Source organism: Myotis yumanensis, unplaced genomic scaffold (genome assembly GCF_028538775.1).
Source record: "Myotis yumanensis isolate MYYU_CA2020_CCGP unplaced genomic scaffold, mMyoYum1.0.hap1 SCAF_5, whole genome shotgun sequence".
Taxonomy (NCBI): domain Eukaryota; kingdom Metazoa; phylum Chordata; class Mammalia; order Chiroptera; family Vespertilionidae; genus Myotis; species Myotis yumanensis.
The window spans coordinates 52,096,934-52,385,291 of record NW_027223756.1 but is presented as its reverse complement, the minus strand read 5'-3'; the positions used below and the strand labels follow the sequence as shown (position 1 = coordinate 52,385,291).

The 288,358-nt window shown below is 40.8% G+C and overlaps 2 protein-coding genes and 1 long non-coding RNA gene across 6 annotated transcripts; 1 reads left to right on the top strand and 2 right to left on the bottom strand.

The window, feature by feature from the left end:
- Positions 1-10,245: 10,245 nt before the first annotated feature.
- Positions 10,246-11,906, bottom strand: POU4F2 (POU class 4 homeobox 2). Its single transcript, XM_070417224.1, has 2 exons — positions 11,631-11,906; positions 10,246-11,187 (listed from the first exon to the last, which is right to left on the bottom strand). The coding sequence occupies exons 1-2, from the start codon at positions 11,904-11,906 to the stop codon at positions 10,246-10,248; spliced, it is 1,218 nt and encodes a 405-aa protein (XP_070273325.1).
- Positions 11,907-76,346: 64,440 nt separating this feature from the next.
- LOC139011728 (uncharacterized) lies at positions 76,347-78,812 on the bottom strand. 2 transcript variants are annotated; one of them, XR_011471620.1, is made up of 2 exons: positions 78,229-78,812; positions 76,347-77,064 (listed from the first exon to the last, which is right to left on the bottom strand). It is a non-coding gene; the product is annotated as an uncharacterized lncRNA (long non-coding RNA). The 2 variants fall into 2 exon arrangements; XR_011471621.1 differs by having other exon boundaries at positions 76,347-77,061.
- A 511-nt stretch (positions 78,813-79,323) lies between these two features.
- On the top strand, positions 79,324-274,971 carry SLC10A7 (solute carrier family 10 member 7). 3 transcript variants are annotated; one of them, XM_070415272.1, is made up of 12 exons: positions 79,324-79,641; positions 85,770-85,852; positions 91,392-91,528; positions 95,628-95,703; positions 146,435-146,473; positions 224,754-224,789; positions 235,860-235,943; positions 243,064-243,229; positions 244,957-245,008; positions 253,435-253,508; positions 270,874-271,019; positions 272,540-274,971. In XM_070415272.1, the coding sequence occupies exons 1-12, from the start codon at positions 79,542-79,544 to the stop codon at positions 272,567-272,569; spliced, it is 1,023 nt and encodes a 340-aa protein (XP_070271373.1). In that variant the 5' UTR covers positions 79,324-79,541; the 3' UTR covers positions 272,570-274,971. The 3 variants fall into 3 exon arrangements, with proteins under 3 accessions (XP_070271373.1, XP_070271374.1, XP_070271375.1); XM_070415273.1 differs by lacking the exon at positions 146,435-146,473; XM_070415274.1 differs by lacking the exon at positions 270,874-271,019.
- Positions 274,972-288,358: the final 13,387 nt, after the last annotated feature.

Genomic DNA, 288,358 nt, shown 5'->3' with positions numbered 1-288,358 from the left:
AAAATTAATAACAAAACCGAAGAATTCTAGTCTCACTGCGTTTTCAAAGGAAACGTGGCTGGGAAGTGGTATTCGCCACCTTTCCATTCAGGAGCTTGATTGGCTTATTCTTCCACTTTCTCCTCCCGCCCCGAGTGGATATAGTTCATGTCACTTTTAGGGAAGTTTGTGGCTTTATTTACAGTGAATGAGCACATGTTACTAAGACTAATGACTAGTTATCCAGGTACTTCAGCTTCTCTCCCTGAACAAATTGAGAATGCCTGGTGACCTGGGACGGGGCTGGCTCCCGCAGTGCCCTTTGCATGTGATCACGGCTCCTCTCCCTCTCCCACACACCCACACGGTCTCAGACAGGGAGAGGGCAGGTGTGGTCATTCTTTGCATTTCTTCCTCTCCCTGGGGGCAGGTAGAGCTCACTCCTATTAACCACCCGGCTCCCCATCACACTCCCTCTTTTTCCTCGTTCACCGCTCCATCTCCCAATGAATCCCAGGAGGGTGGGGCATAAGTCTCACTGAAAAGGAAAGAAGCATGAGGGGGAAAAATCAATGAAATGATTTAGGAAATGAAAGGATGGGCCCCTCTGACAGGTGCTGTAATTAAAAGCTCTCAGGGCTGCAAAGTGGAAAGTTGATGAAGAAAAGTATAAGTTGCCAATCAAGTCTCTCCTAACTCATTTAGGACCAGTTCACGGAAGTTAGAAACTTAATTTAAGGATGTGAGCCCCACGGTCCTCAAAAAATGAGTTTTCTTTCAGGAGGATCACAGGTCCTAGCTGGGCAGCCAGAGGCGGGGTTCTGTTGCTACTCACCCCCCTCCCCGAAGACTAAAGACTCTGCAGGTGGAGGAGGGCGGGTGCCTCACTCTGGCTGCAGGCGAAGGAGTGGGCACTTCCAGGGACTGAGATGGAAAGTGAGCCAGCTCAGGCCTTGCTAGTTAGAGCCTGGGAGTAGGTACCAAAGTGGCACTTAAACTCCCCTTTGGAAGTCACCACGAAGTCCGATTGGGCCCAGAACCTGACTCCCCAGGGAATCTAATCCTGGCCCCGCACCCCTGCTGCGGGCCTAGCCGCTTCCTGGGAGTCACAGACTCCTTCCACCTCCGGAGCCAAAAGACACACGCGTGGGCTCTGTGGAGAGACAGGAAGGACACCCGTGGCAAACAGCAGGTAGAAGAACGATCCCACGAAGGGGAGTCTCCAGCACCTTCTAGGCGAAGCCTGCGTCTTGGCCAGACTTGGGCGATGCGGAGTGAGTTTGAGAAGTTTCCCCGAGGCCTCCTAGGCCCGGGACTGGCTCTGAGTGTGTCTGTGTCCATTCCCGTGTGTGTCCCCGGGTGACAAGTTGAGAGGAAAATGCCACAGTGACCAGAGGGTCTCTGCCCCTCCCCGCGGCCCCTGGCTTCAGGCCAAGCCCAGGGGCACGGGTGCACTCCCTCAGGTGCATCTCCTCCACGCCGTCAAGGGATTTGGTTCAGGCCGGTTCGTACAGCGCCTGTTTAATACAGACCTGGCGTTTGCTACGCCAGAGGGCCCGCTGGTCTCAGGCCGCCATCCCCACCCACAGTCCAAGGAGCAGAAAAACCCCCTGGGTTTATCACTAGGAAAGCACGACACCAGGATTGGAGCAGAAAGGTTGGCTTTTCTGGGCAAGTTGTGGACTTTCCCAGGAAATCCTACCCTTACACGCCTTGGCCCCAGACTGCTGTTGAATTTGGACCATAAGGTGGCACGCCCCCCTTCGCCCCCTTCTCCAAGGGATGACTCCTTCCCCAACCCCACACTCATCACCTCGCCCAAACCGAGATCTACTCTGTCTCTTGGGGGTCAAGAAACCTCCACCCCGTTTGACCAAATTGCACAGAGATGCCATTTAGCAAAGCCCTGGTGACCAGCCGGGAAAGTTGGACGTCTGGCCCTGTGAGTATTAACCCTCCACCTCCCGGTGAGCACAGCAGCCTCAGGTCACTCGGGCCTCCCAGGAATGCACTCTGCCCCCCAATCGGGCGGAGGGCGCTGAGTGAGGCCTTTCAATCACTTACAAACCCATCAGTAAGTTGTTTGTTTGCTTTTTAATCAAACCCCATTGATTTAACAGGACTACTTGGCATCTTACAAGAATTCTAGGAGTCAGTTTACTTCCTTCAAAAATACTGAATACAAATTTTTCATTTTTCTGGCCGCCTCAAATTGCTCCGGGAAACCTAGGAAGCTACAAGAGACCACCCCCCACCCAATCAAAGAAAAAACAAAAACACTTACCAATATACACAAATAAGATTTTGAATATGCTCCTAGGGTCCAGAAAATTAGAAGGCTGAGGGAAAGAGGAAGGAGGAAGTATTGTATGTCTGAAAAAATTATAACAAAAATGTAAGACGCACGACCCAGACACTATGGGAGGGCGAGGGGGCTCAGGCTTCCGTTAGCTACACAGAAGCCTGGGGGCGGGGGAGGGCGCTCGCTCTCGGCCGGGTGACAGCTGGAGTAATGGCTGCAGACCCCGCATTGGGGTGGGGTGGGGTGGGGTGGGGTGGGGCGGGGGAAGCTGGGGGTGGGGGGCAGTAATTACCAGCCGGGCTCACCGCCTCCCTACTTTAGGGCGAACCCGTGCTTTTTTTTTTTTTTTTTTTTTTGCGAGTCCAGCTGCGCGTTCGCCTGGCTGCTCGGCCTCGGGGCATCTAGGAGGCCTGGAAGGAGACGGGGGGGGGGAGGGGGGGGGTTGCGGGGGGGTGCTAGAGAACTTTGCATCGGGGTTCCTAAAGGGATTCTGAACTAGCATGTCCCCGAGGTCCCAACCTTTTCGGGCTGTGGAGCAAAGGAAAGCTGAACTGAGACTGCTCCGCACCCGGCAGCCCCCAACCTCTGGGCCCGCGTTGGGGACCCGGCAGAAAGGGCGGGGAGCTGTGCCCGAGCGGGTAGCAGCCCCGGAAACGGTGATCCTTCAGTTCTGGCGGCACAAGACCGAACCGTTTGCACGCGGGTTCCAGGGAAGGCCAGGCCAGGCCAGGTCCTAGCCTACTCCCACCACCTCCCCTCCGGGCCCACGAAAACGCAAACCCTCAGAGGGCGCACCAGCTCCCTGGGGCCCCCGTACCCTGAAGTTAAGTGTCCGCCGAGGGATCCAGCTGGGAAGGGCGGGGAGGAGGGGCGAGGGGTAGGGGCTAAGGCTCTCCACCTCCTCTCGCCGCCTCCCTCCCGCGGGCTGGAAGCCTCGCGGAGTCTGGGATTTTTTCAGAATAATTGATGGGTCCAGTTCTCCAGAGCTTTCCCCGGTGAGAGCGCGGCGGACCGCGCTAGAATTTAAATAGACGTGATTAGTGCAATGCAAGGGGGCCGTTCGCCCGGGCCTCTCTTTCTCGCGGGTTCCTGGCTGCGTTCCTGGCAAGACGCCTGCTCCCCCGGGCTCTAGGGGCCGCGCGGGGCCAGCGCCAGCTCGGCCAGCACCGGTGGGCGGCTCTGCTCCCCACCCCCAACCCTATGGACTCCAAGCCTCACCCTCTCCCCACATGCCTCTGACCAACGTGCACCCCAACCTGGAGGAGAGGGGAGTGGGGGCTGGCAGGCAACCCAGGGCCAGCGGCTTGCGAAGTGGTGGTAAGCCAGGGGTGTGGGTGCAGGGATCTGGCGGCTGGATCCCTGTCCCGGCGCCTGCTTCTCACACTCTTCCCTTCCTGTACCTCTGCCCTCACCCGCCGTCCCCTGTCCGGCTGCCCAGCCAAAGCTGCCTGAGCCTTGGAATTCACAGCGCCCTGCACTTACCCAAAGCGCAAAGAAGGTCCCCTCCACAAAGAAGTGACTGAGGCTGGGGGAAAGCCTTCCCCTTTGCTCTCTCTCACATCCCTGTCTCGTTGATTTGTTCCTGAAGGGGGGCCTGTGCATTCTTATAACATCTACAGCCAATTAATATTGCATTAACTCTATTTTTTTTAAAAACACACACACAAAAGCACCAGAACACTGCACCCTATCAAAGCCATCTATTATTCACGGAAATGTAATTGGAGACCTAGGCTATGTGTGTTACAGGCCAGTGGAGGAAAACAGAGTCGTGACAGTATTTCAGAAAGCAAGGGGATCGAGGGGATCTAATATTTAATTTCAAGTCTGTGGTTTTCTAATTCGAGATTAAAAGCAGTCACGTCTTTGAAGCCAGACAGTTGGTATAAATGTACAGTTAAAATATTCTATTCCGGGGTCCCTAGGCAGAGCTCTCTGCTCGTCCCAGGCTTCATTAAATTTTTATTATCATCCCGACTAGAGCAGGGAATGAGTGGAAAGACTGTCCATCTAATTGCAATTGATAAAAAAAAAAAGCTTTGAGATTTCCCCCTCATTTTAATGTATTAACAGCAGTTTTCTTCTTATGTCCAGTCTTTCCCAGCCCTGTGGTACACATAATCACTTTATCACACAGACACATTTTCTACTTTCTAACAGGCATAGGGTTTGGCTGTCTTCTCTGCCCTTTGAGAGGCCTGGGGGGTGGGAGGTGGGAGTGAAGGGAGACAGTGTCCTGGAGGCTGGCTTCAGAAAGTAATGATATATGAAAAAAAGGTGGCATCAGTTCTTGAAGGATCTGGCGAAAGATCAACGACAGACAACATTTGCACTAAGCTGGTTCTTCCTGTGGCAAGATGAAAGCATATTGTTACCCAAACAAAACAAACAGATTATTAAACCTGGCTGCACTTTTCTACAGCCTTTCCACGGTGTGGGATGAAAGCAGAGTCATATTTTATTTTATTTATCTTTCTCACTGCCACCCCCATCACACATACCTCAAAAAAAACCCTTTTGCTCTCTTTGAGCCTTCATGTGCTGCTAAACTGTCACACCAAAGAACTATGGACTGTAGATGTGTGTGTGTGTGTGTGTGTGTGTGCAGGGAGTCTGTTTCAACAAGGGTGTTTTAAATTTTTTTGAAACTGGTGCAAACAAAGCTTTTCATCTCTAGGCATTGAAAGCACAGAATAAAACCCACAGTTTGCTTTCTGAGCAGCTTCCTATTATCACATCGCCACTTAATTTTATTTCTATTCTCTCCAAGTTAAATAGAAAGACTGGCTCACAAGGGAGCTGCCATGTGCCTACAGACTGGGGATGTCAAGCAGAGAGACTCACTGTGCAAAGTTAATTTCAATTCCCGAGGAGGATTTCACATTCCGGCTGGCTCTGACCCACAGTAATTAGCTGAGATAACTAATGATTACTTACTTATTCCTTGTAATTATCTGGATTTAATAATTTGCTGTGTAATTTATTAATTTGCTCATAATAGCCTTTCAGTACTGGGAATGGCTCTCTTAAAGGGGCAAAGCAGGAAAAAATCAGTGATTTTTTTTTGTCTCATTGCCATAAATCTGTCTGCTGACAAATGTAGACTTCAGGAGCATTTCTATCATAATCATCTGGAACCTTTGTCTTTCTTGTTGTTCCATCAGGATACAACTTTTTTTCTTCTGTTGCAGCCCCTCCCTCCAAGGCCAACTACAAAGTTAAGTGCATGCATGCAGTTTTGAGTTCTAATGTGGACCATTTATACCTGGAGATATAAATTATTTTCAACAAACAAGTGAAAAGATGAATTTCTAAACTTATTATCATGGCTTTCCTAGAAAAATTTGAGATTCATTTTTTTCATTAACATGCCTTTTAAAATCAAGTAAAAAAATGTAATACCTTTTTCACCATCTCCTCAGAGCTTCCCCAATAGATATACATCAAAAGTAATTTATTCATTTTAAGTTTGAAATAAAGCATGTTTACCACACAAATTCTAATTCTGTTGGCAAAGAGAGGTCTCAGAATCTTTTACTGTGAAAAGACTTAGTTATGTTTTGTTGTTTACTTTAAAATACATTTTATAGAAAAACAGGAGAGTATTTCATTGAATGTAAATCTTATTTCATTTGCTTTTTCATAATTCCATTTTCCCCCAAGTTTATCTGTCAATGAAACTTAGTCTAACAAAAGAATTGACCAACTGATTTAATGTCAAATATCCAAAGGAAACTGCATTTTTCTAGATAATATTATAATCCAATTGGTGTAGAGAGTACTTAGGTAACAATCAGGCCTTACTCGATCTTTGCTGTTAGTCATTTATTCCATTCTAGTTTAGATTTAGATAATCACTTGGAACAAAAGGATTGAATCATTTGCCTTTATGAAAGTTTAAAAAATAAACTACAAAGTTCTGAAATATCAAATTGAGGATGACTAGATGTACTGCTAATTCAATATATAAATATCAATTTCCAATAGAAAGTATTGTGAACCTTGAGGAAATAAAGTTAGAAAAGGAGTCATGAATGCCTATGGATTTGATTGATATGACAAAGATCTTCAGCCTCAATTTGCTATTTATCCATCTGAGTATTTTGAAAGTCAATACCAAATGGAGATTTCTCAACAATGTATACAAGATTCGCTCCACTCTTACTTTTCATTTCTTTAAGATCAATTCTCTTCTTTCTAAATCTCTTTGGTTTGTTTTGGTATGTCTCTGCAACTCTAATTAATGAAAACTTTCATAATATATTTTTCCTAAAATTCTGCTCTTCTCATAAAGCAAACACATTTAAGCAGGCTTCATTAATGGATATAATTTCCATTTTGTAGGCAAGAGAGGTAGGGGGAGGGGTTACCCTTGCACTTCAAAATGCACTAAAGAGGACACTTATTTCTTTTCTATTCAATATGTTTCTCAACTTATACTACTTACACTGGATTTATCTCTTATTTGAAGGTGTCATATTTGTAGAAAAAACTAGCACACTTGTTTTTCCCCTAACTGATTCCCCTCTCTCTTAATGCACCCATCCTAGACCCTTAGATAACAGTCACATATAGGAAGAAGGAGGTGCTATTTATTGAAGACAATTTTTATCTTGATTAGCAAGCCTGATTTGCTACATACTCAACCCATTTAATTCATTTCCCCCACTCTGCAAAAAAAAAAAAAAAAAAAAGCAAGCAGAAAGTTCTCCAGGTGGCTAGAACTGCACTGTCAAAACATGTTGGAGTAGGGCCCAATCATGTGGTTGCTATCCGTGGTGCTGAAACAGTATCCAGCGCAGTGAGATTGGAGGTTGGCTGTTTAAAAAGACTTTCAGAAAAACTGAATCTAAGAATAGGGGATGAAATGGAAGAAGGGACTTTCAAACTCCAAAACACGGGATCAAAATTAAACCATCAATATCACTATATCTTAATTCATAATTCTTTCTTTTAAATCCCTATAACTTTCAGTTTTCTTAGGCATCTATGCAATGCATCCTATTATTTCGAAATGGACACGTGGATTTCATTTCTTCAAGGGTCTTCTTATTTCAGATATAGGAAGATTAATTCTTCTACCCATTACCCATCCAACTTTTACAACTTTTTGTTACATCTGAAAATCACAATCAATTTTCCAACAACATTTAACCCCAACTTGAGTCACTATAACAATTTTCATTGACTCATAGTATATTACCTATCTTCATCCTCAAAATAAGAAATACCCCCAGACAATTCTATATTAGAAGGGTCACAGCTCAAGTTAGCAGAATTACCCCTGGTGGATGACCTGTTTCCTCTCTTGTTGAACTTATAGATTAGTATGATGTTTCATCGTTAATAATGCAAGTATCTAAACTAGAGTTTTCCTGGGAGGGGGGGGTAGACCATTTGAGTCCCTAATATGTTGCTCAACTGTTGTAAGAAGTCTTAAAATTATTAAAATGGGTAAGGAGGTGTCTTTAAACTATAATCACAAAAAAGAAAAGTCTGTCTATCAAATATGCAAAATTTCTTTGTGCCAGACCACTGTTAGACAGACTTCCAGCAATTCTGATTATCTGTGTAAGTTATAGAAAGCGGGCAATAGTTTGCTCCTTCTAACCACCTAGGCAATAATTTGCTCCTCAACCCCACTCTACATATTGTAGAATGTGGGTTTCCTTAAAGGTATGGGAAAGAGGGAGGGAAGGTGGGAAGCAGGGAGGGAGAGAGGGAGGGAGGGAGAGAGTAAGGGGGAGAGAGAGAGAGAGAGAGAGACTGTACTTTTTGCTCTGATTTGGGGGCACTGCTTCCCAGGAGTGGTAGCTAAACTGAGGACTATGGAGGACCAGCCCCTAGGCCTCAACCAGAGTTTCCTACTCTTCCAACTAGGTCTTGACTCTTGACATACCCAGTCTCCCAGGGCTGCTGAAAACCAAACTGAGTTCCTTTCTTCCTTTTACTCATGCAACACCTCTGCTCACAAAGATTCTCTTTGCAGAATTATTGAAGATCCAGGGAAAGGACACCCAAGGAGGTATTTAGAATCACATATCCTGATCTCAACTGGGCAGAAAAGCAAAGCACCCTGTGAGATGAGCTCTGACTTAGGAGGCCATGAAAACCCCATCATTTTACACTTTCCTAAAGAAACACCTCTTACTAAATCCAAGTCAGACTTTGATAGCAGCCTCTCCATAATAAACCATAAAATGTGTTTCTGTTTTTAAAAAATTCCCTATCAAAATAATTCCAATGTAAATTATTTAAAACATCACATTTTAAAAGCCATTTAATTTTAATAGCACATTTTAATGAAAAAGCAGCATACTTTGCCAATAAAACATTAAAATCATCTCTTCAATGAAAGACAATCAAACCACACCAAAAATAATACATTACCATAGTAAATAAACCATCTATTAACAAAAACAAGAAACCAGGTCATATACAGAACTCAAGACTTCGGAGATCCTTAGATGGAACAGCAATACAGCAAAATTTGTAAGAATATATCTATATGTGTATCGTTTTGAATGAAATATTTACAGTAGATAAGGTACCAGTCATCATGTACCCATTTTTTTGTTCCAAAAGAATTTTACCAGACAATGTGAATTTACAAGCAATGCACTGTCTTTCTTTGAGAAAAATTAGTTTTTCTACAAACAAACCTCCAAAAGGAAAAACCGAAGGAATCCTGTAAATGTTAAAATGTAGTTAACAAAGCAATTGAAAACCAGAAGACTGAAATACCTTGGTGAAATCTTAGAATCTGGAAGAACAAACACCAAGTGGCAAATGCACCAAAAGCTAGAAAATGATGCATTATAGTCATGTTTCCAACTGCTTCACTTCTTCTCTTCCATTAGAGGTGTGTGTGTGTGTGTGTGTGTGTGTGTGTAAAAGGGTGTGTAAGAGCATGTACAGTGGGGACAATGTGGGAATCCCCATTAAATATGTAACGAAGTAAACAATACTTTGGACAGTGAATCAGGTCCACACGATTAAGACATCCATTACTGAGTGCCAACTCACAAATCAGAACACTACCAGTGAAAACAAAGAAAAAATTCTTCATTCCAAGTGAGCATATACAAATGGGCTGAAAGAAACACAGTGTTAATAGGAAAGCTGTAAAAATTCAGTAAACTCATCAAACATAAACATTTTTAACTTCACTAACCATACTCCCCCCCCATTTTTTAAGACTAAAGAAGTTTAATTAATTAGAATGTTTACAAATTAAGTTGCCAGAGAGATAAATTAATAATTTACAGAGGGTTGTTCGGCAATAATCTAATAATAGCTTTCAAGATCAGTGAACACAGCAGGCGCAACTCCTTTCTTAAGCATTAACACTTCAGAGAAGGTCGAAGGGGGTAAGAACCACAATAAAAATATATATATAATATACAGTGTAAATGCAGAAAATCTGCCATCTTTTTTAAAATTCAAAATACTTTAGAGATGTCTCTGTCACATTAAGCATCAACTCTAGTTTAAAGTTTCAGTCCTGAATCAATTTCTATTTCTGAAAAATAGCTGCAAAGTGTACTTTTAAACTTGAACAAGGGTGATGTCTTTAGGAATAAAAACAAATCTTACTTGATCATTCTGGGGGCCTTTCAAAGGGCTGTCTCTTCCGCCTTCCCGCAAACAGCCAGCCCCCAGGCTTCCTCTGCGGAAGTCCAGGTGCCTTTTCCGGGGTGGGGTGGGGCTCAAAGGGACAACTTTGCTGCAACTTGACAAATCCCTTCTTTTGTTTTTCTTTTCTTGCAGGAGTCGTTTCACATTCTCACCGGGCTTGCGGCTCAGCTGCGCGCTCACTCTCCAATCCCCCACTTTCTCTGGATTCACATTTACTGGAATGATTTCTGGTCGCCAAACGTGGAAAGAAAAGAGGCAGGAGAGAGAGAGAGGGAGGAAAAAGAGGGGATGAGGAGGGGGTTGTCCCTGGAGAGGCCAAGGGTCTCCTAAATACCCGCAGAATATTTCATTCTTTTCTGTTTCTGCCTCTGGTTGCAGAACCAGACGCGCACCACGTTTTTCTTAAGGTCCAGCTTCTCCGCGATGGCGGCGATCTTCTCGGAGGAGGGCCGCGGCTGGATGGCGAAGTAGGCTTCCAGCGAGCGTTTCTCCGGCGCAGCGATGGATGTGCGTTTGCGCTTCTTCTCTGCGCTGTTGAAGAGCTCGGGCTTGGTGAGCTTCTCGCGGTGGGACTTCTCGGCCTCCTCGAGCCATGCTTGCAAGATGGGTTTGAGCGCGATCATATTGTTGTGCGACAGCGTGAGGGACTCAAACCTGCAGATGGTGCTCTGGCTCAGCGAGCCCACGCCGGGGATCTTGAGGTTGGCCAGCGCGGAGCCCACATCAGCCTGGGTCACCCCCAGCTTGATGCGTCGCTGCTTGAAGCGCTCGGCGAATGCCTCCAGGTCCCGGGGGTCGGCGTCCACGTCGCTCATGCAGCCCATGTGTGAGGGCAGCCCGTGAGTGTGGGCCATGCTGAGCGCTGCTTGATGCATGGGGTTCATGGTAGCCATGTGCGGCGCATGAGCTGGCGTGGATACCACGGCGCCGTCGGGGCCCGCCATGGCACCCAGCGCCAGCCCGGGACTCAGGTGCTCCAGCAGCTCTCCCTCCAGCGCCTGGTGCGGCTGATGGTGGTGGTGGTGGTGGTGATGGTGGTGGTGGTGCGTGCCCGCCAGCGCGGACGGGTGCGAGATGGGCACCGACGAGGAGGAGGCAGAGGACGTGCACGGGATGGTGTTCATGGTGTGGTAGGTGGCGTCCGGCTTGAAGGGGCTGTGGTGGGGCGGGTGGTGGTGGTGGCTCTTGCTCTGGGAGACGATGTCCACGGCCGCCAGAGCCTCGGCGCGGGCCAGCAGACTCTCATCCAGCCCGCCGAATATATTGCTCTGCAATTGCAAGTAAAAGGCACACATTACGCTCAGCAGGGAATTGTGCGCGCGCTCTCCGGAAGCCCCGGCCCTTCTCTCCACACCGCGGCCGCGCCTACAACATTCCCAGAACGTTAAAATAATAATAATTAGTAGCAACAGTAATAATCCTGAAATTTGCAGGTGAGGAGGAGAGGCAGGAAGCCACCCAGAGAAACTGAGCGTGCACGAGGAGGAGGAATGTGAGCCTGCAAACACAACACAACACAGCACGCGCACAGGCAACATCCCAGGTCATAAAAATTAATATGAAAGGAAAGACCCGCTGAATACATAAGAGAGGGGGGGAAAATTGGTTGGAGGTGTGGGGTGATTTGCTGTGCAGACATGAAAAAAACATCAAGCAGATAAAGGGGCTGTCAAAATGTGCCTCTAAGCGGTGATTATGCAGAAATACGCACCGGTGGGGTTGGAAGACACGCTCTCCGCATCGCCTCGGAACCCCCGCCGCCGCCGCTACCACTGCTGCTGGAGCTGCTGCTCCGGCCTCCGCCGCCACCGCCGCCGCCACTGCCGCCAGCATTGCTGGAGCTGCTGGGAGAGCTGGCCGCGGGCGCCGCAGGAGCGGAGGAGCCGGGAGAGGCACTGTGCAGTGCCGAGTACTTGGGCTCCACGTGCAGGCTGCTGCCGTGCGGCATGCTGAACGCCTGCTTGCTGTTCAGGGACATCATCATCATCTTCCCAGCCGGCCGGAGCGCTGGTCCGTAGCGCAAGAAGTGACCCCGGCTGCCGGGACCCTCCCGAGAAGTGCTGGTCAAGAGCGGCGGCGGGACGGGCGGTGTAAAGTTGCGCTCACCCGCCGCTGCTCCGAGCTTGGCGCGTCTTGCCCCGGCTACCCGCTCCTCCGCTGGCTCCGGCGTCAGTCTGATCGGGTGCTAGGCTCCGCTAGGCGCTAGCTGCAGACCTGGGCGCCCGAAAGTGCCCCCGCGCCTCGCGGCAGCGGAGTTATACTCCCCTCTCCCTGCGCCTGCCCCCGCACCCCCTCCTGCCCTCCCTCCCGCGCGCCTCCGCCCTCCCCTGTTCGAGTCTATCTTCGCCCCTTCTCCGCCTCTGCTCCCTCCAGGCTCCGGTCCTTTCAGATACCCGCCTCCTGCTCTCCCGCCGCGCCTCCACCTTCCCTTTGGGCTCCAGCCGTCTCCGACGCCACCGCCCCTTCTCGGCGCCCCGCAGCTCTCACTTACCTTAGTGCCCTCTCCTCCCCACCACTGGCCAGGTCTACACTCCAGTCCGGGGGCAGTTCCTACTTAGGAGCTGGCCTCCAGCCCCTTCTGGAGACCCACCTCACCGGGAAACGGAACTCCTAAGTAAAGTTGCGGGCCAAGCCAACCTCGAGTGGGGTTTTCCCTAGACTGCTAAGAACGTCTCTTACCTGGCTGCCTCCCCCGCCTCCTGTTTACCGCTAAGTTCCACGCCTCCGCCCCCACTTGGCCCACCCCTCCCCGCAGCTCTGGTGACCCTGATCCCAGGCTCCCCGCCACACTGGTGGACCCGGATGCTGCCCTCGACCGGGTTCCTCCGCGCTGCTCTGCGCTTCCGTCCAATGCGCACAGTGGTTGGTGCTCTGCTCTGCACCCCCTCGGCCCGGCGGGTGCCTGGTGCCCAAGAGACCGGGGGTCGACAGGGCTGCAGGGCTTTCTCTCCCTCGGCTCCTCGCCGCTCTCAGCGGATTGGACGGCCTCTGAGCAGGCTCGGGTCGCCTGTGCGCATGCGACTCCCCCCTCCGCCCCTTGTCCCCGCGTACTCCCCCAGCACCACCACCGACACACACTCCTCTCCACCCTCTTTTCTCTTCCTACGGATCTTTCTCCTCCTCCTCCCTGTATCCAGTTCAGTGTGAGTTGGGTCTTGGGCGGATCCATGGGCAAACCCTGCCGTTGGATTTATTATTCTTCATTAGCCACAATCAAAGGAGGAAGGGGCAAATGACAGAGGGAGAGGCAGGGCCAGAGATCAAAAAGCGCATGTGCTACTGAACTCCCAACACACACACCCCATCACACACACACACACACACACACACACACACGCCCTCAAGGGCTGGCACAAGTCCCACTTATCTTCATTTCCACAGCCACTCGGTGAAGAGGTAGCCTATTTTTAGCCAATACTTTTGTCCCAGTGGGTACCACTTTTCTTAGAAGTGGACACACACTGTTCCAATTGTAAAAGAAGGAGACAACCTCTCCTACACACACACACACACACACACACACACAGCCTTCCTCTCCTCCCCGCTCTTCTCTCTACTTTCCTTGGTGTTGGGGGCTGCTGTCACCTCCCCAGAGCGCGGAAGGAGCGGGGTGCAGGTGAGGGTGAGAAGGTCCCGACGCTGGAGCCCGCGGGTGGGCGACGAGGACGGGGGTGGCTGGGAGCAGGTGCAGGCACACAGTGCCTGGGGAAGGCGAGCAGGTGCGAGAGCAGGCGGCAGGCCTGAGAGGCGCTGGCGCGCGCTGGGACAAAACAGAGTGGGAGGAAGCGTGGCGAAGGGGGGCCATCGAATGGTCAGCACCCGGAAGCCCCGCGGCAGCAGCAAGAAGGGGGCCGCCGGTTGACCCCTGACCTCAGCGGGGCGGGACGCCAGGTTCAAATTGGGAGCATAGACTTTGCTACACGCCAGGACTGGGAAGATGCCGCAAACAGCATGCGACGGGATCTGTCCATGGTCCTTAACCCCCTTGCGCTTTCTTTTGCTACTCCCAGGTTTGCCTTTCTCCTCCCTTCTGTGGAGGAATAAGTAAATAGTAGCCAAAGAGGATTCCTCCTACCTTCAGTAGCTGAGCCGAAGGGCCTGGACAAGAGACTGGAGAGGGGTTGTTGACATAAATGAATGTGGCTTGCCCCGGACGGTTCAAGTAAATGTTTAGGTGTTTAATTTCTATATCAACAACAGCGAGGGTAATTTTCAAGGAAATAAAAAAATGACATTGTACAGCTCTCACTGTCTCAAGCTTCGAGAAATGAAATAAATCAAAGTTAAAAGCTTGAGTATCATTTAATTATAGTGCGAATAGCGCTTTGAAAGAAGTAGAGCAACATCTCTAAACAAATTATGACTGGGCCAGGAAGGAATTATTAGATTGAAATTTCATTTAGGCTCGGGAGACACCGCGCTTCACTGTGTAATCTGCTATGCCTCATCTGATTTGTATGCTTAATTCAGCTTGACGAATTTATTAGTTTTCATAATAGTGAAAATATTGAGCAGCACTATGGGCTAATGCATTGTATGTACTATAAATTGTATGTCATCGTGGAAAGGCTGAAGTCTATAGAAATCTTTTATTAATGCCAGCATTGGAGGGAGGATTTTTGTTCAAGCCTTGGAGAGGTTCACACCAAACTCCACTGTTGCTCTGTCTCACTTGCCCATTAACATACTGTCATACTAATTAGACTACTTCATCAGTGATATAATTTCAAACTTTAAATTATGTTCTAATTAACAAGGGTTGTCCAATTTGCTTAATCTTCAAAAGGTTTTGGATAGTCTAATTAGTATAAACTGTTGAGCATCTCTAAAGCCTAATAAAAAATCCATTAAGATATTTTGGGTATGTTTTCTATCAATTCTGTGTAAGGTTAACATTGCTCGTGAGAGTGCAGGAAGACAGTAACTGGAAGACAAATATATGCATCTACCTAGTTTCCCCAGATTATAATACTAAGTGAATCACAGGAGAAACTTTGGGTATTGCATCTCCTAAACAATCTGTGTGTTTATTTTATTTTTTAAAATATATTTTATTGATTTTTTACAGAGAGGAAGGAAGAGGGATAGAGAGTTAGAAACATCAATCAGCTGCCTCCTGCACACTTCCTAATGGGTACATAACCTTGACTGGAATCAAACCTGGGACCCTTCAGTGCGCAGGCCAACACTCTATCCACTGAGCTAAACCGGCTAGGGCTGTTTGCATGTTTAAATTAAGGTGTAAGAATATCAAGGAGACTCAACACACACACACACACACACACACACACACACACACACCACAAACAATCCAATTAAAAAATGGGCATAGAACCTGAATAGACACTTCTTCAAAGAGGATATATAGATGGCCAATAGACATATGATAAGATGCTTGACATCACTAATCATCAGAGAATGCAAATTAAAACTACAATGAGGTATCACCTCACACCTGCCAGAATGGCTACTATCAACAAATCAACAAACAACAAGTGCTGGCAAAGATATGGAGAAAGGGGAAACCCTGGTGCACTGTTGGTGAAAATGCAGATTGGTGCAGCCACTATGGAAAGCAGTATGGATTTACATCAAAAAATTAAAAATGGAACTGCCTTGTGACCCAGTGATTTCACTTCTGGGAATATATCTGAAGAAACCTTGATTCAAAAGAATATATGCACCTCTGTGTTCATTGCAGCATTATTTACAATAGCCAAGAGTTGGAAGCAGCCCAAGTACCCATGAGTAGATGAGTGGATAAGAAAGCAGTGGTACATTCATGCAATGGAATACTACTCAGCTGTAAAAAAGAAGGAAATCTTACCTTTTGGGACAGCATGGATGGACCTGGAGAGTATTATGCTATGTGAATTAAGCCAGTCAGAGAAAGACAAATACTATACGATTTCACTTATTTGTGGAATCTAATGAACAAAAGTAATTAACAATATAGAAACAGACTCATAGATACAGAGAACAGATTGACAGCTGTTAGAGGGGAGGGGAATTGGAGGGCTGGGTGAAAAAGATGAAGGGATTAAGAAAAAATTGAGGGAAAAAAGAATATCAAGGAGAAAAAACCACATGGGAGAAAAATTCTTCTCCTTCATTAGGTGCCTAATTAGATGTAAAGTGAAAAGCAACCCTGAGGAGTTTCCCAAGCATTGTTGTGGCAACAGTCTGCTGAACTTGGATTGCAAAATCAAATATTGGGGGTGTTTTGAACCTCTCCCTGTCCCCTCCTCCTTTATTGAGCTTAATTACTTGCAATAGTTGTTTTAATGTATGTTGTCACCTGGGAGTATTGAGAAATGCATATCGTTAATATGAATTAATCTTGATTTTAATAGCAACTGACAACTGATCTCCAAAATGCTAAACACTTGTCACCATTTCATATGGTAAATAAGGTAGTATAATAAATTCATGAAATAAAAAGGGCACTGTTAAAATAACTGGGGGAAAAACTTTGTTTGATATAGAGTTTATTGACTGAAACTATTTTAAGCAGGGCAGCTCCCAAGAGAATATTTCCTGATGGCTAAAATCCATATAGCCTTAAATTAATTTTAATATAATTTTTAAAAATCTCCCAGATATTTCTCAGTGATATCTCTAATTCCAGGCAGGAAAAAAAAAAAAAAAAAAAACAAAGCTCTTCATGCTAATTATCAAGTTGAGATAAAATGTGTAGTTGTCAAGCAGTTCAAGAGTTTACTTCCTATATTCCCTTCCGCTGAAAAATACACTTTTTAAAAAACTCCTAGAGTTAGATCTCCCCTTTTCTCACCTGAAGTGAAAAATGAACAGCAGTAATTGTGTTTCATTAGTGGGAAAATGCAATACTTCCTTCATCACCAGGACTTGCAGTCTTGCAATCATTCCTTCCAGGAGTGTCCAGAATACCAACATATTTGCAGTGATGTCAAGAAAACCCATTTTCGTTTTGCCCACAGGCATTGCTGCAAAGTGCTCCAGTAAGTGTGGAAGCTGCTCACGGATGAAGAAAGACTCTGGCCTCCCAGCGAGTGGAGGTCTTCTAGAGCACTGGATAGTTGGGAATAAACCCAAGGGTGGAAGGAGATGGCCCAGTATCTGAAATCTGCTTCATATGACCTCAACATACACTTTTATGCCCAAGCACCTATCCACGTTGGTGCCTCTGCACACCTACAGACTTACCTACTAAACCAAAAACAACAAAGTGACTTTTAAAGCACAGAAATGAAAAATGGATAAACTGTGGGACCACTGAGAGGAGCACCTTTCTTCTTGCCAAGCCTGTTTGACAACAGTTTCCATCCCATCTGCTGCCAGAGGCGGACAGAGGTGACCAACTTCCCTCCAGGTGAGTGAGGAATGGCTGGAGATTCCACTCAAACTCCCCGGTAGTGGGGTCCTAACCCCGAATTCGCCCGCAGCCATCCCTAGGGGAGAAGTCCTTGTCTCCTCATTTACTATTAAAATTTTAAGCAGTGCATTCATATTTTACCGGAGCTAATATGTTTTATTAAATTTTAATCCATAAGGGCAGTGTGATTTCTTTGTATTTCAAACAGAATTGAGTTGGATTGCAAGGAAGATTTCTTAGAGGACAGGTCTGACCCTACTCATGCACCATTTCAATCCTGGGTAGACAGGACTTGGGGGAGGAAAGAGGAAAAGGATAGACAGCCCCCCCTCCACCCCCATCTCCTCTCCTCAAGGATCCGGAATAGAATCAGACGCCCTGAGCTCTCTCCGGATTCCGAAGCTTGGGGCTGAAGTGTAGGAGGTGATTAGAAGCCTCCATGGAGGCCTCGCCAGCTCCAGGGAAAGGAAAGAAAAAATAAAAGAAAGAAAGAAAAGAAGGGAGTTATCCTTGAAACGGAGACTTCAGGGCGCGCAGAGATTGCTGGCCGCAGAGGGAAGGCGCGCTCTCCTGGGTTCCCTGCGTCCTGAGACGCGGGCTCCGTTCCCGGAGTGACGCGCGCATTTTGCTCAAACGTCGTCCGCCAAAGCTGCTGCGTTTGTCTCTCATGTTCCCTCTCCACCGTCTCTCCGTGAGCTCCCAGTCTCCCCGCTTCGCTCAAAGGTGTCAGGCACCCTCTCTGCCCCATGGCACGGCCTCCTTCCAGAGCCTTCCTGGCTCACTCTCCTTCTCCGCCTCCCAATGCGAGCGGTCCGCCAGCGTCTCCGGAAACCTGGCATCCGGCATCCCCAAGCCCTTCTAGATGGAAATCCGGGCTTGCAGCGTCCAGCCCTCTTCTCAAGGCCCGGCAGGGCGATGGGAGGGGAACAAAAGCAAGTGGCTATTGGTGCTCTGGAGGGCGCGCTCTGGGGACAGGGACAGACTTGCGCCAGGGCCAGGGGCCTGGAGTCGACGGGCGAGCCACGTGGGGCTCTCCCCAGGCAATTCTGGACTGAGGAAAGTGGCCGGGCAAGGGACAAGGGGTGAGCCGAGGCAAGGTGGAAAGGAAAGCAACCGTTCCCTTTCCCTGGTGGAGGGAAGGAAGCAGAGTTCAATTTCAAATAAAGCAGACAGGGAGGAGGGGGACGCTGGACGCAGGACGCAGGACGCAGGACGCGGCCAGCCCGGGTCCGCTAGATGCCCGCGGGGCTCCCAGACGCTTTCACGGTTCTGCCAGGTAGCTTTGCTGACGCTGTGTGTGGCGAGGAGCTCACACGCAGGGCACAGCTGATTGGACCCACTGGAGTCGACCAACCTTGGGAGCAAACACAACAGGCTCCAAGGAATTACCATCTGCCTCAGGGAAGGACTCAGTCCTCCGCATCCAACTCCGCTTGCCCCTGAGCGCGGGGGGCGGGGGGGACGCAGATTCACACACTGACGCACTGGACACCCTCACAGACACGCTCACACACCCACGCACGCAGGCACACACGTGCTGACAGTCATGCACACTCACTCGGACGAACACCTGCTCCCCCCTCCTCCCCGGCTTCTCGAGCCTCTTTGGAGGGAGGGGACAGACTTCACTGTTCTATCTCCAAGCAAGCACCCCCGTGTTTACTTGCCCCGACAAGACAGTTATTTTTTGTTGCAGTAAATTTTCCTGGCCCGTGTGTTTACCTCTTCCCAAAGTTAAGTCCAGTCACGAAATCAAAGTTAAGGCATCGGAACAATCAATGAAGATTTTGCAATCCTTGGCGCCTCGCGCTTCCTGGAACTAAAATAAATGCAGGAAATCGAAACTTAATTACTTGAAAGAAATCCAGAAATCCCTCTGCATAATGTATCCAGTCATTTTTGGTAGCGTTTGTGTTCGATGCAGTGTTTGATAACGCTATACTTTTCACTAAGATCTAACTCCCTTCCGGGACTCCGTGGGGGTCGCTGCACCCCACACGGGCCAGGAGTTTTGCCTAGCACTAGGCTCCCCCTCCTTCCACTGCGCACAGCTGAAATAGTAACATTTCTTTTCAGAAGTCGTCAACTGTAATGGTACAAGAACCCCTGGCTCTGAGGGCTCTGTGTAGGTAAAAAACAAACAAAAAGTCTCACCCACTCTCTCTCCGTTTAGCTCACTAGGGCTATTACTTGAATTTGTGTGAGTTGTTTCATACTAGATCTGAAACCAGGCCCCTTAGTAAATGCAAGCCAGGGCCATGTCTCTGAGGGAATAGTGCACCATCGAAAAGTGCCATTCTGCTGGTGATGGAAAAATTGATTAAAAGGTGGATTTTTTTCCTTCTCTCCAGGGAAATGCTTTCTCTCCCCCAGGTGTCATTATCTTCCTAAGGCACATACTAGAATGTTTGTTCTGCCTACACTGATCTTCAAGGTACTTAGCTGGACCACAAAACCTGGACACTAGTTTCTTCCTCTGGTGTCTGTTCCTTTCAAACTCACTCATTTCCCCTTTCTCCTTTGGTTGCTAATTAAGAATCTTCATGTGTATAAAGTGCCAAAGGACCTTCATCAAGCAGATGCTCTGCGCTCAGCCCAAAGATTCTGGCTAAGATCAAATAACTTTGGTACATGTTGTGATGCTGACATCAGGTATTTTGGGGAGTTTAGAGATTTGGTGATGACCGATGACATGGCCAGTGAATTGGCAGACAGGATAGTCCCTGAGTTTATTAGCGTGCTGACGGTGACTCCAGAAAGACAAGCTTTCTCATAGATACCTTGTGGAGATCTAACTCCTAGAGTTAGATCTGAAGTAATGTTATGAAAGAATGAAAAATACATTGGGGAACAGCTTGGCAACTGAAGTACATTTTGATTTAACTTACATTAACAGAAATGTAATGTAAAAGTGAAAGGATCTAACAAAACCATTAATAATTAAAAAATAATTACAGATAGTCTGTCCTTACTATTCATAACCACTCAACACTTTAGACAAAGAAAACGGAATACTCTTAATGGAAATGAAATGTGAGCAGACTGCTAATGAGAAGTTAACCAAGAACCGAGCATTTGTGAAAGGAGAGGGTTTCCTTGTTTTCCCCACCTGCATATTTTAATTCTCTCAGAGTTAGTTTGGACCTTCCTCTTCCATCAGCATATAAACCGAGTGTCAGAGTTTATACAACAGAAATCTCTTGAGCAATAACAATACAGACTTTATTGAATTCTGAAGATTGGGGGCACCAGATGGCTTGTCTATTAACCATCTTCATTGACAAATATTTATAGGTGCCTAGGAGATCCATGCCTCTGTAAAAGATTTTGGTTGGACAATCTCATCCCACAAGAGTTTCAGAAAACAATGACCCTCTAAAGACAGTGGTTTGTTCCCTTCCCCTATTTGTGGTCATGTGAAAAAAAAGATTAATCATTCTTTATGGATTCAATGCCAACTTTTTTCTTATACTCCTCACCAAAGGAGTTGCATCCTAGTATAAAAAAAATGTGTGCCCTAACTGGTTTGGCTCAGTGGATAGAGCATCGGCCTGCGGACTGAAGGGTCCCAGGTTCAATTCCGGTCAAGGGCATGTACCTTGGTTGCGGGCACATCCCCAGTAGGAGGTGTGCAGGAGGCAGCTGATCGATGTTTCTCTCTCATCGATGTTTCTAACTCTCTAACCATCTCTCTTCCTCTCTGAAAAAATCAATAAAATATATTTTTAAAAAACGTGTGAGTGTATTTTTCTATTACCTAAATTATATTTATTCTCTTTCCAGTATGTATTTTTCAGAGTCCAAAGTCTTTAGAATAGTGTTCTACACATAATCATACAGTAAACCATCAGTTATATGCTAGACCTTTAAAAAGGTGTTGGACAAAAGATATAGCAACTCCATTCTGGTTTTCCCTTCATATTCTTCTTTATTTTGTTTGCGAGACACATGGGACTGCCCCTAGAGTGCTCTGTTGACGTTTGGAGGATCTGGGAGGAAATCAAAGCAGCCTGGCAGAAAGCAGACTTCACGGCCTCTTTTCAGAGATAAAGGGAAATCTTACAAAAGGAGAGATTTGCAGACAACAAACTGGAATTCAATGAAGTCATGGCTGAGGCATCTGCTGGGACGCCACCAGGAAGTGGTGACCTACAGCCTATGTCAAATCTTGTGCATCTAAAGAATTTGAAGCCTCCTTCCTTCCTTCCTTCCTTCCTTCCCTCCCTATCCCCAAATGAATTAGAAACAGGACAGCATGACTTTTGTAAGAAACAAACAATTTAAAAAACTAAGAAAAAGTCCAATAGATTGACTACCAAGCTTGCAAATACTTTCTAGCTATATAAACATGAGTTGAGTGCATAAAGCAAGTTAGATTCCTTGTAGGCATCCACTCTCAATTTTTTAATGCTGCAGAAGGACATTACTACAATGACAACAAACTTACCTTTAAACCTTTATTCTTTCTTGAAATTTTATATATGGCCTATGATTTGCCTGTAAATCTCATATATACAGAATGTGAAAATCAACCATAGAAGTAGAGTATTTGTACCCAAATATGTGCTATTATATCCCCCTTTCTTTCTCTTTTTTATATGCCTAGGTAGACCATGCAGACACCACACATTCAGCTAACATGTACTCTGGAAGATGCTATAGCCTTGTGCTTTTGACTAGTTTTTCCTGATATACATGTGACTTAAACTGACCAAGCATCATGACAAGCATGCTGTATTTTAAAGTGTTAAGATCTCTCTTCTTCAAGACACAAATTCTATATACTTTGTGATGGCAGGTGCTCATTGCACTTTTTCTTTGCCTTTCAAATGCCAAAGTAGGCATTATCAACATTGTGCTTATCTGGCATATTTCTTTCTCTTTCTTTAATAGGATTAAATTATTGTATTGCTAAATTATTATTTTTTATTTCAAATTTTAAATTACAAAATATTTTAGGCTTACCAAAACTACACACACACACACACACACACACAGTATCAAAAATAGAGAATAATACATGGCCAACATATGAAAACAACTTATATGTCTGTCAGTGGATGAACGGGTATAGATGATGTGGGATGTACATAATTGTACACAATGGAATATTATTCAACCACAAAAAAATCTTCCTATTTGTAACAACATGGATAGACCCTGAGGGTTCCATGCTAAGTTAAATAAGTCAGACAAAGAGAAATACTGTGTGATCTCACCTATATATGAAATCTTTAAAAGCTGGAGAAAAGAAATGCTGTATATTTTTATTTTTTTATTTCTTTATTGGTTAAGGTATTACAAATGTGTCCTCATGCCCCCATTAACCCCCCAACCTCCCCAGGAATGCTGTATTAATCATTTTGTTTTAGCCTATATTTTTGATGTTTTAACATCGTGGGGTCTTCATTAGAGAGAGACCGCCCATCCTAGGGTTAGCTAATTCCAAGAGATAGCAAATAACTTGCCTGTGAATGCGGCTTTTACATACACACCAACTAATCCAGAGCCCACATGCCCAGCAACTCCCTTTATGGAGCTCTACACTCAGGGCCACTTACCACTGCTCCAGTCACCCCAGACAACCAGGGCCAGTCCCTGAGATCCAGAGCATGCTGAAATTACTCAAACTAGCCCATCCCAAGCCTGCTTTCCTGCCTCACCCATGTTTTTCCTGTGGCAATCACAATAAAGGCTCTTGCCTACATTCCCTCTCCTTCCCCCTGTCTCCCATGTGACCCCATGGCAACTATGACCCTCCTCTCAGGAAAGAAGAAATAAGTCTTTGTTTCAATGGTGTTCTGACTTGTTGGCCTCAATAGTAATAAACTTTTATTTTAAAACCGAACCTTTCACTCAGAACTCTCAGTGGGGCTTGTATTGTCTGGCGTTTTTCAGTCATCCATGCCAATGCCTCCTCCTCCATTCCCGCAGTTCATTAAGAACTGATCATAATGTAGGGAACTCATACAACTTAACAAAAAGAAGATAAACAATCCAATCAAAAAATGGGCAAAGGATCTAAATAGACACCTTTCAAAAGAGGACATTCAGAAAGCCAAGAGACATATGAAAACATGCTCAAAGTCACTAATCATCCGAGAGATGCAAATCAAAACAACAATGAGGTACCATCTCACACCTGTCAGACTGGCTATCATCCACAAATCAACAAATGACAAGTGCTGGAGAGGATGTGGAGAAAAAGGAACACTTGTGCACTGCTGGTGGGAATGCAGACTGGTGCAGCCACTATGGAAGACAGTATGGAGTTTCCTCAAAAAACTGGAAATGGAACTCCCATTTGACCCTGTGATCCCACTTCTAGGAATATATCCCAAGGAACCAGAAACACCAATCAGAAAGGATATGTGCACCCATATGTTCATAGCAGCACAATTCACCATAGCTAAGATCTGGAAACAGCCTAAGTGCCCATCAGTAGATGAATGGATTAGAAAACTGTGGTACATCTACACGATGGAATACTATGCTGCTGTTAAAAAGAAGGAACTCTTACCATTTGCAACAGCATGGATGGAACTGGAGAGCATTATGCTAAGTGAAGGAAAAATACCACATGATCTCACTCATTCATGGATAATAAAGACCATTACAAACTTTTGAAGAATAATAGATACAGAGGCAGAGCTGCCTCAAACTGATTGTCAAACTGCAGTGGGAAGGCCAGGGAGGGTTGGGGGGCAGGAGGGAGGGGGGAAAGAGATCAACCGAAGAACTTGTATGCATGCATATAAGCATAACTAATGGACATAAGACACTGCGGGGTAAGGGAGGCCAGGGAATTGTCAAGGGCGGGGGGGGGGGGGGGGAAGGACACATATGTAATACCCTTTGTAATACTTTTAGCAATAAAAAAAAAGAGACATATAAAAATGCAAAAAAAAAAAAAAGAACTGATCATAATGGTTTCCTCCTGCTCTGCTGCAGGAGATGTAGAGCACCTGACTCCACCTGCAGTTCATTTTCTCTGCCCTGGAAATGGAAGCTGGAGGAGGCGCCTGATGCAGCGCCTTCCACTGGAACCTCCATCCCTTGACAACTAGGTGACAGCTGATTGGGTGAAGAAGGTTCTGGCTAAGCAGGGAGTGGCCCATTCCAGGGAGTTGTTATAAGGAATCAGAGACATGGGAGAGCTGATGGGCGTCTCTCCCTGAGTCTGCTCACCACGCCTGGCTAGTGGACTGCAGAGCCAGGTAGGGAAATAACTAGTGGGAGGCTGTCCTTTACCTTAGTCTCGTGCAAACCGAATGCACTATGCAATGCATTCTGTGTGTCCTGTATGCAGGTCTTACTCTTATAAGCAGGTGAATTTTGGGCAGGTGTGTAGTCTTTTCTCCCCCCACCCCCACCCCCCCCATCCTCCTCCTCCTTTCAAATCCAAACTCTACCTTATGTAAATCTCCTCTTAAGACTTTCAAACACACAAAATATCTTATCGGTTTAATCTTCAAATTGGAATATCTGATATGCTTCAGGCTGAATTAGTTGACAGCTATCATCCTAGGATCCCCCTTCACCATCATCCTAGGGATTCCTTATAAGGTTAAATCCTGTTTCCCAGAATCTACAGTTTCTCTTTAGGTTGATTACCCATGCTTCCTGAGAAAGTGCAATGAGAGATTTTTTTAAACCACCAGGTTTATGCTATTCTTATACTTAAGTGGTTATTTGACCAGCTATAGATTTTTCCTGAGCATTCTGAAGAGATTGTTCCATTGTCTTCTAGTATTTCTTGTTCCTTTTGAAAAGTTCAAGGCTATTCTCATTCTTGATTTTTGTTGGAAACCTGTTTGTTTTTTAAATCTCTGGAAAGTTACTGGGTAGCATTTTTTGTTTGTTTATTTTGATGACCATTTTTCAATATTGGAATTCACAACTTTCATTTTGGGAAATGTTCTTGCATTATTTCTTTGATGTTTTATGATTTCTTTCTCCCATATTTCCATACTCCTTAAATGCCTGTTAATTTAATATGGGGCCATCTGGATTGATTCTCTGACTTAATATTTCTCTACTATTTTCTCTTTGTGTTTTTGTTCTTCTGTGATGTTTTCATAAATTTTAGATTTCAATCCTTCTGTTTAGTTTTTCATTTCTTCTATCATTAAAAACAATTCTAACAGATTTTTAAAAATATATCTTTATTGATTTCAGAGAGGAAGAGAGAGATAGAAACATCAATGATAAGAGAGAATTATTGATTGGCTGCTTCCTGCATGCCCCACACTGGGGATCAAGCCCGAAATCTGGGCACGTGCACCTGACTGACCGGAATCAAACCCAGGATCCTTCAGTCAGCAGGCTGATGCTCTATCCACTGAACCAAACCAGCTAGAGCTCTAATATATCTTTTTATTCTCTAAATTAAATGAAATAATATTTTATGGATACTGTATTTTTTAGCTATATCTCTGAGTTCTATTCAGCAACATCTCTAATATTTCTAAGAGTTTCTTTTCAATTTCTTTATCCCCCCAGAGTCTGTTTCCTCTAAAGTACTTTTATTTTTAACGTGACTGTTTTGGTCTCTGTCCCTTATATAAGATACTGTTTGGTTACCTGAGTGAAATGTTGATTGGAAGCTTCATGCACCTGAGTTTGGCTTTAGTACTTTGGTTTCCCATTTGGGGTGACCTGGATGGGCTGTTCCCTTGGGGATAAAACTCATGGTAGTTGTATTGCTGTGGTTGTTTTCTTTTCTAACCTAGTTGATTCCCAGAGAGTAATTTCTCACATAGAAGCTGGTCCCTTGTGTAATACCTAAAAGGCTGGAATATTGGACGCATGCTCCAATTTTTCCCCTCCTCAGGGAGAAGCCAGGATTTGGGTCTTTTCCTCACTTAGTCTGTGCTAACGTGGGGAAAGGTCGATGGCCAGTGAGTGCATGCTGGCCCAAGCCGTAATTTTTGTTCTCAGTGGCTCCCAACCTGGGGCAAGACTCAGGCAAGACAGAACCAATCCCTCAGGCAGCCCCTCAAAGTGTTAGAATATTGAATAGGCGGACCAGTCCTCTCGTGATTCCGTGGTGCTATAGTGGGGGAGAGATATGGCAAGATGGTGCCATGCATTTTCTACTTGCTTCGATGCAGCTGGACTCATGACCAATTGGGGAGTGGGAGCCTCTCAACTGGTCTCTGAATTTTTTCCAAAGGAAACTGATCCATGTGTTGTTGTTGAATCAGTGTGTCCACGTGGGGAAGGAAGTCTGGGCTTCTATTCTGCCATATTCATGACAAGTCAGATTGGGTTAGAGCCCACACTGATGACCTTATTCTAACTTCACCTCTCTAGAGACCCTATCTCTAGATACAGCCATGTTCTGAGGAACTGGGGCCTATGCTTTCAACATATGCATTTTGAGAGGATGTAATTCAGCCAATAACAATGCTACAACATGGATGAACCTCTAAAACATTATGCTAAGTGAAAGAATTCAGACAGAAAAAGTTATATATTGTGTGATTCTCTTGTGGAGACAGACTGTAGATTGGTTGTTGCCAGAGGCTGGGAAAGGCTAATAGTGAGTGATTATTTATTGAGTATGGAGTCTCCTTTGGGGTCAATAAAATGTTTTGGAACTGGAGAGAGGTGACAATTGTACAACATTGTGAAAGTACTGAATGCCACTGAATTGTATACTTTAAAATGGTTAATTTGATGTTATGTGAATTTTGTATGTTTAAATGAATTTGTGAATTTGATGTTATATGAAAGTGCATGTGTGTTTATCCTATATAAGAAAAGCCTAATATGCTAAGTGTCCAGTCATCCACTCAACCAATCAAAGCATAATATGCTAATGATATGCTAAGGCCACTCAACCGCTCGCTATGATGTGCACTGACCACCAGGGGGGCAGACCCTCCAACCAGTAGGTTAGCTTGCTGCTGAGGTCTGGCCAATCGGGACTGAGTGAGACGGGCCAGACATGCCCTGGAGCCCTCTTATGGTCCCTCACGGACTGGCCAACATCCTGCATCCCTCCCCGGCCCCAATTGTGCACCCGTGGGGTCCCTCCGGTTGGCCTGTGCCCTCTCACAATCCAGGACCCCTCAGGGGATGTTGGAGAACTGGTTTTGGCCCAATCCCGCAGGCTAGGCTGAGGGACCCCACTGGTGCACGAATTCGTGCACCAGGCCTCTACTGTGTCTATAAAGAGATAAAGCAATGTGGCAAAAGAATAACAATTGTTAAGGCATAAACTTTTTTGTAGGTTTAAAGTTTTTCAAGTAAAATTTTAGAAAAACTGAGAAAATAGTATTTTTTAAAAGCCATTCCCATCACTGTGAGCTTCTCCCTTGCAAAGGCAAAGGATGATGGCTTGTCAGCATAAAAGAAGTTAAGTCAATTCTTAAAAAAGCAAACAGAAGTGAGTGATCAAAGAAAAACACAGGTATATTCTTACAGACTATCTCTCTGGTTGAACTTTTCCCCACAGAATGCAATGCCTGTTGGTGTTGATGCCCAGATTTTATAAAATGTGTGTATCTCTCAATATAATATTTCCTGGCACATGGTACATGGGAAAAGTTTATAGTTACATTAAGCTAAAAACAAGATTTTAAATAAAACAGTGTATAGAAGGAGTGTTTCAAATATTGCTGGTGCAAAGAGGTTATCATAACATCACACTCAGTGTGCGTCACTCCTTGATGTTGTGTGTTTGTCCTGACCTTGTTTCCTCAGGGATTTCTACATTTTGGCAAAACCAAAGTTTAATGTTCTACAATAAGTCCTCCAAAAGTTGAGAAAGGGAAGAAAATCTTGGAAAAGGAAGCAATGGAAGAGAAATGCGACCTACAAAACAATTGTTGACAATTTGCAGTCAACAGGAAGCAATGTTTAAATATTGCATATCCTGATATGATAGTTTGTTACTGACACATATGCCTTTTATTGGTCTTAGCTATATTTCAGGGGAAGGGAGAGGGATAGAGAGATAGAAACATTGACCAGAGAAACATCATTGATCAGCTCCTTCCTGCATGCCCCCTGCTGGGGATCAAGCCTGCAACCTGAGCATGTGCACACGAAGATAAAAGGCAGTGTTGCTTATAAGAGTGAAAACAGGAGACATTTAAATGTCCAATAACAGAGAAAAGGTTTAATAATCTGTGGTACAACCATATTATTAAATAGTATTCAGAAACTGTAATCATGCTTTTAGAGAATATTTTATTGACATGGGAAAATATGCTATATATGAAAAAAACAAGTAATACCAAACAATAATTGTTTTTGTTCAAAAGAAGTATATAGATACACAAAAAAACAGTGAAAAAAATTATTTAATTTTAAGTGTTGCACTGTGAGAAATTTTAATTTTCTAAATCATCTGTGATGAGCTTTTATTTATTGTATCACTAAAATTATAGACTTCGATTTAGTTATAGATATAACTTTTCCGGGTTGCCTACTTTTTCATGTGATTCATTGCCTCTCTTTATTTAAAGTGCTGTAACTAAGTGATCCATCCACTGAACTCATTCACTCTCACTAGCTGCAGTGAATGTTTATACATTGAAAATGCTATTTAATTGACTTGAGAAGGATATATTTTGCCATCTAAGTTTTATAGTACATCTCTGAAATGGGGAAAATCTCACAGGCTCATCTAGAGGAGCCAGTCTTAACTATCACACACTTAGCCAGGGATCCCACAGGATAATCCTCTAAATATGGCCTAAATCATTTCAACTGCCATCCATATTGCCTCTTGTTGTCTAGGGCTGAACCAAGATGCTTCCCAGGTAGCTAAGAGACAGGACAAGAAGGTGTGTATTATCAGACTCCTTATTCTCACCCTTTTCAATGCTTTATTATGGAAAAGAATGTTCACTTGGTTAGTTTAAGGAAAGAAACCCACTTTGTTAAGAAAGTTAAAATAGCATCTCAGAGGCAGAACGCATTATATACTCTACCTCAATTTCCTAGATTATATATACTTGGAGAACTTTTGTAAACTAGTTGTTATTTTTACTTAAAAAAAATAACACACCAGGATGACCTGATTTATCCTGAAGATGGTGCAGTAACTTCAATATTTGATCACCCCATTAGCTGCAAACACATGGCATAAATTTATAGATAAGATATAAGAAAAGAAAATCCCATAGTTGTATGATGAGGAAGAAAGGTTAGTGGTCCCACCCTATAAGCTAGTAACTGGGAAGGAACAACGAAAGCATTTACCCAGAGGTGGGCAGCTTCTGGTTCCTCAATTAGAGAACTGGATTCAATTACCTACACATTACGTCACATTATATTTCATGGCAAAGTTTTTGGGGCAAACTAGTGTTATTATATAGGCTTAAACTTTCAACAACTAATGAATACTTTGTCATGAGCCATACACTTAAGGTTGCCTGGTCAGGTGGTTTTAATCTAAGGCAAGAGTAACATAATCTATATTTCTCTCTTTATCATCTCTTAATATACTTTACTTAACAATTTACTACACGTTATTAATCTAAGTTCAAATATTTCTTCAATTGAAACTCCTCATGGAAGAACCTGAAATTTTAAAGAAACCATTAGTGATAGCATAATGCAGTGAATTTGTGTTTGAGGTTCATATACTGGATTAGTACTTCATGTACCATCATTTGAACTGAAATATATTATCTGAGATATATTAAGAATTTAGGCATTAAAAATGTGTTCTGGTAAAATTTTCAACATACAAAGCATAGGATAGAGACTATGTCCAGGGCCAATTTTACTAATAAATTTCAAAAATAGTCAGCAATATCTTTGTGTTCTTATTTATTCCTCCCTGAAAGTTATTTTGGCACTTACACAGGTACCAGTGCTGTATTTCACAATATTATTTTGAACAGAAATAATTCTGAAAAGAAGCACGATAGCATCAGAATAGTAATGCAAAGAAACGTGTTTTCCCTTCAATCTCAATTCATTTTGTGTAAGAGTAAAACCTCTAAGTAGATCACTTAGGCATCGTAGCACCCGTAAGTGAATGAAGCCCTTTCACAGTGAACACACACACACACAGAGTGTGATTCCAGTTGGCATTAGGTGTTTAAGTGCAAGTTTAAAATTTCCTTCCCCTTCCACATAGGATGTTAGAAAACCCCAGGTGGTAAACTCATTTTAATTTTATTTGTTTTCAGCCTTCACTCTCTGGCAACTTCAGTCTCTTGCCAAAGAACTGTCCCTACTATTTGGCCCAGTTGTTTTCTGGCAACACAAAAAGGGAGTGGAAATCACTGGAGATTTTTTTTTTTCTGAGACCAGACATGTGGGGTTGCAGCAGTTGGCAGCTTTTGATTATTCTCCACTAACAAAAGCTCCCAAAGAAGTTTCAGGGCTGCCCATTTTGTTCACTGAAGACTTCCCTCTAAAGGCATTTCAGGAGGAAAATGGCCTGTACACCTCTTGAAAAGAACTTCTGGATCCTCTGACTTCTCTCATTCCTTCTCCCTATCACTCTATTCCCTGTCTCCCAGGGCCCTCCTGTCCCATCCCACCCTCCTCACAACCAGCTCTCAAGAAAGGCTCTGACACATTCATTCACATTAAGGCATAATTGACTTGCCGCTCTATCAAGCAGGTAGCAAGAGTCACCTTTTCCTGGGAACTCTGCACGTTTACAGAGTTCCTGAAAGTAAATCTCTAGTTGCAGAGTGTCCAACATTAGCAAGCAGATAATGGAGAGTGGAGAAGAGGCCCTGAAATCATATAATGCAAATTGGTGCTTATTCTACCTATTTGTTAGGATCCACCCTAACATGATACAAAGAGGCTCAACTACTTAGATCTGATTAGTAACACAAGCAGAAAATTGACCTCTTGCCAGTTGAACTTAAACCTATAAACAAGTAATACTTAAAACTAAAGACCATATTAAAGTATTGTCTTTTCTTTTTCCTTAAACTTTATTGTTGAAAGTATTACAAGTCCCCCCTTTTTTTTAACCTGTTAACCCTCTTCCCCCTCCCCCCCAGTTCTGACCCCTCCCCAGGCCATCCCCCCGGACTATTGTTTGTCCATGGGCTATGCATATATGCATATAAAGTCTTCGTTTAATCTCTTTTAACACGCTTGCAAAAGGAAATATATGTTTAAGGTATCTAAGTATGTACATGCATATAAGGTTGATGAGAGATGACACATTTGCAAAAAGAAATATGTATTTAAATGTTATCCATGTTGGCTTTAGTCATTCAATTACTCTTTGCCATTTTTATGCATCAAACAACAGAGCTAGAGAAAACCATGGCTTTAAAACGGTGAAAATAACAAGGAGAAATATAACTGGAATTCTTTGTTAAGGAAAGCGCTTTGGCTACTTGTGCAATTTGAAATGGCAGCAATTAGTTTCTTAGGGGACCTAATCACTTGCACGAAGAGAAAACATATCATTTTAGATACAGAATCAGCATTTGATTTGATCAGCAAATCCCTATTTGAAGAAAGAAAAATAGCTTCAGGGCCTGGGCAGGCCAGACTAGTGAACCATGCATGTGAAATGCGAGCCTTTGATTAGGAATATAAATAATTATTAGCTTATACCACATGGTGCTTCTCCTTGTCCCTCTCTCATGCTCTATATCTGCAGGGTATTTTATAAAATGTAACTGCGGGAGAGGGCAAGCTGGCCAAGGGGCCTGGTCCTCACTTACCTCTTGTTAACTTTGAGTGCCTTGCTTGCATGCAGATACCTGTTGTCAGAAGCTAAGAAAACTCATAGGTGTCCACGGTAGACAGAACACAGTAACACTGTGAAGCTACTAAGATATCTTGTTTCTGATGCCTTCGTTTTAAAATGACAACTAATTGTACATTCAAAAAGTAAATGTGGACATATTCCATTTTAGGTTATCCTGCTTTCGTGCCAAAATTTCCACTGGGATTGTAGGGCCTTTTTTTCTAGATGTTTTATTTACGGAATTAATTTTAATCAAGTAATTTGTATTCATCTCCAGTGATATAAAGCAGTACTACAATCTCCGTTTCTTAGTAAAAGAAACAGAGTGTATTTTGTCTAAACATTTCTCTGAGAAGCAAAACATTGAAATTTGATGGTGAGACTTTTTGAATGTCAGAAATGTATTCTATTCTTAATTTTGAAGAACCTCTGCCTGACTATGTAGACATACAGCATAGTGTGTGGTTATTCAGAGAAATTTAACATATCTTCTCAGTCTGTTTCCTTCCCTGACAATTAGTCTAAATACCGCAGGTGCACAATTGACTTTGTGTCAATTGATGAGATGGATTGGAGGGTTAGAGAGCCTTTGTCCATGGGGCATAGCTTTCTCTCTATATCTGAGGACTCAAATGTCCAGCCAAACTTCCCAGTTTCATTAACAGCTAAAGGGATTATATTTGTTTAGTTCTTTACTAAGATGACAAATGGATAAAATGTGGATGAGTAGTAATCTGAATAAGAAATCAGCAATGACACCCAGTGTGGATTGTTCTTTACCTCCAAGCCCTGGTCTTGTGGGCATGGTCACTTACAGCCCAGTGCCAGTCAGGGTCTCCTTCACGGCCCACTGTCCTAGTTCTGTGTCTCTGACTCACCATTTATTCCTTCATTTACTCTGACCCTCATTTGTCTGGCCACTTTCAAATACTAATATTCTTCAGTAATTGTAGAGAACTGGAGTCCCTTTGTCGGCTGCTGTTCTAAGTTCCTTCCTTAAGGTATAGGCTTTCTGTTTCTTGGCAGAGTTAATTCATTTTGCCTTCTCTGTTTCTAATCCTGGCTCTGATTTCCATTGTTCAAATGCATACAATGAAGACACACAAAAGGGTTGCACTCTATCTCCATGACTTTTCCCCCCTCTTCTCATATGCTTCCTGAAACATAGAGAGAGATTTTATAGTCTACCATGGATATAGCTAGGAAGAGAAAGAAATCTTTAAACCCAGAAAAGTATGGGACACTTATCCCATCATTCAAAATTTTAGTTTCTTCTTGAGGTAGTGTTTCCCACAGAGGAGGAAATTTGGTGGGTATATGGATAGAAATTATCATTAGCAATGTGATTCAGGTTCTTTGAACACACACACACACACACACACACACACACACACGTTTGTATTTCAGAAGTAGAATACATCTTTAGGAAGTTCAACTTTAGATATGTAATATGGAGGTTTTTAATGTGGAAAAGGGTTTTAAATGCCAAGAACAAACATATTTATGTTTTAAAACATTCTCAGTGTGGCCTGCACTGGAAAGAAGATAAAAATGAAGATTTAAAGTGTCATATATTCTTCATGCCAGTCATTCAACTATCCATAATTAAGCTAATCCAGAATTAGCTTAAAATCTGCCTTTTCAACCAATAGTATCATGAAACATGTCACCAGAAGAGTGAAAAGAGTGGGCTATACAAATATTGTTTCTAAGAGCTGTCCATCACTGTTTCTGGCAATGTTTGTATTAAAAAAAAGGAAACCTATAAATCAATAGGTACTGCATGACTCACTGCCAGAGCACCTTCAAAAAGTATTAAGGAAGCCAATAAATCAGCTAAGATGATTTTCAGATGAGGACGGAAAAGGTCTCCAGATGCTTCTTGCTCATCTTGGGACACTGATTACATACCCAGACCATCTCCTCTCAGCCTCTAAGTCAGTGGTTCTCAACCTTGGCTGCACATTAGAATCACCTGGGAATCTTTTTAAAATCCTAATTTCTGGGCCTCATCCTCTGGAAATTCTGTTTCCTTGTTATGGGGTGGGACCACAGCATTAGTAACAAAGAAACAGAATTTCTGGAGGATGAGGCCCAGAAATCAGGATTTTAAAAAGATTCCCAGGTGATTCTAATGTGCAGCCAAGGTTGAGAACCACTGCTGTAAGTGTTCATCTGCTCTGCTCGGCGCCCATCTGATGTTGTCCTTTTTCTTTTTTTTTTCTTTCTTTTCTTTTTTTTTGTTAATTGTTAACTTCATGAGAAGCCTATGATGATGAATAGGTCTTGCATGGGAGAAGTTTAGACTAATGTTGAGGTTTAGACTTCTTGTGTGTTTATTAAATAAAGGATATTAATGGTGTCCTTCAAGTCTTATTTGTTTACTAATTTTTCATCATTTTACCTGTCAGTCATTAGGAGAGAGATGTTGAAATCTCTCATTATAACTGTGCACTTATCAGTTTCTCCTATAGTTTCATGCATTTAAAATATATATTTTGAGATCAATTTATTATTAGAGACATATTACTTAAGAACTGTTATATTGTTCATTATTATGCAGTGAACATTTTATCATTACAGAATGACATCTCTTATCCTTAAAAATGATTTTTCACATAAACTCTATTTTGTATGATATTAATATAGAAATGGTGGCTTTCTGTTGGTTACATTTTTACTTTTTAAAAGTTGATTTTAATTGTTTTCTGTTTCTTTGTTTCCTCATTTCATTATTTACTCCATTTTTATTCTTTTAGGAGTCATCCTTGAAATTTTACCATGGTTACTTAACAACCTGAAAAGCTTAAAGCTAATCAATATAGTAACCCCTCTTCAAGAAAATAGAAGCGACTTTAAATAAATGTATTCCAATTTCTCCCTCCCCAAATTATATGGATTTGTTTTTTAACACGATAACTGGCTTCTGTGTGGAGAGGGAGGGTGAGAAGGGCCAGCGTGCATACGCAGAAACCAGTCAGCAGGCCTTGGCACTGGTCCAGGTGAGCAATGATGGCAGCTGAGATTGATGGATTGGATGCAGTAAGACAATTAGGTGCCATTGCTTCCCACCAGAGGATGGAATCAGAGTACCATCTTGTATAATGTAGCTGGTTTCCATGTGTATTACAGTAAATAATAGCTAATATTAATTGAGAGTCTGTATTGGCCGGGGTGGGATTAATTTGATCCAATTAAATGGGTTTCTCCTTTAATCTTCACAAAAAATCTTGTAAGATAGATTTGTGGCTTCACCTGGAGAGAGGCCCAAGGTTGCCGCCTAAGTGCTCGGCTACCCTAAGGCATGAGGAAGATAAGAGGTGAGGCCACAGTGTGGACAGCCGAGCCAAAGGGCTGCGGTTGGCATGGGAGGAAAACCATCCCCTTGGGAACGGCGACCTGAAATTGCCTGCTTTTGTGTGCTTGTTCATACTCCATTTCAGAGTAAGACTAAATGTCCTTATTTTTCTCTTGAAACAACAAATTATGTTAGAGAATGGGAATCATCGTGCAAATAGAGGCTCTTCTTTTCTTCTTTTTCACTATACTCGAATAGAAAATAAACATTCGATTTCTCTGTGAATATACCCCACTGTTGCATAAAGTATGAACCTCTATCTATTTAGTGTCTACTTTGCATTTCATGATTACCTCTAAGTTTAAATAATAGATATTTAAAACTATCCTTTGTATTAAAAATATATAAAAAGTTGTCCCATAGTAACCAGTTTTAGGATGATAAATATTGTTTAAAAATGATAAGAATTTTAGAGAGGTATTGATTATAGGTAGTCCCAATTTATGAATAAGCAGGTTTCCAAAATTGGTTTCAAATCTCATTTGCATTTCTGTGTAAGACAATAATTATAGTCAGCATTTATCAAGGGCCTACTATGTATTGGGTGCTTTACAAATATAATGTGTTAGTCTCTCAGAAAATACCACAAAGCATGCAAATTACTTCCATTTTACAGACAAGAAAACTGAAGCTGAAAGAGGTTAAGTAACTTACTGACAGTTGTACAGCTTATCAATAGCATAGCAGTGTTGGGATTTTAACCTACGTCAACTCCAAATCTTGGCCTCATTACACCATTCGTGACAAGCTCAAGAAGTCTAGCACACAACACAATATACAGATGATCTACCATAGAATTGTACACTTGAAACCTATATAACCTTATTAACCAATATCACCTAATACATTTCATTAAAAAAGAAGTCTGCTCGATCCTGAGAAAGAACAAAGTAGGTGGGATCTCAATCCCAGATATCAAGCTGTATTACAAAGCCACTGTTCTCAAAACTGCCTGGTACTGGCACAAGAACAGACATATAGATCAGTGGAATAGAATAGAGAGTCCAGAAATTAGCCCGAACCAATATGCTCAATTAATTTTTGACAAAGGAGGCATGAACATACAATGGAGCCAAGATAGTCTCTTCAATAAATGGTGTTGGGAAAATTGGACAGATATATGCAAGAAAATGAAACTAGACCACCAACTTACACCATACACAAGAATAAACTCAAAATGGATAAAGGACTTAAATGTACGACAGGAAACCATAAAAATTCTAGAAGAATACAAAGGCAACAAAATCTCAGACATATGCCAAAACAATTTCTTCACTGATACAGCTCCTAGGGCAGTTGAAACTAAAGAGAAACTGAACAAATGGGACTACATCAAAATAAAAAGCTTCTGCACAGCAAAAGAAACCATCAACAAAACAACAAGAAAACCCACCTCGTGGGAAAACATATTTGCCAACGTCATATCTGATAAGGGCTTAATCTCCAAAATTTATAGGGAACTCATACAACTTAACAAAAAGAAGATAAACAATCCAATCAAAAAATGGGCAAAGGATCTAAATAGACACCTTTCAAAAGAGGACATTCAGAAAGCCAAGAAACATATGAAAACATGCTCAAAGTCACTAATCATCCGAGAGATGCAAATCAAAACAACAATGAGGTACCATCTCACACCTGTCAGAATGGCCATCATCAACAAATCAACAAACGACAAGTGCTGGAGAGGATGTGGAGAAAAAGGAACACTTGTGCACTGCTGGTGGGAATGCAGACTGGTGCAGCCACTATGGAAGACAGTATGGAGGTTCCTCAAAAAATTGGAAATGGAACTCCCATTTGACCCTGTGATCCCACTTCTAGGAATATATCCCAAGAAACCAGAAACACCAATCAGAAAGGATATATGCACCCTGATGTTCATAGCAGCACAATTCACCATAGCTAAGATCTGGAAACAGCCTAAGTGCCCATCAGTAGATGAATGGATTAGAAAACTGTGGTACATCTACACGATGGAATACTATGCTGCTGTTAAAAAGAAGGAACTCTTACCATTTGCAACAGCATGGATGGAACTGGAGAGCATTATGCTAAGTGAAACAAGCCAGTTAATGAAGGAAAAATACCACATGATCTCACTCATTCATGGATAATTAAGACCTTTACAAACTTTTGAACAATAATAGATACAGAGGCAGAGCTGCCTCAAACTGATTGTCAAACTGCAGTGGGAAGGCCAGGGAGGGTTGGGGGACAGGAGGGAGGGGAGTAAGAGATCAACCAAAGGACTTGTATGCATCCATATAACCATAACTAATAGACATAAGACACTGGGGGGTAAGGGAGGGCAGGGGCTTGTCAAGGGCGGGGGGGGGGGGGGGAAGGACACTTATGTAATACCCTTTGTAATACTTTTAGAGAAAAATAAAAATTAAAAAAAAATGCATTCTACATGCCACTCAATTCCAGGAAAAAAAAAAAAGAAGTCTGCTGAAGTCATAAATGCAGCTTTAGTATCACTCCTAACAAGTCCGGTTGGCCTACTCCCCTGAGCTTCCCTAAACCCTGATCCCTGATTGAGCTGTGAACCTTTCTCAGTCCACAGCCCAATTCCCTGTAAGGTTGGAACAACCCCCACACTAGAATTTCTCCAACCCCAGATCTGATGGAGAACCCGCAGGGCTGGGTGGAGAATCAGTATCTGGGCAGCCAGCTGTGGGTCAAGAGGAGGCTCCAATAACAGCTGGGGGCCTGAAAGAAGTGAGAGACTGGGCCAAGTGGGTTACATTTCCGGTGTGGGAGGTGGAGGCAGGGACGTGGGCCAGGGCAGACCTGTAGCAGATACTGGCTGAACAGGGGTGTGTTTACAGGTGACATAAATAGGAGGTTGGGAGTCATTCTGTGCCGAAGGACACAGCAGTTTCTCTTAGATTCCAGCTTTTATGTATGGGGAATATCTGTATTTTGTCCTTTCCTTCTCCCTCCCAAGATATTCTACTGGGAAATAAATGTATTTCAGCAAAATGAAAAGTAAAGAAATTTGGTAGAATTATTTAGAACTAAGTCTCCTGCCGCCTAACTTATATTTTGTTTCTTCTGCTCTTGTGGCCCTAGATTGTACAGAAAGACGAAGTCTAATGTGCTTTTGTATTTCTATAGTGATCTAGACATAATGGGTGTTCAGTAAGCACACGATGAAGGGAATCGAATTCTTGATCACCAGCATGATAAAATCAGGAATTCATTTTCCTAATAGACTAAATTAAAAACTTTTGAAGACAGGTATATAAAGGTGGACAGCATCACAGTACATTAGCAAGGCTGTGTCTGCTTGGTTTTTACTTTAAGGAAAATGTTTCCAACTGCTTCTAAAAATCATTGATAATCTTACCATCTTCCTGCTAAAACATCAGTTGCCATGAAGGGGACATCTGTAATACTTTAAAAAAAAAAGATAAATTTTAAAAAAAAAAGAATCAAGTCCAACCTGCTAATCGTGGCTTAACCAAGATCCGGTCACATACTTAAGCCTTCAGTCTTCTCTCTTACTGTGGTTTCTCCCGCACCCTGTCAGCAGACTCCACAACTCTACGCCTGCTGTTCATGTCCTCGTAACAATGATTAAATCCTGAGATGTGTATGTGGATTTTGCCCAGGTGAACAGTGGCCTCCTATCTGAGCAATGGGATGGCCCTGCGTTGAATGAACTTCATCACAGCAATGAATTTCAAAATTCTACTTGCAGTTAGAGTGAAATGAAATGGAAATATGATTTAGGAACTCACAGTGCTTATCTTGGTGGGGCCAGTGTACTTCAAGTCTTGTGCTTGGCTCTGTAAGTAAGCTGGTGATTTTCTCCTGCTTACCCGCTGTAATAATCAGGTTTAGGGGTCCTGAGTCACACTCACCAAGCAGAGAAGAGCCAACGCACTCATTTAAGAAACGTATAACTATCAAAGGGGCCAGAAAGTTCCCTAAGAGAGCCTACTCGGCTTTCATAGGATTATCTACATGGGAAGCCAATTATAATCAAAGGGCTATGTAGTGAGTGTGAAATTGGAGCTAGGGATATTTTTAATGGTTAGTGTTATTGAGCTGTGATAGGTTAATTTATCCACTTTGAATAGAATTAATTTAATTCAATAATTGTTGAGCATCCTCCAGAGCCCCGTGAGGAGGACCCAGCGTTGTCGATGGCCTGTCAGTGCAGCCCCTTCCCTAGACAGCCCTGGAAACAATGGCAAACACTTCATCTCTGACTCTCCCTCTCTGAGCTTCCTGCTGCCACAGCCCTGATGGTCCTTTCCTGGGACCGGTCAGGATGCAATTTTAGGTTAAAACTTTCTAGACTGCATTCCAAGCATGGCTTCATGTGACATGTACATCACCCGGATGGGACTTGTGTCCCCACATCTCCTTATCACTACTTTACAGTCCTCTTAGATTACTATCATAGTTGGTAATTTTACTGGCTATGTTGACTTACTCCTTTAAAATAGAATGATTATTCTTTTTGAAAAGTCACCTTTTTAATATATGCAGTACATGCACATAGTATAAAACTCAATGATACAAAAGGATGTACAGTAAAATCTCCACTTTCCTTCCACTTTTGTCATCTTTTTATTTTATTTTTTGCCTCCTTCCAAGTTTTTTATTTCTGCTGCTGGAGCCTGGGCAGGGTGCTTAAAAAACACATTCCGAATTAGGTCCTTCTCATGTACTTTCTCCCAGCACCCCCACACTTCCCTTATTATTAGCACATAACCTCTTGCTTCCTTTTTGTATGTATTACAGTATACATTGTCAGCTCCTTGAGGAATGGGATATTCTGCTATGTTTTATCCCCAGTATCTAGCACAGTGAATATACCTAAGTATATGGTACAATAAATATTATCGGTAACTGACATTTACCGTTTACGATAAATGGAACAAGATGTGGTATTGTTTATTGTAGTGTAGTCAGTGCCCCACCCATATTTCCCTTACTATTTTGATGCCCACAGGACCAACTTCTAAATGTATTTCTTTGCCTGAGGGCTTTCTCTGACCACCAGAACCCCAAATGCAAGGGAATTAATGAGCCCCTCCCACCACCACCAGTAGCCCTCAATCAATGACTGATGGGAAGTGGATATAAATATGCAGTTCCTTTCTCCTCAGGGTGGGATAATTCTGAGGCATGCCTCCTACATTTGCTTCCAGGATTTCAAAGCAAGATTAAACCCCAGTTACATATAATGGTAACTTGTTTGAAAATGTGTTAGCTGACAATAATGACCTAAAATTAACATTGTTGTCTCTAATTGGCCTAACTTGGATCATGTACCCACCTGAACAATCACTACCCCTGCTCTGATTGGCCAGACTTGGGTCACATGTCCATCTTTGGTATCAGGGATGAGATAAATTTCACCAAAATCATCAAGATTGAGAATGAGAAAGAAAAGAAAATCAGAGGCCTTTTTCAGAAAGTATGGTGGTTAGAGGTGGAACAGACAAAGAACACCCATATTCTATTACAAAGAAAGAACTGAGACTCACTGAAAAGAAAAAATAATTTTCATTAAGATTTATAGCTGGTCTGAATTATTTATCAGACCTCCTAAGGAAAATAATATTTTTCTATTTTAAACTTTTCCTGAGAGCCTAAAGTGAAAGATTCTTTTTATAAGTAAGATAGATATTTTTCTTTTGGGGGGATGGGGACATGATAATATCCACCCTCAGTGAGTCCACAGATCAAGCATTTGGCTTTTACAAACATGTAAAAACATTATTTCCCTCTGCAAATATATCTGACAGGATTTTTCAAAATAACATGCAGGGAATTTTCAGAAAGAAAGAGAGAGCTCTTGTGAGCATCTGGCCATAGAAAGTTTGAGGTGCCAGAGATTTTACACACTTGAAGTTTCTCACATTAAAAAACCTAAAACTTCTGAGTTCTCCTCCCTAAAGTATCTCTTATTTGCTATTAGTTAATTCCTCAAACTTAAAAGATTTACCTTCTCACTGAACATTCTTATTCTTTTACTCACCTACCTCTACTGTCCTAGGAATGCCAGATTTCTTGTCAATTCAGTATGTTCAAATATAAGAATAATAATATGCCCCATCTTCAATTTAGAGTTTAATGTGTTATGGAATCTCTGGCTCTGAGAAATGGATGGGTAGCTCAATCTTACCTCCACCCTGGTTATTTATTAAGTCAGTTCTTACATAGAGATGCATGACAGAGGTCTGTCCTCTGAACACACACTCTTTGTCATCAGTGGGGCAAACAGGAAGCCCATCTATCCTATCCCTAAAGAATTCAGGCGGGCCAAAGTCACTGATTCTTTCACTGACCCATTGGCACGTTACCCCTGTCTTCGGAGATCGGCTTCAAGATGGGGCAAAGAAAATGACTATATCTTAAAGACGGGTCTGTAGGGAATGATTAGAAAGAGATGACGAGAAGGAAAGTTCAAACCATCCCTCCAAAGCTGATGCAACATAAGAAATCAAATGCAAAAACTCCAAAGAGAAGGAGAATCCATAGAGAACCCTTTAGTGAAATATTTTAGAGCTCAGAGGATTGGATTTAAAAAAGAGAGAAAATATTTGTCAAAGCTAATATATACAAAATAGCAATATTTGGCGTGCAATGTTATACTTTCTCTAGATACCCCTAGTAGAGAAAGCCTCCTGTTCCCCTCCAGGGCTGGCTTGGCTTGGACATTTATGCCCTCAGGGTGATGGACAGGGGAGGGCGGTAGGGCAGGGGGGTTGGGGAGGTGGCACTGTGTGTGTGTGTGCACAACTCAAGCCTGTTGGACTTCAATTGTATCAATGTAAAGGAGAATTTCTTTTTAACAGAAAGAAAAGACTTTGTGGGGCTAGTAATTGTTGGAATGACATTCCAGCTTGAATCTGTTCCAGACTCACCTGGAGCTGTTGCTTACCTACTTAGAGGCAGCTTGTGACATGGCAAGGCACAAGATGTGTGAGAGAAGGAGCTAAGAGAACTGAACCTCTCCCCCACCTCCACACCCCGCAGCTGAGTTATGCTGGTGGTTACACAATCATTCTCCTCTCTACAGCAGTGTTCTTGACTTTGGTTGCGCATTATAATCACCTGGGAGCTTTGCCTTTGCCGGGTTGGTTCAGTGGATAGAGCGTTGGTCTGTAGACCAAAGGGTCCTGGGTTCGATTCTGGTCAAGGGCACATTTTTGGTTTCAGGCTTCAGCCTGGCCTGGGCCCTGGTCAGAGCTCATGCAGGAGGCAACCAGTCAATGTGTTTCTTTCATATCAATGTTTCTCTCTGTCTTTCCCTCTCTCTTCTACTCTCCCTAAAAATCAATGGAAAAATATCCTTGGATGAGGACTAACAACAAAATAAATAAGTAAGTAAATAAATAAGTAAATAAAAAAGAATCACCAGGGAGCTTTAAAAAATCCTAACACCCAACCTATACCCTAGACCAGTGATGACGAACCTTTTGAGCTCGGCATGTCAGCATTTTGAAAAACCCTAACTTAACTCTGGTGGCATGTCACATATAGAAATTTTTTGATATTTGCAACCATAGTAAAACAAAGATTTATATTTTTGATATTTATTTTATATATTTAAATGCCATTTAACAAAGAAAAATCAACCAAAAAAATGAGTTCGCGTGTCACCTCTGACACGCGTGTCGTAGGTTCGCCATCACTGCCCTAGACCTCTAAGAATCACTAAGAGTGAGATCCAGGCATTAATAGTTTGTAAAGGGTACGCAGTCAGGGGGGGGGGGGGAGGGGGAAAGGATACTTATGTAATACCCTTTGTAATACTTTAAGAGGAAAAAAAAAAAAAAAAAATTTTCAAAATTGAAAAAAAAAAAAAAAAAAAAAAAAAGGGTACGCAGTCAGCATCTTCCTTGGAAAGGTCTTTCTGTTATCATTGTAACATCTACCTTCCTTATATCCATGATTTCAGTTCTTCCCTTTAAAAAAATTCAGAATAAATCCAGTTTTCTTCTACCTGACAGCAACCTTCTGCCCAGACACATATACACTCTGCATTCCAATTAATGTTACTGTCATGTATAAAAAGCCTTACATATCTATTGTCATTTGGTCTCCATTTTGTCTCTGCAAAGTAGGTATTAATTTATTATTTCAATTTTACAGATCATGAAGGTGAGGTTCAAAGAAGTTACTACTTGAGCAAAATCATACCAATAAGTGCCAGAGGCCCAGCTTGAGCCGAGGCCTCTTACGAAATCTGTGCTACAGACTCTGTATGTTTGTTAATACATCTAAGATGATGTCGGGGTTGTTTTTTTACCAGCTTTATTGAGATATAATTCACATACCATGAAATTTAAAATGTACAACTCAGTAGTTGTTAGTAGAACTGTGCAACTATCCTAACAATCTAATTTTAGAACATTTTCATCACTCCAAAAAGAAACCCCGAATCCCATTAGCAGTCACTATCTCCTCCCTCCTCCCTCCAGCCTCTGGAAAAATATGTTCTGTTCATACAATGGGATAACATCCAGCTACAAAAAGGAATGAAGTACTGACACATGCTATAAAATGAATGAAACTTGAAAACATTATGGGAAATGAAGGAAGCCAAGTCACAAAAGATCACATATTATGTGACTCCATTTATATAAGATGCCCAGAATAGGCAAATCTATAGAGCCATTAGCTTTTGAAAAAAACAATTGTGGTAAAACACATATAATGTAAATTTATCATCTTAACCATTTTTCAGTGTATAATTCAGTGGCGTTAAGTACACTCACAGTGTTTTTCAACCATCACCACCATCGATCTTCAGAACTTTTTTATCATCCCAACTGAAACTCTGTGCTCATTAAACCATAACTCCCCACTCTTTCCACCTGCAGACCTTGGCAACAACCATTCTACTTCCTGTCTCTATGAACTCGACTGTTCTAGGCACTGCAGAGAAGTGGAATCATGCAGTATTTGTCCTTTGTCTCCTGGATTGCCTTACCTGGAGTAATGTCCTCAAGGTTCATCCTTGTTGTAGCATGTGTCAGAATTTCTTTCCTTTAAATTTGAATAATATTCACACACACACATAAGAAGTTATATAAATGAAATTACATATATAAGTAAAATATATAAATTACATATATAAAAATAATATTTTTTACCCATCTCTCAATGGACACATTGGTTGCTTCCACCTTTTGGCTACTATGAATAATGCTGCTATAAACTTGATTGTATAAATGTCACAAGTATCTCTGAGATTCTGCTTTCAATTCTTTTGCGTATATGCCCAGAAGTGGAATTGCTGAGATATGGCACTTTAATTTTTACGTTTTCTGAGGAATGACAATACTACCGCCCTTGGATTTTGTGAGCAGTCCATTTACTTACTTTACATAAAAGCTTCCATCCGATTTACCATTTGTATGGATCAGGCCAGACCTGCCTGTGAGCCATTCCAGGCTCCCAAACAATGAGGTGAGAAACCGGCACTCCACTTCCCACCACTGAGCACTGCTTTTCATAAACTATCAAGTTAATGAAATGTCTCATTTTTTAAAAATTCAGTGACTCAAACTGATTTCATTCCCAGTTTATTGTCTGTTGACTTGAAGGAAAATCTGAAAGTAGTACTTCATTTTTTTTTTAAATATATTTTATTGATTTCTTACAGAGAGGAAGGGAGAGGGACAGAGAGTTAGAAACATCGATGAGAGAGAAACATCGATCAGCTGCCTCCTGCACATCTCCCACTGGGGATGTGTCCGCAACCCAGGTACATGCCCTTGACCAGAATCGAACTTGGGACCTTTCAGTTCGCAGGCCGACGCTCTCTCCACCGAGCCAGACCAGTTTCGGCAGTAGTACTTCATTTTTAATAATCCTGTGAGTCAAACTTTTCTCCTTGCCCATGAATGTTCACAGAAAAGCCGTTTATGAATAGGTGGCTTCTGCATGTGGCCCAAACAGTACGTTGTACACTGAATTTTAGTCAGAGAGGATTCAATTTGCATCCCCTAATGGTTTGGCTACAGTCATGCCTCAAGGCATAAGAGTAGACTGGATTTTGTATCATTTTATTTGTCTGACTCATGAGGGAAAAGGCAGATTGAAGCAGTTTCTGAAATGGAAAGAAGAAGAGAAGTACTACCCATTTTCCTTACCCTCAAGTGCTTTCTTCCCCCCACCCCCGCCCCTAAATGTCATTTTCCCTGGAGGGGGGGAGGGGGATATTCATAGCCTTAAATTCCTCAATTTATCACTAACATTTTTTTTGCAGAAGCAATGGATAGAAAACCACCAGGCGGAGAATCCAAGATGGCAGCAGAGCAGGTGGAAGGTACACTCACCTCCTCCAAGAACCAAACTGGAATTACAGCTACATTATAAAGCAATCAACCTGAATAACCAACTGGTGACTAGCTGAAGAAAAATCTTATGACCAAGGATTTATAGAAGAAGCCACATTGAGACTGGTAGGAAGGGCAGAGATGTGAAAAGAGCTGGCCCAGCTGAGGTTTCGGAGGGATACTTCAGCTGCAAAGGTTTCCTCTGAGGAAAGAAGGTAAGATTTGGACAATGTAAGAGATCTAGCAAAGAGAGAAAGCATATATGTGAAGACCCTGAGAGCATACATTTCAAGTCCTAGTATCAGTAAAGAGGCCAGTATGGCTGGTGCAGAGAGAACAAGGGAAAGAGTAGAAGGTGATAAAGGTGAGAAAGGTGAAGGGGCCAGATAATGGAGGGCCTTATAGGTGACAGTAACGGAAACCTTTGAAAAACTTGCCTTAAGTTTTTTAAAGATAATCTGGCTACTATGCTGAGAATAGACTGCAAAGGTAAGAAATGATGAGAACAAGGCTTTTATAGTCCAGGTGAGAGGTGAGTAGTTTGGGGCAGAGAGATCATAAAGCAGGTGGTTAGAAGTGGTCTTATTCTAAATATATTTTAAAGGTAAAGCTACCAGGTTTTACAGATGGACTTGTGTGAGTTGTTTGAAAAATAAGAGTCAAGGATTACACCACAGTGATTAACCTGAGTAACTGGTGGAGGCAATTGCCAAACACTGAGGTAGTAAAGGCTGCTGGAGGCGGTGACTTTGGAAGGAATATCAGAAATCCAGTTTTGAATATGTTTGGATTAAAATGCCTATTATACATGTATCCAATTAGAATGCCAAGTAACAGTCAGATATGTGATTCCAAATGAGAGAGTTTTGGACATTAAATCCAGATTGGTATAAATTGTTTTGTGTGGGCTTTTAAACATTGTTTGTAATAAAAAGAAAAGATTGGGAGCAGACTGTGTCAGTCATAATAATCCATGAATTATTCTAAGGAATTAGACTCTCACACAATTATTGAAAAAGAGTGAAGGTCAGGATAAATTTTCAGGAAATCCAGAAATATAGGAATCAGAGAAGCCCCCTGATAACCTCCTCCCATTTCTCAATGAAGTAGGACACAGGGGGAGTGCTGAGAGTGAGATGGGTGAAGAGGGGTGAGTATGGATTTTGAGGAAATATTAGAAGTTGGATTGGTCATCAAAAAGAGTCTTCTGAGCTGACTCATGCGTAGTCAGATGAATACTCAGGATTGTGACATAATGTATTTCATGGTATTTTCCTTCCCCAGAGAAATTCTATAGACATCTAAAGGAGTTCAGTTTAGAAGTTCTTTCAGGGGCACAGCTGCACACTAGTTGCCAGTAGGAGATGTAAGCAGATTTTCAGCCCCTCCCAGTGATCTGATGCATTAGGTCTGGCGTGAGGTCCAGGAATTTTTAACAAATACTGTTGATGATTTTGTCCACTGTGATAAACACCACTCTGAGTTGCTTGCAGACTAGAACTGTTGATATAGAAACAGCTCCTGAGAGTTAGGGATGCCCTTGATGGGTGCTAGGAGCCACTGCCACCAAAGAGCAGCCTTGGGAAGCAATATATTGCTCAAGTATCAGAGAGAAAAAAGTTTTCTTATAACAAAATGCTGAAGATTTCCATTATTCTAGTATGTCCTCCATTATTTTAGAATGATTCACCCTTAAGGAAGAAGTAGGTCGGGGTCCAGTCTATCTAAAAGCTGGGGGAAAGTGGCCCTTTGTTGTAATTCTTTTTTAAAAAATATATTTTTTTTTATTGATTTCAGAGAGGAAGGAACAGGGAGAGAGAGAAACGTCAATGATGAAAGAGATTCATTGATTGGCTGTCTCCTGCACACCCCTCACTAGGAATCCCAGCCCACAGCCTGGGCGTGTGCCCTGACCAGGAATCAAATAGTGACCTCCTGGTTCATAGGTTGACGCTCAACCACTGAGCCCATACCAGCTGAGCCTTTGTGAAATTCTTAGTTAAGAGAAGAAATAGCCATTCTCTCTAGAAAATTTCCTCAGTTTAGCTCCTAAACTATGGCCTTTGAATCTTTTACAAAATTTTAAATAATAACCTGGTCCTCAAGTGCCTCGCTGGATGATGCATCCCAGAGAAACTCAGAAGATATTTCCCCCCAGGGCTGGTATTATTAACTTTTGACTATATTTGCCCAAATAGAAGATGTGGGCAGAGATAATCATATGGCATTTTTAAACTGCAAATAAATACCAAGCAGATAAACTTTATGTGATAGTGAAAACATATTTGGGGCTGATTTCCTTATAAAGGAGTTTTGGGGTTTTTTTTTTTTTCCCTAGAGGATTGTCTCATCAAGGTGTAACTGTACTAACATTAAAAAGTGTTTTAACCATTTAATAAAACCATGTCAGAACGTACATGGTATATTTTCCTAAAAATTTAAAAATTTCTCCTTATTACTAGCAACCACTTAACAACCCTTAACTATTCAGCTCAATCAATTAAATTAATCCCATGAAATAAAATGTGCTATAGAGATGACATGTAAAATCATTTTTATTCATGGTTAGAGACTATGAAGATTCTTTTGACAAGCCCTTAAAAATCTTGTGGGTGATGTAGAAAACTTCAGTGTACAAGTGCTCATTCAATTTTTTTGGGTGGGGGGGAGGGGGAACTTCCTGATTTGATGAGTCAGTTCTTCACAGAGAACACAAGAATAGCAAACCCCCAAGCTACACAGAGGCTGCTAGAGTTGTCACATGCTCATTACTGGAATTTTCTAATGCTGAACAACTGAGAAATATGAATATGCAAAGCTCATAGACTCTGATCAGCATCTGCCTCTCTCAGCCTTGCTTCCTCCTGGAAAGGAAGTCGCTGCCTCTGGCATTCTAAGCTCTGTGTTCTGAATCCCCAAAGCAAGCAGGAGAAGAGAGAAGGAGGGGGTGGGTTTTTTGTTTGTTTGTTTTTATAGCAAAAACTATTTTTGCCTTTTACAGAACACGTGTTTTCAGATAAACATCAGAATTGAACCAGGGACTTGTCATACATTTGCCTACCAGGATTTGGGTACATGGTTATCCCCAAGGTGAAGTAGGAGAAACCCCAGAGGCAGGCATACTGAATTGTCTTGATAGTCTGCAAGTTCTTGCAGTTTTCATTTCTTTCTCTGTTTCTGATTTTTCTTTCATCCAGAATATAAAAAGCCAAAGCACCTTCTGCACTTTATATATTTCCATATTTGTCTCTATGTTCTAGTGTCTTCAAAAGTCCCAGTCCTGCCAGGCTGGTGTGTCTCGGTGGTTAGAGTGTCAGCCTACATAGGGAAGGGTTGCAGGTTTGATTCTGGGTCAAGGGCACATACATACCTGGGTTACAAGTTTGATCTCTGTCCTGGTCGGGGCGCATGCGGGAGGCAACAGATGAATGTGTTTCTCTCACATCAATGTTTCTCTCTCCCTCCGTTCCTTCTACTCTCTCTAAAAATCAATAGAAAAAATGTTCTCAGGTGAGGATTAACAAAATAATAATAATAATAACATGCCATGTTATTTTTTTTAAAAGTCCAAGTCCTTTCTAAGAATTATCCATGCTAAGAAACATTAATCTGGAAATAGAGATCTAAATCTACCAGCATCCTTTACATTTTACCTAGTGGCAGATACACTGTCTCCCTGCCCTCATACTCTTATCTCTAAACTTTCCTTACCTGCTCCACTCTGCTGAACAGCAACCAAACTATCTTGGGCCAACAGTACCACCTACTGGTCCTGGTGGTAAATTATCTATTGAAATAACTTTAGCATACGAAATTTCTCTTCAATTGCAAATTGCATACATCCATGCTATCTCAGTCCCAAAGGAAACCACAACAACACCCATCATTTTAAGTCACATCCCCAAACAGCTCTGTTCATCCCTTTATATGATCCAATTTCATATTATTCCCCACAACACAAACCCTTCCACTATACACTAAAACTCATTGCCATTAGCAAAATTTTTATATCCTCAAAGTCTTCTCTACATTTATCCTATCTCTTTATTCTGGATGGAACCTGTTCTTCCTGCAGCTGCGAGTATTCGATGCCAATTCCAGATGGTCCCCCTTTCCTTCTCCGTAAACATTTTTGCTTCCCTTGAAACTCAGCCATTGGTCATCCACTGCTCCCATGTCAACCATCTATAGACTTCCTAGTCACTTCTCATCATTTCTTGAAGATTCTCATGCTCAACCTGTCACTCTCACCAACTGGATTCTTCTCATAATTTTTGGTGATTTCAATATCATTGAGAAGATCGTTGCCACATTCTCACCTCTTGGGCTCTGAATGTCCTCTTCTCCCATGACCTTGTCCTTCACCTCACTCCAGCTGCCTGCTCTTATGGCCTTCCCCTAGACGTGATCACTATCAGTAGCTGTACCCCCTTCATAATGTCAATTTCACACATCTCATGCTCCCACTATCAGTAACTGTACCCCCTTTATAATGTCAACTTCATACATCTCACTACATCCCAACTCTCCATCTTAACCTAATCATTTTCCGCAGCAGGAGAAACACCTATCTATTGAAGTTGGCATTTGTCCCTCATCTCTTCATGTCCTAATTTACCTCTTTCCTCAATTAATACTCAATAGTTCAACTTGATAATCACTATCATGCATACATCCCAATTCCCTTGTTCCACTCTCCTACCATCAACTTGTTCTTAGTCAATCCAAACATCTACGTACTCCTTCTGGTCTCTGAACTATTGAAGGTGGCTGAATGAAAACACACACCTATGCTGACAAATCTTGCTTCAATCCCTGACTATTCATCTCAAGTGGACTCTTAACTGTTGCCAGGGAACTCACTGCCTTTGATGAGTCACTTTCCTTTCTTACTCTCCAAGACATCCATGTCATCTCAGGTGCAACTATTTTGCACCCTTCTTTTCTCTTCAAACCCATAGCACTATATCCTTTACTCTCACTCTTTTAATGACCTTATTCTTCATTTTACTAAGAACAATTATAAGGAACTTCCAGATGGTCCCACAAACTTTCCTTCTTCTGTGCTTACCTCCTGTCTTCCATCTGTTACATGGAATTAATTGTTTCTGCTCCCATATAAGGACAACCCCTCCATGTGTAAAATGGATCTCTTCTTCCACTCAAGACCATCCTTCCTGAAGATGTTTGTCTTCTCTACCCACTGATATTTCTCTCTCTAACTAGATCATTTTCATATTTATAAACAAAACCCAACCTTGAATACACAAGCCCCTCCAGATGCTATGCCATCCCTCCATTCCCCTTCATAGCAAAAATCTTCAAAATGGTGAGCTACATGTGCTGTCTGCAATTCTTCTAATATTTCCTGATGGAATCCAATTAAGCTTGTGTGCTCTACCATTCAAAGGTCAACAGTGACTTCCATGTTGCCAAGCTAATGATTATTTCTCAGGTCTCATCATCCTCTATTACCAGCAGCATTGGGGTCCATTCATCACTCCCTCCTTCTTGAAATATTTTCTTTACTTGGCTCATTTTGTCTTCCTATTTCTCTGATAATCCCTCCATCATATCCTAGCTGGTTCCTCCTCATATTCCAGACCTCTAAACTTGAGAGTGCCAAAGAATTGAACCCCCAGATCTTTTCTTTATCATTCCCTCTTCACACAATCTCATTCAGTTCACTAATTTAAATGCCAACTATCTGTGGACAACTCCAAATTTATATCTATAGCTCAGACCTCTCCTTTGAATGCTAGACTCATATAATCAACTTCCTATTTGGTATCATCATATAAAAGTCTCACAGACTTCTCAAATTTAACATATCCCAAACTGAGCTCATGACTGCACCCCCTCAAATACGCTCCTCTCTTTATTTTTTTCTCATAGAAGTAAATGGCAACTCCATTCTCCCAGTTTCTTAAGCCCAACATCTTGAGTCATCCTTGCTCTCTCCCTACTTTTGTTATGGTCAATTTTCAACATACACAAAAGTAGGGTGAATCTTGACTCCACATAGTTTTGCTCACACTCCACATCTAATCCATCAACAAATTCTCTTTGTTCTACCTTCAAGGTATATACAGACCACTTCTAGGCACTCCCACCATCACAACCATCTACCCCATAATTATTAATACAAGAGCCTCCTAATTCTTCTAATGTCTGCCCTTGCCCCTATCTTTTCAACACAAAAGCCAGATCATTCTTTTGAAATCATATCACTGCTCTGCTCAAAACACTCTTTTCATCTTCAGAGGAAACTAAAGTTCTTAGAATAGCTGTTACCTACATCATCTGGTCCATTGCCACATGTCTTATCATGTCCCCACTCATGCCTTCTACTTCTATCTGGTCTACTTTCTCATCTAACTCACTGTCCATGCTCTGGCCTCAGGACCTTTGCACTTCCCATTTTTATGCCTGGAATGCTGGTTCTTTAAATTCTTCAAGTCTCTGCTTAAATGTAATCTTGCCAACAAGTCCTTTCCTGAACACTCTACATATTGGCATCTCTTTTTTATGCTCCCACCATCACTTGTATTTATTTTTCTTCATGTTTCTTATCTCCCCTGACAATTCTTATTTGTTTTATAATTCCACTAAATATAAATTCCATGAGAGTAGGAACTTTATTGTATTGTTTATTACCTAATCTTTTGAACAGTACTCAGTGCATAATAGGAATTAAATAAATATTTGCCATACAAATATCATTTTTTTCTTTCTCTAACCCTTGCATTTCTATCTCTCCTGGTCTCAGTCTTTCACTGCTTTTCTTTTTTAAAAAATATATTTTATTGATTTTTTACAGAGAGGAAGGGAAAATGATAGAGAGTTAGAAACATTGATGAGAGAGAAACATCGATCAGCTGCCTCCTGCACACCCCTCACTGGGGATGTGCCCGCAACCAAGGTACATGCCCTTGACCGGAATTGAACCTGAGACCCTTCAGTCTGCAGGCCGACACTCTATCCACTGAGCCAAACCAGTTAGGGCTCACTGCTTTTCTTAACATCTCTGAGTTTCAAAGTAACATCATGTAGGTCCGAAAAACACATCAGGACCCAATTACACAATAAATGTGTGAAGCAATAAGGTGTAGAAATACAGGTCCAGTGGAATGTTTCCCCCATCCCAAACTGTTCAAATTCACCTTAAAAAATTTAAATAATGCACTCTAAGGCTGCTTTGGCCTGCAGGCCATGCATTTGCCATCCTTGACCTGGCAGTGCTGTGCAGCTCTTGTGTTAAGGAAAATTTCATAACTTTTGAAATTAAATTTGGCAAAATCCAAACACACAGTAGTCACTTCCAGAATTTCCTCAAGTTTCTCTCCAATATTTCACCCACATTAAATCAAACCTACTTTTCCTCAAGTGCTAGCATTTGAGGTTTAACTATTTTATTGCATTTTTACTAATATTATAAAATTCCTTTTCCCAAGAATTTTTGTATTTAGTATATAGTCTTCTATAGACCCCTCACAAGACCTCAGACCCTCTAACACAATCATATAGTGACTCTTCTCAAGGGAAGCAAATGGGATTAAAGAACTGGGATCTCTGTCTATTTTTCCTAAGCAAGGGAGACCAAATTCTGTGTGCCACTTTCTAGAAAATAAATCATATGGAAGGAAACCAAATAATGTCTGAATATCCTCTGCTTAAAGCTCTTTTATTAAAAAAAACAAACAAACAAACAAAAAACAACTTGGTTGTTAATTTCTACGTTTCTATGAGAATGCGGTACTATTTACCCTGCAGCATCCCCAGACAGGATAAGAAAGCTGTGCTGGATGTTCACACAGGGCCAGGATTTCTGCCCTAACTGTTAAAATGAGTCAGAACTCAACCTCTGACCCTACCTTTCCACCTCCTCTCTCCAATCATCACCCAGTTATGCAAACAAGTCATGAACCACCCTCTATTGTTCCTCCTCAGGCAGAGGCCCCTATATGCCCCACCCCGAATGCCATCATCAGGCCCAGGGTGGATCAGTGTGGGTACCATCTGCTTTTTAGCTCTGCATTTGATAAGGAATAAAGGTCAGAGCTCTCTTGTCCGGTGATTTCCGTTCCACTGAAATCTTTAAAAATCATGCATACTCCACCCTGCCTACTTCACTCTTAATAGTACTCGCAAGGCCCCAACCACCTTTGTTTGCATTTTGGCCTCTGATTTTTAACAGTTTTTAAAGCAGCTAGTTAATGAGTGAACCGTTGAAACACAATTCAAGTATAAATTGGGAATATTGCTTATTCTCAAACAGGATCAGATTCCACACAAGAATGTTCTGGTCAGACTGAGTCAGTGCAAATGAAGGAGCCGGGAGCTGAGCTCCTCTGAATGTTATCAGTGTAGGCGGCTACCTCCTGTCTCCCTCCGCCCCCCCCCCCCCCCGCCCCCCGCCCCAACACACACACACACACACACACACACACACACACACACACGCAGCACTTATGAAACAGGAGGGGTTTTTATTCTTCTCAAGAACGGTTCAATGTTGGAGACAAAGACATTTTACAGAATTAGCCAGGTAATTTTCAAGAGTGGATCATAGAAAGAACTATACAAGCACGTCACTCCAAAATGGAGCTTAAAAAAATAAGATTTGGATACTAAGTCCTAAATAAGGAACGAGGCCCAGCTGTGAACTATGCTGGCAAAAGTCTCACTTGATATTGGCCCGTGTTCCTGAGCTCAGATGCAACACTGCCTACCTCTGAGCAGAGTCCTAAGATGCAAACAGAAAAGTCCAACTATAAGGCTAACAGGAAATTGTGTGTTCTCAGGGGTCAAATTTGCTGAAACTTTTGAATAAGATACAAAAGGGCAAGAGGACCAAAGACCCTGGCGAAATCAGGACCCTGTCCCCTGAAGCCAATGACTGAGTGGAAAATAATTTCATATCCTCATGCCTGGATTTTAAGTGCAGAAAGCAATATAGTGTGGCAAAAATATGGGACATAAATTTAATAAAATGAGTTATATGAGATGGAGCACCACAGAACTTTCCTAATTAAACTTTATCCTCACGTTAGGGCAATGTTCTTTCTTTTGAGACCAGCCTATCCTTTATTTCTTAACTTCCTGTCGTTCTTTTTATTGGTAAAGCAATTATTTTTACTAAAACCAGTAGACAATGCTCATAAAGTGACATTGTTTTGCCCACACTCTGCATCAATGAAAGATAGAAAGAATAAGTATGCATCTTGGAGGGGAATAAATCACCCAAGTATTACTCATCACAGTAGGTTATGCCAATGATTATAATTTTAAACTAGATTTTCTACATGAAGATTGGGGAAATATCCTTTTTAATGTGAGAAAACAATGTTTGCTTTTGGTGACTTTGTATAAAATAGACTTTAGATTAAAATATAAACTCATAGGACCAAAGGAAGACACCCCCCTTAAATATATTCTCTTTTGTCAGAAAACTACCTAAACCTGATCAAACTATTTCACAAAAGCACCTCAAAGTGACTTGATAGCACCCATAGCTAAAATTGCAATAACAACTATATCTGCAATAAAAATAAATTTATGCTACAAGTTCCTGCAAACTTCTACTATAAAAAAATGAATATCAAGTTTCCTCATTAAATATCCTTCTCAGCTATTGAAGAGTTGTATACTGAGCACCGTATAGTGGTAAAGTGCCAGTACCAAGTAGAAATACATAATTCAAGGCAAAACCCACATAAAAAAAGCTCTTAGTGACAAACTTGCACACATTGCTTGCTTTATTATATTGGATTAACTTTTGGCTAAGATGATCAATAGACAGACAGGCATAGATTTATGAGAAAGTTCAGAATAATGAGCTCTAGTCCCTTCAAAAATAGTTGTATTGTCATTTGGAGAAGGGGACAGGACAGATAACACCATTAGGTACTGTTTTGTTGTTTCTTTAAGAAAAAAATGAGTATAGTGATACAACATACCACATTCTTTCAAGTCAGTATTTCCCAAGAGATCAGTGTATTCTACAGCTGGCTGTCTATAAGAAATAGCCAGTGGTGTTGGCAATAGCCTCAGAATGTTTTCTTTGAAAGAATAAGAACGATTCTGATCTATGGACCACCAGATGTAATATCAGATACCATTGTTGTAGAACACCACAAGAACTTCAAAGCTGCTTGTCCAAGATGAATTCAAATTTCCTGTAAGATTGATTTGCTTTTATTATTTGATTGTTTTTCATGAAAGAAAAAAAAAGCTTCCAGGGGTTTTGCCTTCATGAAGGAGGTGGGGAGCTGTGCAGAGAGAAAGTGGATGTAAAACTAGGAGGTAAATGGAAGAAAAGATTCTAAAGAAAGGGACCCTATTCATTACCATTATAGTTTTTCTCCTCAAAATAAAAAAAAATTAAATATAAATATAGGTCGATTATTTGCTGTGGGCTGTGTTAAACAGAACCTAAATAGCCTGAACTGGTTTGGCTCAGTGAATAAAGTGTTGGCCCGCAGACAGAAGGGTCCAGGGTTTGATTCCAGTCAAAGGCAGGTACTTCAGTTGCAGGCTCAATCCCTGGCCCTGGTTGGGGCGCATGCCGGGAGGCAACCAATAGATGTGTCTCTCTCATCAGTGTTTTTCTCTCTGTCTCTCTCCCTCCCTCCCACTCTCACTAAAAATCAATGGGAAAATATCCTCAGGTGAGGATTAACAAAAAACAAAACAAAACAAAAAGAACCTAAATAAAACTGATGCCACGTATGGACTGAATCAGTGTCTTTTAGCAACATAATATAGACTTTCTTAATTTCCAGAAGCAAAATAGGAACAATTTAAAAAGTGATCCAGTGTTCAGGAATATTTTACTTACTATTTTAATAAACCTTTGTTTATGCCTAGAGGTGCCATTAAATTACCAGCCAGACATTAATATACAGCTCACTGGGGACTGGCGTATACACAGTGATTACCGCTGGGCATTTTACTCGGGGCTCACTCACTGCTCTGTTCATATACAGCTACTGGACTGAGAATTAAAAACTAGTCTGTGCTTTGTTTATATCCCAAGATTGTTTTTCTAGCATACTTGGAAATGAATAGCTACTTATGATGTGGATCAAATAACCACAATAGCAGGCTTTCAAAAATATTTAAGGCATCTTTAGACAATCTTTTTGTGGTTACAGTGGAGGTTAATTTAATGTTTTTATTTGAACAAGTGACTGAAAATATGGCACAAGAGTCAAAGGTTAAAAGACTATTATACCTGGTAGATCTCCTGGAGGATATGCCAATTTCCACCTGTGCAACGTAGGCTAATTATTATATATTTCAGAAAATCAATCAGAACGTCGCCATGAAACTGGAGTCTGAATGTGTTTGGTACGTTAACTCTAATTAGAATAATTAGATGATAAATAATTCATCATGTATCAGTACAGTGGGTTAATGGCATTACATTTCTTTGATGGGTGATCTTGATTTTTTTTCCCAGAACTTAAAAATTAAGAATGCTACAAGAACCTAAGACTTAAAGCTCCAAATTGTTTTATCTTTAAGTTCACAATGCAAATTGGGGCATAGAAATTCTATGCAATGACTTCAAATGCATCTTCATACTGCTTTCAGGTGCTGGAAGCAAAATCATAATAGCAGCAGGATAAAGATCAAAAAGAAATGCTGGCAAAGTGAGGCTGTTTTCCTCTGCTAAAAGGAAGGCAGAGAGCAGTCTCAACTCCAGGAATGGGTAGAATAGAGTGACTTCCCACCGTGGCTCTCAGAGCTGTTCACTACAGTTCTACCAATGTGGCTGCCTGGTGGAGCTTCGGAAATGTGCTTATTGAAGGCCTGTTTCACTTGCTTTTTGAATGCAGATGACAAGATCCACGAGCCAGGGAAAACTGGAGTGATGACTGATTTTTTTTAGCATTGCTTATAGTGTAATGAGTCTATAGTAGTTTCCCCCAATTATATGTGTGTATAAACACTAAACATGAGTATTGGATGAAACACAAAGGTGAATGTACACTGTTAACATCTTTTAATACTGCAATTCTGGACATATCTATTAATATTACAGGCACACAAACACCCTCTCCTAGCAATTTTTGTAAAAATAAAACTAGCCGTACATGAAGGTGCATGTACAGGGAGGTTTAGTGTAGCTTTGCTCATAGTGGCCAAAAATCACAGATGCAAAGGGAATGCTCATCACTAGGGATGTAGATAAGCAAACTGTGGTTCATCCATATCATGAAATGTTACATGGTCACTAAAGAAAATGTCAGGTATGTGTTGGTTGATTTGTAGTGATTTTTACACTATGCATTCAAGTGAGAAAAATAGTTTTCTAACATTTTTTTAAATCCTCACCCAAGGCTATATTTTTATTGATGAGAGAGAGAGAGAGAGAGAGAGAGAGAGAACATTGCCATTGACCCATAACCTACCAAACCCTCAACCTAGGTATGTGCCCTGACTGGGAATCAAGACCCAATGAAGCAGTTAAACCCAAGTGTGTTTATGTTTGGTTTGATGAAGACTGGAGAGTCCAGACATATGTGACAAGACCAAAAAAACCTAAAAGGGTTTGAGCTAAGTTCTCACACCTTAACATTCCTCTCAGTGTCCTCCTGTCTTTGGAGATATAGATGTTCTTTTTTTTCTAGGGAGACACCTCTCATATGAGGGCTTTGTGCCTTTCAGAGAAAGGTCAGAGTCCTTTCTGAACCATTCATTTCTCACATCCCTTCAGTTTGCAATATTCGGTATGCCAAGGTGCAATATTTTGGGGTGGTGTGTGTCCTGAATGAACCCTGTCTCAACCATTTTCTGATCATTGAGTGTGCACCAGGCCCTGAGGTAACTGCTTTCTACACAGCATCTACTTTAATGTTTCCGTATCAGGTAGGCTATGTTATGTGTGCACGGCCTGCTTTCCCACTTTACTCAGATCTTAAATGGCAGCTCTTCCCAGCTACCTTCCCTGGTTGCCCTGACCACATTAGGATGCCTAGCTCTGGTCCAGGAGCAGGCGGTTTTCACCCAGAACCTCTGAATTTGTCAAGAAATTCTTAGATGCTCAGTAAATATTTGTTGAATAAATTAATTCTTTTTCTTTTCCAATGACATAAGGTCATAAGCCTCAACTTCTTTGTTTCCTTTGTTCTTTCATTTATTCACTCAACAAATATTTTTTAAGCACCAACTATATTCCAAGTCTGTTCTAGCCTTCGGAATATGACAAAGATACAGTTCCAGCCTTGGTCGGGTAGCTCAGCTGGTTGGGGTATCATCTGATACACCAAGGTTAAAGGTTTGATCCCCAGTTAGGGCACATACAATAATCAACCAGTGAATGCATAAATAAGTGGAACAACAAATCTCTCTCTCTCTCTCTCTCTCTCTCTCTAAAAACCAATAAATTTTAAGAAAATTTTTAAGAAGCCAAAGTTCCTGTTTCCTTGGACCTTACCTTTAAGTCATTAAAATCTGAAGTTATTTTTTTCCCCACGTGGTTTCACTGGTTGCTACAAAAGTCATGACAAATGTAAACACTGTCTTAATTTTCTTCTATGGAGATGTATATATGCTTCTCTCAGTATTACAGAAATTAGGCAAAACCTTTACATTTCATTTTTTTAATAAATGTTGAATTATGTACTTGAGTAGATGGTTGAAGAGGTAAAATGAACTTTTTATAAGCTAATAACAAAAATGCCTAATAAAACCATTGTCCTTATATATAAGATCGTGATAAAGAAATCAGGGCAGAATTCATTTTAGAACCTATTGTTTTCTATTCCTTGGGTTGTATCAATAGATTTTAGCACTTAAAAATGATTTACACAACCTAAAATATTACATCCCATATGATTCCTTCTTCTGAAAAACGAATGTTCTGCAACTGCCTGTGCACAAGCTTTTCCCAGGAATCAGGTAATTTGATGTATTTATTTATTTTTAACCCAGTGCTAACCCTAAGCAAACATGCTCCGAGTCAGAAACCACCCTGAGCTTCCTTATCAGTAAACTGGGGATAATAACACCTGCTCTGTCTATGCTACAAATTGTGAAAAGTAAATGAATTCATGTGGGTTTTAATAATTGTCAAGTACTATATATAATTGTATATAAAGTATAATTTTTACTTGGTACAATTATCAGAATAGAAAAAATGGAGCCTGTTAATATTGGGTACATATGTAAATAGTTATAGAATCAGAAATATTAAATTTAGTGATAATTTCCAAATATATTCCATCCCAATGAAATGAATGCCAGACTCTAAGAATAACCAATTTCAAGTCTACATTGGTCTTAAAGATGGTATAAGAACTAGAATAACTCAAGAATTCACTTTACTGCCATATCAAATTTATAATTTTTTTTTTAGAATGCCAAAAGGCAAGCTCAAGCTGCTAGGAATTCTAATTCTTCTTATATTTTCCCCTTAATACTTTAACCGGGCAGATTAAGATAAGTATAAAAAGTAAGGTGTTGCTCAATATAGATAAAGAGAAGATTTTGATACAACAGCACAAGATTAAAACCGACCTTGGCATTTGTGGAATAATACCCTGCAGAGGGTAGCTCAGACAAGGAGGACTGGTCCCACAGCTGGGCTTTTTCTTGTTTCACATGCCAAGGGCTCTGCTAGAATCCACAGCTGTCTTGGACACTGGTTCAGCTCACCTGTGGCCTTTGTTCTCTGTTTATTGACATGTTGGCAAGTTTTCCTTGGCTTCTTTCCACAGGGCTTCCCACATGCTGGGTATTAGGTGCATCTTGGGGTTGGAGACACAATCAGAGGCAGACCTCCCCTAGTGTCCCAGGGGTGTCAGGGGCACTTCCTAGAGGAGGAAACACTCAAGTGAATCCTGACGAATGAGCAGAAATTGTGCAGAAGAGCAACCTATTGGGGGAAGAGAAGACAAAGTGCACCTATGAAAACAGGAAGGGAGCCAGCGGACAGGAGGCCCCGTGTGGCATGTCTAGGAGTTTGGATTCAGTCTAACAAACCAAGAGCACCTTGATTGGTTTTCAGTAGAGCAGTTACAAACTGAGATTTGGATTCTACATCAATAAGGGAACTCTGAGGATTTGAGATGGGAGGGGGCAGTGTGATGGTGGGTGGTTAAATAAGGAACCCTATTGGGAGGCTGCGTAATAATTCCAATTTTTACCACTGACCCTGGTAGCTGCAGGCAGAAGAGCAAAATTAATTTCAGCAACACCTATCAGGAGACCTTTTAACTTTGAGAATGTCCTGTTATCATGTAGCAAATGACAGGAAGTGAGAGAGAATGTTACCAGCCTTCCTTCTGACTCTGTCAGGATCCCACAGGATGAAACAGTGAGGGGCAGGGATGCAGGCGAGTGGGAGCTGGCCCTAGTGCAGGGACTTGAGGAAACTGGCCCTCACGTCTAGTCGTGCCTGCCAACTCAGGGGCAGATATGAACAAACATTGTGGCGATGGAACAAGGGCCTTGAGGGTTGGAGTGGGAGTGAGAAGAGTCCCGGATGACTTCTTGGTTTGCGATGTGGGGTGACTGGGAAAGCAGTGTTGTTGAAAATGCTTCGGTTGGCAGTTCTCAAAATAAAGCTTTCATTAGGACATGAAAGCAAATAGAAGCAAGAGCATAAAAGCACAGAGACATATAATTTTACACAATGTGAGCTTCTAAATTAACATTAAGATCCAGCCACGCATTGAATGGTTTATTGACTATGCAGTGTTTCTATTTATCTCAGTTCTGTTTGGGATCCCACTTGGCTATTTCTCCTTCTGATCACTTCAGTACTTCTTACTCAGGGGGAGGGTTAGGCTCCTGGATGGGGTCCCTCCGATTGGTAGCAGTATATATACTTGATCAGCTGATAAGATTGCCAGATTAGAGAATGAAAGCTTTGTAGGAGAGTCCATTGAAAAAGGCAGTTAGAGCTGGGACCTAGGTAACTACCTTTTCAAGGTTTAAGTTTATGTACACCTGATATATTTTACATCTGTGTGTATGTTTGTGTGTAAATACATATATACACTGAAAACAGAAATGTCTATTCCTTTCTACAACCTTTTCTCTGAATTTGCATCTTTCCCGAACAATCACAGCCATACACATCATCTGTAATTTTCAGTTTCCATTTCGATAAGGTACAATAAGCACTGTGAAACAATCTCAGTGTAGAATCCTAGATTTATAAATTTTCCCAATATTTTGCTGGTGTCTCACCCACCCACATATATATGACAGTAATTTTTAAGCAGTGTTCCCAAAGCATTCTAGTTAGTCTTCATGAAAAAAATAAACCTCTTTTCTTTGTATTCATGTTGTATTAGTCTAGGTAACATTAAATGAAATAATGTAATTCAAAAACAAGTACAAAAGACAAAAACTAGTTGGGAACAAATACAACTGACTTGTGTTTCTGTAGTATTTTTGGGTAGTTTCATATTAGCATATGAGAACAACCCCCAGGCAGCTCCTAACTGGAGTTTCAGAATTATAAAGGTCTAGGTTAAATCCAGACTCTGTAATTGACTTTCTAGCTGTGTCAGTGGTTTACTGAGTAAGTTGTTTATTCTTCCTGGGCTTTGGTTTCTTAGAAGGCAGCATGGTAATCATAACTCCTAAATTTCAGTGTTCAACAAACTGCATAGGCCTGGCACACTGTAGATGCTCCATAAATTCTCATTTCCTTACTTCTTGGTGAAACAGAGATACAAATTTCTATCACCATCACCCCTCCAAACACTTTTTGTCAATAGAATGCATAATTATCCAAAGTTCTACTGCATAATTTAAATAGTTCAAATCAAATGGATTTAATCCAGGAAATACTGGTCTTAGGGTATGTTTAGTGGATTATCCTAATCAGCTAAAAATTCTATAGAATAAAAATCAGTTGGTGTCGGATCTAGAACACAGGTATTTCACAAGCAACTAACAGGGTTAACACTTCATGGTTTCACCTACCAGTTTGCTCCATTCCTCCCGTCCTCGCAGCAGGGAGAGCCTTCAACACTATAGGCTTATTTCATAGCCTTCTCTTCCCACACCCCATTCTTCTGCCCACATGAAAATGTCATTCTCTTGGAGTGATAGGATTATGCCCCCCAACCCTTGACCAGAGCCTGAACATTCGTATACAACCCTAACAGGCCTATGTGAGTTCATTGTGTGTTTTTCTAGGAACATTGGGTCTGGTGATGATGGAGGAGGGTAATATGGGCTATTTTCCCTCACAGAGATGTTATAAGGATAAATGAAATGATATTCATACAGCACTTTAGGATGTTCTTATAAAATGCACCTTTGTAAATATGAAGTATTCTAAAAGGCCAGTGACTGCAACTTCTATTTAAAATAAAAATTGCTGACAACAATTTCAACCCTAGAAAGTAAACACATCAGTTTGAAATTGAAGTGCACTTTGCCAAGTAGCAGCAGGCTGATCGCATAGCTGGGCCTTTGCTGCAAATAAGGCAAAATGTTAGCATGGATCGCTGTGTACAATTTGTCTGCTCTGCTATGCGGCATCCAAAGTCAATGGCCTGGTCCTGTGTCCTTTGTGATTCAGGAACATCTGAAAGTGTGGCTCAGTCTTAGAGCCTCCAAGTGCATTGCAGCCTATCTCGAGAAAGCTAAGATTAGAGGCGTCGTGAGCATATTGATCTGCAGCAGGATCCAAGCCTGCTTGTGATTAGCTGTAGTCCCTTGGGCCACATTAAAGCCATCTCATTGGGATTACTCTAAAACCACATCAAAGTGACTCTGGGAAACCTTCAACCTGATGACAGGAGGGGCTCTCATCCCTCGGATGGTCATGGTCTGTGAATGGGGCCATGTTTCTGGAACATATTTGGTGTATGCAAACACTACATATTACCCATGCAAAGTATACTAGGGGATGCTCTAACATCGGCAGAGGGCACTGATGTGTCTTAAACTCTATCAAGCAAAAGATGGCCTAGCACTACCAGAGGTCACACACTAAGGTCGCACGGGGTGCAGAGGGTGATGACTTGGTGAAGCCTTTGTGTATTGATAGAAGGCCAAGCCAACAAGTACAGTAGGGAGAACCAGGAAGAAAATGAGTCGAGAGTGCAGCCCTGGTAGACAGCCCAGGCAACCAGGCAAGTGAGCCCTAGCTATGGAGTCCCATAGAATTAAGCTTCACAGACTCAGCACTGGAAACAGAAATTTCAGTAAGAGGCAAAGGTCTGTGATGACAACCACTGAAACAAAACAGCCTGTTAAAACAGCCACAGCCACAGCAGCTGCAGTGCACTTGACCCCTGATAACCCCATTCTTTGCCCTCCACTGTGGACTTATCCTTAGGCTCTGTTTGCCTTCCTGATCTGTGTAGTGGGTATCTATTTAAAAGTTCACAGAAGAAAAAAACACAACCTAAAATAACTAGTGATTTTACTACTGTTGGTGATATACCTACAAATACACCAAATACAATCTCAGAAATAATGTGCCTGTCTTTAAAACTTTTGAACTTCAAATTTGGAGATTTTGATAAGTAACTTCAGAGAAGGGGTTAACATTTTGGTGCTTCTATGTCTATGTTTTTAAAATGAGGGAAATTTGATGGTATTTGCCTTTAACTTTTATGGTTCTGGAAAGGCATTAGATGTCTTGCCATCATTGTATGTTTTTCATTAAAAAGTCTGTGTGACTTTCATCGTATTCTGTTCCGAACTCTACTCCACAAATTTAATGTTTTGGATCATTGTTGACTTTTCTCCCGTTAAAAACAGGAAGAAGGACAAGAGGGAAAGAATTAATATTCATTAACCATTAACTCTACTGCTAGGTGTCTTACCTGTATTTGACCCTCAAGACAACCTTATAAGTGGGTGTTATTAACCATGGCATGTTTCACTTGGGAGTGGATGGCTCCTTTGCCTCTCAATAAGATAACATAAGATTTTTATCCAATTCTTAAAACTAACAACAAAATCATGTCTTTCCTGTGATTTTTGAGAATTCAAGTTTGTCAAATGTTAAACCTACTTCGTGACTATTCTGTTCCATCAATGAAGAAACAGACCTATAACTGTGGTTAGGTAACTTACTTAAATGGTGGATGTGAAGTTTGAAGTCTTCAGGTTTTCACTGTCTTACATCCTTAAGTGTTTTAAAGGAAGGCATTTCAAATGGATTTGAGAAGTGTGTTCATCTGTAATCACCACTTAGCCTTCACAATAAATCTTTAGATAGATGACTACAGCGATCATGAAAAAGTCATAAAGCATGAAAATGGGATCATTTAAAACATGTTTATCCTGTCCCTGTTTATTGTTCTTAGAGTGTTTAGTTTTAGGAACTTCAACAAGTGGGAATAATACTAGGACATCTGATAGACCCCAGCTGTTAGCAATGTGGTACCAAGTGAGGAGGCATATAGTTTCAAGAAACAGAGAGCAAAACAGACTGTTCACAAAGTATTATTCCACGTTCTTGTAGAAAGCAAGACAAAAATAGATTTATCTTGTTTTGTGGTTAGTTACTTCTTAAGGTCTCAAGGTTTATATTTTACTGTCTTAGGATAGGTAGTCTGTGAGTGTAGGCATGTTTCTTATAACCTATACCTCAAGTGTAGGAACCCATATTGTGAAGAGAAAAAAATATTTTTCAGATATTCCCAGCTTTTCATGAAGTTAACTCAGCGAAGAATTGACACATAATTAGAGGAAATTATGATCATATTTTTTTTAATCTATAGTCTTCCTATAAGTCCATCAGAGCAAAGAACCCCAAAATCGCTTTTTAAAAAGAGATTTCAGTTTCAAACCTAGCAGATGACAAATCCAATCTTAGAGCCCACCGGGGATTTGTCTATCAAACACTGATGTATCACAGAAACATTTATTTTGTAAGTAATGTTAATGATATTCTCAGAGCTCTGTGTTTATTGTTTAACACTGCTATCATTTATTGATGATTAATGGCCAATAAACAGAGCTCCTTGCCTTTCCTCCAGCTTCTCCTCCATATTTATGGATTAGGCCCATTAGTCTCTTTCTGAAAGCCATTGGGACAATGCAGCTGGTACCCAGCAGAAGAAGAGCTGCAGAAAACATTATCTGCCACTCAAGTAAAGACAAAGAAGTGAACTTACAAGGAGGATGTGCTATTGCAACTACACAGAAGCACTTAAATATACTTACTGTTATGACCTAAATTAATATTCCTAAATATCTGACAGTATGGCTCACCTTTTTATTCTAGCTTCTGTCTCTAATAGATTCACTGTTCTCTAATGTGGTTCCATAAGAGACTATGGGAATAAAGTGATTGAGATCATTTTCAGGAAAATAAATGCTAAGGCATTTAAGAATGGGGAAATAAAAAAATAATAAAATTTCTTGCTAAAAGTATATGGTAAAAGGAAGATAATATACAACTCAGAGAAAAATACACCAAAAAGATAAAATAACTAAAGCACTCAATTTTTAAAATTAATTTACTTGCCACATGAGTGAAACGGAATTTTTGGATTGGAACCCAGATTCTTTGTCCGTCGGAGTGGAAGAATGACTCCACGGACAGAGGGTAGTATAGCAAAGGTGAAGATTTATTGAAGAACAAGTTCAGACTCCCACGTGGGGAGTGGGAAAGAGTCCCACATAATGGACTCCTTCAAGGGGAGGGGGAAAGGGTCCCACTGAATTCCTTTTCCCTATGGCTTATATAGGCTGCAGATCCTGGTGCCTTGATATCCCCTCTGATTGGTCACTATCCCCTTAGACTGGTTACTATAGTAACTCCTGAGCTCAAAGGTTGAACCTCACAGGGGACATGTGAGGTTCTTTCCCACTCCTTCCCTATCGGTTTCCTATTCCCTTTGGGCCAGTGGTTCTCAACCTTCTGGCCCTTGAAATACAGTTCCTTACATTGTGACCCAACCATAAAATTATTTTCGTTGCTACTTCATAACTGTAATGTTGCTACTGTTATGAATCGTAATGTAAATATCTGCTATGCAGGATGGTCTTAGGCGACCCCTGTGAAAGGGTCGTTCGACCCCCAAAGGGGTCGCGACCCACAGGTTGAGAACCGCTGCTTTGGGCTGTCTTCTTCTCCTTCTGGATGAAGGGCTTCCTTCCCTTTATTTTGTAAATATAGACCTTTTGCTGTTCCCAGCTCCCTCATTCAATGGAAATGTACCTGTTGCAGCTTCCCAGCTCCCCTATTCTATGGAAATACACCCTCTGCTGCTCTGCAGCCCTGTGCTTCCTCCATGGTCCCCTTAATTTCCAAAATGTCCAAAATGTCCTAAACCTGTCCTATTTTACCCCTAAAATTCCTGTTTCATGAGGAAAGAGGAAAAATATTAGTAGTATTTTCCCCTTTGCTGATCTTAATCTAAATCTATGTTATCCAAGTACTGTTTCGTTACATTCCTTTTGCAACTAACCTATGTACACTTAAGAATTGACTTTTTTTTTTTTAAATTGACTTCATCTTTCAAAGGAACTCCTAAAGGCTTATCCTTCCAATTGTTTCAGACAACTCTAAATCTCTAAAGATTTCATACTTTCTTTCTCAAAACTGAGTTCTGTATTTAATAATATTTACTGCTAAAACAAGTCTTCTGGGAGGGTAGGCCCCCATAGGGTGTGCGTGTCCCAGCTCTGCCACAATGCAGCATGGGATTTTTAGGAGGGCACAATCGGCTCTTGTTATAATGGGCATATTGGACTAGAATTCTTTTAAAGTTCACCTTCACTTTTAAATTTCTAAAATTCCAAACAGACAAATTCAAATATAATTGATTCTCTAACAATCATTTTTGATTACATGCTCCTGGCGGGAATGTGGATAACTTTCAACTGAAAATGGGTAACTTGACCGGGACAGTCTAACTGTTCACCTTACCTGAGTTACTTCTACCTCCCTGGATATATCTTCTCACACTGCCTTTCCTCTATGTTGTTTTAAAATTGTCCTTACTCTCTTTAACTTTTCTTATTTCACTAAGCCATATATCTGTCTGCTAAATCTTTTATTTCTGTGTGTGTATCTTTGACCTTTTGTTGGTTTCATTTCCTCCATATTTTCCCTACATTCCAGAAAGAAACAAAAATTGTGTCGAGGACATTAACTTTCTAGATGCAGGTACTAAGTTCCACTGATCGATTGTTTTAGCTTCAGGTCTTGATTGATGTAGGCAAATTTGCAAATGGGATCTATAATAATAAAAGCATAATATGCTAATTAGACCAGACAGCAGAATGACCTTCCGGATTTCCTTCCAGATAACCTTCCGGACAAAGCCGGGGCTGTGAGGGCCAAGCCCCTTGCATGAATTTCGTGCCTCGGGCCTCTAGTTTAATAATAAATTGCCACTCATGCCCTAGCAAAACAGCAAGCTGCACCTAATAGACAAATCCGGGGAGTTATTTTAGGGTAATAAAGGAAAACTTAAGTAAAAAAGGAAGCTTAAGAACCTTACCTTTTACTTAACTGAGGTAGTATAGGATACATTGAGAGGGGGCAGAAAACTTTTTTTTTTTTTGGCAGAGGCAAACCTCTGTAATGGGCCAGAAAATAAATATTCTTGGTTTTGCTGGGTGATATGATCATAGTTGCAACTACTGAGCTCTATTGTTACAGTAAAAACAGCCATCAGTAGTACTAAACAAAAGGGCATAGCTGTGGCTAGGTTTCAATAAAAGTTTACTTACAAAAACAGAATGTGTTTTCATTTACAAGAACAAGGAGTTTAGTTAGCTCACCTCTGGTATAGGACAAATAGCAGACTAGTAATTTGGAGATGTGAAGTTAAGAGCTCTGCTTTGATCAACTGTATAGAGTAGGAAATGCCATTGGTCCAGTTACTCAATTTTTTCTCTTTCTAGGGGAACACAATTGCAACAGCCCTCGAAGGAGAAGAAGAAAGTAACACTTCTTTTTGAAAATGATAATAGTACTTGTTTCCTTTCTCGATGTTCAAGTGTTTCTATCCTAAGACCTAGGGTCAGTTAGGAATTCATGAGACAACCTCATGATTGATGGTAGGAGATGCAGGTTATTCAAAATTAATATTTATAGGTGCCTGGATGGTATGGCTCTAACATGTCTTCAGATACAGTTTCTGGCTGCCAGGTTAGAATTTCTTTCTTCAAATATACACAAATTGAATTTACCAAGAAAGGTAGGCCAATCATAACAGCAAACTTCAGTCTTTGTTTTCTACTTAACCATTAACCTCATCACTGAAACTGCCCAGTGGGAAGGTTATGGCTTCCAGGCAGTGATGGAGCCTTTGAGGTGCAACAAAGCCTATGAGTTCTGAAGATGTGTGAAGGTCACTGTGATCAGTGTTTTCCAAGAACTTTCTGTGAAAAGACCACTAGGATGACAGCTGCATGTAACTAGCATACAAATGTTCAGATGAATGTTCAGGTCCTTAGCTGTGGTTAGAAATTCTTCCTGGTCTCAAATGTTGAATACAACATTTTGGAAGGAAAAATGAATTGCTCAAGAAGACAGAGTAGAAGAAAATGATGAAAAGTAATATTTTATTTGACATTGATAACCTCACAATAAATTGTGTAGAAAACAAAACAAAATAATCTATCACCTATAATTCCATTTGCACTGTGTAAATTCAGAAGATTGTATGAATTCAAGCAATCAATTAGGTATTAGTCAGGCTTAGCAATTCACTTCTTTTTTTATCACTCTTTAGATCAAGAGATTACTGCTTACTTTCTACTTTTCAAAAATGCATAGCATATTAAGATTAGTCTTGGCTACAAGTAATAGAAAATTCAAAGTAATAGTGATAATCAAGATAGAAGTTTGCTTCTCTGTTATATACACACACTCTAGAGGTAGGTCATGCAGAGCTAGTAAGACAGCTCCAGGATGTTCTGCCTGTCTTGGTGGAAGATGGCTACTGGGATTTAAGCCTTTATATCTGTACTAGAGGCCTGGTGCACGGATTTGTGCATCAGTGGGGTCCCTCAGCCTGGCCTGCGGGGATCAGGTCATAACTGACTCAACAACATCCCCCAAGGGGTCCCAGGTTGCAAGAGGGTGGTTCTCGGGTAATGCACCCTGGAATCAGGCTCCCTCCTCTCTGGTTCCGGGTGGGTCACCCAAGAACTGCAGCTGCCAAGTCACCGCAGCTCAGCAGCTCCTGTATTGAGTGTCTGCCCTCTGACGGTCAGTGTGCAGCATAGCTACTGGTCAGAGTGTCTGCCCCCTGATGGTCATTGTCGGATGGTCAAACAGTCGGACAGTAGAATGGTCGGACAGTCACTTACGCTTTTATATATATAGATACAAGCCACCAAGAAGAAAAAGGGTATAAAGAGGTGACTGTCTCCTTCCTTTAAGGATCTTCCTAGAAATCAGGCACTTCCCATTAGAATCCATTCCTGGAACTTTAGCACATGCTCATTTACTAGCTGCAAAGGAAGCTGTAATCTGTATTTGGCAGCTATGTGCCCAGCTAGAATCATGAGTTCTATTACTAAGAAGAAAAGGAGAAAATGGCCAGTGGGAGGCTGTCAGCAACTCTTTCCACCCATTCTAATTACACGGCCCTTCAATCAATCAATCAATCAATCAATCAAGTCTATTCTTTGAAGCATGTAGCTTTTGGGAGCTCCATGAACCTAGTGTAATGTATACAGGTCCCCTAATCACAGAGACTTAAAGCTCCCCCAATGTATTTCAGATCTTTGTTCTTTCTTTTTTTTTTTAAATATATTTTATTGATTTTTTACAGAGAGGAAGGGAGAGGGATAGAGAGTTAGAAACATTGATGAGAGAGAAACATCGATCAGCTGCCTCCTGTACACCTCCCACTGGGGATGTGCCCACAACCCAGGTACATGCCCTTGACCGGAATCGAACCTGGGACCTTTCAGTCCGCAGGCCGACGCTCTATCCACTGAGCCAAACCGGTTTTGGCTCTTTGTTCTTTCTTAAGTTGGACTTACATCTCCAGCTGATGCCCCCTCTTAAAAGACAATCAGAGATAGAGCTATAGATACTTTTCCAGAAGGAGATAAAAATGCCATCTGCAGACTTTTAATGTGTTTTTCATTTCTCTTAGGAATGTGAGGTGGGCAGCCACCCTGTCAATGATCTTTGACTTGCCCTAGAGCAGCAGTTCTCAACCTGTGGGTCGAGACCCCTTTGGGGGTCGAATGACCCTTTCACAGGGGTCGCCTAAGACCATCGGAAAACACATATATAATTACATATTGTTCTTGTGATTAATCACTATGCTTTAATTATGTTCAATTTGTAACAATGAAATTGGGGGTCACCACAACATGAGGAACTGTATTAAAGGGTCGCAGCATTAGGAAAGTTGAGAACCACTGCCCTAGAGGAATTGCAGGCAGCTATCTTTTCCCTGGAAACCAACATTAAAAACAAAATTACATAGGTAAGTATTACATACTAATTTTTTTCTGATAATGTAAGGCAAATTTACATAATTTATTTTAAACAAAAAAGCCCTGTATTATCCATACTGTTTTCTACACGTGCATGCCTTTGAATCTTCCCATTTCATCTCAGTCGTTCTTCATTAATGGAGCCATGTTCCGTCTTTGTTTTAGCTTAGCTAGTTTTTCCCAGCGCTTCTGTGATATTGTTATGCACAGAGTTGGCCTTATTTCTTTTACTCTTTCCACCCTTCATCATTTATTAATGAGACAGATTGTGTGATGAAGAGTTGTCAACATTATCATTTTTCTATATTTACAGGTGTAATAACTGCATTGAAGTGGATTTGTCATCTAATAGCCTTAAATGATCCCTCTCTCTCGGGCTGCATTTCCCTCCATTATTTACTGTGCCTCCCAATAGCTTATCATCCACTGCTGTCTACTCTCCTCTTTGTCCTTAATTTCCTGAGACAGATTTCCACTCAAGAGACTGAGAAACTATTAGATGGAGAGTTTCCACAAACCACGGGAGCATAAGGTCTTCTGCAAAGAGACATGTTCACCCACTATGGGTTAAAGAAAGTAGCATTACTTCCCTGCTGACAAACCCAGTTGCTGTCAATGTGAAGAGGGAATAATCGCATTTGAATTAGGGAATCTACATGCATAACTCTCATTAACACAAATACAGTAGAAGCTAAGTGCCTAAATTCCTGTGCAGAGAAAAGGGAAGTGGTTATATTTCCTAATCTACTGTGAGGCATGGCCTCCTATATTTGAGTTGGAATTTTCATAACTGTTTAATATTAGTGTGTGAGTTGTTCTAGAGAGAACCAATATTGAAGCAGAAAGTAGTACTCTATCTCCGTAAAGCAGTTTAGCAGCATGCAGAGAAACAGACTACCAGATATTTGTTTGGAATTAGCTAGCTAGCTACAATATGTTTACAAATTATGTGTTTATTGGTAGATACTATTGTAATTGGCAAGGCCACTATATATCTTTATCTTTGCTCTATTTAGAATAAGTCAGCATTTCCTTTCATGGTAACATTTTAGATCTAGCAATATCCACTAGTATAAAAAACATTCTCTGATCAAAACAGTTGTTCTTAAATATGTTAGTTCAAAGATTACATGGCATGTCAATGATTATGTAATTATGGGTCTTTTTGTTTAATTTATAATTGTTTCAGTGATGAATAAGAATACAATGACTTATTTAACTTCTGAAAAAAAATAATATAAATAATATCACTATGCCCTATATAATTTTCACAAACTATCCACCAGTGATAAATAATTTACAGGGGTTGAGTATTGAACCAAACACTACCACCTAAATTATTTCTATGCATCGCCAGAATAATAGCCTTTTATTTAAGTTATCTGAATGGAGTTCTGAACTTCCAATCTCCTTTTAAGCCCATGCTAAGACCTAAGATATTCTGGATGGAAGATATGGGAATGGATTTAATTAGGAGCCTCACAAGGATGCAAAAGTGTTGGTGAGATTTGGGTAAATTATTACAGCATAAACAGCTAACTTGAAACACATGGAAACAACTACTTGTTTGATTTGAACCCAAGAATGAATAGAGACTAAATTTTAAATTCTTCACTTGTTTTTCATCTATCACTCACTTCATGTTATCAGATATTTTTTAGGTTCAGAGACTCATGTGCCTGGTATGGACTTTGTTAATCAAGACCATACTTATATCATCATCGGAGATATTTATGCTGTGTCAACACTAAACACTCACGCATATATGACCCAAAACATATGGTTTGGCTGTGCTACCAAACAAGTGATTTGACAGCATGATATAAAACTGAAACAATAAACTGATCCAGGAATATTTTAACTTCTGACACAGAACAACTAAACAAACATTACCAACAATAATTCCCATCACCACCATCCATTTTTAAGCATGTACTCCTTGCCAATCTAAATACTTTACATAAGCACTTTTGGGACACATCTCCATGAGGCACTTTTTAACCAAATCACAGAGAGGTTATGTTACTTGCCCAAAGTAAATGGCTAGTAAATAAAACTGCTGAAATTGGAAAGCAGTTTAATATTTGTTGAATTATTTGAGTAGATGACTAAATGAACAAGTGATCCTAAAGCCATATTTCTTAACCATACATGATCATTCTAGGTTTACCAGTCAGGCCTGATTAGGTGGTAAGGAGAAACCTGAATGTATAAACACTAGGTTTATTTATTATGTGAGTCCTTTTGAGTTGGTAAAGAAACTTGTTACTTATCACTTGGAGGTCTCGGGTAATGAGAACAGGGTCACAGCTAGAACACAGATTTTTTGGACTCCCGGTCCATTGTTGCATCCATCTACTACCATCTCACTTCCATCCTGTGACACCTATTACATTGCAACAGCCACCTTCTCCTAGGATACCCTGCAGCTATCCAGACCTTGAGTACAGTTAAAGAATCATAAAACACACCTTTTGTATCACCTACCGTAAGATAGATTTTGTTTTTTTCTCTCTCTACATTGTAATGCTGATTCTACATCAACTATTCAAATCAACAAACATTTATCAAATATTATTAGCTGGTGTGGATGATGGTAATGAAAACACCCACAATTCTTAGTCTTGAGAAGCTTCCAATCTAGTCGTAGGAAAGTATGTACACACCTAACTTTATGGTCACTACAACAAGAGAGCAGGAAAAGCTTTCATAAAAGATGTAAGATATTATGTGGGTTAAGATACTGGGGAGGCAATATCACAATACCTTTGACATTGGTTACGTTTCTGATACGTTTACTCATCATCCTAACAGCCCATAAGAGGTATTCCCCGTTTCAGATGTGAAAACTCAGACTATGTCAAGTGACTTTCCAGAGTCACATGGGTATTGCAGTAAGTAGTAGAGCTAGGATTTTAACTTGAGGAGCTGGATGCTTGGATATAAACTTTTAATCACTATGGGACAGTGCCGTGTTCAGCTGCCCGGGCTCCTGAGGTCTAGCTTACTCTGGTTTGGAGCCTGGTTCTGCCACTTACTGGTCATGGGGAAAACTTACTTTATCTTTCTTCATGTTCACATCTGTAAAATAGTACTTACTGGGGTTTGAATGGCCAACTACAATTAGGGAGTTACCAGAATTAGACCAACTGGCTGGCCACTAAGAAGATACTTACTGTGGTGGGCTCACTACCCTTCAGGGGCTGTTTCCCTGACCGCATCCCAGAGCTGATCAAACACAGGGAGACTCTCTCATAAGCACAGACTCTACTGTGTCCAGTCACCATGCGGGGAATACATTAAATATTGCTGGGCTACTGCTGGCTTTGAAGATGAAGGGAGCAGAAAACCAAGGAGTGCAGGCAGCCCCAAGAACCAGGAAAAGGAAAGGAAATATAATTCCTCTAGAAACCTAGAAAGTAAGGCAGACCTGCTGACACGTTTTTAGCCTGGTGAGATCCATTTTGGACTTGTGAGCCCCAGAACTGAAGGAGAATTAATTTGTGTTATTTTAAGCCACGAAGCGGAAGTCATTTGTTATAGCAGCAACAGGAAACTAATACAAATGCCAGGATCATTCCCATCTTAGAGCATTTTCACGGGTTGCTCACCAGTTGTTCCCTCTGCCTAAAGTGCTCATCTCCAAGACATTAGCATCATGGACATTTCCCCCACCAGGGGTTTCAGTGGGGTCTCTGCTTAAATTGCGCCCCTTTAGAAAGACTTTCCATTCACAGTAGCCTCCTTGTTACTTTATCATGTGGCCCGTTTTATTTTTATCATAACACTCATCACTACTTGTTACTTTTCTTTTTATGCTGTTATGGTATTACCAAGGAAAGCTGATCTTGTCTCTCAGTGTTCCTTGTAACTCCAGTATCTAGAACAGTGATGGCAAACCTATGACATGCGTGTCAGGTGACACGTGAACTCATTTTTTCGGTTGATTTTTCTTTGTTAAATGGCATTTAAATATATAAAATAAATATCAAAAATATAAATCTTTGTTTTACTATGGTTGCAAATATCAAAAAATTTCTATATGTGACATGGCACCAGAGTTAAGTTAGGGTTTTTCAAAGTGCTGACACGCCGAGCTCAAAAGGTTCGCCATCACTGATCTAGAAGAATGCTCAGCATGAAGTAGGAGCTCAATATGTATTTGTTGAATAAATGAGCATTTGTTCCAGGCAAGGCAATGCACATATACTGCCCCAAAGACTCTTTTCAACAGCCTCACAAGATAGAATTCCCACCACCATTTTGTTAAACATAAAGCCCATGAGAGCAATCATAAGGTGTACTGTGTTCTTGGCACATAGTAAACATTCATAAATATTTTAAGTATTGAGTCACAAAGAGACTGAATAGCCAATGGAACACAGTTTAAAAGAAAATATTTGCTACATTGATGCCTATTGTTTTCATAATCTGTTGTTGAAGAACCCCAGAGCTACAGCAACTCCATTCTCATGAGCTCAGGCCCCCATTCCACCTGCCTTCTGGACATCTCTATTGACAATCCCCACTGGCCTTGAACACAAGACACAAACTGAATTTGTAACCTCGTGCCCAAATCTACTTTGTAGATTCCCTGGCTGAGTGGATGGCACTGGCCTCTATCGGACAGATTCTGGGAGTCATTTCAGACTGGTTCACCATTGCTCTAAAGATGACCATCATTTTTTTTTAATTCTTCCTGTTTAACAGTTCTTATACGAATTGCCTTTTTCTGCTCCATTGACTTACTACTCCTGCCTGGACTCTTTGTCCCTCTGCTTCTAAAGTAATCTCTCCAGAAAAATGAGACATGCCATCACTAGCTGGTTTAATATCCTTCTGTGGCTTCCTATAGTATTTAGTGAACTCCAAGTCGTTTACCACAACATGAGAAGTCACACATGATCTGTACCCTGCCTAGCTCTCCACCCTTCCCACATCCCTGTCCCTTCACTAACTAGTCTAGCTACCCTGGTCTTTGAATTCCATGGTGTCAAGCTCTTCTTTGCTGAGCAATAACTTTCTCCCACCTGCCTGGCATCCTTTAGATCTCAGGGAGGCCCTCCCCATCTAGATGATTTGTAACATCCTGTTCTTTTTCTGTCAATTTGTAATTCTATATCTGTTTACAATCTGTCTCCTCGTCAAGACTATAAGCTCCTGAGGGCAAGGTTTTGTGTCTTTTTTGGTCCACAACTGAATGAGCAGCACTGAGCCACACCTGCCTGGCACACAGTGGAGGCACATTAAATATTTGTTCAATAAACAAATACAATATTTATTAAAGAATGTGTATCATGTGTCTTTTATTTTTTTTATTTTTAAATATATTTTATTGATTTTTTACAGAGAGGAAGGGAGAGGGATAGAGAGTTAGAAACATCGATGAGAGAGAAACATCGATCAGCTGCCTCCTGTACACCTCCTACTGGGGATGTGCCCGCAACCAAGGTACATGCCCTTGACTGGAATCGAACCTGGGACCCTTCAGTCCTCAGGCCGAGGCTCTATCCACTGAGCCAAACCGGTTAGGGCAAGAATGTGTATCATATGTCTTTTAGAGAAGCATGCTTTATACCGTCTGGTTGGCATGATTTCAAGTGCAATGGCATGGGTAACAAAAAGAAAAATTGAGGTGAAGAGGCCAGGCACAGAAAAAATGACAGGGGAAAAAAATGAGTGAGAAAGAAGTGATAGAATTAAAGAGAGCAATGGAGAAGTCTGTGAATGACACTGTAAGTTTCCTAGGGTGGCCTTTACAAAGTACCACAAGCTGGATGGCTTAAAACAACATTATCCCACACTTCAGGAGGCCAATGTTCTGAAATCCAGGTGTCCGCAGGGTTGGCTCTTTTTGAAGGCCCGGAGGGAAAATCGTTCCATGCCTCTCTCCCAGCTTCTGGCGGTTGTTTCCAAGGTGAATCCTTGGCTTGTAGACACATCACTCCAATCTCTGCTTCCAGCTTCACATGACTTTCTCCTCTTCTGTCTCTCGTGAGTCTTCATGTGCATGACCTTCTTACAAGGAAACGAATCATTGGATTTAGGACCCGTCTTAATCCAGTATGACTTCATCTTAACTAATTACATCTGCAAGACTCACTTTCCAATAAGGTCATCTTCTGAGGTACCAGGTAGACATAACTATTTGGGGAACAATATTCAATGAATTTGAAAAAAAGGATATTTGCAGATTAATCAAGGATCTTAAAATGAGATAATTCTGGCTTATCTGGGTGGGCCCTAAATCCAATGACAAATGTCATTAGGAGGCACACAGAAAATGAGAAGACACAGAGAGAAGAGGAGGCAATATGAAGACAGAGGAAGAGATTGGAGGGATGTGGCTATAAGCCAAGGAAGCTAAGTAATGCCACCACCAGAAGCTGGAAGAGGCAAGAAGGGATTCTCTGACCAGAGTCTCGAGAGGAAGTGCAGCCTGGCCCACACCTTGATTGTGGGCTTCTGGCTTTCAGGGCTGTGAGAGAATAGAGTTCTGTTATCTCAAAGCCAGTTAAAGGTACTTGTTACAGCAGCCATGGGAAATTAATCCAAGCCTTCATGAACAGAATTCACAGTGTACTGAATTCTTTTCCTTTAAGTAACCATTAAAAAAACAAAACAAAACAAATAAAAAACCCTTTCATGAGCTAGATTCCGCTATAAACAGATCAAAGAGTTCTTGGTAAGTAAGAATTTGTGAACAGTCATAAAGTTAAAGTGACTCAATTTCTGTAAGCATCACGTTTAATGATCTTTTAATGTAAGGGCATGCCTTCCATGACTGAGATACATGACTCTTTAACCTAGGAAGAAATGACTCTAATAATCGTGTTGCAAACTATCTTTTATGTGTGCCCACTTCTCTTGTGCCTGCCTAATAATCAACATCAGATTTTATCACACCTCCTGTGCTTTCCCTTTTTAGATTTAATGTTAAGTTCTTTTTATCTTGAGGTTCACTTTTTGTTATTCTGCCTGATGTATAATTAGGTGACGCTGCATGCTGTGCAACCTTCAACTGCTGCCACAACGCATCAGCCGGCTTAGTTTTTGGACAGCAAGCCATGTTATCAAGATAAATTACTACAGGGAAATACAGGGTTGGTCTCTTTCAGTCTTTGACTACATTCAGAGTTAAAATCTGGCGTCACTGAACCACCCCCGAAGCCCCTTCCAAACCTCAAGTTCCATAGTTAACCACGGAACCATTAGGGACCGGACTCGTTCCAAAACGTCACACAGCATTTTATTTCTTTGTTTGGGCGCATAAGGGGGAGGCGTTGCGGTCCAGCAGGGTCTACGGGTGGGCGGTCGTCCATGAAACTGCCCATGTCACTGGCGGCCAGGAAACACCTGCAGGTAGAAACTGGGGGACAGGCTCCAGCACGCGGGGCGATGGAAGTTAGGACCCCCCTCCCCCTCTCTACTCGGCCGGCCCTTCACCTCTTTGCCTCGGGGTCCCTGAGCCCTCCCTGGTGGTCCTGTTTCCCCAAAAGAAAGATTTGGCCCCCGCCCCTTGCAGTCCTCCCACTCCCGGCAGGTGTAGGCAAGGGGGCTCCAGGCAGAGCGCACGCCGCAGGCGACAGACCTCGCGGGCTCCGGCGGACGGACGCCGGAAGGAAGGGATCCAGCGAAGTTGGGCGTCGGCTGGGCGCCCAATTTTCTACCCACCGGCGCGGCTTCATGAAGCCTGCCCCCGCCGCCACGCCCCCCAAGGGAGCGGCTTTTCCGCGCAGATAGGGGAGCGCGTCCGACTCCCGGCTCCGGCGGGGCACTGGGAGGCCGAGTGGCCCCGCCCCCTGCGCACACGTCAGCGCCGGCGTCGGGGAAGCGTCGTAATACCCCGAATAAGCGCGCCCAGCCGAAACCCGCTGCACCCCGCCGCAGATGCCGACAGACACATTTCTGATCTAGCCCACGGCGGCCCTTCCCGCAGTCTCGGGGCGAAGCGGAAGAGAACCTCTCCGTAGATGTGTTCCAGGGGCGCTGGCGGCCGTGCCTACAGGTTTATTGGAGAAGGACCCTCGATTAGGCGAGGTGGCTGTGGCGCCTTCCGGCTCTCCCCGCCCCAGTCATCCCTAAGGTCCCGCAGGTCCTGGAAGCGGCGAGTCCGTCAGCCCCACCCGGCGGCCAGCCTCTTTTCCCGGCCCGCCCGCGCCGGCCCGCCTGGCCCAGCGGTCCCCTTCGGAGCCTTCGCGCACGGGAGAGGCGGCCCGAGCGGCGCCGGCGGGTGCGCGTCTATTCGGAGGCGCGTGGTAGTGATGGCGGCGCTCAGTGAGGCTTCTCTGTCACTGGATACTACTACTCCCAGCCCTCCGCGAAGCCGCCCGAGCAGCCCCCGGGTCTCCCGTTTACAAGTAGCAATTTGACTTGCTCTGCTGCATGTTAAGAGGGACGGTGGAAAGTGTGCGGACGCCCCCGGGATTCAGCGAACGCAGCTCCAAAAGGAAAAAAGGCAAACAAGTAAACAAAACCCACCCATCCTGACAAACATGAGGCTGCTGGAGAGACTGAGGAAAGAATGGTTCATGGTCGGGATCGTGCTGGCGATCGCCGGAGCGAAGCTGGAGCCGTCCATCGGGGTGAACGGGGGTAAGTCCGCGCCTCCGCGCGCTCCGCTTCGGAACTCCCGGGCGAGTCCCGGAGAGGAGGGGGGGGCCCGGTCCTCGGGGAGCGCCTGCCGCTCTCGGGGGCCCCGCCCCGCCCAGGTGTCCTCCGGCCCGGGGGGCCCTTTTGCTGACGTTTCCGGTGGCCGACCCCAGAGGGGATCTGTCGTGCACAACGGGGCCAGCGACTTTGAACGCGGGCTCCCTTTCCCGCGGACGGACAGTGAGTCTCCTCGGTGCCCAGGAGTGAGGGGACCGAGACTGGGATGAAACTTCTTCTCTCCCCTGCCGAGCAGCACCCTGTCCCGCGGATGCTGGGGTGCCCGCAGTTCCTGGCCTGTCTCGGAGTGGGCACCATGACCTGGTCCATTTCCAACCCTCCTCCCTTAAAAAAAAAGTAGGGGAGAGAAAGAGGCAGGGGCACCCCTTCCTCCTGCAGCCCCGGCTTTGCGGCCCAGAGTCTGGGGGATGCGGAGCAGCGGGGGCAGCTCCGGGGCCGAGTGACACGTTGCACACTCTCCCGACGGGACGCCGCTTCCGCGTGCGGCGGGCGGGCCGGTGGCTGCGGGCGGGCCGGTGGCTGCACCCCGCCGTGGTCTCCGGGCGCAGGCTGTGTGGGGCTCTGTGCTGTGTGGGTTTTGGCGAGGAAATGTGAGCGGGCGGATCCACACTCGGACCCCGAAGAGTGGGAGCCTTGTAGTGCGGGGAGAGGCATGGGTGGCCGCGGCTGGAGACATCATCATTAGCCTTTTATGCCCCTTAACCGCCCCCCTCGACTCCCCCCATCATGTCCTACTTTTCATAAGCATGCATTGAATTCCTTCAGTGTACTGTCTTTTTGACCTTGTTTGCCAGTTTCCAGGCTCATTGACCGGTTCAATACTTCAGTCATACAACAGGGACAGATAGGAGAGAAGTGGGCGCAGGCGATCTTTCTATGGTCGGAAGTGCTCAGGAGCATATTTGGAGTTATTTGCTCCTTGTTAAACCATGATGCGGGGTAACACGATCTCTCAGGAGGACCGTGGTTCCTTCTACCCTCTCCCTTTCGTACCTCCATTGAGAAGTCGCTTCAGGGAACATTGAAAAGGAAGGACTTGAACAAAGATTGGGGGCATTAACACTTTTTTTTTACGTTAGAAATGCCGGTTCCCATTTTCACTAGTCCTCATGCCATCAATCTAGGATAATTCATTTCTTTTGTTTAATTTCCAAAGAGTAGACTGTGAATCGCTCAAAGGGATCTTTAAAGTATTTTAAGCCAACAGGCTTCTTTCGAAGTTGAAGACCCTGAGGCCTGAGATCAGGTGACCTACCCTAGGATGAGTGAGCTAGGGAAGTGGAAGGACTGGAGACCAGGACTCCCCCTTATTTCATACCAGTTGCAAAATCCATGCACATTTTCTTGATGAACAATCATTACAGATGCATAACCGTTATAAAGAAGGAGCTCTCTGGAATAAAGACATTTTCTGTGCCCTGATTTTTAGCCCCAAGGAGCAGACCAGAATCCACTGGTGTTAGATAACAGTTAAACTTCTGGGGTTTCTTTGATAGCTGTCCATGTGTGAAAGTTACTTTCTCTAAAACCAAAAGTCAAGCAAACAATTATATAGGCTGTCAGGCTAAGTTCTTGTTACTTCTGTTGAACTTCTGATTGACCTTAAAACCTCTTAAATAAAAATAAACCTCCAAATATTGACAAGGAACACTTTCACTCCACTAGTTAATCCAACAAAAATCTAGGAACAAGGAAAGGAATGGTTGCTGAAAATGTTTCTGTCCTATTCTGCTCTTTAGACTGGTCCAAAGCACCTCTTTTTGCTTCTAACTTTTAGTCAGAGTTTCCATGTATGGGCTCAGTACATTGATGAACAATTTTCAGAACAGTTTTCTAGATATTATTTTAAATGGGAAAAGTTTTTATAGTCTTCAACTTAAGATGCTCACTTCACTTTTGCCTGGATCACTACCTTAATGATTACACTCTTTTTTTTTTAAATCCTTACCCAAGCATATGTTTATTTTTTAAAAAAATGATTTTAGAGTGAGAGGAAGGGAGAGAGAGAGAAACATCAATGTGAGAGAAACATCAATTGGTTGCCTCCCGTACATGTGCGACTGGGATCAAACTGCAACCTTAGGTACGTACCCTGACCAGAAATCAAACCCACCATTCTCTGGTGCAGGGGTCCTCAAACTACGGCCCCGGGCCACATTCGGCCCGCTTATCCGCCCGCCAGGTGTTTTTGCCGCTGCTGCCTGTTGCTTAGCAGCTGACTAGTTTTTTTTTTAAACTATAGTCCGGCCCTCCAACGGTCTGAGGGACAGTGAACTGGCCCCCTGTTTAAAAAGTTTGAGGACCCCTGCTCTCGTGTATGGGACCATGCTCCAGTCAACTGAGCCACCCAGCCAGGGCTACACTCTTCATTTTTAAGTGTAAGACTTCTACACTTCAAGTGTCACCACTATGATCTGACCTCCCTTTAAAAAAATCTTCAGCCCGGCTGGTGTGGTTCAGTGGTTGAACGTAAACTCATGAACCCGGAGGTCACATGCCCTGGGTGCACTTACAATCCCCAGTAGGGGATATAAGGAGGCAGCCCATCAATGATTCTCTCTCACCATTGATGTTTCTATCTCTCTCTCCCTCTCCCTTCCTCTCTCTGAAGTCAATAAAAACATATTAAAAATATTTTTAAAAATCTTTATGGCCAATTAGTGAGTTTTGTAATGGCAGGAAATTTATAGATGTGGGAACCCTAAAATTAGAGAAGTTGAATGACTTTTCAAATGGGAAAAAGCATACTAGGTACTAGCCTAGATAATTTAATTCTCAGTTCACTGTTCTTTTTACTCACTTATCTTTTACTTTTCAATAAATAGAAGAAGTGTGGAAATAAAGAGCCACAATAGATGTAAATGTATATAGATGCTGAGGTATTGTTAATCGGTTCATTGAAACCCAGGGAAACTATGAGCTGTGCAACCTTAGCGTTTAATCAAGTTCAACATGGTGTTATTCATTCTTGGGAAGAGAAAGGTTTACTTCTTTGGAAGTACAGAGTAACTTTCTCATTTCTACCTGCATCTTAACTTAAATGATTGCCATTCATAATACATAAACCCTAAAAAGGAAAATGCTTCATTAATTTTCCGCTAAAAGAACATAACCAGAAACATGCTATAAGCCTAAGTACATTGGCACAAATATTTTAGATCAGGTTTAGAAATAAAATTTACTTTGAAGATGAGTAGATTTTATGAAATAACTAGAGGCCCAGTGCATGAAATTCGTGCACGGGTAGGGTCCCTAGTGGCTGCCAACTGGGGCCTCCCTTCCCCTGGCTGCCTGCCACCTCCGCTGGCTGGGGTGGGGCCAGCTTGGGGGGGGGGGGGGGACGGGCTGCGGGCAGTTGGCCAGCCAGTCCCACCCCCTGGTTGAATTCCCAGTGGAACTCTCAGTCAAGGGGACAATTTGCATATTAGGCTTTTATTATATAGGATAATAGTTCCTTTCATTTTTTAAGCATTCCAAATAGTTTTCTCTCCTTTTCACCCCTAACCCCCATAAAAAGTGTGAGTTCTGGAGCCCCCAATTGCTTCATTTTTAAAATTTTTCTTTTGATTTTACTAACTCATTTTCACTGATAAAGAATTTGTTTTTGCTTTTGTTTAAAGGAAAAGTTAAAATTTACATTTCCACTTTAGCTCTATAGCCATCTTAAGATCTGGATCTGGTTATTCTGGTGACATAGAAGATATACTCATTACCTTGGAGAGGGCCAGGTATCATTTTTAAATAGTAGTTTCATCTCTCACTTCTGTGCAAATATTTACCAAGTTTTTATTGCAGCCCTGGAACTTCTAGTTCCGCATTCAAAAGTTGAGCTGTCTGTTGGCATCTCAGTGATCATGTCTCAGAGGGGCCTTAGGTTTCTCCAAGTCAGAACAATTTCCTCCTTTCCTTTTTAAAAGATATTTTGTAGGTAGTCCTGGAATACCCTCCCCATGTCTTTTCACAGTTTCGAGTTATTTAGAGATGCATCTAATAAAAGGAAACACACAGTATAACCCGTCTCCACCATTTAAAACATTGAAAGTCAAGAATCATTCCGCTGAATTACACCAATTAGTTAACAGTTATCATGTGTATTTATGTATGTGTATGTGAACTGTGGGAAGAGTTCTTTAAAAACTCGGTTGTTGGCTAACTAAGGTAGATGCGTTAGCTGCCCCAGAGAACCATGCAATGGAAGCAGATGCCGTGTGCTGGCTCTGGAGGTGGCTCTCACTTGCGACCACATTGCTAACTCTGACCCATCTTACATGGGCATTCTGGAGGCACCACTGTGGGAGAACCACAGTTGACAAGATTAAGGTCTGATGAAAAACAAACAAACAGGAGACTGGCGGAAAATAAAAATGCTATTCGTTTTTTTTTAAATGGTACTTAAAATTCCTGGGAAGCATCTACTTTCAAAACAAGCCAGACTCCTTGACTTTAAAATCTGCTTCTGAATCACCTTCCTCAGTTGTTGAGGAAATACTATTTGTAAGTGTGAGCTGCTGAGACAGATTCACTCATGGGCATAACAATAATGTACCTCCTTTCAAGTTTGTGAACAGCCTTTACTGCCCTGGTCTGTAATGCCGTTAGCACTTACCTTCTCCCTTTTGTTTCCTTGTCTCAGATCTCAGCAAAATGATTTGTGTGAATGCTAGGTACATAAAAGAATTTATGACATTGTTTGAGGAGATCTTTGTTCCTCTTATTCACTGATGTACTACATTTACTTAAAATATAGTAGTTGCTCAATAAATATTTGTTGACTGAATGAATGGTGATTTTTCCTGAGCTTGGAGCTGAACAACATCTCTAAGTGTATGGTGGAGAGTTACAGGGAACGGAGGAGCCATGAATGCGGTCTGCCTCCAGCACGGTCCTGTTGTTTTGTTTAAAGGGTGTATTAGTTTCTTAGCATTGCCACAGCAAATTACCACAAATAGGGTGGCTTAAAACAATAAATTTATTTTCTCACAGTTCTGGAGGCTAAGGTCTGATCAAGATGTTGGCAGGGCCATGCTTCCACCGAAGGCTGTAGGGCAGACTCTTTCCTTGCTTCTTCTAGCTTGTGGTGGTTGCCTGCCAACCATGTCCCTTGGTAATATAAACTCTGGTCTCTGCCTCTGTCTTCACATGGCCATCTTTCCCTCTTTTTATAAGAACACCAGTCACTGGAAAAGGGCCCACCCTAATCGGATGAGACCTCATTTTAATTTGATTATATCTGCAAAGACCCTGTTTCCAAATAAGGTTCTGGAAGGACACAAATTTTTGGAGGGATGTTATTCAACTCAGCACAAGAGGGTTGCATAGAATGTCAAATACGAGATAATTTCAGATTTTAAACTGTTGGTATAAAGTTTAGGGTTGCCCCTTATAGTACTCACAATGTTAATGCGTCTGGGATGATGCCAGCCTAACTTCAGAGAGGAATTTTCTGGAGGGCAGAGATCAGGCCTATGTGGTTCACTACAGTATGCCCAAGGCCAAGCACAATTTCTTAATAATTACAATGTTAACAACATGTTGTTAAGTACTCTATTACTCTGTATTATCTCAATCACATAGTAAGTGCTCAATAAATATTTATAGATTGGATACTCTTGGGGAGAACTGAATATATGCATGAATGCAAGCTTTTATTTCTGGTATCCTAGAAGAAATAAAATAATACTCGCTGAAGATAATGTAACTTCTTCCATTGAGAAATTCTCTCCTTTGGTTTGGGGACTGATACTGTGGTAGATATCATTAGGACCTATGTTGAAGGATGTTGACTATCTGCTCTCTTATGTGAGAGCAGTTTATTTTTATTCTTCTGGTCCAAGGATACTGTGCTGAGCTGGCTAGCCATGATCCTTGCCTTCTGGAAACTTCTCTCTGGAATTAGATGGCATCACAGCAAATGCTCAACTCCATCAGGAGAGTAACATACCAGGGTCAACACTAAGAAATGAAGTACCATTTGTCCTCCTCCACTGGATTTGTCTTTCATACTGGAAGACTGGAAACTCTTATCTAACAGTACCTAATTTCTCTCTCTTTAGGACCACTGAAGCCAGAAATAACTGTCTCCTACATTGCTGTTGCAACAATATTCTTTAACAGTGGACTATCATTAAAAACAGAGGTACTGTCACCTATGGGGCACATGAAAAGCAGGGAGAAAAATTCAGTTTGTACTTAATATTTTAAATTCTCAGATCCTTTTGTAAAGCTGTGTGTAGCTGTAGTCTGACGGCTCCACTATAACAGAAGGTAACTTGGACTTCAGCACTGGACTTGTGTTTTGTACGTACGTATTCCACAAACCTTATAGTCAAGCAGCATGGAACCTGAAGATGTGGCTATAATGAGTGTGTTTTTAATATGGCAGCTGAAGTGATGCATCTCCTTCAGGTCTTCCTCAGATTATGGTGGTAACTATAATGGTGCCTACTGTGGCCCCTTTAAGCTGTAGATGTTTATTTGGGCTTCCATAACTTTGTGGATCATCTTTTGTTCCTAGGAGTGATGCTTGTTAAAACTTTTTAACTAATTTGTATTTTTACAGATGTATATTCTTTGCTAGTGCTGTATAGTTATTAAATGTTAATGGATGTCTTGAGGAAATATTTGTACTTTTTCATACTAAATCTCACTTTATCATGAAGACATACAGGTAATGTTATTTATTGATCCAGGTGTCACTGAATATGGGATTCCTTGGAATTAAATATCCAGACATTTTTATACCCGAGATAGGAATGAGTAGAATATATGATTCCCTTTTGACTTATAATGGAGAAAAAATAGGAGAAAATACCCATTTGCTTTTGAAGAAATTACATAGAGTTTTAAAAGTCATCATTCTAAGCTGCTTAGTCTTACATAGACAGGTTAATTTTACTATGTAAGAAGGCTTTTTTTTTTTTTTTTAAGGAAATGATTTTAAAACATACAATTCTGTTTGTGCATCATATCTTGTCTTTACTTCAAATATCTTTCTTTTAAGTGTGATTTGAATAAAGGTCAAATTTACTTACCTCTTTTTTGATCGTCCTAGTAGCAACATAGAAAAAAAAATATGGTTTTACTAAATTTAGGTATTCTGTAGTTAGCAGGTTGGTATAGATCTTTCCATTGGGGTCATTTGGGATATAGATGGGATCCATGTGTAGTGTCTTACCACAGATGAAGTGTGTCTCAAGAATGCTAAATATCCTCACTGATTACTGGTCTTCTGAAAATAGCTGACATGGATGGGATTTCCTAAATATGTCAAATTCCAGTTTTTGTAAATTATACTGATAAGAAAGGACTGTGATTAGTACTTAAAGGGCATAGGCTTTACCTGTCAACACCAGAGTTCTATTGGTCCTCAAATGGGGGACAGAATTTACCACTGCTGTGCTGCTGGTCTGATCTTCCTTGGAGGTCTTCCTGCTGGCCTTGGTTAATGCTCTTTGTGAAGCAGCTGCCTCACCCAAGTCCTCTACTTGGGAGGTTGCTCTAACTACGCCCCCTGGTGGCTTCTTAATGGCTACAACTGTTGCTTATGCCATGGGAAATCTGGCAAGAGACTTGATTTCTCTCCTTAGCTTCTTGCTTAATGCTGTTCTGTAAAGCAGCCAACTTTGTGGGATGCAGAAATTGAAGAAGGAATGTCACAGTTATCAGCACTTCTCTAAGGACCAAATTCTTCTGTAAGCACCTAGGAAACCTTCAGAGTCATCCAACTAATTTGGATCTAATGATGAGATATGCCTGGATCCCTGGCTTTTCTTATGTATCTAAGAAGCCATCAGAACCATTTCCTCCACGAAAGACCCTTTTGAAATGAATACAACATTAAGTCATTTTCCAGATCCATTTAACTTAAGATGGCCTAGATTGCATCTTTGTGTAATGTTAAGCCATCTCTAAGCCCTGCTAATTTCTTGGGCAATAGAAGGTAGCAATCTTGTTATTTGTTTTCTAGTTAATAATCTTAAATTAATTTCAATTGGGACTATTTTTGTATCCTATTAGGTCTTAGAATCATGCATTTTTGCACACAGAAGACGGCGAGTTATTATTGACTTGAATTTATTTGAAAGCATTTATTATGGTCCCATTCGAGTTTGATTCATATTGAACATTACTCATACATTGATGTAATGATGTGTATTCTAAAGTTTGTTTTGCTCATTTATTAAAATTATAAAGAGCTCGGTGTTAACACTTCATGCTAAAAAGATTTAATGCTAAATCTTCAGTTTTTTTAACTGTTGATTTCTAGTTTTTGAAATATGTGTTGAAATGGTTTCTGAAATATTATTATACTGAAATGTAATAATGTCACCTTTGAGATTTATTTTATATATAGCTAACTTCAAACCTGCAGTTTCAGAGGATTTGTCACTTAACAGACCATGGCAGGACCAATTTATTTAAACAAATAACCTATCAAGTGCCTATCACTACAACACACCATGCTTGGCACAGGGATACAAACAAAGATGAGCAGGATTTTAAGGTGTTACTTGCTTTTTCTTTTCCGGTGTTACCTTATTTTCTCTTTACTGTTGTATGAAGATCTAGAAAACCTATAATAGTAGGTTTTTGTGACAGTCTTGAAAATCTTTCTTAGGAAACACTTCATGTCTGTTATTTCCCTGTTGTTAAGAGGCCCCAACACGGTAGGCTCTTGTGATTCATTTTGATGAGTTCTTACTGATCCATTATTCTGATGTGATATCAATTGTTTCTAATTGTCATTTATTAGGTCATGCAGTAGTCTCTAACCTAACTGCATTTTATTTTTCATAACTCTTTTCTGATTATAGAAGTGGTATTTCCCTATTGTAGAAAGATTAGAAAGAGTAAAAATAACTGTTCTAACATTTGTGTGCTTTTGTACTTTTTTTCTTAAACATATTTTACATATAGAATGTTTTAAAAATAAAATATTTTTAAAACTATATATATGTATATAGGTATATGCAATTTTTCATGTAATTTAATACTGTTATTTAATTTTTCTTCACTTATACATTGAAAAATAAAATAATTTACATTTTGTTTACTTTTATGTACATAAATCAAAAGGTCCAAAAGTATATATGATGAAAAGTCGTCCTTATACCCCTTTACCAGCTATCTATCCATTTCTCTTCTCTGGAGATAACAGTTTCTGTGTGTCTTTCCAGAGATATTCTATGCAAAACATACATATCTGTATCCATCCCTTTAAACTGTTATTTTATGCTGTTTGCCACCTTACCTTATTTAACTCAGAAACATATCTTGGAGATTATTTTATTTTATATCAACATATAAAGAACTCCCTGTTTCTTTGTGTATGCTGAAAAGTATTCTATTTTATGAGTGTGTCATGTTACATTTTCCTGGTCCCCTATTGATAGACATTTAGGTAATTACCATGTTTTGCTGTTATAAACACTCTGCAAAGGACACTAAAAACATGTCATTTCCCACATTTTGGAGTATAGGTGAAGGGCTAATTCCTGGAAGTGGAATTTATAGGTCAAAATGACATGCAGTTTAAGTTGTGATAGATTCTCCAAGTACCTAGAATGGTGGCAGGTGCTCAGTAAGTATTTGTCGAATGAAGAAATGAGTTGCCAGATTGCTGTCTACAGGTTGTGCCAGTTTATATGCTGATTAAGTAGGGAGAGACCCTGTGCTCTTACATCCCTGTATACAGTTTTAACATGGTTTAGAATAGCTCTTAACACTGTTTAATTCTTACCTTATATGGCTATTCTTCCATTGTTGGACATTTAAGTTGTTTCCAGATTTTACCATAATGGATAATGCTGTGAGGATCAATTCTGTGTATAAATGCTTGTAACCATTTTTTATATTGTTGGGATAAATGCCTAGATATAAAATTTTGGGATCTAAGAATATAAATTGTATTATAGTCCCTGATATATATCCCCAATTTACTTTTTAGAAAAGTTACACTATTTTATATTTCTATGAGAAGTATATGCAAATGCCTTAATTACTGCATTGTGGCTAATCATTTTATTACAATTTAAACAATTGAAAACACTCATATGTATTTGGTATTTATTGAATGCCTCTGAGTATATCTGTGTGAGATTTGGTTTCAAGGCTGCTGAGGATTCTGGGTACTGCTGGTGCTCAGGTGTCTCTGGGGTGAAACTTCTGATTCAGAGCAAGGATGGCTCCTTTTCTCTTAGCTCTGATCCATGGACCTGGTATGGCTTCTGGTCTGTCCAGTGTTTCCCTACATTATTCCGGATTACCGGAAGTTCCTTAAATACCATTAAAGACATCTTGTGGCCGAAATGGAACTGCTGTGTGCCTTCACACAGGGAGATAAATAGGGGGCCTCTGAGACAGATCCTAGAGGTGGTGGTCAGTGAATGAGTTTGCCCTGACCTACTGTTTATTAAATGATAAACTCCAGCTCACACCTCTGAGGCTGAGGCTCTTTTGAAAGTCTTGCTTGAACTGGGGGTTGTGGGGACATTATTATTACAGTGACTCTCTGGCAACTTTGAATGTGCTTTAATGAGTGCCCGAATGTTATATGTCAGTTTTCTACTACTTTCTGAATGTGTTTTATTTCCACTGAAAAACCACACAACTCAAAGAAATTCAAATGCAAACACTTGTTAGTATATATGTAAACCCTCAAATTTAACTGAGTACCTTTTAGTTGTGAGACTCATAACATGTGCCTGGCTTGTCCTGTTGGATGGGAATTTTCTCCCTCCCTGGCAGTAGGATGACACAGGCACAGGTTTATTGGGTTTGATTCCGAGCTTCACTGTGTAGTAGCTCTCAACCTCAAGATCCTCATCAGTAAAACAGGAAAAATAACATCCACCTAATGGTGTTGATGTGAGGATTAAATGAGATGACATACATACAGTGCAAGCTCAGAGAATGGCATATAACTACTATTCAGTGAATGCTAACAAAGAAATTGAGTGAGTCAATTTTGTGGAAACAGCTGTTTTTAATTATAGAATGTTGTTGGGGGGAACATTTTTAAAAATTATGATCTGTGTGTAGATTTAGTAACATCTTGCCAAATTGAGGCCTTTCTAGGTCTGATATAATGACCAGAGGTTAATTATCTTATAAATTGTGATAGGTTCTACTAAAATTTTAAATAAGATTTATTTTTTTTCAATGTTTAAACGTACATGTTTGTTGCAGTGTCAACAGTTCTCAAATGTACCAGTAGTTAGCTTAGTCCTGGTCCAGAATTTCACAAATCTGAATTATTGTGATATATTGTATATTGGAAAGCAATTAGAATATTTCAGAAATTTTATATAAAAATTATAATCTTCATGAATAACTTCATAACCATGATCAACTTTTTTCTTAAGGTTTGTCTCTTATGCAATAACTTTTCTCTTAAAATTTGTCTCTTAATACTTATGCATAATCTCATATGCATAGGTTAAAATATTTAGCTATGAAATAACTCCAAATTGATGTATGTAGCCAGACTTATTGTGATGATCAATTTACAATATATATAAATATTGAATCATCATGTTATACACCTGAAACTAATATAATGTTATATATCAATTATATCTCAATTAAAAAAACAATTTATGTGATGTTATTTTAGTACCAACCTATCTTCAGAAATAGTTTTCTTAATTTTTTTTACCTTGTGTCCTGTTTTGCAGGAGCTGACCAGTGCTTTGGTGCATATACGACTGCATCTTTTCATTCAGATTTTTACACTTGCATTCTTCCCAGCAGCAATATGGCTTTTTCTTCAGCTTTTATCAATCACACCGATCAATGAATGGCTTTTGAAGGGGTATGTTTAAATATTTTGAAGAGTTACTTTTTAATTAATTAATTAATTTTTAAATTGTTGACACTATTACAGATGCCTTCCCCCCATGTTTGCCTCTGTCCACCCAGCCCCACTCTCTGCCTTCACTACATTGTTGTCTGTGTTCATGGGCTATGCATATATGTTCTTGGAGGGTCCACTTTTAATGGGACATCTCTAGTGACATTATTTCCATAGCAACTTATGTGTGATATCTTATAAGAAAATAAAAACACTTTTAACATTATTATTATCCTTCAACTTAAGGTTTTAGGAATTTAAAAGAGTTGTGGGAATTTAAAAAAGTTGTGTTTCTGGGAATTTAAAAGAGTTGTTTTGGGAGAAAACTGAAAGGGACTAGAGGATGTAAGATCTGTATGTATGAAAAAAGATAGACTGTCAATTGGTGCTTTAACTTTTGTGATTTATCTTACCGAATGTACAGAGATAATGGCTTTAAAAATATATAGAAAAGAAAAACATATACAGGGGACAAACATTTATTTTTTCACCTGTTCTGTATTATGTTTGATTGGGTAGTTGATTTAACAATAGATTTTTATTAGAATCGTTTCTTCCATTAAAAATATTGTCATGTTTATTTAAAGGATTTGATGATTTTAAAAAAATTATTTGAATTGGTTAAGAACTGACCTTATGTTAGCATCCTACATAATAAAGAACTAATATGCAAATGGTTGTCATTCCCTTGCGCTGGGGCTGGGGGACCTGAGGCTGCGCTGGGGGACCTAAGGCCGCGCCCCCGACCTGGCGCCAGGCCGGGGGACCTGAGGCTGCACCCCCCGCCCGGCGGGGTTTGAGGGGGGTGGGGCCGGCTGGGTCTGGGTCTCGCATGATTTCAAGGTGCGTGTGGGTGGGTGGGGACTTGATTCTGGGTCCTGCGATGTGCCCCAGACTCTGACAGGAGGGAGATTTTCATATACATTTTACTAATTTTCTTCCATCTCTGACACTTCTATTATAGCAAAAGGGCAAATAGCAATATTCAAATATTTCCTCTAAGTAATTCCCTTTTAATGTGCATGAATTTCATGCACCAGACCACTAGTCATGGTATAATAGCTAAAATACTGAACTTAAAGGCTGAAGATTGCATTCTGACCCTGTCCCTAACTTGCTAGGTGACTTTGAGGCATTTAATAGTTTTGAACCTCAGTTTCCCAGTTCATAAAATGAAGATAATTATGCTTTTACTGCCTGCTTGAACAGCAATATCAGGGAAATCACTTATTTAACTCCTGCTATATACCAGGAATTATTATAAATATTGGAAAACCAACACTGAACAAAATGGGCCAAGAGTGAGTTTTGCACATTGAAGAGACTTTGGATGTGATTGTCAGTAAACAAGTAAATAGATGATTAAGATAGAAGTAAGTGATGCAAAGTAAAGCACTATGATATCCTTAAGTGGTTGGGTGTACAGGCTGGTGATTAATTTAGATTGTAGAGTTCATGGGGCAGAGTGTTCTAGGCAAAGGAAACAGAATGTTCAAAGGCTCCAAGGCAGGAATAACCCTGGTGCGTTTGAGGGTCAGGAAAGCGACCATGGTGGCCAGAGCCTGCTGACATGGAGGAGGAATACTATGACTTGGGGTTGGAAAAGTGGGCAGAAACCAGTCACTCAGCATTGTGGGCCATGGTAATGCATTCAGAGTTTATTCTGAGCAGTACAGAAAACCACCAGAGGGAATTAAATGAGAAAGTGGTGTTGTCTGATTTATATTTGCAAATGATTCTCCTGGCTAGTCTGTGGAAAATAATAGATAATAGAAGGGCCTGAGAGAAAGCTAGGAGACCAGCTGGGAGGCTAGCATGGTATAGCAGCGCAGTAGGGAGAAATTGATGTGTAAAAGATATATTTTAAAATTGGAGTTCTCAGAACCCATGGATGGATAGGATATGGAGAGAGGAGGACAGGAAGGAATCAAGGATGACTTCTAGATTTTGGGTATGAGCCACTGGGTAATTGGTGACATCCTTTACTTAGCTGGAGAGAAGTAGAACAAGAGGGGAAAATCAAGAGGGCTGTTTTGGCCAGATTGAGTTTGAGAGAGTGAACATAAAATTTTGCTGAAAAGCATAAAATGTCACAGAAATATAATGACATCATTTTAGAACAACAATGTACGAGGTGGGCAAAAGTAGGTTTGCAGTTGTCATACAAATAACACAATAATTAATAAATAATAATACAACAATAAGCTCTGTTTCACATACTCATAACTGAAAACCTACTTTTGCCCACCTCTGTATAATGCATATTAAGAACCAATAGATATCAAGTATCTGCACTCAAGAAATAGGAAGATATTAACTCAGTTTGTTTGTATTAAAGGAACTTCCAATTTAGTTCATGTGTAGGATATATATATATATATATACCCTATCTAATAATAGACAAACATGGTAATTGACCATACCTTCGCTACGCCTCCCATTGGCTAATCAGTGTGATATGCAAATTAACTTCCAACAAATATGGCGGCTAATTTGCATACTGCAGGCAGGGCGGGACAGCGTCATCCCGCCTGCCCTGCTGCCATCTGGGCCTGCTATCTGCCACCCGGGACGGCGGGTGTCCGTGTGCGACCCGACCTGGGGCGGCTGGGCAGTGCAGCAGCGATCGGCCAGCTCGCCCAGCCGCCAGCCGGGCATCCCGTGTGCGACCTGACCCGGGGCAGCAGCGATCTGTTGACCCGCCAGGGTGTCCCGTGTGCGACCCGACCTTGGGCGGCCGGGTGGGGCAGTAGCGATCCGCTGGCCCGCCCGGATGTCCCATGTGCGACCAGCCCGGGGCATCCTGTGTGCGCCCCGACCCGGGGTGTCCCGTGTGTGACCTGATCCGGGGCGGTGCCCCAACCCCCGGATTGGCCCTGCCGTGTGCGTGACCCGGGGTGGCACCCCAACCCCCGATTCGGCCCTGCCGTGTGCATGACCCGGGGCGGTGGGGCAGGCACCGAGGGATTGGGCCTGCCATCTGCCACCCAGGGAGTGAGCCTAAGCCAGCAGGTGGTTATCTCCCGAGGGGTCCCAGACTGTGAGAGGGCACAAGTGGGACTGAGGGACACCCCCCCAACCCCCCTCTCCTGCCAGTGCACAAATTTTTGTGCACCGGGCCTCTAGTATATATATAAAATAGTGACCAACCTAATGGGGCAGCATATGATTTGTCAGATGAGTGGTGTAATCAGTTAAAGGATAAGAGGTTTAGCAAGGGTTGTGTACTCCTAAAGCAGAGATTTCAAATATGAGACATTAGTGGAGGAAAGATTAAAAGCTTCTTTACTTCCTCCTCTCCAATTTGGATGCCTTTTATTTCTTCTTCTTGTAAGATCACTGTGGCTAGGACTTCCAGTACTATGTTAATAAGAGTGGTGAAAGGACATCCCTGTCTCATTTCTGTTCCTAAGGGAAACAGTTTTAGTTTTTTGCCCATTGAGTATGATGTTGGCTATAGGTTTGTAATATATAGCCTTTACTGCTGTTTGGCCCAATGATCCCACTTCTGGGAATATATCCTAAGAATCTTGAAACATCAATCAGAAAGAATATATACATCATGAGATGAAAGTTTTGAGAATTGCTGTTTTGTAGAAAGGAATAAACACATGTAAGCTTGTGTTTTGTTAAATATTTTTGAACTTTGGAAGTGGTTTTAAAGTTTTATTTTTCCGTAAAGACTTTCTACCAAAAAAATGTAAGGAAAAGATACCTGAAATAAGACTCAGGCTAAATTGTATACATTTTGGTTATCTTTCAATGACTATACTTACTCTAACTTGAATGTTTTTTTTTTAAATTATGTAATAAAAGCTTAAATAATTTAAAAAATAAAGTCACCTAAAATTATGAATGAAATGAGAGCTTCCTCAGGCATTTGCAGCATCTTCTAAGCCATATAGCTTCACATAGAATTGTCTGAACTCAACAGGGCATGTGCATCAATAATCACTCTTCTATTTTCATTTACGCAGCTCTGCAATTTTAGAATGAATGTAGTGACACTATTTGTGATTGAAAAATACTATTTATAATTGCACTTTCTTTTATTTTTCAGTTTGCAGACTGTAGGTTGCATGCCTCCCCCTGTATCTTCTGCAGTGATTTTAACCAAGGCAGTCGGTGGAAATGAGGTGAGTCAAGGGGCTAATTGTTTAAACAGAAACGGGTGCTGTGCTTTTATGTTTATATTCTATTTTATGACATAGGAGTCATGTAGCAGAAAACATATAACCATAGCAGCTTATGAAAGAAGTGAATTATTTATGTATTAGGATGATGTTGAAATTGATGACAGTGAGTTGAATTTGGGATTTCAAAGGAGGTGAATGAAATGGGGATGGGGATTTCTCTACCTCAGTGGGAAATTGGGAGACAGAGGACAAGGAATTCAAGAAAAGGGACTTTTCATCCAGGACTCATAAACTGAGGACACCTGCTATGGCCATTCCTTAATTCTTTAAAAAATTGTAAGGAATTAAATTTGTGGGAAAGGGGTCAGTATAAGTCTAATGACTAGTGAAGATGATATACAAAGGAAAAATGAGGTCAGCCCAGCTGGTGTGGCTCAGTGGTTGAGGGTTGACCCATATACCAAGAGGTCACTGGTTTGATTCCTAGTCAGGGCACATAGGGATTATCTAACCCGGGGTAAGAGCCCAGGTTTCAGGCTCTATCCCCAGTAGGGAGCATGCAGGAGGCAGCCAATCGATGTTTCTCATTAATGTTTCTATCTCTCTATCCCTCTCTTCTTCTCTCTTTAAAATCAATAACATATTTTTTAAAAAAAGGAAATGAGGCCAGATTTCTAAGATAAGTTTAAAAACATTATCCAGCTGCTAGCGGACTGTGACATAAGAAGAGTGCTTGTGTATTGGGATAGCAGTTATTCATTTAAAGAACTACTTATAAGTGGCTCTTCTGAGTTGAAAGGCCTTACAACTTTGTCCTGAGGGACTTTGCTTTGTAGTAGCCTATTCCCCCTTTTCCACTTATAGTCCATCATTTAGAAAATAATACTATTGAATAAGGGAAGATATAAGGGGTTGCCACTTCAGTCATCCTTAGGAGTTTGCTTTCTTAGCATCTATTTTCGTTTTCATCCATTTTATTAATTGCAAAAATATCTCTTGATCACATGCTATATTCTTTTTAAAAACAGGGTTATTGAAATATTATTGACATACAATAAACTGCACAAATTTAAGCAATTTAATGTTTTGGCATATGTATATATCTGTGAAACCACTACAGTGAAGATAGTGAACATGTCCATTACCGTCAAAAGTTTCCTTGGACCCTTTGGTAATCCTTCCCTCCTGTTCTTCTTAGCACCCCCCTTCCCCTGGCAACCACTGATCTGTTTTCTGTCACTGTGCATTAGTTTGCATTTTCTAGAGTTTTATATAATGGATCATGCAGTGTATACTCTTTTTTTTTTTCTGTCTTTTTTACTCAGAATACTTTGAGTTTCATCTATATTGTGTGTATCAGTAATTCATTCCTTTTTATTGCTGAAACGTATTGTTTTGTATGGATGTGCCACAATTTGTGTATCTGTTCACTTGTTGATGGACATTCAGGTAGTTTTCACGCCGGAGCTGTGGACATTTGTGTACAAATCTTTACATGGACATAAACTTTCTATTCTCTCGGCAATACTTAGCAGTAGAATGGCTGGATCATCTAGTAGGTATATGTTTTAGTGCATTTTAACCAAGGGAGGAATCACCAATAAATAGTTATAAATCACCTATAAATAGCTTTTGAATTGAACCGTTTCTTTTATTAGTAAATATGCAGGCACACTCCTTTTTACCACAGGTGCATGTTTACCTTTTTAAGAGATTGCCAAAGTATTTTCAAAAGGGGTTGTACCATTTTACATTTCAAGCAGCCGTGTAAGAGATCCCAGTGCTCCACATCTCAGCAACGCTTGGTATTGTCAGTCTTTAATTTCAGCCATTCTGGTATGTGTGGAGTGGTATCTCATTGGGGCTTTAATTTAATTTGCATGTTTTAGTGACTAGTGATGGTAAGTGGTATTATCTTTCCATGGCTTATTTACTATCCATGTCTTTTTTAGTAAAATGTTTATTAAATCTTTTGCTTTTTTAAAATTGGGTATTTCACTTTCTTATTGATGAGAGTTGAGAGTTTTATATATTCTGGATCCAATTCCCCCTCCATCCACTGAGCCAAACCAGCAAGGGCCCCCCTCATTAGATATATGCTTTGTAAATATTTCCTCCCAGTGTGTGGTTTGTTTTTTCAATTTCTTACCAGAGTCTTGAAGAGCAGGATGATAGTGGAGGCACTGAAATGAGGTTGGATGCCATATGCATTTTGAAGGCACAGGATATGCTTATGAATTGGATGTGGAATGTGAGAGAAAGAGAGGTGTCAAGAATGACCTCAAGGTTTTTGACTGAGCAGCTGAAAGGATGGAGTTGGAGATGAGTACTTGTGAGGGCAGGTTTGGGAGGTATCAGTCTGGTGATAACTAAGAATGTCAAAATCTCAATGGCTACCTGTATAGGTTTATTTCTTACTCATAGTACATGTCCCATGTTGATCAATTGGAAGGTCTTTTCTGTCATTAAGGAAGCCTGGTTAATGGAGGCCCCATTTGTATGGAACACAGAGCATTTACAGTTGCCACAGCAGGGAAAGAGAGATTGGAGAGTCACCAATGGGCTTTTCACTGTCCAGGCTGGAAGGGGTACATGGCACTTCTGCTCACATTAAATTAGCCAGAACAAGTCGTATAGCTTCATCATGTGTTGTCATTGATGTGCCCTGAATGAGAAGAGAACTGGATGTTGGTGAACACTTGTAATGTCATCCATGTGGGTAAAGATCAAGAGTTTGTGTTTTTGTTGTATTAAGATACCTATTACATACCCAAATGAAAATGTCAGTAAGCAATTAGAGATACAGAGTTGAGAGTTCAGGTCTAAACTGGAGATATAAATTAGGGAGTCATCAGTGAGTAAATGGTATTTCAAGCCAAGATTGGAGGAGATCACCTGGGGAGAGAGCATAATTAGAAAAGAAACAGGTTCAAGGGCTCAGCTCTGGGACCCTCCATCATTAAGAGGTCATGACAGTGAGGATTAACCAGCAAAGGCAACATAGAAAACATAATTAGTGAAATGTAAAGAAAAACAAGAAATCATGGTATCTTGAAACCAGATGATGAAAGTGTTTGAAGGAAGAGGGTATGATCAGTTATGTCAAATTCTGCTGATTAAGTGGTATAAGGTGAATTCTGAGAATTGACCCTTGAATTATGCTACATGGAGGTTACTGGTAACCTTGGTCAGATATAGGGGCAAATGCTTGTTTGGAGTAGGTTCAAGGGAAAACAGGAAGAGGGAAGAGAGGAATTAGAGATAAGAGTTATAGACATCATTTTGAGGTCCTTTGTGATAAAGGGAACAGAGAACTGAGGCTGTATTTAGATGGGATGTGTGATTAAGATTTTTAAGTACAGAAATGACGGCATGTTTCTGTTATGTTGGGAACTGTACAGTAGAGAGGGAGCTGGATGACTTTTATTTTTTCTCAGCAGCTGAGAGTCATGACAGAGTAAGTGCTATGAATGTTTCAGTTGAGAGGAGAAACGTGCCATTGCTGCCGCGCTGAGGAGAGTGGGTTAGCTGGAGAGTAGGGTAGCATTGCAGGCAGCACTGAGGACCCAGCTGAGATTTAATCATTCATTTAAAGGGAAGCCAGGCATCATGGTTGTGTGTTTTTTCTTAGCCCTATTTAGCTTTTTGGCGTAGGAATAGAATTGGCGGATAGTTGGAAACCCGGCGTTTAATTATTCCAGCTAATTCTTTCACCTAATAATTAGTGAGATAGAGGGGTTATAGGAGTCAGACTGATTCTTGCTTTGATTTTCTATCACCTTGAAATAATTTGAGGAAAGCGTTTCTTTTGGAATATCAGAGACTGGCGTTAAGGGTTTAAATGTGTCATTTATCTCTTTCATTCTAATGTGATTCCCTTAAGAGCTGTAAGGCCAAAAAACCTTTTTGTTCTCAAATTACTTTTGGCAGAAGTTCAAAGTTCACTCATTTTCTTGTCATTAATAGGTAGCATTAAAAAGTGTATTTACATCTTCATTCCTTAGTAGATATTTAACTTGTTTACATTAATGTATGCTAGTAAGGTTGAGTTTACAAACATTTCCTTTGTTTTCTAATATCATTGGTCTAGTTCTTTAAATGTGTGTATGGTGAGTCTTCATGACTATCAAGCATTGGGAAGTAAGATGCAATTTTTCACAAATACTGAAAATTGAACTTCAGAAATGAAGCTTGTAAAGTCCAGTTTGGTCATATCTTCTGATATGAAATGAATAGACTTTCTTATACTTATGTCAGATTATGAAAGGAAATGATCATCAAGTAAAGATAGTAGATCATTTTAAGTTTACTGTTTTTCTAAAGTAATGTTATAAAGTAACTGAATATAAGCTCTTGCTGAAATAAATTTAAGGGAAGATTAACCTAGTCTACGGATGAAAAGTGAATTTATTGGTGCATGTGAATGAAAAGGTCCAAATGCTGAATTCAGTGTCAGGTGCCATTGGGTGACGGTTCTGAGTCTACATCTCTGTGATTCACTGTTCTGTCTCCATGCAGCAGCTTTGTTCCCATGAGGGTTTCAACACAGCAGGAAAATTGCTGGGGCGCATTTCCATGTCCTTTCAAACTGACTAGTCTTTGCAGTATTTATGGCATGTAAGAAACCTTTTTTTTTAAATTGCACTTTGTGTTACAAAACTTCTTAACATTTAGTTTATGCCCTCATATATTTACATATACATCTTTAGTATATATACATGTTTAGTATATGTCCTCATGTATAATAGAACATCTGCGATTATGTAGCATATTTGTACTTTAATGATTTGAGGGGATGTGTTCAGACATAATAGTGTCATTTGAAATGATTCTCTTGGTTTTATTTTGAAAAATTGTTATATAATTTAGGAAGAGATTTTTTCTGTTACTAATATGCCTTTCATTTTAAAGTGTTGTTTTTTTTCTTCATAAAACTATTGATTACCAAAAGGTTTTTTGGTTTTTTTAAAAATATATTTTATTGATTTCTTACAGAGTGGAAGGGAGAGGGACAGAGAGTTAGAAACATGGATGAGAGAGAAACATCGATCAGCTGGCTCCTGCACATCCCCTACTGGGGATGTGCCTGCAACCAAGGTACATGCCCTTGACCGGAATCGAACCCGGGATCCTTGAGTCCCCAGGCCGACGCTCTATCCACTGAGCCAAACTGGTCAGGGCAAGCAAAAGGTTTTTTAACATGGATGGGAAGTGACTGCATCCTTTAAACTCACAGCTTGTACTTTGGCAAGAAATAGCCTTATTACCTTTTGCTGAAGTTATAAAACAATTTCTGTTTTTATAACTTGGGTATTCTTGTTTCAGAGAGCCAATAGAATTTATAGTAACTTCTAGCTGCAGAAGGAACTCAATGTACATGCATAACAATGTAGATGCTGGAATGCTAGCGAATGCTTTAGGTATTAAAGTGAGACTGTTAAGGGTGTAGCTGACTGGCAGTCCTATTTAGTGGCTTTTAAACTTTAAACTACTCTTATTTAAATAACATAATTAGATTCTTTTTTTGTGATTGAATTTTTTTATTCCCGTGTTGTTTTTTGTTGTTGTTTTTTTATAATTAAATCTTTATTGTTCAGATTATTACATTTGTTCCTCTTTTTTCCCCCCATAACTCCCCTCCTCCCAGTTCCCACCCCACCCTCCGCCCTCACTCCCCACCCACTGTCCTCATCCATAGGTGCATGATTTTTGTCTAGTCTCTTCCCGCATTTCCCACACCCCTTCCCCCCCAAGCATAGTCAGTCCATTCCCTTTCTATGTCCCTGATTCTATTATAATCACCAGTTCATTCTGTTCATCAGATTATTTATTCACTTGATTCTTAGATTCACTTGTTGATAGATGCGTATTTGTTGTTCATAGTTTGTATCTTTACCTTTTTCTTATTCTTCCTCTTCTTAAAGGATACCTTTCAGCATTTCATATAATACTGGTTTGGTGGTGATGAACTCCTTTAGCTTTTCCTTATCTGTGAAGCTCTTTATCTGACCTTCAATTCTGAATGATAGCTTTGCTGGATAAAGTACTCTTGGTTGTAGGTTCTTGGTATTCATCACTTTGAATATTTCTTGCCACTCCCTTCTGGCCTGCAAAGTTTCTGTTGAGAAATCAGCTGACAGTCATATGGGTATTCCCTTGTAGGTAACTGAGTTTCTTTCTCTTGCTGCTTTTAAGATTCTCTCTTTGTCTTTTGCTCTTGGCATTTTAATTATGATGTGTCTTGGTGTGGTCCTCTTTGGATTCCTTTTGTTAGGGGTTCTCTGCGCTTCCTGGACTTGTAAATCTATTTCTTTCACCAAGTAGGGGAAGTTTTCTGCCATTATTTCTTCAAATATGTTTTCAATATCTTGCTCTCTCTCATCTTCTGGCACCCCTATAATTCTGATGTTTGTACGCTTGTAGCTGTCCCAGAGGCTCTTTACACTATCTTCACACTTTCGGATTCTTTTTTCATTTTGCTTTTCCGGTTGGGTGTTTTTTGCTTCCTCGCATTTCAAATCTTTGACTTGATTCTTGCGATCCTCTGGTCTGCTGTTGGGAGTCTGTATAATATTCTTTATTTCAGTCAGTGTATGCTTACTTTCTAGTTGGTCCTTTATCACACCATCGAGGGTCTCATTAGATTTCCTGTACATCTCATCAAGTTTATCGACAGCCTCTAGAAGCCTCTTGAGAGACCTCAAAAGTGTGGTTTTGAATTCTATATCCAGTAGCCTGCTTTCCTCCGGTTCTGTCCTTTGTGGCCTGTTTCTTTGTCTTGGCATTTTTTTATGCTTCGCTGTGTCGATAGAGTGGCTTTCCCTGTTAAGTGTCCCAATTACCTGAGGTCGACACTCTTGGTGCACCCCCTTGTGGTCTCTGTGAGCAATCTTGTAGTCAAGCCTTGATTGTTGTAGGTAATTACTACTTGACCTCCAGGCCAACTGGCTGTGAGAATCAGCTGTGTTTGCAGTGGGAGAACTTCTGTTTTCTAGGGAGGTGCTAATCTAGCCTTTGCCTGATGCTATCTGGCAAATGGCTCTGTGCAGGACTTGGGCGGGGCGGGTCCCACAGGATCAACAGGGCGGAGGAGGGAGCAGTTATGGCTGCTCTCAGTCCGTCCCCAGGGGCTCTGCCTCTCTGTCCCAGCAACCGCTGCAAACCTCAGAGGGACCGAAGCCAGATAGTCCCGCTTCTCCCGTTTGAGTCTGGGTCCCTAGAGACTCGCCCGGATCTGGAGCTCAGAGTCTGAGACTCCCTCTGGATTGAAACAGTCAACCGCGCCCTCAGCCACCAGCCCGCGCCGCGCACACTCCGCACCTTAGTATTTTACGTCAGCACTGTGCCTCCTCTGATTCTCGGTTCCTCCTAGTTGTAGAACTTCCACTCAGCCAGCCTTCCTGTGGTTCTGAATGATGTCAGTTCCGTCTTTTAATTGTATTTTTGAAGTGGTTGTTCGAGGCAGCAAACTCCCGCGTTAACCTATGCCGCCATCTTGGTTTCTCCCTATTCCGGTGTTTTAAATGTAACTTTTCAAAAGTATGCTGTTGACATGGTCTGATTGATGACCATGTTGGGGGTGGGGGGTGGGGGGGAGAGAGAAGCTTTAGTTCCTTTCTTTTTTCCTTTTTTTTGTACTTTTTATAAAAAGGACAAATTAAATAAAGTAGTGATCAATTCTATCTAAATTGAACCAGAGTCCCTAGTTCATGGTGGGGAAGGCTGAGAAGAGGGTAGACAAGGATGTGGCTGCAGCGGGTTCTTTCTCTTTGTATCTGGGAGGCAATTCAGATGAGAGATGTGGAGTGTGGGAGGTCTCAGAGGACGAAGGAGTCCCCGATATGGTATAGATGGATACATGCCCTCTCTCAGAGGCCGCACCTTAGCCCTCAGGAGCTGGGGTCCTGCTTGCCCTGTGAAACCGTCTGGCAGCGAAGACTTCACCTCCTACATCCTGGCCTCCCTTTCAGGAAGGTACCAGAGCCTTTCCAACCCTGCTCTTCCCTAGCACTTCCCGGGACTCCTTCTCCTTTTTTAAATAATAGAAAAAGTAATAAGACTTGGTGAATCCTAATTTTATTTCTAAATATAAGAAAGAAGATAGGTAAACATGTTTTCTATTTTATTATAACATGGGAGATACAGGATAAGCTCTTATTCTTTCTTTGAAACTATACATTTGTTTGGTTTAAATTTCTGTTCAAATGTAAAGTTCTGTGCTAAAAACTATGATTTCCCCTCCCCCACAAAGCCTTACAGAGGTTTTAAACCTAATGGGACTTGCTAAGGAAATCATTGTATTAAAATTCAAGTAACTTCTGCCTTGTGGTCACTACCACAGAGATTCCTTTTATAAAAGAAGGTTCTTTTTTAAGAAATGGGAAAATCATTTTCCAGAGTTTGGAGAGAAGGTGCTATGTAGCTTTAATGCTACTGTTATAGGGATATTTCATTTCTCTATCACTTAAGCTGGTATTTAATGAAAAAGCAAGAAAGGTAGGGTTTGGGAGAAGATGCATTATCTTCTTTAACTTCAATAGTTATTCTTTTTTTTGTGTGTGTGTGTGCAAGCTGAGATAGCGAAGGATTCAGCTAAAAGCCATTGCCTAAAAATAGTCTTATTACCTTTCGTTGAAGTTACAAAACAATTTCTGTTTTTATAACTTGGGTATTTTCGTCAGTATGAGTTCTTAATTCTCAGGTAAAGTTGCAAAGCTGTATAGCTTTGTAAAATATCTGCCTTCAAATATCTGAAGGAAAAAAGAAAGAAAAGCATTAAGAATCAGAATAGATATAAATCAGGGCGAGTTAGGAAGATGTCTCCTGTCATATCTGAGAGTAATATTTTATGCCAAGCTCTATGTTATCTGTGTTTGAGGCTGAGCCTGGTAATTTGAACCATGAAGATAAGGTACCTTGAGCACTAATAGCAGTGTATTGATTATAGGTATATATCTTGGCTTATTTTTTGGTTTTTCAAAATGGATTCTGTATATCACCTTCACTGGCATTACCTGAGGTGATTAGGGGAAAAATCTTATCTTCACCTTAGACCTATTGAATTAGAGTGTGTGATGAATGGGCCTCAGGATTCTACTTTTAAAAAAGTTTTAAACATCTTTAAAAGGTGTGATATATATATATATATATATATATATATATATATATATGGTTTAAAGCATAATAATAATAAACACCTTGTGTCCCATTCAACTTTAAAAATAGAATGTGATACTTTACCTGTAGTTAAGCACCCACTTTGTGTAGGCACCATTTTCTACCACAGAAAATAATTAAATAGGAGAATAAGATCTAGGGCCTGCCTTCCAGACTCCTGCATTTAGTGTGACATTATACTATTAAAATATCTGTTTTATGTTGTAGAGCTCACAAAAACAGGCAAAACAGAGTAGAATGGCTTTATATTGGCCCATATCATCAAATTATTGTGTGTGTTTTTTAATGTAGAAAAAAATAAAATGCACCTCAAGTGAGTTCAGCCCCATGCGGTGTGTGGGACAGCCAGAGCTTCAGTTTAGGGACCTGAATTGTGTTTGCTTCTTGTGGGCAGAGGCTGTCCTCTTGCCTAGTTCGGGGATAGGACAGTGCGCTTCTTTTAATGTAAACACACTTAGCTGGCATTTTGATTATATTTTACTTAGCAGGTTGAAGGTTTTTAGAGTTCTTTGATAGTCATGTAAAATTTCAAATATGTTTTAGGGAAAGGTCTGATTTCAGATATAGTAGAAAGGTAACAAGCTAAAAGTGTGTGTGTGTGTGTATGTGTGTGTGTGTGTGTGTTAATTTCATCAATGGGGTTAGTGCCCAAATCTCTTCAAAGACAATTTAAGAATGTCTCCTGAGCAAAGAAAATTATTACATAGGGTGAACTCTTTAAGTCAGGGATCCTCAAACTTTTTAAACAGGGGGCCAGTTCACTGTCCCTCAGACCGATGGAGGGCCGGACTATAGTTTAAAAAAAAACTATGAACAAATTCCTATGCACACTGCACATATCTTATTTTGAAGTAAAAAAACAAAACGGGAACAAATACAATATTTGTATTTGCATGTGGCCCGTGGGCCTTTGAGGACCCCTGCTTTAAGTCATAGACAAAGGTCATGGCAACCTGAGTATATTTTTAAAGGGTTTCCTATCTGCTTTGAAAGCAAATGAAGCAGTCGTTACTAACTTTAAAGTTACAGCTGTGAGACGGTTTTTGGTTACAGCTGTGAGACGGTTTTTGCTAGAGGTGAAGGATCAAGATGTATCACAGTCCAAATGGAGACAGAAAGTTCAATTTCTGTCTTATCAGGGAGGCCTGGAACATGTCAGGGTTATTTTGCATTATCAGTGGGGAGTTGATCTTGCTAATCCAATGAATGAAGATAAGATTCATTGAAACATTTATAAAGGCATTTAGAGGAGATCTGATCAACAGAGAGAGAACTAGGAGTGAGATAGAAATCTGATCTGTCAGTCACTTGTCAGCTTCAGCAATCACTTAGCCTTTCTGGGCCTTGCCTTTCTCCTCTGCTAAATGGGGCCGTTACTGCTTTTGCTTGCAGTGGAAGTTCAATGGCGTTTTGGACGAATCTTGTATCTGAAAAAGGCTGGCAGTGTTGAGCCCTCTTGCAAGCCTGCTGGCAGATGTACATTGTTTACCCTCTGGGCTCCTGTGCTGTCTGGGAAATGATAACAGGTTTTTCTCTTTGGCAGCAGCATGACATGCCCCATCCTCTCTCTTCTTCCATATCTACCTTTTCACTTCAGTCTCATCTTCTGAGTTGGGTTAGCATTCTTAGGATCACTAGAAAGAGTTGAGTATGTTTGTTTTAACTGCTGTAAAACTTGTGTGAAATATACCTAGATTTCCCAAGATTTTTGTGTGTTAATTTAGAAGCCTTTCATTTAATCCCTTCCTGCCTCTCAAATTGTTTTCCATTTCTATCACTTTAACCAAGAGCATCTTCTTGATGCTTGGGAGTGATTTACCTTCACCAAATCCAGTGGCCAGTTCTCAGCTCTCATCCTCCGTGACCCAACTGCAGCCTTTGACCCATGGCTACTCATCCCCAATGTCCTACGTCTCTCCCCACCCCTTTTCTTCTTGATGGACTCCTTTCCCACTCCAATGGGAGTCTCTTCCAGGGGCCTGACCTTGCAACACCATGTTTAGCATTGCCAGATTTCTGTTTCTGAGTCCTTCTTCTCTGTGGAGTTGAAGTCATTTGACCCCCACTTTTGGGTCCAACTCTGCCACAGACATAAGGACTGGTCCTGATCTTGGATGGGAAGTATTTGAACAATGCCAGTTACCACACTGTGGCCCAATATCACCCTTTTGCTGCTGCATACCTGACACACATGCCAAAGAATCAAAGCAGGTGTTTTTTGCCTACTTTTACGTTGACGTAAGTAATGTCCAAACTTGCAGAGAATTTTTATGCGTTTATTTGAGCCAAACTTGACAACAGTTGCTGGGAAGCAAAATTGGAACAGATTGAGAAAATGCTCTGGAATATGGCAGTTTTGCAGCTTATTTTATACATTAGGATACATTAGAATAGAAGGAAGAGACATAAGGAGGGTTACATGAAATCCTTTGTTGGTAGATTAAGGGCACAGGAGAGAGCAAAATGGAGAAATTTCTGGGATTGGATAAAAAGTCAAAATAGACACATACTTCTTTTACATTAGTGGGCACAGGATAGTTAATAATTAACATTTCCAGCACATGGAGATGGTGTGTGGGGAGCAAGACAACAATGAGGGGTTCTGTGGTCTCCTGCTCTAGTACCTGCGGTTATGCCTTGAGGGGTCTGGAAAAGAAAATTCCTCTGATATTTAAAAGGTATGTTATCCTAGATACATAAGAACAATGCACTGGGCTTACTTAAGATGAAAGCTGACCTTTGTCAAGGCAGTCACAGGCCTAGGCCAGTCCTACCAGCCATGACTTGCTTTTAGTTAGGAATTTTTATGTTCAGACCGTCCTGTGGTTACTTTTGGTCTGAGTTTGGAAGGCTCACCACGCAGGCACTCCTCCCGCCCCCCCCCCTCCCCCCCCCCCCCCCCACCGCACCCTCCCCACCAGCTTGTCAGTTTGAATATTTAAGTTTATAATGACTTAGCCTCTGAAAAATGTTTTCTACTTTTGGGGCCCTCCCTTATCAAGGACAATGGGGACTAATGTGCCTTAACTCTCCCTTGAATTTACATTAAGTGCTTGTCAAATAAGCCATCCTAAATACTTACTGCATGGGTCCTATGGCGTTGTTAGCATGCATTCATTCTTTCTCTTCTCCAAAGTTTGGTATTTCCAGTTCCTCAGTAGTTTTAGTTACCAATTACCCTGCTGTAAGTTTGCACCCTTGCTGTTAAAGGTGGGCTCGTTAGTCACAATGTCATATGAGAAAGGAGAGCTGGCATTAACATTAAAGGACCTACCATGCTCAAGTAGTCTATAAAGAGGGACATTAATTATCTTGGTTTGATAGCGTTATCTTTTTGTAGATCAAAAATGAAATTTTTGTTGGAGGAATTATGTGGCTCTCTTTAAAAATTTTTAATTTTCAAATTGTGTTTAAATACTTCTGAGGGTTAAAAAAAAAAGAGCCTGCTTTAAGAAACCGATTGTCTATGGTTGATGAACTTTTACAACTTTAGGCCCAATTCATTAAAATTGATTATCAATAGAGAAAGAGGGAAGAAGTTAATTGAGTTTGAAGCTTGTTTGCTAAATAGGGAGCCTTTTACCCTTTGGGAGGAGCCTCGGGTTGATAGAGCCTCTCAGGATGTGAGGAAGTGCTAGCGTTGTTCCACGTTCCACGCTTTCCTAATTTCTGACCTAGAAGGGAAAAGGGAACAGGAAAAAGCAGGATGCTGGAATGGCTCAGAACTGCAACATCACATAATTCTGGGAAGCACTCTCACCTGTTGTGGGCAAACCTCTTCCCTGAGGGGATTTAGGTAGCTGCTAACTTGCAGTAAGAAATGAGATGACTGCAATCACAGTAAGCTCTTGCCATCAAAATAATAAGGCTAGCCAGTGCTTTTATAGCACTTGATATGTGTCAATACTGGTTCCCAGTGCTTTACGTATATTAACTCATTTAATCCTTTTCATTTTATATTTTATTTCATTTTATAAATGAGAAAACTAACACCAAAAAAGGATTAAGGAACTTGTGCAGAGTTATACAGCGAGAAAGAGGAGGAGCTGGATGTAAACGCAGGCATTCTGCTGTCAACGCCTGGGTTTCATTGCTGCCAGTCTCTGAGTTAACACGAGGTAGGACAGATGACAATTAGAGCTCTTCATCTACACATGGCTTGGTGCCCGAACTACCCAGATGGGAAGAATAAAGTTTGACCCACGAGTAGACCAAAAGGCCAGCAGTAAGGTAAAAAGTGATCCCTAAGGAGTCTTGTGGGCCTTGATTGTTATACGTGACTGCAAGCCTCCCCTCAGGAAGGTTTGCCTCTCTCCACCAGAGTCTTGAGCTGCTTAACCCAAGACCCACGTAGCACAGGATATTGTAAGTGCCCGTGTATTTCACTGAGCCTTTCGTTAGATGGCAAGGAACGTGTCTTATTCACAGTTGTATCCTCTATGTCTAGTGCAGTACTTGACATATACTGGGACACAGTTTATGTTTGAATATATTAATATTTTTGAAAGAATTTGTTTAAATCTAGTCCCATCAGTGTCTCTATTTAAAATGTGCCTTATTAAGGCAATAATTCATACCCATTTTTACTTTGTCCTTTGTTAAATAGACTTTTATAGAAAAGTCATAAAATTCTATAGAAAAATCAAGATACATACTTGGCTGTCCCGTGTAATATTTTTACTTCTCTCAGTTATTCACACCTGTTGTGCTTTGTCTCAGCATCAGCGGCCCCAGCCATTTACCTGGTATTGTCCTCCAGAACGGCTGGCATGGTGCCTGGAGGAAATAAAAGGCTACTGATGCCTGGAAGGAAGAAAGAGACTGTTATATGGTTGATTTGTCCTGGAAGGAAATAAAAGACTTCTATAAGGCTGTTGCATTTTCAAACCTATTAAGTGATGAAAAATATACACAGACATTTTAGTAGCTAAATGGGACCTTTAGTCTTTTTTCTTTCCCCTTTAATTGGGGGTGATCTCAAACTATCTAGTCAAGTAAATTTCTCATGTAGGAAAAATGACTTTGACATTAGAAGCTATTAGTAAATACCTGATTTTTAAAAAATGAGTAATGAGGTTTAATTTTCCATATTTAAAATAAATAGTGATTTTTCCATGGAAGTTTTAGTATATATAGAATTAAAATATATATGAGAATGCTTCTGTAGGTCATCTCCTATTGTAATAAATAAATTTAGATTATTTTGCATATCTTATGAAACACTTTTACCTGTATTTTCCTCATAACTTTCCAATAATTATATGAAGTAGATGGAACTGATGTTATATTATCCTGATTTTTGTAGTTGATCCAGTTAGGATTTAGTGATGAGGTGACTGGAAGTGTGGCCTCCTTCTCCAGGACACTTTCATCCCATCATACAGTATATCAAACAAAACAGCGTTAACTCCAGAAATCAATTACAGAAGAAAGAACACCTCAGTCTTTTGTTGGCTCCTCATTAAAGGTAGATGGGTTTGTTTTTTGTGTTTTGTTTTTTTTTAAAAAGGTAGATGGCTTGAAATTTTTCTAAGAGATGAATGTCAGTGTACTATTAACTTAAACAGATGATTGAGCACTTGCAATTTACAGAGCACTGAGCTAATATTTTGAGTGGGGAACTAATGTGTAAAGAGAATCCAACCTAGTCTGCTTTCACAGAAGTTGGCAATGAAAAGGAGTAAATTAGCAGGAGCATGAACAGCAGGTGAATGTGAATGAGCAAGAGGGTGAGGAGGGGCTGGAGAGGTCCCTAGAGCTTGAGCCAGGCCCTGGGTTCTGGTTAGAAAGTCGGTTCTTGGAAGTGATAGAATTTCAGGTCCTCCTGGTGGTTAGGGCAGTTTTTGAGAGGCCTTCCAGTGGGGTTAAGATAATAAACTGGTTGGAAAATCCAAGAGCATGGGTCTGATGGAAGGGATGCTGCTCACAAATTCTGTCCCAGTGTCTAGTCGATGTAACAGACTTACCTACATGTGGGAGTGAGGAGTGCAGGCTGGCCAAGGAGGCCATGTATTATGCTGACAAGGATGTCAGCTGCAAATGTTGCTGCCTTATACTTGGTCATTGGCAGAATTAAAACTTTGCCGTGCCCCATCTATATATAATAAAAGCCTAAGTGACTGTTAAGGCAGAACGACCAGAATGACTGGTCACCATGATGTGCACTGACCACCAGGGTGCAGACGCTCAATGCAGGAGCTGCCCCCTCGTGGTCAGTGCCCTCCCACAGGGGGAACGCTGCTCAGCCAGAAGCCGGGCTCATGGCTGGCGAGTGCAGCAGTGGTGGTGGGAGCCTCTCCCACCTCCGTGGCAACACTAAGGAGCAGCGAGCCGAGTGGTAAGGAGCGAGCAGGTGGATGGTAAGGAGCGAGGGGTTCCAGACTGTGAGAGGGATGTCTGATAGTCAGACATCCCCCTAGGGGTCCCAGACTACGAGAGGGTGTAGGCCAGGCTGAGGGACACCCCCCCCCTTCAGTGCACGAATTTCGTGCATGGGGCCTCTAGTAGATATATAAAATGTGAATGGAATAACCAAACACTTGGGTGGTGTAGGTGGGTTGGGGGCACAGGTAGGCCAAGCCTCTGTGTCCTAAATCATGGCAGCTGTAGAGTTAAAAGAAAAGGCCGCCATCGCCCTAGCCATTGGGAGATTTTCCATAACTATCTCAGCAACTTCCATTCCGTGCATGATGAGAAAGTAAAAGCAAAGCTGAGGTTCCTACTACTCCTCAAACATGAGAGACGTTTTGTCTTCAATTTGCTTTGGTACCACAGATCCAAACTCCACCACCAAGAAGCCAGTTCCACCCGGAAACACAGCAGCAAATAGATCCCCTTCTAGCAAATGTTATTCTGGTATCGAAACTGTAAGACACTATGGACAAGGTTTTTCTTTAAATGTCACTTATTTAAATAAAGAAAAAAATTAACTTCAATGTTAGAAACTCTATTAGTATATACTCACTTTCCTCCCTAAATCCACACCATTGATTAAGTTATAAGATAGTTTCTGGCAATATGTTTATTGTTATCTAGTTAAATGATTAAATTAATGTTGTGTGAACATGTAGCAAATTACAAAACATTATACAGTTAAGTTATTGCTATTAGACAACTGGCCTTTTAAAAATTCGTGATTGGAAAGTCTGTTGGATATAGTTAATCATTGATAAATTCACCATTGTTTCTCCATAGCTTATATGTGTGACCTACGGTTTGTACTTGAGTTTTGAATATTGTGCTATTACTTTGGGTGTTAGGAGTTAAATGTGATCTTTCCTACCTTGGTTTAGTTGGTAATCCTGATCTTCACTCTTTTGTTCCTTTTCCTACATTTTTTTCCCAGTAGCAGCAAGGGGTGGGAGATGGGGTCTTAGAAAATCATAGACTTCAGTCAAAACCTAAAGTTATGCCTAGTCTCCACATTGACTCAGTCTAAGCCAACATAGACTATTAACTCATTGGTAGTTGTCTGATTTATTTATTTATTTAGTAAGAACTCAATTCATACTTAAGGAAATTCCTTGTGTCTGTCCTTTAATTGGATATGATTTTATCATATTGACCCAATTTTAAAATTTTTTCTTTCATCATGCTGATTTATTGATAATTCCCATTCTTTTATCTGAATTGTACTAATCAGATACCAGCAATAGTAATGAATTTGTTTTTCCTTTTTAAAGAACTCATCTATTTATCGACAATAATAGTTGTATTTAACTGGTTATCCTGGTTAGTATGGGGCAGACACCTCTGTTTGCTGTCTAATGTCCACTCCTTCTTCATCTTTAGAACAAAACCCCAACTTTCAGCTGGGCACAGTGCCACAAACTAAATACCATATGTGCTAGACTTCCTGGCATTCTAGTGGCCATGTCACCCAGTTTTGGCCAGGGAAGTGTAAATGGAAGCATTGTATGTTACATCCAGCATATCTTCTTTAAAGTGTGTGGTGCAGCCAACATTTTTCTTTCCTCTCTCTGCTTACTGGAATGTTGACTTGATGACTAGAGTAATCTTAGGCCACAAGACAGCCCGCTAATGACAGTCAAGTAGCAAGAATAGTCTCTGGGTGCCTTTCCCACAGAGCCACTATGGCAGCCCTGGATTGCCAATCTCTGGGCTTCTTTACATGAAAGCAAAGTGAACACTTCTCATGTAAGCTGTTGTTATTTGGTGTATTTTCTTTTGTATTTAGCTAAAGTTAATCACAATTAATATAAAATATATGAATATAATTCTCAAATAATCTATACATATAAATAGGTAATATGCAAATTAGGCTGGGACGCCAAAACGGGTCACGACCAGACAGGAGGAGGTTGAGCGCACAAGTGAGGCCTGGAGCAGAGACAGACAGACACAGGGGGGCCTGCCTGACCCGGCGCTGCGGCTCCAGCAGCCCAGAGCAGTTACGGGCAGTGGGGCTGGGGAGGCCTGGGTTGGAAGTCGGGTGCGAGTCCCGGCTGCCTGAGGCACCAGTCAGGCCTGACTCCCACGGCAGCCCACGGGGTGCCTCCTCACACGGCAGAGGTAGGGCGCCTCCTCACACAATTTCAATCATGTGCTGGGCCTCTAGTCCTATATAACAAAGAGATAATATGCAAATTGACCATCACTCCAACACACAAGATGGCCTCCCCCATATGGACACAAGATGGCCACTGCAAGATGGCCGACAGGGGAGGGCAGTTGGGGGAGACAAGGCCTGCAGGGGAGGGCATTTGGGGACGATCAGACTGGCAGGGGAGGGCAGTTGGTAGTGACCCGGCCAGCAGGGGAGGGCAGTTAGGAGCAGTCGGGCCAGCGGGGGAGCAGTTAGATGTCGATCAAGCCAGCAGGGGAGTAGTTAGGGGGTTATCAGGCAGGCAGGCAGGCAAGCGGTTGGGAGCCAGCAGTCCCAGATTGTGAGAGGGGTCCTAGATTGGAAAGGGTGCAGGCTGGGCTGAGGAACCCCCCCACCCCCACTGTGCATGAATTTCGTGCACCGGGCCTCTAGTAGAATATAATAAAGTATACTGAACACTGGCACTACACTGAATATAATTCAAAATAATGATATTAAGAAGGCACTTGGAGTGACGAATTCCTGGGTCCATTGTAACCTAATAGTGTATAGTATTGTGCAAAAACATCTCATTGGTTGTTTTGAATTTTCTACCTCTCTTGATTCTTCTAGAAATTTTGGTTAATATTGAGAAATAGTTTTGTTACTTCATATAGTACAGAATTGTAGACATCTAATGGAATTTGGAAACATTTTCTCTGGAATCCATTTGCTAATGTGTTCTGGGACTGATTTTTTTTTTCATCTCTTGAATGATAGTGATAAGAATGTATAAATTTAGGTGTAATTGGTGATGCTTCTCACAAACTTTGTGCATCTTTGGTCAAGGAGAGATACTGAAAACAAAGACCTCTGAATGTTCATTATTTTTGAGTTTTTATATTATTACTAGAGGCCTGATGCACAAAAACTTGTGCATTGGGCGGGGGGGTCTCCTCAACCCAGTCTGCCCCCTCTGACAGTCTGGAGCCCTCAGGGGATGTCCTACTGATGGCAGTCTGGCCTCCCTCTATGGGAGGCGACTGGACCGATTAGGGGAGGGCGCTGCCCCCATCACCCTGCTGCTGCTGCCACTGCTGGCTGCTGTGGCTGCCGGCCCTCCTCGTCCTCGCAGTTGCCGCGGCTTTGTCCAGAAGGACGTCCGGAAGATGTCTAGTCTATGTGGTCTAATTAGTGTATTACTCTTTTATTAGTATACATATTTGTAATATATTTCCTTTGAAAAAATTATAGTGAACTATACATATTTCACCAAATTTACCATTTGAACTATTTTGAAGTGTGTAGTTTAGTGGCATTAAGTATATTACATTGTTGTAAAGTTATCACCACCATCCATCTGCAGAAATTTTTCATCTTCCCTAAGTAAAACTCCCTACCTGTTAAACAATAACTCCCATTCTTCCCTTCCCCAAAGCCCCTGGCAACCAACTTTATTTTCTGTCTCTATGAATTTGACTATTTCAGAAACCTCATATAATAAACCTCATAAAAATCATACAATATTTTTCTTTTTGTGACTGGCTTATTTCTTTAACATAATTCTTTTATTGGGAAATTTTTTACTTGGGAAATTACTTAATCATAAATAAATAATTATTGCCTAAGATTGCCTTCCTTACATGCATCTTCTGACAATTTTTATTTGCATTGGAAATTACAGTGGATATTAACAGAGTATATGGTGTTACGATAAAATAGGGTATTGGGGTCATTAACTTATGAAATACAGTAGAAGGTAGAAGTCACTCTATAGTTATGTGTTTTGAATGTGGTAAAGACAATTCAAATATAAAACAAGGACTTTCTTTTAGCTGTAGGTATGTGATGAGTGCATTAGATATTTTAGCAATTTGGTGAATTTTCTATCTTGTATAAGGATATAAATATTATATTGTACTGTAACAGTTGATTTCATATATTACCTGACTGTATTAGGAATAAATAAAATGTGATTTTAGGATAAAATATTAAAGTTCACAGATGAAGCAGTTATCCCACTTGGCTTATATTCTATTTGTGTAACAAAAGGTAAATTATTTTTTCTTAGAATGTATAGATTTGGGGGATTGAGCAGTAATCCTTAAAAAGGAATTAAGATGTTGATGTATTTGTTGCCTTGGGAAATATATTGATGATCTGTGTCACTTCAAAAATAACATTTTGTCCTGACCGTATCTGTGTGTTTTAAAGCTTATATCACTTCTTCTTGATCCCTCTTGGTTTCCTCGGAGGCACTGTGCAGAAGCACATGTTAATAAAACCTTTCTGGTAAATCAGTAGCTAAGATTCTTTTTTTAAAAAAAAATCGCAGTTGTAAGAAGCAGCAGCATGGGAGTTGGCATAATGGGAGGCATGCAACTGTATTTGCAAATCTTAGACCTTATCCCACAATTTTGGTGTAACCCTTCAGCTAACAATTAAAATCTTTGTTTTATCAGCCATCACCCAACCCTAACAGATGGGTGAAGAATTAATCTGATTTGTATTTTCCCCCACAACTTTCTCCTACACATTGTAATATTCTATGATTAACATTCAGTGAATTCTTAAAGATGATTGATGGGCCTTAAAGATATAATATATACATTTCATTTAAATTATGCCAGAGTAGGACCACAGAACAGAAGAGCCCCTAAGACCCCTGTAGAAATTTGAAGACAATTTTGATACTCTCGTCCACTGGAAAAGAAATCTGCTAATACCGTAATGTTTTTTCCCTTGCCAGGACCTTCCTTGCCTGGTGTCATTTCTTGAGCTCTCCTGGGAGGAGATTAGTCTAAAACAACAAAGTAGCCAGATGTCTGGTTCTGAGAGAGTCCCAGAGGCCAGGCTGCAGTAGGCAACAGAAACCATGTGGGGCTGAAGATCAAAGATACCTGAGAATTACTTATGGGCACATAGTATGTGTCATTCCCTTTATTAACAGTCTGAGGAAATTTGTTTCTCTAATTAACCCTTTTGTTGGAGTAACCTTAAATTTCAGTGAGTGTATTTCCTTTTTTGATATGTGTGCTTTTGAGAAGCGCACATATCAAAAAAGAGATATGAAAAGGCACTCATGTGCTCGATTGAAATCTTTAAGCTGTTACTCGTATCCAAAATAGATATGCTATCCAGTGTGTAATCCGTTATCATGAAAATTGGCCTTATGGTTCGAAGTAAAAATTACAAATCAACAGTCAGGAACTACATGGTGTTTGTGTACAAAGAGCTGTTCTTAAAGCTCCAGTCCTTACCTTTGAAGTAGTGTTATTTCAACTTTTAACTGCCTCAGAGTGAAGATTTTTAGGTCACAGCTTCCTGGTCTTAAAACGAATTCAGAATAAATCCCAGTGGTGGGAAAGTGGTACCTTATTAATAGTTGACTTCTTTCTTTTCACACTGGTATTATAATGAAATGCTAATTAAAAATTCTTGCTTTCCTTTACCTGTTCGCTTTATAGATCCAGTGTAACATTGTTTCCACATATAAAAATTTCGGAAATAGGAATACATTGGCTATTTTGAGTTAGTCTTCATCCTAAAGCGTTTTTAGCTGAATTTATTCCAAAGGATGTGTAAAAATCTGATGATAACTTTTGATGTCTTAGCCTCTAGATGAGAGTATCAAAAGAGAGAACAAAAGGTTTTGGTTAGCTTTACCATTTGTTTTTGTGTCTGTTCAGCATCATCATGGAACAACAAGATTGTGCACAGGCCTCATCCCTGCATTCCTGAGATACAATCATAAACCATTGTTATCGAGGGCACGATTAGCCAACTTCAGCGGTTAAGTGCTGCAACACATTCTTTAACATCTAGCATCTACACTTGGCATAAGAGCTGTAAAAATGTCTGTAAGCCTAATTGGAGATATGTGTTAGCAATAGAGTGCAGAGATTTCATATTCTTTGTGTAGTGGTCAAGGCTTCCTTTAACTCCTTGAGGAAAACGAAGCTCCTAGCAGCCGTTCATAAGGATTAATTGATTTATCACTGTTTCTAGACTTAAGTATTGAAGCAAGAATAAAATTGGCTTCTTGCACAAAGAACTGGAGAGCCAACTGAATTTTTTCCCCCAGAGCAGAATTTCTTGTTACTTCAGTGACAAAGGGGGATCTGTGTTTTCACTCTTACTCCTGGGCTCCTGTTCCTGACTACCCGCTGTGAACAATACCACTTCTGTCACCAGTCTGCTTGTCTCTTTTCTACTCTGAATGCAACTTGAGTCCATTGTGACCACTGTACTGTAAGTAGTTCTAAGCCCCAGTTAATAGCTTACTTGAATCAAGTCGTACTTAGAGTAACAAATCGCCTCCTAGTACCGCAGTATTATTGTCAATTTCTCATCAGAGGGAATGGGAGTACTGGTTCCAGGACTAAGGCCCAGTGGTGAAGTAGCATCCCACTATCCTGGGGTTTAGGGTTGTTGTTCTCCTTTCATGGAACTCCTCACATGCCTCACCTGTCCCCCTCACTCACAAGACACTCACCTTGCAGACACACACACGCACACACACACTCACACACTTAAAATAGGGAGTTGTTAAGGAGAAACCCAAAGGGTAACTTCTCTTTTCATCTTTCATAAGTTGCCAGTGTTGCTGGGCACTAACCTGATCATGTATTCAGCTTGGGTTGCTTCATTGGCTGTTGGCTCTCTCTCCCCCCTACCTTCTCCCCTCTATCCCCTACCTTCTCCCCTTTCCTCCCTTCTCCTCATCTCCTATTTACCTTCAGGAGCATTACTGTCAGTATCATTCCTGTGTGGGGCATCTCTCTCACATCACTATGTACAGGGAATTATTTAATTGTGCTTTTTAAAAAATAAATATCAAATTTGAGGAAGTGAAGAGCACTCGTTCTCTATTTCCTGCTTTTTATTTATTCACTCTATCTTCCTTAGTCAGTTTTCTTTGTATATTATCTCACCCTCTGCCCTGTCACTTATTGTTTCTCTTTTCCAGTTTTTAGTTTATTAATTCTGTTTCAGCATTCTGCCTGTAGCCTTCCAGGATGGGTACTGATTTGAAATAACAGTTAAATTGTAAGAACAGGCAACTAAGATCTCTTTTTAAAATTCTTTAATAACTTAATGCATAATGATTTAGTACTTGAGTGGGTATCGAGATTGTAATCTATAAACTTTGCTGTGATAGAATTATGTGCTGAATAAAAATGTTCACGGTATAGATCTAGTTGGCTTTGTTAGAATATGATGGTTCAGTATACATTTTAGTTTATCTTAGCTTCAAAAGCTTTGAAGTTGTGTCTAACTTTAATTTTTTTAAATCTGTGATGATCTGAAAGATTTTAAGAGCTATTTATTTATTTACTTTTTTACTGGGTTGATAAATTTCTTTAGTTCTAATTTACATGTCTATTTATTCTCACCTGAGGTTTGGAGTGATGGCCTTGGAACATTGTTACTGATTAAAATGGTGATCTTGGACTCAAAGTTGCCTGAGAGTCTGAGGTTACAATGTGATAGGATTAGATCTCAGCAGAGAAGAAATCCTTTCCTCATCTCTTACCCTTTGAGACAGCATGGAGGGACCTGGAGAGTATCATGCTAAGTGAAATAAGTCAGTCAGAGAAAGACAAGTATCACATGAACACACTCATATGTGGAATCTAATTAACAAAATAAGCTGATGAATCGAGTAGATCCAGAGACATGATAGCATGAAACAGAGTGGAGAATCTCAGAGGGAAGGCGGGGGAGGGTGGGTGGGTGGAAGGTAGTCAACCAAAGACCTTGTATGGGTATTTGTATAACCCATGGATGCAGACAGTGGGGTGGTGAGGGCCTGAGGTGGGGGATGGGGGCTGAAGGGAATCAATGGGGGGAAAAAGGGACTTATGTAATACTTTAAACAAAAAAGATTCAAAATATGTTTAAAAATTTTAAAAAATAAAATAAAACCAAAATCATTCCAAAAGTGCTAAAGAAGATAAAATATCTAGTGCAATTGTGGTGTTAAATGCTGTCTATTTTGTTGCTAATAACCAGTTATGATCAGCAAATAAAAATGTGCCTTAAGACAAACAAGCAAACAAAAAAATGTTTTTAACTCTATGATGATCTGAAAGATTTTAAGAGCTACTTATTTATTTACTTTTTTACTGGTTTGATAATTTTTTTTTTAGTTCTAATTTACATGTCTATTTATTTTCACCTGAGATTTGGAGTGATGGCCTTGGAACATCTTGTTACTTATTAAAATGGTGACCTTCTAACATGATAGAATTAGATCTCAGCAGACGAGAAGTCCTTTCCCCAGTGGCCAATGTGGGGTAGCAGGCTGCTCGAGAGGGCAGTCTGGAAGGAAAGTTATGTTTTGAGTATAAAAATGATCAGTTCTTGAATCCTTGAGCCTTCTCACTCTATTGCTAAAACAAAGATCAACATTTTAAAAAGAAGAAATAGAAAATTAAGCATTGTCATGGACTGTGTCCAATTGGAGCAGTTGACAGAAAAGTGTAGTACTTTTCCTTTTTCATGTAAGATTTACATGATTAAATATGAAATGAAACCACAGCTGATAGATAATCAGATACCTCAGGATAATGTTGGGGAAGCTGGGTTTCCTGAAGATTCGAGGCTTAGTTATTTTAGCCTGGGGATTTTGCCTGGGGAAAAATGTGTGTGCCTCAACAGCTGAAGGGCTATTCAGGAAGAAACAAAGTAAAATGGCATCCATTTTAACGTGTAATTTTGATATTTCATACTTAATCTCATCCTTGGCAGAAATGTCAAAATATACTCGCTGCAAACCATCTCTGAAGCCATATCTATACTACCAAATTGAACTGGTACACAGTGTCCTTCAGAATCAAATTGTTTTCCATAGGGAGGGGAGGGTTCTTTCTGGGCAATTCTCTGAAGGGAAGGGAAGGCTCCAGTAGGAGAAAAATGAAGATGTGGTATATTTCAAATATAGGAAAATATAGCCTAAAGGAACTGCTGCAGGGAGGGGAGGGGAGAGGTTTTAAAATTGGTGTTTCATACTTAAACATAAATATGGCTTTTTTTTTCCACATCATTTGCTATTTCTATTTACTCTCATTGAAATTTAGGAATAATACTTTTCTTCATTTATGGTTAGTTTTCTTTAAATTTTAACCTCATTTAAAATTCAGTAGCTCATGCGAGAAATGATAGCATAGTTCTGCCCCCTATTTCCTTCTTTACCATCCTTTAGAGACCAAATTACTCTAGCTGCATAGTTGTTGTTTAAGTTAAAATCAAATCCTTATTAATAGAATAGCTAGATTTCTATTTTATATAAATGCCTTTTTTTTTTGTTTACCCTAGAGTGGAAGCATACCCCTTGAAGGAATTAAAATGGTAAAGTCTACCATTTATCCTGTCACCACATGGCTGTTGTTTATTATTTTTTAATCAAAAATCAAGTTTCTATATTTAATGACTTGGAAGATGCATTATATTTTGTCATAATCGAAGAATTTATGAAGAATAAAGAGCCTTTGGGATCCCCAAAAGATCAAGAAGGAGATGTGTATAATTTTGCTGTTTAATACATAATTAAGCATTCATATTTATTATAGAGTTTAATATTTTGTATTTATATTTTCATCAATGTGTAATATATTATAGTGTGTTGTTTAGAGACCCCTCAATAGCTCAGGATTTACTCAGAGAAGAGTAAAAAAATTTTTTTTAGTTTTTTTTCCTTTTTTTATTTGAATTTTTTTCTGGTTGTTTGGTAAAGAGCAAACAAATTTGTTCCTAATGAGGGCATTTACCTTATATAAAAACCTGTGTTGTATGTTTGGAGGTACTAGTTATCCACAGAACTGACAAATTGTTGAATGGTTACCATCATCTGTTAATGAATGCACAAACTATTAATGCTAAAGTAACAGTGGTAAGCGTGACAGTGAAAATCAGCACCATGTGCAGAAATGGCTCTTAATACTTAATTTTTGCTTAATTATTAGAATGCACATAAAGCGTATCAAATTGGTTGGCTTAAATAATAGTATTAGTCCCCTAACATTTAAAATTCATAGAAATGTTAGATAAAGGCACTTTTGACTTGAGGATTTATTTTTTATTAAAATAGCTATTTAAAAATTTTCTAGAAATTCTCTCTCTCTCTCTTTTTTTTTTTTTTTAGAAACATTTGATCAGTTGAAAATGTTTCCCTAGCCAAATTGGTATAGCCTCATGCTCTTTTAAATAGCATTACTTGGAATACTTCCGAAAAGATACTTCCGGAAGTATTTTTTTCACCCAAAATGTCAAATTATGCACTTTTTTGCCACTTTTATAAGGGTAAATTTTGTCAAGGAATGGGGCTACTGTGTTTAATTCATTGAAGTGAATTATAATTTCAAACATCTATTTGTGATGTTTTAAGGATCTTGTGTAACCTGTAAATGTTTAAGTAATATCTCTTTAGCAGGGGTGGGGAACGTCCAGCTCACGTGCCCTGTAAGACCTGTGAAATCATTTGGTCTGGCCCTGCCAAGGCATTAGGGGTGAGTTAATTAAATGTTTGACCAAATACAGCAGGCTAATTTTTAAGTTGATAATTTTGTATGGTCCTCAAATCAGGTAATAAATATTCAAATGGCCCTTGGCAGAAAAAAGGTTCCCCACCCTGCTTTAGTGGACTGTAGCTGTTGGCTTTTCCTTTTTTGATAGGTATTGTGGCTTGTAAAGAAAATCACACAGCTGAGCAGCATTAATATAAAACATGGATTTCATACATGCAAACAGTAAAAAGCATACAACGGGCCAGCTTTCTTTTTTTCAAGTCTTCAATAATTGAGATTAAAAAAAATAATTTTGGCACATCCCTTGTGATTCCCTCTTCCTTCAGCCAATTGTAGCAATCCAGGTACTCTCCACATGAGGGGCTCAGGGTACACAAAGATAGTCTTTGTGGGAACCTTAGAGTATGCTCGGATGTGAATTTTAAAAAGAAGGCATTGGGTAAGATCTCCCCTACCTTTGTCCCCTTGAGGAAATAGTGATGCCGCCATTCAGGTCTAACCCACACCTCTAGTCCTCTCAGTGGGTGATGAAAGAACCTTTAAATGACTGGTGACCAAGCAGTTCGCTTTATCAACCTGGGCTTTTGAATTTGAAATTTGGTTTTCAGTCTCATTCCTGCCTGCTGCAATGATAGGGCTTTTAGACAACAAGACTTTTAAAAGTTAAAAGGCAATAAGTCAGTCCCCTGGAAACGATGCAGAAACCTAGATTCAACTTGTAAATAAGAAAATGCATTGAGTACATTAAACAGACATAGAAAAATGGATTTCTGTCTTTCGTAGTAAGGTAATTGGGCACCACTGCTTGGCAGGAGCTGGTGCTATTGAGTCGGCTGTAGCTGCCACAGGTTGATAGGCAGGTGATCAGGCAGCTTCCACTAGGGTCTGCACAGGAGGCCTACCTAATATGCTGTCTGCCCTAAGGGCCTATGGGAACACAGTTGGATTATTATGTTAATGCATGAGCCTGCTGCCCTCTTCCTATCCCAGCTGGGTTCCCTGTTGTTAGGAACTGCTTTGCACTGACAGTGGAGTAATATGCTTCATGATTGAAAGGGCAAAGGGGCTTGGAAGAAAAAAAAAAAAAGAATAGGCCTGCACAGATATGTAAATGAGGGAAGGAAGTCTGTAGGAAAATTTCACTGTAAATAGATAAAGTTTATTAGAAAGTTCTTTTTCTCAGAGCACTCTGTAAAAGCACTCATTTCTTATTTACTTCCTGGACCTACTTTTCTTCCTAACACTGGTGTACAGGACATGGCAATGGTTTCCAAAACAGGCTCTTAGGTTGGTTTGTTTCCAACTAAGATGCTCTAACACATTGGTACCCAGGTAGGGTGCTGACCGTGGTGCATTTTTTTGCACCTTCATTACTCCTTAATACTGGTCCCTCAGTTATTCCACTCTATTTTATAGAAAAGTTGTTATTTAAATGCTGAAATACTTATATTTGATGTTGACATCACTTTTATTGCTCTTTATTTTTGATGCAGCTTAAACTGAATAAACCTATCTTTTGGGAGTGGGTGGGGATGGAGGTGAGGAATAGTTGGATGGAGTAGAAGGGTATTTTGGGGGGGGTTTCTGAGTTTGTTATGAGTGGTGGTTCAAATTTCAGTAGCATTTTGTTTTCAGTTGAAGTTTTTCTTTTTTTAATTGATTTCGGAGAGTAAGGGAGAGGGAGAGAGAGAGATAGAAACATCAATGATGAGAGAGAATCATTGATTGGCTGCCTCCTGCACATCCCACACTTGGAATCGAGCCCACAGCCCAGGCATGTGTCCTGACCAGGAATCAAACTGTGACCTGGTTCATAGGTCGAGGCTCAACCACTGAGCCATGCCAGCTGGGCAAGTTGAGATTTTTAATATTGACACCACAACATAGTGAAAAGAGTGTGGGCTTTGATGTCTACAGACCTGTACAAATTCTGGCTCTACTAATTACTAGCTGTCTAGTTTTAGATACCAGTAAATTACTTTCCTGCTTATCAACCTTACCTGTAAAATGGGTGTATTATTAATTTTAAGTGAGAGGATAATGAATATAAATCACCTTGTCTGATGTAGGGTAAGCACTCAGAAATACTTGCCATAATAATGGTACTTAATTGTCTTAATAAATTGCAGTTATGATTTTTAGTTATTAGATCATTATTCTAATATGTACGGCTGTATACATTTTCAATGGATATCAATGGATCAAAGATTTTTATCTTTTTCTGCAGATTATCTATATAACTTTTTCTCACCGAGCCTCACCAAATGGAAGTGATCTTACCTTCAGTCAGAATTTGAGACAAAAATATTCAGATAGACGTTATTTAGCTTAAAGGGTCAATACGAGGATATATTCTTCAACAATAAGCCATACTTCAAATGCTAAAAGAAAATTGAATAGAAAAGAAAGTCTAGTTCAGTCACTGTTCTAGATAGCTTCTGGAGAGACTGTTAGTTTATGCCTAAACCTGGGAAGTTTCCAAATATTCCTATGTGTGTAACTGTTTCTAATATATTTGTTTTTTTAAACTATTGTACAATTGGAAATTACTTTAAATAGGTCCATTTTTTTACTTAGCACTACCCTATTGCATGAGATGATGCCTGTGAGGGTGGTGTGTGCACAGTGCCTGGTGCACTGAGGAACTGGGAAATAGTGGGCATTGTTATTAGTGTCCATGCGTGTCCCAACCAACAAACCAGCCTGCCTAGGTAATGCCTTGTAGACTTAAAAGTAGGAACTTCAGGGAGATACTAAAGGTCAACAAATGCTTAAAGTCTGGGTCTAGTATAGGCTCCATAAGCTGGTAGGATGGTTACCATATATCTGATGAAAAAGAATCCACATGATTCTTTCTAATAATTTTAATACCTCAGAAAAAACTCTGTAAAATTTAAGGTAGATACCTGTTATGTTAGAAAAGAGACTTTCTGAACAGGTAATTGTGAATTTGACTTTATCGATACGGAATAAAGAGAGAAGGAACCAGTTCTGTCAAAGCAATCCTTTGAGGTTATAGCAAAATTCTTTTATGTCTTTGTATTGCCCATTTAGTTGTGTGTGTGTGTGTGTGTGTGTGTGTGTGTGTGTGGTGTGGATATGTGTATGGATATGTGTATATATGTATGTGGGTACTTGAAAATACATATGTGTATGTCTATAGCTATATATAATGTGTGTATCTACATCTTAGAATCTGATGTATAATTAGGACATTTCAGGAGGAGCTCTAGTAAAGCACATTCCTTAAAAATGACATTTTAAAGAATGCATGAAGTTTTAATAATAGTTGTTAATTGTTAGGACTTCGAAGAAAAGCCTTTAGAGGAAGTATAAGAGCATGAGATAGGTAGAGAAATAGTCAAAGGATTGATTACACTTTTTTTTTACATCCTTCTTCTCCCACCAATATCATGTAGACCTGTTATCAGAACATCTCTATACATCTGCCCCAAACAAAGCCATTGTGCATAGAAAGAAGCCCATCACAGAGTAAATAATAAGCTCAGTTTTAAAGGAAGTCTGTTTTGAAGAAAATCTATATAGTCTATTTGCTTTAAACAAACATTTGTCCATTGCTTGGTTTTCTTTAAAGTAGCTTTGGATTTGACATGTCCTATACTCCCATGTAGGTTGAAATGTTCTTGAGGACAGGAATCGCATCTTATATTTAAGAAATATCCTCATTTCTTATACACAATAGGAATTCATCAATTGCTTGTTGTTTGAATAGTGGGTTGATTTTGGTTATAATACTCAGATTAAATTTGTGGATCCTAGTGTTCCTTGTTTTCTCTTACCTTTCCTACTGCTCTCATTATCTTCGTGCCCTTTGGCAGTTTCATGAAGCTTCAGACTGAGATTTCCAACCTCTGACACCAATGGTAACTTCTCATGGCCACCTTTCTACCTCCACCAATCATTTATACTTCGTTGCACCCTCCCCACATTATTATTTTGTCAGAGGCACAAGAAAGGCTGGAGTGGGAGAAATGATGACTGGGTTGAGATACACTTCATAGGAAAAATGCAAACATTTTTCCAGAGCAGTTGGTTTCTGCCCTCCTGGTGCCATTAGATTGTACAGTGTCTCTGCTGCCATTTTGGTTGTGTTCCCCATTCAGCCTTTGCTTTTTAGGAGACTTTAGGGCAGCGGTTCTCAACCTGTGGGTCGCGATCCCTTTGGCGGTCAAACGACCCTTTCACAGGGGTTGCCTAAGACCATCCTGCATATCAGATATTTACATTACGATTCATAACAGTAGCAACATTACAGTTATGAAGTAGCAACGAAAATAATTTTATGATTGGGTCACAACATGAGGAACTATTTAAAGGGCCAGAAGGTTGAGAACCACTGCTTTCGGGGCACCCTTAATGATAATTTTATTCCAAACCCCAATCCCAATTAAAATTTTTAGGACCTACTCTTTCTTAAAGGTTTATTCCACCTTCCCACCCTCCTCCTCCCCTACTTCTTTTAAGTTTTTCCCCAAAAGATGATAACATTTTTGTTGTTGAATATTTTTCTAGGTCTCACAAATCTCTAAATATTAACAAGGGATTCTACATAACAGGTTATGATTCTAAAAGCACAGTGAGTTATACTGTAAAAAAAATAATAAACTCTGCATTTTTTAAAAGGCTTGCCTCATACCCTATTGGCCATCCTTCTTCTTTCCACCTTAATATGTTTATTTGTCCTTATTTTTCCAAATTTACCAGAAATTTTATCTCTAGTTCCAGTTTCCTAATTTGGCAAATCTTTGATTAATGGTTCTCACCACAGTAATATGCTATAGTATTGATGATGATATAGTTAGTAATGGCTAATTATTTGTTAGCCACTTTCTATGCTAATGCTTTACATTAATTGTCTCATTTAATTCTCACAAAATGCTTACAAACTACATACTAATATTGCACCCATTTTTGGATATGAAAAAACAGGGAGGCGTGAAATGGTTAAATTAAACTTGTTGGAGGTCCTTTAGCTATTGAACTGAATTCAGACCTAGATCAGTTAAGTCTAGCACCCTCTAGTGCATGCCTGCACATGGCTGTTTTAATTGGTAAATTACATACTGGAACATAGCCCTCTTCTCTCACCAGCCTCCCTCCAGTCTTCGGGTTGTGTCCATACCATTTTTGTGCAGTAGGTTGTATCACATTAGGGATAATTATGTCACATAGAGCTAGGAGGATGGATTGTAAATAAATGAGAAAAAAACAAACATGCTAACAAGTTTTGTTGTTGTTTTTTTAACCCTGCATTTCAGGATTGACCGGCTAGGTAGCTTAGCAATTTGGTATTATCTCATACTGATGATCTCAAAGGAAAAAGTAAGAACTAGTCTAACTACTAGTAAAACTTGGCAAATAAAACTAGAAGCTGACAGTTGAAGGGAATAAAAGGCAACACTTCAATTTGCCTAATAGCCTGATAAATGTGCAAAAATACCCTGAAGAGAAAAGAGAAAAGTTACCGAAAGGAAACTGCATACATGAATAAATCATATTTTTACTTCACAATAAAGTCTGTCCTTACTGCCGGACACTGATGGAAACATGGTGAAGTAAGCCTGGCTCTCAGCAAGCACCTGGGCTTTGCAGAACGAGCCCTGAGAGCACAGAATGGAATTTCTTGAGGCGTTCTATCCAAGCCTACCACCTGAGATGAAGGTGTCTTCTGGGGCCATGGAAATCCCAACAGCTTGTTTGAGAAATTGTACTTGGGATGGACAATTGCAAACAGCTGCTCTGTCCTGGCCTTCCCTCCTGAGGTCTCACAATTGTCCTTTTACAAGAGAGGCTGGGTTTAAAAGTCCCAGTTTCACCACGGATTCATTTTACTTATTTCTCTCCGGCACTGAACTCCTCTGAGCTTTATTTTTCACATCTATAAAATAGAATAATGTATACCTCATTGGATAATTTTGAGAATTAAGTAAAATAACACTTATTGTCTGGCATGCAGATGATGCTTAATACATGTCAGCTTTTTTCTTCTGCTTATAAAATGCTATTTTGAAGGGAAAGTAAAGTAAATGAAGTGAAGTCATTTTGTTATAAATTACTGGATCAGAAAAACGGGTTTTTGTCTCTTGCTCTTGGAAAATTTTATGCATCATCTCTCATTGAAGCTCCTGACTGGGGTGGGAGGGGAATGAAATTCAGTTTGATTAATGAAAGCTCTTGGAAGGCAGTTTTTAAACTGTGTGAAGCTAGGTTAAATGGGAGCCAAGTGGGGCCATTTCCGGGGGTTTGGGAGGTGAAGCAATTTGTTTTTGTACTTTATCAGTTCTTTTACTCTTTTAATCTCATTTCTAGTCCCTCAGGTTCCATAATAAAGTCTTCAGTATTATACATTTTTATTAAACATCTTTTTTGGCTCTAATTTGCATTTCAGATAATATGACAAACTGTATGCATTTCAAATATTCACTGCATAACTGTGATTAGAACATGTAATCCCTCAAAAGATGTTAATTATAATTTATATTCATCCTGAATTTAATTAAGTGAGTTGGGGATTAGAAAGTAGATGTAAGGAGTAGTTAAGGGAATACATTTTTAAAAGCAACCATATTTTTTGTAAAAAAATAATGTAAACCTTTTTAGCTTTAAGGTTAGATAGATAAGGAAAATACAGAAGACAAGGGGAGGAATCAGGTTAAAGGACATGTTGAAAAATCTTAAAACTATGTTCACAATTTGGGCCTTGAATTTAAGCTAATTATGGTTGAAAAAGGAGGGCTGGCTGCAGTAACTTTCTCATTTATATTCTTGGAGTCTTTCAGTACATGTTAGCTCACTTGGTGTCTAATAAAGACTTCAGTTCAACTGAAATTTTAAGACCTACAGAGAGTGACAGGGAAGGAAGTGGCAACAGCGGTCCTCAATCCAGCTGATATCTGATGCTTCAGTCTTCCTTACAATATCCTGGCCAAGGGGGTGTTTTATGAATAATTAAATGTAATAGCACTTTGAGCAGAGATAATTCACATTTAAGCAGTGTTTGTCTGTGGTAAAATTTTATTCTTAAATTTTTCTAGGAACATGTTTTCAATCAATTCATTTTAAGATGATCTAAACATAGTTTTAAAGGTAAAGGTTATTTTTTAAGTCATTTATTTATTTTCAAATGTGTCTAGAAGAAGAAAGTACTTATTTTATAAACCTATTTTGAATGAGTCATGCCATAAATCATAAATGTAATGCACAAACCACTGTGAGAGAGAGAGAGAGAGAGAGAGAGAGAGAACGCATGTTGTGTTAGTTACACACACTGGCTACCTAGCTACCTAATATTTTATTGGCCTCCATAAATGGATACTTTTTTTAAAATTTCAGTCTTTTGAAATAATCTCAGTGGAAATATTTCATGTGAAAATTCAGGTGGTCTTTGCTTTATAAGAAATTGAGCTTCCTTTAAAAAAATGCTATTGTAAGTAGGTAAAGGAATACATTTTTTAAGTGAGTAAATAATAAACTCTGTTTCAAAGGAAATAAAAAACTCTGTTTTTACCTAAGATATTCTCTGAGGCTCTAAGTATTTAAACCCTCATTCATTTTGCTTGCAACCTAAAATCATTCCACATAATTGTCCTCATTTGTAATTTAATTTCCCCCAAATGACTGCTTTGATAATGACTGTCATGGTTTCTTTTTCTAATAACACAAAGTATTGTCATTCTTAATAAAATGACTTTTTTGGGGGAAGGGGGGTTAGGTTCACATTATCACCTAAACATAGTTTTTGGCCAATGGCATATCAAAGGAAACGATTAGTCTTCATTCACTGTCCATCTCCTAGTCACAGGCAATATTCCAGAATGACTAAAAAATTTTATATTATGGTGCTGATTGAAATTTTTTAACACTTGGGTTGCGGGAAACGAGTTAAGTCGGCTCGCGTGAATTGCGCGTACTCCGCGGGAGCCGTCTTAAACTCGGTTCATATAGATTTGCGGTGGAGTGCGGGAAACGTGTAAACTCGGGCCGATTGTAACTGCGTGTTACCAAATATTTCATTTCAATCGAACCCATACTTCAAAAGATATAGGCATTTTAACTCGCCATCTTATATTTTGGCGGGAAATTCACCCGCAACCATAACTTAAGTTTCTTATTACAAAATCTGCATTTTTTAGTGAATAATCTAGAAAATATAGAAACAAAGAAATAAAAACAAAGAAACAAAACAAATACCATAATCCCACTGGAAAGGCCAGAGTTGGAGAAATGATGACTGGGTTCAGATACACGAGATATTACTAGTATATGTGTATCTTCAAGACCTTTTTATCTAAACATATGTTTAATAAAATGAAATCATATATTTCATACTGTTTTATATTTCTATTTGTCCACTTAACAATATATTGTGAACATGTCTTGTAGTGTTCTACAACATTCTTTTTAAATGCTTATTATTCTCATGTGTGGATGTACAATGATTTACTTCAGTCCTGGATGAGTTTGCTATTATAGAATAACTAGAGGCTTGGCACACAAAATTTGTGTGCAGGTACGGTCCCTAGGCCTGGCCTGTGATCAGGGCCCCGCCCCCTGCTGCCACCCACCCCTGGTTCCCTGTTTGCCATCAGGCAATCGGAACCTGTCGGTTGGGGGGAAGAACCAAGAGATTGGCTGTTCCCGCCTGCTTGCTGGCCCCACCCCCCTCTTTGTGTGGGGTGACTGGCAAGGCGGGGCCTTGGCTTGGTGCTGCCCACATCCCCCGCCACCCACCTCTGGTTCCCCATTCTCCATTGGGCAATTGGAGCCTGCCGGCTGGGGTGAGGGACTGAGAGGTGGTCAGTGCACCCAATAGTGACAGGTCAAGTGGTTGTTCTGGTCATTCTGCTGTTAGGGTCAATTTGCATATGACCTTTTTATTATATAGGATGCTATGATGAAAATTATATTAGCTAAATCTTTTTTGGATCTGTATTCTTTGTTGTTGTTGTTGTTGTTGTTAATCCTCACCCTAGGATATTCTTTCCATTGATTTTTAGAGGGTGGAAGTGGGGGAGGAAGGGGGAGAAAGAGAAAGAAAAAGAGAGAAATATCGAGGTAAGGGAGACACATCAATTGGTTGCCTCCCATATGCACCACAACTGGGGTGGGGATCAAACCTGCAACCCAGCTACATGCCCTTGACCGGGATTGAACTCGAGACCCTTAGGTGTGTGGGACAACACTAACCATCAAGCAACACTGGTGAGGGCTGTATTCTTTTCTTAAATAGACTTTTTAAAGTGAAATTGGTGGGCCAAGGGATATGTATGATATTTTTAAAGTTTTGCTGCTTACTGCGACACTTCCAGCAAGGTTATAAAGGGTGTGCAAGGACCTTTTCCCAGAACTCTTATCAATAATATTCATTATTATGATATTCTAAAATCTTTGCTCATTTGATAGTTTCCTCCCCACACTACTTTTATGTTCTCAATGCGGGTTGGTCCCTGTTATAAAGATGAGGAAGTCACATACTATTTTATAGAAATGTGAATTTTAACATTTTAATTACATCTCCCACCCCTAATTTTTGTTGCTCCTATGTGAGTAAAATCTAGAGGGGAACATTTAAAAAGTTACTTTATTTCTTTATTTTACTTCAACCCAAAGAAATATTCATTGTGGTTGCTGAATGCATTGTTTAACTTGGTCTCTAACCATGTTATAAATGGTGCCTGGAGAAGGATCTAGGGACAAGACCTTTCAGTTTTTGTGTGTGTGTGTGTTTTTTTAAAAAATCACATCTTAAGATCTCGGAGAATCTGAACTTAAGACTGTTTGGACTATTGTTATTACAGTGAAACCGTTGAGAGTATCTTCTCGGGTAATTTCTTTAGAGAAAGTCACTTATAGATATAAAACGTTTGACCAGAAGAAAGCCTTAGGTTGTCAGAGTTACTTACACACCGTTGTTCAGCTGGGCCTCTTTATTAAATCATCTCTTGGCAGTCCATTAGTTGTGGTGTTATAGCTATTGCATGGGCCTCTAAGCTAATATACCTTCAATCACTAACAGAAGGATAACCTTAATAAAAATTTGAAGTCGATTTAGTGCTTCACTGCTTGCTGACTAGTGTTTTACGTTTTAGTGTGTCTGTAAAATTTCCGTTCCGTGTATTTTTGATATTCACATATATCTTATCCACGTAGTCTATTAGAGTCCAATAAAGATTAATGGCCTAGAGAAGGAAGACTGGGAGCTCTTCCTTATAATCCTGACTCGGCTGCTGCCAGAAACTGTGTGATTGTGAGCAAGTCACTTCCCACACTGAGCTGCTTCCAGTTGTTATTTGTAAGATTAGGAAGCTGGGGAGGCGCTCTCTCATATTTCTTCCTGTGTTACTCTATTATTTGTAGAAAATTTAAATTATATTCGTCTTAGTGTAATACATTGAAACTTTTTTTTTTAACCTCAGCTAAGCTTTTATAAGAAATAAAAAAAATTGCTCTATTTGGCCCCCTATAAAAATTTGAGTAACTAAAATAAAAAAAAAGAAAAGCCACATTACTTAATAGTAAGTAATACAGTAGAAAGCTCACTTAATGTCAATTAACTTTAAAAGGAAAATTGCTATGTAGTAGTAATTACTGAAAAATATGTTTAATTTTTATTTTAAAAAATGAAATGAAATTATGAAAATAAGCTTGTTTTGTAATTCAGCCCATAAAATTCCAGTTATATTATAACTATTTACTAATTCTTGGTGTGAATGAAGAAAGAATCAATTATTATTTTGGAGGGTGGGGAATCATTGTAGTGTTCCTAAGAAAATTGTATGATGACATGATGTCACAATTCTCCCTCCTATTTATTTTTACAAAACAACCATAAATATACAAATTTGCAAAAAGAATTTAGGCATCTTCAATTTTTACAGGTATTCTCATTTAGATATATATTCTGGCCCTACCAGGTTTTGCTCAGTGGGTAGAGCATCGGCTGTGGACTGAAGGGGCCTGGTTTTGATTCTGGTCAAGGGCATGTACCTGGGTTGCAGGCTCCTCCCCGCCTGGACCCTGGTCAGGACGTGTGCAGGAGGCAACCAATCCATGTGTTTCTCTCACATCAATATTTCTCTCTGTCTTCCCCTCTCTCAATTATTCTCTCTAAAAATCAATGAAAAAATATCCTCAGGTGAGGATTAAAAAAATATATATATATATATTTTTTCTATGTGCTAGAGCAGTGGTTCTCAACCTTCCTAATGCTGTGACCCTTTAATACAGTTCCTCATGTTGTGGTGACCCCCAACCATAAAATTATTTTCGTTACTACTTCATAACTGTAATTTTGCTACTGTAAACAATATGTAATTATATATGTGTTTTCCGATGGTCTTAGGCGACCCCTGTGAAAGGGTTGTTTGACCCCCAAGGGGTCGCGACCCACAGGTTGAGAACCGCTGTGCTAGAGGGTGGTAGTGGCCGGGGAGAGGTCAATGGGGGAAAAAGGAGACGCATGTAATACTTTAAACAATAAAGAATTAAAAAACACACACATACACACACACACATATTCAGATTAATTTCCTTTCAAGCACTTATTCTGTCAGTTATTTTTTTCTTACTTGTCATTGTCTTTGTTCTGATTTCATTGACTCAATGAAATCCTGCATCTTCTGTAGGACTTACGTTATATTTAGCAACTTATTTGTATTTTGTTTGTAATGTATTATCAGGTGCCTAACTGTACCATCTGTGAGAGTAAACCAACCAAAACTGAAGTACAGAGGTAGATATTATTGTGAAATAGTTTGGGTCTGAGTGCGGGAAGGGAAAATGCTTTCTTGGGAATCATTTTAGAAATGATCAGTTCATTAGTGAACCTTCTCCTGTGATGACATCTCTTGTTTCCATGTACAACCTAAGTTCTTCAGGGACTTGGAAGATGAATAGTTGTATAGTTGACCCTTGAACAATGTGAATGCTAGGGCCAATCCCCGCCCCCCTTTCAATGCCCCCCCCCCCCCCATGCAGTAAAAAATCTACTTATATCTTTTGACTCCCCCAAAACTTAACTACTGATAGCCTATTGTTGACTGCAAGCCTTAACATAAACAGTCTATTAACACATATTTTGTATGTTATATGTATTATATACTGTATTCTTACAATAAAGCTGGAGAAAAGATGTTATTAAGAAAATCATAAGAGAAAATACATTTACAGTATTTATTGAAAAATAATCCGCTATAAATTGACCCACATAGTTCAAACCCATGTTGTTCAAGGGTTGACTGTATAATGAAGGCTTGCTGGGTCTTAATATGGTACTTTATATCTTTGTAGGATACCCAGGGATTTTTATATTTTCCATCTCATTTAATCCTAAGAAAAATTTATGAACTGGATGCAGTTATTCCCATTGAGTAAAATGAAGAAACAGAGATTTAAAGAGTCTTCACAGCTGAGTATGTGATGAAGTTGTTTTGAAATCAGGTCTTTTGACTTCATCAGTGTTTTTCTAGTATTTCACGGGTGCATCTGTGAAGATTTTAAATTAAAATAGTTTATTTGACATGAAATCTTTATCATCTTTTAAAAAGTATAAAAGGAGGTTGTATTTTTTTAATGTCCCATAAGGCCATAGAGTCTTAAGTATCCACAATATGTAACTAAGACATTTTTACAAATTATAAACAGAGCTCTGAATCTTAAGCTTTCACAGGTAGTAAGTAGTAATAGTCACTATAGTTATTCTTTGTTTTTATTAAGTAAAGACATTAATATTTACTTATTGACATTTCTGTGTAAACATCAAAACCAAGTAAATATGAAAAAAGCTAAATTATAATGTCACATTTTTCTACTATTTGTTTACTTTTACAATTTTATGATTTTAAAAAGTCAGGTTTATGGATGTATTATTTGCAGAAAGTAAAATTCACCCTTTAAAAGTAGTTTGATTAGTTTTGGAAAATATATAAAAAGTATTAACACTGCCACAATAAAAATATAGAACAGCCTTGGCCAGTGTGGCTTTGTTGGGTGGGCACCGTCCCGTCTACTGAAAGGTTGCCACTTAAATTCCCAGTCAGGGTACCTGCCCCGGCAGAAGGCTCAATCCCCGGTCGGGGATGTGCAGGAGGCAGCCGATCCATATTTCACTCTTATCAATGATCTCAATGAAAAGTTAATTCAGAAAAAGAAAGGACTTGCTAGTGAAAATGTGATTTAAAATATAAACTTTAAATCTGGAATTCTAAGAGAGATTGTGTAGTTCCTGGTCCTGAAATCATGAAGAATAGGATAGGTTGGTTCTATTTGTTCGTGATTTCAATGTAGCCCTGTTATAGGAAAAGTGCCTGGGTTAGATGATTTGCGGAAGTCCACTGCAGTTCTGTGGTAAGATTCTACAGGATCTGTGCTAAGTTATTTCCCAGAAGATGGTGGGAAAGCTATTTTATTGCTAATGAAAAGCGGATGAAAGAGTTATTGCTGAGGGATTGATCCATTGCCCTCTTAAGAAGCTCTGAGATTCCCAGTCCTAATGGATGGAAAAGAGCAGAAATAACAGAGTTAGGTAGCTGGGGTCTAAAATTTGCAAGAAACATTAGATGGTTTGACATAGATTGTCACTTAGGTTTTGTGGATGAGCTTCTAAACAAAGTGTTAGGGGAATTCTTGGGCAATTTCTCGGTTGGTGTGCTGAGAGCTTAGTTCATGTGTTGGCATTAAATAGAGCGTCCATTAATTGATCAGAGAAGTGCTCCTTGTATATCTCTAGGAGGTATTGAAAAAGGCCATTTTAAAGGAAATTTTAGTAGTTGATTTCTGTGCAGCCATAACACTTTGATCCTATTGATCTTGTATTATAGCCATTATGATGCCTGTCTCCTAGCTCTACACTGTGAGCAGTAGTCTATGGGCATTTATTTTTGTATTCTTAGTGCTTAGCCTTATAAATTGTTTAATAAATCTCTGTTGAATTAATTAATAATTTAAGGAATATTTATTTTATTCCTTTTTGACAGGAAATTGGAAACCCAAAAGATTGAAAACAATGAAACTTCAGGAATAATTGAAAAATTGGCATTTCAAGATTTCAAGTAGTATATAATATTTTAAGTAGGTTTCATTCAGCTACATCATAGATATTTAAGTGTTTAATATGCTATAAATAAATAATATGTATTTTTAATTTAATAATTGTTATTCTGAGTTACATCTACACCCACAGTTTGTTCCTCTGAGTATTCAGTGTTAATATAACAAGTAAGACTATTTAGGTGGATTCTTTTTGGCATTATCCTCAAATTCACTCAATTTTTAGTCAGACATGGATTGAGCACCTAATATGTGCACAGCATTGTTCAAGGTTTCCCTAAAGATTAAAGAGAGAACCTTTAAAATGTTAGGAGTACTTAACATAAAACATTTATTGTATGCTTTTTTACTAATAAACACATAATTGGTACAAAACCTTGAAAATAAGGAAAAAGCACACAGGAAAAAATATCCATAATCTCATTACCCCAACATAATCACAGTTAGTGTTTTGGTATATGACATTTTTGTATCATATATATACAAATATCTGTTAAAATAAGATGTAAAATAGGCAATGTGGGTATAATAGAGAGGGTTTAGGGAATGTCTGGAGATGAGTTCTTCTTGCTTTACCACTAGCCAATATGACCTTGGGAAAAATCCTTTATCTCCCTAGAGTTCTGTTTCTTCATGTATAACGGGCTTGTCATAGTATCTAAGGGCCCTTCCCGCTTGAAAATTCTGATTTCATTGAAATTGAATACCTTTGAAGACTGAGATTTCACAGGAATGAAATTGAAAGTGTGTAGGTCTGTATTCATCTCAATTATGAGGGAGATTTAAAAATACTACTATAAGCATTTTCTGCTAATAGGTTTTCTTATTATGAACCAGTTATATTTAACATAACAGGTTTCTCCTGGAACAAGAGCCTCAATCTGAATTGATGAAGTTATTTGAGTTGATAAATACGTTTTTTAGGAAAGTGTGAAAATAATTCTGGTAAGCCTTTAAGTATGCTACCAGAATAAGAAATACAGGATCACCGCTATTTTAAGTACATGGGGTTTTATAAAAAAAAAAAAAGAAGAAAAAAAAAAGCACACCATGGAGAAAATCAAAGCTGCTGTGTTACTTGATTCTTTTTGCACCTCAAGAAAATTGATTTTGGCTTCCCTCCCCTGCTCCATGCATATTGTGAGCAGTAGATTGGTATGCAAGAAGCATTGTGCATTATGCACCAAAGCTTTAAAAAGTGTTAAAAGATATCTGGTTTGTCTTATCTTAGAAGGGTCAGTTTCCACATTAAACAATCTTTGTTGAACAGTTAAGATGTCCTATTACTTTTACTGTTTCATAGTAGGATTTTTTTGTATGCATTTTAACAGTTATTTAAGAGTCCCCATGTGCTTAGAAAGGAATCTGAATATATGTGCCTTTTAAAAAAAAGCCTCAGCACAATATAGGTTATTCCATCAATACCATCAAATGACTGGGAGCTGTAGTTGGAACAATATGTAAAAATACAGCTTGTGAAAGATTTCCTTTATTAACTGTCATCATCCGCAGAATATATGTTCAAATAAACGTTGTGTAATAACTAAATTTGAGATTAATAGGCCCCTTAAGAAACAGCGAAGTCATTCAGAATAGTCAGTGAAAAATAGGCTGTAAGACTGTTACATGCACATATTGTCCTGCTTACATGCTCTCTCTGGTGTCATTCCCATTTATCACTGTCGGCAGGCTCTGTTCTCATTAAAACACTCTTGCACAAAAGCAACTTAATTTTCTTAAGAGGAGAAGACACCTGATTCAATTTAGTGCCCAGAAACAGTAACTTGAATATATTTTTTCCTTGCCTGAATTTAGATGAATAGTTATAAACAAGAATAGCCACCCCCAGTTCACTTCAAGATTAAGGATATTAAATAATTTTTTCCATTGGTATCAAGAAATGGACCTTTAGAAAGAGGGAAGAAATGTAGCTTACTCTCAGAAAAGCAGCTGGATGTCATTTATTCTTAACTTGCATATGTATGAACAAGGAGTTGAAGTGGTCATTAAAATGGTGACTTTTAATGGTACATGTTCTAAAAATCATCTTTCTTTAAATTGGTAATGCCTTGTAGCAGTATTATAGTCCTCATTTAGATTTATTTGTTGAGAAGAAATATTCAACACTCATTTCAGAACAATATTCTACTTTGTAGCTATTGCTGCTTTAAAAACACGGTAACAAAATAATAGAATCAAGTGAAGAGTGCCCCTTTAATGTTGAGCATGGTATATAAACTTGCATTTTAATTGGTGTTCTATATATTTACTTCTGTATTATGGTTCAGTGGTACTTAAGTGTAATAGAGAAATGTATAACTCAAATTTTACTTGTTATGAGATTTATACAGTGAAAATAGTGGTAATTAAATAGTGAATATTAAAATGTCCTAGCAATGAAGATGCTTATCAGAAACCCATTATAATTGCCTTTTAAAGCAAACAGAATAAACTTTTTCCTAATTCTTTACAAATATTTTGCTTTTCTATGGCACTTTGCAAAATGTCTGACAAGTAAAAAGACAATATTATGTTTCCATATTTAATGGAAACCCAAGGATTAGAATTTAATCTTTGATGTCTTTATAGTCTTTTCTTTTTGGAACTGAACCTATGCTTAGAAAGGAAATAAATATTAGGTCAGTTCTTGTGAATCAGAGGCTGAAGTGATATAAATTCACATATTGAGGAACTTTTCTGGGGTAAGACAATGAAGCTTTGATCTCCAAGTTATCTCCAATAGTCAGTTTTCTTTTCCATATCTTTCGTGTTATGCCATCAGCAATGGGAACAAGAGATAGGGCCTGATTAGTCCTTTATTATTTTCTCCCTTGTTTAGGAACAAGATTGTATCAGTTAGGCTTCAAAGAATAGAAAATGAGATTGAACGTAGCTTCCACAGTCAGGGACTTGTCTCCTTTACCAAGATGGCTGTGGGTAGGGGCACTGGCATTTGTTCTGAGGCTCCATGATGTTAGAGAGGCTGTCTCTGCATTTCTCTTGGTCTTTCTCTTCTGGTGCAAGATAGCTTTCAGGGCTCTAGGGAGGAAGAAGGGAAGAAAGGCAGGGCCAGAACTCAACCTCCCTACCTACCCCACCCCAGCCTCATGCCCTGCAAGCCTATATCAATTTATATATATTTCATTGGCCAGAACTTTGTTGCATGGCAATCCTAGGTTTTCCTTTCTCATGTGAATTTTTTGTGTCTTACTTTTAAAAAATTGTTTCCTTTTCCAAAGGCATAAAGATCATTTCTCATAATTTCTTCTTCAAGTTTTACCTTTCAAATCTAGGTCTTTAGTTTATCTAGTATTTTCTTCTTTAGTATATTGTGGAAACTCAGTTTCTCCTCCTTTCCTAACTGCGTTAGAGTGTTGCTGTTGTCCTAGACAGCTTTCTAACATTGTGTGTGATGTTTGATTGTAAACTCCTGCGGTGGGGCTATTTTATCTGGGAACCCACTTTGGTCTGCATCATGGAAGTGACCTCAGACGGTTCGTGTTTGCTTCTTTTCTGGCCTCAGGAGTTCCACTGGTCTTCCCTGTACTTTGAATTAATCATGCGTTTGGGGTTCTTGAATCACTTGGGTAGTGTAACTTAAGCCCGTGCTCACCCTTGATGCAGCCTGTGTTCCTTTCTTGACTTTGTAAGTAGAGTCCCTAGTTGCTCTTCCTGAGTGGAATGCCCTTTCTGTTCTGCTCTGCCCTGCTGCAGGTCTCATTTCTGAGTCTCACCCTTTGCAGGATGAACCTGTGCTTATTGCTCTGTGGGCTGATCAGCATTCCCTGGAGAGTGCATCGGCCACTCACCTGCTTTCCCTCTCTGGTTTTGACTAACTTCTCTATATCTGGTACCTTCCTCTGGTTCACTTACACATCCTTCTTCCCCATCCCCCCCAAGTCCTAGGGAATACAGCACCACAATGCTCCCAGCACTCTCAGGGGGCGCTCTCCTCCTGTGGCAGCCTAGCCAGTACTTTTTTCCTTCAGTAAACTCCCTGCATGGGACAGCAATGCCATTCTTGCTTTCCGGCAATGTCTCCTGTCCCCACTGTTGGCTCTTTTGAATATACTTTCCCCATCCTCAGCTTGGGAGGTGTGGTGGCAGGTTGGCTTTCTCCCCTAGAGGAGGAAGAAAAAGTCAAAAGACCTTCTAGTCCTGGAAATATCCTTTTATTACTCTTCCTCTACAATTTCTAGGTTGTTACCATATAGCCTGCATGCGAAATGGCCCCTGGCCTAGTTTTCATGTCTTTTTATAAGTACTACATGGATATATATCTTACTTTAGAATAGATACTTACCACACAGTCTCAGCTTGGAGCAAGCATTATTAGAAATTCTGAAAGAACCATAAATGTCCCCTTTTAACATTTTGGTGAACATTATACATTGACTGGGGAAGCAGAGTATGCAAGAGTGAACACTGGACGTTTCATACATTAACTTGCAGTAGGTTATTCACGTGTAGTATAAACAATGGATTTCATATTTGTTTGGTTTTTATTTAGTGCACTGATGAGAGAAGGATAAAGAGGGGTGTTGGACCAGCGCTCTGAGTTTTAGATATGGTGTTAGAAGACTGAGAAGACGTGGGTAGGACCTAGCGGTGTTCATATATTTGAAGTGCGGTCATGCGGGGAGGTGGTGTGGGGTGCAGGGGGTCAATGGGGGAAAAGGCGGGGCATCTGTAATACTCTTAACAATAAAGATAAATTTAAAACATAAAAAATGAAAAGGGGATTAGATATTTACGGAACTGCAGAGCATGGTGCATGGTCAGTGTGTGGCATTAAGGAAGGGGAAGGTTGGAGCTTACTGTAAGGTAGAACTTCACAACATTTAAAAGCAGCCAGCAATGGGAAAGCTTGCTTTTATGAGCTAGAAGACTCTCTGTCGCCATTATTTTCAGGTTTCTTTTTTAAGTTTACCTTTTTATTTTAAATAATTCCAAGTAGGGTATGAAGAAATGAATTCATTATTCAACTTGCTCAATTTTCCAAAATAATTTAATAAAGACAAGCTGTACAATATATAATGAAACATTAGTAAAATACCATATGTTGGGTAAAATTGGGCTGATACTAAAAGCAATATGTTATCTAAACATGTGTAATATAAAGGAAGCCAATCTACACAGTATTTAAAAACCACCTCAATATGAACTTTTTTCCCCAGTTAGCATTGATCTAATTACCCATCAGATGTGATTACACCAAGGAATACACTTTGCAGGGAGGTTTCATGAGTTCAGTAATGAAAACATTACTGTGCAGGGCATTCAGTTAGCACAAGAAGTATTCATTCATACACTTACCCAATCATTTATTCAGTAATGTGTATTGAGGGTTTTCTATGAGCCAGCTACTCTTCTAGGCACCGAGGATACAATCTTGTACAAATTAGACAAAATTCTTGCTGTAATGGAACATTCTTGTAGAATGGAGTATTCTACTTGGGGAATCGGTAATTAAATTATTTCTAGTGAAAGAGATCAATGAAATGCTACATTGAAAAATCAGTGAACTGTCTCAGGTGTGGCTTTTAGTAGGCAGAGGAGAGGAAACTCATATCCTAAGAGAGTCTGCTCATATAACCTGAAGAGTTCTACATTCAGATAGAATTGTCTTTGGTGGCTCATGTTCCATCTCAGTTCATAGGTTTGTATTATAACAGCCATGTTTGTTATAATACAGAAATAATAGTGGATTTTTGGTTTATTTTCAAAACCAAATATTCACACACTAGAGACACTCCTAGAAGCAGCCCTCGGCTCCTCCTGTGGCCTCTCATCCCCAGGGCAGCGAGGTGCAGGAGCTGGGCAACCCCAGCTTGTCAGGCAGCCAGCAGGAGATACCTCTAATGTACAGAGTAGGGATTGCAATCTTAATTTCATTTTAAAATGAAATATTTATTACATTTTAACACAAAGAAATTCAAAATGCAAACAATAAATGGCTGAACATCTCCCTGGCCAGATAACCCTTGTGACATATAGAAAAATAACATGTTAGAAACAAAAGCCCAACCGGACAGAAAACAAAATGAAAAATAAAAAGGATCTTTGCTCAATCCCATTCAAGAAATGTAACCATAGTTAGGAGGGTTTTTAAAAAATATATATTTTATTGATATTTTGCAGAGAGGAAGGGAGAGGGATAGAGAGTTAGAAACATCAATGAGAGAGAAACATCGATCAGCTGCCTCCTGCACACCCCCTACTAGGGACGTGCCCTCAACCAAGGTACATGCCTTTGACTGGAATCGAATCTGGGACCCTTCAGTCTGCAGGCTGATGCTCTATCCTCTGAGCCAAACCAGTTAGGGCTTGGAGGGTTTTTTTTTTTATCCGTTTTAGAAAAATGATGTTTTCTTACACATACCTGTATATATGTATGTGTGTGTGTAAATGTTTACACAATAGGAATATGATGTCGTGATTTATAATCAGAAATACATATTTGGTCTACATCCCAGTTCCTGGCACAGAGCTCCTAAAACCCTTGGAATTTCCTAAGGGAAGACAGCAGGCAATGGTGTTTATTGTTGTAAATTGGGTGATTTTGGGGAAGCCCCTAGCTCACCTAAGGATAGGACTGTTTGCAAGGGGAACTAAACTGTGATTAGAGGTTTGGAACTTTTCCTTTGACTCCCAGAACTCTGGGGAGTAGAAAAGGGCTAGAGATTGGGTTCAGTCACCAATGGCCAGTGACTTCATCAGCCAGGTCTATGTAATGAAACCCCAGAGGGAAGGGTTCCAAGACCTTCCAGGTTGGTGAACACTTGCAGGTGCTGAGTGTGGTGCACTCAGAGAGGGCATGAGTGCTCTGTGCCCTTCCCCATGCCTTGCCCTGTGCCTCTCTCCCATCTGGCTTCTCGTGCGTTACATAAAGCAGTAATCTAGTGAGGAAGCTGGTTTCCTGAGTTCTGTGAGCTGCTCTGGCAAATTAATCAAACTCAAGGAGGGGTTGTGGGAACCTTTGATTTATAGCCAGTTGGCCAGAAGCACAGGTGACAACTTAGACTTGTGATTGACATCCAAAATGGGGGCACTCTTATGGGACTGAGCCCTTAACCTGTGGGAGCTGACACTAGTTTCAGGTAGATAGTAGCACATTGCGTTGACTTGTAGCACACCTAGCTGATGTCTGAGAATTGCTTTGTGGTGTGGACAAAACCATATTGAAGAAATTACACACACTGTTTTGAAACTTATTTTTTCAACTTTAAATATCACTGTGCTTTCATATCAGTATAGGCCAGTGATGGCGAACCTTTTGAGCTCGGCATGTCAGCATTTTAAAAAACCCTAACTTAACTCTGATGCCTTCTCACATATAGAAATTTTTTGATATTTGCAACCATAGTAAAACAAAGACTTATATTTTTGATATGTATTTTACATATTTAAATGCATTTAACAACAACAAAAAATCAACCAAAAAAATGAGTTCGCATGTCACCTCTGACACACGTGTCATAGGTTCGCCATCACTGGTATAGGCAAATCATCCTCTTAGCTGCAGAATATTCCCTGGTAATGTAGATTTTTTAATTAACTCTATTGTTTTATAGCAGTGGTATATTTTAAAACATTATTTATGTTACGCATATTTATGTAACTCTATCATAATAGGAAGGTAACAGGAAGCAAAATAGGATGTCAAAGAGATGCTTATGTTGGGTGGGCGACTGAAGTCTGTCATTGCTGTTGCTTGGTTGTAGCCTGGTCAGATTCAGTCTTGTGTCTTCCAGTCCTTGGATTCTGCCAGACACATGGAGTAACTTGGTACAAGAGGTAGACTTGGAATGTTTCTGGGAATTCTACTTATTTCAGCAATCCATAGCAAACATGTAGGAGCTTAGGATGAGCTTCAGCAGATTTCTTCCTTAGAAGACTTCAGTCTGTAGTGGGGCTGGAAGGCAGGGAGGTAGGTCATTTCATTGTGTGGTAGGTGCCATGGCAGAGCTATGCTCAGGATGTTGTGGCAGCAGGCATGGGACGTGTGTGCTGGAGGAGATGATTGCAATCTTCTTGGAAGGACAATGGCCAAGCTGAGTTGCTAAGATCAGTAGTAGAGAAAGGAGAAAGACACTTCAGGCTAGGGAAGAAAGAGGTAAGAAGACACATGATGAGTTCGGGGAATCACAAGTAGTTTAGTGTTGTAAGGATATAAAATTTGAGGCAGGAAATGAGATCTCTCTCCAGATGGAAACCTGTTTATGGAGAGCCTTGTATATGATACTAAACAGCTGGGTATTCCTCACTAAGTCAAAAGATACACATGTCCCTTATACATCAATTAAATACTCTGAATATTTATCACTCTTCAGAACCCTGGAAAACGTAATTCCTTTATATGCTACAAATGCAGGATTGAGCCAACTATTAGATTAATTATTTATTAATATTGAGCCCTACATTCTTGGGTTAGTGTTTGATTTTACATGATTCTTCAGAGTACCCAAAGCTTTTCACCAGTGACTGCTTGAGCTCACTGCCTGGGAGGACGGAGTGGTAGTGTAGGTGAGTGAGTTCAAATCCATTACTTCTGTCAGAAAAGCAACTAGGAATAAGTGAGCCTGCAGCATCTTTGAGTATCTAAGATATCTCGTCACTGTCATCACAGTCATTTTATAAAATGCAGGGAGACAGCCAATCATATGAAATACATTTCTTGTGTTTGGGTTTAAAAAGAGAACTGGATGGAGTGTGAGTATGGCGATTTGAATAGTAACTGACATTTATTTTACTTGACTTCCGAGCCTTGGTACTTCTAACCATCCATGTTTTGTTTTGTTTGTTCGTTTTTAATGCTAGACAAAACCGTCAGTTAGCTAGTTTAAGGTTGGGGAAAAGCACTGGAAAGGAGCAAGTTTGGAAGAGAGGAGCTCAAAGGGGAAGGCCTCATTCTTTACTAAAAATAGAGATCAATCCATTTTAAGCCCAACATGTACCTGGAAATAAACATTGTTTGTGGGGGAGGTGCATTTTTGTAGAAAGGAAGGTAGAGTTCCTTGTTGATCTCACCACAGCTCATTTCTTTCTACCGTTTTACTTCTTTTCCTCCCCCCACATCAAACTTTTTTCCTGAATCACCCCAACAGAACTCCAGGAAGATACATGTGTGTTGCTGTAGTTTACCGTTGCCCCCTGCACTGTTTTATTTAGCCAAATCTTTGTTTCTTCCACTGCTCCCTGCACAACATGGAACACCATATGCCATTGTCCCTGTCATGAAGCAGAGGGTTCCCTGGTCTGTGCCTATGCCTATGTTTATGCCACAGAGGAGGTGTGGTTCAGTGCCATCTTTTATTGATGGGGCCAGCAAAGGAGAAATCTAATGAAATTATCAAAGCTTTGAATTAATTATGAACTTGAACAGGAGCGCTAAGCTCTGTGGAGCCAAGGATCTCATTACCCATGCACTCTCATCGCCTCCTCCTCTGGAGCAGAAGGCATGTCGGCTGCAGCTCCTAGCTCCTGGCTCTGGACTTTGTTCAAACTTGCTAAACTGGCATCGTCTTCTTACTACGAAGTGGCTGCAAATGTCCATGATGATTAATATAATTCTGCTCTGGATCTTCAGGAAATGTCAATAGGTTTCTCTACCCCTCCTTTTTCCTTTTATTTTCTTTCTTTCTCCTTTCTTTCATCAAATTGGATGTTATACAAGTTCCTATCCTTTTTGAATAATAGGAGAAGCTTTTAGGATTCAGGTGTAGCTTCAAGGAATACAGTGGTTGATTTAAAGTTAAGAGCTGTGTTACATCTACTGTGTATTCCCTGGATAATTAGGTAAGCAAAGTCAAATATTTTTTCTTTAAATTTTGAACACCCAATAGAAGTTTTTCTTGCTTATTTCTACCTTAGAATTAATGGAACCGCAGTAACTTCCCTGGTCTTAAGACACTGTTCATAATTTTAATGTGTGTTGTATGGAGGCCACAGATCTCACTCTGCTGGGTGTATTTCCGAGGACTTAGGCTCCCTGATAGAGAGTAGTTAATGTTTTCTTAATATAATTCTGGTTTTTCACTTCCCAGTAATATGAAATTTTTTATGAATAAATCACCCTCTGATTGTTTTAACTTTAGTAGTAAAATCAATAACAACAAGGTTTCAATTTACTACTGGTGACAATTCTTTGGTACTGTCATATAGGTTCAGAGCATCTCATGCACGCCTTTTCTGCTTGCTTTTGGGACCCATTATTTATGAATTCCTAACCTGCAGCTCATCTGTCTTAGTAAACTATAGGCCACTGGCAATTTTTGTAAGCAGTGACTAACTTTGCTTTATAGGGTCAATGTTTTAAGATTTTGAGTGGTGGGGATGGGACAATGATAACCTTTGCTTTTGCTTTTCCTATTCACCTTCAGCGAGTTTTTCCCCCCATTTATTTTCTCTATAGGCAGCAGCAATATTTAATTCAGCCTTTGGAAGTTTTCTGGTAAGTAAACATGGTTTAACTTGTCTATTATAACTTTTGTTATGATATTATTTGTATGAAAGATTTAGTGAAATTGGGCTTCTTTTACTGTTTAGTTATATATAAAAGTGTTTTAATTTTTTTATGTTCCATTATTCGTAACCGGGAGAAAATTAGTTAATAAAGAAAAATTTATCTTACAATATAATTGGGGACTTGGGTTTAATATTCCATTTAATGGATTCATGGAATCAATTAAAACACTATGTGTCTCCTTATAGAGGTTATGTCAATATATTGATCATTTAATGAGGTCTTTTAGATTATTATTATTTTGTATCATGGGACTGAGGATTTTGAAAAGGAAACATGACCCAGCTGGTCAGAAAGGGAATGCTAATTTACTTGTTGACATGTCATTTATTTTGTACATTTCATTGTCATAGAAGCTACTATCTTGGTTTCTTCTGAGAAATCTATGTGAAAAAAGTTGAAATGGGGAAATTAATGAGTAATTTGCAAGAAAATGCAATATTTTTTTGACAGGCAGACTATAAATTCTATGTAAAAATAGTTCAGCTTTCATAAGTAGAACCAATATAATGATAAGGACAATACTATTTTATCATTTTTAATCATTTTTAAATAGATGATGTAATAAAGACTTGTTATGAAAGAATGAGAAAGAAGCTGAATTTTCTGTTAATTGAATATTTTTACTTGTACCTTCCCTAAAACTATGCTGAATTCATGGAAATAAATTAGAAACTTTCCTTTTAAGTACATAACTTATTAGCAGATATGTAGTACAAATAATTGAGACTAGAATCAGTGGGGTGTAAACTGGTTCATGAGTCTAGGCAAAATATCAATTGCTTCTGTATAAAATGTTCTTGACTTATTGTATGTATTTAAATGGAGAGAAAGCATTTAAACATGTGATATGTTTAAATGTGTTAATTCTATATACTTCTATACAGATTTTAATGTTTCAGTGTTACCGAGCTTTTACTTATGTAGCTTCTGCAAAATAAGTTTAAAATATATCTTATTTTTAAAGAAGTAGTAATGTTTTTCCCAAAGCTGTATTATTATTGAGGTTTAGAAGAGAGAGAATAGTGTCTATTTAATGAAAACAATCTCGCGAACTACTTATTTTAGACGCAATTATATTTTAAGTCATTATTGCATGTGTGCAAGTATTACTTTCTATATGTTTTCACATTGACACAATAATATGTTAAAGATGATCTTGCTAGAAGCCAATTTTCATTATATGGTTTGGAATCATATACATTCACTATGGAAACATGGTTTCCTAAGCTGGATCTCTTACTCTGTCAGATGTCTAAGGTAATTAAGAAAGTGAGGTTAAGGCAATTGTCTGCGTAACTGAAGCAAAGTACGCTGTCCCTTATTTGGAAAACAAGCTCAGTTAGGTATAGGTTAAGCTTTGCACTGGCCGTGTGCGCAGCAAACAGTTCACGGTGTTTGTCCTACAGGCCCAATTCTTTGGTAAGGTCCAGTAAAGGCAAACTTGCCCTGGGGAATCTTCAGCGTTTTTGTTATGCTTTCTTACTTCTAAGAGTTTGTACATTCTCACTCCTTAGTCTTGTGCTCTTTTTTCTCTCTTCGTCTTCCATCTCACCTTAATGTGACTAATCAATTAAAAGTACTTATTGAGGTGCTGCCACACAGGTAGCTTTCTGGTAGCTGTAAGGGTGCAAAGAAATATGATACTGGTCGTTGTGAAGATGACACATAGACAAAAATACAGTGTAAAAGTTAAGAAGTCAGACAAAAGATGTTGCTGTGTGTTATATAGCTGTCAGATGGCATAGGGAGTATGCACTCTGAATTCAGAGGTCCGATGGAAACAGTTTCGCTGAGCTGGGCCTCGAAGAATGGTAGGACCTAGCTCTGGAGAGGAGAAGAGAGGACGTCCTGCACAGAGCAGTGGCAGAGGCAGAGTGTGTTTTTTTCCATTTTTCTTCCCGCTTCATTTCCCTCCTTTTCCTTTCCCAAAGTTGAAAGGTACCAGAAAGGGGTTGAGAATGAAAATTATGGTTTGGAGATGTGTTTGCTCAAATATTATAAAAGAAATAATTTATTTTTTCACCTTTTCCGTCATAGTTACAATAAACCTTGGAATATAAAATATGTATGAGTCTGAACTAAATCAATTCGAATTGGGTTCAGCTTATTTAACAAAAAAATAACAGCAGGTTGTACAAGATAAAGGCTTATTTCTCTATTAGGTAACATCTGGAGGGAGGCTGTCCACGTATGACAAACAGGCTTCATGGTCTCCTTGTGGACCCAGACGCCTGTTTTCCTCCTCCACCCTCCACAGCATGCAGCTTCCTATCCCAGGGCTGCCTCGGGATCCAAGAGAGCTGCTGAAGCTCCAGCCAAAACGATACCTGGGGAGCCAGGCAAAGAGCTAAAAGCTACGACTGCTTTTTAAAAACAGCATTCCTAGAATTTCAGCACCATTCTTGCAGTAATAGTTTATTGCAGAACTTAGTCATATGATTCTACCTAGCCACTGGAGGGGTTGGGATATGTGGCAATTTGCTGAGAGTTAACATTTGGATTTCTGTTCCTAAGGCAGCCAGCACTTTGAACACTATACAGCAGTTGTCAGGAGAGAAGTTGATGCTTGACTTGGGCTTGGACTTATTTGAACTCCAAATTATAACCTTCATGTTTCGTTATAATTTTGTTATTCTTAAAAGGGTGGTGGTACATGTTAGAATTTGGAGTTTTCTTTATAAATAGAACATATCTACCTATTCTTAAAATTTAGTATTATGGGTGGTAGTATGCTTTCTGGAGTCAGACTTGTCTGAGTTTTAATCCTTACTTGACTGAATACCAACCAGCCTAACCATATAACCTTCCCTCTCTGTAAAATGGGATAATGATAGAACCTAAACTGTGCAGTTGTGGTGAGGATTAAATGGGGTAAGATGCTTGTGGGATGTGTTAGAAATAACTAACCTAGGTTTTATTCAAACTCTGCCATGATTTTGTGTGTGTGTGGCCATGGACATTCATATAATGAAGAAATTGGTTATCTCTGACTTCACTCCTATGAGTGCTAAAATACGCGGCTCCAACTATTACTGTCTGGTTATGAGTGACCATTTCTTTTGTATTTACATAATGGAATCTGAAAAGAGTACTTACTTCAGATTACATTAAAACTTTGAATGAGAGGCTTTTATTAGAAGAATTTTTGAAGAAAAAACTCCGAGGGCATTCTTGTTGATTTTCAGACATCTGGGTATACCAAATAAAATATTGTACATATTTATAGCTAGTTTAATAATGTCCCAGGTCTAATTAAAACACAGTGTTTTAAAGAACTAATTGTTACAGAAAACTGTTTTTTTTTAATGTAGCTAGGCTGGTAATAACCAATGATAGATGAATTTAATTTACATAAATTTCAGACCAAGAGAATATTTTAAAATCATGCCACAGAGGATTGCTTTAAGTTAAAAAGTTAATGTCATTATCTCCTCCTCTTATTTAAATTGTTTGGTTTACAATAATTGTGGAGCATAATAAGTGTTTTGAGATTTCCCTTCATGGGATTTTAATAGAATTTGATAGTCAGCCACCCTGAATAACTATAGTGTTATCAAAATTATATACATATTTTCTATGTAAAACCATCTACTTCAAGTTCAAACACCTGTGTTCCTTCCTCATCAGAAGGAAGATTTAAAAAAATAGGTATTAGCCACTTTTTGAAAAATTCCAGCTAAAAAATTCTTTCTTTAATTTAAAAAGATTCAACTGTGTTGAAAAAAACTTTGGTCATATGATTTGTTAGACTTTTAGCATTTTGTCTGGAGGCTGAATTTGGTGTTTCTGTGTCTTCAAAAATTACACCTTAAAATTTAAAAGGAAAAGGCAGAACTACTTCTTTTTAGACTCCTCAGCCTAGTTTATTGTTTTTGGTAACTCCTGACCTTAGAGGAAAACCCTAGCAATTCATGGCAACAGAAATGTAAGCATTTTGGAAACAGCTGCAGTTATAAACAAAGTCATCTTAATGCATACAATAACACTCAGCCTAAAAGATCTTTGAGTCACTGTTTGCTTTCTAAATCTCTTCATTTAAAGTATTAAGAAATGGTTTTCTTTTTTTTATTTTTTTTTACATAAATCTTCTCGAAATAGGCATTGCTGCTATTCTAAGATGACTAATTTTGTTTCTTTTCATGTGAGACCAAGTGTGAAAGGGACTCCTTGCGTTGAGCTGAAGAACTAGCCAGCACATATGTTCATTCCCTTACCTAGTTGTTCTGTCTTTCCTCTTTGCTGTAGCTGGGCCGCCATTATCACCCAGCTTTGTAGAAAGATTTGAATAGTTAACTTAGGCTATTATAGTTGCCGAAAGAAAGAAATCTCAAACACAAATGGCATGTTTTAAGAACTTGGGATGTATGTTTAGTAACTTCTTTTATTCTTCCTTTCTTGTACAAAAATATACTCAGCCACATGTAGCACGGTCAGAGAAGAAGCACATCAGCTTTGTTACTCATTGATGGCTGGGCAGCACTGCTTTTAAAATATCAGAGCAAGAAAGTGAAACAAGCCAGTCAATGAAGGAAAAATACCACATGATCTCACTCATTCATGGATAATAAAGACCATTACAAACTTTTGAACAATAATAGATACAGAGGCAGAGCTGCCTCAAACTGATTGTCAAACTGCAGTGGGAAGGCCAGAGAGAGTTGGGGGGCAGGAGGGAGGGGAGTAAGAGATCAACCGAAGGACTTGTATGCATGCATATAAGCATAACTAATGGACATAAGACACTGGGGGGTAAGGGAGGGTAGGGGTTTGTCAAGGGTGGGGGGGAAAAAAGGACACTTATGTAATACCCTTTGTAATACTTTAAGCGAAAAATAAAAAAATAAAAATAAAAATAAAAAAAAAATATCAGAGCAAGATCTCAAATATTAACATAGAAGTTTAAGGATGCTACCAGGTATGACTCGATGGTTAATTTGATTTTCCTGTAACCTAAATCTAGGATATCCATTTTTAATTTATGTTTATAGAATACCCATTTTGTGCAATACTGGAAACTATGCTGATATTTTCCCTTAATTTGCTCAAAATCTTAACCAACCCAAGTTATTCAGTTGAAAGATCTTGGTTTTCCCCCAAAAGTTCATGACCTGTTTATAAAACAGCCTTTTATTTTCATTGCCAGAACAAACAACTGAATTATTCAGCAGTGTTCAGTACCACCTTACAGGATGTTATCTTAAGTTCATCCTTTTTACTGTTAAGGACTTGATAAAACCAGGATTTAAAATAACCATATCTTACCCTAAGTTCAAACGATGGGGAGCTGATTTCCATGTTATGAAATGGAACCCCTCGTCAGGCCATGCACTTCATTTCCTCACCTCTTGGGACAAATGAACATCATAAAAGCTAGATTGCTGAGAAAGACTACTTTCTCTTTAAAAAATACCATTGGCTCAGTTAGCACTGTGGCACAAAATAGGAAAGTACGATAGAAAATTAACATACAAGTACTGAGTCTGTTCAACTCAAGGCACTTTTCTAAATACTGAAGCCAATACGCAAAGCATGAATACATGAAACAATAAATGACAATCAAAGGTTTAAGAAAGAGAGAAGACAAGAACTGCCTTTAATGCAGTGTTTTCTAAATTTCAGGCACCTTTATGAGTTTTACCCTGTTGACATATTATTTGTATTATTAGGTTAAATAAAACTCACCTTTAAAATTTAAATTGATTTTTAAGCAAAACTTTACATCAACACTGTAAATAAAAAATTATTGTCATGAATAGAAGATAACTGAAATTAAATCAAGTGGAAAAAAACTAGTGTTAATTTGTAGCTAACCTCTGCTGCGTATATAAGGCTATGAGTCCAATGCCTGTCCTCCTTTTGATAAAACAGTGAAGTTAGAACAAGTACCAAACCAAGAACTGTTCCTTCCTGCAGTCTGGATTTCTATGTAAAGAGAGTAAGTTTAATCACTTATTCTTTGTCTATGGGTCCTTTAAGTCATCTTGCTCTCCCTCTTGGGACAGCAACTGTTCTTAGACTTTGGGAAGCCCTGGTGGTTTTTTTTTTGTTTTGTTTTTTTAACATTCTCAATCACTTCATCCAAAGGGAGAATTAACACCATTTGGGGAGGTCAAATGAGGAAACCCCTTGAATCAGAGACTCTGTTTCTTCCTTTAGAGTGTTTTCTATATAACAGTTGTCTAGAAAAGCAGTATGCATGTGTGCCCAACATGTTTGTAGAGTTAAAAATATGCTGCTATAATGCTTGTGTAAGAAAAACCCTATGATAGCTACATTTGGATTTGTTTCTAAAGCAAACTCTTATGCAAAGTACAGACATTGTAAATAAAAAATGGTATTTGTTACTTAATAAAAATGTATAGAATCCTTACCTACTCCATTTTAGCAGCATAATGCTCTATGTTGTCTGACAGGGCTTGTGTAGCAAGTAAATGCATTAGTCACAGTGACCATTTTTCTTGCAAATTTGTGACATAGATTTAATTATAGGAATGACCAGCAACTTACAAATCTAATTTTGGTGGAGGCTGAGGCAACTTTTTTTTTTTTTTTAATAATGATGGATTTTTTTTAAAGCAATGATTTCATTACTATTTAAAGAAATCTACTGGTTTAGAACTAGCCAATTGACTGAAGTTATTTTATTACCCATTAACAAATGCCATGTGCTTTTATTTTAATTTTTATCAATTTTTAAAATGTCAGCATTCCCAAACTGGAAAAGTACTCGCTTCTGTACCCATTTAGGTAAAAATAAATAAATATACATGTGGGGAGAGGGGCAGGATATTTGTAAAGGGCCTCCTAAGAAATATGATACTAATATTTAATTAAAACCAAGACTACATTTCCTTAATTTGAATCTAGTGCACTACAGAACTGTTCTTAGACTTTGGGAAGCCCTGTTTGTTTGTTTTTAACATTCTCAATCACTTCATCCAAAGGGAGAATTAACACCATTTGGGGAGGTCAAATGAGGAAACCCCTAGAATCAGAGACTCTGTTTCTTTCCTTAGAGTATTTTCTATATAACACTTGTCTAGAAAAACAGTATGTGGCCTTTAGTAGGAGATTCCCAATAGCTAGCTACAAGCTGATGATAATGTGGTAGATAGTTCTCATTTCTCTGCTTCTGTTTCTTCAAAACAAAAATTTGCCATCATTCTTTTGTTTATTAAGCTAATATTTTGAGGATCTGGGGGTAATAGTGTGGTGGAGCCAAACAATTAATTTTCCTGTCTTTATCTGCATTACAGATTCTTAAGATGAGCCTATCAGGACATATGGCAAGGGGTGCAGTGGGAGAGGAGGGAATTACTTCCCTCTTATTAATATATTCACTTCATTGAGTCAGACCCCACTGCCATTCCAAAATAAATCTGTACACGTGGGAAGAAGTGGGAAGGCATCTGAGGATGCATAAACTGTATAAACTTGTGGTTTCTACTAGTACCAACCGAAAAGAACCTTCCTTCTAATTACTGGTCTTTATGATGAAAGCAGTGTTAGACATCCAGACTCCAGCATGGATGCAGCTTTTCAAGGAAACATTTAGCACTTTTAAAAATCAGTGGTATGTGCTGTTGGTAATGGCACGTTATAGTTGGCTGAAATTAAAAAATCAAACATCAAAATATTTCTTAGCTCTGATTCACTGCATATTGCCGTTTGACTTTGTATCAATTTTATTGAAACATTTGTGGACTTCTGCTAGGTTCTAGAACTAAAGCAAAATAACAAAAAGAATAATGTATGATTCTTGGCATCCTGGATTTAAATGTCGCTTTTCACAGTGTGATCCCAGACCAACTGATTCTTAATTTCCCTCTGGTGACGGGTGTTTGGGCCCCACAAAGTTTGAGGACTTCTTATTTTAACTATTAAATTTCAAGTAAAATATAGTAGATTATCATCTCCAAATTATTTTTAAACACTCTCCCATTTTTATTGCACCTCCAAAGAAAACTGGATTTTATTTAAGTTTTTAAAAACTAGATGTTTTTAAAGAGCAGAAACCACTGAGTATTTTTTTTTCTGCCCTTATACTTTTGCCTTTTCCAGAAGGTCATATGAATAGAATCCCATTGTATGTAGCCTTTTGAATCTGGGTTATTTTACATAGCATAAGTTTTTATGATTCATCTATGTTGTTGTATGTATCTATCAGTAGCTCATTTCTTTCTACTGCTAAATAATAGTACATTTGGTATTTTACCAATTGATGAGCTTTGGGCTATTTCCTATGTTTGGCGATTATGAATCAAGCTGCTTTGAATATTTGTGTACAAGTTTTTGTATAGACATATGCTTTCATTCCCTTGGGGAAATACCTAGGAGTGGGATTGCTGAGTCAAACATAAGTATATGTTTAACATACAAAACCACCAAACCATTTTTCAAAGTGGTTGTACCATTGTACATTCTCACCAGGAATGTATGAGGAATTCTGTTGCTCCTAAGCCTGGCCAGGCCTAGGTATTAGCAGTATTTTTATTTTAGCCATTTGAATAGTTACATGGTAGTATGTCATCATAGCTTTAATTTATATTTCCCTAATGTTTAATGATGTTGGACATTGTTTTATGTGCTTACTTGCCGTCTGTATATCTTCTTGGGGAAGTGTTTGTTCAGATCTCTTGCCTATTGTTTTATTGGATTGTTTTCTTATAATTGAACTAGAGGCCCAGTGCACGGATTCGTGCACCAGTGGGGTCCCTCGGCCTGGCCTGCGCCCTCTCACAATCTGGGACCCCTCAGGGGATGTCGGACTGCCGGTTTTGGCCAGATCCCTGCAGGTCAGGCCGAGGGACCCCACTGGTGCACAAATCTGTGCACCGGGCCTCTAGTATGCATATAAGATCTTTGGTTAATCTCTTTCCACCCTCTCCCCTCCCCCTTTCCCCCCTTTCCTCTGAGATTCATAAGTCTGTTCCATGTTTCCATGCCTGTGCGTTGAGCATCTGCCCCCTGGTGGTCATTGCACATCATAGTGAACGGTCGAATGGTCGCTTAGGCTTATATATATATAGATTGTTAATTTTTAAGTATGTTTTAGATACCAGCCATTTAACAGATATGTATTTTGCAAGTGTTTCACTTTCTTAAGATTGTCTTTCAAAGAGCAGAGTTTTAAATTTTTTTATCAATTTATTTATATTTCTTTCTTTTATGGCTTGTGCTTTTTGTGTCCTATCTAAGAAATCTTTGTTTAACCTAAAGTCACAAAGATTTTCCTACTGTGTTTTCTTCGGGGAGTTTTATAGTTTTTGTTTTTAATTTAAGGTCTGTCATCTACTTTGAGTTAATGTTTGCATATAGTACTATGTATGAATTGGGATTCATTACTTTGCATATTGTTGTAGAAGTTTAAAGTTTTATTTCTATCCAAAGTATTCACCTTTTCCATATGGATATTTTCCATATGATAGTCCTTCCCTATCACCATGTCAGATAAAATTTCACATGTACTGTCCTTTAGTTTTATAGTTAAAATGCATATCTAATCTATTTTTTAAAAAGCAAAGCCTATTATATGGGGGTTCAGTTAATACAAATCACAATTTGAAAGCACTTCACCTGATTATTGTATCAGGTTTTTAAAAACATGTGCTTTTATTAAGTTTAGAGAGAGGAAGGGAGAGGCATAGAGAGATAGAAACATCAGTGAGAGAAAAAAACATCATTAATTGTCTGCCTCCTGCATGCCCGCCCCGCGCCCCCCCCTCCCCCACTGGGGATTGAGCCCACAACCAGGGCATGTGCCTTGACCAGGAATTGAACTGTGACCTTTTAGTTCTTGGGTCGACACTCAACCACCGAGCCACACTGGCCAGGCTGATTATGGTATCATTTGTTAAAGAAGTCAATTTCAGCTGTTGCTGCCCCTGCCGGGGTTTTATCCCATGTACTTTGTAGTGTTACTCTCATATCTACATAGTGACATATATGCTTGTCCCAGAAGATAATTAGATCAGCACTTTGACTGTTAAAAATTGTTTCTCTACCTTAGGATATTACACATGACATTAATACAATTACTTAAGATAAAATTATTGTTTGAAGTGTAAAATGGAGATGTACATGGAATAGTGATTGAAAATTATAGAAACCTCATTTTTTTAAAAAAAAATTCTCATCCGAGGATATTTTTCCATTGATTTTTTTTTTTAGAGTGTGGAAGAGAGAGGGAAAGATAGAGAGAAATATTGATGTGTTCTCACATCAATTGGTTGCCTCCTGCATGAGCCCTGACCAGGTCCTGGGCCAGGAGGAGCCTGCATGTGCCCTTGACTGGAATCGAACCCCAAACCCTACAGTATGCAGGCAGACACTCTATCCACTGAGCCAAACTGGCTAGGGCATAGAAACCTCATTTTTATTTCTATCCATTTAATTTGCAAATGTGCACACAAACTAGTGGTAAAATGTGTCTAGCTTGAGGATTATGGAGTAAGGTGAATAGCTCTCTTAGTAACAGAGTTTCAGATAATAGAGGACTGGGTCTAGTAGTCGATATTTGTGGTTTGGTTTTCTTTTTATCATTGAGGAAATTCTCTTATAAGTAGTTATTTTATAAAATGTTTCTGGTTTTCACTTGAAAGTTTATATTCTTTTTATCCATGCATTTAGAAGCGATAATGTTTGTTAACATTATTGTGCTTCTGGTAATTTCCAAGAGCCAAGGCAATGCATCCTATCTTCTTCCTGTTGTGAGATAAACTGTCCTCACATACGACTTTTGTATGTCACTCACATTCCCCATGCCTTCCGTGCCTCGGAATTGCCCACCACCTACTTGGCCATTTGGGGATCCTCCTAGAGCAGCCCATCCTCTCTCTCCTCGTGCCTTTCATTCATTCCCGTATTCACTGTTGATTCACTCTCTCCTCCCCCCATCCCCCAGCACTTGGAGCCCTTTCCTGTCCCCACCCCCCTGTTTGCTGCAATTATTCTCATCCTTCCCATATCCTATCCATTGCTCCTAAGCCTGGCTTTTTCTTGAAACAATTTTGCTAGCTTTTCTTTTATGGTTGTGTAGTTCTTTTGATGACTTTCCATCTAGATTATAACTGATTAGTATAGATTGTAACTAGTTAGCTTAAAATTCTAACCTCCTGCTCCATCTCTAGCACTGCCTGTCATCTTGCTCTGCTTTTTTTCTAGAATACTTGTTTTCCAACAGTTATCTATCTATCTATCTATCTATCTATCTATCTATCTGTCTATCTATCTATCTAACTAACTATTGTTTATTTAGTTAGTTCTTTTTCTGTCTTCCCCATTCAAATTCAAGTTCCAAGAAGGTATTTATTTGGTTTGGTTTGGGTCATTGCTCTGTTCCCAGCTCCTATAGTATCTAGCACATGGAAAGCACTCAAAATATGTTTGTTAAATGAGTAAATAGAATTCATTTTAACCTCTCTTCTTAATATATCTAAGATTGTAAAATATCTTATATATAATATGCTCTGAAAATGCATGCTAATTATTACAATTATATGTTGAATTAGTTTTACAAGTGCAATGTCACTTTGATGATTATGTACCAAGTTTTTCTTGCTTATATTAAAGTGATTTAAATTTGTATGATTTTACTCCCAATAAAAATGCTCCAGCCATAAGAAACTTATATTGCTTTATATTCACAGTATAGATTTAAATTGGGTGTGGAAACTCATTTCCACATCTAACTTTGATAATTGGTGATTTGTAAAGTTTCTTCTCACAATAACCCTTAAGAGTAGATTAGGAGAGGTTATCCCTATGTAGTAGATTACCACCCCATATGCTCTTATTGTTGAAATAATTTTCATTTTATTTATATCAGAAAGTTTTCCATGAAAAATTGCTACAACTGTGATTAGTACATATTTTTAAAGAGTTGGAGATTTTAAAATAAGAATCTGTAAGTGCTTACCACTATATGGCATTGTAGATCATTGTTGCACTATTGGTATTTAAGATAGTTTATTATCAAAGTTTATACTTTAACTTGTGAAATATATAATACAATTAAATTGACAAGTGTGAACTGAAATCTAGGCATGACTGAAAAGAAATTGTACTGTATCTTAGAGAAGAGGTATAAATATAAGTCTGAAAAATGGAAGAATCATTTCAATGGTGTATAAAAACAGATCAAATTAACATCTGAGAGGCATTAGAAGTACTTATAAAATAGAAATGACCAAAAAAGAAAGAAAAAGAAAAAAGAAAAGGAAAAAGCCAAGGTGATAATGAGGAAGCAGATAACTTGAACTCGCAATATGATACGAGAGCACATGAAAGCAAATATAGTTCCTTCTTGAGAAGCATCTTGTTACAGCCCCCGCACTTCAGTTTCATATGTTTATAATTCACAGTTTTGCTTTGACTTTGGTCTTATCATCTCGTCAGAGGTTAAAGTTTGTTCAATGAGATATAAAAAATAATAAAGATGTGACTTGGGCTGGAGGAGTTTTGGGGAGTGACATATATTTCTAAATGATGGAGAAAAGTAGAGACAGAATTTTAAGATACTAAAAGAATGGATGTATAGTTAATCAGACATGATTTCTTAATGATAAAGTTGATTCCATTTTCTTATGATAACCTAAAAAATACATATGTGCTATTTCCATTTGTTATAGCAGCCTAATTAGCCATTCAAAATTCCTGATCAGTAGCTGCTGACATACATGCATTTGGAGCAGGACAGTTTTTGTCTTTATAATAATTAAAGTCAACAATAGGAAAGGTTATCTCTTGTTTACCACCCCCCCCCCCCCCAAGTAGATTTACATGTTACTCTTTCTTTTCTCTTCATTTACTTCTATCTCTTCAAACTGAAGAGGAAAAAATGAGTAATGATCATGAAAAACATTAGAGATATGTAGAGGCTTCTCGTCTTTTGCCCTTGAATTCACAGGCATTTTCTTTCAAAGATAGTTGAATCCTGATTATGAACCATTAAAATGCCTTCAGAATTTTGGATTCTTACCTAATGTAGTTTTAAGCCAAACAGTGTTAAAGTCAAAATGTTATATTTTTAGCTCTCAAAAAATTGAATAGAAACTCCCACTAATGCAGACAAGAGGTTAAAAAAAGGTTTAAGTAACAGTAGAAAATATCTAGATTAAGAAGAACACTTCCTTTTGCAACAGAATGCAGTTGTCCTTTTGTACATATTTACAAGATATATTTGAAAAAGAGCATTAAGCCCTCTCTAGGAACAATGTCAAAAAATAGTCTTTGGTCTTGAAACAAGTCTTCCATCATGCCTGGCTTATTTTTCAGATTCTACCAACCTTGTGCCATAATCACTACGGGTTTTCTAGTGACAAAAATATAAACTAATAAAAAACTCCGAGAGTATTATGCATCTTTATATTAGTTTTCCTAAATGCTGCTGGCCTTTCATTTCGATATGGGAACTGTAAGTAGTGAGTCACCTAAGTATGTATTTTGACATGTGTTTTTAAAAGTGTGATCTAGTTTTTCTTCTTAAAGATGGAGATGTTGGGTGCCACATAGTTCTTAATAAAGTTTTTCTTCCTCCACTGGAAATTACTCTTGATTATCTTGAAGATCTGAGACCTCTTTTTTTTTTTTTTGGCATGATGTCTTCCCTAAACAGAATCATTTCTAGTAATATTATGTGTGGGTTTTTGTTGTTGGTTTTTTTTTTTTTTTTTTGCTTTGTCTATTTGAATTACTCATTTTTAAGATATCAAACTCCTAAATTTACTACTTCCTACTTCAGAAACGGATTCTGTGGCTCTATCCCTCAAGGATGGACTCATTAATCATACTCATAAGCGAGTGATACATAAAGCATATTGTCAATTTTTTTAATCGACAGTGGGGAAAATAATTAGGAGAAACTCTTAGACACTTGTGTTGATGCATTCTCTCCTCATGCTTAAGTTCACATGAGAAAATAATTTAATAAATTTATTTGGTGGGAATGGAATTAGAGGAAGGAGAGAGGTAAGAAGATCATTCCCAAGTTTGATTCTATCAGGTGTTTTAAGTGAATGTGTCTGGCTCCACAACAAGGGTATGTTGCCCTTGGAAACAGACAGGTCCATCATTTGGGCCAAGGATCTTCTTTCCTAGATAGTTAGGTAGGTGTTCTTAATAGTTGCTCTTAGGTTTTTTCTCACTGCATTCATTGCTGACTGGTTTTCCCTTTTATTGACCCACCATACCTTACAGTAAAGTCTTGCTGACATTGAAACCTTTCTAATGTTTTAAAGTGATTTTGCATTTCCTTTATTTCCAAGTTCAGAGACAGGGGAGATACATTGTTACTTTATCATGTATCATCTATATAGCTGATATGACCAATATGGTAGCCACAAGCCACATGTGGCTATTTAAATTTTAATTAATTAAAATTAAATGAAATTAAACAGTTCTGCAGTCACTTTAAGGACAAATCAGATATTCAGTAACCACATGTGACTGCTGGTTACTGTTTTGAACAGTGAAGAATGTTGAACATATTCATCATTGCAGAAAACTCTGTTGGACAGCACTGAAGAGAGATGTTTAATTGCCAAACTATCTACATAATTTGGTATCTAATATTTTTATGTCTTAATTTATGCATATTTTAGACAATAGCCCAACTTAGTATTCCAGTCTTCTCTAGTAAATTTGAAGCCTTTTGTGTACACCTGTTCAGCTAGACAGGGATTTCATTGTTAAGATATTAGTTGGTTAAGTATCCAGCACTTAATAATTTTGCTTATTAAAAAATGCTCTATGATGAGAGAGAACCATTGATCAGCTGCCTCCTGCATGCCCCATACTGGGGATCTAGCCCAATACTCAGGCATATGAACTGACAGGGAATCGAACTGTGACCTCCTGGTTCATACATAGGCAACCACTGAACCATGCCGGCTGGGCAGCTGATAGCTCAATTTTAAAAATGAAATGTATTTTAATAAACACTGCCTTTATAATTATTCAAATTATACATTTTGGGGACACTCTATATATATATTATTAACCTTTGCTCCTGTTGAAAATAGCGTTTCTTTTAAAAAAGTTAACTAAGTAAAGACTTCATTTACTTTTATCAATATTATTGACATTTTAGCAGAGCCCTATTAATTTTGGCCGATGGTATTGTCTCTGAATTATGTTTTACAAAATATGAGAATTAATGAAAAAGACTGATGTTTAATAGAACTTATAAAGTATTATAAACCTGATTAGGAGATAGTTATACCATACAGGAGAAATTTTCCTTTTTGTTCCTGTCCTCTATTTATTTACATAACTATATCCTTCGTATTCCTAGTCCTTCCTGAGAGATTTTTGTGTCTCTATTTTCAAAGATAAATTATATCTCGGTCTATTGTTAGTTTGACTTAGTATTCTATACTCTTCTCAATACCAAAAGCTATTTAAGGGCATGCTGTATACATATCATTGAATTCAATTGAGTTACATTAAATTGAGTGATGAAGAGAAATATAAGACAATTTCTGTCTAAGAGATTTAGTGTAATTGAGAAAATGTCATGCATAAATAAAACATTAGGTGGGGGGACAGGAAAAAAAATTCAAGTACTTAAAGTGTGGTAACACCAATTAAGAAAAGGAGAGCAAGACATGATAAAGTGAGCACGACAGGATTCGTGAAGGATGTTAAATGTGAGATCTTGAAAACTGAGAACAACCCAAGTGGAGAAAGTGTCAACCTGAGAATGAATATGGCCCAACAAGGGTAAGGACTGTGCCTGTAATGCTCATTGTTATCTCTCTGTATATACAGATGTAATGGCAAGTAGAGTGCTGGATACAAAGCAGATGGTCAATATATAATGAATGAATAAATGAATGAATGAATGAGCAGTTACAGGCAAGAGACAGTGAAGAGAGGGATGTTTACTGGAGCAAGCCAATTCTTGTTGGTTAGTGGAAATTATGTGGGACAGTATTATGAAGAACCTTGAATGAGAGGCTAAACTTGAACTTGATACCAAAGAAAGGCATTACTGAGTTTTCAAGGAGTATGTCATTCCAGAAGTAGTATCTTAGGAGAAGTGGCCTGGCAGCAATGTGTGTGTTGGTGCGTATGTGTGTCAAAGACTAATGTGTAGCCTCTTCTGAGTCTAGATAAGTGATGATGAACACCCTGGCCCTAGCCTTTGAGTTTTCTTACAAAGAAAGAACCACAAGCACAAAGAAAGGGAGAAACTTTCTTAATCATTTAGTCAATTATTTAGACCCCTAATATTAACCTTGTAGCTACTGCATGCAAGGTCCCAAATCAGGAGTCTCACTACACAGCTTTGAATGAGGTATTCCTCCCTTCCAGCACTGTGTTAAAGATCGAGTCCCTGAGATGCTTAGCAGAGTGTCTGGCACATTAGCAAGAATTCATAGTGGTAGCTGCTATTATTACTGTTCAACTCATTTTAGAAAGGGTGCCACCCTGACCCTCTCTATCCCAATGGCCAAAACCCTCTCTGTACTCATATACCTAGACTTTTTATTTAGTCCCTAGATATAGTATTTACCTAAATCTCTGGTTCCTTAAAAAAAAAATCATTTATTGGAGATTTTAAAATGTATACAAAGTAGATTAAATAATATTAATGAACCTTGTGTACTCATCTTCCAGCTTCAATTAGGTTAACTTAGACCAGTACTGTTTCCTCTCTACCCCTATCCACTTTTCCCCTCTCAGGTATTTTGTTGAAGCAAAGCCCAGTCATCAGCTCATTTCAACATGAATCTGATAGCTAAGGTCTTTCTCTTGTGTTGTTGTTGTTTTTTAAACATAACTTATACTGCCATTTTTTTTACTTAGAGACTTTCACTGGCCAAGTTTTTCATGAAAGAGACTGGGATATCTTTAGAGTAGAGGGGTCAGGATATGCAAGGAACACACACAGACCAAGAACTCAAAGATCTTAGGATTAATAACTGTGCTGTCATGAACAAAAACAGACAGTTTAAGCAAGAGAATAATTTTGAGTGAAATGGTTAAGTTGGATTTGAACCAGTGAGTTATGTGATAGTTCTGGGGCATCCAAAGGCAGGTGTCAGGGATGGTCATGGTTGATATCTGTTCTTTCTTCATGAATGGAGGACACATGTATCTTAAACCAGTAGAGAGATTCCTTTAGGTTGACCATTGATCCCTTCCCTGTTCCTCTTTTCTTTTTTCTTTTAGACATCTGATCCCATGCTTTCTGTGTTCCAGCTGCTCTCTACTGCCTCTCCCTCCATTCCCAAACATTTCTTGGTTATACTTTGTAACCTTACTTTTCCATTAATTATGCTTGCTTGAGTTCATTACGTTAAAAGCTTATTTTATTCTTAAAAATAATTTTGGCCCTTCTGATAATACTTAGAGTCAGTGATGATGAGGTGATGAATGAATATTCAAATGGAATATTCAGATTCAATTTTGATTTTATAATAATTTCAGCTGAAAAATTTTTTGAAAGTAAAAGTATAAGGTAGTATCAAATAAGTTTCATTTATCAAAGGAACATATAAATGAATGCCACTGATTCCTGAAATTAAATTAAGACCAAAGATGTCCATAAATTAATAACTATAATTCTTTTATTAAAAATTCTTAGCTTTCAATATATCCCTTTCCATTTCACTTTTGAAAAGAATATAAGCAATTTAACATATGTGGATATCATCGCATTAATGCTAATATGGGTTATGTGTAATCATCAAGAGTAAAAATCAAGCCCATTTTAGCACCTGATGGAAGCCTCCAGCAGAATTATAAACCCTAAAATATCAGATATTTGTATAAAAAGTGGCTAGGATCCACTTCAGCTTTATGAGACACTCATAATTATTAGCAGTGGGATCCAGGCTGTTACCACTGGGCACTGTTTGAACGTTTTGTGTTAATTTATAGGGTTGATTACTCCAGCCTCAAGTGGAACCTTAGGAAGGAGAGTCGCAAATGGTAAATCTTTGTGACGGTCCCTGGAGCAGCATTTCCGTTTGAGGCTCTGAGTTATGTGGGTCTCAACCTCTTTCCCTCCCCTCGCCCTTTCTGTAGCTCATCGTCATCATCATCATCCGTTCAGATAATGTCTTTTCAGAAATCACAGGTCCCCGGGGAGGAGGAAGCGGGGAAGAGTCCTGTTATAAGCACACTCGCTGCAAACCTTTCACCTTGCTGTCAAGGTGACAAATGTTTGTCCTTAAGGGAACACTGGAGGTTAAATCACTGGTGTTTCTCTCACTTATCTTCTTTCCCATACTACCCCAGCTCTTGGCCAAATTTATAGCAAAAGGAATCTCGGAAAATTAGGCTACTCGGCGTCTCTATGGACATTGTTCAAAGATACGTTTTGTGCAAGCTCAGAGTACTGACTACATTACATATGGGGGTCTAAGTAATTAGAATTTTCTAAAAGTAATTGTGTAAGTACATTTTAATTTCAGGGCTTATTCCAGAGGAAAAGATTTGGGCGGGGGGGTGGGGGGGGCATTTCAGTTTTGAGAGAGAATTATGGAAACTTAGCAAATAGAATTGTGATGTCATATCCAATGACCTATGACATCAGTGTGTGTTATAAAATCCTCACTTAGAGAGACACCAACACCCTCACATAAAGAGACACCAACACGTGCACTAACCCCAGAGATGGAAGTTACTAGGATTTCTTCATCCCTTTTTTTGGCCCATTCCCTTCCATTCTCCATTTAGCAATGAGAATGATCTCGAAAGATGTAAATTTATCATGTCATTTTCCCAATTAAAATTCTTCAATGTTTGTTGGGATAAATACCCAAGTCCCTTGTATATGGCCTGTAAGGTCCAGTGTGATCTGTCCCTTGCCTTCCTCCAGCTTCAGCCCATCACTGTCTTCTTTCCCACAAGGCAGCTGCCTTGTCCACACACATGCAGTTTCTCTAGTTCATTCATCTAACAGACACTTCACTGAGCTCCTACTCCAAACTTATCTAGTTAGCAATGAGAACCACAGCTAGAATCCAGTTCCTATTATTTCTCATACACTGTACTTTCCATTTTAACCAGAGGATAGTCAGTTATAAAAAGGTGTAAAATTTCTTCCTTTTAAAATATTCTCTAATTTTAACTTTTCAGTACTCCATCCCAACAAAAACATTAAATATGAGTATTTTATTGATAAGTCCCCTTTTTAAGGGACATATAATCTTACCTACTTCACTAATATCTCGGGAATCACTGTTATATGGCACAGAGTTTTATATAATTTTGCTTGTAAGGCATCAAGAAATGATTGAATTTTGTGAGACCTACTATTTTTAAAAATATATTTTTATTGATTTCAGAGAGGAAGGGAGAGGGAGAGAGAAATAGAAACATCAATGATGAGAGAGAATCATTGATCGGCTGCCTCCTGCATGCCCCCTACTGGGGATGGAGCTGGTAACCTGGGCATGTTCCCCTGACTGAACCTGGGACCTTTCAGCCCACAGGCCCCGCAGGCAGATGCTCTATCCACTGAGCAAAACCAGCTAAGGCAGACCTACTATTTTTTAACAAGGAAGAAAGAAAGAACGATATATGCTTGAATGACTCACATAATTAAATGTCTTGGTATCTTAAAAGGACCATCTCTAGCTATCTGAGAAAATTAGCTTTTGTAGAAAATGTTATTCTATAATGATCCTGGATAAATGAGGTGGTTTTTATTATCTTGCATATATATTCTAAGGAAATAAGAAAGGTTAAATGGTTCTTCAGAATCCCTTCCAATTTAATTTGGTAGAAATTTTTAAAATTCATGTGTTTAAAACATATTTATGGAGTGTTTACTGTGTGTCTAGATCTAAGCTAGACATGAGGAATAGAGTGAGTGCTGGAGAAGCCCAGATGGAGTTCACATTCAAATGGGGAGATGGACAACAGATACAATAATTACATTATAATTAATGTTATGATGGAATAAGCAAAATGATAATAACCAGAAATAGTTCAGTGTTAGTCCATTTCTTTTCCCAGCTACTCCCCATTTTTCATCCTCTCCTACGATAATTTCTTTATCAAAGAGTCTCAGCCTTTAAGTGATTTTGCTTCAATCCTCTGTATGAAGTTGTTTAATACCAGACAAATCATGGGAGTCATTGACAGTATGTAGACTGGCTGACAGGCAAAATTGGGCTAATATTTACACTGATATACTTACACTGATATACATAAAACTTTAACATACGTCGTGATAGGCAGGCTAAGCCAGATGAACATTGTTTTAATAACAGCACCATAATGACAAGCTTAGAAGAGATATTTGTGTGCTTTACAAATGGTGTCTTGTCAATCATAGCATTTAATTTTATTTCCTTTGCACATAAGGCAGATACTCAGTGCAGAGAAGTGTAGGTGCTGTTATTTTTGCTATACAAAATTAATATTAATGTTTGAAGGAGAAGTGTACAGTAAAGAATGACAACATTAATTAGTAACTCATTTTCAAATTGCCTTTTCATAAGATAAAGGAAAATACCTTTCAGAAGATCATGTGAATTACTCCCTATTTCTTTTAGACTGAGTAATATACTCTATAATGCATTTTTGGGGTTAGATGGACAGAGTAAAGGTAAAAGACGGCCAAGAGATAAGAGCCTACTTCACAGCTGACCGAAGCAGGTGTTGGAAATGCAGATGAGGTGTGCTGACTAAAGAGTATAAAAATCCAGAGTGAAAAGGCCACTGGGCTGCACCCAACGTCAGCACAGGTGAGGTTGCAGGGAGTTAAATTATTCATTTTACTGTGGGAACTAGGTCAGGAGTTCAGGACAGGGTGTCTTTTACATTTAAACTATTTCTCCCCCTTCTTCCTCTTATCTGTACTAGACAAGCAAAATGAACTTCATTTTGTAAGTTTTATTCCAGCAAGTAAATGCCTTACATCTCTGTATGAAAAAAGAAAAGAAAAGAAAAAGTGCCCAGGAACAGATAACTCATAGGTTTAAGTGACACTACACAACAGTAGAAACTAGAAATGACCTTTCTTCCTTACTCTTGTTACAATGAAAGTCACTAAAGACAAATGAATGTGAAAGTAGCTATCTGATCATCAGCACTAACCTCACTGTGAGATATTAAGTGCCTGCATGTGTGTTATTCTGTGCTGGGTAAGAGGATTAAAAAAAAAAGTTATTCCTTCTATAATCTTATAATTAAAAGTGCTAAATTTTTAAAGGTAAACAAATTTAAAAAAATTTTTTTTAAAGCAGGGTTACATTTTAAGGGGTATGTCACAATTCTTGGAATTGTTTCTGCTTCCATTTTGGCTCATTTTGCTTTTTGTGTGTAGATTTTTTTTCTAGAGAGAAAGTTCATAGCTTCCATTTAATTTTTAAAAATTAAGGACAAAAAATGATTAAGGACAGAGAATCTGTTGAATGCTTAATTAACCCAGACATGAGGCAGTTTTCCAGGTCTCAGTGGAGTTACTTTAAGAGAACTACAGCTTTTCATTGTTCTATGACCTGATAATCTGTTACCAGTTAATTTTTCTTTGATATGTAAGGTTCTGTAATGTATGTTCAGTATATGGCATAATTGGCTTTATGAAAAAGATATGCTTTTCTTCAAAATATTTATTAGTTTCAAGTCCACAAAATTCAGTTTCTCTCTTGTGGAAGATAAAGAATCTGTATGGGATGACCAAAATTATGCCTTGTTTTTGTAAGTGGTCTTGCAAAGGAACCATAAACTCTTCCTTCTGCCTCCAAGATTAGGTAGAGCCAAGGGAGTAAAGTAGTATAATAGTCAAATACTTAATATTTACTAGTCCACCCAGAATTTGAATACCCAAGATACTTGGACATTTACCTAGTTAAACTGTAATCACAGCAAAATAGCAAGAGACAGAGAGAGACAGAGAGAGAGAGATCAAAAAATAACATATTTTCTCTATTATAAAACCATTTTCGGTTCTGCATTGCCTTCAGAGTTACTCCTCTCCTTTAGATGTGCACGTTTACATAATTTTCCCCCTGTGGATGAAGCTAGCAGCATTTTTCAAATTGATTTTCTATCTGTAATATTCCAACCATATCTCAAACCTCATTAAAGCCCTTTTCATCATTTCTCTGACTTCATTATTTATGGCAGCATCTCAAAATTTAGTTTTCTCAGTAAATTTCATTATTGTGGTTACCAATTCATTATAAAATGATCAGAGGAGGAGGGGGGAGGGAAGAGGAATTGACACATGAGGACAAAGTGAAAGATTAGGACTCTTTGGCCTGGTAAGTAGAAATCTATCAAATCATGAATGGTGTGGGCAAGGAAGACATCGACCAAGATGGTAGATCTGGAAACAGAAAAATGAAAGGGCACTCCTGAAAAATAGGAAGGAGAGCTACTTAACCGGGAAAGAAAAGTAATTTTTAAAGCTTCAGTTGAGTTTATTTCATGACCACAGGAAAAGGGCCCTTTTGCTCATATTTGGCCTCCCTCCTGTATCCGAGTCTTACCTTTATTTGTGTAATTAAGTCATCCATCATCATCTAGACGATGAACCAAGCCAGACAGTGATCATAATTTGGGGGGTGGAGTGGGGGAGCACCGAGGGTTACTAGGGGACAAGAAGCAAGTACTGAGTCAGGAGGGTAGGATAGAGTAGGTCTTTCCAGCCTGGAAAATGTTATTGTCTGCTGTTAAAGTCGCTTATGATCTCTAAGAACCACGCTGATCACAGCCAAATGACTGATGCCCCTCTCTGGCTCCTTACTCAGCAAGCAGACTGTGGCTGTTCCAAGTCTTGGGGTCATTCAAGGTTTGCAACTTCTTTCCTTTCATTGATAACTTCATTTTTTTCTTTATTCTATTTTGGGTATTTTTCTTATTGAATTCCTATCCTTAAACTGCTTCTCCCTCATTCTTTCTCATTTGAATTTAAGAATATTCTCTAATTTATCTTTCCACCATCTCCCCTTCCCTCCCTGTATCTAATTTATCTTCAAAGTCTATTGGATCTACCTTCAAAACATATCTTGAATACATCAACTTCTCTTCATCTTTACTGTCACTACCCAAATTCAAGACTGTTATGCTGCAATTATTCCCTAATTGGTTCCTCTGCTTCTTCCCTGATCCCCCTAAAATTCTGACTTCACACATCAGCTAAGGTAGTCTTTTTAGAATAGACACCTGACATCATATCACCTCTCTCAGCTCTTTCCCAGTTTTCAGCCCTCTGGTGTCTCTGTAAGATAAAATCTAGGTTCTTTATCCAACCAGTAAGGTCCAGTTATCTAGCCCTGCCTTCCTCCTTGGTCTTGTCTATATCAGACCCCTTACTCATCACACTTCAGCAACACAAATACACCTGTTTTTCCCTCAGGGCTTTTGCATGAGCCATACCATCTTTCTGGAACATTCTTTCCTCAGGTCTTCACTGGATTGGCTTCTTGTCACTCAGGTGTCAGGCATCTTCTCAATAGCCTTTCCTGAGTATCGCCACCCCCAGTACTTTCTACTACATCAACCTGTTCTATTTCCCTCAAACCCCATTTATCATGATCAAATCTCATCTTGTTCATTTACCTATTGTGCATCAATACCTACTAGAGTGGAAGCTCTGAGAGAGGAGGGTCTTTGTCTACGTTTTTCACTTCAGTATCCCTGCTGGCACCTGGCACCTAGTATGTGCTAATTAGCTGTAGCATAAATGGACCGTTTTTCAGGCTAGAACAAAAAGCCAGGGGATCTGTGAGTCTGATCAGTTAGTGGTTTTGATACGTACTCACAGGCACGGTTTCACTTTTCCCACCTTGGCTATTTTCTCTCTTCCTTCCTTTCTCCTTCTTCAGAATGCACTTGTCTTTCGTGTCCATCTCTAACCAGCCTTTACAAAGCCACATTTCCTCCTTCTTGGCTTTTGCATCACTCAGAAATTCTTTTCTGAAGAGGAGTAATGCCAGCATGCTGTGGTCCGTACAGCTTTCTTATTATATCAAATTAAGGGACTTCCTGATCACTGGCCCAAGGCTGTCTACTTTTCTTATGCCAAATGTTCCTCTGTGGTTACAGCAATGTCATCTCCTGTAGATGCTGCTTTGTTTCCAGTTTTCTTGATCTTCCTTTGTCTTCTTTGACTTCTTATGGATAAAGAATCTTTTTGGCGCTTCTTCTCTTACCATATCTTTAACCAGAAAGATAACCGCATATCTAAACTATAATGGATGCCACAGATTCCGTGTGAGTGTGTGTGTATGTGTGTGTGTGTGTGTGTGTGTGTAAGTGTACATAACTATTACTATGTTCACATGGCTCTTCCTTCTATACTAATCGATATTTCATTGAAAAGTAAATACCAAATTATAGGGCACTCATTTATATAAAGAAATGTATTTATTTTTGTGAGTACATAATAGAATCTGCTTTTGTTTTTTTAGTTGAGAGGGTCCTGAAGAAGAGGGGTTCCACTCATTCAAGGCATTTGCTCATGTATACACATATTCCCATGCTTCCAGGAATCCCTATGTGCCCCTAATAGTTACTGTGTTCTGCTGACATGATGTTGCAGACAATACCTATGCTCTATCGATAGCGCTTTGCACGCTTGTGCCATTACATCTGTCTGCACTGCTTGAAGAGCTAACTGTGCTTTACAACTCCACCTCTTAAACTCGGGTCCCCAGAGTCTCTGCCCACAACGAATAACTTCTTTTGTTATTGCTTGCTTTATCCTGGTGAGTTTCTTTTCTGCTTTAGTTTCCACACTTGTTTTATATTGTTAAATCATACTCTAGAGAATTCTCAAAGGTGTTTCTTCTGCTCTCCTGTTTTGAAGCTACCTCAGACCTGCTCTCTATATAATGACTGCGTCCGTGGGTTTCCTGCTGCAGTCTTTCATTTGCTCTTGAACAACCCAGGACTCAGTGTCAACACCGCTTCAGCACGAGTGGTCTGGTTATACCGAGGGACTGCTGTTGGATGTTCTCACTCTGGGACCTGAAGTTCAGGAGTGGCATGAATGAGGGAGCCCCATTAAACAGGGTGTGAAGGAAAGGTCAAGCTAATTGCTGAAAGTCCTAGGCTGCTGAGAAAATTCTTCCTGGTGTAAACTAGAACACAGTCATGGTTTTGTCATGCTAAAGGCTGTAGTCCCACAGCTAAGACAGTCAAGTTACCTGTGAGCAGTTATATGTATTTTTGGAGTTGCATTGCAAAAGCAGACCTATCTTATCCTGAAATTCCTGGTTGACTTCTGTGTTGCTTGTATTTGTTAAGTTGGAAGTAAGTCCCAGATGTGTGAAAACATTTCTGACATTATTTTAGTTGACAAATAGCATGCAAGTGGCCTTTTTTAAAAATGAGTATTATTTAATCCACATTAAACAATCTTTTAGTTCTTACATCAGTCTTAACTTTATTAAAGTCAAAAGTAATGTTTAGGGAGGGTAAAAATCATAAATATGGTTCATAAATACTTAAAAAAACAATAACGGAGCTCCTAGTTGAATAGAAATCTCACTTAGAATTGTAGTTTATCTTTGAAAGAAAAACTTCTGGGATTGAGGGTAAACCAGTTTTAGAAAAGAAATCAAATATTATGGAATTTGAAAATCTGATTTGGCATATATTAGATTAATGCCCTATAAAATCCTAAAGTCTGAATTCAGTTTACAGAGTGTTTGACTTAATTCTCTTGTTGTTTTTCCTCTTTTTCCCCCCGTTATTTATGTTTAAATCTTGGTGACTTTGCCTTTTATGGGTTTAAACATTTAGTACTGAATTTCTAAAGGGGCAGGTCCCTCCCTGCTTTTTTTCAGTGAACTTTTGAAAAAGTAGTGCACAGGAATTTTGTTGGTGTATGTGAAATAAATATATCCATAATCCCACAACTTCAACAATGTACATATTTTTTGCTTGCAAATAAGAAGGGATTAAAAAATTTGCTACATAAACAGCAAGGTTGATATAGACCTTTTCATATATTCATATCATAATATGTTTGTATTTTTTAAAAATATGCTGTAGCTGATTGAACTAAATTTGATTTTGACTTGTGCCACACAACTCTAATTCCTTCAAACACATGTCAATATGCAGCTTATTTAAGATGATGTCAGCAACAATTCTTTCTTTCTTTAGAGTAATGTAATCTAAAACTATCAACCCTTTCTACTTTCATGAGCTTTTGACTTTCATACCATAATCCATGAAATGATGCATTTTATTTAAAGCTCGTGGTAAAATGTCCATCACTGGAGGGAACCTTTTTATTTAAATATGCTCCTTCCATTGAAATAAGCTTTTCTACTAGTATCTGTGTGTTTTTCAACATTGTAAGCCCTTTGAATTACTTTGTTTTAATTAGTTATCTCTTTATTTAAAAGTTAACATAATGACCCCTATTTTTGGTCAAGAATTGGACTAAGCAGGGTGATTAAACTGGGGAACAAAATATCCAATGATTTTGGTCTGGTTGCCTTATCAAATATTTTAATTAATTTTGAGAGAGAGGGAGAGAGAGAGGGGCGGGGGAGAGAGAGAGAGAGAGAGAGACAGACAGACAGACAGACAGACATTGATGTGAGAGCAAAGTATCAGTTGGCTGCCTCCTGCACACCCCCCACTGGGGATCAAGCCCACAACCCAAGTATGTGCCCTGACCAGTAATCAAACTGGCATCCTTTCTGTGCACAGGCTGATGCCCAACCAACGGAACCACACTGGCCAGAGCCCCTTATCAGTTCTCTTTAGACAGATATGAATAAGCAACCTGTTGTAGAGTTGATCTGGGTCAGAAAAAATAAGCAATGATTAATATTGGAAGGATGTGGATGAAGAAAACCTTGTGGATTGACCTGTAATGAGAACAATCCATGATGTGTAGCAAAGGGAAAACTAACCAGTTTTTCTTATCAAATTCAAGAGCCAACTTGCCTTACTTTTATGAGGACATCTTATTGATTTTTATAAATATTAAATTCTATAAAATCATAATCAAGCAAAGAAAAACAAATGACATATATGGTGTTATCTTTAAGTACAGGATGGGGATAGGGACTTTAGGGGATAAAATATGTATTGAAATAGTGAATAACTAAAGTAATAACACTCCTCTAGCAAAATCATTCTGTGCAATGTAAATGCACTTGTTTTTGGTTTTTCACTTAAGTTATGACATTTTTGCACTTAGGAATTTGCCTGATGCTAATATATATTGGGAGCAAATATATATGAGCAGCTGACTGTACTCTACTCACAGACGGTCATGTTATTTATTCATGAAATGAATTATTCTGTCTGTTATGTGCATCCATCGTACATAAAAAGTGCTGGGGGCGGGGTGGAGATAGGCAGAATTTAATCAGATGAAGAGCCTGCCCTGAATGAGCTTCTCCTTTAAAAAAGGAGGCATGTGCATATAAATATGAAATGCAAGTTAGTAGAAACTGTGCTTTAACGAGGAAGCATGTAATGGAGGGGCAGGTGACATGGCAACATGGAGCAAGAACTTAGAGATTTAGGCGGAAAGGTGGAAATGATTGGCGAAGGCTCCATCGAAGTAGAGATGTTGCTCACAGAACAGCACTCCCTGTCAACATTTCTGATAGAGGAACAAAGTCCATGTATATCTAATATGGCATGGGTTTTGAAAAAATATAATCATTTTATACACATATGAATAAGGAAATGGAAGAATATGATCCCGTGGATAAGAAAAGCAGCTTAAAGGAAGATTCCTTTGAATCTTTCCCAGGCAGTGATGGCGAACCTATGACACGCATGTCAGAGGTGACACGCGAACTCATTTTTTTGGTTGATTTTTCTTTGTTAAATGGCATTTAAATACATAAACTAAATATCAAAAATATAAGTCTTTGTTTTACTATGGTTGCAAATATCAAAAAATTTCTATATGTGACATGGCACCAGAGTTAAGTTAGGGTTTTTCAAAATGCTGACACACCGAGCTCAAAAGGTTCGCCATCACTGTTCCCAGGCCTTCCACATTTCCATCTGTTCATATGTTTCATATTTATTGTGTGTTGACATAGTGCACTCTGTAAGCTCTCTAAAAATATTTGCTCCATACTTTTGTCTTGGTGTCCTCACATCTGTGGTGATCTAGTACAAGTGGCCTTTGTAATTTTTGGCTTAAAATATGATATTTGTACTCCTTGAAAAATTTTCATGGCAAGCTGTCTCATGCCTTTGGCCATGTCAATGCTCATTTACCACTTTATGATAGAACGTGATAAAGGAAGACTATGAAACAAGACCTATTTATATTGTTCTTCAGTTGCAGCACTGGAGATAAAAGATTTAATGAAGTAGGATGTTGAAATAAAGATTTAAATCAGGTTTCCTTTCATGTTATAACCATGGATTATGAGAATTTAAAATCTAGGGCTGACCTTGACCAGTCCCAAGAGTCAGTGGAATTGGCCTTACGTATTAGGCTCAAAAAAATTTGCAATCATTTAATTAGATTTCTCAACATAATACAGAGTAATGCTGCCTGTTTAGAGGCAAGAATTAGCTCTATTCATTGAGGTAAAACTTCTCTGGGTCTTTGAAACAATTTTACCTTAATTACAGATAATTTTTCAATGTGATTTTAAATGTGTTTGTACTTTGGAGTTGGGAGCTGTCAAGCCTACTCTGAATGCTATTGAGAACTGAATTTTCAGAAAGTGCCCTGAGTAAATTGATCTTACTGATAGGTTTCAGTACAGAGTTAGTTGTACACACTGCATTGCCTTTCCCTAAAGACATGCCTCATACAGTTCCTGTTCAGATTATATTTACTATTGACTCGACTGGACTTCATATAGCACTTAATAATAAGTTATGTCTGTTTCATCTTTCCAAATCCAGCACTTGAAAAGGTTAGGTAGCAACTGATCACAAGCTTTGTTAGTTAGCCTTTTTCTTTGTGTTAGAAATGACTCGTGTGTCATACACGCATTCATTCAACATTTGCTCACCTCTGTTCTAGCACCAGCACGATATCTTAGTGAACAAGGTAGACATACTTTCTGCCTTTATGGGATTACATTCTAGTTGGAAAGCAAATATTAAGCAACTGATTCTGTGGTGTTAACCAAAGATGTAGGATGTGGAGAGAATGTATCAGAGGACCATCTAAGTGAGTTCCTCTCCCGCCATTTACAAGCTTTGTGATCTTGCATATATTTCTTAATCTTTCTGAGACTCATTTTCATATCTTTAAATGGAAATAATTACACTAAATTTATGGGTTTGTTGCAAAACTAAATGAAAAACAAAAGCATGTACAAAGTTGGGCACAGTGACTAACATAGTAATATTTAGTAATTATTATGTATTCATTGTTTTTTGATGTTGTTGTTTTTTGTTTGTTTGTTTTTTGCGGGAGGTGGGCTGGAGGGTCTGGAAAGGTTTCTCTGAGCAATTAACTTTTAAGCCAAGCTCTGAACAACAGTAGAAATTTGCTAAATGGAGAACATCTGATAAGAGAGAACACCATGTTCAAAGGCCCTAAGGCAGGATTACTCATGATATTTTCAAAGAACTGAAAGAAGGCCATTGTGTCTGGAGCTCAGAAAATGAAGAGGAGGATGGCTTGAGATGAGGCTGAGGTAGGCTAGGGTAGCTGGATCATGTGGGGTCTCGGGGGCCTTGTTAAGGAGGATTTAGGGCTTTATTCTAAGGGCGCTAGGAAGAATTTACACAGGGGAATGACATAATTAGATTTGAGTTTTAGAAAGATTGTCCTGACTTTAGTATTGAGAGTGGTTCAAAATCTTTCATCAAGAATTGAGGGTCTGGCTCATCTCTAAAGGGACATTTTAGAGAAGATATCGGTGGATATTTTTGCTAGTATCACTTCTTGGGTATTGGTCTTGGGAAAAGAGTCAGTGACGTAACTGACATTGTCAATCCCTCCAGTAAATCTGGGATCATAAGTATGTGAATGAATGTGTATATGTGTGAGTATGTACAAATATGTATGTGTACACAAATGTATAAACACACTATGAATGTATGTATTTGTGTATATATACATATGTATATACATAAATATGCACACATGTGTGTACTAGTATGTGTGTACACACACACACACACACACACACTCTTATGTTGTCTCCCAATAGCAAGAGAGCCCAGCATGTTTTTCTTTCCTATTTACTGCCTCTGACCATTCAGTCTCAATGTTTTTTGAGTTAAGGCATATATGTTTAAGAGATGAGGGAGAGAAAATATATTTACCAGTGCCTTTAATCTATAAGGTATAATGACATATCAAGATGATTGCTCTTCATGTGAGATTGGAAACATATTGCGTTATGCATTAACGACTTTATAACATAGATTCCAAAATTTCAGGAATTGTAGAGATACAAGAGAATCCTGTGCTGTTCTCTGTGTCATGATGAATGCAGCAGTTATGTATATATACAAGAATAGATCATACTGAGCACCCCCCAAGCTCCGTCTGCAGACAAGTCGTATCTCCACCATGACAAAATTCCCACAAGATTTTGAATTATTAATGTCTTGGAATCTGCGGGATTCAGCAGATATATTCAGGGTTATTGATGGCAGCGAACTTTATCTCTTTTATTTCTGAGGCACATAATGAAATAGGGAGTCCCTCAAATAACCACAGTTAGTATTTAGGCTAATTTGGTAGGGGCCGGTGGGCTTTAGCCATAATGTGTACACATACAATTTTTCTCCCTCATAGCAGACTGCCTGGTAGATAGAGGGAAAGTGATTTGGCACTAATTTATGAACCCTTCCAGCCTTCTCGGTGCAGTTCACCCTGTGAGGGCAAGACACTCTAATTACACTTACTCCACATAATGAGAGCTTTTAATGACAATTGCTGATTAGAGTTCGGATGTTTGGGGACCTTAGAGAAGACATATTGACTCTCAGAAGAGGGGACTCCACCTGCCTTTTGTGTAGCTCAGTCCTTAACAGCAGACCAGCTGCTCAATGGAACCCGGCTCCACAGCCCCACACATTTGCGTGGACTTGAACTGAGGGGCTGGGGACACTTCTCAACTCAAATTAGGTCAAAGAGTTCAACAGTTCTGTTGGCTTTTAGCGGTGTTTTTCCTTTATGCTTTTTTTCTTTGGTGATGGTGGCACAGGCTATTTTCTTTTTGGTAACAAGAATAACCTGTAGTCCAGACTGCTCTTTTTGGAGACATTGATTTGCACAGTCACAAATGGATATCTGACATTGTTTTCCTCTTAACACATTTGCAGTGTTCAAACTTGGGGGTGGGGAGCAATATTAAAAAGCTCTGGTATAATTTAATATAAAGTATACTTTATTAATAAAGCTAAAAGAGAGATAATTACAAGTTATTGTACTAAGGGCATGAATTTATACAGTCGGCATGTCCTTTGTTGAGGAAAGCAGACATTTACTTGATAAGTCAAGTTGACATATTATGTAGGTGTCATCATTTTGTAAACAATTAGAAATTTCATTTACATAGCACATCAGCATTTCACTAGCAGGATTATCGTGCCCGTTCTAGCTTCAGAATATCTCTCTCCATTTACAGTAAAATAGATAGAGGTTTGTTTATTTGTCTATTTCTTTTTCCCTTTCAAGTTGCTCTGAGCATTAGTTTCTCCTAAAGCCCTTCTTGCCTCCATATTCTCTATCATTATAAGCCTTCATTTCCATTTTGAATTTTCTGTCTGTATGTATGTCTGCTAAATCTGAGGTTAGAATTTAAAACAAAAAGTACTTGCATGGCTCGGTGGTTGAGCATCAACCTGTGAACCAGGAAGTCACGGTTCAATTCCCAGACAGGGCACATCCCCAGATTGCGGGCTCAATCCCCAGTGTGGGGCATGCAGGAGGCAGCTGATCAGTGATTCACTCTCCTGATTGACGTTTCTATCTCTCCCTCTCCCTTCCTTTCTGAAATCAGTTTTAAAAAAAAAAAAAAAAAATATATATATATATATATATATATATACTTAAAGTACTTGCAATGCAGGTAAGTTTAAACTCAGCAAATTTCAATAACTTACAAGTAACATAACTGGTGAAGTAGGAAGGGAAATAGTTCATGCTTTCTTCACTCCTGCTCAGAACCTTCCCAGTCCTCGGATTCTGATTTAAATAGCTATCTTTTACATATTCTGTATCTTTCCCAACAACTCCCCAATGACTAGTGTCCTTTAAGCCTTAATAACTATTAGCTTTAGGAGTACTACAACCAGTAATTGAAACCATAAAACACTAAAATTGCCATTGCCAATTTCAACACAGTTTCTTGTGAACTGGCATGTTTGTAACAAAAAAAAATCCCATTTTCAGTTATGTACTCATTTATTCAGTCAACGAATGCATACATTTGTTGATTGAGTCCTTTGGGTAAGGTATAAAATATGACTAGAAGTAATCTTTCAAATAGCAGAGTCTAGGATGTCTTCAACAGATTTTACTACTAAAAGATTACAGTTCAAACATTCGTACTTTAGTAATGTCATATACTATTACTTTTCATTATTATAATTCCTAAAGAATATGTTTTGACTTCCCATAAGTTGCATTCAACTAACATTTATTGCATTTATTAAGGTAGGTAAGTGTGCTAAGTGCTTTCACATCCATTATCCAGCAAGTTCTCACAGCTGCCTGTGGAGAAATGGTCATCTGCATTTTATAGCTGAGAATGAGGATGCTGAAGGTCATACATAGCTGCTAAGTAAGTGATTTTCGCAGGGTCTTGCAGCCAAAAGGCTAACCCACCAGGCCTCCTAATTCCAAACTGGGGTTCGTATCTGAACAATAGCCCCCCCCCCCCATTATATCAGAAGCTGATTCCCAACCTTGACCATGAGGACACTAAGATGGGACCATAGAGTCTGAAGTTCTTTCTGAGGGGGAGTGGTTCGTCTACTGCTTACGCTGGCACTACTCGCTGCTTTGAAAAGAGTAAGCAGACGCGGTAAGAGTGTATATTCAAACTAAAACACAGCAGTGGTTTGGGAGAATGTTTATGCAGTTCATGGAAATGAATGTTGATTAAATTATTCTAAGCACTAACTTTTTCCCCCTGTTTTCATTTAAAGAGCAAAACCTAACAGTTTCTTAGGCATCTGACTTTAAGGGAACTGAAATGATAGCTCAGTTATTTCAGGTTCCACAGTCCTGATCAGAAAGGCTGTGGTTGGCCCACTGACAGTCAGACCTGTGAGCACTGGGAGCCAGATCCCTGTTTATAACAAAGGCCCTGACACTGGACTCCTGGCCCAAGCTCTTCCCACAGTAACATAAAGTGTTTAATAGAGAAGTCACAGGTTCCCCACCTGAGGGACTTGGGCGGAATTGCCAGTTATGAAAGCAGATCTAAAATTACCTAGGCCCGTGAGCAAACTGCGGCTCTCGAGCCACATGTGTCTCTTTGGCCCCTTGAGTGTGGCTCTTCCACAAAATACCATGTTGGGTGCGCATGTACAGTGCAATTGAAACTTCGTGGCCCATGTGTAGAAGTTGGTATTTTGTGGAAGAGCCACACTCAAGGGGCCAAAGAGCCGCATGTGGCTCGCGAGCCGCAGTTTGCCGAGCCACGGTTTGCCGACCACTGATAGGCCATCACCAGCACCCCTAAGAGTGAAAGCTCCTTAATTTTGCATGTGTCTCACATATAAACAGCTGGTGACAGGAGGAAAGCAATATGTGATGGAAAAAGAGGTGCAGACAAGGAGAATTGAAGGGAAGTCTTCATGGTTCACAGGACACTTGAGTTGGGCCTTAAAGCATGGATAAGGTTTGGACATGTGGACCATAGCAGAAGCACACTCCAAGAAAAGGAAGCAGTAAATGCATTGTGCAGGAAGTGGTGAGAAGTTATTATGCTGGAGAAAGGATCTGTGAGGGCCAGGATAGCAGAAGGTAGAAGAGGACCCATACATACTGAATTATTTAGATGAGAAGTGTCACAACATCATGAAGTCTGCAAGTAATGGAGAATTTGGAGGTTGGAGGGTGGAGAGAGGTGGCAAAGTGTTAGCAATTGGTAATTAGTGAATATAGGTGAAGGGTTTATGGGTGCTCATTATACTATTCTTGGCAACTTTACTGGAGGTTTGAAAAAAAAATTTTAAGTTGAGGGGAAAAAATAAAAATACAACCCTAGCTTATTTGGCTCAGTGGATAGAGCGTTGGCCTGCGGACTGAAGGGTCCCAGGTTTGATTCCGGTCAAGGGCATGTACCTTGGTTGCAGGCACATCCCCAGTAGGGGGTGTGCAGGAGGCAGCTGATTGATGTTTCTCTCTCATCGATGTTTCTAACTCTCTATCCCTCTCTTTTCCTCTCTGTAAAAAATCAATAAAATATATTTTAAAAGAATACCTAAGAAACTCTTATAATCAGTTAACAAAAAACAAACTTACCTATTTAAAAAAAATGGGCAAAACGTCTGACTGGAAATCTACAGGAGAATATAAGAATAGCCAATAAATAAATAAAAAGATGTTCAGTCTATTAGGAGTTAGAGAAATTAAATTCTCTTACATGAACTACTTAGAACATGCCTGGTACCACAAAGTGCTCCCTTAGGATGAGCTATACTACTTTGCTGTTGTCATCAGTAGCATCAGTGTCATCATTGTTCTTTGTAAAGAGTGCAGATTTTGGAGCCAGACTGAGATCAAATCTCAATGACATTAGCAGTCAGTTGTATCCTTTCTAAGCCTCAGCTTTCCCCACTATAAAGGGGGACAGTAACTTCTAAGGAGTTGAGAGAAATGGGTGTTTGTTTTTTAATATTCAAAGCACTTGGAGCAATATCTGGATCAAAATAATCATGATGCAAATATTTACTATTATTGTTATAGAGCCAATCAGACTCCTAGACTCAGCTTGAACGAATTAATCTTGTCTAGGGGCTTCCCATCCCCTTCTGGACTCTGGATGGTAAGCACAGTCTGAAGTAGTCACTGAAACAATCACAAATGCTCGCTTACACTGTGTGACGAGGGAGCAGAGCAAGGCAGATAAGGAGGCACACTGAGCAGGCAGCTATTCCAGAGGTCTGTGTGCACAAAGAAAGGGTGGGGGCCATGCAAGGGGGCGGTGGTGCCAAGAGCAGGTTAGAAGGTACCAAGGAAACTTTCATTAATATTGATTAGATTTAATCTTTCTCTTTATGCCCTCCCCCCCCTCCATACTGATATAATTTTGTTTTGAGAGATCCGGGATTCAAAATAGAGGAGAGTTTCATAAGTCAAGACTGAGTTTTTTATTTTTCTCATGTGCAGAAATAGCAAGGTTATGAAAATGAAAGTGAGGACATAAGATAACATCTTATAAGAACTTTGAAATAAATGATATCATTTTAAACACATTGGGAATATTTTTAATCTCTTGGTTTTGAAATTTTTTTCTGGAAGGATACATTACTATATATTAAAAATCACTCCATACTTAGGGCTGTTTGGTTCCATTGAGAACATATTTTGTTCCAACTCTTAATAAAGTAGCTTTATTATGTGGTTTGTCAATATGCCATGTTAATTCCTGAGATATTGGGCTCCCTGCCATTCACATGTAATTGAAGAGCACAATTCAAAGTCAATTTTTAAAATATATAGATCTCACCATTTAATATTATCCACTCCATGACTCTCCTTCAGTGAGTTTGTGCATTGACTGCCTGCCATGGGTCAGCCCTCTACTCACCACTAAAGATACAAAACCGAAAATAGCCCCAGTGCCGCCCCTCCCTCCCCCAACCCTGGGAGTATACAGTTTCCTGAGTGAACCAGTCATGAGAACAAGCAATTGCTATATGACATACTAGTAAGTGCTGTGAGAGCGTGAACCCAATGATGGCACAAAGGAGGGAATGACCCATCAGAAATAGACCGCTACACACAGGACTGAGCAAATTTAATTCTACAGGAGAATAAACAATTACCAGAATGCCCAAATGACTAGAAATCTGTATCCACTCACAGGTGTTATTTTATACTGTTGCTATCATTGCACCATGTATGTAAGCTCCATATCGGGATAACAGAACCCAGGCTACTTAGATGTTTTTGCAGAGATCAAAGCACTACCTTTGCAGCAAAGTCTTTTGCTGGATTAGAACTTCATCTCATCCCATGAGTGTAGAGAGATTGAAGGGACCTCCTCTGACAGGAGGCATTACTCCGTCTGCCTTAAAAATCATTATTTTTCTATGGGTCTTCTGTAAACTGTTGACACCATATATGCTTCTAAAAGAGTCTTTAGCACCTCCTTTTGCAGATTTTAGACTCTAGGGCTAGGACTTCTTCTAGGACAAGTGGAGAGCAGGCATATAAACAGGTATAAATGCTTCCCAGGTGACTGATAATATGGCCCTTTGTCTCAGGGGCTAGCTTCTGGAACAGGGTAGTTTTCAGAACAATTGCCTAGGGCTGTCTTGGACTGAGGAGTGTGTGGTAGAGACAGAACTTGCTCCTTGGGGGGAAGGGAAAAGAAGGCCTCTAGTCCCAGAAGACTTATGGCTTATTTGTCTGATGAAAGAGTGGCATTGACGGAGTACAGAGTGGGTGATAGGGAACCTCGCTTGTCTCCAGTGAAGCTTTTTCTTTAGCAGGGTGTAGTGATCCCAATTGTGAAGTCTGTTTGGGATGAGTTATCTGCCATCTCTCCCTCTCCCTGGAGAGAATGAGAATGACTAATTGAAGCATCCCACAACAGTAATGGAGACAGATTGGAAGGGGAAATGAGTGATTAACCTTGAGCCCCCTCCTGTGTGCGTGGTGATGTGAGAGCAGGTTTCTGGGGGTGCCGCAGCTCCTCACAGAAGTCCACGTCGCTCCTGTAATTAAATTTCAGAGAACTGTTTCCGCCCCAACTTAAATTTCAGATACTTGTTGCTCTGTTTTGCATCATGTCATTAATGAAAGCGCATGATTGATGGCTGAAAACCCAGAGACAGATTTGCTCAGATGCTAATGAAACTTCAGCTTCTGGGTCTCTCACTTGCTGGGGCCTCTTTTCAGACCCTGTGACTAATTTTGCATTTCTTTCTTAAAGGAGAGCCCCCAGATTGTATAGGCTTTAGGTCCCACAAACCCAGATCTGTCCCTGTCGATAAAATTCCAATTAGTATAAATGAGTCATCTGGCATAAATAGAAAAGATCTCCAAAGCGAAGGCCAGCATTTCCTCACTCCTCAGGGATTCTGGAACTGTTTAAATTTAATAAATGCTTAGATCTGTATCTGCTTCCTCTAAATTATCTAGTTTTTGAAATTCTTGGAATTGAGATGAGCAGGGTACTAGCTAATTACATGTATTTGTGAGTATGATGATTATTTTCTAAATATAGTGTTAGTTACATTAAAAAAAGAAAACTAGAAAAAGCCCTATAACAATATAAAGGTACAAGTTTATACTGGTGCAATAATCATACAAAAGAATTAAATGGATTCATTTTAAAAAGACTCACAGATTTCTTTTATTCTGAATTGTGATGAAATTCAATCTTGTACCTTTAGCAATACCTAACTAATTTAGTGCCCTATATTTAGTAGGTGGTCAAAAAGTATTTGATGAGTTGAAACTAAGTATATGTTGTGAATTGAAATGCTTTAAAAAAAATGCTAGCAGAATCTGTCTGGTTTGTAAAAAAATAAATAAAACATAATTAATAGAATGGTTTGTACATTAATGGCAAGTAACTTTGATGGAGTAAAATTCTCCACTTCCCAAGAAATTACATAACCATCCTTTGGCAAGTGCAGTGAACATAACATTGCAAACCCGCTGCACTATTGTAACCTGATTAGTGGGTACAGGGTTAACTCAGGCCTCCTATGTGCCTTATGTGAAATTTTCACATATGCTTGAAAGATCCGGAGGGCTTTTTCCTTACTTTTTATTATTGTTGTAGGTTTTGTTTTTCTGATTTTGATAGGCTTGTAGATTGACCTGGAGAAACTATAACTAATGCAGTGTACTTGGCTTCAGACAAAATTTCATTTGACCAGTTATATAGTTGTACCTGCAACTTATATCCTTTGAATAGTGTTCTTCCCAGTGAATATCAAATCTTGCTCCAACTTCTTTCTAAGATACAGAAGGTTAGCTCTCTTTTTCTTACCCACTCATATTCTTGTACACACACACACACACACACACACACACAGAGTACACACACATAGGTAGTTATTTGGCAAACAGATATTTATGTAGTAGGAATCGCTGAATAAACTCTGAACTGAATAATTTGTCAAGAGCTGGAGCCATTCTTCAAGTGATCAGGAATCTTAACCTCTCTCAGCTAGGAGTAATATATCTGTTTGAGTACTCACTGGTCAGATAGTCTAGTACAGTCTCTTATTACCACGCTCCTTGGAGAGAAATATATATATATATATTTCTGAGTGGCCAGATTGTTATGACCACCTGATGTTTGTAGGCTAATTAGCTATAATTTTTTTTTTAATCTTTATTGTTCAGATTATTACATTTGTTCCTCTTTTTTCCCCCCATAACTCCCCTCCTTCCAGCTCCCACCCCACCCTCCACCCTCACTCCCCACCCACTGAGTTCATCCATAGGTGCATGATTTTTGTCCAGTCTCTTCCCGAATCTCCCATTCCCCTTTCCCCCCCAAGAATAGTCAGTCCATTCCCTTTCTATGTCCCTGATTCATTATAGTCACCAGTTCATTCTGTACATCAGGTTATTTATTCACTTGATTCTTAGATTCATTTGTTGATAGATGCATATTTGTTGTTCATAATTTGTATCTTTACCTTTTTCTTCTTCCTCTTCTTAAAGGATACCTTTCAGCATTTCATATAATACTGGTTTGGCGGTGATGAACTCCTTTAGTTTTTCCTTATCTGTGAAGCTCTTTATCTGACCTTCAATTCTGAATGATAGCTTTGCTGGATAAAGTAATCTTGGTTGTAGGTTCTTGGTATTCAGCACTTTGAATATTTCTTGCCATTCCCTTCTGGCCTGCAAAGTTTCTGTTGAGAAATCAGCTGACAGTCGTATGGGTATTCCCTTGTAGGTAACTGAGTTTCTTTCTCTTGCTGCTTTTAAGATTCTCTCTTTGTCTTTTGCTCTTGGCATTTTAATTATGATGTGTCTTGGTGTGGTCCTCTTTGGATTCCTTTTGTTTGGGGTTCTCTTCGCTTCTTGGACCTGTAAGTCCATTTCTTTCACTAGGTGGGGGAAGTTTTCTGCCATTATTTCTTGAAATAGGTTTTCAATATCTTGCTGTCTCTCATCTTCTGGGACTCCAATGACTCTGATATTAGTCCGCTTAAAGCTGTCCCAGAGGCTCCTTACGCTGTCTTCACACTTTTGGATTCTTTTTTCATTATGCTTTTCCAATTGGGTGTTTTTTGTCGAATCTTTGGTTTGATTCTTGCACTCCTCTGGTCTGCTATTGGGTATAATATTCTTTATTTCAGTCCGTGTATGCTTACTTTCTAATTTCTTTATCGTAGCATCGAGGGTCTCATTAGTTTTCGTGAGGCTCTGCACAAATTTATGGCAAGCCCTCAAAATTGCGATTCTTAGCTCCATATCCTCCATTTCTGTCATGTTTTTTTGTCTCCGCATCTTTTATGCTTTTTTGGTGCACCCCCTTGTGGTCTCTGTGTGCAGTCTTGTTCTAGCGAAGCCTTAATTGTTGTAGTTAACACTAGAGGGATTTGACCATCAGGCCGACTGGCGGTGAAAATCAGCTGTGGGAAAACTTCAGTCCTCAGGGGAGGTGCTAGTCCAGCCCTTGCCTGAGGCGGTCGGCAAATGGTTGTGCGCAGGGTTTGGGCGGGGCGGGCTCAACAGGGTGGGGGGGAGGGAGCAGCTATGGCCGCTCTCAGTCCGTCCCCAGGGGCTCTGCCTCTCTGTCCCAGCAATCGCTGCAAACCTCGGAGGGGCCGTAGCCAGACAGTCCCGCTTCTCCCGTTTGAGTCTGGGTCCCTAGAGACTCGCCCGGATCTGTAGCCCAGAGTCTGAGATTCGCTCCTGATTGAAAACGACAATCGCGCCCTCAGCTGCCAGCCCGCTTTGCGCGCGCACCCTCACCACCGCACCGCCGTACCTTTAAATTTTCCACACTGCGCCTCCGCTGAGCGTCGGAATGCTGTTGTTCTTGCTTCTAGTTGAAGAGACTCTCCTCAGCCAGCCTTCCCGTGGTTCTGGTTGATGTCCGCTCCGACTTTTAGTTGTATTTTTGAAGTGGTTGTCCACGGCGGCAGTCTCTGGTGTTTTACCTATACCGCCATCTTCGATTCTCCTAATTAGCTATAATTTTGCGCTGAAGTTGCTAGAGGGCCAGACCATTTTAAATAGGGAAGCAGGTTGTTTACCACGACATTAGAAGTGATTTTTTTCTGAAGATATGGGTAAACAACGCAATTTAACAGCCTTTGAACTGGGGTATATTTGAACGTGAGTGGCCAGATTATTATGACCACCTGACATTTGTAGGCAAATTAGCCGTACACTGCATCATATGGGATATGGAAGCCGAAGGCCTGTTCGAACACTTTGCTGTCTGCAGTTACCAAGATAAAACGTCTCCAATTCGCATAGGAACACAAGGATTGGACAGTCGAGCATTGGAAAAAAGTCATGTGGTCCAATGCATCACATTTTCAGTTGCATCATGCAGATAGAGTGAGAATTTGGCGGAAACAGCATGAAAGCATGCACCCCACATGCATGAGTACAACCCTTCAAGCTGGTGGGGGCAGTGTAATGGTTTGGGGAATGTTTTCCTGGCATGATTTGGGCCCTTTAATTCGTGTGGAATAACGTCTGAATAGCACAACATACCTTAGTATCATTGCTGATCAAGTTCATCCTGTCATGTTGATGGCGTTTCCCAATGGAGATGGCTTCTTCCAACAAGACAATGCTCCATGCCACGGTGCTCGTATTGTGCAGGAGTGGTTTCAAGAACATGAGGGAGACTTTACCTTGCTTAGGTGGCCCCCACAATCACCAGATCTCAATCCAATTGAGCATTTGTGGGACGAAGTTAAAAGAGCCATCAGGCAGCTGGTTCCACAACCATCAAATCTCACAGAACTGGACAGTGCTATTCATCAGGCATGGTGTCAGATTCCTCGCATCACCTTTCAACATCTCGTGGAGTCAATGCCAAGAAGAATCGCTGCAGTATTGAAGGCAAAAGGTGGCCCAACGAAGAACTGATGGGTGGTCATAATAATCTGGCCACTCAGTGTGTGTGTGTGTGTGTGTGTGTGTGTGTGTGTGTGTGTGTGTATCCCACGTTCAAAGGCTGTTAAATCATGTTGTTTACCCATATCTTCAGAAAAAAAATCACTTCTGTCATGGTAAACAACCTGCTTCCCTATTTATAATGGTCTGGCCCTCTAGCAACTTCAGCGCAAAATTATAGCTAATTTGCCTACAAACATCAGGTGGTCATAATAATCTGGCCACTCAGTGTATATACACACACATTGATTTAGAACAAAGTACTTAATTGCTAGTATCAAATTTTTAAATTTTTTCTTATAACTAAGAGGTTCTCCAGATTGGAGTTTTCATTTCCAAAGATGCTTATTTCTCACTTTTCTGATCTCCTCAGACACTTAGGCAGTTTCATAGGCAATTAAATGAGAGAAAGTATTTGTTTAATTTTAGACCAGCTGTCCTAGTTTCGAATATACATTTATTCTGTCAGCAACAGCAATTACAATATTAACAGTAACAAGTAACTTTTTGATTGGAGGTCTTGTTTCTCAATGACTTGTTTATGCTGATGATCTTGATGAAGCTTCTGATAAATCTGCATCAATAAAACATGTTGTAGTCATCAGTTAAGCACAGAGCTGAAGCTGCAAATACACGTGTTAAAGTAAGGATTGTCACTTGATAGGAGTAAGGGATAAGTCATTGTTGAGAACATTGTTAGCCATCCATGTAACAAAGACCAATATAAACTGTTTGGAGCTGTTGGACCAGCATATAGCTGCACAAATGGGATCCTAATGCTCTTGTGAGCTAGAAGGTGGAATGAAAGTAATTTGGGCAGCATTCCTAAGTCTGCAATTTTGTTAGGCCAGTTCAGACACTCTCCACAGGAAGCGGACATTAAGGTCAGAAGTTGGGTCAAAGCCTTTTAATTGTGTGCCTCCATGATGCCTTTGGGCTTGGTTCAATAACCTGAAAGGCTCTTTTTGTGGATCGAGAAAGGGTTATATGTATTATGGGGCTCAGGTGGCCTGCTAGACTGTTCTAATGCTCAATTGTAGAAGCAGATTATCTGGTTTGCAGATTATCTGATCTTCCATCATCAGCCTTCCCATTGGGCTTTCCGCTGCCAAGGATGGGGCTGGATGTGAAGTGTGGGAAGTTAGGCCCTGTGGACTCTGTGTGCAACCCCATTACAAAGCCAAATGTAAATCAATCAACAGGCACCGCTTCGTTAAATGACTCTAGGCGTATTTGGTTTGGCATTTTCTCTATCTTAATCTGTATTCTCTAGAGTTGCCTAAAACCCCATTTATTTTACTCTGTTCTACTGGAAACCTTTAGACTAGAAAAAACATATCATGCAAAATGGAATTACTAAGACACCTTTCCTTTTTTCATGTTCTCTATAATGTGGGTGGAGCTTTACAGTGTAATTTAATTTCTTCTCTGGAAATTCATGAAGTCGTTCCAGCCTCGGCTGTCCTGGGTGCCCTGGTAATCTCTCTGGACTGCGCCCCTCCAGGCTGTGGTGGTTTGCCTCTAGGAGTCACAGGTTCCATGGGTTAGGAAATTGGGCTGCACTGTGAATTACATTTTATCAAAGGCCAGAATATCATCATCATTCTTCCATGTTTTCTGAAACAAAGAGAGAAGCGGACAGAATGAGGAAGAAGGAAGGTCAGAGGGAGAGAAGGAGGGAGAAAGAAAACTAACACAATTGATATTTTGCCCAGACATAAATTATTATAATCTCTGCAGTTAGGCAGGGAGTACCCCGATCTATTGTTGAAAAGGATGTGTATGCCCTTCTTTGGCATAAGAAAGCACCCCTACATGCTTAGAAGCGAAGTGGCAGGCTTGTATGTCCTGATGTCTGTTCTCATCACCAGGTCATGCCTCAGGCCCAGAGTTCTGCTTCCAAAGCCAATCTTTTCCCCTGAAACATGTACTCTCCCTTATGCTCCTCTAGTCCTTGCACAGATGCTCTAAGAATAGAGAGAGCATTGATTGATTAATACCAGAGAGCAAGTCTTTCTGGTTTCAACAACCCCTTCACCTGTTCTTTTTTAAAAAATTAATTTTGATGACTTGGTTTTGTATTCATAGCATGCTTACTTACAATCTGTGTTACTTACTTCAATATATACCTGTGAATTTTGTTTGCAGTTTTAAAATGTTTCCTTATTCAGCAGATGCTTATTTCTACCTGCTTTGTGCCAGGTATTGTTCTAGTAACTTGGCATAATAATTACAAATTAATAAAAACAATCTTAAACCTCTGTCTTCATGGAGTTTACACCCTAATGGGAAGAGACACACAATAAAAAAATAAAATAAGTTATACAGTTTGTTAAAAAGATGTTAGTGCTAAGGGGGAAAAAAAGAAGAAGAAAAAAGATAAAGAAAAGAAGAGTTAGATGGGTTAAAGGGGCCGGAAGTGCTAGGGCAGGGGTGGGAGGCTGCTATTTAAGTAAGTGATCAAGTTGGCCTCATTTCGGAGGAACAAAAGCTTAAGGGCCACAAAGGAATCAGTCTTGACAATTTGTGGGAAAGAACATTCCAGGCAAAGGGAGCAGCCGATGCAAAGGCCTCAAAGTGACAGCGTCCTCCATGTATATTCAACGACCCTTTCTTCTAAATTGAAACTAGAATGCTATTCTTAACATCAGTCTTTCATTATCAAGCTCCTGTCTGTCCTACTGTCTGTTTTTGAAATATTTTAACAATATTAGAAGCAGATGGTTCCGCTCATTGTATTTGTGTTTCTAGATATGATAGTACACTATTTTTCAATATGCAAGGCATCCTTTTAAATGTCTTGCATCTTCTGAAAAGTAGAAATCATAGTATTTGTTAAACACTATATTAAAATAATTTTATGTATTGAAACAAATTTAGTTCTTTTAGGAATTTAAATGAACACACCTTACTCTTCATAACAGGTACATCTGAAGTAGCTGTGTGTTATAAGATGGAAAGGGAAAACATGTATTGAGCACCTATTATGTGATAGAGACTGTCCTAGGTCCTTTATTTATGGTATCTCACATAAACTCTACAATACATCTGTGAAGTGTTATTGTCTCCATTTTGTGTAGGGTTCAAAAAAATTATATAATTTTTCCAAAGACTCAAAATAGAAAATGTAGAATCCAGATCCAAACCCAGGTCCATTACAATTCAAGGCCAATGAATAACACCACAGTGGCCCATTTCCCTAGGGTAGTGGTCGGTAAACCATGGCTCGCGAGCCACATGCAGCTCTTTGGCCCCTTGAGTGTGGCTCTTCCACAAAATACCACGTGCGGGCGCGCATATACAGTGCGATTGAAACTTCGTGGCCCATGCGCAGAAGTCGGTTTTCGGATAGGAGATAGACGAAACAAGTATACAAGACGAGTGTGGATGGGAGAGTTGGAAGGGGTCGACCTCAGCAAACGTACCTCAATCAGATTGAGGACATTTTTAGCAAAGGCCAGCTTAGGAGTACCCTAATTAAGTTAATAACAATGTACCTACCTATATAGTTTAAGTTTTAAAAATTTGCCTCTCAAAAGAAATTTTAATCATTGTACTGTTGATATTTGGCTCTGTTGACTAACGAGTTTGCCGACCACTGCCCTAGGGGAAACCTTGTGATAATCTTTGCTTCATGTATTTCCCTCACGGGTAACCAGTCAGTGCATCCTGTTGATTTTAGAACTGAATAGCCATCAAATGCGTTCACGTTGCTCTGACTCCACCACCAGGGTCCTGGTTCAGCCTTGCTGGTGTCCTGGCTTCCAGTCTGGACGGCAGTTCTCAATCCTGGCTCTTTATTTAAAGAACTTGGGTGGTTTTTTAAAAAAAATTGCTGATGTATGGGCCCCACTCCAGACCAATAAAATTAGGACTCTGGTATAGGGGAGTTAGACGTTTTTAAAAGTTCCTGAGTGATTTTAATGTGTATTTGGCATTAGAGCTACTATATTAGAACCTTTCTTAATGTAAATTTACCATTAAAATTTCTGAGTATCTCCTCCTTCCTCTTAGGATAAATCCCAAACTTTTAATATGGCACTTATTGACCTGGTCCCTGGGCTTATCTGGCTAGGCCTTGTATCTTGTCCTGCCCTTGAATTTATTCATAAATCACATAAACTTATTTTTATATTATAACTTTAGGGATGAATATTTGTGTTTTTAATCAGCATTTTCTTCTGTAGGACTTCCTGTCAAATAATGATCAACAAACCCTTAGGTGCACTAAGAAACTCTAAATGATTTTAATACAATAAGCAGTCATTTTGTGAAGCAGGTAGGGCTGTCTGATGTTGCTGATTGATCCTCTTTCACACACACTGAAAGGGCACACGGCCTTGGGCAAGTCGGGATTTAGACCTCCCTGGAAATGATGTTGAGACCAGGATGAGTTACTTATTTCTCATTTCATAATTTATGTTGCTAAATGTTACTGAGAACGGAATGAATAATGATGAAACGACTAATTTTGGCAATGTCATAATATTTAATCTGAAAAAATAGTATTTTCTTTTTTAAAAAGTTAACTTGTCTCTGTCATTCCTTGCTCCTTTATGTCATCATCCTTGCAAAATTCTTCAGTAATTAATTAAAAATGACATTGTTTTATTAACGCCTTCTTTAAATGAACCAGAGTGTTTTTGTAAGATTAAAAAGGACTCTGTTACTGTTAGATAAGCTAGGTGCTGTTTCATTCAGTGGGCAATAAAGGTGACCTGGCGTCCGAGAGGACTACCGTGGAAGCCTCCAGATGGGCTGTCCGTCAGATCACCGTGGAAGTTTTCTAAAAAATGAAGCTTTCTGAATGCCACCTTAAATTTGTTGAGTAAGAACCTCTAAGTGTAGACCCAGAGTCTCTGTTTTCTGTCAGACCCCCGGAGGATTCGGATGCACAGCCAGGTTTAGGAGCCACTGAACCAGAATAGATTTAGCACTGGGAGCAGATAGAGAGTAGCCTGATAGAAGTAACCCTCCCACCCATTCGAGGTAAAATGTAGCTTTTAGAGTACTAATAGTTTTGCCGGGCAGTCAAAAGGCAGAATGAGAAATACCACTCTGATAGCCTACACTTCTTCCATTTTCCTTAAGCTTGAGCCGTTCCCACCATCTAGACTTCAGCAATCACAAAGTAGCAATAACATTTATTATACGTGAGGCCCTGTTAAATATGCACATACTAGTATCTCCTCCCTTTAATTCTGAACCCACTCTGTGACTTACGTACTGTTATTATGTGGGCAAAACATGGGGAGAGTAAAGAGCTGAGTAGGTAAGTTATTTACCCCGGGTCACCCCAAGTAAGCAACATGATCCCAGCTGACCCCGAAATTCCCACTCTTAGCCACTCTGCCCTGCTGCCTCTAAACACACATGTGCTTTTTTTTTTTAACCATGTTCCTTTTACAGCTCCATTTTTTCTTTAAGGTGCTCCCTTTGCTAAGAACCCCTTAATTCCCATCTTCTGTATTGAAATCCTACTTGTCCTACAAAGCCCAGTCTCAGCTTTGCCCTTTCTTTGGCCCTTCCTCCCGTCATCTCACTGCCTTTAGACCAAATGAATTGTTCTCGTCTTTGTATACAAGGAGCAAAGCAAACTAGTATTTATTAACTATCTCCCAGAGTCACTATGTTAGATAAATAATACGATGTCTTTGTTATATGCGGGTGAAATTAAGTTCAAGAATATAGGTGCCATCACACACACACAAAAAAAAATCACCTATAAGTGGAACAAGCAGATTTGGACCCCAATCTAACTCCCAAGCTCTTTGTGCCATGACATGTTGCTCTGTCCTGTGACATGTTAATGTTATATCACAGCATATATCACACTGTCATATAATGAACTGTGAGTTCCCTGAGGGCAAACATAGATCCATCCTTGAGATCCTAGTTCCAGAAAAAGTGCTGTGCACATACTCTGTCTCGGGAAAGTATTTGATGAATGGATCTTGAGGTTCTTCCAATAAAGCAGTTGTGGAAATTCTTATGGTGTTAAGCATTAAAATTGGCAGGTGTGGTTAACTTTATTTTCTCCTTCAAAGTATACAGATTACTTCACAAGCCATCAGGAAAATGCCCAGTGAACCTCTTAGGGGAGTTACTAGACCTTATTTCTCTGGCCATATGATTTAGTGACTTTATTTGCCTTATGATTTCTCTATTTTTGAGTAACCATTGGGGAAAATACATAAAGATGAAAGAAAGAAGAAAGCATGTGAAGTGAGAAGAATGGTTTAAAATAATTTTATTTTTACAGAGCCAAGTCCTCTTCCAAGACAAGTACCTCTGAATTCCAAGGCGGGGGGCGGGGGTGGGGGGGGGGGGGAGAGGGAGATGAAGACAGGAAAGGCTGAATGTTGGAATTACATGCTCCAGAATTCTACCTTCTTCTTCTCTGTGTGCCCTGCACTTTTAACACAGAAACACACAATTCTGACTTGACCTTACATGCCTCACCAATCTGCTCAGGGGACTCCCTTTAGGAATATAAGCTGACACCGCCTTGCCTGAGCTTCTTCCAATCAATAACATGGCGGGGTACACATGATACGAATAGGCAGACCGATAAGAAATAAAAGCATATCTATTGATACAAATGGAGCGATAAATGGACTGGTTTCTATTCAAGGACTTTGAAGGGGAAATCAAGGAGGGGAAAGATGGCCACATGTGAATGTGTAGCAAATTGAGTTTTTTTCTAGAGGGTGGTCTCTCTTTCCTTACTTATGTTCAGAAGAAAATGGTCAAGTTGTTCTATGCCTAAAAGAATATTTTTTACTCCCATTCTTGGAACAAGTCTCTTGGGAGTGTGCCTTTGTGACTGTAAAACTACAGTGGCAAAATTGTGTTAATTTGACTGACTAGAAATATTAACCATATTATATCAAATAACTGCCAGAAATAATTCTCTGCCATGCCCTGTGACTTTATTTTAATTGATTTTTTTTTTACTTTCAGCTTCTGTGATTTTTGTTTATTCTGACACGTTTATTAAATGCATGAGGAAAATTGTTTTGCAAATTATTTTTAGTGTTTTTTATCTTGTTCAGATTGGTGGGTTTAACTCTTTTTCTTCAGAATTCTAGCCCCTTTTGTTTTCAGACTGGGTACTGCTGATTTAGCTTTTTGGGCCCACTAATGGCATTATTGGCCACATCAGCAGCCTATACAATTAAGCTGTATGCTTAGCAGTTTCATTTGATGTTTCAAAAAGATTTGAAAGTGAGAATTGAATATGATTGATTGCTGTGAGATATGTTAATATTAGGATTCCTGAGCTATGTTACAGAATAAATAATTCACTGTAATAACAAAGATAACGCCTCGAACATTACCCACTTGGTGTTCTATTGGTAAACAGGCCTTAGGAGTAAGCTTCATTTATCTGTTGTAGAGCCCTCATAGTATAAGGATCACAAGGTGAGTATTCATAGAACATCATGTGGGATCGTAGAATTTACTTGTCAGTATTAGCAGCAAAAATATATTCTAAAGAGGATGACCTCATTTCCTTTTTTGACCTTCTGTTTACCCTGATATCTGCTGTTTAAATATGATGCTGTTTTGTTATTTTTTTTATTAGATTTATTGGGGTGACATTGGTTTCTATGATCATATAGGTTTCAGGTGTGGGTTTCTATGTTACAAGGTTTGAATATTGCACCGTGTGCTCGCCACCCAAATTCATATCTTCTGTCACCATATATTAGGACCCCCTTCCCTCTGACAACTACCACACTGCTCTTTGTGTTCATGAGTTTCAACTTTTTTTGTTCAAAAAAACTAATAATGATAATGTTAATTAACAGTTTTTGAATGCTTACTAAGTGCCAGGAACTGTATATGCATTTAGCATGTATACATTTATTTAATCCTCACAGTAACACTAAGGTATGTCAGTACTGTGGTCATCCCTATTTTACTGAGGAAGCTGAGGCCCAGAGAGGTTAGATAACTTGCCTAAGGGCACACAGTTAAGTGATAGGACAGGATTTGAACCCAGGATGTCTGGACCCAGGGCCCGTGCTCTAATAGAACATACCTGCTGGAGGCATATGCGTGTGAGAGATGCAGTCCCTGTCCAAGATGGCTTGCTTCTCATTTCTGTGATACTAATCAGGTTTCCAAAAATTGAGCAAATTTTCTAAAAGACAGACTGCTAAGTGGCTGAGTAAGTGTCTCCTGATAGATGCTGCAGATTTTCAAGAAAAGACCCAGGGCATTACATGCTGGGTAGCTCTCAGAGTAACTTAAAGCTGAGCTTGATGCCTAGGAAAAGCTTTAAAAATCCCAAACACCGCATGTTAATTCTGGAAGCAATTTCACGGACTGGAGCATCTTTATTTTCACATGCGATTCTACATACTGGTGGGGGTTCTCTCTTACTGATGCTAACTTACTCCCTGACTATTTTGAATATTCCTACTTTTGGGGAAACTTTCCATTTGTAGATCTCTCACCTGTGACACAAGTTGAATTTACATTTTGTAAAAATGTTTTGCTATACCAATTTAATATGTAGTGGGCTTGTTGAAGATGGGAGGAAGGGACACAAATTATCATATTTTATGGTTTTTAACTAAGTCTGACACCTTTAGAGTTTGAAGCTGGACAAAATGATCCCTTTTTCTTCAGTAAATGAAGTCAATGCAGGGTTCCTACCTATGTAAAAATAATAACTTGCTAATTTCATGTCAAAGCCCAGAGAGAACTAATTTCTCACCGTTGGTTGTCAACAGCTTGGGCGATTTGGGGCAGTTCTGGTTAAGCAGAGCCCTCTGTAGCAGTACCACTGACAGGACATTTGCACCGTTAAGCCTTCCAACTTCATCAGCTGTCAACACATGGGCACTTCCCAGAGCCACTAGCTCTCACGCTGTGCACTGCCTGCAGCTCGCTGCCAGCTCCAGTTTTGCTAAAAGGGTCGATTTCTCTTCTCTCACCCCTGTTCTCATTTAGTGTTAAAACTTGCTTAAAGTCTGCCTTTTATTCTGAAAAGCACACAGGCATGTGTCATCTCTTAAAGCATTGTGATGTTGAGGGAAGGGCCTCCAAAGAAATGCTAGGCTTCTTAGCGAATAATTACTTAGAAAGGAGGCTGACCGTGTTAATTGTGTAATGAATGCTGAAACAAGTTTTCTGGATGCTTTCAAAAATTAGTTAAAGATTTCAATACTGAGCAATAGGGTGAGTGTACTGGGGTGGAATTTAAAGGTGTGTTTTGTTGGGTTGTTTGTTTGTTTTTTAACTGTGATAGATTTTTAATTGGCTTTTGTCATTTGCCATAGTTCTTTGATTGAAGGCTCATTTGTTATTGACTATCAGTTGTTTAGTTCTTGCTTGTTTTGTTTTTAATGTTTCTCTAAAGCATAATGGGTAATATAGGGCAGATAGAATAGTCTAAAGAACTAGAGAATAGGTACAGATAAGCACAGGTGTTGGATAAAGCGATAAACTCTTAACCAACTACCACCAACATAGCACGATGAAGTAGAAACTTTCATTCATGGAGGCTCTGACAATTTGATTCTCAGTAACTCTTTATAAGTCAGATTGTAGAAAAGAGCTCCCAAATTTCATCATATGGATAACATTACAAGTGATTTAAAAATAGAAGTGCCATTTATTGTCTCCATTGAAAAGGACTGCATAAACTATTGGAGTTTTATAGACCTGCACTGTCTGATACATGAGTAACTAACCACATGTGGCTAATTAAATTTCAATTTAAATTAATTAGAAAATTAAATAAAATTTCAAATGTAGGTCCTTAGCCACATTTCAAGTGTTTAATAGCCACATGTGGCTACTGGCCATTGAACTGAACAGTGCACATTGTGGAATATTGCCATCACTGCAGAAGGTTCTACTGGACAATAATAGGGAAAGCCAGTGATCCACTGGATTTCTTATTGAACAAGCAACACATCGCAAAATATTTTGCACACATCTTTTTAAACTAATATTTGTTGAGTGCCTACTAAAAGTCAGGCATTTTGTGGGGGCCACAGGAATAGTAATAATTAAGCTCGAATAGCCCTCCCCTCACAGAATTTGCATCTGGTGGAGAAGATAATTAAGTATTGAGACAAAATGTGGTAAAGGCTATGATAGGAGAAGATAGGGAGCTATGTGAGTATATAGTGGAGGTTTAACCCATCCTAGGGACCTCAGGAGTGCTGATGCCTGAAGTTAGGGAATAGGGGTGTGGGGAGTAGTGAGTAGAAAAACAATGTTCCAGACAGAGGGAACAGCATGCACAGACACCCAGTGCAGAGGAAACCTGGGTCATTTGATGAATGTACAGACAAGTGGGGTGAGTGACCTGATCAGATTTATGAACTCTTTCCTTACTACATGCATGACATTGGGAAAGTTATCCTTCTTCTTTAAGCTTCAGTGTCTCCATTTAAAAAGAAAGAGAACTATAGTACCACCCTCTTAGGGTTGTTGTAAATATTAAATGAGATCATGCTTACACAGTACCAAGCACAGGGGAAGTGCTGTAAAAATCTTAGTTATTATTAACTTCATTGCATGTAGAAAATGGACTGGAGCAGGGCTAGACTGGAGGGGTGGAGACTAATTAGGAGGCTGTGATTCATGAGAAAAGGAACATTGGCCTAGAGGAGTAAACCAGTGGCAGTGGCAATAATGAGAAGCAAATGTATATTGGAAAGTTACTCTAGAAGTAGAAGAGAGTCTTTGGTGAGTGTTGATGTAGCAGGTGAGAAGAGGAATTAAGGATGACTCCTAGGTTTCTAGCTTTGGACCATGGGTGTGTACAGAAAGATAGCTTCTAAATCCAAATCCAACCTTGTGAAGTTATGGAAGATCAACTATGGATAGGAATGAGCTATCACTAGTAGCTCTAAAGTAGACTGAAAGTGGCGATAAAGTAGACTGAAAACATTTCTAAATTCCTACCCAGCATCTTTTCAGGGCATCACACAAACTCCAATAGCAAATACCATTTCTAAGAAAATCAAATTAGAAATGAATCACATCTCTGTATGGATTGCCCTAGGGCACTTGACATAGATCAGTGATGGAGAGTCTACTAATTCTGTATAACTATGTCATATCTATAATAAACTTAGCTAATACATCAGGAGTGTCTCATATGCTCACCAGGAGGATTGTCCACTAACAGAAAACGACATGATATACTTCTCAAATGAATCTTCACAGTCACGCCAAGTATAACTGACTTATTAAATTAGCGAGGCTCTATCAGTTGCAAGCAGAGAGCAACATTACTGTCACTCATTAACACCCTTTTGCACTTGCTCTGTGAGATCATTCTGTCCCCCTTTTGGGTGAAATTTCAGGAGGAACCCATAGGTTTTCCAGGCACTTTCAGGAATTAAAAAGCTCCACCCACTAGAAGAAAACACAAGAGAAGATCTTCTTAAGAGTCACAAAGCAGCCAAAACCGGTTTGGCTCAGTGGATAGAGCATTGGCCTGCGGACTGAAGGGTCCCAGGTTCGATTCCGATCAAGGGCATGTACCTGGGTTGCGGGCACATCCCCAGTGGGAGATGTGCAGGAGGCAGCTGATCGATGTTTCTCTCTCATTGATGTTTCTGGCTCTCTGTCTCTCTCCCTTCCTCTCTGTGAAAAATCAATAAAATATATTTTTTAAAAAAAAGAGTCACAAAACATAACTATGTATGACATTATTGATCAATTGGGCTTCATTAAAATTAAAACATCTGTTCAACAGAAGTCAACAGCAAGAGAATAAAAGGTGAGCTACAGAGTCAGAGAAGATATTTAGAATACACATAATGTTTGTCACATATCCAACAAAAGACTTGTATTCAAACTATATAAATAGCTCATACAAATAGAAAATACATAGGTGACAAAATAAAAAATGGGCAAATATTTGGATGAAAAATTTCCTAAAAGATGATATACAACTTTTCAATAGGCATATGAAAAAAGACTCAACATCATTAGTGATCAGGTAAATGCAAATTAAAGTCACAATGAGATACACCACACATGCATCAGAATGGCTAAAATATTTAAAAATTATCAATATCAAATATTGGTGCAGATTTCTAATAACTGAGACTTTCAGACATTATTTAATATTTGAGAAACTGTTTGGCAGTATCTACTCATGCTAAACATATGCTTGAATTGTGACTTAGCAATTCCACTCTCAGGTGTATGTCCATCAGAAATGAGTGCATATGTCCACCAGAAGATATGTTTAAGAAGGCTTTTAGAACTTTTTTAATAAGCCAAAATGGAAAAAATTCAAATGCCCATCCTAAGGGGAATGGATAAATAAGTTGAGATATAGTCATACAATAGAACATGAAATATGAATGGAAATGTTGAACTATTGCCCCACCCAAAAACATGATTGACTCTCACAGGCATAATATTGAGCAAATGAAGCCAACACAATTGAGTTCATATTTATTATTTAAAGTATATGAAGTTCAAGTTAAGAAGAATTAACCTATGGTGACAACTTTGGCAGGGTGGTTATTGACTGGAGGAAGCATGAGCGATCCTTCTATATTAATAGACATGTTTTGTATTGGGATCTGTAGGATCTCTGCTTTTGTCTCCAGTAGGATCAGGCAGATTGGGGAAGGAAGGATTGGAGATGAATAGACAAGGTCTAAATGTGTCTTGGGGTGGTCACCTGGCTTTGAAACCCTCTAGTATGGCACATCTTTCTCTTGTGGGGGTGCTTCTGTGGGATTTTTAATTAAATCCATTGGGGTGACATTGATTAATAGGATCATATAGGTTTCAAGTGTACACTTCTCTGACACATCATCTGTATATTGCATTGTGTGCCCACTACCCCAAGTCAAATCTTCTTCCATCACCATATCTGTGGGTTTCTCAGTGGTTCTGCTTCATAGGAACATTCGAACACATCATTGCCTGACAGGGACAGTGATCCTCTGAAAACTCCAACCACAGATCTTGGCCTTTAGTGATCTACTTGTGTCCTGGTCAGAATGACTCAAGTTCAGCTCTCTGCCTTGGAGCACTTAACCCATAGGAAAACTGACATGTCTTTGCCTGGCCATGGAGAACTAGCAGTTTTCCCCATTGTAGCCTCTCTCCCCTTTCAGCCTCTCAGCTTCAAGCTTCTCTAGAAGGGAACCAGGCCCCACTCACTGGTGCTCCCTTCCCCCATTACCCAGATTTCTGAGGACACATTCTCTGAAACTCCCTCACTTTCCCTGGGTGGAAATCTTGAAGAGGGGGGTGAACAGCTACGTAGTCCAATGACAACTCTTCCCCAAAGAAGTTGCCTCTACTAGTCTTTCTTCTGCCTTTCGTGCAAAGTTTGAAAATGGATAATGAACCTGTGGTAGAAAGAACAGTTATTGTTTTAAGCTAGAGGACAAATGATTGGTTTCTGTCCAAAAGAGAAGCAACCATTTTATCTGTTCTACCTTCTTTGCTAGTTACTTGAGGATTTTTTGAATGAAAAGAAGCATTCTGTAATCTATATATGTAAAAGCCTAAGTGACTGGCCAACTGGCCAGTAGCTATGATGCGCACTGACCACCAGGGGGCAAACGCTCAATGCAGGAGCAGAAACCACAGGCATGAAAACATGGAACAAACTGATGAATCTCAGAGGGAAGAGGGAAGGAGGAGGGACAGGGGAGAAGAGATTAACCAAAGATCTATATGCATACTAGAGTCCCTCAGCCTAGCCTGCGAGGATTAGGCCAAAACTGGCTCTTCGACATCCCCCAAGGGGTCCTGGATTGCAAGAGGGCGTAGGCCAGGCCAAGGGACCCCACTGGTGCATGAATCCGTGCACCAGGCCTCTAGTATTAAATACTGTGCAGTTGTTTTTGTTTTTCAGTATTGTGAAAAAACAAACAAAAAACATTTCAGATAGAAAAGGCAAGATTTCTATACATAGTCTTTATCATGCACACACCCATTCCCTTGCACAAAGATTGTTGAGACTTTCCTGGGTGGCTGCAAATAACTCTGGAACCTCTGTGTCCACATCACAAAGTAAGAGATATTACCTGCTCTGTATTGTTGCCATGAGAATAAAACAGAAAGGAATTATACCTATACAGAAATATACACATGCAAATAGACATATGTCCATACATATATACTGTACACATATTCCTCAGAACAAAGTAAGTGCACAATAAAGGTAGCTCCTTTCTTCTTCCTTCCTGAATGTGTAACCTCTCACTCCCTTTCTTTTGTAAAGCAGCTTTCTTTAGTTTCAGGTTTGGGGTAGAGAAGAGAGGGTAGGGCTCTAGGGTTTTTTATAAAGAATGTGAGTTCACTATTTGGAAACTTAAGAAAGGTGCACTAGAAATTAAACCAAAATTGGTGAAATAAGCATAGGCCTAGAGTTAGAAAGACCTGGATTCAAATCCCAGCTCCACACTTCTAGCCATTCATTCATTCAACACATATATTGAGGGCTCCCTCTGTGCCATTTGATGTAGTGACTGAGGCCACAGGGGGAAAGAGACAAACAAGAGCCCAGCCTCGTGGATCCCAATGTTGTGGAGTTTTGTTGGAGTGGGGATGGGTGAACAGTAGGGGAGACAGACAGTAAGTAAATAACTAAATATAATGTCAAGTGGTGATAAGTTTTGTAAACAAAAATAATGCAAGATTAAGGAATAAAAAGCGGTCAAGGAGGGAAGATGTGTGTATGTGTGTGTGTGTTGCAGAGTGGGTGGTCAGGGAAAGTCTTAGAAGAGACCTGAATTTAGTGACGGAGGAAGATCTAGAAGAAGAAGATAAAAGAGGAGTTTGTAATATTCCAGAAGCCAAAGGAGCAACATGTTTGCAGAAGGAAGAAATCACATGCTGTTGATGATGGAGTAACATGAGGAGCTTTGAGTAGTCATGTGACCCCTGGACAAGTTATTTGCCTTCCTGGAGCAATAGGCAATAATGTATTTCTCAGGATGAAATGAGATAATTAATGTAAAGCACCTGTCACAAAATGGACAGGTGACTGAGATTTCCTTCCCATTTCATGTATGTAATAAAATATGAATTTAAAAATTCATAGCGAAAGATAATTTTAAATGGCCCCAATTCAGGTTCCCCACTAAATTTGCAAAGTGTTCAATTAACAGTGTATATAAGCCAAAATATGGAAGTCAATAAATTAAACTGTAATGGTTGTGGAACTGAGGCCTTGCCTTTTTTAACAGACTCTATTAGTAACAAGTAGCTAATTTGATGTATGTCATGTTTTTTGTGTCATGTGTCATGTGAATTGCAATGTGTTTAAATATGTTGGAGTTTTTCACATTCTAACGGGCAGAAATCATTTGTTTAAGAAATAGGAGCTGAGAAAATTAAATATTTCAGCATTCATGAGGATTTTTTTTTGCTCAATTGCAGTTTCTGGGAGTGATCAGCAGATTATTCCTATTTAAAATCTAAGAAATAAGGAAATTGATTTGATTTTCATCAGTTTCAGGCATTTCTTAATGTTTTAATGCTGATTTTTAAATATGCTTTCAATTTTACAGAATTTGGCTGAATAATATGACATGTGATCTAACCTGTATAGAAATGACACAATGAGACTGTTACACACTCTTTAAAGTAATATAAAATTATGATACTTTTGTCTGGCTACCTCACAGTATTTACATGTCACCGAAATTATTTTATAAAAATCAGGCATTACAAATTCTACTCAGAAAGTGTTGAAGAATGAGGATGTACTTTCAAGCATGTCTGTTTAAATTTACATGGATTTAAATATGTTTTTATGCACTGTAGTTTCCTCTAGAAGAAATCTGTATGCTTTTTGAAAGCATGACTCTTACCCTTAGATGTTTAAAAGCGTGTCAAATACTGTACAGGAAAGGAAATAAAGTCATTTTACTCAAAGTAAATCATTTTTCCAAATTTTCTCAAGCACATTTATGTAGGTACTGAGAGAGAACGAGAGGTCTTTTTCCTGTTTTTAAATACAAAACACACCAGCTGCTACCCCAGTTACCCACTAGAGAAAGGGAGAATAACTAAATTTCTGCAGCAATGTGCAGAACTAAATTTATTGAAATCCCAGTGAAAGCTTTTGTTGTGTTTGGTATAATAGAGAAAATTCCATAAGATATCTTAGATTGCATTTTCTTCGTGGTAATCTTCATAGTCCGTGTGCTCCCTGGTCAGTCTGTAAACACGCTTCATTCATTTACAAGGAAAACTCACACCTCAGAAGCCAGCCAGGTTTGGGGATTACAGGGCATTTTATTTCACATAATGTGATTACTCTTTGTTGTAAACACTGAGTGCACTGAATTTGGTTCAGTGAGGTTGGAGCTTGGTGACCCCCATTAGTTATTTTTCCTCCACATCGAAGGAATGAATTTGTATTCTGAAGTGTGTAGTTTTGATGAACTGAAGCCAGCCTTTCTTGTATCTATTTCTGAGGCTTTTTCCTTAGTTATATTTCTGGTTTCACCTTAAGTACTTTCTTAAAAATTCATTTTTTCACTTATTATAAGGAGTCCGTATATGTATGGAGGATTACTCTTATTTCCTTTCAGAGATCCTCCTCTTTTCACCTACTCTGTGCTTTCTAACGGAAGATACAAGCAAATGTTTTTGTTCCCCTTAAGAAATCCCTGGCAGCCCTCCCCCCAACTCCCACCTCCACTCCCGACACTGGCTCCGGCTGGAGCTGTACATTTCTATACATAATTGATGACTCGGGCCCGAAGACAGCGCCAGTGCACAAGCCATATAGATTACCATACAGTCAGGGGTTTTTGGTCTTTGAATTTTCCATTTCTGAATAGAAATAACTCCTCGCTAAATAACTAAAATTCCAGAAGGAGTAAGTTTACTCTAGTAATAAATATTCTTCAGAGAACAAAGCATTTGCCAGCAATAGAAGATTTGGACACTCTTAAGATCCTAACTTTATTCCCCTGTCCTCCACTCCAACCACCTCTCAACTTAGCAACACCAGTAATGTTTGGTTTTGCTGACGTTTTGGTATAGATAGATAGATAGATAGATATAGATATAGATATAGATATATTTTAAGTTTAGTGCTAAGGAAAGTTAAATTCCAAATGGTACTTTTGAGTTATTCCTTAATCTAATTGCCCTTTTTATTTATTTTTATTTTTTTATTTACTAGAAGGTGAGAAGGCTAGTAGATCTAATTGGTTATCTTTTCAGGAGGAATGTGTGAGGTTCTTGTCACGGGAGTAGCATTTGTTATGTCCCATTTACTATGCCTGTCTTTCTTTCCCCTCTGAACACCATGAGCACAAGTTCCTGCCTTTAGGCCTTTGTATGTTCTGTTCCCCTCCTTCGCAGACCCTTTTGAGGTACTCTTCACCTCCACCCTTCTCTTGGCCGTTTCTACTCACCATTCTGGTCTTACATGTCACCTCTTTAGGAATCCTTCACAGCCTTTCCTCACTCCATTATGTGGCCTTTGACTTTTTACTTTGCCCCAACTGGACTATAATATCTAGTTGGAGCAAAGGCAGAGACCAGACCACCCTTATCATTGTGTCTCCAGCCTCTAGGACAGGGGTGGGCAAACTTTTTAACTCAAGGGCCACAATGGGTTCTTAAACTGGACCGGAGGGCCGGAACAAAAGCATGGATGGAGTGTTTGTGTGAACTAATATAAATTCAAAGTAAACATCATTACATAAAAGGGTACGGTCTTTTTTTTTTCTAGTTTTATTCATTTCAAACGGGCCGGATCCGGCCCGAGGGCCGTAGTTTGCCCACGGCTGCTCTAGGATATGCCTAACATAGAGTAGATGTCCCATAATTATGTATTGAATGAAACTACAAAAATACTAAAAATATAAAATTGAACTTAAACATGATGATATGAGTTGTTAGATTTTAGATGATATGTTGTTAGAATTTATAGCATTCCTAGATTTTCATTTTGTTTTTTGTATACTGATATATATCCTTAGGAATGTTGAGATAACAGAAAAAAATAAATTTGGATTACAGTTATATTTTGCATTTAAAGACTCATGAGACTAATTTGTAATTTCAAATGACCAGGTTAATATAAATAAAGCCTGTGTTAGTTAAGAGATAAACATAGCTGAAAATTTTTAATTTAAATTAAACCAAGTTGGGGAAAGGGATATATATACATACATATATATATATATATATATATATATATGTATATATATATATATATTTGTGAGAGTTTAGGCTCTTTGCTTTATTTTAATTCACTTCCTTTTTAAAAGGGCAGAGAATATTTTCTAAATCCAATGGTGTGCTACCTCATTCTAGATATCCGGAAGAGAACTTCATTTTTGTCATTATTTCTTGAACCGCCCTTATACTTTCAGAAAACAGATGCATAAATATCTTTCTCTTTTAATCAAGGAAACATAGAAAGGTACTAAAATTCTAATGCAAAAGTGGCTGTTTTTTGTTGTTCAATACTTTTACATTTCAGAACATTCTAGTTCCCCATTAGAATCACTTATCAGTTTGCAAATTAGTTTCCTAAAGTTTACCAATTGTTGATTTCTATGGGACATAATTTTGAACTAAGCACACAAACAATAATATCATGTTATGTGTTGTACAATCAAACTGTTTGAGTCCATATCCTGACCTCAAAACTTACTGTTTGACCTTGGGCAAATTCGTTAACCTCCGTGTACCTTGATTCCTGCATCTGCAAGTAGGGGTGTAATTGTGCCTCTCCATGGGCTTGTTTGCAAAATTACATTTCACTTGCAAAGGACATAAAACAGGCATGCTCAATAAATACAGCCTATTTTTGTCATTATAATTATTAAACAGTTCTAGAAGCAAGAAATCATTTAGTCCTTCATTCAAAAATATTAATTGAGCCCCGACTATGCCACAGGCATTTTACTATGTACAGAGATTATAAGGTGCAGTAAAAATAAGCCTGTTTTTTGTAAAGCTTATAGACCAGTGGAGGAGACACAGATATTCATGAAGAATCACACAAATACATGTAATGTTGCAACTGTGATGAGGGCCACAAAGGAGACCTATGATATCATGAGAGTGCATATTCAGAGGAAATTGATATTGGTAGGAAGGCTTCCTTGATGCCTTGAAGGAAAGAAACTAAGATCTGCAGTAGAAGGGAATATATCCCAGTCATGGAAATGGACTGAGGGCCCTGTGGCTAGAGCATGGAAAGTCAGGTGAAGAATGGGGAGAGAGGAGATGGAGAGGTAGACAGGAGCACATCGTCCAGGCTATTATAGGCCTTGATGGGTCTTTAAGACTATTGGGAAATCAATGAAGGATTGCATTTCAATTTGGAGAACAAAGATTAAGAGGAAGAGACCCCTTCCTAGATGTATCATGGGTCCCAGGCTAAATTTTTAAATCAAAACATTTGCCATTGTGCCCTAGTTGATTTGGCTCAGTGGATAGAGCGTCAGCCTGTGGACTGAAGGGTCTCAGGTTCAATTACGGTGAAGGGCATGTACTGCAGTTGCAGGCTCGATCCCCAGCCCTGGTTGGGGAGTGAGTGCTGAGGCAACCAATTGATGTGTCTCTCACATCAATATTTCTCTCTTGTCTCCCTTCCACTCTCTCTAAAAATCTATGGAAAGATACCCTTGGGTTAAGATTGACAAAAAAGAAAACAAAACAGTTGCCATTGCTCACTCCTGACTGCCTCTCTACTTCCTCCCCAATCCGGGTCCTAAGCCCATAGCTCTCACACCACTGTTTACTCCTCTGCATCAAGCTAGTCAGTCCCACCTTGTCTATATAAGTGCTTCCTGCTCCAAAATGCTTCTAACAAAATGCTTCTAATAATTCTGATGGAATTTTTAGAATCACATAAGTATTTAGCACATAGTGGAATTGATTTAGACTAAGATGTGAGCAGCTTACCTCAAAAACGGTGTTCTCAAACTTTTTGGACCCCTTTCCATTCTTAAGATGTGTTGAGGACCACAGAGAGCTTATATTTATGTAAGTTATACCCCTCTGTATTTATCATATTTGAAATTAAAGCTGGGAAATTATTCATTTAAAAAATAACAAAAACACTATGATATGTAGACAAACATATTTTTGTGAAAAATAACTATTTTCCAAAACAAAAAGAAAACCCAGAGAAGAGAGTATCGTTGTTTTACACTTTACAAATCTCTTTCATGTCTGGCTTCCGAGTCTCCTATCTGTTCTTGGATCAGATCTTTCGGTGTCACCTATCCTGTAGCCCCTGGGAAACTCCACTGTACGATTGTGAGAGAATGAGGGTGAAAAAGGCAAATAATGTCTTAGTGTTATCATTAAACTAGTTTTTATCTTGCCAGCCCCACAAACAGTCTTAAAGATCCCATAGGTCCCAGGCCACACTGTGAGAACTGCTGCTCTCGAAGAGGACATGCAATTTGAAAAACAAGATGCTTATTAAGTATAAAAACTCTCCTCTGAGATGGCATTTCAGACCGTCTGAAAAGTGAATGGAAAGAATTCATGCAGCCTGGCTCTAATCTATTTCTGCTTTTCCTCACTTCTCCCATATGTCTGTGTTTGAACCCATTAAATTCTCTGAAAAGTCCAAATGACTTTCGGGGTTAGCCGAGACTCTTGTGGGTGTTTAGACAATATTCGAAATTCCTGAAACATGATCTTATTGCCTTGGTTCCTGGTGTAAGGCTCACTCCCCATTCAAAGTACATTGCGATTCCCTTGTGGCTTCCTGTGAGCATCGGTCACTCAGCTCCTATGGCACAGCCTCGCCTGGAGACTGGAGCCTCACCGCGTTTCCCTTTCAAGAAGAACAAGAGGCTTGTTCATCTCTGTGGTCTCTTCCCATTCAAAAATGATATGATTTTATATTATTTTCTTATGTGACACACAAGCTCTTTCTGAAGACAGCTAAAAAATTTTGGAATGGTGCATCATTTACAAATGATTTGGGCTTCTCCCAGTGACAGGTGAGGAAAAACATTCCTTTAGATGAGTTTTGTTGCACTTGTCAAAAATTCATTTTCATTCCTTTTCATCACACCTTGTGCCTATAATGTACGTTTCACCATCACTATCAGTGTGAATAAATTCTGCCCTTTTTTATTTATGTTTATCATATGTTTCTATTCATTCACTATTAAATACTTCATCTCCACCTCCCTCACAATCCTCAAAGTACATGCAGGGAGAGAAAGACCATGAGGATGATAAAAGGCTGCTAAATCTATGCTTATCTTCAAAGTAGAAACTCATCATGCGGAATTAATGTTATCGACCACTGCAGTTTATCTCCTGAGTCATTAGTAATTTCTATCTTTAAGGAGAGACATACATATGTAATTTAAAAAGAACATTTTGAAAGGACAGCTGAAACGTCATTTGCACTTTTTCATTTGAACTGAAATTCTTCGGTTTCTCTTAAGAAAATGTCACTTATAATAAATGGTATGGGACATGTCGTGTTTGGTCAGAGGTCACGAATGAGTGGCCCACAGGCCACATGCAGAACACAGATGTGTTTTCTTTGGCCTAAGTGGTGGGTGTGTATGATTTATTTTTCATCTGAATTTGAATGCAGATACTCTGTGTTTTTTCCAAGTTACCCCCCTCCCTATTATCTTTACACGTGGCCTAATGCATACATTTACCTTCTCAGTTTGGCCCCACTGTCAGCATTTGAATTAACAGCTCTACAACAGGTAGTCACATCAAGGGAGAACAGAAAAAATAGAAACAAATTGAACCTAAGACAATTACACTATATACTGTGACTGATATAAGAAATTGCCTAATCAAAAATTATTTGACAAAAATATATACTTTCTGATTTTTTTATTCTTAGACATATGAAAAATAACTTTAAAGATAAGTTGAAAATAACACTTTCTTGAGAGGCTTGCCTCAAAAATGGCATTGGTTATATAAAGATGTTTTTAATAGCTTAACATAGGAGTTAGGGTATGTGATTATGAAAGGGGCCATGTCATCCTGAAAGAGGTCATCTATCAACAGTTTGCTTTTGCATTTTGTTTCTTTTATTATTTAGAAGACTGGTTTATCTAGAAAAAAATTTTAATGAACATTTAAACATAGAATTAGCCACACAACTAATTTATCAAGTGCAGCACTTGACTGCATTGGTTTATGTGGAAGGTCCCACAGCACCACCTAGTGCCTTGTATTTTACTTTGCATAATATTTTTGTAAACTAAAAAATTCTGATACATCTTAATATCAAATATGGCACTGATATAAATATATGGTTTAAGCAGTATTATAAATAGAATGAAACAAAGTAATTCTTACAGGTTTAATTAAAATTTTTGAGTGGAACTCCAAAAATATTATATAACAGAACTATTATAAAAGTTTACTGATAAAAAAGTACTAATATTTTAAATTCACAACCAAAGACACCCTTTGGAAGGTTATTACATTGTATGTGATCTAATGGAGTTATTGGTAAGTTTTTATTCAAAACAGGTGCTCATTCCTTTTACTTTTTTATTTGCTGCTTTATAATAAATTAAATGTCATTTTTTTAAGTCCATGAATTCCCACTCTTTATAGATTAAATTACAGTTACTAATACCACATACCATAGCTCTTATTAGTTGCAGACAAAGTTGTATTACCACTTTTAAAACTAGAATTTTAAGGTTTCAAAGATAGGATGTTATAAAATACTTATATATTAAAAATAAAATGAGTCAAATAAAAGAATGAGGTACACTAATATATTCTCCTATGGGAAAACCTCCAAGAAACATAGTGAAGTGAGAAAAAAATAAAGCCATGTCCAGAATACTGTGTATACTATGATTGTCTTAAGAAACCTATAAATTTTCATAATTTAAAGGGACTAGATGGTTGGATACTGGCATATTATTTTCTTCTCAGGAAGGAGTTTCAGGGAGCTGTTAATATCTCTGGAGACAGTGGGATGCTAGAAAATTTCACGTTTTATTTTTTATTCTATACAATTAAAACTTTTCTAATCAAGTTCATGGATTACTATAAGATCAACAAGGGTTCTTTGAGTATTAATATTATGAGCTATTTTTTCTTGTAATATTTCTCTGTATTAAAAACAAAGCCTTTTTTAATTAAAAAAAAAAGAAGCCAGCATTATGAAACATGGTAAGCATCTATTTTATAGGCATATCTTTTCAGAAGGCTTTATGGCGCATTATTTTTTATTGTGGGGTATATAAGTTCCAAAAAGGTAGAGAATTTTGTCGGATTTATCACACTGTTTTCTTGACTTGTAAAATAGTATCTGGCACATAATAAGTGCTCAGTAAATAAGTATTGAATGAGTGAATGAATAAGAACATACCACATTGTGTCCAAATCTATATAGTAATGAGATGTATTATGGTAGAATTTTACTCTATTTGCATATACATAAATATATATACATTTGCATTCTTATATCTAATGTCATTTAAAACATGAACACTGATAAGTGTTATTTTAAAGTTTATAATAACAAACAGATTCAATTACACTTAGAGATATTTGTGTTATTATTCCTCTCCCCCTCTTTTTGCCTATTTTTAATAAGACTTTGTGCTTTTATGTTAGCTGTATTTGGAACTTGGTCATAATGAAACTCTATCTGAATGTTTACTAAAGATCAGTACTCTCATCATTCTCCTTCTATATTTCAGTTACCGATAATTCTATCATAGGATCTAAATGGTTGCTACTTTAAAGTTCCTTTGATCACTTCTATTAATCACAAAATGCTAATTACTCATTGTTAAATATACTCAATTCCTAATTACATATTTAAAGCTTCATGACATTTTATAGCTACCTGTTAGTGAAAATCCATTTATAGGCATAATCTATATTGTTTTATTTTAAACATACAATGGTTCTTACTGATGTGTGCATAGATTTTTTTCTTTAATTGTCAGTGTGTAGAAGTTGCCCTCTACTGGGGAACTAGAAAAATTATGTTGGCATAGATTTCAGTTTCCTTAAAGACGCATAAATTCATTGATGTGTTTTTTCAGATGATCACTTCTTGCTCTCTGGCACGTTTAAATTCCCAAGATATTGAAGTGGTCAGCAGAGTACATTTAAAAATAAGTATCTGATGTGAATAATATACCTACAGCCATTTCTGGGTGGAAACATTGGCTATTCCTTCTTAAAAACTCCTTAGTGACAACACCCATCAGTGTAGCTCCTGAAGTAATTGCGTAGGAATGAGTCTTTGCTGAAACATTAAGGAGAAATCCCTGTATATAATTATACAAGCAAAAATGAGTCAGGACTGTTTTTAGAAATTCATCATGGGAATTTTGAAATAAAAATCTAAGCACTAAAAATTGTTTTTGCTACCTCCTTTGCATTTTCCTGGGTCATAATAGGAAATTTGATTATGTAGAAATGATTTACTTGTCTTAATTATTGAACTTTTTGCACCAAAAAGTTACATGATCATAAAATGGCAAAGTCTGTTTACCGGTTCTAATAAACTGACAAGGCATTGTTCTTCCTCACCTCCTTAGTGTTCTTCCTTCTGCCAGGAATTGTCAGACTGTGGGCAGCACTGCCCTAGAGAGAGCCTAGAGAGGGCCACTGATATTTAATAAAAATAAACACATTATTAAGGAGAAGCCTGTTTAAATTGGCCATTGATGGTAGTGGGGAGGGGTCAGGATAGAAGACTCACAAAATTTAGCCTGAATGAGACTCCTCCTGCCTCCCTCTTGGTGATGGTGGTGATGGTGGTGGGGGGTGGGGGCATGTGGACCAACGGTGCTCCTATGAGGAACAGACCTTTATTAGGAGCACTGTTAATCCATGCCCTCCCCCTAACTGAAACCTCTCTGAGTCACCAAGTTCAGGGCCAGTTTCCTAAGCTGCAGGAATGGCTCTGGCTAAGGAATAGTATTAAAACGACGAGAAAATCAGACCACTGATATATGAGACGAGGCAAGTGGAGTGCAGCTGTCTCCATTCATTTTGTCCATCTTTACCCTCAATATTGATCGTCACAGCTAGGTCTAACAGCAGCGTGTGCTGTCATTTAGACACATCCACGAGGAATGGACGCGCCGTGCCAAACCCGTTCATTTCACATGCATAGGCACAGGCTGGTCCTTTTATTTGTTGTTTGTTTGTGTAAAGGTCTCTTAGGAGTTTGAACACTAGTTTTGATTAAACCATTATTTTGAATGTCTTCTTTACAAGAAAATCATTTTACAATTTTCTAGAAGTTTATTTTGCCATTTAGAAACCTGCATTAAACACACCTTTCCCAAATCTCCCACAAATAAATGACTTTTCATCACCCCCTTTTCTATCCTTGGTGGCCCTCCTACTCTCCCTCTCCCCCATCTACCACAACTCTACCTTGTTTTAGCAAAATTTTGCAAAAAAGTTCTCCCATAGCCTTGTTAGCAGTTTATGAGCACCTGTTTCATGATTTGATTTTCTTCATAAAACCCTTTTATAATCTGTTCTAATTTTATTTTATATGTCATATTTTTTCTTTATCCATATGCTAATAACGGTGCTGAGTGACAGTTTTCAGGTCCTCATATGTGAGTTTTGCTCTACTCAACTGGTTTATGAGAATCAGTGGGGTATCAGAAATGAAGAACCGGGCAGGGAATTCAAGACACTGTGCTAGTCTTAGTGTTTCCACTCACTGAGGCTGTGAGAGACACCACGCCCTCGGGCCTAACTCCACAGTCTGTAAAATGAGATAACAAATTAGCCCTAATATTTTTTTCAGCTAGAATTCTCTGCTATCTCTGAATTCTCAAAGAACTCTTAACCACATAATGGTAGAGTGGATTCTGGAGCCAGACCTCATGGCTTGCTTCCCATTCTCCCACCTATACCTTAGGGCAAGCATGTCAAACTCAAAGGCCCGTGGCCAGCCAGCTTCAAGTTTGACATGCTTGCCTTCGGGATTTCATGCACTTCTTTCTGCACACCTCAGTTTTCTTCTCTGTAAAATGGGAATCATAATGGCACCTTTCTCCCAAGTCTGTTGAGAGGATGAAGAACATAGAACAGTCCCTGACACACACACAGAGAAGGCATTAAATGTCAACATCTCATCATTATTCCAAGCATAAGCATTTTCAAGCAGTTCAGAAGATGTGTATTTCTCATCAAATAGATATGCTGCTTCCTGAGGGAAATACTTGTGGGCACACTTTCAGGCATTCGTTTGTGCAGCAGAATGTTTATTGAGTGCCTAATATGTGCCAGGTACCATTCTGTTACAGGCATCACTGGGAAAAATGGCAGAGACACATTAAATCATTTAGCCAATGGGTAATAAATATTCAGTGCTACTCTGGTGGCCTGAGCGAGTTACTTGGTGCCTCCTTCTCACCACTGGCAGATTGTGTTGTGATCTTTGACCTTTTGAAATTTCTATTACATATTTGGTATCGATTTTCTACCATCTATTTCCTGAATATCTTAAGTTTCCTACTTTCCTCCTTTTTTTTTAAACTTTTCTTCCCTTTGGACCATCTCTTGACCTCTCAACAATTGTTTTTATCCCTTTGGCTGGGGTTCTGCCTCCTGGCACGTCCTACAGCTTAGCCAAGGTCTCCATAAGCCACTTGTTCCTCAACTATAACATTGGGAAAATCAACTTATTTATTGGAATTTTAAATTAGATAATGTGTGCAAAGCATTTAGCATCCTTTCCAGTACATAAAAGACCTAAATAAATATTGGCAGTTGTTAGGATGGTGGCATTTGGTATCACTGAAGCAGTGATTCCGAAGCAAGGCATACCATAAGCTTCTATGTATATAGAAGGTTCCGGCTCTGGGAACCTTGGTTGCCCATTGGATTATATGGAACCATTAGTTCACATTTTAAGAGAGCTGTGCTTCTTGTGTACAATGCTTGTTGTGCTGCTAATAATCCTCAATAGCCTGCCCCATGGATTCCCAGGGAAAATGGAACTGCAACACATGGAGACCTCAGGCTGAAACGAACCCTGGCAAATACTTCCTCAGCCATAAAAGCTTAGGTAACAAAAAAGAAACTTTGGCTTAATTACTTTTGCTGCCTTTTTGGTCTCATGTATACTCTATAGATAAGCATTTTTAAGAAGCTTCTTCAGAAAATTATTGCGTATCAAATCTAAAAACTTAGAAGACATCAAATTTCAAATTGTTATCACTCTTAAGCTGGATAGAAAAAAGCCAAGTTAATTGTTAATAGTTCTAATAAAGCTCTGTGAGTTTATAGAGTCTGAAAAGATTCACTTTTTCAGTTAAAAGGTAATAAGAGAAATTGTAAGTTTCAACCCTGTTTTCAACTGTACCGTGTCACAGTATTCGTTCTGATTAGTACCGTATATGGTATTTCTCGTTCATGTTCTTACACTTACCCTTTTTCTCTTGTATAGCACTGGATGTCAGGGGCCTCAGTTCCCCCATGTTCTGCCTGCTATCCAGCATCCTTCACTTCCCCTCCCACTGCTACTTCCCTTTGCTTCCATCACCTTCAGCAAAGAGAACCGTCTTCAGATTAGAAACAGCAAATATTGGCCAAAGGAAAGTAGGCTCAGGATAAGCAGACTCTATCTGCTGGCCTAGACACATTACCTCACAGGGTGCTGAGAAAATGGATATTTGAGACTGCTGAATGGCTGGTTTTGAAAAATCATAAAGAAAGGAAGTAGAATCAGCAGCCATGTGCAAATGTCACTGCAAATATCAAAAAGAGGAAGACAGTAGATTTTACACACTATTAACTGGTCATTTGTTTCCAGCCCAGAGAAAAATTAAAGAATGAATCATTAAGAAGTTGTGTTCTAAGCAGTTACAAAGGAACAGACTATGTTGCTTACAAGCCAGCATATGTTCACGAGAAACCACACCATTAAAAATAAAAGTTTGTTATACTACCATTTCTTTTTTAAATATAACTGCTACTCCAAAACAATACTTCAGAGCCAGGTCCAAACTACAGCCCTTGAGCCATATTTGACCATAACATTTGTGTACTTACTGTCTGGCTGCTTTCCAGCTCTGCCAGCAGAGTTGAGTAATTACACTGGTCTGTATGGCCAGTGAAGCCTGGAATAAATATCTGGGCCTATACCGAATAGGTTTGCCTACCCCGGCTCCAGAGTCTGAATCAGTCCTTCTTGAATTTTAATGAGCCTACAAATTACCTGGAAATCTTGTCAAAAATATAAATGATGATACAGTAGGGCTGGCTAGGTGGGGTCTGAGAGTCAGCAGTTCCTGACAGGCTTGCAGGTGAGGCCCATGCTGCTGTCCACAACCACAGTTCAGTCTAGCCAGGACCTAGATTCCAAACAGACATGTGTATCACTTCCCCCATTTAAAGAGAGAGAGAGAGTTCTGAGTTGGAAATCACTTTCACTGGTTAGACTCTTAATTCATTTGAATCATCGTGTCCAAGGAGAGCTAGAGGATCAGTGTCATCTTAGACGTTTTCTGGGTGATTTAAAAATGATCATCTAATGATCATTTCCTTATATAAGGACATTGGCTCAGTGGTGATATTTGAAGGAAATAAGAATGAGCTTGATAACTCTAATCTATAATAATAAAAGCATAATATGCTAATTAGACCGAATGTCCTGGACTAAGCCGGGGCTGCAAGGGAAGCCCGGGTCCCGGGTCCTGGGTGCCTGCCGGCGGCCGGAAGGAAGCCTGGGTCCCTGGTGCCTGCTAGCAGCCAGAGGGAAGCTCAGGTCCTGGGTTCCAGAGGGAAGCTGGTGCCGGCAGCCAGGGGAAGGAAGGCCTACTCTTGCACGAATTTCTTGCATTAGGCCTCTAGTGTTTAGATAATCAATAACAACAGGGTCGGTCTGCTGGACATTTCCTCTGTTGGAAGACAATTCTCCACATGTCTCTCACATTTCTATATATCTCATGAGCAGGCACTGACTGCCCATGGTTCCCAATTATTTTTTCAAGGATGTTTGTATAGTGAACAGCCCTGAGAGAGAGAAATACCATCTCCCTCTGGAGCAAAGGGCGTGCATACTTTCTGCCATTATAAAAGATTCAGGTTCCCTAAACTCCACATCCCCTTCCTGTAATGCAACCCACTGTGTGTTCAGGCATCCGTCTGAGCCCAGCTGCACCACCCCCTTAACTTGGAGGCAAGGGGAACTGAGGCCAACATCATGCTTAGGCTGCTTGCTCTGCTATGAAAAATAAAGTCCTTTGGCTCTGACCCAGGAGTCTCCTGTCTTCTTCCAGCATCCATGAAACAGCGGTAGGCCTACTTGTCATCTTCAGAGTTTGGTAAAACCTCAGCACCTTCACAGTTTTAGAGACCATGTCCCAATAGCCACAGCACAGGTTTCCAATCACTGACTTTCCCCTTTCCCTGAAACTGTCTTCCCTGACTTGATTTTATTTATTTTTTAAATATATTTTTATTGATTTCAGAGAGGAAGGGAGAGGGGGAAAGGGATAGAAACATCAATGATGAGAACCATTTATCAGCTGCCTCCTGCACGCCCACACTGAGGATCGAGCTTGCCACCCGGGTATATGCCCTGACCTGGAATCGAATCTTGGTTCATAGGTCAACGCTCAACCACTGAGCCCTGCCGGCCCCACCTGTCTTCCCCTCATTTTAGTAAAACCCTTCACTTTATGCTTAACATAGAAAATAGAAGCTCTTCAATGAAAGTCCCATCAACTTTCTGACATCAAGCATACAAGTCTGTCTTCTTCTCCCCCCAATCTATCCTTTGCTCTCCTTGTTCAGTGAAAGGTGTCAACCCTTCCAGCTGTGCACTGGAACTCCTTCCCTGCTGCCTCCTCAGGTAACAGGCACAGTCCCTTCTCTTCACAAAATCTCTATTCCCCTGCCTCCTCTTGGCTCCTTTTTATGAATTTTTAAAATCCTCAAGTTTCTCTTTTTAAAGCAAAGCAAACAAACAACAATACAGTGATGAGAGACAACTCCAGGGCTTCCCAGAAACTTTTCTGGAGTTTTGTTTAAAATTCCACCCCAAAACGACTGAAGTTTTATGTACTTAGGAGACTCTGGAATCCTTTTCCCTCAGTACCATGCTGTCTGACACATAGTGGGTACTCAGGAAATGCTTGTTTAACTAAATGTATGTCCCTGAGACAAGCCAGCTACCATTCCTGCAATGGGGTCACCACATCCAGGAAGAGGGATTCTTAGCTGTGCAGACTCAGAGACTCGCTGCCATTAGCGTCCCCCAGGGCGGTTGTGTGCTGGGAAACAAACATGTCAGCGAGTGAGTGCGTCTCTTCCTATCAGAAACCCTACTTGGGAAACAAACTTGTTATTCAACATTTTCCTGGCAAGCATGGACACAGACGCGAGAGGATTACCTGGACGTCCTCAGTGGCGGGCATGGTCTAGCGGAAATAGTCTGATGCAGCTGTCTTACTGCAGTGCACTGTGCCTGGTAAATAAACCAGAGTGCTCATGCCCGCTCCTCCTTCCCTGACGGAGCCGTGAACATACTGAGAAAGGGGCTTACTCTGTGAAGGTCCGGTTTTACAGAGGCAAGTCCAGAAGGAGGAGGGGAAAGAGCCCTCACCCACCCAGCACCCAGCACCTTCTTTCCAACTGCCCTTCTGTAGGCTCCTAATGCCTCTTTCTTTCTCCTATAAAGTTCACTCAGCTACATATTTTTCCACCCATGTTTATCAGGTCATGGTCTCTGAAGACCATATACCCTGGTCGTTTTGTTCAAATGTAGGAATCTCCAAAATCTTCCCTGCCAGCCCTTTATGATTTATTGTTTAGACTACGCTGGCCAGTCTCACTCATTACATATTGGTTTGACATTATTTCGTGCTTGAGGAATAAACTTTGCTCTAACTTTTTAAGATAGCCTATATACTGACCACAGGACAAAATGTGAGACAACCTAGAAATCTCAGCGTTAATCTTTTTTTCCTTATTTTTTTTAAAGAGAGCTTTGCATCGAATATAAATACAGGGTTCAAAGTAAAGGAATTGCCAAAGTATAATTCTCAAAAGTTGAAAACACGATTCTCTTACATAGAATGAAAACACACCAAGCATTTATTTAACTGAACAATGAGGCAACTAGCAGGATGGTAAACTTGGTTTCAAGGAGATTATAGAAATGAGGGTCCATCAGAAAAGCATAGCAAAATAACTTTGCTGGTAACTAACTACAGGGCAGTAAAAACATGTTTTTTCTACTAAACATAAATTACTTCTATCCCAACAGGATAAAACTTGATATGTTAACATGAACTGTCATAGTCTAGGCTCTAAGTCAGGGGTCCTCAAACTTTTTAAACAGGGGGCCAGTTCACTGTCCCTCAGACCGTTGGAAGGCCAGACTATAGTTTTAAAAAAAAACTATGAACAAATTCCTATGCACACTGCACATATCATATTTTGAAGTAAAAAAACAAAACGGGAACAAAAACAATATTTGTATTTGCATGTGGCCCGCGGGCCGTAGTTTGAGGACCCCTGCTCTAATCAATAGTAAATAGAAGTCAAACAGAGGTATATGCTCTAATAAAATAACCCTTGCGCTGGCCTATTGGACCATGCTCCGGGATGGCATAGAAAGGTCATGCAGTCCTGATAGGGGCTTATTTCCAAGTTTTGGTCAATTTTTATTAAGGGAGTGCTGTGGACTCTGAGATTCATTTGGATGAGAATGTCTTAAGAGAGGCTCAGAACCTCCCCCAGGAGGGACAGTGGGAGGCCCTGGGACTTTTAGCCTGGAGAAGACCGAGTGTGGGGACTCAAAAGCTCACTTCACCATTATTCTTAAATTTGTAAATGTAGCCTTAAAAAATTATAGTTTTAGAGTGCAGAGATTTTATTTACACTATTCAAAAGCAGCAGTTAAAAGGCCACTTGAAGAACAAAATAAACACAGAAAGAAAACAGAAACAGACTCATAGATACAGCGATCAGCCTGATAATTGCCATGGAGGTGGATAGGGGCTGGGTGAAAAAGGTGAAGGGAGTAAGGAATACAAACTGATAGTTACACTATGTGATAACTATGTATGATGCTAAGTGGGTACTTGAATTTTCAGGGGGAACACTGTGTAAATTATGTGATTGTCTAACCACTATGCTATACACCTGAAACTAATATAAAATGATATTGAAAGTCAGCTGCAATCTAAAACTAAAATTTTAAAAGAAAAGCCATCACAAGGAAGGAGAGGGACAAGACATGCCCTAAGTTTCTCCGAGGGGAAGACGGGCAGCAATGGGAATGGTTTGGTGTCAGTATAAGAAAGAGCTTCCTCCTTGTCAAAGAGCTCCAGCCATGGCAGTATGTGCCTGGAGAGCAAGGACATTGTCTCCCTATGCAGTGGTCGGCAAACTGCGGCTCTCGAGCCACATGCGGCTCTTTGGCCCCTTGAGTGTGGCTCTTCCACAAAATACCATGTGCGGGTGCTCACATACAGTGCAATTGAAACTTCATGGCCCATGCGCAGAAGTCGGTATTTTGTGGAAGAGCCACACTCAAGAGGCCAAAGAGCCACATGTGGCTCGAGAGCCACAGTTTGCCAACCACTGCCCTAGGGGATCTCTGGTAAAGGTTCAGCCATCACACCCACAGAGCTAGAAGAGAGACAGTCAAAGGGTGTCAGACATCAGATGAGGACTGGACCAGGGTAGGTCTGAGATCCCTTGCAAAACTGAGACTCTGTCATTCTGTAGACCTTGAGTTATTGCCTTTTAATTAAAAACTTAAAGTACCTTTCCTAAGGCTTGACATTCAATATCCTGGAGACGAAAGCCTAAGGAGTCGGTTTTAGTATCTGTGTGATCACAGTAGTTGGTGTAGCAAAACCTTTTGTTAACACTCAGTGGCTAGAGCATCGGTCAGCTCATGGAAGAGTCTGGGGTTCTGTTCCCGGTAAAGGGAGCATACCTGGGTTGCACGGTGCAATCCCTGGCCCAGGTCCGGGTGAGTGCAGGAGGCAACCAATCGATGTGTCTCTCTCACGTTGATGTTTCTCCCTTTCTCTCTTCCTCCTCCTCTCCTTTCACTCCCTAAAAATCAATGGAAAAAAATATCCTCAGGTGAGGATTAACAACAAGAAAAATATTATAATTCACTTCAGTTTTGCCTTTTTACAAGTCCTGCTGTTGAGAGAAGTATATTCACAGTTTTGTTGTTTTTGTTGTTACTTGGGAGTTTGGGGCAGGAGGGACTTGGGTTTGTATTTTAATGGACTAAATCTCGGTGTCTCAGATTTGACGCTTTTCCCCTCTCCACTAAAGTCATTGAAATATATTCACCCAGTCATTCACATCAGAGGTGTAAATGGTTTTTCTGAAGGTTTTTTAAGAGACAATCAAAGCCCATCACTTTGTGACTTGAATTCTTCAGGTATTTCGATCAGAAAGCTTAACAAACCCTCCCAACTGCAAGAATGCTAAAACTATGTTTTGACCTTGACTCTGCCGGGGGAAGGGGGGGGCGGGTATTGACATCTTTTGCTAGAAGTGCTCATCCACCACCTCTTGGTTTTAGCCATTGGTGTAGAATTTACTTGGGAAAGAGAAAGGAGAAACAATCAAATTGAGCCTTCAGAGTGTGAGGGAAAATAACAAGTTTATATGACTTTGCAGCTCCCAATGGTTGTTGCTGTTATAGTTTAAATTTTTAGGTCACCTTTTTTGTCATTGATATTTGCAAAAACCTGACTTAAAAAGTGCATCAGACATGTCACACAAAGACTTATTTCTCCATTTGTTTCATATCATCAAAAAGACATAACAAGTTTTGCTCCTCTCAGGTTTAGTCTTAAAATATAACCCTGAGGAAACAGGGTAAGATTGCAAAGATTTTACTTACACCACTCAGGACCCCAGGCTCTGGAGTCGAGAAGCTAAAGATTGAATTTCCAGCATTGCCTCTTTTTATTTCACTCAGTGTCTCTGAGTCTCAGTTTCCTTCCCTAGCAGGTGGAGAAATAATAGTACCTAACTCATAGGGTTGTTGTGAAGATTATATAATGTAACAGACACTAACCAGTAGCTCTCAACCTTCCTAATGCCGCGACCCTTTAATACAGTTCCTCATGTTGTGGTGACCCCCAACCATAAAATTATTTTCGTTGCTACTTCATAACTGTAATTTTGCTACTGTTATGAATCGTAATGTAAATATCTGAGATGCTATATGTGTTTTCTGATGGTCGCGACCTACAGGTTGAGAACCGCTGCAAGCCCTCAGACATCTTAAGTTCCTCATAAATGTTAGCTATTATTATTCTAGTACTAATTCTAATGGCTTCACCAAACCTTAATTATGGAGCTATTGTCCGGATTAATGACATCGTGGCCAAATCATTCCCTTACACAGCTGCAAAGCAGGTTTCGGCATTGTGTAACAATTCATTCTTAGCTAATGAACTTGAACAACCATTTTTGAGAAAATAATGAGGAATCTTGAATCTAGAATTAGAAAATGCATCCTGTTTGCCAGGAACTTTTTAGGAACAAATATATAACTATTTTAGGAACAAATATCCTAAGTCCTTGGGAGAACTGCAAAGAACCTACTGTGTGTTGGTGACTATACACTTGAAATGTCCGGGCAGGAAGAACTGCAGATCATAGTGCTTTGCCTCCCAGAATAAGCTCCTGTCTAAGAATCGGTTGTCAACTAGAGACCAAGGTCACACAGCAACTGATCACTGCCTACATGCCTCAGTGGGACTCTAGAAAACTGCACTGGCCACTCAGATGTCCTCCCCGGGGACCAGGGGTGTAGTGGAGTCAGTTCTGGGTTGGGAGTTGGACAAAGCAGGCTCGAGTCCAGGCTTCGCCATTTATTTTCTGTGTGACTTGGTCTGGTTGCTTGGCTTTTCTCAACCCTAGTTTTCTCATCTGTGAAATGTGGCTATTTTATAACCTAACTCCTTCAAGAGGTCAAATTGTAAATGTGCATAAAAGTGCTGAAGCCAAATGCCATTAATAGTACTGGTATTGTTACTATTACTAATACCATGCCACTATTGCAAAGGAAAATAAATGGGAACAGGAAGAACATGGGTCCCTGTGTACTACATATGACACCAGTGTGACTCCTCAAACACAAGGCAAATATCCTCAGAGTGGTGATGAGACTCAACCTTCTTCCTGGCTGAAAATCCTTATCCTATGACAGATATACTACCTGTGTCTCAGAAGTATTATTAGCGTATTGATAATCCAAAATTAACAGTAATATGTTTCTATTCTATTTTTTATCTGAATTTAAGTGAGTTGAAAACAGAAAAACTGGTTAGGTTATAAACTAAGTCATATCCATTATCCATATACTAAATTATTTGCCAACTCATTACACCCTCGATTTAAGTTCTTCATTCGTTCACCATTTATTGATCAGATCCCAAGCTCCCTCTCCTGACCTGCAAGGCCTTTGGTGATCTGGTCTCTGGCTCTTCCACTTGATGCTTTCTTCTCACCCTGCTCAGCTTTTCATAGTTTTGTGGATGCCCTTCCCTCTTCCTGAAATATCCTTACCCCTGTCTGCTGGATCCGTTTCCATTAATTCTTATAATTAATGGAACAATGCCTGGTCTATAAGTGGACATTCAATAAATGTTTAAACAAATTGACTTGAAATCCGATGGCTCCTACATAGACTGAAACAAGCGAGTATTTTTGTTTCCACTTGACCTTGTAAAGTCTGGAATTCCTACTAAAGTCTGAATATATTCCACATCATCGAAAGGCAATAGCTCTTATAAATTATTTTGCACATGTAGCTCTCCTAAATGTGCCAATGAGAACCTGTTTCATAGACACTAATGGAGTTGATAAGCCACAATATATGTTTTAGTAAGCAAATAGGTTAAATATATAATATAAATTAAAATGCTATATTTCCTATTGTCCATTGCAAAAGTTTGCACAATCAAGAAGCATGTGTTCTATTATTTAACAATAAAACAGGCATATATGTGAATATTCACATGAGTATACTCCTAAGAAAGTCATGATAGCAATGTTCACATAAGATAGGCCAGTGCCTCTGGGGCGACGTCCAAAGGATTGTAGTAACTAATGACAAAAGGACTTCCTACAGGACTTCTTTCCCAAAAGTAATGCAGCAGTACCGTCCATAGATCCTGGGCAGAGCATACTCTCTGTCTGTCTGCCTGTCTCCCTTCTCTCTCACACACATGCACACAGACTCTTTGGGATTTTAAAGTTCCAAGTAGAATTCATTAATAAAAATATGAAATGTGTTTTGTTTTATAAATCATAGTAAAGTGTGGAGAGATAAAGGAAGAACTAAGGGGCGAATAATCATCTCCTGCTTTCCACTGAAACCTGTCAGTTCACTCCCAACTCAAACACCTGGTTTAAAAGATTTATCTACAAGAAACCTAAAAGTTTGTATCCTGCCTCATCGACAACGGCCTCAAACTGTTCCTTGTCATCTCAGAAAACAAATCTTTTGCTCCTTCCTGCCTAGGGGAGGCCGAGGGACGGAGGTGGTCCTGTGTGGCCGAATGAGATGAAAGACTTGCCTTCCACCATGGAGGCATGGAGTCTAATCAAGCGAAATGAGTTCTGAGATCCCAGCTCATTTCCTAGGGGAGATCAGTTCGCATTACAGAATCACGGCATCTCATTCATCACAACTGACTCGGTCTTTGCTCAGGAGAGAACCCCAACTGGGACTAAACCACCTGTCTTCCCTTGCAAAGAGGCACTTTATCTGAGGTAGAGCTGAAAGCCTGGGAGTGAGAAAGCTTGCCAGCTTCCACCCGAGTGATACACATGCAACGTGGAAGGCAACTTAAGTTTTGCAAAGGAAGACGAGTTTAAGGAAGATTGGTGGTTGTGGTTTTAAAGATGCCAGATACAAATAATTGTAACAGAGATGCTATGGCATTATGGTGGAGAGAGCCAGGATTGGGGCTCCCTCTTCTTTATCTCCTAGGTTTTATTAAAGGATAAGCATTTCCATGCATCAGAGTTTAAAATGGCAAAGAAAGTGTGCTGATTTCTATGCTGATAAATGATCATCATCTCTTTTATTTCTTTCAGGGCATTGTTATCACACCCCTGCTACTGCTGCTTTTTGTGAGTATTTTGATGTTGTCTTTAATATCTTTTATTAAAAGCCATCTACAATCCTTGAAGAAAGGCCATTAAAATAGAATTGAAATTTGAATCACTTTGTATGATTTTGCATCACATTTTGAACTGTTCTCCCATTTGAGCTGTACCAAGTAATAACATGTGGACCCAAAGGATCTCTGTAGCCTCATGATCCAAGGCCAGTGTCAGGGCCCAGTTATTAAGCCTCCAACTCCTGGCCAAGTCATGAATTACTAGAAATTAGTGGCCTGTGACTAGGTCACAAATGTACTGCTCTTTATTTTTCCATTAGTAAAAACAAAGTGATTGCTAGTGGCCCAGTATTTGATAGAAAGAGTCTTGGACCCAGAACCAGAGGAAGCTTAGGTTCCAAGGCTGACAATAACCGGCTTCCCCACTTTGGGGAATACTGCCTCAATTTCTTCATCTGTAGAATGGGAAGCAATATTACCTACCCCAGTGTGCCTCCCAGGAATAATGAAATGTGCTTTAGAAATTAAAAAAAATACAAGCTACTGATTAACTAAACAAAAATTGTACAGAAAATAAGAAATGCTAATTAGCTGTCTTATTTCTTTTGGTACTAAGCATATGAGAAATTAGATGAAAAATTATAATAGAAATTAATGTTATCTCATGCTGAGAAAAGCATATGTAATCATGAGTGATACCTAAAATATTTTATGAACTGTGCATTTTTCATACACACATCTCCCAAATATAAATCACTCCACTGATCACTGCAATGGAGGGGGGGTGTTTCTGGGAGTGAAATGTAGCTGTTTAACTAGCACTGTTTGTCAGTGAATTAAAACTATGGGGAAAATTTATTTAATTATAGGGTAATTACCCAAGTTGGAATTCAATTAGAGTAATAGAGTGAGGGACTTCATTTCTTACAAGCTGTGCAGGAAGTGGAGGGGGAGAGATACTACTAAACAGTTGGATTCTGCATCATTCATGAAAGACATTACCTTTAAGTACGAAGGCCCAGCCTTCCCTTCCCTTTCCTTTTCTCCTGAAATGCTAGCTTCCTTCTGACCAGGTTAGAGGAGTCCAATAATCAGATTACTTCTCTGAGCATAACAAACCTCATTCATTTGAACTTCACCAGTTCAGAATTTGCAGCGAGTCTACTTGAAACTGAAGTGAATATTGATTTGCATTTGTTTGAAATACAAGACTTGGTATGTACTTACCTGCTCACCAGATGTGAGGGCCTGGGATCATCCCTTGGTGTTGTTTCCAAGACAAGGGCACAGCTTCCCAGGAGCATCCCCTGCATGCACAGCACGGGCCAGCCTGCAGTCCCGCTGCAGTGGGCCAGAGGACTAGTACAGAGCCAGGTATCTGGTTAGTGTATAGCAAACGGCTGTGTAGCCCAGGTTTTCTCCACTGCAGAAGAATAAAGAGTGGCATCTCTAACTCATGTGACTCTTACGAAAATCCGGGAGAAATCATAGCCGCAGCTACAGGGCTGAGACCTAAGGTAGCACTTTTGAGAATCTCAGAGGCTGGAATCCCTGGGGCCCCGTTTCGGCTCATGACTAAAGAACTAGAGGAGTACTTTTCCCCTCTCCTTCCCATCTCCATGCCATAGAGATTTTCTCCATGGATTAATATTATGGCATCATACTATTGCAAGCTTCCCCCCTCTCTTGGACCCACAGACTTGTGAGATTTAGTTGGTTCAACATTTTAAAATAATGGAACATCAAGAGTAGTAAAAGAAACCCCAAGACCCTGAACTTTAAAAAGTGTAATGTTTCCCCCTGAGCTACCTGGGCTGTCCCAATAGGTTGTCACAGGCATCATCACCCAACATTGATAGACACTTTTACTATGTTCTGTGACTTTAACTCGCATGCCCAGTATATAGCACTTTTGTCTCTTTAGGTTGTCACGCAATTTACAAACAATGGGCATTGCTTAAACACTTGGGTTACCAGGCCTCATTTCCTGAGCAGGAAAAAACCCCGAGCAACTTAAAATATGATCACATTCCATAAAAGATGTAGTGTTGTTGTTTTTATCAACACCCCTGTTATGGGTTAAGTTGTATCCCTCAAAAAGATATGCTGAAGGTCTAACCCGCGGCACCCCAGAATGTGACCTTATATGAAAATAGGCTTATTGCAGATGTAATTAGTGTAGGTGAAGTCATATTGGTGTAGGGTGGGCCCTGACTGCAATATGACTGGTATCCTTATAAGAAAAGAAGCCAGAGGCACACAGAGAGAATGCACGTCAGGTAGAAGCAGAGGAGGAGTGTTGGGTCTACAACTCTAGGAACACCAAGGGTTGCTGGCAAACTTCAGAAGCAAGGAGAGATGAGGAAGGATCCTCCCCTACAGATTCCACAGGGAGCATGACCTCATTGATCTCAGACTTAATAGCTTTCAGAACTGTGAAACAATATATTTCTGTTTACCCAGTTTGTGGTGTTGTCCTATATAATAAAAGGCAAATGGTCCAAACGGTGGAATGACCGGTTGCTATGACACGCACTGACCACCAGGGGGCAGACACTCAACTAGGAACGCTAAGGATGTCTGACTGCTAGAGGGCACAGGCTGGGCTGAAGGACCACCGCCCCCGCTCAAGTGTACGAATTTCATGCACTGGGCCTCTAGTGTTAAAGAAGAAACTAAAACAACACCTGGAAATTGAATTGTCTTTTTTTTTTTAATAATATCTTGAAAGGGAGTGAGTTCTCATTCACAAAGGGAGAGTGTGGCCTCCTAAGCACAGAGTTCATCCATAGTAATGGGAGAGGGAGAGGTAGAATAACTCTTATTGAGTAGATATAGTGGGAAGTTATTACATAATCTCATGTGAAGAGCATGACTACCTTTAGAGGTAGGTATTATCCTTACTTTATACAGGAAACTTAGGTTCAAAGAGTTTTTGTAACTCGGTTTAGACTGCACAACTAGTAAAGAGCACAAGCATTTTCACTCAGGGTCTGCCTTCCCGAGGGCCCCTTCCAGGTGATACTCACCCAGCACACCTCCCAGGAGACAGTAGTTTTAAGACATATGATCAGCGCTCATTACTACTACTTGAATATTTTTATTCTGGGTAACATAGGAAAGACTAAACAAGAACAAGGCATCATTATTGCCTTGAACAAACTTAAAGTTTATTTGGGTAAACAAGAATAAAGAATAATGAAGGCATTTAGAGGAAAAATTAACTGCTACGCTGTGTTATTCAGACTGAGTTGCAGAGGAGTTCATGGGGTCATGGAGAGAGATCCGGGACCAGCCTTGAGGCTGCATTCATGATTAGTTTTCCTAGTAAATGGCTACCTGTGATAAAAAATGGTTTTTCAACTTCTGATCCATCAATAGAGTACAACCATTACTGTCACATACAGTACTCTACTTTTTGTCATATATTCCCAATGATGATTGCATAATTGATAGTCACATGTATAAAATGATAACAGAAGAGTTAAAGAGAAGCTATTCATTTAATTGGCCCAAATGTTTTATTCCTGTACTGAGGACTGTTTCTAAAGCAAGTGAGGACCGATATTCTCTTAAACCCGCGAGTAGCTTATCTTCTGACTGTGTGTGTAAATCGCACAGAGATGGTTATCACACAGGGAGAACTTTGTGAGGCAAAATAACCTGGAGTCTTTGGTAAATACCCCTGCTGGGGCTCCCCTGCAAACCCCCACCAGACTTTTGAACCCTAAAGGGCCAGGAGGAGCACCTGGTACACCATTTCCAAATGCTCTAGCTAGAAGTGACATTGATGGACTCCCTTCTCCTTTAAGGACCACTGTCCCGGAGGCCAGCTCCCCTGTTGGTCTGAGACTTCTCAGGCTCCTCTGAAGGGAGGGAGGCAGTGACTGGGTGAGTTCAGGCACAGCGCTGCCTAAACCACACTTTCCCTGCCTCTAGCTCCTCCCAGCACCAGCTGCTGGGCTCCCTGAGCAGGCAGGGTCTGCTCTGCACAGCATGAGGAGGACACTGTGTCCTTGCACCACCCTTGCTGAGGGTCCCCACACTTAGAGCACTCTTCCCAGGGGAGCTTCAACATCTGCTCCAGTTAAGGGACTGTTTAGTTAGCAACAGTAGGCACTTGGTTCCTGAACCAAACTCATATTGACAAGACCAAATCCTGTGGTCAGGGGATTAGAAGCAAAGATGGTTTCCAGGTGCTGGGAGTATCCCTGCCCCGAGCCCTCCAGGTCCCCAAAGCCTATCTCCCCACAGCTTTCCTCTGTGCGCTGTGATAAGCCAACTTACCATTCGTTTGGGTGCATCCTTCTAAAATGTCTGTGTGGTTTGAGTAACCGGAACTTACAGTTGTACATTGGGGCCTTCAGTTATGGAAGGTAATCTTTTCATTTTAGGTTTTAAATTAGCCTATAACAACAAGACATGTTTTGCATATTTTTTATCTTTGAAAAATCAATTGAAGCCTGTTTTGCTTGTTCCTTCCCAGAGAAGGAAACACCATGCACCTAGAGTAAAAAGGATCCTTTCCCAACTAAATACATGCCTTCCAGGTAGTGACCCAGCTTTAGTGTGATACGTGCAGCTGAGTCAGAATCAACCACATTCTTCACAATCATGTTCTTAATTTTAATAGAAATAAAAGTCATTTTGACACTGAGCCCGTCAGCTGGTGTACGCTTAACTCATCTGTGTGTGGAAGGAATCAATGTCGTTGCATGTGTCCCTGGAGAGAAGGAGCAGCTGGGTGAAAGAAAGGCTCAACTGGAGTTTCTGGGGAAAGATGGAAACCTAAAAGGGTTTGGGGGCTGGGGACCAGGGACACTCCTCTGTTGACTTCCCTCTGTGAAGGAAAGGAGACTGGTATAGGAGAGTATGTCTGTCTGTGGGCGACAGTAAACAAGTCCCTTCCTTCTCCCCTTTCCCCCAGGACTGGGCTCCATGGGTGACGGTGATGGGTGATGGGTGATGGGTAGGATAAGGGTGGGCACTGGACAGGAAGTGAACAAGTCCTATTCTGTGTCTCAAGCAACGTCTTTCCATTTCCTCACAAAAGAGATTTAACACCCGTCATTCCACTGTATACACTATAAATATCTATCCTTATTTTTCCCTGAATGTGGTGCTAATGAAAGCGAAGACCAGTCATCAAGGGTGAATTATTTAATGCAATAATGTTTTAATCGCTGAGAAGAGGCACACATAGTGGAGGCGCCTGTGGCTAATGGATTTCCCTGGTAGGAGATAAAAGGCTGATTACACAGCAGAGCAAGGGAAGACCTGGTGCATTAATGACAGTTTACAGGTCAGCTCACTTACAGGAGAGATTTAAAACGCACCATCTGTTTTCTAACTGGAGGTTGATAAGTATGATTTTTACGGACAGTCAATGTCCCTTCGTCAAGAATTGGTACTTGTTTGTCTTTCTGTGTCTTGTTAGTTTGGCCCCATAATATTTTACTGACTGGACCCCCAGATTCTTTCCAAATCAAATCATTTCTGAATTGAATGGATTGATAGCGGCCAACCCTGCTTCCATTCAGCCTTTTTCTGCCAAGTTCAAGTCCTAATGCCCAGAAGACATCATTGTATGTGCTGGATTAACTCTTACGAAGCTAGCCTAGAACTAGTCTTGTATCACTGTGAGAGCATTGAGAAAATGTCACTCAAATAATTTTCTGGACCCTGTGTTTGAATTTGGGAACCCCAGTTGAGAAAGGCTGTACCATCAACCCCTGTGGATTGAGTGCCTCCATACACCCCCATTTTTTCTTTCTTTTCCTCCTCTTGCTCTGTCTGCCTTCAGTTCCCCATCTCCATGCAGCCCCAGGCCCCAGCCCCCAGCCCCCACATACTAATGCACTTCCCCTTCTTCTCCCACAGGGGCAGGAAAGGGGGAGCCCTCTCCTGCTCCCTTACCCATTTCACTGCTCCTTACCCTCTGTAATTAACATGCAGTAGAGTATAGCATGAAGTTAGAGACTGTGGAGAGACACAGGTTTGGATCCTGGCTCTGACACTTTTAGCTATGGTGACCTTGATCAAGTCTGTTCTCTGCCACTCTTACCTCATGAAAATTGGGGTACTGATAAGACCTACCTCAGGGAGTTGCTGTATTAAATTATTCAACACACATTAAGCATTCACAGCAGTGTCTGGCACATAGAACGTGCACAATCTTGCTGCCATTAGTATAATTAGGACAATTGTGTGGGAGGCCAGCCCACCAATCCTTGCCTGGGCCTGTGAATTCAGTAGGGCCTTGTAAGATACCTGAACTTGGAAGGATGGGAAGGAAAGAAAACGTTGCCAGGCCTCTTTTTCTAGCTATGTATCATGGTCATTTGTTAGGCACCTGCTATGTACTGCATTAGTGGTTCTCAAAGTTGGAACCCCAGCTCTGCAGCACCAGCCTTTCCTCCTCCCCAGATGTTCTGAAGGTGAGGCCAAGTAGTCTCTGTTTTAACAAACCCAACAGATGCTTCTGATGTGCTGGTGTAAGAACGAGTACCCCAGATGTAAAAACATAGCCACTCTGCTGGGCACAGGAAATGTGAACTTGAGTAAGACCCTGTCCCTGGCCTTCAGGAGCACACAGACTCCTGGGACAGACAGAATTGCAAACAAGAGCAACCGAGGATGCTGAGAGGTCCAGTGGACACACAGAGCCACAAAGGAGGGAGTGGCCACATCTGCATTTTGGGAGAAGGGTTTGGAAAGGATTCCTAAAGAAAAAATGCTTGAACTGAGTCTTAGAAAGAGATTAGAACTCTTCTCGTTCTCAGTGAGGAGGGGGAGGACATTCAAAGGAAGATGATGGGTGGATCCCACACAAAACTCAACTTTTAAAACTGGAGAGGAAGGGTTGGTGCTTAGTGCACGGCTGCACCCCCAGCACCTAGGCGTGCCGTGGCTCACAGGCAACATTCACATTGTGAATGAACACAAAGCTCCTAAATTCCACAAGTTTAATTTTCACTGAATCACTTCTTTTCAGCATAAGATATTAAAACAAATCACAAACCTACCTGTGAGTTTCTGCTTCACAGCACTCTATTCCTGAAAGAAATTAACTGATGACTAGATCGTCTGAGGCACTGTGTCTTAGCACAGGTTGGCAGCATGAGGCAGGTTATCACTAAAGCTATGCTACCTCAGTAGCTCAGTGAGGCCCAGAGCACTTGCTTGGCACAAGGTGTTTCGAACCTACAAGTCTGTCCAAGTGTGCGAATTATGGATGCTTCTTATAAACACACTGGTCTTCACAACAGAAACCACGACAGGTTCCTCATTAAAGTGTGATGAGCTGAGTACCCCAGACAGCGTGCTTCCTTCTGCTTTAGTTAAGGTCAGCTCTGCATGCGGAACGGCTGGATCTCAGGCTCTTCCAGGCATGCTCTCAGGAGCCGCCCTGTGCCAGCCGCTCGCTCTTCTTTCTTCTGGATGCCAGGCATGCTTCACAGTGTCAGAAACTTCCCCAAGGGTCCCTCTGCATCTCCACACTGACCCAAGACCCGTCTGGTGGCTAATTCGAAAGATAGGACTTGTGCCAAATTAGAGCCCCGCACTGAGGTTCCCTTCCTCTCAGAGCCACTTCTGAGGGAGCCCTCCTGCGGGATTGCCTCCCAGCATCCCCTCGGACCCAGCCTGGCTTTGTGTAACCTGTTAATGACATCTCTGGCTAGCGTGCTCTGGCCTCTGATCTGACAAAGCCTCAGAGGAGGGCGGCTCTAACCCGTATTCCTCATCCAGTGCATCTAAGATCATAGGCAACTCAGAGGGACCTGGAGACCATGGCAACTGCCCCTCACCCCATAGCCCTCCCCACTGTCTGCAAGGAGCAGGAAGCTTCCAAACACTGACCCTGCAAATGGTGAATGGAAGTTAGAACACATGGCATTCTTAAAACTGAAGTTGAAATGGGTTTTCCTTTACTTCTCTTATGCCAAATTTGATCTTTTAGATCAGGAGTGGGGAACCTTTTTTCTGCTAAGTGCCATTTGGATATTTATAAACATCATTCGAGGGCCATACAAGATTATCAACTTAAAAATTAGCCTGCTATATTTGGTCAAATATTTAATTAACCCCTAATGCCTTGGCAGGGCCAGACCAAATGATTTCACGGGCCTTGTACAGCCCTTGGACCAGATGTTCCCCACCCCTGTTTTAGATCAGTGGTCGCCAACCTTTCAGATCTCACGGACTACTAGTGGTCCTCGGACCACCCATTGGCGACCGCTGTTTTAGATAGAATAAAACCCCCAAATTAACTTAGTAAATGAAGCCACGATTTTGCTTTTTTCTCCATTTGATCTCTGAGTTTACTGCTGTGAGGAATACTTTATGGCTAAGCAAACAGCCTTCCCAGTATGGGTAAGCTGTTGTCACGGAGCAGATTTGGCTGAAGGATGGCTTGAATGTGCTTTAGAAGTATAGCCAATTTCATATCACAAAGCAGCGATTAGAGATGTTAATTATAAGTCACTTCTTGCTGAACCTCAGTTTTCACATCTTTAAAAAGAGGGAATGGAATGGGGCTACAAGTCTCTCCCAGGGTTAAGATTCTGTCAATTTTAAGTCTTCTCCAGGGCAGCATTAAGGATCTAAGGAAGAGGCAAGGAGAGCTGAGGGCAGAGAACAGGCCACCCTCTGTCTGCTCCACACACTCACACAGAGACACACTCATAGAGACACACACACACTTGCACAGAGACACACTCACAGACACACACACACAGACAATCACAGACATACACTCACACAGAGACACACACTCACAGATACACACTCACACAGACACACTCACAGAGACACAATCACAGATACACAGAGAACACACTCACACACAGACACACGCACACACACACATTCACATCCTTCTTCACATGGTTCTCGTCATGACTGAATGCCCTTTGGGTCTAGGTGCACATATGAATTAGTTGTGTTACTAGTGATAAATAAGCAGAGAAAAAAAATACCATGTGAGTTTTATAATACCACATGATAATATTTTATATATACTTAAGTCTTGTGTTTTTTTTAACTTTAGGAAAAAATGGATATGGTTTTGAATAAGAGTCTGTCATTTTTTAGCAAGTCATGTTTACACATTACTTAATTTCTTTGTTCTGTTTATTTATCCACAAACGCATTCTCTGTGCCAGTTACTGGGTTAAGCACAGGGATGGCAGAGGGATGATCGCTTGTGACATGGTTATTCATTAAAATACCTTGAAAGTATTGACTTAATAAAGTTGAGATAGAAAGAGGAGCAGGGCCATGTAAGGTCATCCATGAGCTTCCAGACAAGAATCATCACCTTTTAATAGACAGTTATTACCCTGACTATTACTGGCCCTCTCCGAACATTGTGAACCTATGGATAGACCATTGAGCTGGATGTTTTGAACTTTAAAACTTTGTTCTTTAAAGTGTATTTTTCTGTTCATCCAGTGCTTCAATTTCCTGTAAAGTATGTCTTTCTTTATTTCAATCCTTGCCCCAAGGGCATCCTTGGAATTGGTATTTGTGAAGAGAATATATTTGTTAAGTACAAGTACCTTGTGCCTCCAGGACATTGCTGCTCCGAAATAGTCTGAAATTAGATTTTACTACTCTGGCTTTGCATTAAAAGAAACCTCTAACAGCCATGTAGCATTTACTACATCAGGAATCCAATCTGCTCCTCACCAGTTCCACGTTTCCTACTTCCCTCTCTTCATTTCGTTAGTGTGTCTCGGTCAGGGAGGAAGGGGCTACAATTTATGAGTTAAACCAGTGGCCAGTGGTCAGTGTTGAAGGTGGTGTTGAATGAGTGCCAGCACCAATGGGCAGGACATACATTCTTGGCCTTTTGAATGCATCTAAATTGGGCTGGCGATAGGGTGTAGAACTTGATAAACTACTCCAGGGTAGAGAAAGGTTTTGGTGAGTCAGTTCACACAGAAACCAGTGAAAACACTGATCCCACATTTCATCCTGAGCTACTGACTTCATTGATCTAAAGATTTGATTTGTTTTATTTAACATTCTGTGTCCTCGGTCATCACCATCTCAATGTATTTTATAAAAATGATTTTTCCAAAAGGTATTTCCAAGTTTAACTAAATGCAGGTATCTATGGAAATTGAAGTTTGGTTTGCAGGGGGAGGGTGACAGCAAGTTCCAAGGGCCAGGGAGCTCATCAGTGATGGTTTGAGAGAATGTGATGGCAACAGGGAGTTATGAGAGAGAGAAGCATCTATGGAACAGGTTAGTATTTTGTCAGGTTTGAAAACAAGAAGGAGGTTTGAAAACATTCAAGTTCATAGGAAGACAGCAGTTCTTGGTGGTTGAGGCTAATGTGAGGGTGCAACTGTGTTTGTAGACAAACTCCATTTTGTGCTGCTGGCTCTTATGAAGCCGAGAATACAGTAATTAGCAAAGAAAGAGCCAAAAAAATGAGGAAGAGTTAAAAAATAGGATTTATGAACAGTGCTAAGACATACACATCTAGGAGAGGTCTACTGACATTTTAAGTTGAAAATTACGTCATGTTCAGATTTCCCATTTGCTAGACTTTGTGTAAGAAAAAAAAAATTTAAAGACTATGAGACTCATTGCCTTTGTTTTGAAGGAGTAAGAAAGTTAGAAAATATTTCACTTTCATAACTAAAAACATCACCTTGATAAGAGAATAAGATATACTTGTTTGTTTTAGGTAGGTGATAGGTGAAATGGTAATCACATAAACTATGATTATAGATGAAATATCATGCCATAGAATTATAGACACTATGAACACAGAATCACTTTATTTTTCAGAATTGGATTTCATAATAAGCTATCTCAGTTAATTGTAAAACAATAGTTATTGTTTGTCCTCAAACTTAGTGTCCCAATAAAAATTGTATACTAAACTACTTAGCAGTCTATTTTGTGTTAAATTTTTAAAAATTTTAAATAACTTCATTTGCTCTTTGTAGCTACCAAATTTTTGGTGTATTATGAAAGAATTATCTTATTGCATTATTTGTCTAACAGCACTATTTGCTCATCGGTTCCAAGTAACTCTAACTCCTCTTATATTCTTGTTTAACAGCTCGGCTCATCCTCTTCGGTGCCTTTTACATCTATTTTTTCTCAGCTTTCTGTGACGGTTGTGGTTCCTCTCATTATCGGACAGGTAAGGTCTCCAATTCCATCTGCTCTTTTCTTTATAGATCAATTGTGAATTCTTACAAAATGTCAGGACAATTGAGAAAAAGATAAAGGACGAGACAGTTAAATGAAAATACAAGACTGTGCAACACAGGTTTTATCAATCACAATATTCTCATCCTTTTATTTTTTTAGTTAATATCAATATGCTTTACAGATAGCTATAGATAGGGACACCTGCCCAGAATCTTGATTTTTTTTAACATTTATTATCCCTTCTTTAGAGCTATGCAGCTAGCTTGAAACTTTTAGCCAACCGTTACCTTGCTCTGTGACCTCTGGTAAGGTCTTGGCATTTGGGGCTATTGCTGGGAGCAAGCATCTGTCTTTGGCTGCTCAGAGCCTCCTCCAGCAGCAGGTATCCTATTTGTGATCGTGTAGTTAGCAAAATAAACATTTAATTCTATAAGCTCTTACATTGGATCCTAGAAAATTTACTTTCCTTTACCATTCTTATTGAATTGGACAATAGAATAAATTCGTACAAATTACTTATAACAAGGTCATAATAACCACGTAATTTAATTATAAGATATAGGTTTTAAAACAAGGTTGTTTTTCTACTCACAGGTAGCCACAGTAAAGAACAACAGAATTTAATGTGCTACTAAATGAGTGAGTTTTAGGAAAGAATATATTTGGATGATTAAGGGCATAGACGTGGGTTTAAGAACAAGTAGGTTCTAGACTTAGTTCTACCTCTTATTTTCTGTGTGACCTTTGGCAAATCATTTGATCTCCTTAGTTCCAGACTCACAACTTATTAAATTGTATAATAATAATGCCCATCTTAAAAGCTATTCAAGGAAATAGGGATGCATATAAAGGTTTTGTCATTGAAGAGCCTGACACAGGTAAGTACTCCATAGCATCTGTCATCAACATCACTATCAAATTCCCTACAAATACTACACAGAAGGCAACTCTTTGCAATATTAACTATAAAAATGGTGTATGTATAGACATGTAGTATTTACAAGCTACCTTGGGTTAGGGTCCCTAGGAAACAAACACTGAGACCAAGGTTTCCATGCGGGGAAGTACCCTGGGGCTCAACGCCTTTGGGAGAGTGAAGAAAGGACGGGATGAGGAGGAAATGAACTGTGATGCAGTCCTGCGGTGGCCTCAACATGTCCCAGGGGTGCCCTGTAGCTGGGAGGACCCCTCAGACTGTCCTGCCTATCCTGTTGCTTTTGTCCCTCCCACTCCCCATGGGAGGTGTGGCCTTGGGGGAATCTGCTCGCTCAGCAGAACTCCCAAAGGAGCTCAACTGAGATCTTTCAGCCAAGCAAGCAGCCCATTCCCGAAGGGATGGAACTGGGTGGATCATCACAGCATCCGCTATACAGGCACTGATCTTTTTGTTTTGTTTTAATTTTATACTTAGAAAAGGGACTGAATTTAGGATAAGGGGGGAGGATTTTAAAGCACTCAAAAATACAATTTAATTAAATATGACTGATACTTGAACAGTGCTGATCACCGAACAGGAATCTGAATAAATATTATTTCCCCCATCTACCTCTCTAACTTATTTCCCACATTTCCTACACTCTTGCCTTCCTGGCTTTTTCTCAATTCCTGCTTAATTTTTCTGTTTAGAGGGTCTTTCTACCCACCGTCCCACCCCAGCTCATTGTTCGTTTGACTCTTTAATTCATATCTTCTTTGAACCACCTATCTGATTTCCTGATTATCTGTATTGCAGCACCTCATTTGATTCCTTTCTTGTCCTTTTTCACTACTTTCTTATCATTTGTTTCCCTGTTAACTGTTTGTCTCCTTGATTAGACTGTAATGAGTATAGGAACCATATTTGTTTTGCTTACCATTACATACCCAGAGCATAGGCCCCCAATACATATGTGCTGAATGAATGAATGAGGGAGGAAGGGAATCAGTGAGAGTTCTATGATCAGTGAGGGAAATGCTGTGTCTTATAGAGACATAACAATACCTACCTGCCCTCCTCAGATCTAGACAGTTTACACCGTGGATAGTATTAGTTTAAACCCATACTTATTTTCTTGGTTCTGAAAATAATTTCATATACTAGCCAGGGCTCATACATTCTTCTCTTAGTGGATCTTGGAAATATGTCTGTTAATAATAAATGTTTGGCTTAAAACATATGGACAAAGAAAATATCTTTGTCAGTCATTTAACTGGTTCTTTTTAATGCAGATGGCTATATAATTTATATAATTAATAATATTTAACCAAAGAGAATAATAAATTGTTAAATTTATTGTCCTTTACATGCTTAGTAGTAAAGTATTATAGTAAATTATAAAGTAGTAAAGGTTGCCAAAAGTAGTGTAAGTGGTTTTTTAAAAGTACTCTAGATATCAAAGTGCCTATATTGACATCTACCGTCCCCTCCTATATTCTAGGATAACCGTCACACCCCAGCCTCCACCTGTAGAAACCACCTTGCCTCTTGCCTCCCCTACATCCTTCCTTCCATCCAGGAAGACAGTGCCCCATTTCTGCCTCAGAAATCTCATGCCTGGCATCTTCACATCCACACCTTCATCCTCTCTTGTCTAAATGCACCTCCCAAACTGTCTCTGCTGTGAGCCTCTTCCAGTTCCGGCCCAAGGTCTTTGCTGCCTCCAGGGTGGTCCTAAGAACCAATCAGGTCAGGTTGTTCCTCTCCTTAAAGCATCTGCTGGCTCCCTGCTGCCAGTGCTCTGTGGCCCACACAGCCTTCATCCTCTGGCCCCAGCCCGCCTCTCCACAGTCATCTCCCGCCCCTTCATTTAGGCTCCTGTTCTGCCATATGCAGCCCCCCCCCCCCAACCAGGCCCCTCATGGCCCCATGCCTTTCATCTTACTGTCCCATCTTTTCTGCCAGCAAACTCCTACTCATTCCTTAAGACTCAGTACAGAGACCCTTCTGACGTGCAGTCCACCTGCTCTGACTCCCCAGTTCCAGTTCCCCCAGGGTCTTGATGCATAATATTTATCAGGGGAGATTATACTTGATCTGTGAGCCTCCTGAAAGCAGAGACTCTATTATAATAAGTATATTTAATAGCATACTCCACTATAGGGTGTGAGCTGTATAAAAAGATTGCCTAAAGAAAACTATGAATTTACCTTCACGGAGTCCCCAACTGCATCTCCCCCGGGTCTCCAGCTTTGCTAGAGAGAAACACATAGTTGGTCTCACCTTGCTTTAAATTCTTGAGTTCAAATTTAAAATGGCATACAACACTTCCTAGACGTCTCACTCAACTTCCTCATAGGGTTACTCCACCCTCTCCTATATTTTCAAGCCCCTTCCACTTCCCCTAACACTCTCCCACTTGCCCATTGCATTCAGGGCTCACTGCCTGTGCTTCTGCTTCTCAAACAGGCCAGCCTCGACCCTGCCTTAGACACTGCATCGTCAGTCCTTGTGCTTGGAACACCTCCCTCTCCCTCTCAGAAAGGAAAGACCTTTTCTCATCTCCCCTCCACCCCCGCCTCGCTCTCTATTGTCCAGTATAAACCCCTGCCTAACAGGATAGTATCTGCTTCTTGTTTGTTTGTTGTTTTTGCTTTTTTCTTTATCTCCTCTAACCAGAAGGTGAGCTCCATGGACCAGGGACCCCTCAGAAAAGAAAAGTCACATTCCTGTTCAGCCAGCTAACTAGCTTTTGAACATTTTATGCAAGTTGTTTGGGCTCTGTGTGCCTGTGTTTTCAGCTGTAAATTGAGCAGGATAACATCTGTATGGCCTTTTTCATTACAACACAGAAGTAATAGTGGGAAAGGATTTTCAAAAAGTTAAGTAGATGATGGGTGCTTATTGTATTCATTTATTATTGTCGTTTATACTTTTTACAAAGTATACTTTTTACAAAATATACATTGGATTTGATTTTATATCCCCGACTATACATTATAACAGAATACTAATGAAACAAAATACTTTATGAAAATTTATGGATTCAATGAAATAGAGGATAAAAATTGGAGAAACAATCTGAAGCCACCTTGAAGGAAAAATACATTTTAAAATTCAGACCTAACATGAAAAATTACCCACCTTATATCCCCACTCAAAAATCAGATAATAGATATAAACACCAGTAGGGGAAGGCAAGAAAATACCCTGGGGGAAAAACAAAGTGATATATATTACATTTCTTGGTTATCTCCAAATATGGCACTTGTCACCTAAGGTGTGTTAGTCTCCCAGCTTGTGTCGTGCAGGTCCTGCAGTAATTAATATGTGTCTCAACTTGTTAGAAGTACAGGGATACAGGGATTCAGGTTGCCCTTTCACCGTTACTAGTACTTAGTTTAAAATAAAGAAAATCAAAATACAGAAGGTGAGACAATAAAATGAAAAGCTGTGGAAGATTTTTCCCTTCTCTCTCCATAGAAAAAGGCAAACAAGTTCATGAGAATTTGTGACTTGGCTTTGAATGCCTGAGTTTCTCTGAGCGCTGAGAGCAAGCGAATGAGCACAGATTCTGAGCAAAGACACAGCTGGCCCCCTCACCAGAGTGCCTTTCCCCTCATCTGCACTGTGGTTTTTCCCCAAAAGAGGGAATTCTCGGGCACCCATCAGGTTGTGCTGACCATCCCAAGCAAAGCCTTATTTCCTGTAAGGTTTTAAACATTTCTGTAAGCAAAGAAGTTTGGAGAATTATAAAATGACATGGATTCTTGACTCACGGAGAATGTATGGAAAGTATAAGTGGCTGAACTAAGAGAAGGCGAGGTTTCCTGGAGTTTACATCCAAATCAATCTTTAAGGCAATATCAGATCTACTTCACCCAGTGGTTTATGAAGCATTTTAACAGTTTTCTGGCTACACAGGCCAACAACACCTGCTTTGTGAATTTAATTTGAGAGGAAGATGGAAAAGCTGGCAAGGTATAAAATGGTTTACTTAGAAAACACAGATAAATATCACCGCAAGACTAAAAACAGCGAAGACGATCTGTTTTCCTCTAGGGGTGTTGTCTCACTTGTCGGTCTATCCAATCCCCAAGTGCTGGTTGTTTTCTTTATCGAGATTAAGTGTCCAGGTTCAAGCACTGACGTGTTTAGAAGAAAAGCATTTAGGGAGGAGGATGCAGGACTCGGGGGCCTGCACTTGCCCCATTGAAGGAGTCATCCCCACTCTGAGCCTCTGAGCACTTAGTAATGAAGAAAGAGATGATTAGGCTAACGAAGTCCATCGCTGCTTAGATTAGAAATGTGCCTTGGCTTTGAAAATGCCTTTGACTTTCAGGTTATACCTAATTCACATGTATTTGTTTATGTTGTCAAAGGGGCGATGGTAGAAAAGAAAGACACTTTTATGTTTGGCATTAGAATCATACATGCTGTAACCTACTGCAGAGACATCTTTGTGTTTTTAATCATTTTATTTTAAAACAAGATTGGGAGGACAGCATCAGTTTCAGTAACGCTATGTCATTTCCATTTATTTTCCTTCCTAAATGAGTTGAGTTGTACTAAATTTGGGCAACTACCAGGTTTATGCTACCAAACACAATAGATTATGAAGTGACCTTTTAAATGAAGTTCCTCTGTAGCCTTCAAATAAGCCACCCCCCCACCACCACCACACATACACACACTGTAACACATGAACGTGGGCCACCTGGGTACCTTGAACGCTATTATCCTAAATGTATACCATTCTAATACATCAGTGCCTAGCACTGTGTGACAGGCCGCTCTTATCTCTCCATACATACTTCACCACACTGTGACATTAAAGAAACGAACACTAAATAAATTACTATGGTTTGGGATCACTTCTCAAAAACAACAGCAACATAACTTTTTATAAATTCAACTATAAATTTAATTACAAGATCTACTTTTTAAAAAAACTTAACCACTGTTTATACTTATATGACACTTTCCCCTTCATCCCACCGCACCCAAGCTTCCTCTCTCTGTATTGTGCCTGCGGTCAGCTTTCTGCCAGGACTCCATTTACTAAGACTGATTTCACTCACTGAGTCCTTGAGAACAGACATGGTTTATTGAACAGCCATTTGTTCACAGGTTTGTTCTGTGAGTGGTTTGTTTTGTTCCTGAGTACCTGTGAAGGTATGCCCCCTGGCAAATTAAGCCTTTTTAGTGACAGTAGAGGATGGCAGAACCCCATCAGCCTTGTCAGGAGAAGTCCCCTGACCTCATTATTGCTAATGGATCATGGTAATTCAGCCTGTTGTGAAGTCTCATGTTCAATTATGCAAGATAATGAGTGACTCAAATCGTAATATGTCTCAACTGGGGTCCGTATTATAGGGCTTGTTCAGCTTCTTTCAAAAGTGAAGGGTTTTAAATAGTGGTTCACTCTTCTGTCCCAATGAAAGTTATCACCAATATTCAGACTGTCCTGATTTTAAATATCTGATTTGGTTCTAAAATATGAGAGGATTGCTCTATAACTTTATATTTCACCGATCCTTTTTGTAGGAAAGTTAGGGCAGGTTTATTCATTGTTAAGTGTTAATTCTGAAATTCTAAAAGCATGCAAATGGCATTTGTCTTTGGATTCACAAAAACTCTAGATATTCAGAGTTTGAATTATTTAAGCTCCCACAACACATGCACTTTTGCTTTTCAAGCATGAGTTATAATTTAATTAAAAACTTCTGGTGCGTTGCTAACATTTTAAATATTAATATGTTCCATGGATCACTTTCTATTATCTGCTGTCTTGAAATTCTTGAAGATGTCAGATTTTTAAGATTCCCAAAGTCGCACTCAGAATTGTCTGTTGAGGCAAAGGGGACTGTGATAATTACACACATCCATTAGGATGAACAGAGGAGATAAACTTTGGGGAGGCTTAATGGGCATGTCTCGGTGACAGCTAGCAAAGAGCATTTGGCGTGATAAAGGATGGATTTGAATGCACTTGAAAACATACTCTTATTATGGACACCAGTGGAAGCTGCACCACAAATGTTAAATTCCCCAGAAGAAGATTGGGGTGGCAGGGATGCTTTGAAATCCACTGTGGCCATCATCCAAATTACTCTCTTTCCTTGCTGTCTTCCTGCTGTCAGAATCGCTTTGAGATGCCCAATCCCACTCCCTGTTGATCTCTGTGTTTCAGATTGTCCGAAGGTACATCAAGGACTGGCTTGAAAGAACGAAGCCTCCTTTTGGTGCTATCAGCAGCAGTGTGCTCCTCATGATCATCTACACCACCTTCTGCGGCACGTTCTCCAACCCGAACATTGACCTGGATAAGTTCAGCCTTGTAGTCATACTGTTCATAAGTAAGTGGGACACGGGAGACCTTCGCTGTCCCCTCAATAGCAAAGCATAGCATGTGTGTTCCCTGCATTCATTGTGAATGTTAATTTGATTAGAAAAGAATACTTAGTTTCATGCTCTATGTGCTCAGTGACTTTACCAAGTGCATCTGTTTTTTACAAAGATGTCAGTAATGATACACATATGACTTATTCTCCTATGTCCTTTTATGCCTGGTTTACAAGGGTTGATGCCAGGTGAAAGAAGTCATAATATCTGTCCAATTCAAGTGTTAAGTTGAGCACTTTTTGCCAATTTTATATTATTATAACTTGAGCCACTCTTATTCTTTATCATAAATCAAAAGTAGGATTGCTAATGTATACTATTATTTTATAACAGTTGGTTAAAATGTGAATATTTACATCATTTTCCTATTACAGTATACCCAAAGTAATATCATTTCATTGTAAGAAGTAGCAGACTATAAAATGCTTGCCTACTAGGCTCAAAAATTCATGTATGTGTTATCTATAGCTGCTTTCAATTAGAAGGTAGAACAGAATAGTTGACATAGAGACCATATGGCCCTCAAGCCTAAAGTATTTTTTTTTTAAGATTTTTATTGATGTCAGAGAGGAAGGGAGAGGGAGAGAGAGAGAGAAACACCAATGATGAGAGAGAATCATCGATTGGCTGCCTCCTGCACACCCCACACTGGGGATGGAGCCCGTAACCCGGACATGTGCCCCGACGGGGAACTGAACTGTGACCTCCTGGTTCATGGTCGACGCTCAACCACTGAGCCACACAGTCCGGGCCCTAAAGTATTTTTTACGTGTCCTTTTAAGTAAACTTTGCTGACTTCTGCTCCAAACTAGAGATGGCAGGAAGGGAGGGGGCTTTAACCACAGAAGAGGCCAGTCTGGATTTAAAGGTCATTTAATCCTGGCTGTTTCCAACTTCTCAGCCTCTATCAAGGCACAGGCAGAGCTCAGGACAATATTTTAAAATGTAGTAGGTAATTAAAATATGGGGTGTTGCCCTAATCGGTTTGGCTCAGTGGATAGAGCGTCGGCCTGCGGACTGAAGAGTCCCGGGTTTTATTCCGGTCAAGGGCATGTACCTTGGTTGCGGGCACATCCCCAGTGCGGGGTGTGCAGGAGGCAGCTGATTGATGTTTCTCTATCATCTATGTTTCTAACTCTCTATCCCTCTCCCTTCCTCTCTGTAAAAAAATCAATAAAATATATTTTAAAAAAAAAAACATGGGCTGTTAACCAAAAAACAAAAAGAAATGAAAAGAAATCTTATGTTCTATTTATCCTGCAATACCAATGACAACTTTTGGTAATTCTAATATCGAAGAATCTTATGTTATTAAAAATCAAGATGAGTTATTCCAAAATGTTTATTATATCCTACCACACTTATGCTATTTGCTATAAATATTCATAGTATAAACCAGTTGGCTCTAAACTGAACAAATTTAATAACCAAATCTTAAATCAAACAGAGTTTTAGATTTGCCGTGAGTAGTAGACCTCATAGATTGTATCTGGGGATATCTTCAATAAGAACAGGTTGAATCCCACTAATTTAAATGATTGTATTAGTTCAGCAGCTTATGCTTGTTTGTTTTTCTATTTGAATTCCTGTTAGTTTCAGATCAAACTAAGCATACCAGTAAATATGCTACAGCCACTGCTTTTATAGTGCTAATGTAGGCTCAATCCTTTTTTCTCCCCAGTATTTTCTATTCAGCTGGGCTTTATGCTTCTAACCTTCATCTTTTCAACAAGGTAAGTGATTTGGTATTTCTTGTTGGTTGTTTTCTAAATGAAGACGCATGCTCTTGACGTGACTTTTGAGCCACCATGCTGTTACAGTTTTTCTCCTGCCCGCCTGGCCATCACTTTCCACCCTGCTCCTGCCGTCCTCCAGGGGAGACCTTAGGAAAGGACCTGCCCATGGCCCTGTCTCCTCTGTCCACATCGTGTGCTTGGGAGCTCCTCCATTCGACTGGCTCGAGCTGGGAGCTGTCAGCTGATGAATGTAGAGCCCAGACCTGCCCTTCTGATGTCTGTCCTGAGTTCCAGCATGACTCATCCTTTACCATTTAGATAACTTCATCCTGTTGTCATCATAACACCTCACACTCAAGATGTTCAGAATGGGCTCCCTCTTTTCCTCCAACACTTTCTCTCTCATTTGCTTATTTATTGTTAATGGAACCACCATCCACAGAGGTACTCAGACTAGAATTCTTCATATCATTTTTTTTTTATCTCTTGATCCTACTCCAGTAATATTTTTTGTGCTTCCAAAGCCACTTCCCTAGTTCAGGATTTGTTGCCTCTTCTTGCCGTAGTCTATTACAATGGCTATCTTACTGGTATTTTCACTTCCAGGCCTGACTTCTCAATGCATTTCTTACTGCTTCGAATCACTCAGAGTTCTGACAGTAGCGCTCATGTTCCGAGAGCTTCATTGGTTATCCAGAGCCTGCAGAGTGAAGCTCACTTTGGGGGCTAAGGCAAGGCCAGTCTCATGAACCACCACTGGCAATCTTGCTACCAAAGCTTTAGGTTGAGGTAAGGCCTTTGCTGCCCTTTGAAAGAACCTCTTGTGTTCTCATCCCTTGCCTTTGCTAAGGCTGTCCCCATATCAAAATTGGTCTCCATACCCTCATTCATCTTCCCTGGTCTTAAAGGCTCACCTCTAATGCAGCTTCTTCCATCAGAAATTATGTAAGCCTTTGGTATGAGAAAGTTACCATAGTGAATGACAGAAATAAGAAATAATTCCAGTCCTGCGTGAGTTATAGACTAGATATATGCATGGATAACTACCTGTCCTGAGTGGTACAGTAAGCCAACCTTAGTCCATTCAAAGAAGAAAGTACCTCCAAAGACAGTAATAGAGCATGGCTTCCTGGAAGAGATGGGGTTTGACCCGGGTCATGAAGCATGGCTAGTTATTCAGCAAACAGAGATGCAGAGACGGGGTTCTTAGTGGGAGAAGAAACAACAATGCAGATGTGGACACACACACACCAAAACACGCTGGGACAATAAGAGTAGAGGGAGTTTAAAAATAATACTATTTGGAAAGGTAAGCTTGGGACAGATTGCCAGCCCCTTGAATGTCAAGTGATGCAGCGAGTTACCACAAGGGAGGGGGCCGGGCTGTTGGTGGGGCCTGCTAGTGTCAGGGCAGCAGAGGGCTCAGGCCTCGCATTAGGCAGTTGGCCCCATGGCACTCGGTATAGCAGGAGCTGATTGTAAACAGTCAATGAAGACTTACTGATGGGTGTAATCTGAAGCATTTTTACCAAGCCTGTGTTGTGACTTATGAGTAAGAGTAAAGCCTAGAGCCATTGAGTTACCAAGAAAGTGTGACTCATTTAGGTAAGTCTGAGAATAGGAGCTATTTTAAAGGTGTCTTTTTTGTTGTTGTTGTTGTTTTGTTTTTTGTAAATGGCTTGTTAGGGCGCCTCAGAAAAGACATGTGCCCTTCACTGGCTGTTTTGCTGGTCCTTGTGGCAGCGTGATCATCGGGCCACTCATCCTGTCCTATCAGACTAGGTAGGATGCCATGCCTGTGAGTGAGTGACTGACAAATTCTTGAAAAACACAGAATAGCCACTACTGAGGCTGCTGAAGGAGGACTGGTGGCATCACAAATAGTTGAATGAAAACCGAGGATTTTCATCCTGAAGCAGACTAAACTTTCCTAAGGCCTGTGGTTTTGAGACCCTTCTCTTCTGCCTTGTTCTGCCTTCACTGAAGTTCTGTTGGGTTTTGAATGTGCTCGGCCTGGTGTCAGGCATCACATTCTTTGACAAACAAGACTATGGGGTGGCTGTCATTGTGTTCCTGGGTAATGGGTGTGTATCCCCAAATATTCCATTAACATCTGGGGATTTGCAGTTGGACAAGATTTAGTAGATGGTTTTCACTTTCACTTTTTTCTTCTTCTCGTGCTGAGAGGCCTTATAACGCCTGGAGATTTTGTTGGAGGAGTGAAAATTATCAACATTTAGTGAAACCTGCTCAGGGCCAAGCACTGTGCTAGGGATTGGGCATGAGTTATTCCCTGTAAGTCTGACAGCAAAGACTATGATCCCAGGCATTTTTGTTGCTGTTTTGCAGATGAGAACCCACGCTTAGAGCAGTTTAGTTTAGAAACTTACCCAAAATCAGGTGACAGACAGCACACCTAGAATTGAAATCCACTGCCACCTGACATTTCCAAAAGCATTGGCCCATGCTTTTCTACTGCACTAAATAAACTACCTTAATTTCTTTAAAAATTCATAACACTTGTTTTGGTTAGGGAATTTGTAGAGAATGTTTAACTGGATTCTTTAGGTTTACACAGAAACACAAACAAATTAATCAAAGACACCAAAAATTGGAACTAATACCCATTGGTTTATATGCTGTTGAATTTAATTTTCTTTTCCCACCTTTTGTTCCTTTCTACTTAAAATTGGTGAAAGTGGCCTGTGGGGCTTTTTTCTTACCAATTCAGTACATCTCAAACCAATCCAATTATCCAGACACAAAAGTCTCAGCATGGAAAGAAGTCTTTTTTGTACAGCATGTCACTGACCTCCGATGATGGCAGTTTAGCTTAAACCTGGGGAGACCCACCTAGAAAATCCAACTTCCCTGCACCACTCTGCTCCCCTGGTGAGCATTGCTTAGCCTGGCTGACCTGGCATGGGAGCCTCCTCTGCTCTGAGTATTTAAAATACTCGTGAGAGTTGCGACTGTGTTCTCATCTCTCTGTCCTTAGAATAGTGTTCAGGTTATAAATTCCAACTCTAGAGCCAAACAGACCCGAGTTTTAACCCTGTTTAATAACTGTAACTGTTGTCAACTTCCCCAACTACTGTCTCATCGGGGCATTTGGAGAATTAAATGATGTGCACAGAAAGCCCTCAGCATAACACCTAGCATATAGTAAGTGCTCAGTAAATGTTAGCTACTGCAGAATATTTATTATATCAAAATAACATATTATTTCAAGAACTAATTATGGAAGAGAGGGAATTAGCATTTCTGGTTTTGTAATACATTCTTTTGGACATTTCTGTGTCACTGTTGCTAGCAAATGAGAGTTTATTCATCAAACCAAGACTCAGCCGTCCTCGGTGACCTACGCTTTCTACAACTTTGGAAAGCTGTCAAAGTTAAGAAAAAAAAATTGTTGAAAAGGCTTAGAAAAATAAAGCAGTCATTGGGAGCCTTTTAAAAATATATAAAAGACAGTTTGATAAGCAGATAACAGGAATAGAAACCTAGAATGTCACTAGAGTGACAAAAGAAAGCATTAACAAGAGAAGAGGAAGAAAACAAATATTCAAATATTTGTGCAGGTCTTTTAATCTTTATCAGTACATTTTCAATCCCAGCTCTCAATGGGCCTCTCCCTATAGCCCTGGGAGGGAGGAGGGTGGGGAGCAAGGTAGGGCGGGAGGGAGAGAAGGAAGACAACCTTGTGGTTAATGATAAGTCTCTTACCACTTCAGAGATGAGGCAGCGGAGCCACAGAGCTCTGAAACTCTTTATGCTGCTCAGCTAATGACAGAGGAGGTCACCTCCTAAAATGAGTGAAAACAAAACACAGGTCCAGAGGTCAACAAAGGAAAGCACCTCACGTGGACGTCCCCTCTAACAGCACTCACACGGGACTCCCTGAGGAGCTTTTCTGCTCCACATTCTGTGATTCTCCCTGTAAAACCTCTGACATGTTTTCTTTTGTAGGAACTGCAGAGGGAGGCAAACGAAATGCTATGTGGGAAACGTGGATGGAAAGCTCTCTAAGAGCCAATAAAGAAACTGGCTGGGAAGGAAAGGAAATAAACATCCCAAGGGAGGCCAGAGGGATCAAAAGAATTATAAAAACAGGATAAAAAGAAAATATTAAAAAGACATAAGGTCGAATCAGAAAATAAATAGTAATGTGATTCAAAAATGTGAGCAGACACAATAGAGATGCTAATCGCTGAAAGTAGAGCCATTACCGCATAGGTGCAGTGCACAGCATGGCTGAGGGCAGGTCACTTCACAAGAGAGCAGCTCTCACCCACTACATTTAGTGGTGGTTTTTCGTTTGGGTGGTTTTTCTTTGGCGATGTTTTTGTTGTTTTTTTTTTAATGATTTTTCTTCTCGAAGGCAAACTTATCTCCAAGACGTGGGGCAGCCTACTTTCTAGTTGTGACTTGCAGTTGTGCTTCGAGTTCCCTTTGTGGAAAAAGGAAGGCAATAATACTAGCTACCTTATGAGACTGTTCAGAGAAGGAGAAGTCCAGGCAGCAAAGTGCTTAGAAAACAATCAGCGTTCCCTGCTGTGGTTACTCATCAGCAGCAACATCATCCTGAGTGGAGGGCTAAGTGAGCGGCGCTCTGTTGGTTTTCCCCAAGGTCCGTGATGTGAAGTGGTCTGTTACTTTCTAAATAGGTATAGGCCAGCCCTGTTTAAGGGGAACATTGTTTCTAACCTTAAACATTCCGCTTGTATTTACTGATCCTCCTGACTGCAGACCCTGTCAACAGAACCAAGGGGCAGTTTCGCCTGAGATCAGGCCTGTCACCGCCCAGTGGGGGCCCGTCTGCGCCTGCTTCCTGGAGCAGAGGTGTTAGGGAGTCCCTGCAGACATCCTCCTCAGCCACTGTACGCGCTGTTCTGGCCAGTGGCAGCCGCACCAGCTTAAGTCAGCGCCTTCTTGGCCAGAGAGATCTGGACACATTGGTAATGTGCTCTAATCTGGAAAGGAACAAATACGAAGCAGAGCAAAGTTCCCCAAAGGAGAGGGTATTGTCAGATTCACTGGGAAGAAAACCCAACTGCTTGGATCCAGATGCAGCAACCGCTGGATCTAAACGATGGAGCAAAGAACTAGAAGGAAAGGCCTCCGCAGGGTTGCAGACCCAGGCATTGCTGGGCAGTCCACACTCGCCCAGCTGGTTACGCTGCGTGGTCTGCAGTCAAGGTGGCATTCATTCCCATACAGCTGGCTGTACATTGTATCCCCAATCTGCCTACTTCAAGCTTTTCTAATGTCTTAGGTTCCTGGGCCTCCGTGTTACCTCCAATTCTCTATGGGTGAGTGAAGTGCCTCACCCTTTACAAAGAAAGTAAAATCTCTGGTATAAATTGCCTCCATTTTCCCATTCTCCTACTGGAACTTTTCTGTAGTTTTCACTCACCTTGTCATCTCTTGTTCCCAGCTCAGACCAGAGAAAACAGCCCCTCGGAGGCTAAAACCCGTCTCATCCTCTGGGGCCTCTCTGAGGACCTGGCCTCCCCTGTTGTTTCTCCTGCTGCATCTTCCCTCTCTAGGTGATCACATCCCCATGGCCCTCTTCTTCTTTTCACCAGATTTCCGCAGCACACTCTTCCCTCTCACCACTTCCAGTTCAGTGCACCTGGACATCAGCTCCCAGGCTCCTCCCAGACAGCACTGGGCCCGCCCACTCCCCACTTCCCACAATGCCTTGATGCCTTTCTCAGTCCCATATGCTCAAAGCTTCTCATCTCTTCGATCCCTCATCCTTTGACAAAGCAACAGTAACAGTAAAATAGCTAGCAAGTACTAAACACTGCAGCATGCCAGATTCTAAACAAACACTGGCGTTTATCCTGAAGGTGGCCCTCAGAAGCAGGCACTGTCATCCCCATTTTATGTCCAAGCAGAGGATGGTCTGAGTTTAAGTTCTTGTGCATTTGCCCCAAAAGCCTGTGCTCTTAAGCTGTTGGGAGGCAACATTTATTTCATAGAGGCCAACACTTGCCAAGTTCTTTTAAATCTGTCTTCATATCTCCTCCCACCACCTCCTGCCCCCGCTGTGCTTCTTCCTGCATCGTCTCGTCATTTCAGTCTCACACTGTGCTGTGTGATTACTCCTCTTCCTCCTTCTGGCCCCACTTACCAAGGCCACACTCCTTGTCACAAGCCAGTGTCCCTGTGCACAGTCAGCCTGGAGAGCCTGCACGTGTCTCTGCCTGTTCTTTAAAGGCCAGCCCACTAGCTGTTTTCTTCAGGAAGGTTCTTTGTGTTCCATCACCACCCACTCCTCTGCCAAGCTTGAGAGAATCCTGGCCCCACTCCAAATCACCCCCCCCCCCCCCCCACACACACACACACACACTCGTTCTCTTTCTCTTTTATGGAGTATATACCTGTCTTCCTTTCCTCCACGCTCACGGGACCTTACGGGGCTCCTTTCACATTCGGCCTCCATGATGAATGAGGGGATCAAGGACTATGTGGGCCATGTAGTACTATGTTTACAGAATAAGTGTGGGCCCTAGCCAGTTTGGCTCAGTGGATAGAGCATCAGTCCGCAGACTGAAGGGTCCTGGGTTCAATTCTGGTCAAGGGCATGTACCTCAGTTGCAGGCTCGATCCCTGGCCCTGGTTGGATGGGAAGGGGAGCCACGCATGCAGGAGGCAAACAGTCCATGTGTCTCTCTCACATCAATGTTTCTCTCTCTCTGTCTCTCCCCCTCCTTTACACTCTCTCTAAAAATGTATGGAAAAATATCCTCAGGGAGGATTAACACCAAAAAAATTAATTAAAAAAATAAACAATAAGATTGGTATCACAATATAAATATGAGAATAAAATGTAGGAACGGCAAGGCAATCTTATTATACTCAAGTGACATATATCCACGGAGGATTCTCAGCTGAGGGGGACACCAAAAATGCAGTTTGGAAAGTTGTTATCAGAAAAAGAGCTGGAGGTAAGACCGTTTAGGAAGCATGAGCACATGGGACGTTTCAGAGGCGAGAAGACCGAAGGGCAATTAAATGCTGTCAACCTGTGAACTGGGGACAGGGAGGAGACGCAGGAGATGGCCCTTCTCCCTCTAGTGAGTGTGTCACAGAGAAAACAGGATGTGGGGACCTGTTTAGGGAAGATTGCTCTTCCAACAGAAGTCATAGATGAGGCTGAGGTTACTAAAGGAAATGGTGGGCTCTCTTTTTTTGGAGATCCTTAAAAATCAGATAGAGTGCTACATCTGCAGCTGTATGCACGCCGCCGGGTCTAGTGCGTCTTTCCATTTGCTGACTCTTGTCTGTGTCCAGGGCAGGGGATGAACGGACTCACTGTGGCTTCACACCCTCATTCTTCAGGAAGGAATCGTCTCTAACATGCCAAGGACACAATGATAATAATGACATTTCTAGCCTCTGTCCTGGTCTCTAAATTTCTATAATCTGAATATGAGGTTCACCAGTACTGACCCCCATACCATTTAATGGCTTTTGGCAAAGTGAGGGTTTTTTCATGCTTAACATACTATATAGCAATAGTAGAACATAGCAGTTAAGAGCGTAGGCACAGGAGCCAGACTTAACTTAAATCCTGGCTCTGTCATGCCCCGGCTGTGGGGCCCTGGGTCACATGCGCCTTCTCTGCCTCAGTTTCTCAGCTGTGGGCAGGGATGGTTGGTATGTTTTGCAGAGACCTGAGAGGAGGCTTGACACAGTGGGGCCTTGACTTACGAGTTTAATTCGTTTCGTGACAGAGCTCGTAACTCAAATTACTCGTATGTCAAATCATAAAGTGAACGAGTGAGACACGTGATGCTGGGCTGATGTTGTGGCATTCACTGTGACGTTCGCTGCGCCAACTAGCAGTGGGGTATCTGAAGCTGGCTTGTAACCCTAATTTTAGCTCGCAACTCAAAGCAAAAAATCGGCCGAGAGACGGCTCGTATCTCGAAAAACTTGTTAGTCGGGACACTTGTAAGTCAAGGCCCCACAGTATATGGGATAATGCTTTACTAAAACCTATGATGTTGAATCTTTGTTCATACCATGCACTTCTCAAAGGACCTGTTTGTCACTGAGTGAGCAGTTTTGCAGACACAATGACTCTTTCAAGCCAACAGGTTGCTATCAGGTGATAGCCTAGGCAGTGCCTCCGGCACGACTTTCCTGGAGTCCTGCGCCACCACTGATTACAAGTGTGATCTTAGGAGACCTCCACCACACCATTTTAAAACCGTCCCCCTTCCAAGGATAAGTGACTCAGAAATGATTCTCTGTAAAGACATTCAGAAATTTGGGCGTAGAATGGCTTCTGTCTCCAGGATTGGTTAAAGGGATGTTAACACGAAGGTGGGTATTACGTTTGATTTAGGATATGTTAAATAGGCTGTTAATGAAAGTATTCGTAAAGCACTTTTTTCTCTTGCCCCTAGGAATAATTCCGGTTTCACACCAGCAGACACTGTGGCTATCATTTTCTGTTCTACACACAAATCCCTCACTTTGGGTAAGTGATTCACAGAGTCACAAACTAGTTTAGCCCTCAGATAGTTACATATTATGAGTGTGAGATTCAAGCAGTGCTTCAAATTAAATGGAATGGGCTATCATCCACTTGGTTAAAGGACAATAGCAAAATGAGAATGGGCCGCTGCTTTGAAATACTATTATACAATTGAACCAGTTTTGGAGGGCCTACGGTTAAAATGTAGGATCGCCGAAACTGGTTTGGCTCAGTGGATAGAGCGTCGGCCTGCGGACTGAAAGGTCCCAGGTTCGATTCCGGTCAAGGGCATGTACCTGGGTTGCGGGCACGTCCCCAGTGGGAGATGTGCAGGAGGCAGCTGATCAATGTTTCTCTCTCATCGATGTTTCTGACTCTCTATCTCTCTCTCCCTTCCTCTCTGTAAAAAATCAGTAAAATATATTTTAAAAAAAATGTAGGATCTAGCTTAATTTATAAGGTTTCTGATTCTCATAAAAGGTTTTCCATATGGAATGTTAATGTTAAAAGCTGGGAATGGGGGTGGACAGTGGGCAAAAACTCTGCTTTGGAAGGCTCTAGAGTTGCCCCTAGAAAATATTAACTTATTTTCTGGAAGCTTGGGGCAAGGTGGAAATAACATTATTTCTCTAATTGGATATTGACAATTTGAAGTTCATTTCAAAATGTTATGTTGCTTCAATAAAGAAACACATTATCATTATTATTAACTCAATCTGATTAGCATCTAAAGTGAAATAAGTATTTATTTAATGGACAAAAATAGATCAAGAAGGAAAATGCTGTTTTCTACTTAGCTTTATCCAGTTTAGTGGCATTATCCCAATAACGTGTTTAGGTATCCAGAATCCATGTTTCTAGTCATTAAAAGTCATTAAGTAATCAGAACCTTCACTGAAATATACATCACTCATAAACTCTTTGGGCTAATAGGCACACTGTGGCAAAAACTTGTAGGAAAACTTTTCATTTTGGCTTGTGACTCACTGAAGAAAAGGAAGAATCATGACGTAGCTGTGAGTCTGCTCATGTTCAAGTTCAGTCTGAACCTAGAAAACAAAGATATTTCATCATGTTTTTGCTAAACCCCTCCCTCATATTTGTCTGACACTCTCGCCAAGTTTGGAAAGTGATTTAAAAATTGGACAAACTCTTTGAGGAGCAGTTGCTATCTAGGGCTTCAGCTAATTTGAATAAATATACTGTTCATACATTGTAGCATGTTTGGTAGGTTTTCTTTATAATCAACATCAAACTGAAGTTGAAAGACCTTTGAAAGCCACATTCCAGTCCTGATTTTGTGACCCTGGACAAATCACTTAACCTCCTGAACCTCAGCTTTCCCATCTGTAAAATGGGGCGGTGTAATACTTTGTAAGGCAATTGTAAAGGTCAATATTAAATTTGTTAAGTAGCTAGCACAGTGCTTATATGTAACGGGTAGTCAGTTCATGCCAGAATGTATGTAAATTGCTATGGGTTAAATGAGATAGCCCGGAAGAGCTAGTGTGCTGCCTGGCACCTAGCAGGTACTCTTTAAGCAGTAGCTATTGTTGCTAGTTACTTTTAACTGTATTAGTTATGACTGTGTTACCATTCCCAGTCTGTCTTGTAGATTTTCATGTAACAGGTGTCGTTTAATTGTTGACCTCAAAGAAACCATCTGACACTTTTTCCCCCACGTGGATATTGTGATGTGATGTCTGGATTTCCCGGTCTCCTAAAAAGTAAGGGGTTGTTATAAAGGTGGGGAGTCCAGAGGTGGGTGCCCGCAAATGTCTCAGATGTCCCAACTCAGGGTCTCCTGAGCCTGTGTCCTTCGAGCAGATGCTGACTCACAGCATTTCTACAGGGGCCTTTAGACCCTCCCCTCCCAATGGGGCATTTTTTGGTTTCTCCATGATCTTCTGTGCTGGAGTTGGCTGTGTTGAATGATGAACTCTACCCCCAAAAGCACACAATCAGCATCCTCTTCTTTTCTATAAGCAAAACTCCTGTTCACTCTTTCTTTCTGTCACTTCTTTCCATAATTCCAGAGCCATACTCTCTGTTCTTAATGCTTTCTGAAAGCTAATTTTCAGACAAACAGCTAGGTGCTCTGAACACCAATCAGATGTAGCTGTTTGTTGAAAAGGGTTGGGGGAACTTGGACTTGTTTGCTTTTGTAGTGTCCTCTCCTGAAACAGGTACTTAGATTCTCCAATACAATACTAGTGTAGTTACCTAAGTAACCATGGAGTGTAAATCCTTAGTTACTTCTGTAACACGATAGACTCAATCTCTCTTGGAACTATAAAACCTAAATACTCATCCTGACTCTTCCTCTGGTACCTTCCAGGCCTGTTTCCTTAGCTCTTAGATTAGAGACTTTTAGTTCCAACTCGACTATTTTATCATGCCTTGATCATACCTGGCTAGCATTTATAAAAATGGCCTCTCTGCTGCTTCCCTTGTCTCAGGAGCCCCCTTATTTTCCCATATAGCTAGGGGTGTTTGGATCCTATTACTAGAATGGCCTTGCTACGCCCTGTGTCTGTTTTCACAAGATCGAGTACATATTCCCCTCTCCTGGTGCCCGCCATCACTGGTACAGAGGATGTGTCACAACGGTGGCCTAATGCAACTTCTATCTACATGGAAAGAAAAGAACATCACACTAAGTGCGAGCAATTCATATTTCAGAACCAAGGAGGAAATTTCAGATAATTTCACTTGGAGCTATACCTTCACCTCACACACACAGCTAAAATACAACAGATTATATCTTTGGTATTTAGAATATATATCTATACCTTTGGCAGTCACTGTCATAGTATTCTCCAAGTGGTTTTATACATACACACCCCCGCACACACACTCAGCATCTCAAATAGAATACTTATGAATACCATTCATTATTACATCCAGTATTTGTATTTAAGAATAAATCATTGCGGTCCAAGTGGTACCCATGTAACTACAGAACCAAAGGTGAAAACTCTTGCGTGAGAAGCCTTCTGAAAGCTGTCTTGTATGTACACTCTCGATTTATTTTATTGTTCTTGCTCTTGCCCTGTCTCGATCTCCTCCATGTGCTCGCACCTACACACATGCTGAATTTGATTCATTGCTTTTATTAGTGCATTTGCCATTGATTGATTAGTTCTTCGTATTAGTACTTTTTCTATTGATTGATTGCAGATGAAGTGACTATTTGACCTTTAATTATGAGGCTTCCTATTGAAAATGACATTGAGCTATGGCTTCACATAATCCATCTGGAAAGCCTGACATGATGCCATTCCCCGGAGTTCGTTGAAGAAGCAAGAGGAGGCTCCAGAGGAAGTACAGACTATCAGGGGCTCCATCGGAAACAATACCACCGCTTGTCCGTGTGCTCCCGTGGTTTCGGCTCAGGGCTGCAGATAATTTTACATTTTGCCAGGAGCATCCCTTGCTGTGGGCTGCCCTAAAGGCCGTGAACTCTCCCAGAGCCCTCTCCAGCTTGATGCCGATGTTCGTACAGTAACCAGAGCTGTTTTACACAGCAGAGACCGAGAGCAGCTCGTGCCCTAGTTAACACGGCAGTGCATACAGTGGGTCAATAGATCGCATCAAGAAAGAAATTCGATCCCAGGTGTCCTGTGAAATTAGTGTTTTATTTGTCTTTTCTCTTGAGTATTCAAGTCACTTTTGTTATCTAGAGCTCTAATAGCCATAGGAAACTTCCTCACCATACCTGGAAAGAGAATGTTTCAGGGTGTTTGAGATCCTTCAGTGAAGTATATGCTTGGATTCATTTTTAATGTTTTTAAATGGCAAAATGAAAGCATATACTCTGAGAACGTGTCAACTGACAATCGGCAGTCCGGTGTGAGGTTCCGCTTGTTTCTTATTTGCAAAAGCATGTCTCAGTGGAAAGAATGCTATGTAAATGTTAAGTAGAGTGTCATGACCAACACTTATTGCAAGTCCAGTATATGTCTTACCATCTATACCAGTGGTGGCAAACCTTTTGAGCTCGGCGTGTCAGCATTTTGAAAAACCCTAACTTAACTCTGGTGCCGTGTCACATATAGAAATTTTTTGATATTTGCAACCATAGTAAAACAAAGACTTATATTTTTGATATTTATTTTATATATTTAAATGCCATTTAACAAAGAAAAATCAACCAAAAAAATGAGTTCACGTGTCACCTCTGACACGCATGTCATAGGTTCACCATCACTGATCTATACACTCTTTGTACAAAGGCGAATCAAGCAGCTCTTCCTCCTGACATTTCTACTCCATCATGAGTCTGTAGCTGAGCTGTGACCAGAAACTATGCACTAAGCAAAAGGAATATAGGTTTTCTGTAGACATCGGCTTCTGGAAAGAGTAGAAAGAACCACAGACCTGAGTCTAGTCAGGATCCAAGTTCCGGTTCTCTCACCAGCAGCTGGACCACATCCCTGAACTGCTGTGGGCCTCGGTGTCCTCGGCTGTGAAATGAGCAGGTGGCAATGAGCTTGAGGTTCCTTCCAGTTTCAGATGTCTGAGTCTGCGCTCAGCAGCTGATGTCTCCGTTCTGTAAGACAGCAGTTTCCCTGCTCTATGTGAAAGGAAACAAGTACTTCAGAGGAAGGGTTCTGTGAATGATGTTACAGTATTTCAGGAAAGGAAATCCAGCTGTTGCTTCTTCCTAAAGATTAGAAGATACCATAATACTCTGGAAAGATGTTCAGAGGAGAAACAAAATCTGAAACAGTTCTTTTTTTAAAATAAATAAATAAATATATATATATATGTATATAATATATATGTATATATATATGTATATAATATATATGTATATATTATATATATATAATATATATGTATATATTATATATAGATAGATAGATTTCAGAGAGGAAGAGAGAGGGAGAGATAGAAACATCAATGACAAGAGAGAATCATTGATCAGCTGCATTCTGCATCCCCCCCCTACTGGTTACAAGATGAGGATCAAGCCAGCAACCCAGGCATGTGCCCTGTCCGGGAATAGAACCGTAACCTCCTGGTTCATAGGTCAACATACAAACACTGGGCCACACCGGCCAGGCTGAAATGGTTCTTGTTTTCAGTTTTACTTGGAAGCTCTGCAAGAAGATTAAACGATTCCCTGCAACTTGGGCTGAGAGGATCATTTAATAGCATCTCGGTTATTTTCTCAAGAGGAAATGGAATTGAAATACGAAAGTTTGCCTTTCTTTTTTCTTTTCTCTTAAAGCTTATCTGTGATTCCACTTGGCACATGAAGATTATTATCTTAATAAAACTACCCTTCCTACAATTGGGAAGCACTTTTTAAAAGCACTTAACTCATTATGTCATGGTACCTGAACAAGGCAGAATATTAGCAAGTCAGCAATTATTGTCCTATTTTGCATGTGCAGAAATGAAAGCATAGAAAGAAACTTAAGAACTTATCCCAGATCTCGTAGAGACTAGAGTCTGGGCTTCCGGACTTCCTGTACTGCATTGGATAATAGTATACAAAAGGGCTTAGAAGACCAAAAAGTGCTACATTATTCCAGGCATTGTAACTGTGATCTCAGCTTGGGCTTGGATGGTTTTATCAGTTGTTTAAAAAAGAAAATTAGCCGTAACCGGTTTGGCTCAGTGGATAGAGCGTCGGCCTGTGGACTGAAAGGTCTCAGGTTCAATTCCGGTCAAGGGCATGTACCTTGGTTGCGGGCACATCCCCAGTAGGAGGTGTGCAGGAGGCAGCTGATCGATGTTTCTCTCTCATTGATGTTTCTAACTCTCTATCCCTCTCCCTTCTTCTCTGTTAAAAAAAAATTAATAAAATATATTAAAAAAAAGAAAGAAAATTACCTCCAGTTGCATTGCTGGTTATAAGATGGTTTTTAAGTACTTAATCTCTATCATTGTTCCCATAAACATATTTCCATGTGGCCCAGTCACAAACTTGCACTCATTCTTTCATTCTTTCTTAACAAAAGGTTGTGCCCTATTTAAAGTGAGTCTTGATGAGCCAGCCCCCCCGCCCCTGCCTTTTGTGAGGCGACAGCTGCCTGTCCTCCATTCCTGCCCTCCATTCCTGCAAACTAAGAGCCAGAGTGCTGTTCGATAATAAACTACTAACGTGGAAACAGAAGTCAGAGTAAAGATAGAAGATACAAGCTTGTCTTTGGGGCAGAGCCGTAAATGTTTCTGCCCTGCAGTCCAGTTACAGTTCTGTAGGAAGGCAGCTCGGGGACCCCTGCCATTGGACCGACCCTTAAAGATGCCCTGGCGTTGGAGGCCCGGTAAATTTTACTACCAGGCTTAAGAGACAAAGGGGAGCATCTGTCATTTGGTGCTATTTTCTGATCCACATGAAGAGAGAAATGTAAGTTCTCTAACAAAGCAATGCACTTATGTCCTCAGAGGTTTTTGGACTATTTTGTTTTGAATTTTTTATTCTGGATTTGGTGTCTGAAAATCACTACTATAACATCCAGACTTTGTAATAAAATTCCAGGAAGTCTCCAGGTTCCGGGCAGCAAGTATGTGATTAAAGACAATAAAATCTCTGTGGGGGATTCCCGGGCTGACCCTCAGGAATCAATCACCTTCGCTCACCTGGACGACCAACGCACTGGTGCACACACTCCTCACCCATGGTTCCTGTGTCAGGGACTGTCCAACCTGTTTACCCACAAGCTACAGTAAGAAGATAGGTTGTACAGGGTAATCCATTGCACACTTGCATGTGTGTGAACATTTTACAAAATAACGTCACTCTTACTGTAGGTGATACATTCCATAATCTATCCAAGTTCTAGATAAAACCCATTTGGTTGATTTTGCAACTCATTAATGGGTCATAACCCAAGGTCTGAACAATATTACTTTATGCCTCGGTTGGTGAGGTGATAGCCTCTTCCTCAGAGAGTTACTGGACAGGCTTTGGCTTCTGCTGTCCCTTTTTCACTGAACTTTAACCCAAATTCCTGATACATGAAAGAACCAGAGATAAATCAAGACTTGGGATAATTCTTGATTTGCCATGATAGAAGATCCACCTACATTTAGGTTTTATTAGTTCAGCTTCTGTAATAGAGTTTCTAAGCCTTTCATTGATTTATTTTAAAAATTGTTTCTCTATTATGTTTTCAATAGAAGTAGTAATAATAACAGCTGACGTTGAGTATTTAATAGGCAAACACTGTGCTGAGTGCTTATATGAAGTAATTCACCTGAAAATCCTTTAGTGGTGGCAGTGTGGTGTATGACTGGACTGGTCAGTTTAGACCTCAGCGCCAGGGACAGTCGCTCAAATGGAAAATTCTCACTGGGGTAGTCAGCTACTATTTTATGAGAGCAGCTACACAACTGCTTGTGTTATCTTTATCAACCCAACCGGTGATGTTACTAATTAGCATAATGAATTCAGAAATAGGTTTTTATTGATGAATTACTAACTTGTCACTGCCCATGATAAATGTAATAAATGGACTCCTTGATATGCAGACTGCCTGAGAACTTTGAAGACATGTCCCGCCCTAGCTGGTTTGGTTCAGTGAATAGAGTGTTAGCCTGCAGACTGAAGGGTCACGGGTTCAATTCTGGTCAAGGGCACATGCCCAGGTTGCGGGCTCAATTCCCCAGTAAGGGGCATGCAGAAGGCAGCCAATCAATGATTCTCTCTCTCAACATTGATATTTCTATCTCTCTCTCCCTCTCCCTTCTTCTCTGAAATCAATAAAAGTATTTAAAAAGTAAAATAAAAAAATTAAGCCACGTCCAACTTTCTAAAAGACTCTAGCAAATTCCACAGTCTGAGGAGCAAGTCCTTGGGCTGTGCTGAATGCTAGGCTCTGCCTGGTTTTGTGCCCAGCGGCTGTGAGGAGGCTCCATGGTTGCCTGAGGCTGACTGTGAGGTCACTGAGTCCTGCCCTCAAATGAGCTGCACCCGCTCTGAGTGACCCCCTCATGCACGCTGCCAGTGAGAGTACCGGGAAGGTCAGAGCTGGGCGCGCAGGTTGCTTACACTGTTTTTGTGCTTGACTGCTAATGCACAGTGAGTTAAAAAATGCCTTTGTGGAGTTATTTTGATAATAAAATGAGATGAAATTCTAAATCAGCCAGGCATAGAGACGTCCAAACTGGCAAGCCTATATTGTTCTCCCATCTCACCAGGTTGAGGTGAACATTAAATCGAAAATAGATATGAGGACACTTTGAAACATTAAAAGCAGAAGGCTCTGGTATTTCCTGGGTGCCTGCTACATGCTAGGCACTGTATTAGGCACCTAGATTGCCTTATCATCTCAGTTATTCTTCACAGCAACCCTGCACAATAGCTATTATTGATCACATTGTCCACACTAAAAAACCGAGCCTCAGAGAGGTCCTCCCAGTTCACATAGAGCTGGCCCGCAGCGGCTCCTCAGTCCACCTCCAGAATCTCCTGGTGTCCTCTCACTCCCCGTTGTTACCAGACTCGGCTCTGAACCTGGCCCACCTGGAATCACCCAGGAGCTGTCCAGTAACAGGCGTGCCAGGACCCCTCCCCACACCCATTAACTCAGAATCTTTCATGCATAGTTTTGAGAAAGCCACCCAGGTGGTTCTGAGGCGCGGCCGGGGCTGATGGCCACTGCCTTGGACCACTTTTTGTGTCTGCCTTTATGTTCCACTGTGTCCCAACAAAAACACAAGACAGGGTTCTACCTACTTATTTGTTCATAAAATTGGCCATTTGTGTGTACCGATTTGTGGAATCCACAATTCTCTGTGTTATTAGATGCGTAAGTACTCAGTGGTTAAGGAGGACAGAGGAGATCATCGTTTCCAGAAATGGCTCCCAGAGTTTCCTTAATTTCCTTGACTCCATTGTATGTTCTTCTTAATTTCTTCTTCTGCCTAAGAGTCTTCCCCATGAGGTCTTAACTGCCCAATTCGTGTATCATTGAGAATAAGTGAAAGGCAGGAGCCGGTGGGCAGGACGCCATCTGGGCAGGTTACACCCCAGAAACCCGAGGCAGCCTTTTTAAGAAAGGCGGATTTAAGGGTAAATAACTGATTTCTAATCCCCCAAATCAAAACTGCCTTGTTCTTTTATGTCAGAATGCACCTTTTCTGAGGTTTGTGTTCATCATACACATGGTACCATCAAGAAGAAAGTTACCATGCTAGCCGGTTTCTCAGTGGTTAGAGCATAGGCTCACGGTCCAAAGGGTCTCGGGCTCAATTCCCAGTCAAGGGCATGTACTTTGGTTGCAGGCTCGATCCCCAGCCCAGGTCAGGGTACATGCTGTTTTTTTCTCATGTTTCTCTCTCTTCCTCTCTCGGGTGAAGATTAAAAAATATATGTATATCCTCAGGTGAGGATTAAAAACATATATATATAATCACACACACACACATCCTCCAGTGAGGATTTAAAAAAGAAGAAGAAAGTTATCACCAGAGGTGATTATCAGCCATGTTGCTAAAATTTTTTTTTAAGTGTACGTTAAAAATAATTATTGTTCATTGGGATCACAGCTTACATTTACCACTTAACTAAGATTTTTGAAGCCTTCTGGAAGTTCCACTGTTAAGAGGATTATGGATTTCTTTGCCTCAGACTTAGAATGTCCACGTGCTTGCCTTTATTTATGTGACAACACGCCTAAAACATCCTATGAAACTAAACCAGGCTTCCAGGGCCATCAGGCAGCCCGGTCTGTGTCGATGACCCTGTCCAATACATTCTGGTGACTTCGCATGGCTTTTGTCATGTGAAATCCTCGTTTCTATTTCTGATGTTCTCACATCCTCGAGTGTGAACAGAAGCCAGACTTTCCCTTTAGAAGACAGACGACTCTTCATTCACAGCCTGGAGAAGTGAAAAAGTTACCTCACTGCCCTTCCTGCCCACTGGTCTCCCTCAACATGGCGATGCCTCCTGGAGACACAGCCGCGTTCGCATGCAGGCTCCTCGGCGCAGTTCTTCAGTTCGTTCTTAACTCCCTGCTCGCTAAGTACTCCACGATGCTTCCAGACAGGTGAGGGTGCAACCAATCTCCCGAGGCCGACACCTTCCCTTGGTGGAGTTAAATGTTTCATTCCAGCATCTGGTGAGCCCGCTCAGCGGTTCATTAAACATCCTTTCCCACCAGAACTTGCCTATTTCAAAACAAAAGCAGCACCAGGTGCTCATTTTGGTCTAGTTTGCATCTTTATTGACATAAAACTTTCATCAAAGTGGTAGCATTACAGCCCAGGTAACTGAAGGCAAAAACAATCTTTGATTTTCCCAATGGGCCGAAAATGCTCACAAACCAACTTCTATCCCAAGCGAGTCAAAGGCCAGCCACACAAACCCCTTCGTTGAAAGGAGCGCCTCTCCCTTTCAGGCCTTTCCTTGTAAATGTTGCTCTTAGGTCTCACCCTCGGGTGCGCTGCGCTAATATTGTCAAGCAGCTCTTCGCGCTGGGGCTCCTCAGGCCTCTGTGCTCCTCGCTGCACCCCCCACTGCAGTGCCCGCTGATACCTGTCAGAGGCCACACCTGGGCAGCTCTCGGCTGATCTGCAGGCCTCTGACGGACCCAGGCCCCCAGGCCATCACCTGGAGGCAGGTGGCCTCCTGTTTACTCTACAAATCGGGGTGATACAGGCTCGCTGAATCCGACCTCTGACAGCAGTGCTGCATCTTCTCAGTCCCCTGTGACCGGTGGGCTTGCTCCTCGCCTGCCTGGCTTCGGCTTGGTCTCTCTATCTTCTCTCCCTGTTAACTGAGTAAGAGCATAAGACGGGCGGGGGGGGGGGGGGGGGTGGTGCCCATTTGTTCACTGCATCGACCCCAGTGTCTGGCACATAACAATGAAGATTTACTACTTACCAGACATACTATTTCACTTAAAAAAATACCTACAAAGTAGGTACATTTTACAGATGTGGAAACCGAGGCTGTGTAACTTGCCCCATGATGGTCACTCAGGAGTTAAGGGGTGGACATGGGGTTCCAGCCCAGGGCTTTCTGTCTTGGCTGCAGGCCTCTTTCCTACTGCACTGTACTGCCCCATGCAGGCTACTGGGTCTGATGGATTATCAATCCTGCATGAGACATCTGTGTTACTAAAAACTAGCTTGCTTTGGGATAATCCTTCCTGAAAGCCTTTTGTAACCAAATTCCACAACTGCCTTTGGACCTTATCAAAGCTTCATTTCGTGCTCTAGAAATGGCACATAATGGCCCCTTTGTTTAGTCATTGAAATAAATCAGTGCTGGTGAGTTTGATTTTCTGTGACTATTTGTCTCCGAGAGAAAGACTGTGGGGTGTGTGTGTGTGTGTGTGTGTGTACATGTGCTGGGGAAGGGGACACGGAGATTGGCATTTAGTGATGTCGGACAAGAGGGTTCGTGTTTCTCAAACACTGACCGCCTTGCTGGACTGCATTTTGATTGAGGAGACTGTCCATCCCAGTGACTGTCAAAGGCAAACATGGGCTTTCCTGAGAGATCCACTGACCAGGAAGAGCGAGAATTCAAATAACAATGTGTAGGGCATTTGGATGGTAAAGTTATGGATGTTTCTAACTAAGAACAAACTAAACAAAAGTGGGAAATCACCATGACAACTAAAGAGAGAAGCCACTGGACCCCCAATTGGCCAGCAGCTCTCTCCAGAGCTCAGCAGAGAGTCGGAGGAAGCACTTAAATGGGAACAAGTCGTGTGAATTCAGGCGAGCGGATCTTTGAAAGACAGGAAATGGTCCAGGTGATTGGAGTAGACCATCTCTCAGCCACGTGAGAAAGTAAGTGTAATATTAGATTCCAAAAAATACAAAGGGCGTTTTCAAAATATTTCCTCTCCTGTTCCTATTTTTATCCTATAAAATACAGTCCTCCCCAGAGGGGCGTGTGAACAATTCCCTTTACAGTCCAGTGAAGCATCAGGTGTGTGTTCCACATCCTGTCGCTTTCAACAGGAAACATTACTTTAGCACCTATTCCTACATAATCAATCACTCATGTATTGAGTACCAGTCCTGTGCTGTGCTTAAAAACACCATAGGAGAGTCAAAGAAAATTATAATACTTGGCTTGTGTTCAGGAGAAACAAAACCTACACAGAAAAGAGGAAGACATCCATGGGGGCCACCTTCATGGTGGAGGAAAATGCAAAGCCCAGGAGAACCCAGAGTAGGATTTAGGCACCTGGTGAGAAAGGACAAGCCCAGGCGGGTTCAGCTTCTCCAAAGACAAGGCAGGGCTGGGCCGGAGCCCGGAAGGGCAATGGGCAGCGGAAAGTTGGGTTTGATGGAGTTAACGTCGCTTTGTGATGAAAAGTAAGAGACTGAGATCCAAGTCTGCCTCCACCACCTGCCCGGGTGTGTGATGGCAGACAAGTCACTCAGCTGCTCGACACCCGGTTCCTCATCTTTAAGTGGGAAAACTGCCACCATCGGCTGCTGAAGGATTGAGAGAATGCAGGCAAAGCACTGGGCGTGCAGGGAGCACTTGCTGCAGGGGGTAGTAACTGGTTTGCACTGAGGTTGAGTGGGTAGAGGATTCGATGAATCGGTTCTGGAAAGTCTGTGTGATTCTTGAGCAGGGAGTGGGCTTCCATTGACATGGGCTTTAGGAAGGTGAATCTGACTGGTCTGCAGCGTTGATGAAGGGAAGAGTCTGAAGACGGGCTCTGGCAGGAGGCTGAAGAGTCATCTTGGCTTGATTGTTTGAGGAACTGAATTAGGAAGGTGTAGTGAAAACCGAGGGAAGGGGAGTGTGGGTGGAGGGGAGAATCTGCAGGAGCATCGTGTAGAGCTGGTGGCTTCCTATGGAGTTGGAAAGACAAATGGGATTAGTCCACATGATCCCCAAAGTTTGAGTTGTAGAAGCTGGGTGAGCCAGTGGCAGAAAGGGGGACACCCACCCCTTAGTTGGGGGAAAGTTGAGGTAGTCAAGGCCCCAAGAAGGCATGGACTGTGCCTGTGTTCTCCTTACGTCCTCAGCACGAGAACAGTAGTAACTCACAGACAGCAGAGGCCCAGAGAGTATTTTTTAATGAATGGATGGATAGATAGATAGATAGATAGATAGGTAGGGAGATAGGGAGATAGGGAGATAGGGAGATAGATAGAGAACAGTGTGCACCTACAAGTAAAATAAACTCTAAACAATAATATGAAGTCAGTAGTTTTTATATTGTGAACTACAAATAACCCTTTAGTGGAAATTGTACAAAGGCCCGTGTTTAATCTTTGAAGACAAATATCTGTTTCTCAAGGAAAAATAGAAAACAGTTCATCCAGTAGAAAGTAGTAACTTGAAACTCGAACACTGATACAAAGGGAATATTGTAATTCAGAGAACATAAAATAAACATATTTAAAGTGGGGGTGAGGGGACCTGTTCCGGTTCACATTGTTTTATCCCTTCCATCCTGGGAACAAAGAATAAAAGAAAAGGATAAAAGGAACCCCTTGCTTGCTTGTTAGAAGAAGAAAGCTTGCACTTGAAGTTCCTACCGGGCAGATGTCTGTTGAAAGCTGTGCTTATGGAAGATGCTGCCGTGTCAAACTCTGTTGGGTGATTTTAGACGAATGTGTCATGTGCGACATGGAAATGTGGCGTGCTGCACATTAGGGATTTCCCGAGTGCTCGCATCAGGCAGTGACGTGCCGCGAAAGGGCTCTTTATCTAGCCACACGGTGTGCGTGTAGAGCAGTGGGGAAATGCTTTGGGTGGAAATTACTTTAGTCAGAAAAAGAATCCATTTACAGTGTGCGCCTTCAAACATCTTTCAGACAATGCATTATATTAAAGAGGCATTTTTTGATTAATGTTTTATAAACATTTTTCAGCATGACAGCTTAAAGTCCCTGTAAAATTGTAAATGCATGCCTAGTGTTCACTTCCATAAAGTCGGATGCCACCTCATAAAGTCTCGTTGGCTCCTGTCAGCCATGGTGACACAGAATCAGTACCTGGTGCATTAAAATTAATTTCCTTCATTTATATTACTGCAGTGATGGCGAGATGAAAAGAGTCCTATATTTAAATTTTACTTTTAAAAGAAAACTCTTTCTAGCGAGTTTGTGTTGTTTTTAAATCATTGCGCTTTTTTACCTAGTTAGTGAGTGTAATAAACATGGAGTCATAGTACAGTAACGTTATGATGGGATCTGGAAGAATACAAACCCATCCATTCAACGCACTCCTCTTGAGCACCTACTGGATGCTCAGAGCTGAAGAAGAAATGGTCTCAGACCCTAAGAAGCTGAGCTCAGTGAGGAAAACACACAACGATACCAAGTGTTGGGACCCTGGGCTGAGATGAGCCCCAGGTTTGGTGAGCACAGAGCTAGAAGCCAGCCTTGGATTCAGCTTAAGAACAAAGGGCTGAAAGATTGAGCTGGTCAAGAAGTGGGTGATGGACATTCCAGGCAAAAGGAGCTCAAGTGCGAAGGCCCACAGGCGGGACAGGGTGTGGGAATGGCGCATGGCTGGGCTGGTGACGAAGGACGCACAGGGGCTCCTCATGGCTGAGCACAGAGGCAGGAGAAGGGAGGAGTGAGACACAGAGGGAGTGGGGGCCAGTCAGAAGGTCTCGTCCCACATGATAGACAGCTGCCTGACTTGATATGATCAGATTGTGCTCAACAGCGGTCACTGGTGCAGAGTGGAAGATGGCGTGGACAGGACAGCCTGTCTGGAGGTGGTGAGGGAAGTCCAGCACAGGCAGGAGAGACTTCCTCCCGTGAGGTGGAGGGTGGATTCAGGTCCACAGAAGGTAGAGGTCACTGTACCCTGGAAGCTTCTTGAGGGTAAGGACGTGGCTCGTCTCTGTCTCCCTCTCCAGGGTGGTCCCCACAGTCGCTTAGTCCCTCATCCACATGAAGTCACAGGAGCCCCTTAAGGAGAATGAGCCCACAAGGACTTCTGCCTGGAAAGCTTTCTGCACACCAGGCCCTGTTCTGCTTCGAGGAGTTGCAGTCCCCACGGCGTCTGAACTGAAGACCTCGGCGTCTCCCCTGACATGGGGAACAAGTTGCCTGCGTGGCAGTTCCGACGTCACCATGGGGAAAGTTTCCGTTTCCTCACTAGGAAAACGGTGCACAGGGTAGTTTTCATCAGCCTCCGGGTTACTGCCAGGCCTAGTTCAGTTAATGTGGGAAAGCGCGAGGCAGACGGCGCATGGCATCTAGTATGCGCTCAATACCTGAGAACCATTTTCACCCTTAGCATTGCTGTCTCTCTACCTAATCCGTCACATCCAGGGGATTTCTGATGTCTCGGACACTAGGACGCCTTGTATGTCTTGCAGTCGGTTTCCTGTTGACTTACGGTAGCAGCAGCCGCCTGACTGTCTCCCTGGCTTCCCTTCTGTGCCCAGTGACTCTGAGCCCGAGGCTTAGCCAAGAAAGGACACCTCAGGCGTTTTAGCCCAGCAACCACCGTACTCGAATTTGGGATCAGAAACCCCTGCTCTGATCACCTTTAGAGGCAAATATCCCCATATTTCATGCGCTCCCTGGAGCCCCACCTTTCCTTCACCCCCATCCCCAGCTTCTCTGCGTCATTCCTTTGGACCAAGCCATCTTTCCTGGAAACAGGGTGGGTGTGTTCACATCATCTCCTTTTCTCATCGGAATGACTTTCCAATGTCAGATGTGGCTTTTCAACTGTGAACGGATTGAGCATATTGTTTTTTAAAAGAAACCTTTGACTTTTCTATCGGCAAGAAGACAGAAACTGTGCAAAAACCTCAACCTGTGCTTTTGAAGTTCTGAGGGATGTTGTTGGGAAGAGTAGAGTGTTTTCCGTTTACGGCAATGACATGTGAGGCTAGGAGCAAGAAACAGCCATGAAAATGCATGTTTAGTAAAGGTGTGAAACTTACCAGAAGTACAAATAATTGAAAACGTGGAGCTTTCCCTCACTGGGTTATAATAAAAGGTGATTTCTGTGCCCTTACTGTGCATGCTTGGGAGCTGGGGTCCTTTTCAGAAGCTATTCTAAAGAAACGAGGAGAAAGCTAAGCTATTACAGCGATTCAGGTGACAGAGCTGACACACGTACACACCAGTCCTGACCACCAGTTCATATTAAAACCATTGGCAATAACAGTTCAACTGCCAGTGTCTGGATTGTGTTATGGAAGCTTAATAGATACACACTATAGTCAGCCGCTTACAAAATATGCACACCGTGCCCTTGGTGCAATAGAGTGTAGACTCGGGAAGTAGTATTCATGTACCTGAACTCCATTAAAACTTTCAATGTGGGTTTAAACAGTCAGCACTAGTCTTAGAGTTCGCCTGCCATACGCATTGTTGTATAGCATGCGAGACCCTTGGCCAAATGAGAACATGCAAAGCCTTTGTTAATGTTTATTTGGCTAAGGTATCCTCCTCCTTACAGCAGTTTATACCATACATTATCTGACCATATCCTTCCAGCTCTCAAAAGTGAACTTTGGGGCTTTGAAATGATGCCAGGAAGGCCTCCCTATTCCACGACTAAGCAAGAAAGGATCTATTTTGAACTTTGGCCTCTCTGGGATTTAGCCTTCCTGAAGAAACTCTATTCCACGCTACCTCCTCCCCTCTCCTCGGTAGACAGGCTGCGCATGCAGCAAGAGTTATTAGTGCCCTCAAATACCGAGCACCTTTTGAGCTTTCATTGGTTCCAGGTAGAGCTCATAGCTTATGTAGTGAAAGAGGATGCACCGACTCAGTGACTCACTTGAGACCTTCCCTTTCCGGTCTGTGAACCCCCCGGGGACTGTGGCCATGACCTAGTCCAGTGATGTCGAACCTACGACACGTGTGTCAGAGGTGACACTCGAACTCATTTTTTTGGTTGATTTTTCTTTGTTAAATGGCATTTAAATATGTAAAATAAATATCAAAAATATAAATCTTTGCTCTGGCTGGTTTGGCTCAGTGGATAGAGCGTCAGCCTGCGGACTGAGGGGTCCCAGGTTCGATTCCGGCCAAGGGCATGTACCTTGGTTGAGGGCAGATCTCCAGTAGGGGGTGTGCAGGAGGCGGCTGGTCGATGTTTCTCTCTCATCGATGTTTCTAAGTCTCTATCCCTCTCCCTTCCTCTCTGTAAGAAATCAATAAAATATATTTAAAATATATATATATATATGTATATATATATATATATATATACACATATATATATATATATATATATATATATATCTTTGTTTTACTATGGTTGCACATATCAAAAAATTTCTATATGTGACATGGCACCAGAGTTAAGTTAGGGTTTTTCAAAATGCTGGCACGCCGAGTTCTAAAGGTTCGCCATCGCTGACCTATTCCAAGTTCCAGTTTAACGGAGAAGGTCCTTAATTGACGACAGACTGAATGTGCCTCTCGATTTCCTCCCTTTGTCCGCCAGGAATCCCGATGCTGAAGATCGTGTTCGCGGGCCACGAGCACCTCTCCTTAATCTCTGTCCCTCTGCTCATCTACCACCCGGTGCAGATCCTCCTGGGCAGCGTGCTGGTGCCCACGATAAAGTCATGGATGGTGTCACGGCAGAAGGTGGGACTCCGGGCAGATCTTACTTGGATCCGAATCAGATTGAAATGCTGTTTCTGAACGTTAGCTATTCACACACTGCATGTTCTCATTCTCAGGGGACATATTTCCTTAACTAAATCCAACAATGATGCATGGATCCACTTCAGTGTGAGCAGGAGGGTTGAGGTTAAATGTTTTGAATGGTTGTAAAAGTACAATTATACTTAAAATGCAGCTTGTAAAGCTCCTTTCCATTTGCTCATACTGAAGGGCATGGTGCAATGGGGTGAATGTTCAGTAAATAGACTCAAAGCACATGTGACCCGTGAGCCAGCCTGCAGCCAGCTCTGCCCCTGCTCGCTGGTGACCTGGGGCACATCACTCCTCTGCCCTCAGTGTCTGCCACTCGAGGGCTGACGCTGACATCTCCTCCTCGGAGTTGTGGGGGAGCATGTGGCAGGTGTCTGACAAAAGCTAGCTGCTGTGGTTTTCTTTGCTGTCACTGTTGTCCATTAGTGTCTGCAACACTGTTTGCAGCAGCTCTGCTACCCCCGCTGTACGGGTTGGGGAACAGGCTCAGAGAGGGAGCAACTTGCCCGAGGCCATGTGGGTGCTTTAGCCCATGTTAGAGTTAGGACTTGAACCCTGGTCTCTTTGGCCCCCAAAACCTTTCCCCTGCACCATGAGGTTACTCCGGACAGAAATACACATTGCTTTTCGAAGGAGCACCCGGGTCCCCAGGATCCTACCTGGAAAGATGAACGCATCCAACACCGTCGCTCATTTAGTTACTTAAAGTGTTAGTGAGTGCCACTCTGTGCTGGACTCCAGGCCTGGTCCTCCCCTCAGGGTTGGTAGAGGGGCATGTTAGTACCTTATTCTTTACTGTTTACCTATTCTGAAACTTTCAGATATACTTATGTTTATATCTATCAATGTATGTGTGCATTATAGACCAGAATGTCTACATATAAATTTTGACAGAGAATGGAGAAAGTTATCCAAAAATCCTGATGCCCTAATAATAATATACAGCCATAGCAAACAGCAGATTAATCAGAGTGAAACTTTCTAAATATTTCAAAGCTCTGGCATTCGTTCTGCAGATAAGAAGCATTTCCAAGGGGGAGACGACATTGGACAGTGCTGTTCATCTTCCCACACTGGGGCCACTGTCGAACTTAGAATAACCCAGAGGCTTAGGATGTCATCCCTCCCATTTGAGCATCAAAACCAACACAAAGCACCCATCCCAAGGGTATGCACAATTGCCCTGCAGACAATACCACTGAGACCTGCAGCCAACTCCAGTGCACAGGGGACCGTGTGAGTGGCCAGGCCAGGCTGGGGAGGTGACAGTCTGCGGGCCAGGGTGGTAGCGGTTGATGTCTGTGTCACAGAGGTTTGGGTCACTGGTTACCTAGTGCTATCTGGGTGGGCCTCTTCCTTCTCGTAGCATCGATGATCTGGTGTTTATTGACACTTCCACTCGGCTCATGGATGCTGTCCAACTCTGAACTGCATGTTCTCCTCTCTTGCAGGGAGTGAAGTTGACGAGACCAATCGTATAGCGCAGGAGGTGCCCGGCCTGCGGCGATGTACATATGTACAGGGTTGTGCACAGTCCTGAGACTCGTACTTGTGAATGTTGCTTCGATGCATATTTTATTTTTTTACACACAGAAAATGATATAACTGTTGAAGTGCCTTAAAAATGTATTTGACAAGAGCGTTGTTTCCAAAACCAACTTTGTTGGTTACTGCCAGGGGTGGTGCAGTATTTTGGAGTTATTTCTTTTCCTAACGCAGGGAACAGTCATCGTAAGTGACAAAAGCCCCAGCTTTGTGCATACAACTCTGTCATGGTTACTGTACTGTTCGAAAGGAGGTCGTACCATCAGAGAAATGCCCTTCTGAAGACGGGGACTACTTCCAAAGTCTTACTCACAGTACTTTGATTTACTGTGTGATTTCCTTCTACAACTGTGACATGCCTCTTATCAACTCCGCAGGAGTCATAGACTGAAAAGCATAATTTATCTGCATTCCTTGACATCATTTCTTTAGACATTCCTTCAAATAGTTTCCACACAGAAATTCCTCTGTGCCATGATCAGAAATTGTGATAGTATGTGTCTTAAATTTACTATAAGCTGCTTCAAAGAAAAGACCTGATGGTTGAGTTATGAGTCAATTAAGTGACATTTTGAGGAAAACTACAAGATGTGGTTTTCAGGATTTTCAAAATCATAGATGTTTCATTTTTCTTCCAATTTAATTTCTTTCCTGTTTTCCAACACACTCGCAAACTCATAACAGCCAAATGTGAGACACAAAAATGTTATCAGTTTGAGAGCATCAGCGATTAATAATGGACTATATTCACATTCCACAACTGAGAAAAACTTTTCCTGTTACATAGATGTGCTGAGCACAAATCACCCCTGTTAGCCAGAAGCAGCCTGTTACATCCTTGAATTAAGCACACTTACGGCATTTGAGACAAGTTATAAATGAAAATTTCCTTGGCAGACTTGACAAATGATTGTGACATTTAAAAAAATTTAAATCAGATTGCTGTTATGAATAAATGGAAATATGAAGGTCATAGATGCAAACAGATGTTACAGATACACATTCTTTCTACCCAAATTGGAAAAAAAAAATGGGCACAGAAAATGCAAAACCATTTATTGGCCAAATTATTAAGTAAAATTCATTCCCAATTGGGCTTCAGCTTTCAAAACAGTGTTGAATATTTGCCTCTGCGAGTGAAGAGCATTCAGTGGACCCAAAGAGAGAATAGAGCAATATATAAAGTCAGGGGAACACTCTGCTTCCCGCACATCCTCTGTGACATCCTCTCCAGGTGTCTTTCTTGATTTGACAGACAAGATCGGCGCCCGGGGTCACACTGGAGCCACACTGTCCTCGGCAGCTGTCTTGTTGTTTTGTCAACAAAAGAAAAACCATTCCTTAGAAACCTATCAAGTTTATCAATAGTGTGACTTTGTATTCTTGTTACTACCAGGTCTCATCTCCTGTGGGCTTCTTCTGACTCATTTCAACATCACTGGATTTCACAAATTTCAGAACAGTTATCCTCAGTGTCAATTTTAAAGCCAGTGCCAGACCTTGCATAAAACTATGCTAAATGGGCTATTTGTCAAGAATTTTCATTGTCGAGACTTTTGCTTGTAATTTTGTTTGATACTTTGGATGCTTACAAATGGAGCTCAGAAAGGTTTTTGTGTTCTGTTCCTGTAAACTTCTTTAAAGTTCAGAGTAAATGAAATTGAGTTACAATAAAAGCTAGCATTAGAATACTGTTTTTCCCCCCAACTTATCTACCTCTCTTGTCAAACACCTATAGTAGGTGTGTGATTATGGGATAAAAAATATTCAACTGAAAATACTATAACATCTTTTGCTTTTAAAAAAAAAGTCTTTTTTTTTAAATAATGTACATGGTGAATTTTGGTGGCTTTAGTGATATGTTTATGCCTATTTTTTTTACACAAATGCTGTGGCATATTTTTCCATAAAAGAAAAACAATTAAAATTTATTTTTAATTCATGTTTATTGGGATTTAATTATTCATGTCTGAAAATACTTTATTATGTTTATGTACTGTCAAGCTATCTGATCTATGCATTTGTTTTGTCTAAGTGTATTTATGAAAGAAATAATTAGATTATATTTATGTTTACCCATTTTTCCACCTGGATTTTTTTAATGGCTGTTATGAAATTTGATTATTTTAGTTGGTGATAATGTTCTTTTCTAAGTTTTAAATTTTTTGTGGGCTTTTTCAAGTTCTTTCCTATTCTGTTTGAAATTAACACACCTCTGGCTAATGTTCAGTGTTTGTTTATGCTAAATACCAAATTTTTTCAAAAGGATTGGTAAAGTAATGAAGTGGATTATTTATGATGAATGGAAGATGAAAAGGATTCTATGATTAAACAAAGAAATGTTTTAGAAATCACAAGAGAACCTGTGTCTTATTTTTAGCCTGATTTCAGATGCACTCACAATGCCTTCTGAGAACCTACAGATTTCTCTTGAGTCACCCAAATACTATTGCATCATTTGTGGTGAAAGAGACACAAGCTCCACCATCTTCCCAGGTTTCCATCTCAGTACTTTCTCCACACCATAACTTTAAAGCCAGAAACAGCCCTGGCTTTTGTATCAGAAATATATGTGTTCTCTGCATCAGAGTTGTGGACCAAAAGAGAAACATACCCAACAATAGTGATAGATTTTAAGTGATCTGAATGCTTGTTACCCTTGTTATTCTTTTGAAAGATAGAAAAGATGAGAGCTTAGAATGCCTTTTCCAAACCCCATGTTTCCTTATGAGCAAGTTACTTTGTTTGAATCCCATGCCTCCATGTTCTTCATTTGCTGAGCTTGGTTAGCAGTCTCTTCTCCCTGTGGGGCTGACTGAAGGGTCACCTGCCCCACCCGGCTTTCCTGTTCCCACCAGGGCAAGGCTGGCTCCCGTGATGTGCCCTTGGAAGATGCCTCCAGTCTTCTCAAACCTTTGCATCGTCTGATTGTTACTTTAGGTTTCTGTCTCCTCCAACACAGTCTTCATCTCCATTTTCCTTCTGTGCTGACACAGTGCCTGGCTTGGAGTAGCAGCCACAAAAATGTGTATTGATTTTCCAAATTGTGATCTTAATAGCTAGGTCCTCACCTTCGCAATTTTGAGAGCTCTTATTATAGACTCCCTTTGAGTTAGTTGTTGACCTTGGCTATTTACCAAAAGTGAGATTGTTGGATTATGGACATTCTATTTTTAATTTCATGAGGATCCCCCATACTGTTTTCCATAATGACTCTGCAGTGCTAAACTGCCCCCCCCCCCCCCAAAAAAAAGCCTTATGCCGAAGCTTTCTGCTTATTTGGGGGGAAATAAAATAAAAGGTTCAACATCCACCAAAAGGTGCCATAGATGAGATAAAAGAAAACATTCCAGTAATAAAGACACCAAATCATAAGTGGAGATTTTTACAGGAGATGATGAAAAGAATGCTCTTGGAAATCTTGGAGGAGCATAGAATTCGCTCTTAAACCATTACATCCAGATATAAACTAAGATGCGCTCAGATGTGAGAGATTGCAATACTAGCAGCTGCAGGCCCACCCCAGCGATGCCAAGCTACCAGCATGCTGTTCCTCAGGCTGGTGTCAGGAGGGATGCTTGGGAGGGCTCTCCCGGGATGAGATGGCCGAGCCCAGCATGCTCTGCACCACGGGCCATACTAGGTTCCTCACCCAGACTTTCCATTTGACTCTTGCAGCCACCCTAGGAGGAGATGTACATTGCCGTCCCCACTGTGTAGGTAAGGAGACTAAGGCCAGAGAGACAAACAGTAGTTGCAGGCCTCACAGCTCCTAGGTGAGTGGGGATTTCAACTCAGATTTTCCTGATTCCAGAGCCCACACGACTAACCACTACACAGACTCCTCCACAACCCTAGACTTCTGGAAACTAGCCTGATCCTAAACTCTGAAATCTGCAACCAAGGTTGATAAAGGATGTTGTTCTCTCCTTATGTGGAGTGAATCAAAACCCCCCCGGCCCACCTCAGAAATTACAGACAATCGGAGGAAGGCCAGGTTTCCTGCAGACACCAGGCCTCCGAGCCCACGGAAGGGAAGGCAGCACACGAGGACGTGGGTCCTGGCCTCAGCCCTGTTCCTGCCTCTTCCAGACATGAAGTCCTGCAGCCGGGCCATCTGTGCTCGAGTCCGTGCTCACTGCTGAAGTCCTGGGGTCTGGGTCCACGTGTGGCCCTTGGAGTCCTAGGTGGGCTTTGCCAGCGTGGCTAGAACCCAGCTGTATTTTTCCACCAGGACTCCTGCCCCGGGACCCCCTGCTATTACTACCTCCTGGGCGGCCATTCTGACAGCCCCATCCCCCTCCCCTCCAGCAGTCCTCCAGCTCCAGCCCTAAGAATCCCCATGTGCAAGGAAGACAGCGCAAGATTGCATGTGTATAGCTCGCTTCTCTGCTCACGAAGCCAAATTGAGAATTGAGTAGCATCATAGGTTTGTTATTGGGATCGAATGAGAGAACCCCTGCAAACACTTCGTCACAGTGCCTGGCACTGGTAAAGCCCCGTACGCGGCGGCTACTATTGCTGTTGAGCGCCGATGGGAGCTGGGTGAACCGAATTGACGGACGTGTGGCCTCAGACAGGTGGAGGCCGGCATGGGGCTCTGTGCTGCCCGCCTTCTAAAATGCAAAAGACCGACGACGAAGTCCGTTACATGTCACTAATCAAGTCAGGAAGTGACCAGGGCACCAGTCTCTACGTGGTCAGTTCATGAAGACACTGCTTTTGAATGTTAAGAAGGTTGCCTCAATCCCGGCTTCCAGCCGCATGGGGAGGCGCTCCCAGCCCACCGTGGCTGCCTGGGCCCTGCCCTTTCCTGCCTTCTCCGAAGAACTCCACTCGGAGATTGTGCCCGACTCCCCGCCAAGCCGGAGTCCGGCTGAGAACCGTGATGATGCGGCTCAGGGACAGAGCTGCATCATATGGATTCTGATTTACCGACGCCTGGCTGGCATGAGTTGTGACTATGGGGCTGGCTCTAGAGCAGACCCTCTGTGGTCCTGGCCCTCCCTCTCTGAGGGCCCGTCCTTGAGCTCTGACTGTGTCCAGGCTCCCCTTTCCACTTCATCCAGTGCCACCATGGCCCTGAAGTGGCTGTCTGTCCCCTTTAAGGCACCCCTCCCCCCCCCATCATCCCTTTAACATTTCTAGGAATTCTGGTCTTCAAGACTTTCTTCCCACCAGTGGTGGGAACTTTTGAGCCACGCCCACAGCGTCAGTCACCTTCTGTAAACCAGCAAGGACGCCCAGATCTGTGGCCCTGAGCTCACATTTCCAATTTCATTTGGGCATTCACACCTGAATATCCCCAAGGCCCCTCTGACCCCACATGCCCAAGAGCGGCGGTTCTCAACCTGTGGGTCGTGACCCCTTTGGGGGTCGAACGGCCCTTTCACAGGGGTCGCCTAAGACCATCGGAAAACACATAGATAATTACATATTGTTTTTGTGATTAATCACTATGCTTTAATTATGTTCAATTTGTAACAATGAAAATACATGCTGCATATCAGATATTTACATTACGATTCATAGCAGTAGCAACATTACAGTTATGAGGTAGCAACGAAAATAATTTTATGGTTGGGGGTCACCACAACATGAGGAACTCTATTAAAGAGTCGCGGCATTAGGAAGGTTGAGAACCACTGCCCTAGAGGAAAAGTCAATAACTTTTCCCTACATTCACCCTCCCCAAACCAGCTTCTTCTGGTGGCATAGCAACCTCCCCAAACCTGCTTCCTATGTTGGCATAGCAACCAGGCCTAGTGTTCTCCCCCTCAGCCTTCACAGCTCACTTTTGATATTCAGTTAGCAAATTCTCTTTATTCTGTCTGCAAAACTTCTTAATTCCTGCCTTCTTCATCCCACTGCTACTAACTTAAAAGACCTCTGTTAGTGTTCTTTTTCCCTCTAGGATTGCCTTTCTTCCATCCAGGGAGCCCTTTGCTGACAATCACCTGCCATGTGCTGGGCTCTCTGCTAAATGCTTTCCATGAGTTATCCCATTTAGTCCTGTGACAATTTTGGATGTTGGTGTAATTGCTCCCAGTTTACAGATGAGAAAATGGAGGCTCCAAGAGACCAAGTTCCAGATGCCACTTATAAGTAACAAAGTCTGGATTTCCACCTGGATGGCTGACTGGGCCAGCACCTGGGCTTCCCTCCCTCCCCCCTCTGCCCTCGCCCCCCCTCCCCCCTCCTGCCACATTCTGCTGCTTATGAGACACTGTCTTTGGTTTTCAGTTGTATAAAGAACATCTTCACTTGCTAATTTATCACTCATCAGGTTGTAGAAAATTGTCATTCTCCACATGTTCTTCCCCCGCCCCCCAAATGATCAATTTCTTCAATGAAAACCTGCTTTGTTTACTCTGTAACCCCAATAACTGACAGGATGCTTGCCTGATAGTAGGAACCTCAATAAATGCTTATGGAACAATGGGTTAACCCTTAAGGCCCGCCAGGTTGTTTGGCTCATTTTGGAAGACAGATGTCTTCAGATTATGAAACACCGTTTTTAGAAAGTGGCATGTGACTCTCAGTTATCACTCTGGGAATAGGAATCATCATATTATCTATGGATGCTCCTAAAATGAATTTTTTTAAATGAAAACAATCAGTAAAAATAATGACAATTTTGACCCCAGAGTAATTGAGACTCTTGTGTGGTCTTCACTTTGGGAGCCATCTCTTTGGCTGAAATGCATGTGCAAAGGTCCTGAGGTCAGGGTCAGGCACCCAGCCTGGGAGGAGCATGTGCCTTTTGGACCCAGCCCAGTCAAACAGGCCCCTGCTTCTATGCCCGTCATCTGCCTTCCATTTCCCATTTCTCCTGAACACAAATTCTGGAGCATTAACCTCTCAGTCCCAAATGCTAAGTTAGGATCCAACCAAAACTCAACTGGCTGAGGCGAACACATGGGCAGATCCAAGACAGAATGCTGGGCCAGGCACAGGGAGGCCCGGGCAGGCCAGTTATTGTAAAGAGAGTCTTACATCAGGGCCTTTTACCTCTGGGTCACAGGTTCAAATCCAGCAAGGCCTGGCCTGACAGAAAATCATTACGGGCTCTGTGTCAGGCTGCCTGAGAGATGGAAAATAAATCCCTGTCTCCATCCAGCAGGCAAGTGTCCACATCGCGCTTGGCACTAAGCCGCTCTCGACTCTGTGGAGACAGAGTAGAAGTCATGCGACAGTTGCCCGGGTCCCCGAGGTCAGGCGAGCCTGCATGTCAGCATTGTCTATGTGGGGTCTGACAGCTCCCTCGTCGCACCCGTTCAGTGGCACTTTATTAATCTGGTGGCCGGGTTTTTCTTTGAAGACATTGTTTAACAAGTAGTTTGAAATAATGGAACAACTGGAAGGAAAAATATCTGATTCTGCAGCATCAAAAAAGAGTGGCCAAGATCACAATACAGAAATATCTAAATTTTTTTCCTTGGCAGAGTTGGGCCGGGCAGGGCCTGGCCAGGCTACTACGTACATCCGGGGGGGGGGGGGCGGGGGGGGGGGCTTCTGGGCGGGGCCAGGCAGGGCACAGCTGTTGCACAAAGCTCTCTGGGGGACAACTCCCTCTAGAGCAGTGGCTCTCAACCTTCTGGCCTTTTAAATACAGTTCCTTATGTTGTGACCCAACCATAAAATTATTTTCGTTGCTACTTCATAACTGTAATGTTGCTACTGTTATGAATCATAATGTAAATATCTGATATGCAGGATGGTCTTAGGCGACCCCTGTGAAAGGGTCGTTCGACCGCCAAAGGGGTCGCGACCCACAGGTTGAGAAATGCTGCTCTAGAGTATTTTATTTGTGTCTCACTTCGCCCTCTTAGAACCATCTAAGCCACCCGTCTAGAGGCTTTGCAAGCTTAGAAAGACCTTTTCCCCTTCCTGTGCACAGACAGGCCCTCCCAACCCCTCAGGGGTGTCCACCAAACATCCACAAGCGGGGTCTTCCTCACCCGCCCGCCCTGGAGGGTCTGGCACAGGCAGAGGGGCGGCGTGATCTCACAGCACTGTGCACACGCAATGGTGGAGAGCTTCATCCTCAAAGGTGTCCTCTGTGCCCCTCCTCCCGGGGGTGGCTGCAGAGTCCCCTCCCCCATCCTGTGTCACTCAAGAAGCCCCCAGTCCTCCCAACACTCCATGGCTCTGGACAAATCAAGCCCACTGGTTGGTGTGGCTCCCTCCTCAGCGAGCGTGCTGTCTGGGGTTCCCTAGGTCAGCGTGGGGCTGACGTTGGCCCTGCTGTTGATGGAATCCAGCCAAATCACAACGGATTGGCCGGCCCTCTAGACTCCAGAGTATCAGAGAGGAGTCCCACGACTCCAGCGTTCACCTGGCTCGTGGGCACCTGGCCAAGGTGTGTGGAGGGACCTGCTGAGCCAGGCCAGGAGCACAGAAGCGGAGAGCACGCCTCCATATTGCTGTCCCGGGAAACCTCTTCCTCCTCCTTTCTCTGGCCCCTCCAGCCCTGCTCAGTTTGGAGCGGGGTCTCACTTCTCATTTGGTTGAACTGGGGAGAAGCCCAGCGCTCAGGGCCTCCTGCATCGAGCCAGAGCCTCTGCTCCCGCCTTCCTCACTTCCCCAATCCTCTCCCCCCTCCTCTGAGTTCCCTAAGCAGAAAGAAGCCCCCCGATTCTCCATTTGCATGTTTCTTCCCGCTCTCACTCTGTGAGGCACATGGGCTGTTAAACAGAGACAACTGGGATCCTCTCTGCTACTGTTCCCATAAACCAGCAGCTTCATGCAGAAGCCCCGCTGCATCTGGACTGGGGGGCGGAGGGGGAGGGGGTTGCCATGTGCATAGTCCCCCTGACAGTGACCTGAGCCCCTCTCCCTGACACACTGCACGGAGCAGGGTCCTAAAGCCGTGTCCCTGTGCATGCACGCGTCCACCTGTGTGTCTAGTTATAGAGTCATACTTGCTCCCAGAAAGGTTGGGAGTGGAGCAGAATGAAAAGGAGGAGCTGCCGCGGGCACTAGGAGAAGCACTGCTCTGAGCCCTGTGCTGCCTGCCTCCCCGACATTCTCTGCTGCCCTGGGTCTCAGCCACAGGCGCCCCTTCAGAGTCCCTAGGGTCGCCTTGCTTCTCCCAGAGTCCCCAGGGCTTCTATGAAATGCAGCCTCTAGGTCCCCCCAGTGCACGCCCCTGGGCAGAGAGGCACCATCTGAGGACTGCCTTGCTGCCCATAATGGGGAAGAGTCAAGGTCAGCATGGAGGAATGGCCCCCAAAAAGACGGGACGGAAGTCTGCCTGACAGGCTGAGCCTGAAGGAAGCAGCTGTGGTCCGGTCCCTGGACTAGCCCTGATCTCCAGAAAGTGGGACGCCCGGGGAAAGAGCGCCCCCTGCTGGCCCAGCCCGAGCAGCATGTAGGCAAAGGGAGCCGCTACCTGTGTGCCCTGGGCTTCCTCTCCAGCTGTGCTGAGGGAAGAACGAGGGTGCGTCCAAGTGATGGCAAAGGGCTCGCTTGCCTGGACGTCTAGAGAGGTTGTTTGTGCTGAGCCTGGTACACGGCAGATGCTCAATGAAACATTATGGAAGAGCCCGGCCGGCGTGGCTCGGTGGTTGAGCATTGACCTGTAAACAGAAGGTCATGGTTCGATTCCAGGTCAGGGCACATGAACAGGTTGTGGGCTCGATCCCCGGTGGGGGGCATGCAGGATGCAGCCAATCGATGATTCCCTCTCATCATTGATGTTTCTATCTCTTCCTCTCTGAAATCAATAAAAATATATTTTTAAAAAACACATTATGGAAGAAAGTGACCTTCTCCCGTGGCCCTGCCACTGCTGTGGGGACACCTCCTCTGAAACGGGGTGGGGATGACCTCATCCAGCTGCTTCCAGGATGAGATGAGGTCAGAAGAGTGAATGATGTCAACCCGACAGGGTGAGACAAATGTCTCGATGGAGAGTCGAGTGCTGTGTGTCAAATATGCCTCGGATATAAGGATTTATTAGTTAAAAGGCAGTTCTCATTTATCCCTTGACAGTCTTCTATTCATTGAATAAGAAATCCAAGTTATAGCCCTAACGGTTAGGCCCGCCCTAACAGGTTTGGCTCAGTGGATAGAGTGTCAGCCTGCGGACTCAATGGTCCCAGGTTCGATTCCGGTCAAAGGCATGTACCTTGGTTGCGGGCACATCCCCAGTAGGAGGTGTGCAGGAGGCAGCTGGTCGATGTTTCTCTCTCATCGATGTTTCTAACTCTCTATTCCTCTCCCTTCCTCTCTGTAAAAAAATCAATAAAATATATTTTTAAAAAAGAGAAAGAAATCCAAGTTATAGAATACCTCTCCCCCCCCCCCCCCCCGCCCCCGCCCCCACACACACCCCCACCACCAGTGGAACTCAATAGAACCATTTTCTTTTTGGGTGGAAAAAAATTTGTTTTTCTAAATTGGGCTGTGAGGCTGCTCACTGCCCTGGACAGCCCTGGCTACACAAAATGCGCAGGGCATCCTTCCAGCAGCGAGTCCGGGTCTTATTTACACTTATTTACATATCGAGCGAGATCTCCATGGCAGCCTGCCCGGAAGCCCTATTTTTAATTGTTTGCTGCCCCAGCTGCCCCTCTGACCCTTCCTGGCACTCTTCTGAGGATTTCCGGCCAGTGCTGGCTTGGTAGGGAAGGGCAGAAGATGAGACTCCTTGGAGGGGATTTCAGCAAAGACTGGACTCAAACCAGAGGCCCCCAAATTCGGCACCTCCTCGCCCTGTTCCAAGGTGGTGATCCTGGGGGCCCAGGGCTGGCTCCCTGGGGAGCAGAAGGGATTTGGGCTCCGGCCAGTGGGCCAGCCTCACAGCTTGGCCAGCTGCATCCCATGTGGACAAAAGGGCAGGGAAGAGGGAAGCAGCTGCCTGTATGCTCTCGGCTTCCTCTCGAGCTGTGCTTCTGGAGGAATTCGGAATAGTTCCAAGTGAAGGCAAGGGCTTGCCCTGAAATTTGGACAGGCTGGGTTTTTTTGGGGGGGGGTCCCCCCCCCCCCGTCCTTTTTAAAAGCAGCATTTCCTAGACAGAGCAATAAAATATAGATTTATAAATATTTTCCAAGAGTGCCCTCTAGTGGAAATCCAAAGGAAGTCACACGGCTCACAAGTGTCTTGGATCCCACACTTGTGAATAAAAATAAAACACAATCGAGCGAGACCTCCTTCACACGTGACCTGAAAGCATATCGTATTTCTTTCCACAAGTCCATAAAATGTCACGTTGCCTTCGCGGGAGATGGAGCCTGCCTTCAGGCTTTAAAAGGAAATCTCGCTCTACTTTTGGAACTGGAAATCGTAATGTTATATGTGCGGTATTTTGAACACTAAGTGCAGGGACGTGTGCGGGGTGGGACGGTGGAGGAGACTCGCTGATTGTATTCCTAGGCCGAGCGCGTGTTGCTGGCCCAGGGCTTTTATTTTGGCTGCAGAGGGAGCCAAGGCTGTAACGGTGTCCAGCCAGCCCCAAAGGCCACACACACTGCTGGGCTTTTACCTCGGAGGATGTGGGACAATGAGTCATTTGTGCCTCTTCCTGGTTCGCCCTGGCCAAGGTCAGCTTTCCCACTGGAACCCGGCAGCTTGGCGCAGAGCCGGGGCCGTCTGGAGCCTTTCGGGGCTGCAGAGCCGGGAGGGTGTGGCCCCACCGCACTCCCCCCAGAGGACCCCAGTTCAGGCCTCAAGGCCGCCCTTGTCCACGTCATAAAACCGCAGTCACTCTGCTCGGTTAGCATGAGGGGCCGCCTGGCGGAGGCCTGGGGAAATCGCCCTGAATACAGGCTCCTGGGCAGAATTCTGTGACCAGGAAAGTCAAAGGGCTTCAGACCCTTCTCACTCTTTCTGGCAAGTTTTCCCAAAAAAACGATGACATTTTACCTGGTTGCTGGTTGGATTCCAAATCATCGCTACACTCGTAGCAATAAAACAGCTGCCATTCACTTACTTCTCCAACAAGAGCGCGCACTCGGCACCAGGCACTGTCCTAGACTGACCACCCAGACAGACAAGGACCTGACCTCATGCAAACTGAATTCTGGCGTGGAGATCGGTGATATGCAAGCAAGTGTGCGATGTGGAGACTACGGAGGAAAACTAGCAGAGGGTAATGAATCATAGCAAGGGGATGTCTGCCTGGATGCCGCGCCTGAGAAGGTCTCTCCGAGGTTGCACGTAAGCACCCATTTTGCGCCCGGTATTTCCTGTGTGAGGGGTTGAGAACGCAAAGGTAAAGGAAATGCAGTCTGCACCTCCGAAGAGCCCGGTGCCCAAAGGTGAAATAATAACTTCCCATGATTTCAAACAGCTGAGCCCTAAGAGCTACCGCTCACACAAACCTGCCACGTAAGCCGTGTCGTCCCCACTTCACAGCTGTGAAAACTGAGCTTAGTGCCGGGAGAGCACTTGCCAAAACTGGCAGAGTTCATGGCCAAGGTTAGAACCAAGGGAAATACACTCCTAAATGTTTTTTTTCTCTTCCTATGCCATGTTGCTTGGTGGAAATGGGAATAAACAGGGAAATCTCAGCATCTCTGTCAGCTCAAAGGTCTCTCCCCGGCACACGGCACCGTCTCGGGTGGGTGGACCGTACGCAGCTCCACCTGCCCCTCAGCACCGGCTCGCGTAGAGGAGGGACCAGCTCAGCGCCTGGTCACACCTGCAGTCACGCGTGTCGCGTCACTGGCTCTGGGCGGTGGCACGCGAGTGTGCGGTAGACTTCAGATCCTCTCACCCGGAAGTGATGCTGATGCGATGCTTCTCCACCACACTAACTCGGTGGAGTTACGTCTAAGTCCACACCCAGGGCTTCTCCTCGGTCTCCCTTCACCAGGCCCCTCTCATCCAGCAGCCAAAGGGACAGGGCTCCTGACTGTGGGAAGAGGTCGCCCTCCTTGTATGCAAAACTCATCACTGACCCTGAGCAGGACAGGAAGGAAGGAGAGGCCGCCAGGAGTGACCCCTGACTACCCCTCGGCTGCGGGTGGGGAAAGATAACAGCCCGCAGCGGGCTGCATGGGGACCGCAGTGCGATGGCCGCGCCTCACCTCGGAAAGCCCTGTTGTCCCACCGGCTCTCCCGGGAGAACAGAGGAGGACAATGGGTCAACTCAGTGGGCCATAGGATTGCTGATTTGGTGTCAACTAAGCAACCCAGACCCAGAGAAAATGGGTTGCTGGGGGCGGGGGGCGGGGGGGGGGGTGGGGGGGGGGCGTTCAACCTGCCTTCCAGCCCCGGGACTACAGGGAAGGGGGACAGAGGTGCCAGTAAGGAGTGACATGAGCTGGGGGGCTTGCTCTGGTCTGAGCACACCTGGGGCTTCCGTCAAAGGCAGGTTCCTTTTGAGAAAGGACCCCTGATGCCTGGGAGAGAGGGGAGTGATGGCCTGGAGAGAGGGGCTGGAGGGATCATCTTCAGCTTAGCGCTGGCCCTAGCGCCCAGCTTTGAGATCAGAGGACATCAGGGGCCCGGGCACACTCCTCACTCCTCAGAGGCAGGGACCCAGCCTTCCTCCCTGTCCTCCGCCCTCCACACACTCCACACACGTCCCGTCCTGTCGTGTGGCAGGCGGACGAGTGTGCAGGTCAGCGATCTGAATGAATCCGGGCTCCAGTGAAGTCTCCAGCTTCCGATGTGTTTTGTTGAGCCCTTTCCGTCTGAGCCCTCCCTCTGTCTTCCTTCAGTCCTTGATGGAAGGACAGACTCTCATCTTCCAGGTGGGCATTGACCAGCCTCAGAGAGGGCTGGAGGTCAGTCACAGGGGCCTTTTCCAGGGCAGAGCTCCGCCGTGGAGGGCTCCCTGCGGCCTCCCGGGCTCCTCCATGGAGACAGTGCTGGTTCCACGGGTGGCCTCCGCTTGTCCCCAGAGAACCTGGAGCAGGTGCGCGTCTGTTGGTGCTGGGACAGGGAGGGCACAGCTGGACCCGACAACACGGCTCTCGGGGGCCTGGGCGGTAAGCCCCGCCCGGAGGCCGTCGGCGTCCTCAGAGTATGCAGACCTGCATCTATTGGAGACGCCTCGCGTCACCCCTCTCCTTCCAGGTGGTAAATCTACATTCCGTTTCTCCTTTGAGCCACGCACTGTGCGGGATGCCAGGGGACAGAGGAGGAAACAAACACACAAGATTCTCTACCTTGTGGAGTTTATCTTCGTCAGAATCTAGAGCCGTAGGTCCCAGCTCGAGCAACACGTGAGTCACCTGGACTGCGTTCGAAGCCGTGGATGTGGGCCCCCCTCCCAAGAAGTGTCCTTGGATGGGGCTGGGAGCCGGATGTCCGTGCTCACAGCTGAAGGATGGGGGCTGGGTGAGAGGGGCTCTGAGGGGCTTCAGAGAAGCTGCTGGTCTCCCCAATGGAGCTGGGAACCCATGTCCCACCTCCAGACCTTTCCCCGAGGCCCAGGCCGGGGAGGAAGAGGGGAAGTACGCTGCTTGCTTTCTGTTTCCCCCGGAATTTCACTCCAGCTTTGGATTTTGCTTTTATTCCTTAGTTTCCCATCGGGAGTCTTCTGAAAGTTGGACTGCCAATTCGGATCAATTTCAGAGGTGCCCAGCCTGCATCTTCTATCACCCGGGGCTACGGATCTTCTGCCCCCACACCCCCTACCCGGCTTGCCCCTTCGCATTGGCTTCCTGTTCTTTGTTGCTGGGTTCCAAGCTCTCTTTGTCTCCACCTCCTGGATCCGGTAGCCTGCTCAGTCTTCTTCGTGGACCTGATCCCCTGATCACAGCAGTGACCCAGGAGCGCGAAGAAAGGACCGTTCCCCTCCTATCCCTTCTTCTCTCAGCTCAGGCATATCCCTTTTTCCAATCCTTCTCACCATTTTTCATGCCCAGGTCACCTCTCCTCCTGCCCCAACTCCACTCTTTGAGCTCCTCTAGACCTCCGGAGGAGAGAGAAGGCAGCCTGTCACTAGGTATCTGGGGGTGAAATCTGACACGGGGGTGCTCTCACCGTCACCACACACGCCTGGATGCGCCCCCATTCACAAACATTAAAGAGAAAGAACAAACTTTGTTTTGCTTTCTAGAGGGTCTGAGCCAGTCGGGGATTCCGCTTCATCAGAGGGCGAGGGCTTACACATGCCCCACAAATAACAATAATAATAATAATAATAATAGAACTAATGCGTGTGCTGCATTTGGAGCTTGAAATGATCAGTGACATTTCCTCGGATAAGGTTAAACATCCCGGCAACGGGGGCTGCACATTTGCATAATAAAGATCAGAAGCCACTGCCTCCTACATCTCCCTGGGCACCAGCCGACCAGTGTCCTTGGCTCAGGACACAACTTCCTAATGTGCGTCCGTGCCCGGTCCCAGGCAGTGATTCTCCTCTTTGGCTTGCGTGTGAAATGTCAGGGTTTCCTCTTTTTTTCGTCTCAGAGAACAACAAATTAGGCTTCCCAGTGAGAAGGTGCCGTCTGTAACGGAGAATACAATCTGAACGCGCAGAGGCCGCACCGGTGACCCCTGGCGCTGACCTGGCAAGCCCGAGTCCATTGTTCCCGCCCATCAGTGGATAGGAAAACATCACTTTAGACGTAATCATTAATCATTAGTCAAAATGGATATCCCCGTTGGTTCCTCGCCTCTCAGGCAACCCTGCCTAGCCAGACAATAAATCAGGAAAATACGTTTCTTCATAGCCAATGGAATGTATTTCCAGACAGCCTCTTTGCTATATGAAGTAACACAACACTTTGCAGAAACCGTCCATCACCCGCGGATGGGAAGA

Coding starts and splice junctions, on each gene's coding strand:
- POU4F2 (XM_070417224.1), bottom strand. CDS start 11,906: ATGATGATGATGTCCCTGAACAGCAAGCAGGCGTTCAGCATGCCGCAC. Junction 11,188..11,630: donor CGTGTCTTCCAACCCCACCG/GTGCGTATTTCT, acceptor TTGCAATTGCAG/AGCAATATATTCGGCGGGCT.
- SLC10A7 (XM_070415272.1), top strand. CDS start 79,542: ATGAGGCTGCTGGAGAGACTGAGGAAAGAATGGTTCATGGTCGGGATC. Junction 85,853..91,391: donor GACTATCATTAAAAACAGAG/GTACTGTCACCT, acceptor CCTGTTTTGCAG/GAGCTGACCAGTGCTTTGGT. Junction 245,009..253,434: donor ACCTTCATCTTTTCAACAAG/GTAAGTGATTTG, acceptor TCTTGCCCCTAG/GAATAATTCCGGTTTCACAC.